General features: G+C 37.6%; 9 protein-coding genes and 3 non-coding genes across 16 annotated transcripts; 4 read left to right on the top strand and 8 right to left on the bottom strand.

The window, feature by feature from the left end:
* Nucleotides 1–3,902: 3,902 nt before the first annotated feature.
* LOC117388875 (sterile alpha motif domain-containing protein 9-like) lies at nt 3,903–12,036 on the bottom strand. Its single transcript, XM_055230754.1, has 3 exons — nt 11,994–12,036; nt 5,095–7,386; nt 3,903–3,959 (listed from the first exon to the last, which is right to left on the bottom strand). The coding sequence occupies exons 1-3, from the start codon at nt 12,006–12,008 to the stop codon at nt 3,903–3,905; spliced, it is 2,364 nt and encodes a 787-aa protein (XP_055086729.1). The 5' UTR covers nt 12,009–12,036.
* Nucleotides 12,037–14,020: 1,984 nt separating this feature from the next.
* Nucleotides 14,021–28,348, bottom strand: tfcp2l1 (transcription factor CP2-like 1). Of its 2 annotated transcripts, none has more exons than XM_055230526.1 (13): nt 28,220–28,348; nt 27,371–27,476; nt 25,580–25,686; nt 24,862–25,014; nt 23,491–23,601; nt 20,099–20,205; nt 18,769–18,820; nt 18,562–18,655; nt 16,645–16,735; nt 15,850–15,932; nt 14,810–14,952; nt 14,644–14,695; nt 14,021–14,100 (listed from the first exon to the last, which is right to left on the bottom strand). In XM_055230526.1, the coding sequence occupies exons 1-13, from the start codon at nt 28,271–28,273 to the stop codon at nt 14,063–14,065; spliced, it is 1,191 nt and encodes a 396-aa protein (XP_055086501.1). In that variant the 5' UTR covers nt 28,274–28,348; the 3' UTR covers nt 14,021–14,062. The 2 variants fall into 2 exon arrangements, with proteins under 2 accessions (XP_055086501.1, XP_055086502.1); XM_055230527.1 differs by having other exon boundaries at nt 18,769–18,817.
* A 229-nt stretch (nt 28,349–28,577) lies between these two features.
* clasp1a (cytoplasmic linker associated protein 1a) lies at nt 28,578–121,152 on the bottom strand. The gene is made up of 40 exons (XM_055230449.1): nt 120,982–121,152; nt 116,769–117,400; nt 94,192–94,270; nt 93,825–93,928; nt 93,589–93,680; nt 93,382–93,457; nt 92,403–92,500; nt 91,103–91,173; nt 78,119–78,259; nt 77,951–78,024; nt 77,319–77,411; nt 77,084–77,229; nt 62,440–62,575; nt 61,959–62,029; nt 61,444–61,503; nt 61,013–61,090; nt 60,042–60,209; nt 59,053–59,099; nt 58,516–58,686; nt 55,344–55,451; nt 52,304–52,462; nt 50,693–50,797; nt 49,773–49,835; nt 48,885–48,988; nt 48,209–48,232; nt 45,958–46,202; nt 45,352–45,415; nt 44,976–45,139; nt 43,779–43,857; nt 43,555–43,698; nt 39,233–39,382; nt 38,621–38,727; nt 36,514–36,661; nt 35,872–36,118; nt 34,188–34,244; nt 32,676–32,866; nt 31,730–31,858; nt 31,063–31,269; nt 29,555–29,671; nt 28,578–28,682 (listed from the first exon to the last, which is right to left on the bottom strand). Exons 2-40 carry the CDS (start codon nt 116,964–116,966, stop codon nt 28,596–28,598), a joined length of 4,602 nt encoding a protein of 1,533 aa, XP_055086424.1. The 5' UTR covers nt 116,967–117,400; nt 120,982–121,152; the 3' UTR covers nt 28,578–28,595.
* LOC117389898 (U4atac minor spliceosomal RNA) lies at nt 94,675–94,801 on the top strand. Its single transcript, XR_004542917.1, has one exon. It is a non-coding gene; the product is annotated as a U4atac minor spliceosomal RNA (small nuclear RNA).
* Nucleotides 121,153–121,524: 372 nt separating the features above from the next.
* Nucleotides 121,525–125,736, bottom strand: nifk (nucleolar protein interacting with the FHA domain of MKI67). Its single transcript, XM_033986894.2, has 6 exons — nt 125,531–125,736; nt 124,732–124,860; nt 124,264–124,372; nt 123,536–123,747; nt 123,085–123,138; nt 121,525–122,562 (listed from the first exon to the last, which is right to left on the bottom strand). Exons 1-6 carry the CDS (start codon nt 125,642–125,644, stop codon nt 122,395–122,397), a joined length of 786 nt encoding a protein of 261 aa, XP_033842785.1. The 5' UTR covers nt 125,645–125,736; the 3' UTR covers nt 121,525–122,394.
* spc25 (SPC25 component of NDC80 kinetochore complex) lies at nt 121,531–174,222 on the top strand. 2 transcript variants are annotated; one of them, XM_055230465.1, is made up of 7 exons: nt 121,531–121,534; nt 172,010–172,166; nt 172,257–172,322; nt 172,576–172,722; nt 172,797–172,922; nt 173,558–173,656; nt 173,753–174,222. In XM_055230465.1, the coding sequence occupies exons 2-7, from the start codon at nt 172,016–172,018 to the stop codon at nt 173,875–173,877; spliced, it is 714 nt and encodes a 237-aa protein (XP_055086440.1). In that variant the 5' UTR covers nt 121,531–121,534; nt 172,010–172,015; the 3' UTR covers nt 173,878–174,222. The 2 variants fall into 2 exon arrangements, with proteins under 2 accessions (XP_055086440.1, XP_033843208.1); XM_033987317.2 differs by lacking the exon at nt 121,531–121,534 and adding an exon at nt 171,303–171,402.
* LOC117389890 (small nucleolar RNA ACA64) lies at nt 122,911–123,041 on the bottom strand. The gene has a single exon (XR_004542910.1). It is a non-coding gene; the product is annotated as a small nucleolar RNA ACA64 (small nucleolar RNA).
* LOC117389892 (small nucleolar RNA ACA64) lies at nt 124,528–124,657 on the bottom strand. Its single transcript, XR_004542911.1, has one exon. It is a non-coding gene; the product is annotated as a small nucleolar RNA ACA64 (small nucleolar RNA).
* On the top strand, nt 127,367–137,249 carry si:dkey-219c10.4 (high affinity cGMP-specific 3',5'-cyclic phosphodiesterase 9A). Its single transcript, XM_033986428.2, has 14 exons — nt 127,367–127,454; nt 128,369–128,554; nt 128,611–128,662; nt 128,962–129,064; nt 129,696–129,838; nt 129,910–129,969; nt 131,666–131,843; nt 132,228–132,350; nt 133,090–133,182; nt 133,254–133,321; nt 133,775–133,877; nt 134,348–134,452; nt 135,293–135,439; nt 137,106–137,249. The coding sequence occupies exons 1-14, from the start codon at nt 127,367–127,369 to the stop codon at nt 137,247–137,249; spliced, it is 1,593 nt and encodes a 530-aa protein (XP_033842319.2).
* abcb11a (ATP-binding cassette, sub-family B (MDR/TAP), member 11a) lies at nt 144,957–169,911 on the top strand. The gene is made up of 27 exons (XM_055230753.1): nt 144,957–145,002; nt 145,488–145,503; nt 145,961–146,006; nt 146,822–147,063; nt 148,563–148,647; nt 150,409–150,542; nt 150,619–150,790; nt 151,532–151,656; nt 152,053–152,227; nt 152,683–152,796; nt 153,114–153,224; nt 153,300–153,425; nt 153,969–154,172; nt 155,083–155,253; nt 155,531–155,720; nt 156,715–156,796; nt 156,893–157,001; nt 157,752–157,901; nt 158,831–158,935; nt 159,820–159,981; nt 160,309–160,512; nt 161,104–161,345; nt 162,816–162,972; nt 163,534–163,731; nt 164,317–164,523; nt 168,738–168,884; nt 169,293–169,911. Exons 1-27 carry the CDS (start codon nt 144,957–144,959, stop codon nt 169,491–169,493), a joined length of 3,921 nt encoding a protein of 1,306 aa, XP_055086728.1. The 3' UTR covers nt 169,494–169,911.
* On the bottom strand, nt 174,030–189,870 carry nostrin (nitric oxide synthase trafficking). Of its 2 annotated transcripts, none has more exons than XM_033987312.2 (16): nt 189,768–189,870; nt 189,516–189,601; nt 188,608–188,691; nt 188,442–188,504; nt 186,406–186,487; nt 186,259–186,321; nt 185,973–186,071; nt 185,762–185,887; nt 184,058–184,156; nt 183,840–183,965; nt 181,671–181,779; nt 176,869–176,957; nt 176,452–176,577; nt 175,179–175,401; nt 174,267–174,359; nt 174,030–174,193 (listed from the first exon to the last, which is right to left on the bottom strand). In XM_033987312.2, the coding sequence occupies exons 1-16, from the start codon at nt 189,861–189,863 to the stop codon at nt 174,030–174,032; spliced, it is 1,728 nt and encodes a 575-aa protein (XP_033843203.1). In that variant the 5' UTR covers nt 189,864–189,870. The 2 variants fall into 2 exon arrangements, with proteins under 2 accessions (XP_033843203.1, XP_033843205.1); XM_033987314.2 differs by having other exon boundaries at nt 189,671–189,770.
* A 3,819-nt stretch (nt 189,871–193,689) lies between these two features.
* On the bottom strand, nt 193,690–219,207 carry cers6 (ceramide synthase 6). Of its 2 annotated transcripts, XM_033987315.2 has the most exons (11): nt 218,873–219,207; nt 217,998–218,103; nt 217,795–217,925; nt 212,652–212,709; nt 209,048–209,098; nt 208,382–208,474; nt 203,858–203,986; nt 202,588–202,694; nt 199,348–199,504; nt 198,190–198,213; nt 193,690–196,053 (listed from the first exon to the last, which is right to left on the bottom strand). In XM_033987315.2, exons 1-11 carry the CDS (start codon nt 219,040–219,042, stop codon nt 195,880–195,882), a joined length of 1,200 nt encoding a protein of 399 aa, XP_033843206.1. In that variant the 5' UTR covers nt 219,043–219,207; the 3' UTR covers nt 193,690–195,879. The 2 variants fall into 2 exon arrangements, with proteins under 2 accessions (XP_033843206.1, XP_033843207.1); XM_033987316.2 differs by lacking the exon at nt 198,190–198,213 and having other exon boundaries at nt 195,604–196,053; nt 218,873–219,170.
* Nucleotides 219,208–220,037: the final 830 nt, after the last annotated feature.

Genomic DNA, 220,037 nt, shown 5'->3' with positions numbered 1-220,037 from the left:
CTGCTGACTTTACTTTAAAAGTGAAAGATTATCATCATGTTGTGAGCTCTGCATGTGACACCCAGAAGCACAGACTGTGGTAGTAATAACGTAATATAATAGGATAATCAATGATTTTGAATTTGTTTAGCTAATAGCCTTCATGTATGTTGTACATGTTGTATGTTGTTTATCATGTGTACAAAGGAAATGTACACATGATAAATACTGACCTCCAAAAATGATTATCTCATCTATCGTATATTGGATGATTAGTCGATCTAGTATTTTTCGTGACAGGCCCAATCATAATACAGGCTATTTTAATGAGTGGCCTCTCTTTCCCTTTATAATCTCCTCACTTAAGCTGCTTGTAAAGTAACTTCCTGTTCTTTTTTGAAAGTTTTTTTTTTTTTTCTCCCACTGCAATATAGGCTATAGCAGGGGTGTAACACTCAAATTCACAGAGGGTCAAAATTAAAAACTGGGACTAAGTCGCGGGCCAAACTAAATATTTATTGAAACATTTTAACAACATCTGCATTTTTTTCAAAAGGGGTGGATTATTGAGAGAGGCCACAGGTAGCAGATGCTCATGAGCGTCAGCAGAAGTGATGGGGGCCCGCGCCCAGGTATTTGCAAAGCATTCTGGGATTGGTAGTCCCAAATCAATGACCCAAGAATCTAAGTCCAAGTCTTTACTCTTTAGATTCATGTCCTTCCAATTATCAAATTACCAAATACTACTGTAAACTGCTTTAGATTTTTTTAAGTCCTGGTTAAAAATTTAGTTTCAGTTTGATCCAGTAAAATAACACTCGTCTTTGAGTGTTTAGTGCCCAGGGCTCAAATCCAAGTCAAGAATCAAGTCTTTGTCCATTTTACCAAGACAAGTCTAAAGTCCTCAAAATAGTGATTCAGGTGGGACTCGAGTCCACATCACCTGTAAGTCCCCACACAAAGTGTCTCAAAGTGAATGGGTGTTTTAAGAGTAGCCTAATCAAAACTCAAATGTCATCCAAGAACACAAAATAGGATATTTACAGGCTGCACAATAGTTGGCGGCCATTTTAAAACAACGCAGTAGACGTCTGTATTTTCATCTGTAGAAAAAGATCAGATTAGATTTATAAAATGTAACTGTTACAGTATATTTATAGTTTCATATGTTTCTAGCACAGAGGCGTCAAACTTATTTTCACTGAGGGTCACGTCAGGAAAATGGTTCCCCTCACAGGGCCAGATGTAACTCTAAGGCAGTAAAAAATGTAACTAAATGTAACCTAATGTAAAATAAATGTAACTATTTTTTATTTGTTAACTGTTTCTGTATTTATTACTTATTCATGTTAGAAATATGACATGCATTTGCATAGGTGTAAAAAAATATGTGTATCAGGATATCTCCTGATAAACTGTCATTTTTAAAGGTCTGTATCTGGTCACACACCTGCTCAAAGACCTTCAGAACAGAGAAGGTTTGGTTCGATCCCCGGGTCGCCCAGGCCTTTCTGTGTGGAGTTTTGCATGTTTCTCCCCGTGTCTGGATGGGTTTCCTCCGGGTACTCCGGTTTCCCCCATCAACCAAAACATGAACGCCCTTCGAGACAACTGTTGTTGTGATTTTGGGCGTTACAAAAATAAATGAATTGAATATAATGCTTTTAAGGAATATATCAAATTGGCCAATTAAATTATTGGTTTAATGTTTTCAGAATGGACCTCAGTTTTGATACCAAGGCTGCTGGCATGTGTGGCCACTATGCCATTTCGTGTGCCTCGTTTGTTCAAGTCGCTACAGGGGTAGTGACTCTGTGTTTCTGAGACACTTTACCGTCAGCACTGACTCTGTATACAACTCCATTCTTATAGTCATAAAACCACATTCAGCCACATACATTCATTTTCAGCCACAAACACAACATACCCTTGTCTACATACACACACAGACACAGACAGACATACAACAAAACTCAAACAGAGGCAAGATAGAGACAGGAGCAACGAGAGGTGGATGTTAGTGGTGACAAGACTGATTTTCAATTAACCATTTCTTTAACTGTAATTTAAATGAGGTGTAAGTGGGGAGACTTCTAATTGTGGTGGGGGTGGTGTTCCAGTCATGGGCAGCTTTCACAGAGAAGGTGGTTTGGCCAAAGAGACTTTTTCTGAGTGGGATGATGCAGTCCCCTCTCGATGCCTCTCTGGTTCTTTTGTGGTCAGAGGTCCTGATGTGAATAAACTGTGTGAGTGGAGGAGATGACAAGCCATGAATGATTTTATATATGAGACAGAGATGAGCATATTTGACCATGTTTTCCCAGTTCAGTAGATTGTGTTTTTGGAGGATTGGACAGTGGTGATAAGAGTGTGGTTTCCCATCGAGAGTTTTGATGGTCCGTTTATAAAGAGAGTGGATGGGTTTTAGAGCTGTAGAAGTTGAGTGAGACCAGACAGTGAGACAGTAAGTGATATGGGAAAGTATCATGGAATGTATGTACATTTTGGCTGACTGTATGGACATTTGAGTTCGAATGTGTCAAATTGCTGAGATTAAATTTGATGCGATTACTGATGATTTTTATGTGGGATTTGAAAGTGAGTTTTGAATCAAGGGTGACACCGAGGTATTTGTATTCTGGAACCACCTGGAGCTGTTCACCGCACACACGGACATCAGGATTTATCCAGGAGCTGTTATGAGATTTGGTGAAGAACACTGCGACTGTTTTGGATGTGTTTAGCTGTAGACATGAGTGCTGTAACCAATTTGTGACATGAACTAGGGCCTGTGTGAGTTTGGCAGATACGGTGGAGATGTTTGTTCCATGGACATAGAGAACTGTGTCATCAGCATACATCTGGACAGAGACATTAGAGCAAACAGATGGGAGATCATTGATGTATAGTGAGAATAATAATGGACCTAAAAGTGACCCTTGTGGGATGCCAGTGGAGAGACTAAGGGGGGAGGAAAGATGTGACTGAATTCTAACATATTGAGAGCGGTCTGTTAAATAAGCCTGAATCCATTTTACAGTATTGGCAGAGAAGTTGAAATGTTGCAACTTATTCAGCAGGATGTTGGGATTAACCGTGTCAAATGCCTTTCTCAGATCAAGGAAAACAGTGCCAACGACCCCACCCTTGTCCAGTGATTGACGAATATTTTCTGTAAAGAAGCAAGTGGCCGTTTCAGTTGAATAGTTGGTTCGAAATCCAAACTGCATTGGGTGTAGTGTGAATGGGGTGGTGTTAAGGTGGTTTATAATCTGTTCAGCAGCTAGTTTCTCAGCAACTTTGGACATTATGGGAAGTATACTTATTGGTCTGTAGTTGGCTAATGAATGAGGGTCACCATTTTTGAATATTGGGACAAGCAATACTGGCCCAGCATTAGCCCGACTGTTTGGATAATTATAGAGGTAATCCAGCAGTTTACACGGCAGTTCATGGTAAAAATATGGTTGTTTTGGCTTTATACTTAAGTGACAAAGGTCGGAATCCACTGTAGGAGGACTGAGAATACAAATTAAAGTATACAGAAGGAGAGTAGTGACAGCTCCCGTTCCACCTGTCGCCATCTTGCCGTGTTTAGCCCTGTGTTTATTAGTATTAGTATATTAGTAACTCATTTACTACTCCTATTATGCTATCTAATTCTGTTATATATTCAAGAAATGTCCAGTTTTTTCAGCATTTTTTTCTGTACTGTTACTCGCTTAAAGAAGTGTTTTGTTTTGATAGTAGTTTTAGCATTGATTAAAATGTGGGTGTCCATTTTTGACAACCCTAAAAATGATGTTGCTATATGCTGCCATAGATATTGTTATATATACCAACAGATTTCATTATCAGTTACCTCTGACTGTGCTGATGACAAAAGTAGTTTCCTCTGTAAAGTGTTGCTGTATTCAAAATGGTCACTTGATGGCATCACTTGCACCCGCCTCGGTTGAAGGAGAGTGACATTTTGCAGGCTGAAGAGGAAAAGACATAATGTATCTGCGTATCACTTTGAGAACAATACTAAAATGTGCCAATTACTCATGTGACTACTGGCAAACATGTATTTAGGACAGTAACTTTGGTCTTGACGTATGGTATAATCAATTTTGTGGATTTTCTTAGTGACATGAAAAGTGGTTTTATGCAGTTGTGTTTTAAAACTGTAAGTGGACTTTTTATGAAAGGTGTGTGTGTGTGTGTGTATTTGTGTTTATATAAATATTTTCAAAAGTTAGGCTATGCATGTAATCTACTCATTGCACAGCAGTGTTTTCATCATTAGTGCATAAAACATCAAACCATTATTCCTTCTTGGTCAAATCCACTTAACTAATCTAAACCTACAGAGAGTCGGGGTATATATATATATATATATATATATATATATATATATATATATATATATATATATATATAGAGGCCCAATATAATTTGAAAAGATGTGAAGAGATCTGAAAAGTACAATTCATTTCCAAAAACAGTCTTATGGGTTAATAGTAAAGCAACCTACTGTAAAACAAGCTAAAATATATATATTTTTATCATAGATTTTTTTTTTTAATAAATGCAAATATTGTTGGTGTAGTTCATGTTATTTTATTAAAAAGCATGTACAAAATACACTTTGTAAAATGTCCTGGTACATCATTGTCACCCACAAACAAATTAAGGCAGGTTCGTAGAGTATAAAATCTTTTTTGTTCAATTGACAAAAATACAGTGATCACATTTAAAATGATGTCAGCATAACATAATAACATCTTTGTCTTTTTCGCTCTTTGTGTCTTGCTCTTTTCTGTTTTTTCTTTATTATTTCTTTAAAATAAATATAATACATAATAAAATTATAACGTGTACTTTAAATGCCACAAGATTATGTGGTAACCCTGAAATTAAATATATAGTAACTTGCACCAGTGAATTCAGGTATGATTTCAAGTATCACGGATTGCATACTATATTGTCAATGAATCTGTCATAAGATATTGGACAGCGTTCAAATAGTGGCACATGGTGTCTAACACATGGCTGGGGAGTTAAGATCAGGCAGACAAAAAAGATGAAAAAGCAAAGTAGAAGAGTAAAGGCCAACAGTAGAACACAGACAGAACACTCTTGTGTATTCTGACAGAGGATGTCAAGAAATATATTGCCTTTAGCTTGTTGATCCTCAAATATACTCTGTTCAATGAATACAGTGTCTTCAGTTGGATCAGTGGGACCAGAAATGTGCTCTGACCTCATGCAGTTGAGGAGGATCACCTGTGGAGACCTGGACTGGACACTGCTGCTCAAACACTGTCTTTCAATGAGCTGTTGTAAGTTGAAGACCTTCTCCATGTCTTTGAAATCATCTATCATCAACAACACAGGCACTGGGGGTTCTTGCTCTTTACAGCCACACTGCAGGAGGGTGACCACGTGTTCTGCCACTGTAACTGGGTCTGCGTCGTTGTCAATAAGCACAGCACTGCGGAACTTTTCTCGGAAAGTCCACAGAGTGTATTTGGCCAGAGTGGTGCCACCACATCCAGGTACATGGAGGAGGTTCAAGAGGACACAGGCTTTTCTCAAGGAACACAAGTCTGGGATGAGTGTGTCAACTATGTAAACAAATTTGTCCCTTTTAATAAACGGCATGGAGCCAGGCTGCTCTGAGAAATAGAAGTTCCACCAGGACACGTCTCCCCCTCTGTAGAAGTTCTGCTCGATGGAGACTTGGTCTTCATTTCCTCCTTCACACTGATTCACACAAACAACATCCAGTGTAGTGAGCTGGTGCTCCACTTTCTTCTTCAGAAGCACTCTGCCCCCTCCAGCTCCCGGGAGGAATCGGCTCTTCCTGCGGTTCTTTGACTGAAGGCTCAGGATGGTGCCATTGACCTCTGCAAAGCTGAGCTCATAGATGCATCTATTTGAGATGTCCACTTCACAGCGAGTGTCTATCAAGTTTTTCCACAAGGTAAATGCATTCTCATTGTCACAAATACAAAGGATCTGCTGTTTACCTTTCAGCTGCTGATAAAATGTACAGAAGGTCTCCACAAGAGGATCCAATTGATCAACTTCGGACAAAATTAGAAAAACAACAAGACACTTGTTCTGAAATACATCCTTCTGATATAAGAATGTATTTACAGATTGAAACGCTGTGCACTTACGGAACCAGACCTGTATGCTAGACTGTCTAAATTTTCCTGAGTGAAACAGCCAGGGGATGACGTGCAGAGAAATGTTCTTTGCTGACATGGAGCATTTACACTCTTCTGGGACAGCAATTACTTTAGAATATTTTTGTATGTGCTTATAGAGACCATTTTGAGCTGACTTATGTCCAAAGTCAAAGACGATTGCTGGTCTGAGATGAATAAGGAACCTCATTGAGTCTAACTGAGTGGGGTGGGAGTTATTGGTCACTATAATGTAGTGTGTGTAGTATGACCTGTCCAAGGAGCCAGTTCCCCCAGTGATCATCTGACACAGCTTAGAGCCTTGCATGTGTCTTTTTACCGCACACAGTTGCTTTTCTTCCGATTTCTTTCTGCGTTCTGTCAAGTCATCCACATTGGAGACAAATCTCTGATAATCTTTCATTTTTTTGTCAAACGTTGTTGGAGCTAGGAAGTTTCTGCAGCTGCCACCTTCTCGCACAAAGAGCTGTTTTTCTTTAGTGATAGCATTGTAAGTGTGGAAGACTTTGCTTTTGCAGATTGTATTATAAGGCACTATATCAACCTCTATCACAAACTTGCCTGTTGTGGTCAAATTCCTGTTGAGGACTTCCACAAATCGAGGAGGTTTGATGCATTGTTGAGCTACATCTTTGTGCTTGTAAGCAAAACGCTTACTGATGGCGAACCTGAGTTTTTGATCATAATGTTCTTTCTCTTTGCTGTCTACTAGAACACCCTGTATTTTACCATGTGGTTGGTCCATTATGCCAAAATGTATTGTGCCATTAGTGTGACTGTTCATACAGGAAGCTCCAAAGCGGATAACCTCATCTACAAACTTGTCCATTTTTGTGTTTGTAAATGCTTTGAATTCATGACATGGCTCGATAAGGTCTGATGCACCAGATTCAGCTACAATGAGAATGTCGCCCTCAATGTACCAATGAGCTGCAGCATATTTGCCAAACGGATAAGGAGTGCATTGTTTTTCTTTGGCTTTTATAATTTCATTTTTTGCAACAATGATGAGTTTGGCTGGTCCAAATTTCACACCCATTTGGGTCAAGTCTGTAGTATCCAGATGCTTAAGGCTTGGTCCTGTAATGTCCTGATTAAAGAGTATGTCCACTGAATTCTGGTCGACTCCTCCAAGATTAAGGGCCCATTCTCTTACTTGATGTCTGCTCCAGGCCTCCATGTCTGAAGAAGGCACCAGGTCGTCAGTCTGAGGAAAGAAATGTTGATTTCAATCATGGATCATATATTATTTTCTTACATTCTAAAGCAGTGCAAGCCAACCTCAGGTTCGCAATATACGCCCACTGACTGATACTTTTGAGGAACATAATTGGACACAAGACTTCTAATAACTTGTAAGAGTTTAAATGAATGTGTTCATTTTCTTTTATGTCTTACAAGCTCTTACTGGTGGGTGTAAGAGTTATTTATAATTATTTGGTTAATGAACATATGCTGTAAACACGACAGATTGCAATCATGGGATAATTTCTACACATTGTCCCGCATGGACTCTCACAAACATTTCATTCATAAACCAGTGTACATAAACGAGAGGCTATATAGTAGCCAATTGTAAGATTAATGTTACTGTAAAATAATATTACTAATGTATAAGTACTAAGTAGTGGTCCAAGAAATGACTGGTAAGAGTAAAAATTATTTGAGAAAACTACTACTAAAGTAAGAGTAACTTAAACTGTCAGGGACAAAACATCTGATTTATAATTTGAAGTTAATGTAACTGGACGAACAAAACATTAAATTAAAGCAGCAAGCAAAATCAAACGGCCCTTGCTTCGCACCTGGCAAACCTGACACTCCCTAAGGCAGTGGTCGGCAACGTCCGGCCCGCGGGAAAATGTTGGCCCTTTGCCAATTTTTTTTGGCCCGCCAGAGGATTTTGAACTTTCTTCCGGCATTGATTCTTTAATACTCTCATGATCCGCTCCGTCTGCTCCATGTTTTTCCTCCTGTCCTGCTCCTTCCCTCCCTCACCTGCCGAGCTGGGCTGAGCTCCTGGCTCCTCCTGCGCTCCTTGCAGCTCATCAGCGCAATCACCACCACCTGCTGTGTATAAGAGGAGCCAGGACCAGACACTCAGGGCGAGATCATCTGCGTTTCTACACCCTGTTCAGTGCCGGTCCATCTTCGTTTCAGCCTCATCCCGTTCGGTGCCGGATCGTATGTGCGTCTCCTCCCAGCTTGCTGGACGGGTCTCAGCTCCAGCGCTCTCGGCTCAGCTCCGACCCTGCTTCCACCCTGCTTCCCAGCCCTGGTACTGTCTGTTTTATCTCTGCATTCCGCGACCCCAGACCCTGGTGCTGCCCGAATCGTCATCTCCGCTGCGCTCCACGTTCCGCTCCTGGATCCTGGCCCGTGCCTCACCTCCTGCTCACCGCCGGATCAACCCTCGAACTGCACCATTTGTCATTTCTTTAATAAATACTGTAAATATTCCCCGAGTCTGCATCCTTTGGTCCGCTACACCCACCGTTATGACAAGTACCAAGTTATGTGGGCACTGCTACGGGCATTCCACTGCCCATGATGTGCATGTAACACAACATTAAAAGCAAACAATGAACTGGTGTGTACATACACCTTCACCAGTCAAAATCGTGGCAAACTGTTTTTGGACATCTGGTGAGGCAAGCGTGCAGACTGCGCGCAGCTCAAGGAATGTGCACCCGTTGCGCTATAGCCTTCTTGCACTTCTGTGGTTAGTTATTCAAAATTCCCTATTTTATTAAAATAAATCACTTAATCACAAAACTGTCAAAATACTCAGTTTGAAGATTTCTTTTAACCGGGGTGGGGACTTGCTTTTTGTAAACACCTGTCAGGTTTTATTGTTCCCGACCTTTGCTCATGTTTGACACGACATAAATCCACTTAGCCATGTCAATTTTAAACATTTTTCATTTACGTTGTGATTTTATCACGATCCTTGCTGCACTTGGCATCACCCAAGTCCTACAGCTCTTCCACAGTCATGCGTAAAGGTGCAGGTCATTACGGCACCAAATGCGGAGTAAGGAAGCCGTTAGTGCGGTATTACGCACGACTAAAAGCCTGTCGTAGTTTAACCTTCGAGGCAGAGCTAAATCGCAGCGATGGTCACAAGAAGACAGCGTGAGAAAAGAATTTTGATGGAGAGATTTGACGATAAGCAATAATTACGCAGCTTCCTGGTTCAAGTAACCGTCTTAGAAAGATTTTATCCTTGTTTAAATCCGCACATTTTAACCACAAAAGTATTAGTTTCAATTAATATCATGAGACAAAGACCTGAATAAATGAGGTAAAAACTTAAAGTGAAAAGTTTTTCATAGCTCTACCCGATACTGTACGCCTTTAGTATCCATATTACCATGTTCAACAAAGGCATAATTTTTACCAAAACCATAATAAAAGGAGCAAAAGCTTTTGCCCGAGGATTTTTTAATTGGCTGTTTTAGGTGAGTTAAAATGCATGTAATTCATATTTATGTATTTATAAATATATGTAAGCCAATACCTTTACCATCTGGCCCGCCACCTGTGGGCGCTGAAAAAAATTGGCCCGAAGCCAAGCGAAGTTGTCGACCCCTGCCCTAAGGGCTAACGCGCCGCTTGTCTCTGTTTAATTGCGGTTTTGTGGTGTACTTGTCACTAAGCAAAGTCTACACATATTGGAAGAGCTGATGCACAAAAATGGTAAAACATGGGTTTTTCCAGGCATTGCCATGGCAACATCATACAAAATGCAAAGTTGGCCACCCAGGACTTTTTTGACGCGGACAACCTGAAGAGCCACTGTGCCAAATTTCACGTTCTTCAATGAAGCTACTAAGTTCTTATAAGACTTTGACATTTAAGAAAATTCTGAAAAATTCCCACAAGGATAACATGAGCTCTTTCACACATCGCCATAGCAACCCAGTGAAAGATGTGACATGGGTCCAGTTGAGTTTTTTGATTGGGATGGCATGAAGAGTCATGGTGCCAAATGTCACATTATTCCATGACACTTATATTTTTCTCATGAATGGGAAATTTTGGGATCAGTCCAGTTAGGATAACATGGGAATTATGGAGCATCGCCATGGCAGCATGGTGTAAAAAACCTGAGTCTCATTGACTTTTGTGATTGGAATGAGCCAATGGGATTTTGGGAGAAATTCTGTAACATTTTGTAAAACTAAACTTTTGGCCCTCCATACAAATTTATTTGTTATTCTTTAGGGGGCGCTATTGCGGCTGTGTAGTTTCTTTCACAACGAGAAGTTTTAGTATTTCGGTTTAGGTTTTAGAGCTGATTCGAACTTTAGCCCAATTGGACTTTGTACACGCAAACGGGAGCAAATTTTAACATTTGAAAATTGCAAAAATTCTGATGGAATTTTGCGGCTTTGCTGCACGTAAAACGTGATAAGTGTCAAAATAAATTGGCAAACTTTTAATACCCCACTTGTCTAGATGATGTACAGTGATTTTTAGCTGGGGAAACCCTCTCAGAGGAGATAGTTAAAATATCACATCAGCGAACATGTTGATTCCGCATTTCAGAATTTTCAATCCAAGATGGTTGAATAAAAAATAGCTTTTGTTTAGCGTCACTTGACGAACACACGTTAAAAATTTCATGGCTCTACGACACTGTTGGCATTAGGATGTCTCCCATTGACACAATGTATTTTGACTTTTGCAGATGGGGCTATTGTGCCATTTTTTTATGCCCAGTTATGCAACATGTAAAAAACAGATTTTTCAGCAGAAATTAAATTAAAAAATTAAGAAATTAAAGCTGCAAGCAGCATTGAACGGCCCTCATGGGCATCGATTTGCACTCGGCTAAACCGACACTCCCTAACGGTGTGCCGGGTCTTGTCTCTGTTTTATTGCGATTTTGGGCTGTACTTGTCATTAAACAAAACCTACAAACATTGGAAGCTCTGATGCACCAAATGCAGTAACATGGGTTTGAGGCAACGCCATGGCAACACCATGCAAAATACAAATTTGCCCCCTCGGACTTTTTTGATGCGGACTACCTGAATAGTCACTGTGGCAAATTTCATGTTCTTTAATGAAGCTAATAATAAGACTCTGAAATTTAAGAAAATTCTGAAATATTTCCCATTAGGATAACATGGGCTCTTTCGCACATCACCATAGCAACCCAGTGAAAGATATGACATGGGTTTGATTTACTTTTTGTGTGAAATTTCGAAACATTTTGGCAAACCATTTACTCTGTGTTGATGATGACATGTTAGCAAGAACAAATATGCATATCCCCTGCCTACAGCATGAGTTGCTTGGATACTGTAGACAAGGCAGTAGATGATGATCCAAGCACCAAGCAATGTTACAGACTCGATGCCAGGAGTGTGTTTGGGAGAGATGAGCGCTTTGCGCTACCTATGTCAAAAGTGAATGGGCCCATCGCACACAACTTCTGCATCCTCAAGATCAAGGCCAATGTCAATACTCCTGACTTGTCTGTAGTATTTAAAAGTTTCAGTTCAATAAGATCAGGTCAAGGTAGTGCAAATCTGGACGGTGCAATATAGCTTAACAGAAACTAGGTTTAAACTACTAGCACACTCATGATACAGAGGCATTGGCAAACTGCAGACAGAGTGTGGGGCATGCTTTACCAACTGATGGTGGATCCTCTTTTTGTGATGTCAGACTCTGTATTTATAGGATACATTTTAAACAAATATTCTCTCGTAATAGTGAATAGAATAGGGTCATACTATGAATAGCTGCTTAATGTGTTATCAGAGTGGCAAAGGATTATAGATCACTGGCTAATTCAATTACCTGCATCTCAGCCATGGAAGAATATGGAGGTCACTGGAGGAACTTCTGTAAGACATAATGAACAAATTAATGATTATTAGTGTGTTTAAAAACATAAAAAAAATAATTAGGCTAAGAACCTACTTACATGAAATAGGCACGAGAAAAACAGTTCATCCATGGCCAAAAATATCAGCTGATAAGAGACTCGTTGTGTCTCAGGACATCTCCGACATCTGGGCTGCAAATTAATTAACTGTATTATGATAACGGACAGTAACAACAAAATAAATAGGCTCTCCAAACCCTTACCCACCTCCACTTTGACTATTTCATGGCCACATCAGGAAGGCGCGCGGAGCTGCAAGGAAAAAAGTCACTCGACTTTTTCCCAAACATCCCGGCATCACATGTCGCTTTCATGGATGATAAAACGTCGTGTTTTACATTTTGAGGGCGACTTTACGGTGCTATCGCGGCGTAGTGCACCCAAAAGCCTCCGCGGGACGGTCATTATTTCTAGAAGAGTCGGATCCAGAGGTGATGTAAGAAAAAGTGCGCTCGTGTGTACAGGACTGCACACCGGGGTCACGTGACGGCGCGAGCCTCCTCTCTTCTCCTCTTTCTGCGGAAAAATGACTCAAAATGTTATTTTTCATGGCGCACGGTGTCTGTAGTTACATGCTTAGCCCAGAAGTATCAGCCCAAATACTTTGTGACTTTCTGCATTCGGCTAAAGGACGTAGCTAATGTAGCTCTGGGCTAGCTTACTGCACCTTTCATCTCTGACAGCTCGTTGCTCGCGCTCTGGCTCATCACTCACCTGATTCTGAACATACAAAAAGCTGCTCAAAGTTACCATTTTGCCTTAATATAACAATAACATACCCCTTAGCGGAGAGTTTGCGCGGTCCTGCTACTGTGGCCACGGGTTAAACATGTGTGTCCAGCCGGTGTGCACATCCAGCGGCTAAAAGTTACCCCCGTCTCTGGGTCCCTCCTCCTCCGTTACCTCATACGCGCCCAGTGACTGTGTGGGTCGACGGGAAGACAAGTCTGTCAGATTACAGTTTGTTTGACGTGGTTCATGGTCAATATCTGTGTAGTTACTGGGCCAATCCACATGAAACAAACACTGGCACAAAGTTGAACGTGTCCTCTGCCTGTATAAACAGCCTAAACAAAAGTAAAATTATTTTGTGCCATAAGTGTTGCCGTTATTCAGCTGTAATTGTTGTCACACTCAGTCAAAAAAACTTTAATATGCCACAATATTAAGAAGTCTATGTCAAGTTTGAGGATTTAACGCGTAACAAATAAGGTTAATCTTTTGTGGATTTCTATTATTACTTTTCTTTTGTTCTGATACTTTTGAGGAACATAAATGTTCTATAACCTATAGAACCTTACATAGGCCTGTGTGTCATGACTATGAGTTATGTGAACGCCACCTGATATATTGAAGGATAAGTCGATATAGTATTTATGTTGACAGGCCTTATCATAATACAGGCTGTTTTAATGAGTGGCCTCTCTTTCGCTCTATATCCTCCTCACTTGTAGGCTACATAGGCTTCTTGTAAAGTAACTTCCTGTTCTTTTTTGAATGCTTCATTCTCCCACTGCCACATAGCTGTATGCTCTGACAAAAGCCTCTAGACCTAGGCCTTTTTCTGTAGGCTACACATCACATCCACATCACTTGTAAGTCCCCACTCCTGCACAACACCAAATATCCAAATAGAGAAATCAACAAATGTAAACCTACTTTTACAGTGTTATGTTTTATTTATTTACAAAGTAATACACACACGACAGAAGAAAAAATAATTGTTTGGCCTTTGGCCATTTCAATGTTACAGAATAATCAATTTTCATATATTACAATTTATGACTGTACAGACTATATGCTTTTTTACAATATTATGTTGTACAACTATTAGTATTAACATTGTCAGACAATTTGCTTTTCTGTTAGTCTCAAAGTGAATGATCCTTTAAAGAGTAGGCTAATCAAAACTCAAAAGTCATCCAAGAACACAAAATATAACACAAAATAGGATATTTACAGGCTGCACAACAGTTGGCAGTCATTTTAAAATAACGTGGTAGCCGTCTGTATTTTCATCTGTAGAAAAAGATCAGATTAGATTTATAAAATGTAACTGGTTACAGCATAATTATAGTTTCACATGTTTCCCTCTAGCACATAGGCTATAATGAATAGTAATAATGGATCATTCTTAAATTTATAGCAGTTTTGAAAATTTCATTATCAAGGATAGGGTGTCCAAAGTGGTACAAGTGCCTATTAAACACATATAAGTGTGTTTAAGGAATATATCAAATTGGCCAATAAAATGATTAGGAAAATATTTGACAACAATTTCACTCCCACACCACTCATACAAAAATCTGTATTTCTTTTAGACAATTAAATGTTATTCAACACAAAATATTAGTAACTCATATACTACTCCTACTATAAAGTTGTCTAGTTCTGTTAAATATTCAAGAAATGGCAATTTTTTCAGTATTTTTTTCTGTACTGTTACTTGCTTAAAGAAGTGTTTTGTTTTGATAGTAGTTTTAGCATTGATTAGAATCTGGGTGTTGCTATATGCTGCTTTAGATATTGTTATATATTGCAACAGATTTCATTATCAGTTACCTCTGATTGTGCTGATGATGAAGGTAGTTTCCTCTGTAAAGTTTTGCACCATCTGAAATAAAAATAAAATCACTTGCTTCCAAACTAAAGAGGAAGTGACAGAGCTCAGGAGAGTTACACAAGTCAAGTCACACAGTATGTTTTGTGTTCACTGTGGTAAAAGTACCTCATCTGTGACTAGTACGTGGATCCCTGCTGGCTTCTGCCTGTACACATGTATAATTCTCTGGGGTATAATATTGAACAGCATGGCCAGTTTATCAGTCAAATCCAACAATGTGAGGTCCTCCAAATACAGAGCGTGGTAGACTGAAGAGAACAGAGAAAAGGTTGTGATTTCTAAACTTAAAAGGTGCAATGTGTAACTTTTCTACTGGAAGTATGGTATGCCACTTGGTTGTTTCCATAGAGATTATGCTTTGCCTAGAATGTTCCACGGTATGGCATTAAACCTGTCTAGCTTGCATTTATTAATACATAATTACAGACCTTGAAAAACATGCATTCAAAATATGAGCAGGGTCACCTCTCCACAGATTTGGCTCGTAACTGGGAATGGTGACGTGGCCTGCTTGTGTCCATGGAGACTGAAAGTTTAACGATATACTGTGGAACATTGTAGGTAAAGCAATCAAATCTCCATGGAGACTAGCAGGAGAGCAGAAGACCGACCCTCCACCAAAAGAAGTTACGTTTATACAGCACTCCCTTAGAGAACAGCCACACTCCACAGTCATTCTAATATTGTCACGATACTAAAATTTCAAACTCGATTTCGATGCTACTTATATCTGTGTAATCCCTCAGTCGTCCGGGTATGCTCCATAGTGGTCCATGGGCGTATACTAGTCTCTGTGGTCTTATGTTTTTTCAGCTCAAGATCATTCTAAAGCTGTTCAGGAAAGGTTAATTTCTGTCCCGTGAATACAACTTTTTAGTATACCCGCTCAAGTGAGTATTTAGTTTCAATACTAGTTTTAATAACGATTATATTAGTGTCTGATTTTCCATACTACCCTAATTCATACATAGGCAGGGCGGATAAAGTGTGTTGCCCAAGGACACTACTTGAATCCAAGGATGGCCAATACCCCCATTCATATAACATGCAATCTCATCTAGCCACAAAGTGTTCAAAATAAAATGTATAAATATAATTACTTCAGGGGCTAACTACATTTAAACCTGCTAATATCCTGTACTCACTGTCTCCTCCCACAGCTTTGAGTGCGGCTGGGTTCCTGCTCTGCTGCTGACAGACATAGATGGTGAGCCGTGGGACTATCATCCTAAAGGGAAAACACATTACTGCCAAAAAACAACTGAATCTCTCATACACAATAATGGTTAGAGTAGTTTCTCACTGAAACACATTAAGATTTGACTAAAAATGTTGCCTGATTGTGTCTGTTTTTTCTAAATTTTGGTGAAGTTTATGATTTTACTTCCTGGTTGGACATAAGGCAGCAGATGTAACATAAGTAGACCTAATTCCACTTCTGTTTCCTAGCAACCATAACCTTAATAAGGAACAAAAACTGTCTAAATTTCACAACTTTGCAGCAAATTCTACCAAAACAAGTACGTGCACTTGTACCCCTTGTTTTTACTAGTGCAATATGCACCACATGCAAGTTCAGATCAGAATAAGAGCAGGGGCCTATGTACTTCTATGGAATATTCACTGTTGATCCACAAATGTTAAACCTACAATTTGTTAGGGCTCTACAAACTTGCCATTTTTATCTTATGATTTAAACTCCTTTCAGCTGACAACAATCACATCTTTGGTGTTGAACAATAGCACTACTTTCTGAAGCTATTGTGAAAACTTTGGTTTATTTATGCTGACAAAGAACACGGTGATGTTTGTGCCAGTTAATGTTTTATGTGAATATGTCCAGCATGCTATACTGACCTGTCCTCCAGCTCAGTGTTAAACTATTCTATACATAGTAATATTATGTTAGTTGATGCTAATAGTGTGCACAAGTGACTGACCTTCCTTTCATAGTGTTGAAGAGCCGGATGCCGTCGGCCGGGCCACAGATCTGGATCAGATCTTCTCTGCTCATCCTCAGCAGATCAGCTCCTATCACACACTCACAGTTTACAAATGTATTTCCAATTCTTGACCTTCTGGCAAGTTAGTCAAGTGCAAATCTAGATAGATAACTAGGGTCTAACAAAATACTATATTGTAACTCTAGGCCTAAAACTATTGGAACCAAGCGTCTTCTGGGATTGAACGTGAGAGATGACACATGTACAACAAGCAGGCTATATATAGTGTGTGTACATTGTGTATAAACAGTGGTGGAACATAACAAAGTAAAAGCAGTAAAACGTACTGTACTGAAATTTTGGTATCTGTACTTTAATCAAGTACATTTGGATACTTTATACTTTTGAGAGCAGGTATCAGTACTTTATACTACCTTTTTTAACTGGATTGAAAGCAAAAGTATTTTTTATCATTGTTTGGGACCTGCTGAAAAGTCTGAGGGGTTTATTTTTACCACATTTGGAGTTTGAGAAAACAGGAATATACAAAGAAAAACAGCTAGAAGAAACTATCAACTCAATCGTTTCTACTGAACTAATTTCAGCCCAAAACTTTATCAAAACCACAACATTTGAAGCTTTATTAGACCTCAGAATCTGTGCAAAATACTTTCACTTTTTACTCTTAAAGTACATTTATAAATGGGTACTTTAATACTTTTACTTAAGTAGATTTTATCATGTGTTTTATTGCTTCAGTATCTGTACTTTTACTTAATAATACTTAATAATTTAATAAATTGGGAGTGATAAGATAATTAGTACTTCGTATTGCGAAAGTGTTCCCACATCCTCTTTTGAAAGGAAAACCTCAGTTTATTAACAATCTGTATCTGTACCTTGAGGAAGCATAGAACCGTACTCATCACAATGCTTTTGTATTGCATTGTAGGTAATTTTAAAAAGGAATGACATGGTGTGATGTTTTGTGTTATGTTGTGTTAACTTAGGTGGATACGTTAAAGGCAGCAGAAACTTGAGGTGAAAAAAAAGTCAACTCCAGTAATAAGTGGAAAAGTGAAAAAAAACACCATACTTTTATTCCATCTTTTACAGATATTATTAAAAATATTGAAATAAAATGTGGAATTAATCAAGGAGGGATGACATCATGCTTGTATAGCCTTTGTTCAAATACTCAAGAGCTGATTCTTTATTTACTTATTTAATCACCACCACTGAGCGAGCATCTGGAAAAGTGATATATATAAGACCAATTCTTTATTTTATTTATTTACTATCTATTTTGTCCAAATGATAGGTTTGCCTTAAAGCCTGTAATAATATCAACAAGACGCTGCATATAAACAATAGAAATACATACATTAATACAGAGGTGGGTAGAATAGCCAAACATTGTACTCAAGTAAGAGTAATGTTACTGCAAAATAATGTTACTCAAGCATAAGTACAAACTAGTGGTCAAAGAAATTGCTCTAGTAAGAGTAAAAAAGTATTTGGGAAAACTACTACTTAATTAAGAGTAAAGAGTAACTGTAGGGACATAACATACAAGTTCATGCAATATGAAGGACAAAGCATTCATTTGGATTGACACAAAATGAGAAAAATTGCATCATATTTGAAGGAGTGGCGCAAGAAACACAAATGTTGTCAACATAAAGCTTTTGTCACATGTACAGTTACTCACAGTGGGAAGAGTATACAATTTTTACTCAAGAACGAGTACTCTTACTTCAATGATAATATTACTCAGGTAAGAGTAAGAGAAAGTATGCTGCAAGAAAAGTACAATTTCCTTAAAACAGTTTCTCAAGTAAATGAGTACTACCCACCTCTGTATAAATAGGGATATTAAACAGCATATTGTGTTGCACTGATAAACCAAGTTACCTGAGAAGCTGGAGAAGAGCCTTGAGAAAGGTGTGAACCTATGTTGAAGGAGCCACTGCTGAGTGTCCTGCGGCGAGGACGTGGCCAGAAGGTGCTACGGGTCAAAAACAACAAGAGCCCTTTGTAATGAGTATCCACTGTCTCCAAATACTGGCCTAAAGGGAATAAGAGAGCACGCTTTAGACTTCACTCTGCCAGCATACTTACATCCGAGCAGCCGGCCACGAGCAGGTCCGTGGGCTGGTCTGGGGAACAGCTGCTACAGAGGAATGCGGAGAGAAACAACATGCCACATTAGACAGACTAACACTTGAGGGACACCCTAAAAGCTCGGCATTTCGTCCAGGGGTGAGGCTCAACATTCTTTTGCAACCATGGCAACACACTTTCAAACAGGGCCGCAGACAGAAATTTGGAGACTGCGGCTGGAAGCCTCACATGGGCCCCCCCCTCTAATATGAATTAATAGGAAGACGATCCAAGTCTGGGTACCTACAACCCTGGGGCCCGGGGCAACCCCTTTTTGACTGACATGGAATGCGAAGCCCCGCCCCCAGATGAAATGCAGAGTCTCAACATTTGACATATTTATTGCCACTTTATTTATGTTTTTATCATTAAAGGTCCTTACACAAAGTGGACTGTTGTGAGATTTAAGCCATGATATAATGTTGTTACGTCCTCAAAAACACACCTGGAGTTGTGTTTTGTTTCATTCGCACATGTTTGAGTAATCATTTATAATTTGAGTAATCATTTATAATTAGTCTGTTTACATCTCCAAAGCTCAAAATGCTGTGTTCCACCTTGTGTGTCAAGTTAACTCCTTTTACCTTTAGTTCAGTAGAAATGGGCATTTCCAGGGCTGAAATTATCCAAACAATTCTAGTGAAGGTGTATGGAGTTTAAAAACACAGTGGAGCACTTCCTGTATTACCACGTGATGACATCATAAGGTGGAACAGAGTGTTTTCTGTTTTAGAGAAGAAGACAGTATAAATATGCAGGGTTTGTGTGTTAAATATGTGTGAATGAAACAAAACACAACTCTAGATATGTCTGTGATGAGGAAACAGCATTATAATATAGACAGTGTACTCCTTTATTTATTTTTTTTTTTATTTGTAAATGCTTTCTAAACCAAATGGAGGAGTAACTGTACCAGGAAACAGTTACTCAAAATCAGGCCAAGTTACAGGTCAGATCTGCGGAGAGGCAACCTGCTCAAAGTCAGGATTTTCTTTTGCAATAGAAATACCTGAAATTGAACAAATGCAAGGCGATAACTTATCAATGAACGATAAGAAATAGTGTTTTTCCTGACAAGCCTTGAACACTGGGGGGCAGCCACTCTACACGTGCGTCCCAGACTGAGACCTCTGTGCGGTGTAGATGCAGCGCACAGAGGTCTCAGTTTGAGCCTAAGAGCTGCTTTTACAATGTACCTGTTAAGTCAGTTTTTACTTTATTATATGAAAACTGCATACAGCCCCTTCGATGTGATAGCATGTACTATACAGCGAATGTAGTGGCTTACCCTTCGGTGAAAGAGCAGGAGGTGGGGGGGCTTTGGTAACCCGGAGACGGAGGGATACTGCTGCTGCTTTGGTTTGGTAGGTTTACAGCGTCAGGCCATGGAGAGCACTGTACACACACGCACACACACGCACACAAGAATGAGCAGACCTTTTCAAGAAATTGTGCTTTTCAGAGTACTCTTCTAGCAGCATATGTTTACTCTTGAGTACTGAGTATACTTTTTATTGAAGTAACAGAGCTGCTCTTGAGCCTCTAAGAACGTCTTCAGCCTCCTGTTCTCCTCCACATTCTTAACGTAACCTTTGAGGTCACTGGTAGACAGGATTTTCTCATTGACACCTTTGAAGCCTACAAATTTTTAGCATTATACATTTCCTCTTGTTTTTTAGCTGATAGCCGCTCTTCCCTCAGCTGTGTGAGAAGATCGATATTAAGACATTTGTTCTGTCTCCAATTCTCCCTCAGTCATATTTTGGTTCCGTGTCTCAATTTGAACTTCTTTTTCACTGATACTTGCCTTTTTGAGGACTTCCTCCAGCTACTTAATCTTTGAAGTAAACTGGTTCATCCTTTCCTCATGTTCAATCCTAAGTCATTCATTCTTATAATAAAGAGTGTCTATCTCTTTCTTCATCTTTGCAAAGGTTTCCTCATGGAAGAAGTCATTGTCCATTATTTGTTGCTCAAAGTCTTGTCTGACCCTCTTAATCTTGACTTTTGACTTTTCATGCTCTCTCCAACTCCTTAATATATGAAGTGAGCTGGTTCACAGTCTCCTTGTGCTCCTGATTTTGACTAGCAACAGTGTCAGTATTTTTTGCATCTCTACATCTTGCTCTTGGAGGAGGTTGTTGGATTTAGTTTCGTCCTCCAAATTTTGCCTCTCCTTCTCAGAATGGACTTTTGTAGGATAAAGTGCTTCTTCTAAGGCGTTCCTGCAAACTCCTATTCTCTGCCTCCAGCTCGGACACTCTCCTCTTGCTCTGTTTTATTTTTCAAAGCCTCCTCTAGTTTCTGTGTTGACCCTCATGTGACTGACAGCATCATCTGTGGCACAGAGGACAAACAACAGGTCACTGCTTCATTCAAATTCTCTTGGGTTTTTGGTCAGAGCTTTGCTTTAAATCCACATCCATCTTTCTCTGCAACTACTCTCATCGCGGATAGAGAAGGGCACTCCTCTAGCGTCTTCTGCTCCATTTTAGTGTGTCTAAAACAGGTAAACGTGTCAAGTGTATTAGTAAAAGTGTATGCGCTGTACAACCTCTGCTCTGTAACTGTTCAATCTAATACTGACAGAAGTATTTTTGAAATAGCTGGGCTTTGATGACATTATGTTTAGGCTCTGCTCCCTTGGCCCTTGAAGGTTGGAACACAGAACTGTCAGAGAAGTTACTATGTTCTGTTAGTTGGTCACATGACAAAGCCCACCCGCCGTCATATTGGATCTGCCAACTTTAACAAATATGTAACTTAAACCAGAACTAAGTAACTTTAGCAGTGACTCTACAAGTCATTTGTGAGAATGCACTGTCATAAACACTCCACACTCCCCACCTGCCCCACCATTCAGCTGAGCGCTCACATTTGTTTTCACAAAGCAGGTGAACACTGTAGCAACAAAATGTCTCAGGTGGGTAATGTTATTTTACTTTATCTTATACACAAGTTATCTTGTAAATATATTGTGCATGTGCTCAGTGAGGCTTGACACTGGTAATGATGATGGTGTAGATGCAGTTTGGGTTTGCCAACATATGTAACTATAACCAGAACACAAAGTTGTTTAAATACAGCCTTGAGCTGACTTTACATCAGGGCTGAAGTTACTTGTTGCTACATTTACAGACTGTCTGACAATGCTGACAGTCTGTAAACTCCAACGTGATAAGCGTATTGATCACAGATGTGTTACCCTGTTTGACACTGGGCCTGACGTTAGCCATAGTCAGATATCACATCAGGGCTACATTTGCACATTGTTCTTCTTTATGCACCAACAAGTGACACTAGCTGCACATGTTCTGCATACAGATGTAACAGCATACTTAAGCAAACAATTAATCCAATTATTAGTTTAGTTTATTAGTTTATTTGATAGGGACAATGTGCAAAAACATTAAAGATGCTTTGCACCAGATTATAGCCAAAGCTAGTTTCCATCTGTAGTCCCTGAGCAGGTGAGAAATACAAACTGAACAATAATACCACAAGAAATATAAAACCTATGTGATCAATAACAGTATCTCCAGATCTGCGTGGCTCTTTCACGCTTCTCTTTCCTTGAGCTCTCTCCATTCCCCAAACATCTTCCCCAGATCGACTCGCATGTGAGATCTGGGCCTGTCCGATTCACGTTTTCTTTTCCTTGCATCCTCGGACAAAGCCTTTCTCTGCCTTTTAGCTGGTTGTGCCATGAGAACTTACAATTGAACACTGGATATTATTCTCATAGAAAACTGTGGATAGCGCTGGTAAGGGGTGTGTCGGTAGCTCGGTTACCTGTGTGTATACTGAAGTATCGTAAAGCAGTATGTGTATCGTGAGCTCAAGAACAGACTCTGAGAGTTGACCGTGGGTCCAACCAAGTTGCATGTCTGTTTTTGCTGTTCAGAGATGCTAGAGGAGCCAGCAGAGCCTTCAAACACTCCAAAATCACCTTCATAAACACCAGAGGGACTTTAAAGACATTATATGGCTTACTTAGCTCTGCTTTAAATAAAGAATATTCAGTTAATCAATAATAACGTTTTACTTATTGTAAGACGTTTATATATCATAAAGTCAGCGTTAGTTGGGTGCATTTGAGTGACTTTTTTGCATCCTGTTCAATTTCCAACCAGATTAACTTGGCCTATGTGGCTCTCAGCTCCAATCATTGACAGACAAAACAAACTTTAAGAAAACAGTGTCTTATGCAACATATTAACATGAATGAGTCTGCATGTACTGTGTCAAGTGTATGGTTGTCGATAGATGGAAAAAGTTGCTGAGAACTACCAACAAGCCACAGATGCTAATGCTGTGCTTGCTAACCTTGCTAACTGCACTACAGGGATTTGAATATCAAGAGTTTAAAAGCACAATTGAGACTAATTGGCTACGTGGTAACTAATATCCATAGCATGGTTGTTTTAATTCCAGAGTGTCACTGTTGTGCTCCATCTGAGTAATGAAATGTTCAAAACAACTCCAATGTCCAGAATAAAGAATATACCGGTGGATACAACGCTGGCGTGTACAGTGTACCAGTGAGGGGTTAGCATGTTGAGTTTTGCAGAGAGGATAAATTATGAGGGATTATGAAGACATCCATGAATGAAAAACACAATGTCAAGTATATTTTTGGTAAAGCATTATTACATGGTTAGATTAGACAACAGGCCATACCTCTTTGAGTACGGTGGTCTCGTGTGAGAGCTGGTATTTCTCCCGGTCCTGAGGGTCCTTTTTGTGGATCTTTTCACGGTCTGTTTTCAGTTTACGGTCTGCCCCTTTAGGCTTTAAGACAAAATATGTTAACGTTTTTGTAACACTGGTGTCAATCAACATTACTCTTCTTAGCAGTAAATATATTTTACTTAATTATGTAATATTTGAAGATACTTTGTTCACAAATCCCTACCAGCCCAAGCTTTGAAAATACACTGCCTGGCCAAAAAAAGTAGCCACCTGGATGGGGCCAGTGTTATGATCTGGGGCTGCTCCAGTTGGTCAGGTCTAGGTTCAGCAAAAGTCTGTGCTCAAAGAATGAGGTCAGCTGACACCTGAATATACTGAATGACCAGGTTATTCCATCAATGGATTTTTTTCTTCCCTGATGGCACGGGCATATTCCAAGATGACAACGCCAGGATTCATCGGGCTCAGATTGTGAAAGAGTGGTTCAGGAGCATGAGACATCATTTTCACACATGGATTGTCCACCAGAGTCCAGACCTTAACCCCATTGAGAATCTTTGGGATGTGCTGGAGAAGCTTTGTGCAGCGTCAGGCTCGACCATCATCAATGCAAGAGGTGAAAAATTTATGCAACACTGGATGGAAATAAAACTTGTGACATTGCCAAAGCTTATCGACATAATGACACAGTGAATGTGTGACGTAATCAAAACTAAAGCCGGAACAACGAAATATTAGAGTGTGACCTTTTTTTGGCCAGTCAGTGTACAATGCTGCAGTAAAATATGAAGTGGTGGAAGAAGTACTAATTTGTTAGGAAACATACAACATACAAGTAAGTAAAATTTAAAAAGTATCTACTGTGATTTGCATTAAAGAGGGGGTATTAGATTTTTATGGGATATTAATGGCTAACACATAAAATTTTAGATCACCTTGTTACCTTTTATTGTTTTGAAAATGCTATATTTGCCTAAAGTCATCACAACACAATCAGCATACATCCCACTAATGAAAATACTGCATATCGCATCAAGTTTGTGAAGTTATATTATATTATTTGTATATTGCTTCTGTATCTTTATTTTGAAAAATTGTCATGCAGGAGCATGGGTGATGTAGTCTTGACTCATACTGCTAACTGGAAGGAGGGAGGGTTCAAATAGTGTCTGAGAGACCACGAGATTTCTCAAGCACACGTGGATGACATATAAAACCACTTCAGGCATGTTTGTTGATGAGGGAACAACATAACATTTTGCATAAGTACATAAACCTAACAAAATAACACAAGAATAGTACTATTATTTTTGCTACTTTTATCACTGACTATATGTTATGTGAATGTAATACCTTTACCTTAAACACTTTGATTTGACAGCTGGCTGACTGCACAGGCTCTATATATTCTCCCTGTTCGTTGGTGGTAAAAGTGTCCACCTGGATCCTAAAGGGCACTCCTTTTTCACCTCCATGTTTCCGAGGCGTGAACTCTGTGCTGATGCAGTTCACCTGAGAGAGAGAGAGAGAGAGTAAAAATATGTTAGAACTCGAAGTGATGGTTAAAGTGCATATGACAGCGTTTTATGATTTTGTAATTATTACCTGGTTTGGTGGGATAGTACTTGTGTTAAATATTTATCATAGTTTTACATCAGTTAAGTGGAAGTTTGTGGAAAAAAAATACTGGAAGTAGCGCTGAGTTCTAAAAAAGGAAACCTCTATATATGACAACATCACTGAAGGAGGAACTATGAAGGAGGGACTATTTATGTGCAAGGAACACATTTTTTTCTGACAGTTTAAACACTGTCATTGTTGTCATCTATTTTTATTAGTCTAATCATAACTATTGTGCACTTTAGCATGTTAGTATCATGGTTGCTAGTTAACAGTTATGGAATGAACGTGTTTCACAACCAATCAGGAAGTAAAATAATAAACTTTACCAAAATTAGAACTAAACTAGAAAAACATTTTTTTTAGTAAAAGCCTAAATATAATGATTTTAACTATGCTTTAGTGAAATGAGAAGTCTAACCTGTCATTGGCACTTTGTCTGGCTGGATATCTGTACCTGGATGAAGACAGAGGCGTTCTTGGCAGGGTCCCACAGGAATTCTATAGTGTTGAGGTGCAGCGGGTGTGAATGCGGCTCTAGTATGCCCACTGACAGAGGGATGTCTGCAAGAAATGTTACAACAGTGATTTTCTCCAAGACTGGTGAATCTCCTCCTCTTCACAACCACCAGAGTTTAGGCCCCAATGTGAGATTTCAAACTAACCCAACACTCATGTATTATCATGTCACCAGTCCCCACCTACTTTTGTTAATTCAACAGACTAATAAATTACAAGAAATGGGTCTACACGGCATTTAAATCTTGAACAAGATAAAGTCTAATGACTGAAGCCACTGTGAGTGACTGTGTGATGTGTCCACTAAACACAGCTGACATAGAAAATCCTGGACTGTTGGAGCACTTGATACAAAGTTGGTTTAACAGCTGTGAAAAATGCTGGTGGTGTGTTCAGAAGTGAATGTAGTGAAAAGTTAAAACAGGCCTGTTTGAAAGGAGTAAAATATAGAAGTTTAAACATTGCAACAACTAAAGCTTTAAATAAGTTTAAATCTTGAAGAGTAGATAGGAGTTAAAGTGGTTTACTGGTTATTTGTATATTCTGCAGAAGAAGGTATTCAGTGGGGAACATAGACTGTATATATAAACAGACATAGCTAACGCGCTAGCCGCTGCTTTCCAAAAAGTGGTTCCTTTGAGCCCTGTTTGCAGGTCACTTTCTATTAAAAAAACGTGACCTCTCTCTCTCTCTGTAAGCACTACTGTGAGCCTCGTCATTTGGTCCTGCTGTTTTTATTTAGCTATTTTCTCCCTAAATGAAAATATGAAGTCCTCCTCGCTCCTGCTAGCGTTAGCAACAGGTTTAACTGACAGCTTCGTTCGTACGTGAGGCATGAAACTTCAACCACCTCGCTCCTGATTGGCTCTTTGGTTTAACACTGGATTAGTTTAAATTGGTTGCGACAAACGCTTTGGGTGACCTCACACTCACTCAGGGTGATTCACAGCTGAAAGTCTGCACCAAGGGACTTAGAACTTACAAAGTGTTCTATCATTTTCATTTGTTCCCCGGACTTTTGATTTCACACCACTGCCCTCAAATCCGAACTATTGGACTTTCCCTGGTCCTGTCTCACCTGTCGTCATGACAACAAGATTGTGCCTTGTGAACACGGAGCATGCATTAGCAGCAACGTGTTTTTGTTTTGAGACTTAAACAGAAGGAAGACGAGGCTTGGGCTTGACGGTGATTAACTAAAATACAGATCGACAGGAAAAAAGACCAGTGAGAAGCAGCATTTGGTGGGAGCAAAGAGTTACCAAACATTTCATTGGTTTAGCGCTAGCATGCTAAATGATTAATAGATCCATGGATCAAACGCGCTTCCTGGATTTGGTCCAAAAGTCTGAACCTTCGTGTTTACATTAGACGGGACCAGACCCTGGTACGGACCGAGACCACCACTTTTTCCCAGACCAAAGGAGCAGCTGTTCAGTCTGACTCACGGCCCGCAGGAGCATTCACACATGGACTTAGGACCAAACCAAACATGAAAATTTGAAAGTCCAGACCAAAGGTCGTAAGTGTGAAAGCACTCTTCTATTCTTCTATTCTTCTATTCTTCTATTATACAGTTTAGGGTAGAGAGCTATTGTTGTGTTGGTCAGTGTTTATTATGATTATGTTAAGTTAAAGCGTGCCTGTTTAGGGAGCATGTACAGTATGTAGTGTAAAGTAAATACGTGTATATAAATCAGTAGTGTAGTGTTAGTATACAGTGACTGACCAATGTCGAGAATGCGATCCCCAGGTCGGCTCCACCTCCAGCCCTCCAGCTGCTGGTGCTCCATGTACTGCAGCCTGCGGTCGTGAAACACCACCCGCACTATGCTCTGGACACAGGGACACATGTCAGCACACACCACTACTATGTTTACATATAGTTATCTGCCTATTTGTCACCTTACTGCAACCTATCATCCCAACTGGAAAAAATAAGAATTGTAGTTTGTTGTATTGTTACTCATAAATAAGCTGGGGTTCATTAGCAGTTGCTGTGCTATCTTGTCAGTACAAGCCCATATGCTGGATCAATACTTCTCCTGTTTACAGATAAAAAGAGGACCTGTAGTGCTCTCTGGTCTGGTAGAATGTATGTTTGACAGTTGAAATGACGACACAGACTCTGTGGTGTAGCTCTCTCACAGACTGGGCTCATAAATGGTGTCATATGTTTGCTCAGATCCACCTGTGGCGTTCTTGTGTTTCTGGGATGCTCAAGCTTAAATGAGTGGCACCCTGACCGCAGAGGCATGTCTGCAGGAGTGACTCTTCAAAGATTAACCCAAGTGTTGACAAAGGTCCCTTGGATAAGGGTCTTGGACTACGCTGAACCAGGCAGAGTGTGTTGTACTGTCAAAAATTACATTAATGAGCCTGATGATACGACATATGTAGCAGAGTTTAGTGTTGCCTTCTTTCTATCTGTTTAGTAAACAAAAGTACTGAAGTACTACCTTAGAGTTTTACACAGTAACAGACAATGCACTTGGGTGTGTGTATTGAGTAAAACTTAAAATTGGTATAGAAAGATAGATTCTTAAAATTGAGCAGAGACAGAAAACTGTCCACCTACCTTCACATATTTGGTGCTTATGTCTGAATACTCCACTAGTTTTCTGTTAAGCATACGGATTTCATAGGACTGACCTACATTTTAAAAACAAAAAACCTGATTAAAAGGCTTCAAATATCTCTTATAAAGTACAGGCAGAAACTGGAGCAGGAATGAAAACTAAAATGATTCCCAAATATTAATTATATGTGTCAAATCATCATAGACAGAGAATATGACATGTGACAGTAGATGTTGATGAGTGTAAATGGACTGTCTGAGATGAAACATTATGGAGTGATTGGAGAAAATGTAGAATAGACAAAAAGTCACAGGAAACTGAGTTTCAGAGGCCATGTTGGGAGATAAATACCAGCACAGACTCTCCTCCGGTTCATTAGCTGTGCGAGGAGACGTCCGAGGAGCTGCTGCTGTTGCTGTTGGTCGTTTGCGCTCGCTTGATGTACAGGTTGAGAAGCTTCATCTGAGGAGAACAAAAACAGGCATTTATTTTATTTTACTATATAGTTAGTTAGTTATATAGTTATCCAAGCATCATAATCTTGAGTTTTATGTCATTCTGTGGAATATTATAGAGAAAGGAAAACTATTCACATGGAAACAAGCAGGAAGAACTCCTCTGCTAGGCTAAATAAGAGTCATTTAAAAAAAAAAACGAACTGTAGTCAAGGGTTGGGTCGAGGCAAATGTGCTATGTGTGTTGTGAAATTGATTATTGTCTGCAAGAACTTTCTGAATGTCTCTCCCAACTCTGAACCCCTGTTCCATCAAAACTGGGCCCACAAAAAAACAAAAACAACAAAAAAAACCAACAAAAAAAAAAATGAAAAAAAATGAAAAAGCATTTAAACATTGTATCTTATAATAATGTATCTTATTAATTTAAATAGGAATAAGATAACAAAAATAAAATAAATCTGTCTTATTAATTTAAATAGGAATAATAACATGAATTTAAATAAACCATTGTATTATTTTAAAGTTAATTAATTGCATATTAGTTTAGTTTTTATTTGAAGAGAGCATGTACAAAGCATTAGCTAGTAATTCAATAATCAAAAGCATGTTGGAAATTTCTATTTACCTAACACTAAATAGACCCAATGTCCACTACAATGTCCCCTACAACAACTGGACAGCCCTATGCGCGGAGGTGAACCTGACCTGTACACTCCCGCCCTCCGACCCTTATGCAACCCAAGGACAAAAGTCACGCACTAAATTAGTCCAAACATAATTGACCAACCGGTTCGAACCAGTCGGGACACATGAGAAGTCGATAAGCGCTAACGCCTGCTTTTTTCACTAGTGGAAAGTCTTAAAATGTTGTGGTACCTTGCTTCCCGTTAGCTGTGCCAGGTGGGGTTTGAGGTCTTCACCAATCACAGAGTAGATGGCGACCAGGCAAAATACGCTGGCCTTTCGGACGCTGCTCTCGGTGTTGTCGTAGCCCTGTGAGGAGAGGAGCAGAGTGGTGAGGGAGGGGGGAGGAGTTGGAACGGTGCAGAGTGCGCGCAAACATTTCCAGGGACAAATAAGGCTAATAATTCCCACTGTCCAAATAAGCACATTGTCCAAATAAGCCCTTTTGGAGTTGCAGATAAAACTGCCGCGGGAAATGTACTCAAAGACCTGTTTTATTTTTACATTTTTAATGTAATTTTTGAACTACAGTAAACTACAAATAAGTACTAAATAAATACTACCATAATTCCATAGCATTTTGTTAATAATTTACCTTCTCTGTGTAATCCCTGATAGGTTTCATGACAATTTTAGCTTGATGTATGATTATGTAGAGTGCAAGCAGAATTCACAAAAAACTAATCTTTTTGTGTGTGTGCCTGTGTGTTCACACGCACACACACCCACACACACACAAGACACTAATCACGTCATATCTTTGCAATTCAGAAAAAAGTGAAAAAATGTGTCCGGAAATGTCCCGGCTGATGTTCTAACACGACAAAAAGTTAAAATTTAACACTTAAGTACAAACATATATTTCTCCTTATGTAATAGTATTTTTGTGTTTTTTATGTAATACATTTTTTGTTTGCAATTCTTTGACTATATTTTATAATTTTACGTGGATCGAGGTATGTAACGTTTACAAGTTACAAATAAGGCAAAGGTTTCAAGGAACCAAATAAGCACATTGTCCAAATAAGCCCTTTTGGATCCGGCGATAGTGTGTCCCGTGCTTTCAAGGAAAACAAGCAGAAGATTAAACAGTGCTGCGTAAACACTTTGTATAACGCTATAATGATAAAAAATATCAATTTTTTCCATGTAAATTTTCAGCAAAAAGTTAAGACTTGATTTGAAATAGTCTTTGGACCATCTGATTCATTGTATAACAAAAATTTTAAAGAATAGAAAAATAAAATTGCTTCCAGGTCTCAAATGTATTTTGCACTATGATTAATTAATAGATTTCAATTATTATGGGGATGGTAAATGTAAGACGTCAAGTAATACCTTACATTTACCCAATAATAAGCCTAAAGGGGTTAATAAAACCTTTAGCCTTTTTAACCTTTAACCTTTGGTTTTATTAATCTGGCCCGCTGAACGTGACCATATAATATTAAAATAGGTAAACCTTGTTCAGTTTACCTTTTCAACAAGTTGTTGATCTTTTGGCATTTGATAAAACTGAATGTGAGTTTTTCTGCTGTGTTTATTTCACTGAAATGTAATAAATGAATTATTAATTTAATTAATGCATTTGGAAAACAATTTGTAGAATGCATTGTGGCCCGTGTGTCAAAAAGTTTTCCCATCCCTTTTCTAAAGTCTGAAAACCCCGCATTTGACTCTTGATTGATCACCATGGTTACCTGTAGGAGCCCTGGGATGATATCAGGTAGCAGCTGTATTAGAGACTCTTTGCCGATGCGCTCGATGACTTTGGTCTGCATCTTGATGGCGGCCAGGTTGATGGGGTAGTCTGCAGTCTGTACGATGGGACACAGCACCTTTATGCACTGCTCCGGGTGGATGGAGCCCGCCAGGGTGGCTGCTGCCTCCTCCGCCGCACGCACCACCTACAACACGTATGGGAATAGTAATGAGAAAATGAAATGTGTTGGTTTAATAGGCAATGGTAAAATTGGAGCATTAAGATCTATCACAAGCTTTTCTCCTGCAAATATTATTGCTTTGCCTGGAATGTTTCACAGTATGGCATTATACTTCTCTTTCCATGGAGACGAGTAGTTGACACCCCCCGGCCAAGTTACACTCCAGATTTGTGGAGAGGAAACACCACTCACAGTAGGCATCCATGTTTTTTCAAGAAATAAGTTAGTCTGTTAAATACTTGTTGGTAATAAAAAAAAATCTGTAATTTAATGTTTAGGATTGATATGTTTAATGCCAAACAGTGGACCATTCCTGGCAAACTAATATTACCATGGACACAAGCAGGTGGGAGACCCTGCACCAGAAGTTGTATAGTGCACCTTAAAAATAAGGATTAATAAGGAAAGGGCATTTGCACTTTACCTCTTTGTGTGAGTCTTTGTGGGCCTCCAGTGTCTTCATGATGGTCAGCTCAGCGTAGTTCTTGAAGCGAGCCGGCTGGTTTCTCAAAATCTCTTTCAGCACGCGCAGAGCCATCGCCCTGATGGTGTGCTGTACAAAACATATGCAATTTATGTAAAAGTTGTCTATGTGCATAAACAACAATTATGATCATTCATCATATCATTTTCATGCACAAACTGCATTAGCTGTAAAACCTGCACATACTATGTAATCAGAATTATCTTGAGAACTGACTAAAGTCATTTGTGCCACTGCTCAAGAAGATCAAAATATCAGATGGACAGCCATTAGACACTGTTTCCCATTAATACAGCAGACAATGGTGGCCCCCCATAGTCTAAAATAAACTGGACTATAAACTGGCATAACACAATTAGAGTTTGTTGCTCATTGTTTTATCATAAACATAAATTAAAGAGACACTGGTCAAAAATGAATAATTATTTTAAAATTAAATACAGGCAGCAAGTGACATTTATACTCCACAAAGATGAAATTATTCAAATAAAAATATTTTTTGCCATCATAGTCATAACAAAATGTATGGGAAACATTGCTTTAGTTAAGCATTTTCCAAGTTTACAGAAACAAGTTAAGCAGGAGTTAAGCAGGATTGACAGGCAGGTTAACCAATCACAGAACTGCTCAGTCGGCCACGTGTCAAAACAAACACAGTGGTGTTCGAACACATGGAGTTTGAAACTGAACAAAAAATTTCAGTATTGACAATTTTTTTCCTGTTTAAATATTAAACTTTTTGCTTAAGGCTACAAGCAAGTTGTTGCTGTCTTATGAACAACCATTCATCTCTTATTTAATGATCTCGTTCCCTCTTTCATTAATATAAATACTACACAATACAACAGACCATTACCAACACATAATTTAAAGCCTATAGTCTTACGTCTTTGTCCCCCAGAGTCTCCAGCAGCAGCAGGAGGATGGTCTTAAAGTGCTCGTCCCACACAGCGACACTGTCCTCTCGGGTGATCTTTAACAGCTCCACCAGGGCCCCTTTCCTCTCCTCTGAGCGCTCGTTGTGATTGGACAGCTCCTTCAGAAGATCGGCCACCATGTCCGAGTGGTCCTGGCCAACTGGAGAGGAGACAGCGCTGTTAGACTATTTGTGTTAAAATCTAAATAAATAGTGACATATTTTAAGGCTGTGCTGTTAAAATGTGTGCAACAATACAGTGGGAGCCACAGTTTGAAATGTTATTTAGTTGATGGTCCTATGCAGACTTTTTATTCTACTTTAGATGTTAGCCATGGTTATTCCAATTATGATTTAAAGTATGTAACTACCTTAAAGCTGCAGTAGGCATGAACTTTGTCGATACAACTGGCAATTTGAAAAGAAAGTATATGGACTTTACAATCACTGAATAGCATTTTCAATTACAACTTGCAGACCAGAGGCTGCAATGGTGATAGACAGGAAACCACACTAAATACGCAGGGCTGCAGAAGTGTGGGAAAATGAAACAAAGCACAACTCTAGATTTGTTTTTAGTTACCTTGGAAGTTCCAAAGGTACATTTACAGTTGTGCTTGTTCGATCTTGTCATGTTTTTAGATCTGGTCTCCACTGTATGGTAACTTTTAGTCAGTGTCAACAGGTGAAAACACACAACCCCTATGTGCAGCAGGAAGCCCTCAGAACAGATGAGGGCGACGTCACAGGAGCACCAAAACACTGCCTTTTCCCCTACAGTGCAAATAGCGTCATGCATAAAAATATTTGGAAACGTTTTGTGCCATGTCTGGACTACACCTTTTGCTATGTTACATACAGAAGCATTTAAGTTTAAGTTAATTATGCTACCAAAAAAATCTTCAATCGAATGCAATAAAGAACACTACCGTAGCCTTGAGAGGTCAAAATTATAACTGCACAATCATAATTTGAGTGCATTTACTGGCTGACTGTTTAAGTAGACAATTCTGATTATAAATTGAAATAATATAAAGTATAATTAAAGCCATTTTCACACATACAATGCCTTCTCCAGACTTTATCCTGAACTGCTGTGTGAATGCTGCTATAATTCTCTGCCCCTTGCCCGTTGTTGGTGTGTGAAAATGTCTAAAATACCCCTAAGACTTGAACCAGTGGCATTAATGCTGTGCGGTGAGAGTGCTGCAAGCCAAAAAGCTCTATGTCACAAGACTGCAAATACACACATGTACACACATTAGTAAAAAACAAAGGTTCACAAATATTGAGTGTTTCTAAATTAAGATGGTGGTAGTGGTGGTAGTAGTAACACACAGTTTTTGGATAAATATTTTGAAGGAGGAAGTGGGATGTTAATAAGTGGTCAGTAATGTCAACACAGGAATGCGGGTGGAGGAAGAAAGTGAAATATGGGTGGGTGAGTGAGTGAGTGAATGGGGGCTGGAGGGGGCACTTTACCGGGAGCATACGACTTGGGCAGGGTCATCTTGTTCTCCGCACTTTCCTGACGCCGGGCTGGAGAGGAGAGAAGGAGGAAGGGGTGAAAGAGAGGAGGGAGGAAGGGAGAGACAGAGAGAAAGAGAGAGTATGGAAGGATGCAGGGACAGAGGAGGAGAATGCAGAATGTGATGACAACACTACACAAGGAGGTCGCTGTTTATGGTAAATGGCGCGACCTGCAGCTCCAAATAATGTTTAGACAATAGACATGAGCTAAAAACAAAACAGTATTTGCCCCCTTTGCGATTTCAGACTTTTTCTGCACCTTTGTCACTCTTGACCCTTTCAGATCAAGTAAACTTAAATATTAGACCAAGATAACTCACAAGTAAACAAAAAATGCAGTTTTAAGAGCTGATTTTATTTATTAAGGGAAAAAAGCCATCTGAACCTGTGAAAAAGTAACTGCCCCCTAAACCTAATAACTGGTTGAACCACCCTTAGCAGCAACAACTGCAGTCAAGTGTTTGCGATAAGTCAATGAGCCATTCGCTGTGTAGTTTTTTGGCCCACTCTTCTTTGCAGAATAGTTTTAAATCAGCCACATTAGGCGGTTTCTGAGCACGAACCTCCTTTTTAGGTCATGCTACAGCATTTCTATTGGGTTCAGGTCGGGACTTGGACTAGGTCACTCCAAAACCCTCATTTAGTTTTTTTTTTAAACCATTCAGAAGTGGACTTGCTGGTGTGCTTTGGATCATTGTCCTGCTGCAGAACCTAAGCCTTTCTATTCTTTTTTGTCAGCAGTGGCTTTTGCCTTGAAACTCTGCCATGCATGACATTTTTGCCTTGTCTTTTCCTTAAACCTTTACTGAGGCAAGCTGGATCAGTCGTCACTATGCTCTTAGGGTTAATTTTTGTAGGCTGTCTACTCCTGGGAAGGTTCTCATCGTACTTCACTGGAGTCCCAAAGTTTTAGAAATGGGTTTGTAAGCTTTTCCAGACTGAGACATGTCAATTACTTTTCATCTTATCTGCTTCAGGATCATGGCATGATGTCTTGGGTTCAGTATGGCCTACTTCACCTTGTCAGACTGGTTCTATTAAAGTGACCTCTTGATTTAAAAAGTCTGGCAGCATCAGGCCTGGCCATAGTTGCCTCATCATTTAACAAGGGGGACAATTGCTTTTTCACACAGGATTATGTAGGTTTGGATAGTATTTTTCTCTTAACAAATAAAAAAATCACAGAAAAATTGCATTTTATGTTTACTTGGGTTATCTTTGTTTAATATTTAAATTTGTTTGATGATCAGAAACAGTTAAGTGTGACACAGGCAAAAAAGTAAGAAATCAGGAAGGGGGCAAATACTTTTTCACAACACTGTAGGTACTTTAAACTTGGTGTAGTAATTCACTTTTGGTCCAGATATTGAGAATTTTGTGATTTATTGTGCAGCCCTACATACAATGAATCGCACATCAATAGAAATAAATAACAAGTAAACTCAGACTGTTTTGCTATATACTTGAATTAAACCTTATTCTAACCGTTATTCTAACCCTTCAGGCAATTTACTTGTCCTGTTTTAGCCAATATATTTTTCACCATTCAAATTATGGGATATTTTGATTTAAATAGCTAACTGTTAACGGTTCAAATGTTTCCATATTTTGGGTCTGATTCTTATGGGACACTCACAGTCTCTGAACTGCTCCACATCATCATCAAACACCGCCTCTTTCAGGGCGCTCTTGTCGTAGGTGCAGATGGTCTCTCCGTATCCGTAAGGGGAGAACTCACGAGTGCGTGGCCCAGCAAAGGAGCGTGGGGACGGAGTGTTGAGCAGAGAGGTTTTATTGTCCAGAGCCGTACGACCACCTTCCACCATGTCCAACCCGAGCCGGGCATCAGAGCCTGGGGAGGAGGCCAGTCCTTCTCGCCCCGCCTAAGAGGACAGGTAGAAAACCTTAGCTTTGGAAAATACATGGAGAGATATCATGTTTTTTATTGAAATTGAGAGTTATGTATGTAACTACAGTTCTATGAGCCAGGGATGATGCCTCAAGCACTGCCTCTGAGAGTCAGGAGGGGTGACATAAAAACTTTTAACATTAGCATAACTTCTTCAGTTCAGAAATGAAGGATGGATGCGCAGCAAAACGTATTTACTCTCAAATATTTTTGTTGACAGAATAAAATTCTTCAGCAATGGACTCTACTTGGATGACAGAGGGATTACACAAACACTGTGTAAAAATCATCCTTAATGAACATGATGTTCTTTGTACTGTAACATGCCCTGTCCCTTTCATAATCATACACATATGTAGAAACACTCACGCCGTCGTCCTTCTTGCTGTCACGTCTGATTGGCTCATTGAGGTCCTCCTGGCTCCTGTAGCTGAAGCTCTGGATGGCCTCGGTGACCCCGCGCAGGGAGCTGTAGATCTCCTCTGAGTTCATGTTTTCTGTGTCGTACTCCATCATGCTAACACAAGTGCAGACATGAACACGACACGTTTTAGCACAGAGCCTGGGTATAGTGAGGTATTTGTGCTACATGCTGTAATTATGCAGTAAAATGAGCTAGTCAGTGGATGTAGTAGTGTTAGTATTTATTTAGTTTTGTAATAGCATGCAAGACAGCAGCTACAGTGTTGAAAAAGTGGTTATTTATAGTAGATAATAAAGACAAAATAGTATAATGGAATTTGAGATTATGGTAATTGCGTAGAAAATGAAACAAAAAAATTCAAAATCATCCTCACTTTTCAAATTCACAAATTCCTTTTAAAACCACCTGAATTATGTGTTTAGAAGAAATGAGAAATTTTCCACTACTTCCTGGTTCGCGGACAATGAAAATGCTTAATTCTATAATCGGCTGCAGACAGCTCTAGAAATCAGATACAAAACCTAATACTTGTGGCATGTACATATTGAAGACACACTGGTTTATGTGAATCTGTGTCCGCCCTGTTTGGAGTGTCCGACCCCCCTGGTGGTTACCTGGGAGAGTACGCTCTGCGCAGGACCCTGAGGGAGGGGGCGGCAGGGTGGGACTGAGGCGGAGGAAGAGGAGGAGGAGGGGGGGCAGGGGGGTGCTTTAGTCCGTCCACACCCCAACCCCATAACCGACTGTGGGTTTGGTGAGGTGCGGATGGATGAAACAGGGAAAAGAATGGAGGTGAAGAGGATGAGAACGAGACAAGAGAGCGAGACAGCGGACACGGACGAGAGACAGAGTGAACAACAGTATGCAGGAAGGAGAGAGAGAAGACAAAAGAGCACTCTGAGCTTGGAGGAAAAAGAAAAGGAAGCACAGGTCCCACAACAGTACACTCAAGCAGCACTAGCAGGTTTTAGTATTTGCTTGATGTTGCTACTCGGACTATAATGGAACATCTGCGTTAGCTGATGGTCTTCTACGTATGAATGAGCTGCTCTGGCCGAGAAGATTATCAGAACTTGTATCCATGGAGCTTAATAAAGTAATTCTGACAAATAAGATGTCACAAATGATGGGGATTGCGCTGCTGTACAAAGGATGAAATCTGCTTGGTCCTTGTTACCTGTCATCACATAGGGTATAATACTCCCTACATTGAAAGAATAAGTAGACTTGAATGGACAATACTACCATAGTGGGTTCAGTGTTCATGTATCAAGAGTCCCATACTGATGAGAAGTGCATTTTTTCTGTGTTAGAGATCCCTAGTACTCTCTTCTCAACTCCCGGGCTGCTTGAATTATTTGCCCTACAAAAAAATGAGTCTTTTTGTATGACTAATCATCAATGAGGGGAAAACTGTACTAAATCCTACTCCGTACATGTTCAGTATTGCCACTTTTCCTTAGGCCCAGACCTTCTAAGCTTGGTACAATGTTTTAACCTCAGTGAAGAAGTGTGATCAGTGTTACTTTGCCCAGGATGCAACAGGCTATGTCAACACATCTCAAAAGCAAATAGTATAATATAAATTATACAAGTTAATGATCCTTAGCAACAGCAAACAGGAAAGTGTGCATTCATTCATGTTCGGTAAGATGTAACCATAAGATTACCCATTACCCATTTACTTCCAGGTGGTATTGTTTTGGCAAGGCATTATATTAAATTTAATTGCTTGACTTGACAATTTGTGTTCAAGGTTCATGGGTAATAATACTATTAAATAAATGATATGGTCTAATCAGATACAGACAATATCAAATTGCAACCATCAAAGAACAACTAATCTATATTTTTTATTGTTCCACATGTGCCTACTCTACATAACTGTGGTTTCCTATAGATTAAATGTAAGTAAAATGCGTGTTCTCTGTCAGAGCAACTCATTCAGTGCCATCCTCACGTTAGCTTGTTAGTTATGAGTACTTCAATGGCAGTAGCAGAAGTTGAATATCTGCGCATGCTTTAGATTATAGTGATTTTATCGACTGTTACCTTGGAGACAGGCCTCCGTGTGAGCAGTTGGTGGGAGAGGTGAGAGGGCTGGTTCTGCTTGGAGTGTGGCGCGGCTGTGTTCGGCCAATTGTGTTACTCGGTGAGCCCTGGAAGGAAAGATACAAGTCAAATCCAGGAAACATCGAGCTTCTTATATAAACTAATGTATAGCGTAGACCTAAATAAAACTGTAACTCTCTTAGCTCCTCCACACTTAATTTTAATCCATAAACTCACAGAGGAGTGCATCACAGTAGGATGTATATCTACCTGACTATTTAAGAGATATTTAATGCAGCTGGTCTTATTTTCTCCGCTAAAGCAATAGGACTGTTGCGTGACGTAAACAAACAGTGCTGTGGCAACTGAACCATGTCATGGTTCAAATCATGGATAACCCCTTTAATGTAAAAAAGTTATAGGAATTACATAGACCATAATCATTTGCTCTGAACAAATATCAGAAATTGATAATGTTCCTTTGAAATGAAACTGAACAAAAGGATTGCTTGTATATTTTTGTAAAGCCCTCACAGCATAATATAAAGATTGTACCACTTTGCATCTTACAAGTGTGACCCTAAAAGGTTGAGTGTAGTTGTAGTATTATACCACCGTGCTGCTGGTGTTGCTGGAGTTCTTGAGATGGTTGTGAAGTAGTTTGGTGGCTCCGTCCTGGAAGGTCTTGGGCAGAGCTCCCAGAAGCATGGTGAACTCTGGAGTGTTGAGCTCAAACAGGGAGATCAGCACCACCTGGGCCGCCTGGACAGGACACGGCAAAAGAGAGAAGAGTGAAAAACAACACAGAGCATTTACCTGACAAAAATCTAAACAAAATTCATTAAATGTATAAAATATGAACATTACATTTTTTTCCAGGAGTCAACATCTTTTACCAACCTAAAGCGTTCTTTTATCAAGTTAAATTGCTGTTATATAAAAATATATATAATTTAAATACAAGTAAAATGTAGGATGTGTGAAAACTCTCAAAACCTACAATTTTTTCAAACCGTTACTAAAGTAAAACCACCACCACTGATCTAAATTTTTTCGAACAAAGAATGGTTTCAGTAAGGGTTTTTTCATAGATGTTTTAGGTTAAATCGTGTGTTGAATGTCTTTGTAAAACTATTTAATTTGTTCATGTGCTAGGTGATGGTAACTGATTTAAAACACTGAACAATGTCAAACCCACCCATCAGGCCAAGTAGAGTTTGCGCTAACAGTAGCATGATAGTACTGCCACAGCCAAGATGACTCATCAATCACCATCAAATCAAATTAATTCACTAAGCTTAAATAGTTTATTTTAATTTCAACGATAATCACTTAACTACATTGCTTTTGAGGCTGAACTTTCTAAAGTTCAAACCAAAATGTTTGGTGTGAAACCAAAACAGACGTTCAAACTCAACCAAAGAATAGCTTTAGCCTTTGAACCTTGTCTTTATGTAGTTTCACTGTTTGACTTCACAAAAATACAATAACCTGTAAGAAAGAATCCATTAGGGTGACAAGGGTGAGTTTTCAAAGTGCAATTACATTTTTCAAATGTGTTGTTTTGTGTATATGCATGCAAGTGAGTATTTACTGGTAAAAAGTCATTCCTTTAGGATATTCTTTTTTTTATTACTACCACTAGTTTCTCAGATCAACAATAGCCACTTTGCAATTGGCCAGAAACGGATAGCCATATTTTCTGTATAATTTTGTACTAAATTAGAATAAGAACAACCTCATGCATTGTTTAAGTTAATAAAAAGTTGTTAGAGTGAGAAAAACACACAGTAGCATCAATTCAAAAGTAAATTCACACAAGCCTTTCTTAGCTTAAAAATAAGGTTAAAAATCTCATTGCAAAGCTAGCATCTATAGTTAGCTATAGCATCATTAGCAGGGTGAGTCAGAGAGATGTCACTCTTCGTCGCCGCGATTACGGCAGTAGGTTAGAGACCGGAGCAGGCGGGGTTTAAACGTGCTTCTTGCTCTGTGATCGGTTGTTCGGCTCTACCTGCTTACACCTCTCCTCCAGGTTGCACTCTGCGGACAATAAGGCTGCAGCGCTGGACCTGCCAGCGAGCTCCTCGCACACCCAGCTTTGGAGGGTCTGCGGTAAGGTAAGGCAAGAGTGGGAGATTTGAGCAAAATTATACAGTATATTTTTGGTGTAACTAGGTTAAATAGCATTGCCTGTTGAGATTTTTGTATTTAAATCCATTTGTGCACATGCTTGAATAGGCCTGTACTGAATATTTAGGCTTTCTATCTAGTGCTCAAAACCTTTGCCCCCAACTGCTTGATGTCATCCAAAGGTCATCTAGAAGAGCTCCTCCATGTTTTTAAATAGCTTACACCTTCAGCTCACAACTGAATCGCTCGTTTGTTGAAACTATGGTGATTCTAGTTCCGATACCATCTGAAACTGCATTTTTAGTAAAGGAGGACGCCCACAGAAACTTAAATACTCACTTAAGAGACACTAAAAACAAAAACAAACTCTTGGATGCCTTTGTCAGTTGAACTTTGGCTTCAACTGAACTTTGGAACTTTTGAACTTTGAAATTTGACTGCAGTATGCTGCCTTGAGACAGTACTAGCATAGACTTTTTTATTCAGAAAAATGAACCAAGTACTGATGAGCGTCTTTTACAGGCCTGTTGCTTATATGGGGCTGGTACATTAAATCAAATGTTAACTTTGTCTTATATGATGCACAAGTGACAAATTGTGTTTTTAATCACAGAATCACATTTACATGGGCGAGGTGGGAGAAGTGTCTTGCACCAGAAAACGACAACTACCCAAAAAACATTTACTTCACGACTACAGTATCACCACAACGTGCACTGTACTTCAACTACTACAATCCAAACCTGAGATACAGCTGAAAGCAGCACCTCTGGACTTGCAGAGTTTGAAATCGAGCATGAATCATTGCTCACCATCATCTGTAGACACATGTTAGTTTTGAATAACAGCTCCATTGACCAAGTCTCTAACTGTATTTGGATAAGAGTCGGGACAACTGTTGGGAGTTAGAAATGGATCTCACAACACTTAAACTAGCAAAAGTGTGTGTGTTATTACCTAACACCTAAGCTATCTTGCAGCACAAAGCTATTTTCACACACTTTTTAAAAAACTTTAGAAAATTACACATTGCAATTGCATTTAGATTTCTCTTCATTCTTTTATTCAACAACAACAAAATTAAAGTAGACATATTGTAGTTGTAGCTCTTTAAAGTTGTTTTTTCTCTATTTTCAGTGGTTTTCCCTCTAGGGCTGGAAGCCTTTAATTGTTTAATCGATTTATTGGTGAGTGTCCTTAGTCATTTCTATTAGGAGAATGGACGACAGCAGAAGAGAGAACACACGTGAACTTCGGCAATGAATTGTGAATTTATTGTACCTTTTTATACAAAAATTTGCAAAGTACTGGTCCCTTTCTTTTGTATTGTCCGTGCACTGTGACTCAAATGCCTGGGTCATAGTTTTGAGAACTTTTGCTAATTCCAAGCCCCATTTGTGAAGAATGCTTTTAGTTGGCTACCCTATATTTCCCCTAATCATTACCTTTCACATAGTTACATTTTGACTGATTCAGGCATATTTGAGAAATCCTGTTTTGTCCAACATTTGCGGCTTGAGTGCTCAGAAAATGTTAGTTATTTTATGTTTTCCCCTATCCCCTAACTCCGCCCACAGCCTTGTTCTTACTTGAAAAACTTCTAGGTCATATAGAAATGCTCAAAAATGTTAACAATTTTCTAAAAACCTATGAATGAAAATCTACAGCTTGCTTCACATTGAACTGGAATCTCTATGAATCTAGGCTGGGAGTTCACTTGGACGAGCTCTGCTGGAAAAACAAACAGTGCGCGTGGACACAGAGACAGAACATGTGACGTGTTTCATACTAAGATAATGGGGCCGTTGAACCAAGGCCATCCACACAACCGAGCCTATTATCAAGTTTACAACTGCAGCGAAGCAAACAGTTACTTTTCAAATGAATCAGACGGGCTAGCTGCAGGTACTGGGCTCTTAATTGAGTATGAGTATGTTTGATGCAACTTGATAATATTATGTAAGGTTTATATTAGAATGACATTAGTTAAGTGGTTATTTTTTATTAAGTAGGCTATGTATTCCACTGAGGATGAGCTATTTTCAACAATACATGGCTTCATTGCTTCTATTACAGATTTTTACATGAACATAAAGCTGGTATCCTATATAAATATGATATTTTGTTGTATTTTGCCCTTCATTTCACAGTACATGAGCATCGTGAACGCGACTAAACTGTAGCATAAATTTTGATTAGACAACCCTTAAAGTTATATACTGTAATGATGTGATATTTTGTGTTTAGTCCAGAGTTGACCCATTTTGTGGTTCTTGTAACTTTATGTGTTGTTGTTGTTGTTGTTGTTGTTAATGCTTTTATATATAACACTTGGTTGCTATGCCGACAAGTTGATGTGAAGGTTTTATTCGTCAGCTACTGGTCAGTTTGGAGACCTAGTGAGTTGAGACTGCTGTTGTTTTTTTCTTGTTGTTACGGTTTAGAGTAGCCCGTAAGTGGGTCGGTTGTATTATCTAATATGATTTATAGAATATCCAAGTAGAAAATATATGGGAAATTAAAGTCAAATGTAATATTAATTTAAATTTGAGTAGTTTTGATCACATTCGATTAATTATTTCCTTACTGTATTGTGATAATTCTTGATTCCGTGACAAAAAAGACTAACTGGTTTAACAACAGAAATTGCACTATTCCTTTCCTTGTGCAATGTAAAATAATAGCACAAATAAAACATAAACATGATGCCATAGTGTGTTTTAGAATACAATGCACAGTAACAGTTTTATGTCATAGTATTGATATAGCTTTATAATAGTCCTGTATGAAAGTGGACATACCTTTCTGACGTCAGAGCTCTTGGGTTCTGTGGTCCAGGTGATGATGCGGGACACAGCCAGGCGTGTTTCACTAGAATTCCCAAAATCTGTCGGGTCCATTTGCCGTGCTAGAGACTCGATGTACTTCAAGATGGCTACCTTCACCTACGCACAAGAGACATGTTGTAATGAGTGAATGGATGTAAAATAACAAATACTGTATAATTCAATTGTGTTATTGTTACCTTTAGGTTTGGTGTCTGTGTCTGATCAACAATAAATCGCATTAGAATATTGAACTGCTGGTCAAATGGAAATGATTCTCTGGAAAAGACAAGACAAAAGAGCTTAATATATGTCTTAACGTGACTTGATAGTGTCTGTACTGAAAAGCTCAGAAGTCAAATGTAGTTTGACATAGGGTGGACCTAATATTTTTGGGGTGAAAGTTGATGCTTTGTGCACTTTTAGCATGACCTCATTGCTCCACTGGTCTACTCTATATCATACAGTATGGGAAGGGACTAACAGCCAAAGTGTATATTTGTCCAGCCGTCAGCCGTTTTATCTAATCTTTAAGAGCTATGTTTAACAATGACGAAGTATGCCATCGTTATGAGACCATGCCAGCGTACAAAGGTGCACTATATCATTTTTCTGATGTCTGTGACCCGCTAGTTTCCATGGAGAGATGTTATTTACTTGCAGTGTTCCAGAATATAACATTACACATATATGAAAAATACCTTAAAAAGCATGCATTAGTCCTATATGAGCTTGACTCTCCACAGATCTGACCTGTAGCTTCTTCATCTCCATGCTGATAGATAACTTTAATGCCATACGGTGGAGCATTCTAAGCAAAGCAATAACATCTTTCTGTGGAGACCAGTGCCCCCCACTCGAATAGTTACATAAAAATTGCAAAAAAGGATTGAGAGTAAAACTATTTGTTGCAGCTGGTCCCTTTTCCAATGTTATATCTATTATTTGAAATTATTAGTTTGCAGATTTATGTTGTGACCATCTCCACATGGATTTGAAATTCGGGTACATGGTAGAGGATTACAGAAAATTAAAGATGTTGTACCTGATTTTTTTTGTGAAAAACAAATTCATTTTAAACTGTCTGTCAAAATATTTTGCTCACTTACCTAATGCTACCCGAGCATCTTAATTAATCACCCCAATGAGTTTATAAGCGGTTTTCACAACTTTGAAAGCATGCTAACAATGCACTTCCTGTTTTGCAAAGAATAAAACTCTAAAAATTAAATGCAGACAGCACACAGCGGTCAATTTTCACACTAATTTTCAAGAACTGCTTCCACAATATATCTTTACTGGGGCAGATTTGACTATATTATGTGAAAGATTGGGTACAGCCCCTTTAAATATAAGTAAAAGTTATTTGCAGGACAGACCCCAACGATGAAACAAACCTGGTAACATCTAGTGCCTTTTGCACTTTGGCCTGCACAGAGCCTAGCAGGTCAGCCCCCATCTTCTTGAGCAGCTGAGTTAGCAACACAAAGAGCCAGTCCTGGAGGTCCTCCCTGTGCACCGTGATGAAGTCCACCAACGTCTCCAGAAACATACTGAAGACCTACAAAAATAAAAATATATAATTTAAAAAAATCATATCATGTTGTTCATTTTAGCCCTGATATTCATAAATGCATGTTGAAATCACACTTACTCTCTGTAGTTAGATCCACACCAAGGCAGAGCATGCGGTAAAATACATTGTTAGTTTATAAAATGCACTGCAGATACACATGTTTAACTCATGCTGCTCATATTGGTTGAGTGGTGTACCTTGCTGTGGGGGTCTGCAAACATTCGGGTGAAAATCTCGCACAGCCTCTTTAGCTCCACTCGACTGCAGGGAAGGAACATAACAGCAAGCGAGTTCAGAATTACAAGTCAAATCATTACATTTTTGACAAGTTAATAATAAGTTGGTATACCCCTTTCTCATGTTAATTTGTTATATAATATTTTACAGTACTATTATTTTAAATGTCCATATGCATGTACTGTTGTCCAATCAACTTTCTATTGACTTCTATTTCCTCAAGATTTTCCTAAAGTTTAAATCAACAAAATGTTTTTAAGTTGCACATCTTCTACAAAGTCTAAGTTGCTTTATTGTAGACCTACAGTTGCTTAAGAAATGTTAAATACTCTTTTGAACAAGCTACAATGCTACTGTAAAGTCTATCACAGTATTAACCAACACAACATTTGTGTGTTTGCGTGTAACTACAACTACCATGCCAATAGCTAAAAACACTTTATAATTAGATGCAGACAGCACACTGCAGTCTCATTTTGATCCTAAGAGCTGCTTTTATAACATATCTGTACTGGGACAAAACTTATTTTACTTAATTCCATGAAAAATACTGTCCCACATCCCACCTGAGTATCCTCTGGCTCTTGAGCAGATTCTGCAGCCCCAAGAGGCCCTCCTTCCTCTCAGACCAGTTGGAGCTAGCGCAGTGATTGAGCACTTCAGCCACATCCTCCGTCTGCCTGAGATAATGTGGGATCCCTCCGTTTCTCGAGCTGTAAGAGCGCTCTGAACAAGCGCTAGACGCATCGCTGTTAGCATCGTCATCCGAGTACATGCCTGGGGACTCGTATCTTCTTCTCATGGGCTTTCGCTGTGGAAAGGAAAACAGTTCAAATGAATACAGTGGGAGCATGGGAAATGTAGTGTTTAAGACTATGGTGGCCCATAGTTTAATGTGTGTCCCTCTAGTCTAAAACAAGCTGAGCAATAAACTGGTATGAAAAAATATACCTTTTGCTGTTTGTATTATCATAAATGTGTAGAACTTTTATCTAATTATACTTTTAAAAATTTGAAACGATAAGCAATATTTATTACAACAACTGTACTCAATAGAATGATTTAAATGAGGATTGTCTGTGCCACCATAGTCTTGTATAAACCTGTGGGAGTTGTTATAATAGAAAGCCATGCATTTTCACTTCCCTTTAGTGTTGTATTATTCATTCATTATGATGTCAAAAACCATGTCATGACCATAAGTAATTCATGGTTATTTGACGATGGGTGTGAATAGGGGTGGGCGATACAGCAAGATTTTCTACGAGCATTTTAAGTAACTCACTACAACATGATTGATTGGTAAAATCCACTTGTCAGTCACATAGTAATTACAGTTACTTGATGTAATTATAGCTCTGAGTATGTGCGAGCCCTCCTATAGGCTTCGCTATTGGTTACCTCTCTCTGGTGCCAGCCTCTGAGAACATCAAGGCAGTCACCGCACCAATCATGCCCACAGCCTGACACATGCCTGCCCGCCGTAGCCCTACAAATACCAGGTCGCTAGACACATAACTCCTTTCCACGACGATCCAGCTGGGGCTGAAGGTAGGTGGGCTCGCACAACCTCACAGAACTACAGTTATGTCAACTGTAATGTCTATTTTGTGTGTACTCTGCCCATCTACGGGATTCACTATTGTTTACCCACAGAGGCTGTTGTACTCCCCATGTCTTGCAGTAGGTGGGTTAATGAGCTTTGGGAGCTTACAAGCAGCCACCATTGTCACCTTCATTTGGCCGTTACGTTTTTTGGGCCTTTGCCGTAGTGGTGTCTGCTGCGGCCGCGTCTGAACCCACCGAGAGACTGTTGCTCTCTAGCCCACAGTTGGGCCAGCTCTCAACATTGCAGTACTCCAGGTACCCCCGTGCTATTCCTTTAGCTGAAGGCACGTTGTGCCATTCCGGCTTCGCTAGCTGGGTGAGAGACTGTACAGCTGGACAGAGCGTAGTGCCCTAGACCGGGCCTTGATGCAAACCACAGGAAGAAATCCATCTGCACTGTTTCTGCAGGCTGGTGAGGAAGTGGGATCTGGGTCCGAACCACAGCGGCAGCAATCAACCCCGGCTGCAGGTCTACTAGTTTGGGGCGAGATGCCCAGGAATCAGAAGGAGTAGAGATGGTGTCATCAGTGTCGTTCGTCCCTTCCGCAGAATCCAAAGAGCCCTGGGTAGCTCCCATCATTTTACCTCACCTCAGCCCAGTCGAAAGGAGCTGGAGTGGTAAGTAAGTCAGGGGGGATGAGACCCAGCACTGCCGGGGGGTAGCAAATAGCCCGTAGGTGGGTGGTGCACACATAGAAATTTAACAGAAAATCCTTGAATTCCAATATAATCTATCCAGATTAGCAAATTGCCAGATAGTCATATCCAAATTTGATTTCAGATTTAAAATTCTGGAAAGAAAATATGAAGCCTTTTTTTTATTTTGATCATAAAACCCACCCCTAAATTACATTTGTAGAGTTGTATAAATGGGAGCAAAGCTAAAAAATGCCCAATTCTTGGTCACAAAACACAAGCGTGACTGAAAAATATCACTCCACTCTTAAATAAGCTTCGAAAGCCAGTCAAGCAAACTAGTCAACTACAGTTTTAAGCAGTGCGCTATTATTCATGATCATTTTCAATGCACAGAACACCAATGGACAGCACATTATCACTATGAAATAAGCTGATTGAGTTTAGAAGCATGTGAGAGAAGCAAATGAAAACATTCAAAACAGAAAAGCTCAAACCACTCAAAACCTTGCTGGTTGCGTTAAATATGTGATGGTATGGAGGACATATGCACACTTAAAAAGGGAAAACTACCTTATTCCTGGAGTCTCCTAACAGCTGAAAGGGCAACGACAAAAGGGACAGAGGAGGAGAGGGAGGGTTTAACAGGAAGAAAGAACAGTTTGAGGGTGCACTCACAAAAACACTATTGTAATTTCAACGCAATACACAGCTTACATCCACTTTTTTGAATTGGCAAGAAAAAATATAACTTTTAGACAGTACTGACTATAGACTGTCAGATGTGTAAGACAAAGTTATGGAGCGCTATGTAAAGATGTCTATTACTAAGTTAACATGCATAGGCAATCCATAGAGAATAACCAAAGTATACGTACATTACATTACATCACATTTAAATGTTAGCAGATTGTTTTCTCAATGAAAACATGAGACAAATTGTAACAAAAACACTGAAGTCAGCAGCTACTGTTTTTAGCCTAATAAGGTAATAAATTATGTTGCGTCACACTCATAAAAATCAAAGATGGATTATACATGATTATTAACTATATAACATGAAATGCCCAGGCAATGTGTCCAGCATATGGTTCAATAAATTAAATCATAACTTAAACCCTTTAAGTTTAACACACATGAAATTACTAGAGTTTGTTTAAACCCCAGTTACTATGAACTCTATGGAGCATTATTCTTTGTACAGGCAGACAACAGGCATGATCAAATGTCTATATGTCTTAGTACTGACCAGAGCATCAGCGACTGCAGCCTCCACCTCAGTGCCCGTGTTCAGGACCCTCATGGCGTTCACAGAGGCAGAGATACGAGCCTGGTTTATGAAGCCATAGCGGTCTAAAAGAAACAGGACAGGGAACAATGTGTGAGAAGATTATAGGTCGACTAATAGGGTTAAGCCAACTTACCTGATTCAGATATTAAGAAAATATTTAGATTTAGCTATTTCTGATGTTTGAAGGGGATATGTTAAGCAAAAAAAAACAAAAAACATAAAACACAATAATAAAGAGACTGGGATTTAAAGAGCTTCTTGATTTGAATGGCTTTGATTACCTAATGCATAAGGAGTTTTTTTCTTTTTTGAGCAAAATTTTGTGTCAGTGGTGTATGATATTATGTCAGAGTGAAACGTTTTCCACTAGCACAAAATTTTAATCTTCAATCAAGAAAATAACTACCGAAAACACCTTCCAGCAAGTCAAAAAGTAAGCAACAAGTAAATAAATCATTTCAAATCAAGTTTTTCACTGTTAAATTTTTACCCCAAATGATTTTGTATCCCATGATGCAATTCAATGGACATAGAGCACAATGAAAAATTAAACTGCAGCATAATCATCAGTTGTGCGAACCAAAGACACGGTATAAACTAATAAAAAATAAGCTGAAGCATTTTACTACCACTGCCCACTAAATTAAATTTCACAATACAACTCAAATCAAGGCAACATGAGCACATTTTCGGACAAAACAAATTGCAGAATTCTAAAGACGATGTAGGATGCTTCTATCACTAAACATGAACATGCCAGTGGATTTCTATATAATCTAATAAAGTGGGCACTGGACACTGGGGTTGTGGGGGGCTGATGGGAGGGGCGTGGGTCATGCAGGTCACCTGACGGGCCGTGGGGGTCAGCTGAGGACAGAGCGCTGGTGGAACGGGAATGACGTCGAGAGGCTGCAGGAGGAGGAGAGGGGTAGATCCATAATATGGGCAGTTAGTATTAGGATTCACCACAGGGTCATGTAAAAGTCACAAAACACCACTGTCAACATGGCTTTTTTTGTGTAAAATCCATGTTAGACAGTGTTTTTGTGTTAATACCTTATAACAATTGAATTACTGAAAAAGGGACATTAGGGTCAGCAAAGGTTGAAAATCAGGTGCTAATCGACATTAAAACTAGTATCAAAACTAGATGTTCATTTGAGCGAGTGTCGATAGTAACAAAAACATACATTCACAGGACAGAAATTAACCTTTCCTAAAACTAAATCATCCTAAAATTAGAATAATCTTGAGCTGTATCACAAACAGTAGACGCCCATGAACCTTGGACGACTGAGGGATTACACAGATAAAAGGTCATATATAATAAAAAAGAGAGTACTGTGATTTAATGTTGAAAATGACACTCTATTGTCCAAAAATGGGTTTGTAGAACTTTGCTGTTCAGATGGACAGCCCTATGCAAAATCATACAACCAGAATGATAACTCCCCGAATAAGGTGAATGCAACAAGTACTAAATACTGGAGCCCCTTTTATTCAAGCTGACCTGTAAAGCTCAACAGGAGCCACTATCAACTTATAACAAAAAACTGTCACACAAAACTGCATTTTAACCAACAGAATATGAAATAGTGATACATCAAAATTGTTTCCATAGTTTACTCCATGACTTTCAAATACAGTTAGTATTGCAAGCATACAATTCCTGAAGAGAAAGACATTGAGATATTTTCAGCATTAGTCAGGCACGTTTCCTGGTTAGCATTGGTGTTAGCAGTGGTTTTAGTATTAGCCTTACTCACCCAGAGGAGTGAAACCCCGCGCAGGGCTGGTGTCGCGGCTGCTCTCCCTGCTGGTGTCACGACTACAGCCCTGGCTCATGCTGGGTCGGGGAATGCGGCTCCGGGCTAGCGTGCGGTAGGAAGGGACAAGACTTTTACCACACAGGCTGGCTGTAGGGCAACAAGTGAGGCGGCCATGTCAGTGAGCGGTTATGGAGCAGGTTGGGGAGGACAGATGTAGAGAGGGATTGAGGAAAAACTGTGAATGTATACTTAAAACAGCTTTTAAAATTAAAGTTGTATGAGAATTTGGCTTGAATGCAAACAGGTAACATTTCAAGAAAAGAAACACAAAAATATCTAACTATTTTGAAATGTTTAGATGCAGTTTGTAGTAAATGTTTTGTTCGTGGCATTAACATCACAGTTATATTGGCATGATTGTGGGTTTGTAAATAAAGTATACTATTCAGGCTTAGAAAAAAACTATAGTATGGATAGATTTACCTCAGATGTAAACTGTCTCCATTTTGCCCAAACAAAAAAGAATGTTTGGAAGTTGGTATGTTTGTATGTACACTATACTGTATATAGTGTATATTTGTGAGTTTATTCAAATCAAACGTGTGTACAATAATGAAAATGAGGCGAACACTGAGAATAATTTCAAAGATATGACATGAGATTAGACATGACATTAAGCACTGGTAGCAGCTGGCAAGATGAGTGCAAACACAATACATGTTAAAAAGCTGGACTCAAACATCAGTCTGGTAAATGTTAGACACTGCAAGACATTCGGAAAAATGCATGCAGAGAAGTAGCATGAGGGACTATTTGACTATGTTTTGTTTTTCTTAAGGTTTTACTTATTGTCAATGCACAACTCAGTTCAAAGTTGCAATATGTCAACCAACGACCAAAAGTTGTTGTCTTCAAAATACCACATTATCTCATATGAACATTCCACTGTAAAACAAGGCTACAACCTGTTTATCTCTCCATCTGGATAGTGAGATAGCAAAGAGATAGAGAACTGTACAGCGAAGAACTGTGAAAACATTGTTGCTTAACAAATACATTCTTAGGCAAAGACTCATAATGCTACTTGTCTGGGGGTTTGTTTTTGCAGTAAGAGAAGGGAAGAAGTCTTCTTCACAAAACAGTGGGCTCTGTGCACAACGGCGCCTGGCTCACTCACTGTTAGCGTCACTACTTCATGTCCAATTCTGTCTCTATGACAGTTTTGCCGAGCTGTGCTAAAACTTCACCGGAGGACTTTTCTGTGTTTAGAAAGACCATGCTTAATGTGTCTCAATGCTAATGCTAATTTTGAGGCATAAAACATATTAAAATAATGTCACAAACTGCAGCAAGTTACATACTTATAAAACAATGAGGTGGTCTTTAGAGATAATAAAAATAAAATAATTTATTGTTTTACATTTTGAAAAAAGTCAGCTTTTGAATAAATAAATAAATAAATCCGTAATTCATGTCATGTAGTTGCTTCTGAAATGACTGCAACTGATATATTATAAATGGTAAAAAGGTTACAAAAAAATGTAATCTGCTATTCTACCTCACTAAAAGTTTCCTAGGCTACTACGATGGAGCTGTGCATGGTCTTACCCAGTCCCATCCTGCTAGGGCTGGTCTCGCGGCTGCATCCCTGGCTGCGTGGGATCCTGCTTCGCTTGTCGGCTGGCGTGGAGGAGGTGGAGCCAGTGGCGCGGGGGACACGCCCATAGCTGCTCAACAGTTTGCCCGGAGAACTGGAACGGCTACCGGCTACGAGAAGGGAGAGATGGAAAGAGATGGAAAGAGGAAGAAAGTTATAAGGAAAGTTTGGAACACAGTGACACTATATGAAACAAAATAAGGCCCTGGTTATGCTTCGATATTATGTACATGTTTAACAATGATATAAGGTGGTAAGAGGGTCATTTTTTTGAGTCTTTCTCTTCTTTAGCAATAACTGTAATGATCGCCGGGTTCCATGTATCCGTCCATTTTCTAGTATCAAGAATTTAATTGTAAACTCTGCATAGAGTAGGAGAAAACAATTCTTGAAGTTCTTTGTAAAATTCTTATGTTAGTCCATTAATTCCAAGTGTCACACTTTTTGCTTTTTCTAGGCTTTGTATTACTTCCCTCCGTGTTATTTATATCACTAGATTGCCATTTGTGCCTTATTTATTTCAGGAAGCAGAAGTGTCTCCATATAAATCTTAATCTTAGTTATATTCAGTTCCTCCGGGTGATAAAATTCGTAGTATCTGAAGCTGCTTTTGCATAACTGTTCCTGATCTCAAATGCATGCCATACACACAGTCTTCATCTTTTGGATAAACAGAAGCCTTTTTTATAATTTGGAAATATATTGAGGTTTATGAGGTTTAATCACAACGACATGTTTCGTGCGTGCTCACAGGCAATCTCCGGAGTCATAGAGGTTTTCAGTCTCAGTTCCTCAAATTTACCGAACTACACACACAACAATTGCAAAGACAATTAACACGATAAATACCGAGCCAAGCATGGTTCTTTCTATTGTATATTGAACGATATATACATAGTAATTATTGTAACAGGTCTATTTGCATGAAGGTTGTCAATAGGAAGTAATGGTAAAATGTATTTTATTATTGTAGAATGGCTGTACTGTACAGGTATAATTACATCACAATGTAATGATGTGACACTTTCGATACTGTGAATATTATAATGCTAACACTAAAAACAGGAAATATTATTCACATTTGCGAAACCAGGGCCTAAAGTAAGGTTAACGCTTTGTTGACACAAATAAATCTGAGTGCTGCTTAAAGCTCCGAGGTGCTCCCCAACATGGTCCCACATATTGAGTTCACAGTGAATGAATGTGAAATCCCATAGTAACAAACACAAAACACCATGACAAATATGTGAACGATGAAAAACAAGACAACAGCAGACAAGATGGTGCTAGACAGCGCAGTGACAAACCCTTTAACAAAACACCAAATATAAGCTGAACTGTGTAACTTTTCAAACAAGGGTACACCACCTACTATGTTTTTGATGTTTCTGGAATGTTCCACAGTATGGCATTAAACAATGTGACCACCTGATTTGTCTCAGTGGAGATACGTGTGTAAGGTTAAGGTACACAATGGCGTTCCCAGTGACAAATCTCCAGACCTTAAGGTACATCAGGACTAATTTAGCTCAAGGATTTTACCTACTGTGCCCGTTCTGGGTTGATCGTGGAAACCAGAGTAGAGGACAAACCCGCCCAGACTCGGGGGAACATGCCTTCTGGGTAACTGGGCTAACTGGAACCTTTTCGCTGTGAGGCAGGAAGGTTCCAGTTAGCCACTGTGCTGATGCAATGCCATATTGTAGCACATTTTCAAAAAAATAAAAAAAAATTCTCCACAGATACTTGCAGGTTGCCCATACCTCACCAGAAAGGTTACGCAGCACAACTTTAACCAAACACAAAATGAATATCCACCAAATACATCATGTGGGGATTATGGTGTGAGATAGTGCTGCTAAAATAAAAAAAAACTAAACACCAAAATTGTGGCCGTGCAAAGCTCTGTCTCTGCTACAGGGTGATGAGGGGTGTATGGGGCCTTACCACTGATGGGATTGGCTGATCTGGATCCTGAATGGTAGAAGCAGTAGGCAGGACAGGTGGAGAATATGAGACACAGGGTTATGTATATGTAGTTGCATGCACTGAGCGCCTGTGAAAGCCTTAGATCGAGTATTATTATCGTTTGTATCATTAGTAGCAGTGTTAAGTCAAGTCACAGGTGGTCAGTGTCTCTGGCTAAAATTCAGTTCAAACGTGGCATTAGAAAGATCAATAAAATCTAGTAAAGTAGTGATAGAGTGGGTTTACTACTCCTGCAGCTCTAACTATTACTGCTACTACTGCAATTGTTACTACTATATCCACTGCTGCTGCTATTACAGTTGTTAGTACTAGCTTTACTGCTACTGCTTCTACTAATTGTTAAAAGTGCCCCTACTGCTGCAACGCTAAATTGTTACTACTACCCCTATTTCTACTGCTATTACTACTATTTGTTAGTAGTTCCCCTACTGCTACTGCTACTGCTACTGCTACATTTGTTACTACTACTCTTACTGCTGCAAACACTTTATGTCACGTTACTACTACCCCTATTATTACTGCCACTACTACTCTTAACGTTACTACCACCCTTACAGGAACAACTACTACAGTTGTTTGCTACAGCTGCTTCAACTACTACAACTGTATTACTATTATTTTTTACTACAGCTGTTACCACTCCCACGGCGCCTACTACTAACAACAGATTGTTGATAAGCTACAGGTATGTTAAAGTGAATTTGGTAACGGCTAAGATAAAAAGATAGTACTACTAAGATACTTTTTCAGTTTTAATGCCAGGTCTGAACAGAATCTACCGCGCACACACTACACATGCAGGTAAGAACAACTACATGAAGTGACAGTTTCTTAGCATCTTTTTTATTTTAGTAACCATTTTGTGCTGAGAAACGTCACGCAAACATTTAGTGGAAAATCTAGTATGACCACTAGAATTACTCGATCATACTTAGACATGTATGAAATATGACATTCTCCGCTGTTCATTATGTGTGATGTGGGTGAATTTTGAGTACATACGCTGGGATTGGGAAACCACTTTGGCTCGACTGCGCCCCCTACTGTCCACCACCGAGGGACTGGCTCCGCCCACGCTGCCAGAGCTGGTTCTCCGGGTGCGAACGCGACCTTTATGGAAATAATAAAAGCAAAAATGTTAAAATAGATAATGGTTTGTTTGAGGCCTTAACATAGCTGTGGATGAAGAAAGAGTCTGGGGAGACAGAATGATCCAGGTGAGGAGAAAGAGCTCCTGAAAACAGAGGGGGAACAGACAGCTGGGGTCTATAGCGGCTGCCAAAAATGTGCATATATGGTGGAGTATGGTGAATCAAAATAGTGACTGGAATTGTAATATTTGAAACTTTAAACAAACTAACTATTACACTGTTAAATTTGGCTAGTACCCACCGTGCACATTGTTATGAATGGCAAACTACTATATTCAACCCAGTTTAGAAGAAAGACAGACAAACACTCAATAAATGTTATATACTCATGATGTAGTATGTGTTTCTATTCTGTCTTATACCTGGAGTTCCCAAAATGGACACAGGGAGACACTGAGCTGTGAGATGAAAAATGATTACACTGTATTTAACTTGCGTGTTTATCAAAGACAGTATCTTTTAATTATATCCATAAGGTCACTTGAAATTATTATAGGTGTTAATTCAAATGCAGTGGCATGTTCTGAGCTGTGCGCTTTGTGGGCCTGGTCTGAAAGGGTTGGGGGGGGGACCTATCTCTTCTATAGTTTTTGATAGTATTCGATTTTAACTAGTCAAATACATCAGTATCAATTGGTGCCATACAAAAGTGTTTCCCAACCAGAGGCAGGGAATGATTTCAGGTTTTAAAATAATAGATTAATTATCATTAAAACAAAAAAATATAATGAGAACAAATGACAATATAATAGTAAATACGTGGATACTACTACTTATTAGAAATGACACAAATTAGGGGATAATGGGAGAGTGAAACTAACTAGAGAAAAAGGGTTAGGAAGCACTAATGTATCAAAGACACACTTTATACAATGTACAAATATTGTGAACTATAAAAGGTCATCTGGGGGTCACATCATAAATATCATAAACCTGTTACTCAACACAATACAATATATGGTGTCGTTGATAAGACCTGTACAGAGAGTTAAAAATAAATGCCCTCTGACATTTACAATGAGGCCCATTCATAAAACAGACTTTTACAACTCTGTGAATCCTCTGACAAGTCTTTAAACAGCAGCCTTCATGACAAGAGCAGTGGTAAATGTGAGGAGATCAAATGAGGCCAATCATTTCAGGATGTCGCTATAGCTTTTTCTTCTATTCTTGTGGTTGTGTGAGGTTTTCACTTGGGGATCAAAGTTCCTGTATTATAAAGAAATAAAGTCTACTCTTGCATTAGAAACACTGCGTTGTTCAAGTGTTCAATTCTATGGACTGGACAAAAATACTGTATCAATTATTTTCAAGTGATCAGACTCATATCCTGATTTTTGAGGATGGAAAAAAACAACAAAAACATACGGATCATGGTTCAAAGACTTTTTTCCTATATTCCCTCTTTCAAAATTGTTGAAAATCTTTTATTTTTTAGTTTTAAAGGTGCACTTAGTAACATTTAATTATCTTGTCTCCACAGAGATGGTATTGCTTTGTCTGGAATATTCCACAGCCAGAATACACTAGAACAGTTACATAGTGCAGTTTCAATATGAAAGGCTAAAAGCTATTAATATTAAAAATAAATAAATAAATAAAATAGTTTGCCCTAGTGTATCAGCCTGGAGTTATATACAACTTTACTTCAAGGCTCTGTACCTGTTTTTCTCCCATATATTTGAGAAAAAATGGTCTTAGTATGTCTACTGTATGCTGTCTGTATTTATAAAGCATTTGATGGTCTGTTAGCATGCTAGTTGCTGCTGCTTTACCATGACAGCAAAACTTCACTCTGGTCTCTGAGAGAAGCTCTTATAAACTCATCTTGGTGAATAATTAGGATGCTTGGAATACATGAGGCAATTGATGAACTCTGGACCACTGCAAACCGTTCAAAATGAAGTAATTCTGATTTTCACATTTTTAAGATTGTAAAAATCAGGTACAGCGCCTTTAAGACTTCAAACAAATATGGCACCATTTTAGAATTACGCTCCACTTTCCTGTAACGAGACAAACATCAGATCTAGACACAGTCCTAGAGAATGAAGAATGAACATTAGGGTTACAGTCCATGCAGAGAGAGCCCATGCAGAGATCTACAAGCCACTTGGACTTGAAGAGAAACAAGACGTTGGAAACAATATCATATGAGACAGACATAGGGAGATGTAGACCAGTCTAGCCTTACCATCCGCTTTACCGGGAGTGCCATCTGGTGGTATAAAAGAGGCAGTGCAGCAGTGAGGGGAAGCAGAGGTGCAGAGGAATATGTTAGTAGTAATTGGAGTAAATCAGGAGAGCAGGGGAATCGTATCGTCATTAGTGGCATCAGCCGTTGGGCAAGAATGAAAAGGGAAGAGGCTTGTCAATATTTTTGGAACATTAGAAACAGAAAATGAGTCAAAACAATCAAGACATCCAATCCAGACTTGAGTTCATTTGGCAAGTTCCTGATTAGACACAGTAGTATTCGAAAGAATCGAAAATGTGTCAAGCTTGCTAATGGCACAATAACTTCCCTTGTCCAATATGGATTTTTTTCAGCTACTACTGATACTACTGATAGCTACAAAGAGCCAACAACAAAACAAAATTGTAATACTTGCTGATACTAATATCTAGATTAAAAAATTATACAACTGAAGTTCACAAATTAACTTAAAAAACAATAACAAATGTTGTTACATGATTGTGCAAACACACATCCATTTACCAGTTTAAAAAGACGCACTGTGTCAGATGCACTGACACAGTGGGAATGACACATGGGGATCAGCACTCATGTGTCAGTAAAGACAGGCTACTTTCACAATGCCTTTCTCATCTCATTAAGTACTTTAAATTACTTTCTGTGCAAATTGTGCCATACAAATATATCTGCTTATTGACTGGCTGCATATTTGATATTTTGGGATGCTTAGGTTGGTACATTCATCTATCTTGAACAGAAAAAAATGACTGCAGTAGCTGACAGCTCTAATAATTGTTCAGAGACGTAAATATTTTATCTGTATTACCTAAAGAGGCGTAGGAGCCGGGAGGTAACGCAGCCGCGGAGCTGAATGGTGAGGGGGCAGGGACAGTGGTCAGGCGAGATTTGGCGGTGGTTGCTGCGTTTACGTCGATGTCACTGCGAGAGCGCTGGAGAGAGCCAGACTGAGAGGGCACCCGCGCGCTCACCAGTTTACCTGAAACAGTAGGTGTACAGTTAGTGCAATGAAATAGCACCATCTAGTGAGGAAAGCTTGAATTAGTAAGATACGGACGAACCTATTTGACAATTAAAATAGAGATTTAACAATAGTAAACACTGTACTTTACTTATGGATTTCTACAATACATTGAATTCTAAACTCCTGGGTCTAACTTTTCAAGTGAATATATTTTCTTATATGTTAATATATATTTGTGACTGAATAAATGTAATAATTAGCATTTTTGCATTTGCATTTCTACAGATTTCCCCACAATATAATAAAAATTAATATACATTTTAGGTTTATCATAACATGCCTAAAATAAAATTAAAAAGTGAATTGTAATAAATGACTTACTTCTGGTCATGCTTCCTCCAATTACACTCTTCACAGAAAGTGGACGACTGAAAATAACAAAACAAAATATTTCCATCAAACTGTAAAAACGACTATATTAAAGGGACTGTACTTGATTTTATTTCCTAGCCTCTGAATTATTCACCGTGATGAGTTTATTACATCATTTCACTACTTTCAGAGCAGAATTTTGCCATCAACAACAACAGCAGTATTACTTCCTGGTTTGGAGAGGATAAAAATGGAGAAAGCACATAGAGGTCTTATTTTGACTCTAAAAACAGTTTTTCACAATCCTGGGGCAATACAGATTTTTTTAAATTTTTTAAATTCATATTTTTATTAATGTGTGAACAAATATTACAACATACTGTCATTTAAAACATCAAATGCATTCACACCTTTTTAATTTTATATATAACAAAACTGAAACTTAAAAAGTAAATCAATAATATAAATTAATAATAATACAAAAAATAATAATAATAATTAACGATCCCGCAAACTGTAAATAAGTAAGAAAGGCATCACCTAGTAAATAATAAAAATTCAAGACATATAAATCATAAACAATAACAATAATAATGGAGGTGGCAATACAGATTTTTACTTTATTATATGAAAAAATGGGTCCAGTCCCTTTAACAATGCACTCATGTTGTAATGCTTGGCATGATTCCTTCTTTCCTGCAAAAGTGGTCGATGTTTTTTTTACAATATCATGTGATGTAACCAAACATTTCTAGTTAAACTCATATGTATGTTTAAAACTAGCTAAAGTCTATTAAGCAAAAACCTGTACAATTGTGTCATAAACAGAACATTCTGAATAATTATCAACATTAACATCTTTAAACATAAAAAGTGCATTCTCTTTGTCCAACCTACTATATATGAATTCCCACTTTTTCTCATCAAGTAATTGAACTAATTTTCAAAGTACCTCCCACATCCTCCTTCACATGTGAGTAAAACATTTTGTTGCTTACTTGAGGCTCTCCTGTGAAGAGGAGGACGAGCGGTCGGACTGTGGCAGAGACACTATACTATCAGAGCTCTTGAGGTGGGACTGCAGAGCCTTCTGATATGTGGACTCCAACGCCTGGAACAGGTGCTCTGCCTCTCTGCTGTAGTGTCCATGGAAGCCCCAGTAACACCTGGAAGAGCATAAAAAAGGTTACTATTAGAACTACTTACTGTATATTTATTTATTGTATTATTTAAGATGGATTTACCAGGATACAGAGACGGAGTAGTCATATTAGCACATCTACTTTTTGAGGAAATACACTTCTGAGAGCAGTTTTCACACAATGCATATCCAGTATTATTTTGTAAGTTACCTCACTCTAACTTTAATAAATATTTTAGTTCTTTCCAGTATTAGTAAGTGACAGAAAAATGGTTATGTTATGAATTATGTCTTTGAATAAGATTTATTTTGTTTTTGTTTTGTAATTTTTGTCTCTTTTTTTTTTTTTTTTTTGGAAATACCAGAATCTGTATTTATTTATGCAAGGCTGTTTGTATTCAATTACATTTACACTAATTCATAAACCAAATATTATGTACAATGAATAGTGTCTTCACCAAATACTTAAAAAATACTCTTACTTGAATAATGTAAGTCACTATACATATATTTTGGGTACAAAATATTGGAATTAATTGAACAATTGTTATTCTTTCTTTCAGAGATTAAAAAAAGGTTTTATTTTGTAGAGTATTTGTTACACACCAGTGTCTGCAAAGTCTTTTTTTTTTCTAAATCATAAATCAGATATTATGTATGCATGGGTGAGTGGTTCAATACTAGAGTAGTGTTTTCAACAACTACTTTTTTTTACTTGAGAAATTATTCATGTCACTAAATATGTACTCCTACTTGAATATACTTTTTGACTACTCCATCCACCTATGTTTTTGTACATTCATTTTACTCATAGAAAATGGTACTTACTTCCTTGCGATGGACCGAGCTTCGGAGTCTGCATCATGTATTCCTTTCTTGATGGTTTCAATCAGCATGGCCACATGTCTGGGGTGGTGAGGAAACATTATCAGCTGATCTGGTTTATCTCTAAATATCCACAGGGAAAAATACTACCCACAGTGTCTCACCCACTCTATATAAAGCCTCACATGTGGTTGTCATGGAGACGTTAGATCAGTTTATGATTGGATGATTTGATAATGACGATTTTTAAGATGAATTTATTTTCTTGGAATCATTAGCCACGCAGTCATCCAATCCTCGTCTAAGTTACATATTCTATAACTTAAATGCCAATACATCTCTGAAGGGCGATGTTATAGAGGGCCGTATGGAGAAGTTCTGTGTATCTAGTACATAGTCAGTGATTGATGACTATGGTAATGATATTTTCTTACCTTTCTAATGTGTTAGTGTGCCATTCTTGTAACATAAGGTCTAGGAACTCGTAACAGCGTCTGTAAAGAAATGAAGGTAAATAAGTGTATTACAAAAATCACTGTCTTCTACTGATAAAGATCCTAGATTACACAAAACTGATTCTTGTGAGCTTTAAGCCATAATGCTGTTACCTCACCAAAAATATAGCTGAAGTTGTGTTTTGTTTCATTCACACGTTTGGGTAATGCTGGTTTATTAGTCTGTCTACATCTCCAAAGCTCAAAATGCTCCGTTCCACCTTGGACGAGGAAGAGCCAACTACTTTGTATGAAATCAGTCTTTAGGCTAGTTCAGTTCACATATTTCAGTTATATTGTTGAACATAAAAGTTTAAAGTAACATTTTTTAAAGTAGCATCGAGTAACATTTTAACCAAAATAATAGATAAAAAGCCTGTTTTTTATTGCACTAAAAATAAAAAAAATTAAAATTAAATACATTTACAGATAGAAGCTTGAAATTATTCTTTTACCTTCTAACAGCGACTGATTTGGAGGTGCAGTTACTGGTGATGATGGGGATGAGACGTGGGTAATGTGTATGCTGTAAGGGAAAAAATACCCAAAAATGTTTAATAGAATTGCATTTTCAAGAATTATTTACACAATACATACAGTTTATCAAAGAAATCAATTTAAATGTAAACGTTATCAAAAAGACGTTACACAGTCCTTTCAAATCAGGAAATGGTGATGCTATTAAAACACAGTTATACATTTCTTTTTATTGCATTTCACCATTTGGTTTCATCTTATTATATATATTACATATTTTTTCTTGATTTTATTTAGATTTATTTTATTTTGACTAATGTAATTTTATTTTGATGTATTTACTTATTTTATTATGTACAGTATTTGTTTACTAAGTCATTTTATATTGTGTATAGATTTTTTTTTTTTAATAATTATTGAAAAAAGCTATCTAAAAATATAAGCATAACAAAGCCATACCCTGAGGATGAGTCGAATGGCAGCCATTCCTGATGTGGCCATGACTTTGGCACTGTTGGGCACCAGGTTGAGCAGAGTGGGCATCACGCTCTCTGCCCCATGGTCAAACTTGTTCCCCAGCACTGACGACAGATGCCTACAAGCACACAAAGTTTTGAAAAACATCAAAATAAAACCCAATTTGGACATGTTTCTGCACAGTTCCACCTCATCAGGGTAGTAATTAAATATTTCAAGGATTGATGTTTTACCATGGACATAGTTCTTGCTCATTTTGTGCCTGAAGAACTTTTATTTGCATTAGCCTAACTGTGTGTAAATAATTTATGACAGCTTGCACATTTACAGACACAATCTCGTTGGTCTGTAATTAATTAGTGTCGCTGAAGACACACATAATCAAGATAATGAACCTTTACCAAAGAATTACATGTGTAGGCTGACAGCACAGCCATGGAGGATATGTGAATGAATAGGCTGAATTGTGAGACATTGTTTGGTTTACTAGCATGAAAATCACTGAGGTTAAAAGTAGAAAGTCACACCACATCAACAAAATGATTGCTCTCAAAGGCCCAGATGTAACTGTAAGATAAATGTAACCAAATGTAACCAAATGTAATGTAATAATGTAACTAGGGACCCAACTTACAACATGTGAGATTTTGGGATTGAATTGGCTATAACTGAGTAGACCAGACCTCATCACTACTCACTACTCCTATCCTGTACCCTGTATTATTTGAACTGTCAGAAATGGTTAAAATAATGATCAAAGATTGGCTGTTTGATCACAGCTTTTGTTGTGGTACCCTTGGGCAATACAAATCAACCATCTTGCTTCTGATTACATTGTGTGGGACTACTGCAATTTTCATGACACTCAAAGACGTTTCGCACAGTTCAAGACAAACACAAATGAAAGAAACAGATAACAGCATTTATTTGAAGGCAGTAACTGTAAATAAATACATGAATTGTATGAATAAATGATTGGAGGTATCCCAGCTGCTAGCTCAGATTACAGAACTACTGAAATACTCTGACTTTGGGGAGTGAATGAACAACACATGTTTTAAAAGATTTTCATGAAATTTTTAATTATTACTATTAAATAATTAAATTAAATAAATGTTTTCAGTCAGTTTTGTAGTATAGATAAAACTTCATTATATTATTTGTATGTGTGGAGCTAATTTAAATAATAACAGTGATGATGTAATGGCATCGAAGCTCCACGGTAACGTCAGTTCTAGAATGTGATGCTGCAAAGTTTACTAATGCGGGAAAGTCACGTCCTACAGGTCATTTTACCTCAGACTCAGCCAGAGAAAGCCACACTCACCAGAGCTCGTGAACTATTAGCACGCAATTATCAAGATGTCTTCAGCCATGACTTTAACCAATGTCCCAAACAAGGACGCACACACCGACCCCGAGACCAAGTACGAGTCAGTGGAACTCCTTGGAGAGGGGGCTTTTGGGAAGGTGGCGATGTGCCGCAATCGAGCCACAAATGAAATTGTGGCTGTAAAAGTCATAAAGAAAGACAAAAACATGTGTGCGAACTTCAGGAGGGAGTTGAAGATGTTAGAGCACATAAGCACACTGGACCCAGACGTCTTCAACCTCGTGAAATTCATCGAGTTCTTTGATTTCCAAGATCGTCAATCTATGGTATTTGAGATGTTGGACATAAGTGTGTATGACCTCATGCAGGAGGAGTTCCCTTTTTCGCTGAGCCAAGCTCGTCCTTTGGCAAAGCAGCTCCTGATAGCTCTACAAGGACTGCAGGATGTGGGTGTTATTCATTCTGACATCAAACCAGACAATATAATGCTGGTGTACCACAGGGAGCAGCCGTTTAAAGTGAAGCTGATAGACTTTGGACTGGCCAAGCGCGTTGACCAAGTGTACCCTGGACAGATGATGCAGCCCATTTTTGTTCGCGCTCCAGAGGTGACACTAGGGCTGCCTGTGTGGGAAGCTATAGACATGTGGAGCTTGGCCTGCTGCCTCCTCTTATTCTGCTATGAGGCCGGCGAACAGTTCTTAGGCCACTCCAACTTTGACAACATGACAAAGCTCACCCACTACTTGGGAACCCCAGCAAAGGAACTGTTGGACGAGGCATTGTACGCCCAGAAGTACTTTGTCTCAGAAAACAACAACTGGAGACTCAAAACTCTACAAGAGTTCAAAGAATCCACCGGCGAGAATCCCGACATGTCTGAGGAGCAGCATTCAATCTATAATCTGGAAGAACTCATCAAAAGATCCAGAGAGTTTGTGTCAGAACAAGAGTCAAATGACAGGGACGCGTTTCACGACCTCCTGAGCAAGATGTTGGAGATCAACGCGGAGAAGAGGATTACTCCAGCACAAGCCCTTCTCCACCCGTTTATCACCATGGACCATTTGCCCAAAAGTGATGACTACACTACGGAGGCCCATGAGTTGATGCGCGTCGCTGAGACTACATATGGCCCTCTGCAACGAGAGAGCCTTGAGAAAATAGCAGAAAAGCAAAAAAACGAAGCATTTGGTGCAAATGACTTTACTGGCTGCACAGATGACGGCTCCACTAGTGTTAGCTTCTTTAATGGGTCTGATGAAAGCACTGGTTCCCCTGGTGAGATATTAGTCTGCCAGTCTCAAAGATCAACAGGACATTATCATACCAATGGAGATGTGGCCTCTCAGTCCAGCAGAGAAAAGGAGCCGAACAAACCAACAGATCCTATTGGCCAAAATACCTCTCCAGGTGAAATAAGACTAGTTTCATCTGAACTTACAAATGCCGAAAAAACAGTCAACGGAGAGGCTAATGAGAGAACAATCCCGGCTCAAGATGTCAATTGCGAAACAACGCAGTTGACAGTTTCTAAAGATGAGGGAGTTGATGACATCCAGCAAATTGAGCCAGGAAATGGACTGGACAAGGTGGCAGTTTTCGAGTCAAAGATGGAGGGACAGTCTACAGAGTATAATGAGATATTGGAGGACATAGACAAGCTGTTCCAGGAGGACAACGTTACAGAGGCTCAAGAGGAACCCGTCAACTGCGAAACAAGCCAGACAGCATCTAAACCTGATGATGCTTATATCCAGCAAAATGAACTGGACAATGAACTGGACATAATTGAAATTTTAGAGGAAGTGAAGGAGGACCCGTCTGCTGCTGTTGCAATGGAGGACATCATGAACCTGTTACAGGATTCAGAAGTCACAGAGCTCCTAATTGGGACAGAGAAAGACTCCAGGTTCACATTTAGCAGGCTGATTCCTCGTCCTCTGCGTGCGCTATTTTCAAGGCTGTGGAAGCTCCTGCGCCGCCGCCAAAACAAACCATTCTTCACAAAACCAAAATGGATCAAACGCATCTCTGTCTTCTCGAAAAGGTCCACCACATCTGGGCCTTCCAAACCTTAGATCCAGCCAACACAAGAACCAGCGAGAACACTTCTTTGCATTGATAATAAATAAATAAATAAATAAATGTAAAGTTTCTTGTCTCTCTCAAACAACATTTATAAGCCTTAAAATTGTACAATAGTGTTTGCAAGACAATTCACATGGAAGGTAGATAATAAAACATAGGACTTTTGCTGCAGGGTTAGAGTCAGTGGTGAAAGTAAGCTCAATTTAGTTAGTTAAGTAAAAGTACTAAAGCAAAAAATACTAAAAGTAAAAATATCACAGGAAAAAATCTACTTAAGTAAAAGTGTTACCTGTTTAAAAATCTAAAAAGTTAAAGTATTTTGTGCATATTTTGAGATTTTATAAGGCTTCAAATGTTACATCAAATCAGTGTGAGCTGAATTTTGTTCAAAAACAGACCTGGAGTTGTGTTTTGTTTCATCCACACATGTTTGAGTAACACTTTATTATTAGTCTGTCTACATCTCCAAAGCTCAAAATGCTCTATACATGACTGAGAGGGAAGAGAGTGCATTTATAGTAACAGTTCAAAAGGTGATTTGGTTGATTACGGTGCTGTGTTCACTACGGCATCAGATTGAGGTTGGACATATGGTTATTCTGGTGGTTAAATATTTCAAGGATTGATGTTTTACCATGGACATAGTTCTTGCTCATTTTGTGCCTGAAGAACTTTTATTTGCATTAGCCTAACTGTGTGTAAATAATTTATGACAGCTTGCACATTTACAGACACAATCTCGTTGGTCTGTAATTAATTAGTGTCGCTGAAGACACACATAATCAAGATAACGAACCTTTACCAAAGAATTACATGTGTAGGCTGACAGCAGAGCCATGGAGGATATGTGAATGAATAGGCTGAATTGTGAGACATTGTTTGGTTTACTAGCATAAAAATCACTGAGGTTAAAAGTAGAAAGTCACACCACATCAACAAAATGATTGCTCTCAAAGGCCCAGATGTAACTGTAAGATAAATGTAACCAAATGTAACCAAATGTAATGTAATAATGTAACTAGGGACCCGACTTACAACATGTGAGATTTTGGGATTGAATTGGCTATAACTGAGTAGACCAGACCTCATCACTACTCACTACTCCTATCCTGTACCCTGTATTATTTGAACTGTCAGAAATTGTTAAAATAATGATCAAAAATTGGCTGTTTGATCACAGCTTTTGTTGTGGTACCCTTGGGCAATACAAATCAACCATCTTGCTTCTGATTGCATTGTGTGGGACTACTGCGATTTTCATGACACTCAAAGACGTTTCGCACAGTTCAAGACAAACACAAATGAAAGAAACAGATAACAGCATTTATTTGAAGGCAGTAACTGTAAATAAATACATGAATTGTATGAATAAATGATTGGAGGTATCCCAGCTGCTAGCTCAGATTACAGAACTACTGAAATACTCTGACTTTGGGGAGTGAATGAACAACACATGTTTTAAAAGATTTTCATGGGAGGACTTCCGGTGTTGCACGCAATGGAGTAGGGGTGTTGGCCGCTAGCTCCCGCAGTACTTTTTCAGTTTTACCTACAAAACCCTATTTGACTAACCGTGCACTGTCATTTTGGGACTTCGAACAGTGTGGCAGCTGTTTGGCGTTTGAAATATGCCTAAAGCAAGCAAACAAACCGAAAAAGATACAGCAGCGGAGAGTTCGTCTGCGGCTGCTAGCGCGGGCTCACCTGTCGGTGCTAGCGCTATCTTAGCGGGCTTACTCGAGCAAAACAGAACAGCGATAGCCGCTGACTTTAAGGCCTCATTCAGTGTGATTAACGACAAGCTAGACAAGATTCAAGCTGAGGTAATGGCCCTGGGGAAACGTATCAGTGATCTTGAGGAAAATGCGGAGGATGTGAATCAGCGCTTAGTGAACCTTGAAGACATATGTGAGTCACTACAGAAAGAAAGCAAGTCACTGAAATCAAAACTTTCTGATCTGGAGGGGAGAAGCAGGAGGCAAAACATACGCATTCTGGGTCTACCGGAGTCTTTGGAGGGTACGCGGCCGACTGTCTTCTTCTCCCAACTTCTCGTGGAGGTTTTCGGTGCTGAGGTACTGACGTCTCCCCCGGAGTTGGATAGAGCACACCGAGGTACCAGACCTGATCCCAGCGGGCGGCCGCGCGTCGTTATTATCCGCTTTCACCGCTTCCAGACCAAGGACCTGGTGATGAGGGAGGCGCGGCGACGTGGGACTCTGGAATACCGTGGCCACAAACTACGAGTCTATGAGGACTATAACGCGGATGTCGTGAAACAACGAGCAGAATATAAAGACGTCATGGCTGAACTTTATAAAAAAGGTTTTCGCCCATCTCTTCTCTTCCCTGCGAGGCTCCGGATCACTCTCCCTGACGGTGAAAGGCGGTGGTTGGCGTCTATTCCGGAGGCAAATCGTTTCCTTCGAAACACGGAGGGTAACTAACGCACTTCACTTTAAGATTGATGTTTGACATTGTCATTTTGGCTCTGATGAGTACACTGACATTGACTGAACCAAATGAAACATCTGAAGTGAGCCATAATACACATCCGCATTTGGAAATCTCCTGACACATAGTGCTGTGTCCTCGGGCTGTTCAATGTAAGGTACATGCTTGCTCTCTATATGGTTTGGTTTGTTTTGTTTTACCTTGTCTGTTTATTGGCTGTTTTTGCCTCTTATTTGATTTAGGGTGAGATTATAATGTTTATTATGCGGGATCAAGCTAGTAGCATGGAAGCATTTTTTTGGTATGAGAAGAGAGCAGGAGTTTACGCGGTTGCTGTTCTATGCAACCTGTTGTGTTGTTGTGGGGATATTGTCATTGTTTTTTTTTTGCCCCCGTGTCCCTCCCTCCCCTCACCCCTCTCCCCCCCTTGGGGCTACATCAGCTACACACGAAAGGTTTTTAAATGAACAATAATCTTACTTTGGTCAGTTGGAATGTTAAAGGGCTGAATCATCCAGTGAAACGCAAAAGAGTTTTGACACGTTTAAAACAACTTAAGGCTGGTGTGATTTTTTTTTGCAAGAAACACACCTGCGGGACTCAGATCAACTGCGCCTAGGAAGGAGCTGGCCAGGACAATTTTTTCATTCAAATTTTAAAGCAAAGGCCAGGGGCGCTGCTATTCTCATTGATCGAAATATTCCATTTATACCTTCAAACATTATAGCTGATAAAAATGGGCGTTTCGTTATTGTGTCTGGCAGGCTCTGCAATAAACAGGTGACCTTAGCAAATCTTTATGCGCCCAATTTTGATGATGTGAATTTTTTTCGTAATTTGTTCTCCCATTTTTCGGATTTAAACAGCAATTCCTTAATTCTAGGGGGAGACTTTAATTTCTTTTTGGATGCAATGTTAGACCGTTCATCCTCTAAACCTGCATCTCCTAACAAGTCTGCAATATATGTGAAATCTTTTCTTGAAGACTACAGCCTCACGGACCCTTGGCGCTTTTTGTACCCCACTGGTAGAGACTATTCTTTCTTTTCTCACGTACATCATACATACACTAGGATAGATTATTTCTTTATTGATAGTCTATTACTTCCTAATCTCACTTCTTGCACTTATGATAGCATTACTGTTTCAGACCATGCCCCTGTTGTACTTAAACTGACTTTCCAGGGAGGTGATTCTGCGAGAAAGCACTGGAGACTGGATCCATTGTTGCTTACTGATGAACAATTTGTCGTAGATATCTCTTCCAAAATCAAAACCTTTTTGACTGAAAACAGAACACCAGGTATGCCAGAGAGCACAGTTTGGGAGGCAATGAAAGCATTTCTTAGGGGGGAAATAATTTCGTTTGCAGCTTTTAAACGGAAATCTGCAAGGCAGGAACAGGAAAACATTTCTGACCAGATTTTAAACATCGACAGGCAGTACGCACAATCAACATCACCTGCATTGTATGAAGAACGTTAAGAATTGCAAACTAAGCTCAATCTTCTTTCTACCCGCCAGGTTGAGGGCTGTTTGCTCAGAAATAGGAGCGAATTTTACGAACATGGTGAAAAAACTGGTAAACTTCTAGCTAATCAACTCCGCGGGATTAGAGCGAGGCAAATTATAAAGGGAATTAGGACAGATAATGGGGAGGTAACATCTGATCCCAAGGTAATTAACGATACGTTTAAATTATTCTACTCTAATTTATACTCATCAGAATGTACAGTAAAATCTGAGGACTTGGAAACCTTTTTTAACTCTATTGATATGCCTTCGCTTTCCCCAGACTCAAGACCGACTCTGGAATCTCCCATTACAAAGGAGGAAATTAAATTGGCGATTTCGTCTATGCAGTCAGGAAAATCTCCGGGCCCCGACGGGTTTTCAGCTGATTTTTTCAAAAAGTTCTCTGATGACCTTTGCCCTTTTCTGTGCGATGTTTTTGCTGAATCATTTAGGTCCGGGGTACTCCCTTCCTCCTGTTACCAAGCCTGCATCTCCTTGCTACTTAAAAAGGATAAAGACCCTCTTAACTGCGCATCATACAGACCTATATCTTTATTAAATACAGATGTTAAAATTTTAGCCAAGCTTCTGGCTAATAGACTTGAAAAAGCTCTCCCCTCTATTGTTTCGCCAGATCAGACTGGTTTTGTTAAGAATCGTCACTCCTTTTTCAATATTCGTCGACTTTTTAACATTATTTACACCCCTAACCACAAAACACCTGAATGCCTTATTGCTATGGATGCTGAAAAAGCATTTGATAGGGTCGAGTGGGACTACTTATTTTTTACTTTAGAAAGATTTGGCTTTGGCCCTCTTTTTTGCTCCTGGGTTAAACTCCTTTACCTAAGTCCTATGGCTTCTGTGCTGACGAATGGTCATTACTCACAATTCTTTAAATTATATCGTGGAACAAGGCAGGGCTGTCCCTTAAGCCCATTGCTTTTTGCTCTGGCAATCGAACCACTGGCAATTGCAGTTAGAGGCAGTAGTGAGATACAAGGCATCTGGAGGGGTGGAATTGAACATAAAGTCTCCCTTTATGCGGACGACCTCCTTTTATTTCTTTCTAATCCGGCCACTTCTCTACCTGCTGTACTTAAAGTGTTAAACGTTTTTAGTACATTGTCAGGATATAAGACAAACCTAACTAAGAGTGAGCTGTTCTTTATCAGTGGAAAAGCTGATGACCAGGGTCCTTTGGATTTCCCTTTTAAAGTAGTGTCTGACAGTTTTAATTATCTTGGAATATGCGTCACTAAACAGTTAAACAACTTGTTTAAGAGTAACTTTGTCCCCCTTTTTGATCAGTGCAAGCAAATGCTGTCTAAATGGTCTCCATTATCTCTGTCTCTGGTGGGGAGAATAAACTCTGTTAAAATGACAGTACTCCCAAAATTCCTTTACCTATTTCAGTGTCTTCCTATTTTTATTCCCAAATCATTTTTTAAATCTTTAGACTCCTTAATTAATTGATATATTTGGAAGGATAAACCACCCAGATTGAGGAGGGCCATTCTTCAGAGGCCCAGACAGGTGGGGGGAATGGCGTTGCCCAACTTTCAATATTATTACTGGGCAGCAAATATCAGGTGTATGCTTTATTGGAAACATTTCCACCTGGAACATTCGTCTCCTGTGTGGGTCACCATGGAATCGCACGCGTCAAATAAAATGTCTTTGCCAGCAATTTTGGGGTCGCCGCTCCCTCTTGCCTCCTTGTCTTCTGGTAATAATAAAGTAGTTCAACAGTCTCTGAGGATCTGGTCCCAGTTCAGGAAGAGTTTTGGTCTCCAGGCTTTCTCACTCCAGAGTCCAATTGCTTTAAACCACTTGTTTGCCCCTTCCATGACTGATGGGGCATTTCATGTTTGGCACAAAAAAGGTCTAAAATGTTTTGCGGATTTATATCTGGATGGACAGTTTGCTAGCTTCTCCCAACTATCATCAAAATTTGGAATTGGTTCAGCACATTTCTTTCGTTTTTTACAGGTCAGACATTACATGCAGAGTGTAGCAGCACAGTTCCCTCAAAGACCTTTAGACAACCCGGTTGACGACTTGCTTTCGGTCAATCCCACCTCAAAGAGGGTTTTGTCAGCTCTTTATAGCATAATTTCAGATCTCAACTGTCCCTCTGTGGCTGCAATTAGATCCAAATGGGAACAAGATCTAAATTTTCCTCTTACAGATGAGGTGTGGGACTCGATTCTTGGCCGAGTTCATTCTACATCGATGTGTGCTCGTCATGCGCTCATTCAGTTCAAAATCGTCCACAGAGCTCATTTGTCTAAGGTTAAACTAGCACGTTTCTACCATGATGTGGACCCAACTTGCGGAAAATGTAGCAGCGCACCTGGCACACTGTTGCACATGTACTGGTCTTGTCCAGTGATAGTTAATTTCTGGCATTCTGTTTTTCAGACTATGTCTGAAGTCCTGCAGTATCAAATTAAACCTGATCCACTCTGTGCCATCTTCGGAGTGGCCCGGGACCCTTTTTTACCAAACTCCAAACTGAAGGTTCTGATTTTCGCACTCTTTATCGCTAGACGAGTAATCTTATTGAAGTGGAAAGACACGACATCTCCCTCCCATGCACAATGGATAAAAGACATAATGTTCCATATGGATTTAGAAAAAATTAGATATACTGTTCGCGGATCAGGAACAACATTTTATAAACTATGGCGCCCTTTCTTAGATTATTTTGAGAAACCTTCAACTATCGCAGCAGAGTAGCCCCCCCCCCCCTCCCTCCCCATTGTAATTTTTATTCTACTATAATTAATTATTTATTACATTAGTTATTTTTATTATTATTGTTATTATCACTGTTGTTGTTATTTCTTAATATTATCACATGTATGCCTTATTTAGGGTTGTGTTGTGTTTTTTTGTTTTTTTTGTTTTTTTGTTTTGTTGTTGTTGTTTTTTTTTTTTTTTTTTTGCAGCTGGCCTGTAGTTTTGTTGTTTTATGTGTATGGGTGGGGTTATTTGTTAAATATTGGGAAAAAAAAGAACATGTTTTAATAACAAGTATTGTGCACTTCATTGTACCTTTTGGCAGTTTAATAAAAAGACCTTTGAAAGAAAGAAAAGATTTTCATGAAATTTTTAATTATTACTATTAAATAATTAAATTAAATAAATGTTTTCAGTCAGTTTTGTAGTATAGATAAAACTTCATTATATTATTTGTATGTGTGGAGCTAATTTAAATAATAACAGTGATGATGTAATGGCATCGAAGCTCCACGGTAACGTCAGTTCTAGAATGTGATGCTGCAAAGTTTACTAGTGCGGGAAAGTCACGTCCTACAGGTCATTTTACCTCAGACTCAGCCAGAGAAAGCCACACTCACCAGAGCTCGTGAACTATTAGCACGCAATTATCAAGATGTCTTCAGCCATGACTTTAACCAATGTCCCAAACAAGGACGCACACACCGACCCCGAGACCAAGTACGAGTCGGTGGAACTCCTTGGAGAGGGGGCTTTTGGGAAGGTGGCGATGTGCCGCAATCGAGCCACAAATGAAATTGTGGCTGTAAAAGTCATAAAGAAAGACAAAAACATGTGTGCGAACTTCAGGAGGGAGTTGAAGATGTTAGAGCACATAAGCACACTGGACCCAGACGTCTTCAACCTCGTGAAATTCATCGAGTTCTTTGATTTCCAAGATCGTCAATCTATGGTATTTGAGATGTTGGACATAAGTGTGTATGACCTCATGCAGGAGGAGTTCCCTTTTTCGCTGAGCCAAGCTCGTCCTTTGGCAAAGCAGCTCCTGATAGCTCTACAAGGACTGCAGGATGTGGGTGTTATTCATTCTGACATCAAACCAGACAATATAATGCTGGTGTACCACAGGGAGCAGCCGTTTAAAGTGAAGCTGATAGACTTTGGACTGGCCAAGCGCGTTGACCAAGTGTACCCTGGACAGATGATGCAGCCCATTTTTGTTCGCGCTCCAGAGGTGACACTAGGGCTGCCTGTGTGGGAAGCTATAGACATGTGGAGCTTGGCCTGCTGCCTCCTCTTATTCTGCTATGAGGCCGGCGAACAGTTCTTAGGCCACTCCAACTTTGACAACATGACAAAGCTCACCCACTACTTGGGAACCCCAGCAAAGGAACTGTTGGACGAGGCATTGTACGCCCAGAAGTACTTTGTCTCAGAAAACAACAACTGGAGACTCAAAACTCTACAAGAGTTCAAAGAATCCACCGGCGAGAATCCCGACATGTCTGAGGAGCAGCATTCAATCTATAATCTGGAAGAACTCATCAAAAGATCCAGAGAGTTTGTGTCAGAACAAGAGTCAAATGACAGAGACGCGTTTCACGACCTCCTGAGCAAGATGTTGGAGATCAACGCGGAGAAGAGGATTACTCCAGCACAAGCCCTTCTCCACCCGTTTATCACCATGGACCATTTGCCCAAAAGTGATGACTACACTACGGAGGCCCATGAGTTGATGCGCGTCGCTGAGACTACATATGGCCCTCTGCAACAAGAGAGCCTTGAGAAAATAGCAGAAAAGCAAAAAAACGAAGCATTTGGTGCAAATGACTTTACTGGCTGCACAGATGACGGCTCCACTAGTGTTAGCTTCTTTAATGGGTCTGATGAAAGCACTGGTTCCCCTGGTGAGATATTAGTCTGCCAGTCTCAAAGATCAACGGGACATTATCATACCAATGGAGATGTGGCCTCTCAGTCCAGCAGAGAAAAGAAGCCGAACAAACCAACAGATCCTATTGGCCAAAATACCTCTCCAGGTGAAATAAGACTAGTTTCATCTGAACTTACAAATGCCGAAAAAACAGTCAACGGAGAGGCTAATGAGAGAACAATCCCGGCTCAAGATGTCAATTGCGAAACAACGCAGTTGACAGGTTCTAAAGATGAGGGAGTTGATGACATCCAGCAAATTGAGCCAGGAAATGGACTGGACAGGGTGGCAGTTTTCGAGTCAAAGACGGAGGAACAGTCTACAGAGTATAATGAGATATTGGAGGACATAGACAAGCTGTTCCAGGAGGACAACGTTACAGAGGCTCAAGAGGAACCCGTCAACTGCGAAACAAGTCAGACAGCATCTAAACCTGATGATGCTTATATCCAGCAAAATGAACTGGACAATGAACTGGACATAATTGAAATTTTAGAGGAAGTGAAGGAGGACCCGTCTGCTGCTGTTGCAATGGAGGACATCATGAACCTGTTACAGGATTCAGAAGTCACAGAGCTCCTAATTGGGACAGAAAAAGACTCCAGGTTCACATTTAGCAGGCTGATTCCTCGTCCTCTGCTTGCGCTATTTTCAAGGCTGTGGAAGCTCCTGCGCCGCCGCCAAAACAAACCATTCTTCAAAAAACCAAAATGGATCAAACGCATCTGTGTATTCTCGAAAAGGTCCACCACATCTGGGCCTTCCAAACCTTAGATCCAGCCAACACAAGAACCAGCGAGAACACTTCTTTGCATTAATAAAAAATAAAAAATAAAAATAAATAAATGTAAAGTTTCTTGTCTCTCTCAAACAACATTTATAATCCTTAAAATTGTACAATAGTGTTTGCAAGACAATTCACATGGAAGGTAGATAATAAAACATAGGACTTTTGCTGCAGGGTTAGAGTCAGTGGTGAAAGTAAGCTCAATTTAGTTAGTTAAGTAAAAGTACTAAAGCAAAAAATACTAAAAGTAAAAATATCACAGGAAAAAATCTACTTAAGTAAAAGTGTTACCTGTTTAAAAATCTAAAAAGTTAAAGTATTTTGTGCATATTTTGAGATTTTATAAGGCTTCAAATGTTACATCAAATCAGTGTGAGCTGAATTTTGTTCAAAAACAGACCTGGAGTTGTGTTTTGTTTCATCCACACATGTTTGAGTAACACTTTATTATTAGTCTGTCTACATCTCCAAAGCTCAAAATGCTCTATACATGACTGAGAGGGAAGAGAGTGCATTTATAGTAACAGTTCAAAAGGTGATTTGGTTGATTACGGTGCTGTGTTCACTACGGCATCAGATTGAGGTTGGACATATGGTTATTCTGGTTGAATTCACTCTAAAGCTTCTTTCTTATCATGCATAAATAAATGAACCACTTTGCAGCCACATGCACCAGGGCACGAGAGCAGTGTTCACTTCACACACTCACAGCTTCAGTTTAAAACCTCCAAACACAGATATGAATAATCATGTGTTGAGATGAGGATCAAAGGAGACTGGAAATGCTTGGTGGAGTTCATTCAAACCCGTGATTACTATTTACGGCATGTCAGATGTGTGATACGACCAGCTGTTTGATTACAGTTGTACCTCACTATAACGTGGTTCACCTTTTGTGGTCTTGCAGATTTTTTGTGTGCAATTTTGCATGCTTTTTCACAGTGTATGAACGTGCATTGTGCTCTGCGTCCTAATTGGCTAAGGGACTGTAGACCATTGTCAATCAGTCTCCTCCGTGCTGTGTCTCCTGTACAGTACAGAATGTGTTCAGCCAAATTTACACAAATGTTCGATTGCAGTGTGACTCTGAAGTGCTTCGTTCTGCACCACCTACAAAGCTTAGATAAAAGATAAAAGTGTATAAAGTGTGTGGTGAGGAGTTTTACAGCCTTAAAACATATAGAATAATTGTAAAATAAAGCTGACTACTTTGCGGATTTCACCTACAGCGGGTTATTTTTTTAATGTAACAGGGACCACTGTATTTAGGAAGATACTCATAATTATTCATACAAATGTTTAAACAAGGACACCTTCAATTTCACCATTTTGTCTGTAAATAAAGATATGAATATTAACAACAACCAAATCAGGCACCTTCTTTCCCCGAGGTTGCTTTGTAACCTGCATTTCCTAAGCCTTTTCGGATGCCACTTCTTGTTACTGCTTATATCGCTGAGTCTGACATGTCTGGTCTAAAGTCACATGAATTAGGAATATAATCTGGATTTGACAGTAAATATCTATCTATAAAAAATTCTCACTCCATAAACATTTTTCTTTCAAAAATCAGAAAAAAATATTGAAATAAAACAAAATTAAGGAATTAAAATTAATACAGAATAGTAAAACCTTTGAAAATTAATTCTATTACATTCAATTACATTTTCACTCATTCAGCAATATTTTTTTTCACAGTTTGTAATAATTATAATTTTTATGCAGATTCCTATGAAATGTACTAGTTTTCTATTGGATTGTTGCTCACCCCAGAGTGATGCAGGCCTCCCGGACCACCTGAGAGCGCAGGTCTTTAGCCGACAGTTTGAATGGAGCTTCCAGGAGCCTGAGCTGCTGTGGGAAGCCCTCATAGTCAAGTGCTCCGGCCAAGATCACCGAGCGCACCTTCTTCAACTACACAAGAACAAGAACACACATATTTAATTAATAAAGATAAACTACTTTGAATGTGCAATGATTTATTTAAGAAGAACTGGGCTTACTGCGACAACCCTGTGCTCCCAGTCGTGTTTGTCATCTGATAGCACTTCTCGGATCTTGGTCAGCTGGTCTTCAAGCTCTCTGTTGGAGTAGATCTGGAGAAGACGCATATTATGACTGTTATTCTATGGACTTTAAATCGACATCACCTTTGCTTGCTTCAAATCTAGCATCTCTACATGTATTTATAGCCAATACAGGCCATATTGTGACTGCAAGAAATGTGGATAACAATCAGCATATAATTTTCCCCGTTCTGAGTCACGTTTTCAGGAGATGGTAATGCTTTTCCTGGAATGTTCCACAGTACTATATGGAAACAAGGAGTGATAGATTAATGCTGTACCGTGGAACATTTTGAGCAAAACAATAAAATTTCCATGGAGAAAAGAAATGTTACCTAATGCACCCATAAGAGAAAAAATATAAAATAAACCAAATGTTTAAAATATTTTTGCACTTCCCTTACTCTGCACTGGATGAGCCTTTGTTATGTTTTGAGAATGATACAGTTTTGAGAAGTTATTAAGAATTGTCACAGCGATATTCAACAATGCAAAACCATGACTATTTTGTCTCCATATTAAATAGATTTTATTCCATCCCATATGAGTTCAGTATCTGTCTAACCCACCTGAACAGCAGGGACATCCTCAAAGGCTTTAATAAAGTCTTCTTCATCAACCGCACCAGCGCCTGCCTCTTTACCTGAAAAATGGCATTAAACAAAAGTCATCAACAACCAGACAATTTTAAAATAAAAAATGTAACTGTTCAATTCATACTACTGTTTTGGTCTTACCTGGTACTTTGGCCGAAGTGGCAGAGCTGGGCCTCCTTACTGAGCTCATAACAGTTCTTCTACCACTAGGGGGTGCTTTGGAGGAGGAAGAGGAGGAGGACCGGCCCCCATCCACTGAGTCTTCATCCTCGAAATTTTTATCTGTAATTCAAAACAGAGAGAGAACAAAACATTTAGTAAAAATAAACTGTCAATTGCTGTGACAAGATTTCCGGTCATAATCAATAAATCATTAAAACAGTTTGGGAAACCAGCTGACCATTAGCTAACTCTGAGGCCACAGTGAAGCGCATCATCCCTCTCATTCCAGTAGCCTTTGACTCATCTGCGCACTAAAACACCTCTGTGAATTAGGTGCCGTTACAACATTCATCTATCGGACACTATAATCTGGTTTGGCAGAGGCCATGACATGTGCTGCTATCACCTGCCCATGTGACCACCAGGCACAGCAGGGATTAGCACTGGGCGGATATTGCTTGAACATGCACATTTCGAATGGACAAAAAAATATTTTTTCTGACAAATAATCTGGCCTTAAATAAAAAAGAAATCAAGTACTCAATGTCTGACATGTAAAAAAGCTAAACTGCTCAATACTTAGCCTTATCAATATAATTCTAAATATAAATTTGACCTTACTCAAGTGCTATAGATATCCATACAGTATATATTAAATGTAAATACAATCAGTTTCAAGCAGACCTAACACAAAACTTGACAGGATATAGTTCACTGGTATTTGCAAAATACAATGCCTCAGTAACTACTACTACAGCTGGCTAATAACACAAAAATGTGATTTCAAAACAAGCACATTACAAATTTTGAGAAGTAGTAAAAATGAAGTTATACAAGTACTAAATATTGCAGGAGTAGCGGCAATAGCAGTATTATCAGAGTAATGGTATCAATGAATAGTAGTAGAAAAAGTAGAAGTAGTGATATCAGCATTACTAGTAGTATCAATAACATTCAACTTTTGTTCATTCTGCCACAATTTGATGTTGAAATTTTAGTTATTCAGAAAACATTCAGCATATAATTCAGAAATCCCTCAGTGAGCAACTTAGAAGGGGGTGGAGAGCTACAGCTACCTCCCGAACTACAGGTTGGAGACCCCTGACCTAGCTACCACTGTCTGTACCATCCTAGCAGCCCCTCCTGTCAAACTGCTAGCTAACCATTTATCACAATGACACTGCAAACCCCACTGCTAACCGGTTAAGGCTAAACAATATGGGAGCTAGCAAAAAGCAACAAGCAGCATGCAACAGGTCAGCTTGATCACCCATTTAGCTTCAGTATATTCAGAAAATAAAAACAATAGCCAGACCCCAGACATAAAAGGTTTAAGCTAGTCCATCTTACAAGCGCAGATTTTCTTGCACACCAATCTCTTCAGCATGATGCGTTTCCAATGGCATCTCTGTGCGGTTATGTGGCTCGAATGCAGACAGGAGAGCCTTTAGCGTAGAGGGGAAGCATAAGTGTGTGTGTCAGATGCTAGCATGACGCTCCCTGGTCCTTAGAGAGGAATGAACAACTATGGGAGGGGTCTATTGTTCCCTCCGCACAATCTCTGTCAATAGAAACAGCTATTTGCTTAAGAAATAGCTTAACGTTAGCAAATGTGTGCTAGCTTAAAGGATTTGTCAAGATACCATGAATAAAATAAGGTCTGCCTCTGATCAAGAAAGAAGTAAAAAGTACAGTTTTAAGTAATCTTAAACACAGAGTCAATTCCCCTAACCCACATTATCTTCATGTGCTCAACCGTGTTTTTAAAGACATACACCTTTACTGGACTCAAACTGCCTTGACTAAGATTCATCTCAACTTTGAACCAAAATCTATTGTTTGTAGCCTCATTTAAACGTCTTCTATCCTGAGTGAAACTGTGAAGCTGATTTCCATCTGCCCCTTTACGGTGCAGCAACATAAACATCATAACAACACAATGGCACATACTCACGACCCCGCCGATGGATAACGAGCAGCAGTTTTTTTCAGTTGTGCCAAAATTGCTGATTTGACAACTAAGTAAGTAAAGAGTAGTGGGCTGTGGGGGGATAGTCAATTTCTGAATTTTCCAGAGCAATAATAATTACTCAAATAAGCATGAACGACTCAAATACAACCTCATATGAGCTACATTAAAACCAGCTTCATTTGAAAATAACATCATCAAGATTTGTTCCTCATGTTGATCAGTCTTGATTGCCAATACATTATTTTAATTAAAAAATAAATAAAAATGTCTTTCAGTATTGATAATTAACATTTTAAAAAGTCAAATTTATTGCTCCAAAGTCTGAACTCCAAACCCGCTTTTACTCAGAGGAATATTTATTGACCTCTTGATCAAAACCAAACCATAACATTGATAATTAGAGTGACTAAATCCATCTCACAATTACATTTTTAAAAATTCCTTTAAAAGCTCTCAAAAGTCAGTTTTGCATAATGTCTCCCTTAAACTAAACCAGTGAAGCTAGAAGTGTACCTGCAGGTGCCTAGTGCATTGATGCTAGAGTTAATATAAGCTACATAGACAAATGTGTATGTGTTCCTCCTAAAGCAGTTTTATATAATAGTAGTATAATAGTATTTTCTCTCTTACAATACAAGCCCAAAGGGATAAAGGATTCAAAGTAAAGTTCTACAAAGTTATGAGAAATATGCTGCTTTAAGCAAAGCGTTTTCATTGAAGGACAGAAAAGAACATGCTAGGGGCACCAAATCCATCAAACTGCATTGAAAGATAAAGGAACATCTGCTTTCTTACTCAGGAATAATAACGGTCACAGTATTAATAGACTTTAGAATTCATTTTTATTCCAAAAATCAGTAAAATCAGGATCAAAGTTATAATGGCAGTAGCCATAGTTACAGTAGTAGCATTGGTAAAGTTGTAGTAAAATCAGCATCAAAGTTATGGTAGTAGTAATAGTAATAGAAATAGTAGTAGCAGTAGTATTGGTAATCTTATATATGTAATATTTGAGTCAAAAATATCTCTATCTCTGGCCTTGTATTAGTGTGGTGCTTTAGACGGGTGGTCACACTCTAGCTCCCCCCAGCAGTCTACAGGAACATTACATAAGAGACAGATGACTGCAGTTATGTCACACCATACACTTCTGCTTAGCGTCACCATAAGGACCTTAATGACTCAGGGTTAACCAGGTGACTGCCGATTGAAAACAAGTCATAAGTTTATGATCAAAATTGAATTAAAGCATTTGTACAAGATTTTAACCTATTAAAGTAAAATGTGTCTTGCCACAGTGGGTGAACCCACAACAAGGTTACAACCACTTAAACCACTACACCACTGGCAAACACATACAGTATATATGAGGAGCTGATGCAAAACTACTACTGAAATTGATAAGCACAAGTTCATATAAGGATTGGATCTGTCACCCTCTGGTTGGTGGGCAAAATGTTAACCAACTGCAACAGGGTCATTCATTGCAATAGTTTTAATCAAATACTCTAAACACAGACTCAAGGACGACTATTTGCAACATTTATTTTGACTTTTGGACCGCTTATAAGACCTTAAGGGGACAGTTAACACACAAAAAAATGTTGTATATTGTTTATTATTCAGAAAAAAATAAATACTAAAATATTATAAAGATGCCAACTGCCAAAATAAAAAAAAATGGAGAGAGTTCTTCTGCCATATAACACAACCCGAACATGAGTTGCAATTCTGAGATTTAGCCCAAATAGCAGCTTTGACAATCGCTGTGTCAGTAAGCCTTTTCACCCTCGGTCACATGGCCACAAAGAAAACAGTCCAGCGCACTTGGCAAAGCATTCTGGGAAGACAATCACATCATTGACAGAGTCCGACACAGTTCATCCACTTGTCTCCAGCTCTCAATCAACTCTCCAACTGTTTGTGTGCGTACAATATTGGAGTTGTAAGTTATAGCATTATATACAACTTTGTTCAGTGGAGTGTAGTTTCTGAGCGAGCCAAGAGTCAGGCTATAAAATCTGCAATGTTGAGCAATGTTTCCACTTTAATCAGTATGCAACAGTACGCAATCAAAGATAAATTAGTTAAACTCCATTTTTGACATAATGCCTAGTTTGTAAACGGGACATAGGGTTGAGCAATTTGGAAAAAAATGTCTGATTGTGAATTTTCTGACAAGCATTGCAATTGCTACTTGATTTGAGATTTATGTTTTAGTAATAGGATTTGGTTCAAAGTTCACATTTTCAGCATCCAGAAGAATTCACAGAGACTGAAATGTAATACAAGAAGCACATTTCAGAATATGTGTGTACAGATCTAAACTACAGGGTTAGCAGTTTTTAGTCAGAATAAAATGTTGCTTGTGGGAATTAATGGGACTTCAAAAATTGCAGCCTTAGCTAACTGCATTCATGTAGAAAAATGTTTTGCAACTTTGTTTCGATTGCGGTCGAAAGCCCTAAATTTGACCTATTGTGCTTGTACCTGCTATATAGTCATAATCTATGACACCCATAGATTATTATGATATAATTTGTACATTTTAAATCACAATATTAATCTAAAACGACTTAATAAAAGTTGCTGCCGAATCCTACACTGCAGAATCCTATACGTATCATTGATTAAGAAAATAAAACTGAAGAATGAAGTAAGTACAGAGCAGTGGGTGTATGCTGGTGGCAATGAAAACAGGGATCGATCGGCAATATGGCGTCTTGAAAATAAGTGATTAAAGATTGCTCAAACATGCATGAATCACTCCAAAAGCGACTTCGAGACAGTAAACGAGAAGGGGAAACAACTAAAACATGATTAAAAGTTCTAAAAGTTGATTTTAAATAATAGGTCTGCTTTAAAAGAAACAGTATTACTACTATTATTATTATTCAGTTCCATGTTAGTCATTTTCACCCTCACACACATAATATACTACAGTGACGCCCGCACCTCAGATCGTATTTTATTTATAATTCGTCTCCTCCTACACATTCACTGCAGTCACACCAGTACTATGCATATGAACCCGCTAATCTCCAGCAGAGCCTCTATTCAGTCAAACTGTGTGGAACTGATCAAAAGACGACCGCTGGCTCTATTCCTCTGCTCCCATCCTCCTCTCTGCCGCCCTCCCACTGCGGCTAACCATGTCCTACAGAGAGCAAGCCACAGAAATAGATGTATGAGTCCAAACAGTGAAATCGGCAAATTATGTAAAGTAGACATTTTTTAGGATCATTGTACGAACTCTTAACTCGCAGGATTTTAATATAGCCTCAGAAACAGTTTAGCAACATTAGAACAGAAAAACAATAAAGACATAAAACCGATCATGTGGTGCTATACATGCAGGCAACATTACAAACTTGATGCTATTTAAAGATCCTTGATTACGCAATATTAACTTTTTAGACCATGTTAAGCCTCAAAAACACACCTGAAGTTGTGTTTTGCTTCATTCGCACATGTTTGAGTAACCCTTTATTATTACCGTCTACGTTTCCAAAGCTCAAAATGCTCTGTTCCACCTTGTGATGTCATGAAGTGGTAGTTTTCAAGTTAACAGTGACCTTTTACCTTTAGTTCAGTAGAGATTGTAAATTCCATGGCTGAAATCATCCAAATGATTCTAGTGAAGGTGTATGGAGTTTAAAAACACACCGGAGCACTTCCTGTATTATCAAATGACATCACAAGGTGGAAGGTGGAGTGTTTTCTGTTTGAGAGAAGAACTCAGCCTTATTTGCAGGGTTTGTTTTTGGTGAGGAAACAACAACATAGATCAGAAAATGGCATAATATGGGCCCTTTAACATGTTTTAAATAGTAAAATGATAAATAGCAGTAAATTTGGACATCCTTGAATCTCTAGTTTTTACCAAATATAATTCTATTCAATATCAAAAGTATGATTCTTAAAGGTGCACTGTGTAACTTTGCTGGTGCATCTGCTTGTCTCCAAACATTAGACTATATACACCATCTTTCTTGCATTTATTGAGTTGCAGGTGTTGTTACTGCTGAAATAGATAAATATAGAAGAGCTTGCAGCGTGCATTCTTACTCAGAGCAGGCTGCCTTTCCATAGATCTGACCTATAACTTGGCCTGCTGACATCACATGCTTGCCGACACCATAGACTGTATAAAAAAGTGGACTAAGGGAGTGTGACGTCATCCATACCGTGCGGCTCCAGTTAGCTATGTTAATTTATATATACAGTCAATCATCTATATAGAGATAAGTAAATTTACAGCCATAATCTGGAACATTCCACACCAAGAAAAAATCTTCAACAGAGAAGTTACATAATGTACCTTTAAATTAAATTAGCATATTGTATGTTTAGTACTCAGTCAGGGTTTAGTATGACAGTAAGTATGTCATTTTGAATTTCAATTTGTGATATTTGTATATAAAAAAAGTATCAGTCGTGAACACAATATAAACTTGTATCGACATTTGTACAACCCTTGTTTACTACAAATTATCACCATAATGAATGCATGTTAGCCAGTGGTACAGAAAACACAAAACCCAGTTACATGAATGGTGTGAATGTGAACAGAGCGTGGCCTGTTTGCACCCTCTTTTCTTCAAAAGGAGGAGTGCACTGCATCAGTTTATGTAACCACAGATCTGACGGCTTAGGACACAAAACCTCTGGGATTCAGCCAATTACAAAGATATTGGGAACTTTGGGGCACCATTTAATTCCACTATTTTTAGTATGAAAATTGCAATTTGAATGACGTAATTAGCACGCACATTTTTTGAAGTACCATCATTTTCTCCACCAAAACAACAGCCTGCTTTATTCGGCCTAAAAACTGCCACCCTGTAGTTTAGATCTGTACACACATGTTCTGAGACGTGACTTTTGTATTAGTTTGTCAGTTCATGTTTCAGACTTTCAATACGTTTCCCAATCGTTCAGCCCTATAAAAGTATATTGGTGCAAACTAAATCCTGAAGCTCAGTGTAGACTCTTGCATTATGCATTGACCTGCTATAAATGGTGGCTCAGAGTACACAGTGCCCCCATGCCAAAGACACCTGACTGCCCTCACACAAGAACACAAAGAGTCAGCTGGCGTGGAGACTGTAGACTTTTTGTGGACTCGAGGATTCCATGAAACCAGAGCTATTTAGTATTTACAAAGACTGGTGTTTACCAAGTTTAGTTGAATAGTTCTTTAACTAAATTGGTGTCATTGATGTTTTGGTAACACTTTAAGGATAATTAAGATGTAGTTATCACAAATTATAATGGTGTTTCCTCATCACAAACAGACCTGGAGTTGTGTTTTGTTTCATTCACACATGTTTAACACACAAACCCTGCATTAAGGCTGAGTTCTCTGTTCCACCTTGTGATGTCATGTGGTAATACAGAAAGTGGTATTGTGTTTTTAAACTCCATACACTTTAACTAGAATCAAGAACAATTAGCACAAGAATTGGATGATTCCAGCCCTGGAATTGCCCATCTCTACTGAAAAAAGTAAAAGGAGCTGTTCACTTGAAAACTACCACTACATGACATCACAAGGTGGAACAGAGCATTTTGAGCTTTGGAGATGTAAACAATCATGGGTGAATGAAACAAACCTCAACTCTGGGTTTGTTTTTGAAGAGGTAACTTAAAGTTCACAACAGTCAATTTTGTGTAATATAGGACCATTAATAAAGAATGAATCCATGTCCCCAGATATGAGGTAAACATGTTTAAATCAAATGCAGCTCTTACTTAGAACTATTCTAATGCTGATTTGTTCTCAATTACAAAAACATTAGACGTGATGTCCCGTTTATTTGTATTTTAATTTGCTCTTTTGGTTCAATGCTCAAATCCAGTTGGTTTAAACCTAAAAGGACTCTCTCTGATCTGAATGGTCGCTACCTAAACCCCAACGCCTGCAGACAATGAATCAGTGCTTTCTGGAGGTTCTGATCTTTCACATGAGGCATGGCCTGTTCATATACTAAGACTAAGATAAAAACTTGTATGTGCCCTGCCTACTTGCAGGCTAAGGCACTGGCAACTCAGGCTCAGTTATAATTTTAGTACTTTTTTTTTATGAAAGAGCACAGGCTACATACAGTTCTTTTAAGTAGTTACTGTTTGAAGTCTGAAAAAACAGTTTGCTCCAAATAAGTCTTTGTTCATGCTTTATTAGGCTAATTGAGGCATAGTTATTATAAAGATGTTTTTGCACTGATACTACTGTCAGTTAAGGGCTAGCCCAGCCAATTCATGTACTAAAAGGTGAATTTACAAGTCATGTTACAATGTTGTTGCAGAGTTAGTGATTAAAAATACATATTTATCAAATTTGGACAAGTTCAAATGAAAGGGAAATCAATATCAGAACAAACATTGCATCTCTATAGCAGTATTTGTTTTGTTTTTGGATTATTTTGCATTCTTCTTCCATACACTATGCTAAATAGGTGAATAGTAATGACAGTGGTACAGTGAGTTCAGTATTTACCCACCAACGAGAGGGAAGCTAGTTAAAACCCCAGCTATAACCTAAACATTTGCAAACAACATACAAGAACTGCAAATTATTCACAATCATTCCCACTATAGTAAATGTACATGTTGGAAATCTCTATTGCTGCAAATCCCCAGAACGGTGAAAAAAATGTATTGCAAATTGCTGATTACATAATACAGCTAAAGCCCTTACATAGCCACAAACGTATATCCTGTATCAAAACAACACTACTCAAAGTACTAAACATTGCATAATTCTACTGCATCCTCTCCCCAAATTAACTCCATGAGCAAATTTGAATACGTCGTACCTTCTCCAGCCGTCATGGTGCAGAGCTGCTCTCCACTTGGTAAACAGACCAGCACAAGAGTCTTCTGACTGTAAGAACTGATACTGCTGCTGCTACCAGCGCATTTGTTTTGGTCTCTCCCCTCTATCTCTCCTTCTCTCTCTCTCCTTTCTCTCTCTCCCTCTCTCCTGCAGCACCCTCCCACAGCATGTGCCCTCTTTTCTCCCTCCGTCCGCACCCACGCTTAAGAAGAAAGGATGAATTCAGTCGGTGCGAGCTTAAAGGGAAACGTTTCGTATTCTCTTGCTAATAAACACTAGAGATCATCTACACCTTTGTCTCTCCAAGTAACTTTTGGTAACATTTACTCCTCCTACAAAGTAAATATCCTCTTTGTAAAGTATTACCTCTGTCTAAGCAAAGAGAGCAGTATAGTATTTTGTTTTCAGTTTACTTTTAGGCATAGACTGAATATACAATAATATCATGTAAAGGTTAGCGTATATGATTCAGAAATAGTGACATTCTTACAACTTCAACTTCAACCCATTATAAGTTGTAAACATTCTGAGTAGAATAATATATTGCAATAGTTAAATACTGTACATTTCCTGATTTTTACATGTAAACCACCAGCAGAGGGCAAAAGGACTGCATCTGCTAGTACACGGAGAAGTAAAGTAGTCAAAACCAAGCTAGAAACAATAGCTGTTAGCATGCTAGTTGAAAGTCTGGGGAAGGTGTATGGACTAAATTTGTGGTATTTTTATTGCCAAAATTGCTGCTTGTCTCTATGAGCAGAGACAACATTCTAGACAAAGGAGTAACGTCTCCATAGAAACAAACAGATGGTAAAAAAGTTACACAGTGCATTTTTAAGTTAAGTTTGCAAATCATACAGGTTTAATGTTGTGGTAGACACACAATAGGCTGTAAATGGAACTGAACTAAAAAAAAAATACAACAAAAAACAAGGCCGTATAAAGTCTCTGTAAATGTGTGCAAATAGGTTTTCTTTTTGTGACACTAACCTGCCAGGGCCAACCTTTCTCATTACATATAATCACTACAATGAAAGGACTTGATAAAAAACATGGAGATGCACTTTCAGGTTTAGCACTTAATGATGTCACAAGGTGGGAACAAGCCATAGTCCATTATACTGGTCTATTCAAACATGCACAAACACAAGAAAGCACAACTGGTCCGTTTTTGATCAACAACAAATTGGGAAAAAATTCAGATCAGACCATACGACCTTTAAACAAAACCCTGTGGCAGAACAAACTGTTGTAAGTTCGTCAGCTTTCACTTTTAAAAGGCACACGGAGCAGAATGCCAGACTTTGTGCCAGGCTTGTCCTTTTCACGTCGCTTGTTGACAGAAAAGTGTTATGTCATGTTTAACAGCTCATCTACAGGGTGACCACCCAAGGGCTACAAATGTGACTATAGCAATTAGTCATACGCCAACAGTAACAGAATGACTTATTTACATAGCATCTTGATTAAAAAAAATGTTTTCTTATCACCAAAAATACAAATACAATGTCACAAGTTAAAGCTGTATTATGTAACTTTTCTAATGGAGAGACATTAATGTGTTACCTGGAATGTTACACAATAAGTTTTTTCAATTATCTGTCACCACAGACACAACGTGATGGTGCCACCAGGCCAAGTTATAGATTGGATTAGTGGAGAGGCTCCACTCTCAGTAACTTAAGAATGAATGAAAAGTTGATTGAATTACTGTAATACAAATTTTAATGTCATACTGTGGAACATTCCAGGTAAAGTAATAACAACTTCATGGAAAGTTAGGCCAACATAGTGGTCCTATAAATATGTTTATCTGACAAAGGGTGATTCAAAACTACAATTCTATGAAAATCCAAAACAAAATCAAATGTGCAATAAAAGAAAATTCAAAAGAAAATTCAGAAAATCATTCTAAACAATTTGTTTCACAATTGATTCCTATTTCTTATCAAATCTTCTCTATACCTGTACATAATTGACCTCAGTATATTTTCATGTGTAATCCATGTTTTTAATTAAAGCGGCTATGACAGTACTGTTCGACTCAGTATGGACATGCCATAACTGGACAATATCAAAGCTGGACATTCTTCAAAGTTTAACCCAATGCAATCAAAACACAAACAAAGCAGAGGGTCAATGGAGGGCCACAGACTGGTGGTCAACACAGTGAATAATTGTGCATTTGTCGCAGGTTAGAATGAGTCACCAGACCTTTATTGGGCCAATTCATGTGGAAGCCTGAGGGCCAAAAATATTGGTCTGAGGGCTACATTTGGCCCCTGGGCCACAGTTTGGACATGCCTGGTTTAATCAATCAACTCAAAATATGCATAACACTGTTTAAGTCCAACTTAACAAAAGCATTTCAGACTTTTGTCACTCTAGTTCACATAAAATCACTGTATTCTTCATTTGCAGCCAACAGCACTTTAGCACTTGTCACAACATATTTTGCCCCATAACAAATGTAGCTGCCTCATCCGTTGAGCTGGTATTTTGCTGCTTTAAGATTTGAAAATGCTGTGTCATATCTAAATATTGTGTCTAGTCTTCACTGTTCTCTGCAAATGTGAAGTAAGAGTATTTTTGCAGTTATATAATCTCACCAGCTACATAACCTTGTCATACGCTTCAGCTATATATTTTGGGGAAATTATAATGGTTGAATTAGGATTAGCAGCAAGAATCACTAAATGAACATTTAGCAAATAGCAACCAACTAATATTTTTTTTCTGTCGCTGTTTATTAGTTAATACAACTTCTAATCTTCACAATTCAGAGGTGACAGTGGTATCATGTTCTGCTACTGCGAGCCTTATAATTAAAGGTTTCTCTGTGTAAATTGTGTAAGCAACTTAACATCCAGTACATGTTAGATGGAACAATCACTTTTGGGAGTCAGTATTTATCGTGAGTACTTTTTTTGTAGTAGTAATCAGGAAATTGTAATTATTCCTGTTCTATGATTAGATTTGAGCTGTGGACAGTTGAATAAATAACTTCTATGACTCATTATAGATACTAAAGAAAAAAATAATAATTTACTGCTGTTTGTGATTTTAACCATATTGTGTCAGGGGCATAAACTTGTTTCAGTATTATCGTTTATTGTCTATATTTTCTTCAACAATATATCGTACTTCAAGATTTACCATCGTCAAAGCCCTTGCAAAAGCAACACTTTTACTGCACTCCATCTAAAACCTTACATAAAGCTGCAAAGGCTATATACTGAAAGCCATTAAACTAGCACTGAACCAGTACATAGAATAACATCTAGCATGTTAGTATGAACGTGAGGACAGCTTATCTGGCAAGACAACAGTGGCTACAATTACAGGCAGTTTTGCTTTGAGAAAAAAAAAGTAACTGACTATATGCACAGCCTTGGTCTTATTCCAAATTCAATGTCACTTCCGTATGTGTTCTACTGCCCTATCACCACATACACATATTTTTATATCTAAAATGTCTTATACATATGCTTCCTTGTCAAAATGAGTGAAAAAACTTAGCACTTCTGTTTCCTTTCCTTATTTACTGATAAAGCTGCATGGTTCTTGGCTGTCTGGCTGCACTCTGGGAGGATGTCCGTCTCCTGCAGTGCAAACTCATCCACTCTAACCCCAGGTCTGTCACTCAAGCCTCTTCCTTTAAGCTAAATGAGCTGACAAAATGATTCTTGTATGACTAATAATAATAAACATAGATACATGGAAATAACTGTACCAAAACATCCAAGAATGTAAGAACTAGAACTGTATCACAAACAAAGCAACAATTTAGTACCGGGCACTGAAACATCTGTTAATTTTGACAGAAATATACTAAATATTACATCTCCTGAATGGGAAAAAAATCCTCAAAATGTTGCGTATAACAAAAAGCTGAAACTCCTTGCTTAATCATTAGGTAAGTGTCAACTAATTTAGCAAGATTTAACCAGCAGATTTAACCAGATTTAACAAGCATTTAGGCAGCTATTGTTATCAGCACAATGAAAAAGTGGATTTGCAAATTGTAATGATCTAATTAAATAACAACAATTCATTTTATAAGCTAATAATATGTGTCCTTGAAGCAAATGTCGCTTTACCAATGCACCAATCTCCAAAACAGAAGCAGCAGATGGTTAAAAGACCTACTGACCTGAGCCAGATGAGGAGATCATGTTTCCCGATCTTTGGACTTCATCAAATTTGCTGAAGATTACATTCAACCTGGAGAAAAAGAAGAAGAAAAAGAGTCAAAATTTTATATAAGAGGCAAATGGAAGAAAATCTGATCGTAGTTGCATAGATGCCCAAGACTAAAATAAACAATGTCCACTGGTGCGAAGCTGGCATCAGTGTGGGAGGGAGAGGCGTTCACAGGGGGAGCATATGGCCCAGTGTGAAATATGATTTTGGTCAGAAGAGATGCTACAGTGATGCTAAGTGCTAAAGACTATTGCTTTTTGGGAATGATGAATCTGCAGAGAATAAATATAAGTATTAAGTGAATTCCTCTGAAAACAACACCATATGCTCTATTCAATTAAAACAAAATACTTGTAGTAAGACATCAATGGACTATGTTTTTTTAGTTTTGTATGTTATTCTTGTATTAATTTAGCAGCTCTATTTCAATCTGTTCTGTTTTTGAATGAAATTTAATAACATAAATCTGATTGCAATGCGAGTGAGAAAAGTCCTAATTAGAAATACCGGAAAGCTATAGCTATAAGTTAGATCAGTGAGCACCATGACCGAGAACCAGAGCACCAAGCAGCACCTAGAAGCCCCTCCTGCTTCAACTTTCCTCATCTTGGGGTGAGTTAGCTGCACACTGAATGGATAATGAGAATAGTTCTGCTTTGTCCAGTTGACAGACTAACTTTGGCTTTTACTATGGCTCAGATCTAGACAAATGAGGGATTATAAAGACAAGTTCTGTTGACACAATATCAACACATATGCATCACCTGGAATTTAGTCCTGGCTATAGTGCATCTTTTAAAACCAAAATCAGCAGCCTATATACTAAAGACAAGGAAACTGTAATACTATAAACTAAGTGATAACAGTACTTTAAGCCCATTTCATGAGTATATCCACGTTAAAGATTGCATAAGAAAATAAAAATACTTATTACCAAAGGCTAACATAATTAGTGCAGCTGCAGTTGTAGTTTCTACTGTACTTGGATGTAATTGTATCTTCACAACTAATTTAAGAACAGTACAATGAATTTGTTCTTTTTTTTTTTTTTTATTAGTTCTTAGTTTTAGCTGATAAATCTAGCCACTAGAGGGAGCTCCAGTACAGAATTTGTCTCATTACAGAAACAGATTTCTCTTCTCAGTTTACATTTGCAAAATGTAAATGTATGTAAATGTTACATGTCTGCCATGTAAATCAATGAGCTGAACCAACATGTGAGATTTGAAATGGTTGGGGTTGTGTTGTACCGTGACTGTGGAAGGCCCTTTTTGCTGAGGTCCAGTCTGACCCTCTCCCCCACATGTCTGTAGATCTCCACTAGACAGCTCATAGCACCATCACGAACCTAGGGGGAAAGAAAAACAACGGATAGGTCAAACCGAGACAGAGGAAGCATGCACTAAGGTCTGCTATTCAATCCATCTCTCCACTAAATACCAAGTATACCAGAATTCTACTCTACTACCTCACATACATGATATTACATAAAGGTAATAAGAGGAAGATGACCATACATAAAAATGACTTGGTAAATGGTCACATTTGTATAGCACTTTAACACCTTCAAGCCACTAAAAGCACTTTACATCAAGGAGCTCATGAAGTCAATCACCCATTCACCCATTCATACACCAGTGTACGCAGACACTGGGGTGAGGTGGGTTAAGTGTCTTGCCCACGGACACAATAACAGCATTCATCTGTGGCAGCTGAAATCACACTGCCAACCTGTGGGTGGGTGGATCTGACTGCTCAAGCAATGCTGTTTATATCCTTCAGATCAGTGAACAAAACACTACCTACTGAGCTACTTGATCTTGAAGAAGAGTTGAATAATTTCCCTTTAATTTGTCCTATAGAAAGCTAACTCTCAGTTTACTAGAGTCCCTGTGCATATTTCTCAAGATTTTCCTTACTCAATTAAGTTGAATTTACTTTTTAAAAAGTACATAAACTTCATTTAATTACACAATCAAAAAAATTGCAAAGTACTGTATAGATGTATATTTAAAAGAGAACCAAATCTTCTGCAATTATGTGCATTATTAATATATCGTAAACAATTAAAATATAAATTGAAACTTCATGTTAGATTAGTTACAAAAGTAACAAGTTAGTAAAATAAAATACATGTTTGTGTCTTACTTAGCTAACATAAGACACCAACACAGAAAATAAAGGCTTACTGATGAATGGAAACTTAAAAGAACAATAAAAAGGACATACCTGACTTGTGGGATCCCCCAAAAGGTTACATATATGAGGGACTATTTTACTGAGAGTGAGACCTTGAGCTCCATATCTGAAAGAAACAGCAGACAGATCAGATAAATCAAGGTTAACACGGGCATTAATAACAATAGTCTTTTACACATATAAAACTGAAATATGAAAAATATTTAGCTGATTTGAAAATAGAAATGCAGAACTCACGTGTTAAGCGTTGCGATTAAACAAAGGCACACTCCTTCTCTAGTTCTGTTGTTCTTGTGTTTGAAACCCCCCAGCATTCTGTCCCACACGTACTGCAAAACAAAACACAAAAATGGGGAACATTTAACACAAGTATTATTTTACATTTTTAAAAGTACATTCAAGTTCAACCAAACAAACAAAAGAGTAAACAAATATATAGATTGAACCTTCATAAAACTGTATAAATCTAATACCTGAGGCGTTGCAGCTTGTTCCATTATTTTTAGCAGCAGTGTTTGATCTTGATCCCGTACTTGATCTTTGGAGTCTCCCAATCGATCAATAAGGCTAGGGAGGACTGGAAAAAAAAATAAGACAGTAGAATTAAACATTATTTATACAACAAATATTAAATGAATATAAAGGACATTCATGAGACAAAAACTTTGCTGTTGTTTAGGTGAGAAATGGTAAATGGTAAAAAGGAGGATGTAATTATGATAAATGTTACAGGGGGAAAAAATCAAATCTATCAGTTACAACAGATTGCATCGGGGTAAATTACATATATGTCAAAGATAAATATTTAAGCAAAGATAATTCATCATAAACAATTCTTACCTGTTCCTATTTGGGCCCTAAACCGGTCCTGTAATCTGGTTACTAAGGCAGATAAAAGATCCAATCCCAACAGAGCCACCTGGTGGACACACAAGAGAAGTGCACATTAGTTATACATTTTTTAAAAATCTAAAATAATTTAAAATCGTCACATAAATATATATTTTTTTAAATAAAACAATGTCTAAATAAATAAAAAACAATGATAAGCTGAACTCCAAGTCTTTGTTATTTGATGCTAGCACCATTTTTTAATATGTGTTTGCAAAGGATTGTGGGTAGACACACTATTTTACTATTTCCAGCTCTTTTTAAAAAAATAGGCAAGTAACGTCTTTATAAAATCTCAGCAGTAGTGTAGCATGTTTAGTTTGGAGACATATAAAAATTGTTACATCATATTTTAAATGCACAAAATCTGCACCATGACCGAGGACCATGGCACAAAGCGCACATAGAAACCCGGAAGCTCCACCCTCTTCATCTTTCCTTGTCTTGGGGTGAGTGAGCTGCTCAATGAACGTGTAGTGAGAGTAGCCCTGCTGACACCAGATCAACACATACGCATCACCTGGACCTCGGTCCGGGACATGGTGCAATTTTTGGAACCCTCTGAACACATTTAATATAAATAGAGTACTAAAGCGTAGAAAAACAATTGGCGGAGGAGGACATCTAGTGGCTGACGAAGGAATTACTGCGAATTAAGCTCAATCCAATTTTATAATTATTTAGCTGTAATTTCGGAGATAAATTCTACTGACTTCTAAGCATTTATTCTATTACAGTCATATTTTAGTTTTCTTTAAGTTCTGTACCTTATCCTCACGTAGCCTAGCATATAATTTGCATATTTTAAATTGTTTACCTAAAAATGCCAGCTGCTAAAGGTGCACTATGTAACATTTTTGGTAGGCTGCTTGCTATATGCTTGTCTCCGTAGAGATGTTATTGTTTTGCCTGGAATGTTCCACAGTATGGCATTAAACATCTAAATCTCCATGGAGACAAACGGCCACCAGACCAAGTTAAAAGTCAGATCTGTGAAGAGACAGTCCAACTTACTGCAAGAATCTACATTTTTCAAAGTACTTTTGAAAAATGAGAACACCTGTAATTGAAAAAATGCTAATCATTTATACAATATGTTTAATGTCATACTGTGGAACAACTTCTCTATGGACACAACAGAAAACATGGTACATGGTGCACCTTTAATAATTAACTATTAAAATTGCACATTCAGGAATAAAATACTAAAATTTCTTATCAGTAGAAACGTGTGCCAAGAGATCAAAACATTTAGTCTAGCTAAAAAATTTCCAACTATGGGTAACAATGTGTCACAAGGTCTATCCATTCACATGTGCTAGAATACATGAGTACTATGAATAATCTCTTTAGCACTAGATTAGCATGACAGAGGTAACTGCAGGTCAACAGGTAGAATGAAGATGACCCACACACTCGCTTGTTCATCATGGTTTCAAACTCAGGCCCAGTGTAAAGTAACGCAATCTACACCAGAATACTAAAGTATCCACACTAGAGTATTTGAAGTACAGTTTAAGTACAGTTACTCCAAATTCCAGATGCATTCACTTTGTTCTCACCAGAGGTCTACTGACTGACTGTAGCCCTAGTGTATTACTTTTGTTCTGAGAGTCAAGGGGATTATAGTAATTAGTGTGATGACAGGCCCAAAACAGACACAGAGCTAAACCTGAACAAAAGAAAAAAATGCTGAAAGTTCGAGAAAAGCTATTTTACAAAACCAATTTAAATGTACGAAGAAAGACATTCAACTATACAATTTTACAGTTTGTTTTATATTGCCATGGTAGCCCTCAGACATATGCAAACTGTGTTTAGTGTAAATAAGTAGCACAACCCCCACCTGAAACCTAAAGAGCAATCACCCACCCCATCTCCTCTTAAATTTCCATCCAAATCTCCCAGAGATCATCCTCTTTAAAGCCTCTCTGAACCCACATTTCAACTGCAGCATTAAAACCCAACTAGAGCCCAGGGTGAACTGGAGTCTACACAATCAGGCATGATTTACACATTGACAGTTACCTGCAGCACAGATTTGAATCTCAAAGCAAAAAGCATAGCCTACATTAACACACAAGATGTATAAATCACACACACACACACCCACACACACACACACCTACCTAAATAACCGCCTTTTCATGTTAGTTTCAGTGAATCAGCTCAAAGGATTGTGGTCTTAGTAGTCTCTGCTGTTTAACATCTTGATGTGACAAAACAATGCATTTTGAGGACTTTGCAAAAGCACATCTGAATTCCCTGACTATTACTACTGTTATTTGCATTAGTGAATCAAACCAAACTAGAGAATATCAAGCCATGTTATATATTTTGTACCACTTGAAATCAAGATAGCCAAATCAAAACAGAATTTCCCACCCCAGTACATCTGTCCTTGTAAACATCTGCTGGTGCATGTTTGCAGATGTAAAAACAACCAACCACATCATCACTTCTACTATGTCTCTCTGATGTGGAGGAGCTTTAAAAATAAATAAAATATGCCTGTCCCTCCTTCACTTCAGGCCTGTCATCTCATTACCACTGAAATTAAAAAGTAGATAATCAACTCCAGATATTGCTGGAACAGCTGTCTATAAAAACAAGGATGGACAGAATGCAAATTTTCAACAATTAAAACCTGTTGTGACAGTTTTTTTTTTTTTTATTAAGTGAAAAATTAAAAGGCAGTAACTTAGGACCTGGTCTGAAGCGACAGCTGCCGTGTATTGCGCAGTGCCTTGTGATTAAACAGAGTACCTGGAGCTCTTGTCAGCCTGCAGTGAGGAATGATGGATGGTCATCTTTGTAGTGTGGCCCTTTAAACTGTTTCACTGCTAGCTAATGAGCGTTATTCATCTAGCATGCAATCTCAGAAGAATGAGGCTTTGTCCGTCAGATGACTGCGGCTCACCACTGTAGGAAGTAATTCTATCAGAGTGAAGAGTACGAGTTATAATTTTTGGCAAACTAACTGAATACAGAAAGGTGAACTACTCATAACACATTAAAGGAAACAATAAAAAAAAAAATCTTCACCAAAATCGAATAATGCAATGTTTTGTGTCACTGTCAGACTGAAACAAAACAAGGTTACAAAGAGTATCGTGTTGTAACAAGATAATCTTTTGTGTAAGACATCGTTTAAGTTATGAGATCAACAAGCACATTATTATGATCAGGAGCATTACAGTTCCATTTTGATGAATGGCAGGTTTTACATACTTGCATTTTGCTGTAGCCTGCAACCATTAATTTGGTAGTCAACTAGTCAAATGAGTCAATGTTTCTACTAAAGATTGAGATTTCTTTGAATACAGTTCTTAGTTTTTCATACAGCCACAGTCAAAATACATTGTCACTGAATACTGTCAGGTTTGGGTCAATAACAAAATATATAGTCACAACAACATTCATTTAGTTCCTTTTTGTTATTTTGTTGGCACGCCTTGCACACCTGTCAATTTAGATCAAGTTACAACATTTTCCATGGGTATATTTTAAGTGCTTTTACCAAAACAGGACAACGCACCAAACCGCAAGCTATGCCTAGAAGGGATGGGCACTTTTGAAAGCACTTCTAACTTGGATCTGTTTGCTAGCGCCACAGTGATGAGTAATGCTACAGTTATGGCAGCGCTAGGGAAAAGTAGCGACAGTGGGGTTATCATATCGCTGAGGTATGATTAGCCAGAGACCAAACCATGAGTCAGGAGCTAGGACCGACCCCTAGGCATTATGGAAATACCCACTAGTACAACAACTTATTTAGATTTTTACAGCCAACATATATCCGCAAGACAAAACGCACCACTGGTTTAGTCTCTTCCGGTTCAGTTCACATGCTGACGATGTTTTGCGCTTGGCTAGCTACAGTGAAAACATAGAAAGCAGAGCGGCATTTCCTCCAGTCAAATTGCCAGTGATACTAATATGCATTTTTTCTGTGGCTGGTGAGGCGGTATTATCTGTATTTATAACACAAACTGCTTGATTATTTAATATGTAAAACCAACCAACAGTAAAGGGAGTAGAGGGCGAAATTAGCATGAATTGTTAGCTAGGTATAGCAAGAAAAATGAATCACTCTATAAAAACTCCAATGTAATTAAGCTAACAAAATATGAGCTAGCATTTTTCACCCCGATAACAATATAGGCCTGTTGCAAATGTTTGTGGAGTTCAGCATATTGAGTTTTGGAAGATACAGATTTAGCAAGTAGCATAGCATCATTAGCTATTTTCTGTATGTCAATAGATTATGAAAACTTGTGTATTTTTTTTACAGAAAAGCAACCCCATGGACTTTTTTTTTATTGTGAATCTAACACGCATAAACACGAAGCACTGATAAATGAGGTCTCTTTCTACAAACTTATCTTAATTTTCCAAGTACGTTTGATTCTTCACATCTTTCATAAACATTTACAGACCTGCTTCTTTCTGTGAACATGTCAACAGCTCACTGCATAATTATTCAAATGCAATGTACACCAATTCCACGAACAAACACACAGATGGACTGGATGCGTAGTTCTAAAGAAATATTGGGGAAAAGGTAAGTAGCTTCACAGACAGGAAGTATTGCAGACAAACCACTGGAGGCTAATCTAAAAGTGCACTTTACTGTAGCCTGTAATTAGCCATAACGGGTCAATAGATTTCCCCCAAAACTTACTTAATAGAAGAGCTGCTACTATGCTATAAGTGCACGAGAACGCTAAAACACAACCATTTTTAAGTGACTACAGGTTCAGACTTCAGCCCAGTGATTCTTTTGTGTATTTTTTAACAAGGGGTAGGGCAACATAAAAGGGTAAAATAAAAAAACACTGTACGTGATACTACTATATCGCCTAGTTTCCATGTTTATTATTCATTTATTAATTAACTGTACAATCTCATACACTCAACGTCTTTCATCTGGGCTTATGGAAAACTCTAAGTGCCAAAAACATGTCCGCCCCACAATCGAAAATAACTTGTAGCTAGCCTGGAGCAGATGCTAACTATCAAACGCATTAAAGTGGATCAACACTTGCAGCTGTTGCTATAATTTGTGTTAAGTTATAAATCACCTTATTTAATTTCCAGCAGCAGCAGTATCCTAGAGGTAAAGACACAGGCTATCAGGCAGTGAGCATGGGACCAGCCACTGACGCTAATAGCTTCCCTTGGCCATGAGCTCAGCCTGCTAAAAACAGCAAGGGACAAAAATGTACAGAATAATAAGTAAACAAATAATAAAATATGCGCCTTATGAAGCAAATATTTCAGGATTTCCTAATGAGTAGGTAAAGGTAGTACCCGGAAACACAAATTTGTACAAGGTTTACCATCTTATAGACCAGCATTAAGTGAAATTAGCATCAAGTTGATATACTGTATAAGTAAAAGTCACAAAATCTATGTCACTATGACTCTGTTGACCCAATTTCATACTAAAATAGTCACGTTCAAGGACATGTGTCATTTTATGTTTGGATATTTACTCATGGAGTAACAATAGTCCATGCCATGCCAAAATATTCATAACAGCAAAATAAATAAAAAATGCCTGAAAAAACATCACCACCAGATGTTAACAAAAGCTTAACCCACTTCATGTCCTTTCAGTCAAATGCATCAAAATGTGCTATACCTGATTTTTACAAAAACAAAGTGTATTCTAGCATCTCAAACATTCATCGCAATGAGTTTAAGCACTTTTCACCACTTTCAGAGGCCATGCTAACAACAACTAGCATGCTAATAGTGCACCAGCCTAACATCTTGGTTCGTTGACTATATAAACACTTTATAATTAGAAGCAGACAGCACATTGTGGTCTTATACAATAATTTCATTACAAATTTCAAGGAGCTATTATGTCTTCACAGAATCATGATTTATTATTGTATTAAAATAAAATGTCCTCCATAACACATATTTACAAAACATGCCTCTAGGAGTTCGAGGACAGGACAAGGCCAAACCATTTTAGCCTAGTGTCACACTTTACACGAGTGTTTTGCTAGGCCTGTACTCAAAAAAAAAACAAAAAAAAACTTAGTGCCTTGCTGTGCCCAAACCCTGAGCACATCTCTGGGGCACCTGCTAAAAGAGATACAGGGAGACATCAGTGCACAGATGAGAGTACAGAGGCGAGTGAACAGGGGAGTGGACGCTGAAGCGAACGGACAGCTGAGTCAGGAGGGCCATGGTTAAAATGCTTATGCACGCCAAGATAGAAAGTGAAGGTGGCTCACGTTAGGAAAGGTCGTCGCAGCGGGGTCGGGTTACATAAGAACTAACAGGTCTGCACCAATGACCACCTGACACACACACACAAGTCTTCAAAAGTTAATGAGGATTGTGGTAATTAGTATTAGTTCAGTCCAGTACTTTGCTTTCTCAAATGAATACAAAGCTAGTTTAGCAGGATAGCAAATAGGGCTCCTATATACAGAACAAAGAAAATGTAGATTAAAGATTTGTTAAAAAAAAAAAAAAAGAAAAAAAAAAAGAAAAGTCAGACCTTGTTTTGGCAGAAGAAGTCAGAATTACTATGATTAATATACCAAACAACAAAAGAACCAACCATTTGTCATTTCAAATTAATTCTATGCTACAATAGTTTGATAGAAAAAAACATGTTGGCAGCATTTGTTTTGGGTAATGTAAATGCAATGCAAAGTCAAGACAAGAGGCTCAGAATATCATTTGAAAAGGCTGATTTATTATTATATCATTATTATTATTATTATTTATTAAAGCCAATTGGTCAAAAGTTTAGAGTAAAGACGTTTTGCCGCTCGTCTAAGTGGCTTCTTCTGTTCTAGTCAGATTGCTGGTGTTAGGGTTAGGGTGCTTTATATCTATCTGAAAGGCCTGAGTCATATTTTGAATAATCATTCAGGCCCCTAATGGCTGCTCTCACACCTATTAGCATACTAGCTATCACTATTATTTTCCTTATTTTGACTTAGGTCAAGAATGGAGTATATATAGGAAATAAATTATGTCTAAGCCCCCCTTTCCTGTTCAAAGATGGATTTTCCTTAATAACAAAAACTGCCTCTTTATATCACTTTGTTCAAAGGAGTGGTTAGTGGTTTCGAGATAGAGGTGTACGGCAGACTGGGGTCCCAAGATACAGTCGGTACAGTCTCTTATGTGCCAACACTGTCACCGTGGCTATGAATCATACCTGGACGATTACACAGACCAGACTTTATATCGAATTCAAATAATCGATATAAAAATTGTATTTGTTTGGAATAAAATGTATTTTTATTTTTCCCCATTATTTTGTGTTGGAAATGGCATTGAAAATACAGGAAAGGCTGCTCACTGCAGTTACAGGAACCAAAGTCGAGCACAGGGCCACGCAGCACTGACGGCTTTGAAATCACTGATGTAAAATTAAATGTTGGAGCTGCACGTTTAATGGGATAGTTTGCCGAACATTTATAGTGGAGAATTTTTTTCTCAATTTTTATGAGAAAAAAAATAACCAATTTTATTTTCAAATAAAATCGCCCAGTCACAGACACAGACTTTTAACAACTTGTAAAAGACTTTCAAACTGAAATTTGAGACTCACTATCAACATGGGGAGGAGTCCCATAACCCCTGTGGTTACTGTCACTCATCCAAAGCATTTTCACCACACACACGGCCTACCAGTCTTACAAGAAAATGCACAACATTTTGATATAGCATCATTTAAAATAGAGTACAGATTTTTTTAAGCATTATTCTCATGTGTACCTGATACGCAGGCAGAGCCCATGCACATACAGTACTTTGGAAGAATAGAAAAGTCACCATTCATTTTAAAAGCTAAATTTCATCGCTATAGACATGGTATACAAATTCAGTAAAAATGCTTGATTTGGTTGAATATTGTCATTTTGCAGAAACACCAGACGACACCAGCCCTCCGTCTGAACCCATTGTAGTCTGTGAAGGAGAAGATAATCTGGTGAGCTTCCTTCCTGGGCTGTCCTGACTCAGCAGAGCGAATGGCCACAGTGATAACACGATATGGCTGTTAGCGCTGCGCACGGCCCACATGGGGAATGACATGATGCAGGCTTGATCAAAAGACTGAGCCTGAAAACTCCCTTTGCAGTAGATGTAGGATTACACCGCTGCTGCTGACAGGCTCACATGTACAGACAATGCCTATGTAGAAATATGCTTAGTTAGAGAAACATGCTAAAGCTAACATACTCTATTCAAATTAAGAATATTTACAGAAGGTGCAATATTGACTGTAATATTGTGAAGGCTTAAAGTTTTGCAACTCTAGAAATGCCTAAGCCCTAAGTTAAACTACATTTCAAAAGATGATAACTAAAACATGTTTAATATCAAATACTTTTCTTCATAGTTGCAGTAAAATGAAGCAATGGCATATATCTTTGAGGGAATAAAAAGGAGATAATTATTTCAATATTTCAGTTACCCGGCCAGCCAGAACCACACATTTTGACAACACACCTGACCAAGACAAGTGGATCTGGAGCCATATAATATCTCCCCGATTTGAGAGGGGGTGATTGACAGGCTCTAACTAATCAGAGAGCTGCATGGTCCGTTTGCATCAAAAACAAACATGGCTGTTTACATGTAAAAAAGGGGGGAAAAAAACAACTTAAAGCATACAGAATCAACAACTGAAGCACCAAGGTAAAAGAAGAATATATTTTATTCTGAATGATACGAGGATTTCTTAGAAGCGATATCTTCTGCATTTGAGAAACACGTGCCATAAATTAGCAGCTGTGGTTGGACCGTTTCAAGTTAGGATGGAGGATTTTCACCCTCTATTGTCCGGTTCAAGATCCGTCTGGATTTAATCAGAACGGAGAAGTGAGTGGCCGGTCAGGCAAGTATTACAGTGGAGTTGGCTGACATTCAGGAGCTCTCTATGACGCAGCAGCGGAAAACAGGACAATATGAACCTAGCTTTTTAGATCAAAAAAGAGTAATTAAACAATCCATTAGGTTTTACAAACATTTACTTGTACCAGCAATTTTAGAGTGACAACTTGCAATGTGATGGCCAGCGGGTAGACTCGTGAAATTTAGTGGGTACATAAATAAGAATGCAGAGTCATGTGCTGTAACAAGCATAAAACCACATTAATTTAAATAGTGTTTAATGTCACACTTCTCCATAAAGTTGCTTGATGCCCTTTTATAGTTTTTAAAAATGAAAAATAGCTTATGTCATGAATAAGTTCAAGTTTTCTAGCTTACAGTTATTTCAGGCATTTCCTAAAACCATAAACAAAAGCAAAGTCTTGTCATTTGCAGAGGGCAGTGTCACCTCGGGAAAGGCCCATGTGTAATCTATTATGTAATCTTTTGTAATGGCTGTTATGGAGAGATGCACTCTTATCTGCTGTGAAGGACGTGAACTAGTTTGCCGCATAAAAGGCAGTTAGTATATGACTCGTGGATAGTGATGGGACCTTCGACTCCTTTGTGGCATCTGAATCTTTTGGGTCAGTGTCAAAGAGCCATTGGAACAACTGGCTCTTTTACTATTTATGACAGAAGAGAATGTGAGACCTCATTTTATCTACAAACTAATCCCAGAGAGAAATGACCTGAAAGTGGGAGAGTAGTTACCCTTGAGATTATGCAAAATCTAAATAAAACAGTGCACTACAATAATAATAACAAATATTCTCTCATTCGTGTCGGCTGCTCTGCTTCTGCGCCGATTCAGATTCTTATGTTGGTTCTGCATTAATCAGTATAAAAATGGAAACAAATTAGAAAGAAAGAGATCCGATTCTTTTAAAAAATTTGATTTGGTTCCAACTGCTCACGTTGAGGAACCGTTTAAAGGAGCGATCTATCAATACTCGTGAATGACAACTTCAAAATCCAGGAGTACAGATGCACCGATCCAGCGTTTTCAGTTCTGACACAGTTTTCGATTCTATTGTTTTAAGTATCCCGATATCAGCTGATAGTTCAGAGACTGATAACAGCATTTATCTCCCTAAAACAAAAATAAAATAAAACAAAACTGATCCAAATGTGTTGTGCATGTGTCTTAGGTAACTACAGAACAGCTTTGTATAAACAGTTCAAACAGCAGCAGTTCATGCGCTGGGTGGGATGGATCCTCTAGATTAAATTCTTGGATGTTATTATGCTATCTTACTTTTTTTTAATATCAGATGCCCTTCCTCTCACCACAAGCCAGAGAATCAAACCAGCTACCCTCTTGTTTATAGATAACTCCTTAACGTACTCCACCACTACCAACTCGATAACAGAAATGCGTTGGTGTTATTTAACGATGACTAATTTCTGTTTGTGAAGCATAATTATGTGTTTTTACTGTTTATTATTGCTCAATTACGTGCAGGCTGTGTCAAAAAAAAAAAAAAAAGCCAAGTGATATTCAGCTGATCAATGCCTGCAGGTCGTTTTTCTCACAAACACAACAAAAGCTCACAGCTCAGATCCACAGTATAAAGTAATCCTTGTATTCACCGGGCTGCTGCTTCTGTAAAACCCCTGCCGCCATGTTGATTATTCTGCTTATATAACAGCGAGGAGAAAAGTTCAACACAGTGCAGTTCTAATATCATTTTACTTTACTTTTTATGTACTCATTTTTGTTACGTAACCCTTACTCTTAAAAAAAGTTTCACATATTCTACCTGTAAGCATTTGAATCAGTGAAAGTAGCCTAATACATTTTATGCTATTGTTTTTTGCCACTTGTAAATGTAAACGAACGTAAACTCCAAAGCAAAGATGAATAAACTGGCCAAAAATATAAAATTAAAATCAATTCTCTTCCTGTTAAAGTCTGTGAAGCAATAGACGAATAGAAGAAATAGAAGTAGAACCAATATAGCACCGTGCTAACTAGCCCTTGTGATGCTACTTAGCAAAAAAACAACAAAATGAACGCAATTGTTTACATTTGTGAGGGTGTCGTGAGGCAAATCTGCTACAAAAAATAAATACATAAAAAGATTATTGGTTAATACAGCTAAATCAACGGTTTTGAACAACTGCCCAAATTATGTCGCTAGCAATTAGCTGCTTGGGATTAGCAGGTAGCGGTTGTAAATACTTTCAAATAAGCTAAATTGTTGCTCCCAAACGTTCCTGTAATGCTGCTCTAAGTCAGTTTAGGTCTATTATGATACAAAACTATGAATATAAAGTGACAAATTTTGAATAAATTTTATTAATTTGGGGGCTAAAATCAAGTCAAGTCTCCCATTAGGTACCCTACTCTACTATTTGCTACAAAGACATGCGCTGTATTACCCAAAATACTTTCTTTGGAGATAGCTTTTCTTATGAGTAAGCAGCGGTTGATGTGTAAACTTCTCACATTACCACTTTCACTTGTTTGGGTTGGTCCTACAGTGCTTGTATTAGATTACGCACTTGATACATAAACCTCTGTGGAAAATTTATGGTAACTCCAGCTGTCTTTTCAAGGAACAAACTTATCCATTGTTGAGAATCTTTCAACAATTAGCCTGTGCCGACTCATGTGCAGTTGATAGGAGCCACCGATCCTTTATTCTCTCACTGTGTGGTAAATGACTGCATCAACTGTAAAAGGCAAGGCTATCTCCTCTCACCATCTGCTAGATACTTAATTACAATAGGATTACATAGATTTTCAAATTAATTTCAGATTTAAATAGATATAGGGCAAACCCACAATTCAAGAAAGTCAAGTATTGATGGATTGCTAATTTTAAAACAGATGGTGCACGAGTGGATTTAAAGATTAATTTAAAAAGAGACAGAAAAAAATCCTAGACTAGAGGAGATTAAATAAAACATCAGATTAGGGGGCTGGGTTCTGCAGTGGTATAGGAAGAGGTTATGCAGTGGGAGGCTATGCACAGTATAAGTATGTGGCATAGCAACAAAAGTGTTGGGATTAAACATAAGGTTTAAGGTAATAAAGAAAAGAAAACTAAAAGAAAAATAGTGAAACACAAAAAGAGCAGAAGACGAGAAGATGAGTTGTGAATGTTGGACAAATTACAAGTTCTTAGTAGCATTATAAGATTAATCAAAATCAAACAAAACTTGTAATTTGAATTGTACATTTGGTAATGGTTTGATTGGTTTTGACAGTATACGTCTGATTTTACCAAACCAAACTTGGAGAGGTTTATCCTTGCATTTGTCTGTAACGGCCTGCAGTACATCCAGACTGTTCCTGCTCAGGTCCAGACTAGAACCAGAAAGTACGAGCACATAAGCCCTGTGCCCTGTGGCTCCTGTGGCTCAGAGAATAGACTTTAAAGCAGCTCTGCTTGTGTATAAGTCTCTGCATGGCCTAGTACCAAAGTACATCTCCAACATGTTAGTGCCATATGAACCATCTAGCAATCTGGGCAATAATAGAATATCTGTTGCCTTGCCATCTACAAGCAACACAATAAACAATACACATCTTAAATAAGTATTACGCGTTCTCAACCATTAAATCCTTCTGGATGAACTCAAAATATGCACACTTCATACAACCAATTCAATTTGCAATGATGTTTTTTTTTTTTATATCACAATTTGCCTTGATTCCAGGTCAATGTAGAAGTAAAACTAAAACTGAAAGTATCAACACACACAGAGCTATCTATGCAAATCTAGACAGCCCAGTGAAAGTAAGGCAAATGACCTCTTGTATAAATCATTCCTTATCAATCTACAAACCAAACAACCAAAGACCACAGCAGCTGAGAGACAGATTTAAACAAATAAGACAATTTTATCTTCAGTTTACCGTCCAAATAAAGAAGACAAATTATACTTCAACTCATATTTTTGGAATTATGCTGATGACAACGTTCAGAAGATATTATCGCAATCCATCAAAAAACTTGCTTCAACATGTCTGTAAATCTTGTTTGAGTTTCAACTATTGTAAAAAAAAAAAAAAAAAGTGCTGTAAAGTGCAGAAATATAAGTAAATATACCCTAAAAGCTTACATTTGACTTGTCTTAATAGTTTGTATTAATGACAATACTCTCAATTTCCATCTCCACATCTTCAACTATTGCAATATTATCCATTTTTCGATATACTTAACACTTTTAGATGCATCATATAGTTGTAATTTTGGATTTAACAACACATCTTCCAATACAAAGAGGCCTGAATTCACAGACAGGAAACCAAGAGTTATCTCCTCAGACTAGACAGCACAATCTGGAGATGTGTGGGTTTCAGGTGTGGAAGTGGTTGAAAAGGTTGAAGAGGAGGAGGAGGAGGAGGAGGAGGAGGAGAGAAGAGGAAGCACTCGAGGCATTTCAGGAAAGGAAGGAGACTAATTGTTTGGCAAGATCTGTTTTTGCTCTGGGCTATGCTAAATGCTGTTTGTAGCAACTGCTCACTGCTGGGATGCACAATATAGAACAAGTTAGAAAGACGAACTTGAAGTTATTTTTCCCTATATGAGATTGCAAGTTTATACATACAAAGTAGTCATTTTTCATTAACTTATTTAAAACTTTGAGACGAGAGCACATCACGCCTGTGCTGCACAACCTGCAGTGGCTCCTTACTTCATATTGGCTGCAATTCATAGTTGTTATATTATTGATTGATTGATTGTGTTTAAATGTGTGCACTCTATGGGTCCAATTTATTTGAGCGAGTTACTGGAAATATAAAAAAATATATATATAAATAAAAGGCCAAATGGTAATATAAAAAAGTACTACAATTTAATGTTAAAAATCACATCCTATTGTCTAATGTGTCAAACTCAAGGCCCGTGGACCAAATGCGGCACGCCACGTCATTTTATGTGGCCCGCGACAAAGTAAATTAAAAGGTATGACTGTCTTAAAATGTCAGTTTATCATTAGATACACAGTTACACAGCCATTTTTTCATATCTATGCAATCCATATGCAATATTTGTAATTTGAATAAGTAATAAATATAGAAATGGTTAATTAAAAATATTAAAACATTGTGACATTTATCTTACATTTACATCTGGCCCTTTGAGAGCAACCATTTTGTTGATGTGGCCCTCGGTGAAAATGAGTTTGACACCTCTGGTCTAATTAAATAGTGTTTTTATTGTCATTGTGGTATCAGAATGGGCATAATGTATCGAATCCATTTCTTAGTATCGAAATCGAATTAATACTAATAGGCAAACTGTATATTTATCTACAAAAACTAAACATTGTGAAGGCAAAAGTTCAGATGCAATACTAGCGATACCTCAAGTTCTTCTTCAAATTGTTCTCCTTTGCAGTTAAAATCATGAAAAAAAACAAAAACAAATGAAAAAAGCACAACAGAACTACTTTCACTCCAATTACTTAAACGTGTGTGGCATCAGAACATTGCTCACTACTATTATTACTAGTTAGAAGTTAACCCAGGATCAAAGTCCTCGTCTGGCCTTGGACTTTCACATTCCTCCTTTTGCCTGTACAAGTGCTTCAGTGGTCACCTGTTTGGATCACATTACTCACAATAGTCTCAGCTGCTCCGTTCAGATTCATCACACATTAGTGATAAACGAGCACAGGGGATACACATATGTCACAGATGTAGCAGTAGTGGTAGTTAGTGGTTGAGTTGTCTGCTCTGATAATATGAAATCAATACTGAAACTGTCCATGGTTTTGTCAGGCATGTTTTCACAGTTTGGCATTAGCCCATAAATGTTACATAATGCACCTTAAAATACAAGATTGTTGCTTCTAAAATCATAATTCTTTAATTTTACAATAACAGTTAATTATATATTTTGATTATACTCAGTTCAGAATTATCAACACTCATGAGGTGTGAAGCATGAAGTATGTGATAGTAGTAGTAGTGTAGAGTAGAGTGTAGTAGTAGTTCAACCCTGTGTGTAGCTACTGCATGTGTATTGCAACTTTCTTTATAAGTCTTATATGTCTTTATAATACTATAGACACAACTACTCACTACTTTGTTACATTCCATCCATTTACATGATTGTATTTTGACAAAGTAAAAGTAGTAAACTACTTATGTACAAATTTTTGGTATCTGTAGTTTAAGTAAATTTTAAAGTGGATATTTCTTTAGATAGATATCTGTACTTTCTACTCTACTACATTTCTGAACTCAATTAAAAAGTAAAAGTATTTTTCATTGTTGTTTGAGACCTTCTGATAAACAGGAGGGGTTTATAATTTGAGCAAACAAAAATATGAATAATAAAACAGCTAGAAAAAAATAATGATTCAGTTGTTTCTGTTGAACAAAATACAGAGCAAATCTCTATCAAAATCATTATATTTGAAGCCTCATAACATCTCTCAATCTCAAAATATGCAGAAAATACTTCCTTAAGGACATTATATGGATACTTTAATACTTTTATTTCAAGTATTTTTTTCTTGCAGTATCTGTACTTTTACTTAAGTAACAAAAATGAGTACTTCTTCCACCACTGGTCATGCAATAGTATCATTACGTAACTATGTCATTGGCAATATGTCAGATTTTGTGAGAAAAACAATGCAATTTTCCGAATGTGACTATTGGAATTTGACATCTGGAACATAAAGAAGTGGAAATTTAATCTCAAACTCACAGCCAAGTTACAAATCTTCTAAACTAAACCCTTTACTTCAAGACAAAAAAAGGGCAGAAAAACACCTACAAAGTGAATTAAAAACATAAAGTAATTCCAATTGGTTTAGAAGACAGAAAGTAAGTTGACAGTCTTTTAGGAGAAGACAGCAGAATGTAATTGGTTCGCTTTGCTCTTAACGTACAGATTTACTTTCTCAACAGCTGACTTTATATAAATCTTATATATTTTACTTACACAGATAAAATGATATTGTGGCATTCAAATATTTTCAGATTTAATTGTGTTCCCCAAAATTCAGATTCAATTTTTTTAAACTTTTTTTTTTTTTCTTAGCCAAATTGTACTTGTTTACTGAGACACTATTCTGAAGTTGCCGTTTCTTTAGATATGGATTGAGGCAAAAATAGCTTTAGTGAGTCAGTCTGCTGCCAAACACCTGCTTATGTTATTCTTGTTACATAAAGAAAATATATTTTAGCTCATCTAATACAGAAATATTTTGTATTTAATTCTATAGACCAAACCTTAATTTACTGTTTCAGCTAACATGAGACTAACTCCAGTGTCAAGGGGAAGGTTGTGTCATGCTAGCAGTTCTGTTAGCTTTACAGCCCATAGCACAGCAGTTTACGAGTGCGACTTCAAAGCAATTTATCTGCTACAAAAAGTGTTTAGGGCAGTAAACACTTGGCCCTAAGCTAATCATCTGTCCAGAGCTCACAAGCACGCTCTGCAGGCCTACTTTATACAGAGAAATAACATGTAAGGCACTTAACATTCATTGTTCTGAGTAACGAAAAACCCGTACTTCAATGAAAAAAATCACAGTAACATCTTGTATTGTATAAAATAGTGCTGCAATTCCCAGCACACAGTTAAAGAGAAGAGACATGGACATAACCGGTGAATCAGTTATAAAGTGCTTTATTGTATGATAATCAGGAAGTGCACGGTAGCATGCTAGTCTTTGTTAGCTTTACCATGACGGCAAAACTCTGCTCTTATCTCAGAAAGTTGTGAAAAGCACTTACAAAAAGGGGTGAAGAATTAGGATGAATTAGAATAATAGTAAGTGAGAAATAACTTAGTTTGGACCATCACATTGTATTGCTAGAGCTGTCTCGAGTTGGTTTAGTGGCCACTCATTGGTACTACAGTGAAAAACTACTAGCACTACTGCACATGGTTGGTACGGCAGGAGAGCCGACGTACCTAGCCGCTAAAGGCTTATCTAGCGCCATTGAGCTTGGCCATGTTTAGGCCTCGGGGTTTGGTTCAAAGTGCCTTTGCCTCATCTTCTCCTTTAGTGATCACAGGCCACCAATACTTTCAGTGAAAAGAACTGCTTTGAAATCCACACAAACCGAATTGCTCCCAATGGGCAGTAAAGCAGTAAACATATGGTAAGGCCAGTTTCACAAACACTGCAGTGGCTAAACCCCCCAGTGGACAGACCTTCACAATGTGTGACCATAAATCTGTGGCCTGGTGCAGAGCAGAGGAAATTACAACATATTTCACACATAAAGTATAGCTGGCATAAATATGGTTCAGGGTTAAAAAGCTAAAGTTGCAGTGAATATACTGGCAATGGTGTTTGGAAAATGGGTTATGGTAAAATGTAAGTTTCACAGGGTCTTATAATACACAAAATCAACTTTTCTGACCACAATGTTTCAGCAAAAACATACCTGAAGTTGTGCTTTGTTTAATTAATTCTTTGAGTAATTCTACATATTTTGTCAATCTCCTTCTCCAGACGTCAAAACACTTGTGACATCAGGTGGTAAACCAGGAAGTGCTCATCCAAATTTGAAAGTCTATTCACCTTCACCAAACTCAATCATATCATTATTTCCAACAAGCAAACAACTATAGTTTTTTGCCTTATTTAAACTGCTTCACTCGTCAGTGCACCGACAGAGGGAAAGTAATTGCAGCTATTTGATAAGATATGCACCAATAAGTCACAAAAATATCGCAAATCATCTGAGGATTTAACCACTCTCTCAATGCTAACTGCTGGGAGCTAAGTGCTGGTTATGCCAAGAAAAGTTAGTTTTAAACTCCTGGCAGAATAAAACTGATAAAAATGCATCCATGGCCACTTAAATCAATAAACTGTCACTTGCACTCATCACATGGCTGTCTATTAAATACCGGTATATTGATCACTAAATACATTGCCAGGCGGTTCATTCAGTCTAATATAATTACATAGGCCCCAGTTTGTCTGATACAGCCGTCGTCATAGATGTAACCACAGAGTAGACATGGAGAGGAGGGGGAGGTGAGTTGATAGATGCTCTCAGACAAGGAAGAGGAATAAATCACACTCTGTCACATCATTATTTACCTTGGTGATGTGGCTGACACCTCCGCAATATTGGATGTGGGTGTCTCAATTTTGACCCAAATTACTTGAATAAATGGAATAACGTCAATCAAACTGTTATAGTGTCTGGACAAGCCTCTTTCTAAAGTTACACATGCACAACTTTTCCTTTTATTGTCTGGAATGTCACACAGTATGGCATTAAAGTTATCAATCGAGACAAGGAGGCGGCGTGACCGGACCAAGTTACAGGTCAGAGCTGTGGAGAATAGCTCATAAATAGACAAACAGAGAAACTGTAGTGAAATAGACACTAGATATACACTTAATGCCATACTGTGGAACATTTCAGGCCATGCAATTAAATCTCCATGGAGACAAGCAAATGGAAAACCCCCACCAGAAAAGTTACAAAGCGTACCTTTAAGCACAGTGCATGTTATTTTTGAATTTAAGTACCTCAATACAACTGCTGAGTATTTCAAATTGATAAATATTGGTACCAAACACTATAATCAGTTTTGTTCTAACAATAAATTGCCGAGTCAGCTTATGGTCTTTCAGCAGGACATATGACATAAAATATAATGGATCTTTACTTAGAGAAAGGAAGCCACTGTGCAAAACGAGCAATAAATGTGATCCAATGCATTAAAGAAACAAGTTGGACTCATGTGATAAACAGCAAGTCGGAAATATAATAAAATATCATCCATCAGTCTGTATAATATTTTAAAAAGGGCGTATTCTTAATGTGTAGTACTGCTGTTTATCGGTAATATGACATTTTCTTAGCTCAGTCTACTGTTCATGTTCCCATTAATTCATGGAGTGAAGTAGACAAGGAAATTCCCTGATTTGGAATTTTACTCCACTTTTCTTGATTAAGCAAACTTATACTACTAATATACACTTATGTACTGTTAAATATTTGCTCAATGCAGGTTAAAACCAGAAGTGGGTAGAGTAGCCAAAAATTGCACTCAAGTAAGAGTAATGTTACTTCAAAATAATATTATATAATACTCAAAAAGAAGTACAAAATAGTGATACAAGAAATTACTCAAGTGAGATTGAGTATTTGGGAAAAGTACTACTCAACTAAGAGCATCAAAGAGTAACGTAAGAGTTAGGGATGTAATATCTGATTTATAATTTGAAGTTAATGTAATTTGAAGGACAAAACAATAAAAAAAACATTACAAAACATTAAATAATGCACAATATTTTCAAAGGATAGACACAAAAATGAGAAAAACGACATTATATCTGAAGAAGCGGTGCAAAAAACACAAATGTTCAAATCATTGTCGATATAAAGCTTAGTAGTCACATAAACTTATTCACAGTGGGAAGAGTAACCAAAAGTACTGTTACTTCAATAAAAATATCACGTAATTTTAGGTAAGAATAAAATTATGCTTCAAGAGAGGTTTCTAATTTAAAGTAAAAGTAATTACCCACCTTTGGTTAAAATACATAATCACTTTACATAATCTAAGCTAAAGAACTATCCTTTATCTGAAAATGTATTTGATTTCATGCATTTATTTAACAGTACAATTACAGTTACATAGTACCCAGGGGCAAAGATGCTAGTTTCAGTTTCTGTCTCAGGAAGCTAATTTCAATCTACTATGAACATTGGTCGTCCTCTTAAGTGAACAGCTCATGCTTTGTTCCACAGGCCCAGCACCAAACCTCCATTTATGGCTAATCCAGCGTCTCTCATTCTTCGCAGTTCAAACTGAATACTTTCCACATTAGCTGCCAAGTGATCAGCTAAGCCTGTTCAGAGGATACACACGGAGATGAGTTTACCAAGTACTGAGCAGGCCGGCCAAATATACCACCCGCTCTTTGTTATAGTAATGTCACAGAATACTCGAATGATCCTACTATGGCGCAGCATGCCAAAAACAAGCAGTGTCATTTTGAAAGTGTTATTTTAATATTAGTTTTAGTATCAGCAGCAGTGGTAATTGTGGTGGTGGCTGTGGTAGAGCTGATGTAGAAGTTGTAGCAATAGTAGCAAGAGAAGTGATAGTAGTAGCAGTAGCTATAGTAATATTTATAGTACCATAGTAGTGGCAGGGGTAGATGATGTAGTAACTTAAGTAGTCGTAGCTATAGTACACTTGTGTTTCTCAAACTGTGGTACGTAAGCTCCTTCAGGTGGTACTTCAACAGCTCTTCAATATGTGGTTATGTCTAATTTATAGGTCATTTCAGCTACTTTTTGTCTTCCTTTGGATAATTTCTTGTTTAGAACTACAGTGGAAATGATGTAGTCCACTTACAGACCTGGTTTAGATCTGGTGACACTTGGAAAGTAAAATCTTTTCTTTAGTGGTACTGAGAGCCGCTATACTACAGCTACTACTAGCAGCAGTAGTAAGATAGTAGTCGTCATAACTAGTAGAAGGAGAATTAGTAGTTGCAGTAGTGGCAGAAGTAACTAAGTAGTAGTAGCAGTGGCAGAAGTAGGCGTGGATGTCAAGATTAACCGTGATAATCCAGTGCATAATATATCGTGAAGAAGTAGTAGCTGTAGAACTGTAGGGGGAGTGACAATTACTATGTGTGTGTCTGTGTATTGTAAGAGTGACTGGTCTATTTATCCACATACTTCAAATTTTGTATTCAAATATTTATTCATTTATTTCACACCAACATGCTAAGGGACTATAGGTATGTCTTGCGCTGTCCTGGTACAAATAAAAGCGTACCATAAAAGCAGTAGCAGATGTAGTTGCGGTGGTTATGTAGTAAGAGAAGTTGTGGTATTAGTAGATGTAGTAACAACTGTTGCTGTAGTAGTATCTGTCGTAATAACTGTAATAATAGGTGTAGTTGTAGTAGCAGTAGTACATTCAAACTCGATTAGAAGTGGCAAGGTAAAGAGGACAGCATCCCAGCACCAGCATAGGAAGAACGAGAGGGAGATGGAGAGAAAGAGATACCAAGAGAAAGGGAGAGAAAAAAATCTATGGGCGCTCCCACCCATGTGCTCCTGTATGTAGGGCAATGGGGGCAGGCTGGGCTTTGTTCAGACACTGATCATGGAGATTTTCAGCTGCACCAGTTAGCAAAACAAACCTTCTGTAAACATAGCATACCCACAGAGCAGGCGAAGAAAGCACGCACCTCCACTCACCCCGTCACTGTCACTTAAAACGGTGCATTCTAAAATAAAACCAAGCAGAGATAGCGGGTCGACAGCGGTAAACAGGAAATAATAGTGCGGTCTCTCGGTGAAATGGTGAGAACGAGTGGAAATTCCTCCTTAAACAAACTGATACAAGGCATTATACGGAGGGACAATAGGTGCAAACAGGACAAGCACAAACACAGACCGGTATTCAAGAGGTTTTCATTGAAACTGACACAGAAAGCCATTTTCTTACTATTCAACTCTAATACAACTGAAGAAGCAAACGGAATGGTAAAGCTTTCAATGAGATGAAAAAAGGGAATAGGTATGTTTTTTTTTGGTGACTTTAAGTATACAGCTTTGATTGCAATACGAATACATGCATATGTGTAATAATAATGTAATAATTGTCATTTTTTACTTTAGCAGTGATCAGAAAAGTCCCTAAATACAGGAGAATTTTGCAGCTAGGTAGTCTTGACTAATCCTCACCATGAACCTAGCTCAATAGCTGGAAATGAGTCCCCAGGTGTAGCAATGCAGCCAACTTCTCCTAGCAAGTTGTCTTAAGAATGAGTCAAATGCAGAAGAGCTATTTTCCCAATGTGACAATAAAGTTCACCACCTTACCGAACCTAATGATTAATGAACTGCTTAAAATACAAAAGTTTAAGTCTGTAGTGCTATAAACTCAACCAGTACACAAAGTAACTCCAAAGATGGATCAAACTTTGCAGTGGCCTTTGTTCACCTTGCCGCAGAGTCACTCCAAACACGAATTTCAAACATTAATTTTTCCCCATCGAATTCTTACATCGTGAGCCAAGCATAAAAAGTATTACCTAATCAAGAATACATCAGTCTAGTCAGTCTTTCTGATCAATTACAAGTATTCATTCCCATTATATGCAACCTTTTGTGGACTTTTTCCCAGTCAAAAGATATATTATGTTGGTTAAATTGTTCATCGCTGTGGCAATCGCTCAGCATTGTGAGCAACTTATTACTATTATTTCATCATTTTTACTAACAGCTTTGAAAACTGTTGGATAGGATTAGTAAGAAATTTGCCAAATGTCCAAAATTGAGTTGAGCTTCGTATAATGACCACCCACAGTATCTAGAATTTCTTAGATGCATAAATAAAAAGATTAATAAATCATATCAAACAAATATTTTAATAATCGAAACATGTTTTTTTATGGATTCATGCTAAATAGTTGCGGTCAGCTCAAATAACCACAGCATGTGTCAAGATGCGCTTTAAGCCAAGTAAGCACATTTTATTAAATTTCTGTCAATTTCATCAACTTTATCCAATTTGACTTAAACTGATACCACCCACTGGAGCAAATCTAATACCAAAAGAACACAGTTACTTCATTCCAGTTGTTTTCACCTACGAGTACATCAATAATTCACTTTCTATGTTACCACTCACCTTGAAGTTACTGGAGTTGACCCAGGAACTCGCGATGCCGTCCACCATTTTGTCCAGCGCTGTCTGATCTTGCTCTAGGTCATGTGACTTGTCTTTATCCAGAATATAATCGATGATTTCCTGGCCAACTTGAAGCCTTTTTCCTACATCTTTCTGCAGTACTAGGGTTAAACAGTTCTCCATACTGGACTCCATCATGTTAGCCTAAACTTTGACTGATTGATGAAACTAACTTGGAATATACAATCGTCCCGAAAATGTGTGATTGTGTACAGCTTGGGTGATGGATAGATTTCCGTAATGCCCGACTGCTAGTTCACAAGGCTAGCAGTTTTGTCATAGCGGCGGATGTTGGAGTGGCCAGAGAATGGTAGCAATGCAGCATTTGTCTGGATAGCAGCTGGGGGAAGTTTACGGCACCCTCCCCTCGCGGGCTTGCTCTGCGCTCTGGGTTGTTGCGAGCAGGACCCGGGCCAAACCACCAGAGCAGGGCAGGCAGAAAGAGGAGGAGAAGAGACGAGAGGTGGTTTTGGCTCCGGGTAGCAGCAGTAAATTGGAGAAGGATGGAGGGATGGTGGAGGAGAGTCGGCTCACAGCTCCATGGTTGGGTTTGGGGTCTGGCCTGGTGTGCCCTGGAAGAACACACACAGGGGGGAATAATAAGTGTTACAAAAATGTCCAAATATGCGAACAAAATTTACCTTTTCCAGCACTGACAACTTAAGATGACACGCTATTAGGACAGTCAGAAGTATTGAAACTGGACTGTATTGGAATTGGTGTTTATTCCTTAACATCAAAATCAAGTTTGAAATTTTAGCATCATGACAACACTAAATGCCACAAGGTCAAAATGCTATGCTACTGCTACCTGATTTGCTGTTCTTGTTGGGAATAATCTGCTAGCAATTTCTGGATTTCAGCTTCCTTATACTGCTGCCATTTTGAGGACTCTGACCATTTAAAAGTTAGAATATGTTACTATGAATGGTTAATCACTGACACAAGAAGTTATACGCAAAAGAAGTGTCTCTGTCTCATTCCAAAGAGAGATTTATTACAGACATTTTCACAATAAAAACTTCCAATATCATATAAATTTTTGGTTTTGTGTAACAATTTTCTACAGATGATTCCTATAAACAACAATAATAATTCAACTAAAGCATTTGTTTGTACTGTATTGTTTTACTCATAGGTTAAGCTTCCATTTGAATACAATAGTGAAGGAAGTTTATTATTTTAACAAACAAAAGCATATTGATGTTAAAGATGAGATCACTAACTGTTTTTCAAATATTGACTTTAGATTATACATTTCCATAAGTGAACGCAGCTGAAGTTTGACCTTGAGTAAACAACACTACGGCTGCAAGATTGACGCAAATAGCGAATCGTAAAGGCTAAAATCTTTGAAGTATCACAATTTCATCCACAAACAACAAAATCTCCTGTCTCATCTTGCATAAAAATTGCAAACCCTGACGTTTTGATCTGTACAAACATGGTCTGAAATGTGATTCTTGTATTAGTTTGTCAGTTCATATTTCAGTCTTTTAGTCATTTCTCCTGAATGCGTTTAAAATATGAACTTTGAACAGAATCCTATTAAAATAAATAAATCCATAAATTGCAAATCTACTTGCAATGCTTGTCAAAAAAATCGCAATTATAATTATAATAATATTTTTCAAAGGGCTGCACGATATGAGAGAAAGATGCGATACAGTGTTTTGTGTTGTGCTAACAATATTGTGCCAAAAGGTTTATCAAAATGTCGCAATAATATGTTGAGTTCATTTAAAACAAAAAATCCACATGCTTTCACTTACAGAATAAAAACTGGGTCAGAATAAACCAAGACCAACCCAAGTGTAATGTAGAGCTATAGACTGTATAAAGAAGTGGACTAAGTGAGTGTGAGATCACCCAGAGTGTTCAGCTCTGATCAAATGAAGCTCATCGAAGCTAGACGTTATAGGGCCAAACCACCAAGTGTCATAGCAACCAAAGAGCTAATCCAGAGCCAGGCTATTGAAGGTATCGCCCCTTCCCACCCGTACCGCTGGTTTAGCAGGGAGAGGCACTTAGAAACACTGTCAGTCAAACCTGTTGCTAACGCTAATGGGAACGAAGGCCCTGATTTGTCTGTTATTAATGTTCATATCTTGACTTATAGAGATAAATAAATAATAAATAAAATAAAAACACCAGATCATGCAGAGCAGGTCAATACAAACATTTTAAGACCAAAATGATGAGGCTCACTGAAGCAGTTACAGAGAGAGGGGTGACAATTTCTCAATGTAAAGTAAATTGGAGTCAGCGTCGATGGAGCTGGAAACGCACCCATGACCACTTCTTATTTGGAACGTGGCAGCTAGCAAGTTACCTATGTCCATTTGTTTATACAGTCTATGTGTAGAACTTAATACGGAATTTTACTTTCCAAAAACAGTACACTTCTGTAAATTGAAAAACTATGTGTTGTTGTGATATATATATTTTTTGTGATATTGATTACTGTGTCAGCCAATATTGCATTATCGATATATTTTCACAATATTTTGTGCAGCTAAAATTTTTCACAAAACTGAACACTGATCTCCTGATCTCCCTCCACCTTCCTCTTAAGGAACAGCTTTCTATATTCACTTCTCTCTCATTTATGCCAGACCAATCAGCCCTACCATGGAAACGGAGACATGCTGAGGGGGCTGGTGTCTCTGTCATCCCCAGCGCAGAGCTTAGTATAGACAGACACTACCCTGTGTTTGCTCTAAGGGTGCACTAACTTGTAGAACAGCACCGAGGGGGAAGACTGACTGCTCTTGAAATAACTTTAGGTTTCTGTCTTTCTTTCTCTTGTGGAGAGACGAGACATTCTGGCCTGGCAGGAAGGAATGCACACAGCCAGGCAGCCACACTTAAGATCACGGCCCTTGGTCTCAGAGTGGAGCGCAAACAAAACACAGGGAGACATAACACTGAAGGTTTACAGTCGGGAATTCTTGCTTTTATAAGGGAAACTAGTGAGTATTTTAGGTATTTGATCTTGTATTGTTGCACAGGAGTCTCTTAATGCCGGAAAGCTTGATAAGCTTCATAACAACTGAAGGTACACTATGTAACGTTTCTGGTAAAGAGTCACCTGAGAGACACCTGTTTGTCTCCATGTTATTCCTTTGCCTATTGTCACAATAAACTCGTCTATCTTCTTGAACTCAAGTGGGTGACGCCAACACCACATGGCATATCGGAGGAGACAGCTCACAGTAAGATTGTATCTTTGTATTGTTCAACTTTATTATTATTTGTTTAATGAAACACCTGTAATTCAATAAATGCAAGATTGATAATGCCATACTGTGGAAAATTACAGGCAAATCGATAACATCTCCAAGGAGACAATCATGTGGCAGACTCCCCACCAAAAAGGTTACATAGTGCACCTTTTAGTTCAAGTGTGCAACCAATTCTTATGGTGTCTCAAAAGTCAATCAATGTTATTATGATCTAGTAGCAAAATAAAAGTGAAACAAAAATCACTTTGCATATTTTAAGGACTGTAAACATTATTATGAGTTCAAGAACAGTATCATCTCATCGTAATACAAAGTTTATAATGTAAAGAAGAATTTAAAGACAAAATCCCAGAATTACTCCTAAATACAACTATGCATGCTCATGTTTATTCACACCAGTGCAGATCTATATATGGATTACAATTAAATCTATTGTTTCATTACTTTACTGTACAATATTTTGCTAAATATTAAGATACGCCCTGATTGACTAAATTGGGGATAGTCATTACAGGATTGGCATCATAACACTGTAATTATAGATGTCTGAAGCCGGTCATTCTTGTCTACCCCACCACAAGCTATTTGCTTTTTGTGCAACATTAGCTGGCTGCTGCTAGGCTAGCTCAAAGCCTCAACATCACAAAATACTAGCTTTCCACCTTTTGCAAACAATTCCATCCCCTACGGATACTCCAGACATATTTTCCTAACCTCTTAAATTTAATAACAGCTTAACCTTTTCCATAAAGTGGGTGTGGAGTGATCAAAGCTAAAGCTAGCCCCAAGCGCAGCCTTTCTATTCAATGAAACGTCAGATTACAAGCATACACACCAGGCAGCACAAAGGCAAGAAATGTGTCTGAGAAGCCGACAAAAGCAGCCATCCCAACCGTCTAATCACTCACCATGTCCCGCTAAAGAGCCGCCACAGCCTCGCAAACACGGCTCGGGTCTGGTACAGTAAATATACAGTAGTCCACGGCCTGAAATCTCTTCTAGTGTCTTTCTCTTTCTCTCCTCACACTCTCCACCCGGAATGTTGCCTGCAGGACAAGAATGGGATCGTCTAGCGCATGCGCAGTCCGCCCCGGGATGATGTTGGCACTTGGAAAACTGTCGCATGGCAATGGTAGGGAAAAAAAAAGTGTGAAGAGGAGGAAAAGTTGAGATCTGGCGACATCTGCTGGGAGATTTGTGTGTGTGGATATTGCAAAGCCTGTATTGTGCATTTTGATTGTAATTATCTAGAAAGAGTGACATAATTAGGTGATTTTCCACTTTGGTCTATGTTATTCTGCTCTCTTCTGTTTTAATGTAAATTTTATGAAGATTTTTTCTGATTATTTATGTTTTTGATTTGAGTCATTTTAATGTTTCTTATTCTGTAAAGCACTTTGAACTACTTTGTGTAGGAACTGTGCCATACAAATAAAATTGCCTTGTCTTAACTTTAACGCAGTGACTCAAATGTTTAATAATTTTTATATAAACAAATCAATCACAACCATTTTCTTTGATTATATAGGTTAAGGTTAGAAACAAAACAGCAAAGAAATACAAACTGAATTTTATATTTTACTTATTTACAGGAACATTTAAGTTAATAACATGTTGACGTACTTTCACCTTAATTGCTGCAAGTTTCGGAGTTTAAATAAAATTTAAAACATCAAGTACGCTCTGTTTAGCATATGTGAAGAATATGTATAGGCATAGGCTACTCATTTTATGCAACTGAAATAAACAGGCACACTCAAAGTACATCACCATAATAATTGTAATATTTTATTCCATACACCTGAGTACTCAGAGTTACCCTTCAAGTTTATTAAGTTTAAACTTTTTGAATTCCACATATTTAATTTAATATTATATTTAAGTCCGGCTCCCATGACTACCGGTACATTAGTTTACATGTTCTCTGACAGTATATAGCCGTAGGCATTATTTTTACCTCCTTGAAAATGTCGCCAATGTCGTTGCTTGTAGAAATGAACCCATACATGACTAAATGTACAACTATGAACTCAATAAGAAATGCAAACAAAAACGTGATACACACTTAGGATCGTGGATGTTTTGACTGTATAATGTTACAAAGTTCATTATAAAGGACAACCCTCAAACTGAAAAATATTTGCTCATCTGAATATCTCAGTTGTGTTACAAGGTTCACATGTATTAAATATTGTGCCACTTTGAATCAACCTGTGATTATTCAAGACACAATAAACAGTCCCATTGCTGTCACTTTCAGATCCCACTTTATCTTGAGCCCTGACAGTTCAATGTAAGGTCCATACTCAATCTGAAAACAGTCATTCTCCCTCTTCATCGTCCTCCTTTTCATCATCCTCTGATGAGCTCTCCCCTTCCTCATACTTAGGGGGCATCTTCACAATAATCTCATTGTCCTCCTCGTCATCATCCACCACCATGGACTTTCTCCTCTCCAGCAGTGAGGGGGTACAAAGGGGGGTTGTGTCCTATAAAAAGTTGGAAATTGATCAATTTAAAATAAGACTACCTAGAAGATGTTCAATCTTGGTTATTAGTGTTTTTTGTGATAAAAAAAAACTTTTCAATATAGTGCACCATTTTAGCTTTTTTGAGTCCAAAGATGAAGAACTAACCGTTTCTGTTTATTGCAATAATGACACACATTTTTTGAATGGATGATATACTGATATATAATTTTGCAATTGCTTCAAAGCTTGTACAGTTTGAACTTTTATACATTTTTGAGAAATCTATCTGCATATCTATGAGTTAAACTGCCAACCAAACTGGATGTTTGATTTGAACTGTATTGGTTCTAGTAAATTCTGGTGTTTTCTTGTTGGTACATGGGTTTTATCACACTGCCACAGATATCAAGCGCGATAAGCATTAACGCACCAGTGTAATATTGGCACAGTTATCTGACCCTAGGTCATTGACACACCAGGGGCCATTTTCAGTCTGTGCACACTGTCCGGAGATGAGAGAATACACAAAATGATCCTTACATCACTGACGGTCGATGTGTTGGCTTCGGACTTTTTCTTGGGGACTTGGGCAGCCTGGAAAAGCATAAATTGAAAAATTGTAAGTTGATATTATGAGATATTACAACTGTAGTCTAATTTGAGCAGAATAAAATTATTAAAAAAGAGTACAAATTGAAACCTTTCCAGAATAGTTTTGGACAAATGACAATCCTCATCATAAGAAGTTTCACATCACATGGTTAAATTACTTCAAATAATTCAAATAATACTTCAAATGCATTAGGCCAATACTGTATTCAATCATTATGTTATACAGATGGTAATGGAAACAAGAGTTTACTATAAGACTACATAAAACTATGTAGTACTTTTTTGACTGTGGTATCAAAAATCATATATTCAATGTTAGGATTATGACAAAACTTCATTAACATAACAGACACAAAACCTCTTAAGAAACAGTACTTACAAATCCTGGAAAGTCATAGTCGATGCCATGCTTTGCCAAACGTTTGCGAAGCTTAGCCTCTTTGCGCAGTAGTTTGCCGGTCATCTTGTCGATGTCTTCTTGAGAGTGAGGTTTGTTGTAGCGTGTCACAGCGGGACGAGAGGGCTTACTGAACACTCTCTGGGAGCCAACAAACAGCTTCTCATGCACTTTCTCTGGTGGAATCACATGACCTGGGAAAGAAAATACACCAGATAAGTTGACAATAGGGCTGTAAGATAAATTGTGATCAAGCCATTTTCAATTTTTACCATAATTTTATATAAATAAATGTGAATGGTGAATCTTATTATTAAAACATAAATAGCCAATCAGATTGCAATGTTTGTCAGAAAAAAATCGTGTAGTCCTAGTTGACAATTGACATCTTTAATAGTTTTGCATTGGCCTCATTATAGAAGTAAACAACACATGAAAATGTGTCAGTTAGAAAATTTACTCAATAGTTTAACATATCATTCCTCATTAATATAATTTAAGCTGCAAAATATCTGATTGAAAATGCAAAAATATTTCTGCATTTTACAGTCAATGTATTTTCTGTGAGACAATTAAAACTGAATAAAGACATTTAAAAGTAATGCAATTATGGTTTAAAAAAACCCAAAAAGCAATATTGACATGTTTTTGTCAAAATTACCATCACCCACCCCTACTATTCATGTCATTAGATAGATAATTAAACATACATTTAATGAGTCTTTCTCCCATAAGGTAATTGTTCATTGTCTCAGCAACAATCTTGGCGACTTCATCGCAGTCAAACTCCACAAACGCATAGCCTTTACTTCCACCAGTCTGCAACACCAAAAGAAAACAATTATTTACACAAAAAACAAAACCATCCTTGACATCATGTTACAAAAAGAATAATTAAGTGCAACATATTTGGTAACAAGGTCCAGATTCTGTGGGTGTAGTATAACTGGTGTAGTAGTAGAGTTATTATTAAAAGTTGTAGGTACATGGGTTTTATCGCTCTGCCAATCCAGGAGCAGGCAATAAGCATTACGTACAACAATGCTTTGGGCTCAATTATCTGACTTTACACCATTTTTAGATCCAAAGCCATTTTCAGTATGAGCCAATAGGCAAATAAAATCTATTCTGCTTACATAAAGAACATCTCCAATATACAGGCTTCACAATAGTTTTACCTTTTTACTTCTGGACAGTCGAAGCCGTAGGACTTTACCAAACTGTTCGAAGTAAGCTTTGAGTTGTGGCTCAAACAGCCCTTGAGGCAGATGTCCCACATAAATAACTCCAGGGGTCAATCTGATACCCTGGAAAAAAATTAAAACAAATACAAAAACAACTGAGCATATTAAAAATTCTATATTATTCATAGTGTTCCTCATTGATTTTGTTGAAACTAGGACGGCACTTGAGCAGTGTAGTGTAAATATTACCTACTGCCAATATTTGAGATTTAAACTAGTCATGTTTGACTAACGTAGTCACTTATTAATAGTACAATGAGCAACAAAGTAATTTCGTCATCCCAATATATTGTCCAGGTTCATTTAGACAACACTGGGGCAACATTTTAGAATAGGGAGGTACCATAATCTCTTGTATAAATTGGAAACGCTGGTTTACCTCAGTAAGTTTAAGTAGTAGACCTAGAGTTATATAAAAGGATTAAAATGAAAAAATGTATGACGTGATTGTAGTTTTTTTTAGACATATGTAAAAAAAAAAAATTAAAAGCTTCATTGTTACAGCTTGCAACACCTGCCAAAAGAGTTATCCAATCAGTGTCATTCAAAAATAAAAAGTAAAATAATTCATAAACCAAAAAAATGTCCGCGTGTACGCTACACTCAAGCACACATTTTAGCACTGCACTGACTTCTAAAGACATAAAACCACCTTGCAGTAAAACTAACTAATTACAGTATTATTATTTAAGATCTTAACGAGCCAACTGAATAGAGTAGAACCTAAACCCACCTTGCTAGATTTGTTCTTCTTAGCCTCCTGGACCTTCTTTTTGAACTCGGATTCTTCTTGAGGATTTAGCGCTAGCAGCTGTTTTGGAGACGCCTCTGCTTTTGTTTCCGTCATTTTGATAATAATGTATATGGAACTTTAAATAAACATCACGATAAAAGTAAACGATCTTAAAAACGCACCTAAACCACGTTGTTGTGCTGCTGCTCTAAAAGTACATGTGGTGACCCGGAAGTGGAGCAGCCAGGAGCAAGATGCGACGAGGACAGCGCCACCTACTGCAGAGGAGGCGAAGTAGCATGAAGGTTTACAAAAGCTAGTGCAATTTCTTCTTTATTCGGTCGATTTTTCACAGAATCATCTTATTTAAATATCTTACAAACTGCAAAATAATATGCAATGCTTAAAGATGCATTTGCCCAAAGGAAAAGCCAACAATTATAACAAATGTCTTGATTTAAATGAATTGTGCCAGTGCAAGTTTTTTTTTCTTTTTTTTTTCGCTCAAGTATTGTGGGTTTTTGTCACCAGAGTGGACAGAGGCTGTATTTTTCTTGTTTGTTTGCTGCTGCTGTAATGGATTTAAATAACCTTAAATGCATTTTATTTGGACATTTAACTGTTCTGCTGCGTAAATCCCTCGGTGGCTTTTTGATTTGGTTTGGTTTAACTTTGTATAAGATAATTTCCCAGGATAAATAGCCACTGTAAAAGGTATGTATGAAAAAATAAAATAATATCATTTATAGTTAATTCATAATTAATAATATGTGTTTTTTGCAAGCTTTTCTAAAAACAAAAAAGAACAGAAAAATTGTTTTTCATTAAAAGTTGAAATGAAAAGGTTCAATATTTTAATGTAACCCCACATTAACTGTTCTGCTATTTTAATGGCGGTATAATGAATGAATGTTAAAGGTGCATTGTGTAACTTTTTCTGGTGGAGGGTACATCACTGTGTCTTTGTCTGTAATGTTCTAGAGTGTCACATGTCACTAAACTTGTGAAACTAAATGCAAGTTTGTTTTTAATGAAAAATAGACTTTTATCAGGATTTGAGTTTTTCACTGTGTTTCTATGCTGTCTCCTCCCTCCCATCTGTGTTTGTGCCTGGAGATGGGCGGAGATACTGACACCACCCACTTCACACCTGCAGCTGATCAGCAATCAAGCTCCTGCCTCTGGAGTACAAAGAGCCTGCTCATTTCTACACACACAGCCACATTGCCAGTTGATCTGTGTGTCCTCTATGGTATTTAACTGCTTGGCCCTGTCTACTTTGTTGTGCAATTCATAGTACTTAGTTTGTTTTTCTGATTTTCTTCAGATCTTGTGTTTTGAACCCAAAGTTCACCTCAGCCCACGACCAGTTTTAGTAATTTTCTTTGTGATAAACTCTGTTCAATTTTTGCATCTGCATCTTTGATCCACCAGTCATTATGAAAACTTTAAATATTTAAATGATGTAATCTGCTTTATTGTATATTAAACTGTTACAACTGTATCTCGTGGGTAGTAATTTTCATCCTTATGCAGACAGTACAATAAACCTGTTTCATCTGTTGGCCTATCTGCTATTATGTCTCCAAATTAATAAAGATGTGTAATTGCACATTCTATGTAGCAAACCCAAACCTATTATTTATATAACAGGCAACAGGATGAACTGAAAACTCCACTTTTGAAGCTCCACTGTAGGAGGAGTGATGAAGAGGAGGAGCATGCAGCCACAGGGAGGAGTGTGTGCTGCATTGATGGTGATGATGATGATAGTCTTTCTCTAAACCTATAGTCCAAGCAGAGCATCAGCCACTCTGGATCTTCTGGATGGAGGACATGGACACCAAAATCATCTACTTCACTGTCAACGGACGACCTGAGCAGGCAGAGTTTCCTGTAGACTGTCCTGCCCAAGATCTCAAAGGTATGTAAAATCATTGTGTTAAAATCTCACCTGTTAAACATATACAAGGTATCTTATAACTTAAAATTGTGGATTTTGGGTTATTACATTGGATTTAGTATAAACTGGTGACATTTTGGTGTTTAAAATCCATGGCAGTCTTAGGAGGTGGTCTAAGCTTCTCTGATTGCAGCTGCCTTTGACAGCTCCTCACTGCTGAAGATCAGTTTTCCATTTGTCCTGCACTTGTACACTCTGAGCACTTACATGGACATGCCTCTCTTTTGTGTTCCTTTTAATATGAAAATCAATTTAAATTAACCACCAACTATAAGAAAAAAAATTGCAACCCTGTGTAATATAAGAAGAGAATTTGCTGTGCTATTTTATTCATAGTAAAATGAAAGGTGGTGAACTATGTAATTTTTCCGGTGGAAGATACACCACTCGCTTGTCTCCATTGAGATGTTGTGTCTTTGTCAGGAATATGCCACAGTATGGCATTAAACATAAGTGTCTGAAAGAAACACCAGGCCAAGCTTCTTAGATCTGTCAGATTTGTGGAGAGGAAATCTCACTCCAGAAAGAGTGCATGTTTTTCAAGGTATTTTTGAGCAATAAAACACAATACAATACTAGATGGATAGGTTTACTGCCAAACTGAACAGTCCAGGCAAAGCAAAGACACATCAGAGAGAAGTGTAATGCCTTAAGTTAAAGATGTCCCCAGTTATGAATGACGCATTTGTTTTGAATAATGGATTTTGTACTTGCTGTGTAAAACATAACCATATGCAAAAGTATCTATATTTTAAGAGGGTCCCCAGTTTGATTCCTGTTTGACTGAGTAGTTTCTTTCTATATACAGTCTGCTGGCTCTTTTACATGTGCATCAGGTTGATCAGTTTTAATTCGAAACTACTTCTACTTTACAGATCTGTTCCGTTGTGCTGCTGAGGCTGGTCCACATGACATTTTGAAACTATACAACCCCAAAGGAAACATCATCAACATCTCTCCCAATCTGGAGCCCAACAGCCCCAGCTCCTGCTATAAACTGGAAGTGGTGGCTGCCGACTACAACAGCGAGCCGTTAGGTATCTTTATTGAGGCGTCTTGGGGTATGTAGTTCATTCTCAAGTAAAGCCTCTTTATATGTGTGTTGTTTTGATGCTAGGAGCGGAGCTAGCTGGTGCTCTGGGATTTGACCTTTTGTCCATGGAGAAAAGGTACAAAAAAATACAATGTTTAAATGTAGCGCAGAGTGGTTGTTTTAAGCAATTCAGTCTGAGTTGTTGTTTTCATGGGCAAGACCTTCACCCACTCAAGTGTGTGTGTGTGTGTGTGTGTGTGGGGGGGGGTGTGTGTGTGTGTGTGTGTGTGTGTGGGGGTGTGTGTGTGGGTGTGTGTGTGTGAGTGTGTGTGTGAGAGAGAGAGAGAGAGAGAGTGACTAGAGTAGAAGCAATTCCATGTTTTTGTTACTTTTATAAATAAAAATTGTTAAAAATAAAATGTTGTGTGCTGTCAGATTGCAAGGCCTGGAGAAGAAGATTCTAATAGAAGGTGGTGAGACTCCAGCTGTCGTTTATGAAATGAAGAAACAAGTGGATTCTTTCAGAGAGAAACTAGAGGTGAGGCCATTTGGTTAAAAATGCATGCATAATATTTTGCAGCATTGAATTATAAAAAGACAGACATATCCACTCAGAAATCTTTAAGACTTCTATTGGATTTCTATTAGTTTGCCAGGTTGATGATGTGAGACCTGGTAGCATAGTCTATTACCAACCATGCCTTTGTTTAACACTTCACTACTTTTGATTAATTATATTGGTAACAGTTTGTTTGTTTACAGAAGCTACTGAAATAAATCCAAACAATTCAATTTAAAGGTAGGGTATAGCCTGCATTTTAAAACCGTACTACAATCAGCATCAAACCTGTGTTGCCAGGGACTTAACCTGCAGATAGAGGACCCATACAAGTTTTTCTCTTTCTCAGTACATGGACCTCGCATGAAAGATCAGCGCACTGGACATTGATTGGCTGCAGGTGCTGGGGTTTAGATAGTCATATATCTTGCAACCCAAATTAGAGATTCGCAAAGCTCATTCTGCTTTCTTAATTAATAACGAAGACCAAAGCACCAAAGAATTGTTAATGTTTACCTCATATCTGGTGACACTGATAAGTTATGTTTATGAAATCTGAAATAAAAATTCTCCATGCAGTACCTATTCAGTATGTGTGTTTGTTTCTCAGAGTGTGGAGCATCTGAGCTGGTTAGGTCTGTTCAAAGACCTCTCTGAAGGAACGCACAAACCCTCTCCATTTTACCACAAAAGAGCTCTGAGGAAAACCAGAGAGGAGTGTGAGCATGTGCGTGAGAAGTACATCCAGATGAGGCAAGTGCATACAAACTATATGTCCATACACTGTTATCCAGCCTTTCATTGAGCTGATATTCTCATTTCAGCTCTCTGGAGGTGTCAGAGGAAGTCAGGCAGTATCTGAAGACTCCAACGTTTGATAACTGGTAAGGTGATCAGAGACATATTTTATTAGTATGAGAGCATGATCGTAGGTACGCTGTGTTTGGAACTAATGCCTGGGGGACGCGATAAACTGTGCTTCCCATCTCAACTCATTGCAATTAAAATGTATTTAGTTTTAGTTGAGTTTAATTTATTTCATTTTAAAAGTCTGGATTAATTATCTTCTTAAAAGCTCTGTACCTGACTTTTACTTTGGTCTAGTTCAGGAAAATGCACTTTGTGCCATGCAGTGTGAAAGAAATGATCTGTTCAAAAGGTATGATTACTGTGATCAAAAATACCATGGTGCAGAGATTTGAGGAAACACAGTTCAGGTAGGGCTGTGTGCTTGTTTCCTGTGTCCTAGCCTACACCTCTTTGGCAAATCTCTTTGAAAATGACAGCATCTTTTCTTCTGCCCCTCTCATCTCAACCATCTCCATATGAAAAGGTGCTCTCTCATCAAAAGGCCTTCTTCATAAAGCTCTAATCAGCTCACCGCATTTTCAAGAGGCCATTCATGAGGCATTCACTGAACCTGGGTTATTGTTCGTATAGGCCCACAGCTTTGAAAACACACCCACAATAAGACGAGTAATGTTATTATGTCATTTGGTTCAGGAGAAAGGTACACAAGGATGTAAACAAATGCAAAAATTATGCAATTTGTGATTTGCTTATTGCAACTGTTTAAAGGATTCAATTAATGCAATGCCCTCTACAGAGAACAAAATGTCCTTTTAAATAAGACGTGTGTAGTTAGTTGGTTAAAAAAACAGAAAATGATAAAAATGCATATTTCTGTAAATCAGTTTTAGCCGCAAGGCTCATTTTCATCCATAATCCCCCAATAGACGTCACCCAGCTGATGGCAGTGATTAGCAAGAAGAATACAGAGCATGCTATTTTCTAAAATGTTTTTTCTTTGAATAGTTGAATTTAATAGTGGTTGTTCTTGGGTCAAATATGTCACTGTGTATAACAGAATGACATTTTAATATTGAAGGGTTGTTGGTCTAACTTCAGTGAACTGTTCTTATAGTTGTATGTACAGAGAGTGCCGGTGTGTCAAACTTGCTTTTGTGTGACTGTTGCTGTTCTTTTTTCTGTCCTGTAGACAGAAATTGGCCACACTGGCTATAATCTTTACATGTTTACATTTTTGCTCATTAATTTAATTTATTAAAGGCTCATTAACATGTGCTGTCCCTTTTACAAATAAATAAAAATAAGGGAGAAAAAATCTGGGTTGTACTCCCGACATAAACTGAACATGAAGTTTACATGTATCTTCCATCTATATTCTATCTATATTTCTTGCTTATTTAAGCATATAAATAGTTTAATTACAATTAATCTAAGAATTTCATAGATGTTTTTCAAAATCGCTAACTGAGCCACACATTCTTACGCAAACTGTTACTATCTATTATCTATCTCTACTGGGTTATTGTCTTAAGCAAAGGCATATACTCTCAAAGTCTTCATTATCCTGCTACTAATTTAATAAACAATGACATTTGCTTTAGAATTTTCTCAGTTTGGATGAAGCATCTAACAAAAGACACAAAATCTAAAGGAATCACACTACCAACCTTTTAGGTAGTAGACGGTGCAAAAGTCTTGTTTTGTAAGACAATCAAATGACATATTATAAAACAAAATAATAAAAATAATAAATGTGTATGTTTCCTACAGGCAGTGGGAGGATGCAGAGATCATGGTGCTTCTCCAGCTCATGTACACAGACCTAGACCTCATCACCACCTTTAACATGGAGCCGGAGGTTCTGCAGCAGTTCCTTTTTGAGGTTTACCGACGATACAACAACATCCCCTTCCACAACTTCAAACACTGCTTCTGCGTCACTCAAATGGTGAGACAAGCAGCCGAGTGAGCGACGGAATCATGGAGACAGAGAGGGACAGACACAGCAATCTGCACTGTTATGTTGTTGGTCTGATGGGCAGTTAGTGAAGGTCAGGGAGGTTTAGTGTGCCACATTGTAAGATTAAGAGTTTCCATATAAGAGAAGACATGTTTAAAGGCGCTGTACCTGATTTTTACTTTCTTAAACACGTGAAAAATAGAGCTAGCTCATTTTAAACTGATTGCATTGGTCCAAAATTATTCCCCGCTAACCTTATGCATTCCGAGCATCCGGGCAATTATTCACCGTGATGAGACTAAAGCAGAGATTTGTCGTCAGAGTAAAGCTAACAACAACTAGCATGCTAAGGCACACTTCTGTTGTGTGCAGATGTACGGTCTGATTTGGCTGACGGACCTCAGGAGTCATATGGACAGTATCGACCTGCTCATCATGTTGACATCTGCAGTGTGCCACGACCTTGACCACACGGGCTACAACAACGCCTACCAGGTAACCATCGCAAAGACGGTCTGTTACATCTGTGTGCAAAAGGTGGTTTGTTCTTCACTATGTTGCCCAATTAACCACAACTGAACACACAAACCCTACATATTTAGGCTGTATTGTATCTATGTACAGAAAACACTCTGTCTTCCCCTTGTGATGTCATGTGGTACTGCAGTGCTCCAGGAATTTTTGAACTCCATGCACTTTAACTAAAATAATCTCTACTGAATAAAAGATAAAAGGTAGCTGTTAACTTGAAAACTATGCTTCATGACATCACAAGGTGGAACATGCTTTTGAGGAGGTAACAACTTTGACTAAAAGCTCACAAGAGACAATTTTGTGTAATATAGGACCTTTAAATTAATACCTACTACCTACATTTTGAGTTCCAATATATCTTTCCTCTCCTTTTATGTACATGTTTTTGTTCAAACAATTAAAAATACACTAATAAAAATATATACTACCATGATATATAGAAAATTACAAAGGCTGCTATAATAGGTAGTGTAATATCCTCTGCAAACAACATGGTTTATTATCTATATAGGGTCTGCAGATCAAAATATTCTGAAATACATGCATTCATTTAGCAGTTTAAATTTATTTACTCAAATGTTATTCCTCATGAACATTTGATTTTATAACAGAAATTGCAAAAAAAATCACAATTTCATATTTCAAAATGATTCCATCCTAGATCCACGCAACAAATCAAATAACATTGTTTATGTGTTAGATAAATGCCCGGACAGAACTTGCTCTTCGTTATAACGACATCTCTCCTCTGGAAAACCACCACTGTGCTGTAGCGTTTGAGATCCTGGAAAAGGTTCGGTAAAATATTTACTACATGACGAATATACAGAATTGTTTGAAATGATTGTGCTTCATGTTTTACAGTCAGAATGCAACATCTTTAGGAACGTGTCTTTGGACCAGTACAAACGGATCAGAGAGGGCATCATCAAGTAAGAACTGATGTTTGAAGAAAAGGTCCCTTGAATAATCAGTTGCATTTGTGTTCTAGTGTTTGATGAAGAGCAGGGGAGGATGTAGCTCTATGGGAGATTCACTGTTTTTGATATAAATGTCCAAAGTTATGGTTCCCAAATGTTGAGCCTTATCATAATTTTTGGAGATTGGCTGCACAGACCTGCCAATTTAGCCTTATGGTTTTAAGTTATTTCAATGGAACACCAATCATGTCTTTGTATTTGAATGATGATACCAATTTCTGAAGCTGACGAAACATTGTGTCAGATTTTGTTTCTTGTTGATAGGCTTGTTGACCTAGTTTATGGTTAATATCTCTAATCACTGGGCCTGACAGCAGCAAATGCCCTCATAGAGTTCTGACCTGTCCTCAAGCTCAGTTTTAAACTAAGAACTCTGTAATATTATGACGTAACCTTTGATTTCAGATGCATCCTAGCTACAGATATGTCCCGACACAATGAGATCCTCAACAAGTTCAAGTCTCTGCTTCCCACATTTGACTTCAGCAACAAGGATCACCGAGATGTGGTAAGAAATAATGAAAGTGGAGACATTGGTGATGTTAAATACTTTCATAGATTGATGGCAGAGATGGGTAGAGTCAACATTTGTACTCGAGTAAGAGTGACATTAAAATAACTGTATGTAGCCTGCGCTCTTACAGTTTAAAAAAAGGCATTACGATCATTACGGAAGCTGTGGTGCAAGTGCCTTTATCTAACAAAGTATTTTAACTTTTCTTTAATCCCTAATTATTTACATTAATAATACAATCAACAAAATAGAATCTAAACTATTCACCATGTCTCCACTAGAGGTCACTATGTCACAAGTACACATAGAGCACAATGGGACCAGAGATTCTTAGTTAATTCTTCTTTCTTGTTGTTTCTTTGTTATTTGTTATTTAAGGTATTCTTTCAATGTTTATAACATCATTATGCAGACAAGTCACCAGTGTTTTTAATTATTTATGCATTTTTGCTTCATGTGCGCAGTTAATGATGATCCTGATCAAAGTGAGTGACATATCCAACGAGGCGCGGCCCATGGAGGTAGCTGAGCCCTGGTTGGACTGTTTGCTTCAAGAGTTTTACAATCAGGTCACTATGTTATTTAAAGGGGATATATTATGTCAAAATCAGCATTAGCTTAGTCAAAGTTGGAGCCTGACAATTAATCACATTGTAGCCGAGTTTTAGTCATGGCTGATAATATTGCACACCCATAGTCGAATTTTTATTTATTTTTTTAATCGATTCATGCACATTTTAGTAATCCTGTATTGTCCTGCATATGGGGCATGAGTCCTCAGAATTTTTTCCGTCTCTGCCCACTTTTTTTTTTACTTCAGAAAAAAACCCCACACTGGTCACACACACATATAGGGTTCAAAAACATCATGTTGCATTTTCAGCAATAGAAACATCAAAATTAAAATTGATTATAGTGAAATACGACTATGAGGGGTCTGCAGTTTTGAACAGGAAGTCGATGGACCTGTTTCTATTATTAAAGTGGGGGTATTATGCAAAATTGACTTTTTTTTTTTAGCTTTCTACCATGTTACAACATTGTCCCCTCATCAAAAACATGCGTGAGGTTTGAGATGTCATCCATGCATGTTTGAGAAATCTTGGGATCTCTCAGCGGGTATAAACAAACCTCCTTATGGTTCGCTGTGTGATTCTATGACTCTAATTGTAATGTATTAGCACTAGCTGAAGCGAGGACTCTTAAATGTTACGTTGTTTTTGGCCAATACAGCATTTTCAAAACAATTAAAGGTAACATAGTGATCTAAATGTCACTTGTTAGCAATTAATACCCCATAGAAGTGTAATATCACCTCTTTAAGTCATTTTAAAGTCAGTTTAAAAAGCATAATACGTCTTCTTTAATGCACAACTAACAGGCATTTTGATAACTGTGTGTCTGTGCAGAGTGATGTGGAGAAGTTGGAGGGGCTTCCCGTCACCCCCTTTATGGACCGGGACAAAGTGACCAAGCCTTCGTCCCAAACTGGTTTCATCAGATTTGTCCTGCTTCCTCTTTTTATCGAGCTGGCTAACCTCTTTCCTTGTCTTGAGGTAAATAATTTAAGAATCATGATCAAAGTAAAAAAACAAATAACACTTGAGGTCTGTGACATTTGTACCAGATGCAATTAAATAACCGCTCTTAAATGATGCAAAATTAATTTATTATGCAAAATTTACTTTCTTGAGGTGTTAAACATGTTTGATACATTTATTTTTCCGGCAATCAGTTTGTACCGATTGTTCTCCACTGGACTGTTATCAGTTGTTGACTCATGTTTAAAGATTAATTTCCACTGAGGGAGTACCTGTTGGCGAAAATCAGAAAGTTATTTTTAACTCAAAATTGCATGTTAAAATAAAGTTCATTCTACAAAGTTTACTGAAAATTTGATTGAAATAAATGGCTGAAAATAGTTACTCGAAGTTTCAATATACTGTTCATGACGCCAAAATCTATTACATTTCCATCTCCGCCTTCTACTAAATGAAGTTAAAGTTAATGTTATTGATTGATTTGATTGATTCGTTCTATTTGAAATGCGAAGGGAATATGTGGAGTAAATTAATCTAGAGAGACCGTCCATTTTAGTCATATCCTACCAAAATCCGCTATGCCTCTTTGTAACCATCTATTTTAAAATGGGTTTACTTTTGTCAACATCCTCATTTGCTTTATCTGAAATGTTTTTATCTTTTGGAATTACGATATCCAAATATTTCACCTCTTTCCTCATCTTCAGGTTATACAGTGAGTCTGAGCTAAGCAGAGATTAGGAAATATTTGTAGTGACACACATTTTGGTGTTAATATCTTTAAAAGGGGGTGGTGTCATCGGCTCACTGACTATTAATGATTTGCCTATGAATCAGTTCCAACAAAATCACATTTTATGATTATATCTGTAACATTGTAAACACTAAATGCGAGCTTCCACAGCGTTGTCAAATACCTTGTTTAATGCTGAATCTTTTGCATGTTCCATGACTTACACTAAGCTATTTATTTCATTATAGTATATTGATACTAATTGTGTTCCTACGTTTTTCAGCAAATGGGTTGAGAATGCAATTTGAGAGGACATGGAAATTTTATTCTACCTAAAGTTTGAACGACTCATACAAGTTTTTGTGTGACTGTATGTGGGGTGAAACTGGATTTAAAACAAAAGCAATGCCAAAGTATTCATAAATGTAAGTTTTTATATAATGATATGGTCTGGTCTAAATACAGTGGGTGTGTGGGTGTGTGTGGGGGTGGGTGGGGGTGTGTGTGTGTGTGTGTGTGTGTGTGTATTTTTTTTCTTTTTTTTCCTTCAATGGAATAGGAAACATAAACAAAGCATTGGATTTGTGTCTTGATGGAAGATAGAGGTGGGACTTGACAAGTTTTCTTCTTCCCACTCCTTTGCGATGAACAGTTTGTGAGATGTGCTTTAGGTGTACATGTGCTCAAAATAAAGAAAAAAGGAGTGCTGTGCTATGGGAGAGAGCACAGAGCCAAACACCAGGTTATGCATGAACAGAGCAGCCCCGGCAATGGTTTGGGACTGGTGCATATGTGAATGAGGATCATTGTTGCGCTTGTCACTTATTTAACCTATTAAAACAAAAATACTTCAAATCTCTCCACTTTTTTATTTGTACCTTGCAATTTACTGAACTCTATGTGTAAATGGGACTTAGTGCTGACCATCTCCTTCTCTTTCTTTTCCAGCACCATATCATAGACCCGGTGCGTAAAGCTCTAGATTACTACACGGAGATGGAGAAGGCTCTGGACCGCGCCAAGAGCATTATGAGTGCAGCCGATAACCAGACCACATCAGGACCAGAGACCCCCAAGACTGAGTCCAAGTGATGGGGAGGGGCGTACGATTTAAAGGGCTCATATGCTATTTCCTGATCTATATTATAACGTTGTTTCCTGGAGTTATGTTTTGTTGCATTTGCGATGTTTAACACTCAAACCCTTCAAATTTAGGCTGTGTTCTCTCAAACAGAAAAAACAAACTGTGTTCCACCTTAAAATGTCATAATAATACAGAAGTCCTCCACTGTGGTGTTAAACTTTATAAACGGTTACTCAAACATCCATCCTTCCATTTTCTTCCGACTTTCTCGCGCTTCATCCTTCCCTCACTCATGAACAAGACCCCGAGATACTTGAACTCCTCCACTTGAGTCTTATTCACAAGTTACTCAAGTGTGAATGAAACTAAACGCAACTCGAGGTATGTTTTTGATTATGTAACAAGATTGTAACATGGCTAAAAGCTCAGAAAAGTCTTTTTAATTTTTTTTTTTTTTGCATTATATAGGACTTTTAATTACCAGTAAGTGGGTTGTGTATGGAGTATCAGAATTGTATATTTGTATAGCACAATTCATACACAAAGTAATTCAAAGTGCTTTACAGAATAAGAAAGGCATTAAAATCACAAAACAACAAATCAAAACTTAAATAATCTAAAGTAAACTTAAGTAAAGGTCATAAAAATAACATTAAAGAGTAAAGTGCAGAATAAAAAACTTTCAGTCATATGCACAGCTAAACAGAACCACTTTGAGCCTGGATTTAAAAATTGTCAAGGCTGAGACGCTACATCAGGGGCGTCAAACTCAATTTCACTGAGGGCCACATCAGCAAAATTTGCAAAGATATAAAAAATATGTCTGTGTAACTGCGTAACTCCTGATAAACTGACATTTTAACATGACATTCATTTAAATTTACCTTGTCGCGGGCCACGTAAAATGACATGGCGGGCTGCATTTGGCCCCCGGGCCTTAAGTTTGACAGTGATCTACTTAATTAGAAATGATGCACGATAGGGCTGCACGGTATTATGGGTATATTTGTGATTTATGTTCAAAAAGTAGGATGGCACGTTGTTAACTCTTGGAGCATTAATATTTGAGAAAAGACTGAACTAGAAGCTGCTAAACTAATAAGAGAATCCCTTGCATTTACAAAAATAACTGCAGTCAATGTACACTGAGTTTGTGTGTATTGTTACTTACACGGATCAGCCATAACACTTACAAACCAAACAGCTTTGTTGGAACGTAAAAAAGTTTGGAAATGTGCTTAAAATGTGTATTATGAATATTTCATTTAATAATAATGCACTGTCACTGAATATTTGCACAATTGTGGTTTTGAAAATGATTAAAACTGATATGTTGTTACTTGCAAGCTGAGTTTGTGTTTAAACTTTTATTCTAACATACCAAATATAGTGCTTTTTTAAATACAATACATTTTACTTAAAGGTTCTTTGTGGAACTTTTCTGTTAGGGCTTGTTGTGGAATTTCTAATAGTAAAAAAAACCCTTAAAGATATAAAATCAACAGAGAAGTTGTCTTGAATCAAAAAGTCTGGTTTATTGAATCGACTGCACAATCGTCAAAGAGCTGTTGTCAATATAGTGTCGTCTCACCCTCAGCTCACAAATGTAAACATACAGAGTATTTATACCATCAAAACAATCTAGCCAGTTTAGTCTAATCAAAGTGGCTGGAGGCCGCTAGACACACGAACGAAGAGATTCACCCTGTACATAACAACAGATGGTATTACGAAGGTTAGGTCGAAAACATCCATAAAAGGGAAAAAAAAATGAATCTGACACCTGACGAAAATAAAATTACAGGAATAACATAACATAATAGTCGTACTGATTATGGAACACATAAAAGGAAAAATACAACCTGATTGGTAGTGTTGAATTAAATTACACACATCATTAAAGTTTTCTGTTTTTTTCTTTGCTCAGCAGCCCACTCCATGCCCAAGCCGTTGCTGGACGTGTCCGCGCCGTCAGCCGCCGCCCAGAACATGAAATGGAACTCACTGAGGTGGAATTCTGCTCATCTGGAGCATAAGTTGTGTAACAAACGAGTCATTGTCAGAATCAGAAACATAATCAGGATCAGGTGGATACACAACAGCCTCAACATTGGATTGATTTTGGACAAAGTGGGAACTCACCATTTGACGCATAGTTTTTAACAGACAGGGGATCACACAGGAACACAAGATTAGGATTATACCTACAATTATGGCCAGATTGATAAGAACATGCTGCCAGGAAGAAGTCACACATTGGAGATGGAATAGCATAACAGGACGCACAAAATCTCCCAGGAGCTGCTTGAGATGTTTAACTTGTAGGATTGCATTACAGAGAGATGTAGCTTTGTTTAGAATGTTCCACAGTGTGAGATTAAACACATCTATGTGGTTTATTAATTCAGGCTGTTTTTATTGTTGAAAAATGCCTTGAACACTATGCATTCTTGTGAGCAGGGTCACTTCTCCACAGATCTGACCTGTGACTGCCACCTGCTTGTCTCCATATAGATATAATAATTAATAATAATATGGAAGGTAACAAACAGAAAAGTTGCACAGTGCAGCTTTTAAGTTGTTTTTCATGATGGCAATTTTACATTATTACATTTGAGCTGCCTGTTCAACAGTTGCCAAAAGGATTTTTTTTTTCTTTTCATAAAATGAGTCATTCAGCGAGAATCTTTAGTCAAACATTAAACAGTGAAAGAGATGTTATCTACTCACTGACAAAAATAAATCTGTCTACCGATTAAAGAAACTTAGTAAAGATATGGAGCTCACCTGTTTTGTTTGTCCTGCTTTGTTTTGTTTTTTTTGTTGCTTTTTTTGGTTTTCAGAATCTCAATAAAATTTTATGGAAAGTGTTAAAATCGCATAAAATTGAGGTGAGAACAATTAACTTTTTCCCTGGGTATGTAAAAGTGGCCAAAAATGATCAGAAACTAGAAACATTACTCCAAATAATATTGCTCAAGTAGAAGTACAAAGTAGTGGTCCAACAAATTACTCAACTAAGGAAATTTGGAAAAAGTATTACTCAACTAAGAGTAACTTAAAGAGTAACTGTCAAGATGTAAAATCTGATTTATAATTTGAAGTTAATGTAATTTGAAGGACAAAACACCAAATAATGCACAGATCTGGTATTTTCAAAGGATAGACACAAAAATGAGAAAGATATTTGAAGAAACATAAATGTTCAAATCATTTCATATTGTCAAAATAAAGCTTTTGTCAGTTATAACAGTTCTGTAACTTCAATAAAAGCATTACTCAAGAAGGAATAGAAGTATACTGCTAGAAAAGTACTCTGAAAAGTACATCACATTGACGATTACATCCTCATATTTAAAAACATAAACTTGTTCTAACTTTTTATCAAACCAGTCAGTTAATTAATCAACCAATGACAGCAGGAGCATTTATAAGCAGTTCTCAAGTTTGTCTGCTCAGTTCTGATAATAACAGGGGGGGCAGTATGTAATTGGTCCAGCAGGGGGCGCAAATTCGCATAGACTCAAGGAGGATTTATAATATACAAAGACACGAGAAGAGATAGGAAGAATCCAAAATGCTCGCATACATTCCAGGCAAGTTGTTGATTTCTCAGTAGTTTTTTATTATTATTCTTGAATTATTGATATCTTAAATGTTAGGCAGAAATTGTTGGAGAATAGTTTAGTTTATCTTGAACGTGTCTGGTTCTGATGTGTCTCAGCTTTACCTCCAAATGAACAAATGTGCAACAGGACCAGATTTCATTAGACTGCCTCAACATTTCATTAGACTTTAATATCTCTTTTACTCAGATTTATGCTTGGTTGAAGTGTTTGTTAATTCTTCATCAGCATATAGCCACTTGTTTTCTTTGCTACATAATTCCATGTATCTTGTATCATATATTTGATGTTTATAAAAATAAAAAAAAAATGTATATAAAATGTAGAAAGCAGTCAACATAAAATAAAATAAATTAAGTTGCCTGAGTTACATTTAAAAATAATCAAATTCGGTCTCACTGGTCACTCACTGTCCATGATTCATTTTAAAGTATGCTTTTATAAAATGTCTGTTATTGTAATATTTATTTCTGGTCATGCTGCTGTGGGGTGCTAGTAGTATTTCCCACTCATTAGCTTCATTGTTTACATTTTGTTTTCAGTCTGATAAGGTTTAGGCTATTTCTTAAATGTGTGTATTTGGATATTGCAAAGAGATCCATTCACACAACATAGGCTGCCATTGTCATAAGGAATTTCCTCCTGGTCAAGAAACAATTGAGGCAAAATGGACTTTCCCTAAAAAAATGCATCTTCAGCTCCAGTCAAATAATGCACAAAGTCCTTGTTTTAAATTTACTCTGGACTGGTTCATTTAAAAATAATTACATAGTGCACATTTTGATGTCATGTTTCCTCTATTACTTGTAGGTTTAGCTTGTAGAAAAACCTCAGTTAACATCAATATGAAAATACTTCACACACTCAAATATACAATAGTCAATAGTACAGAAAAAAAACAACCTAAAAACTAAAAAGCTTCATAACATGCATTCTTACTGTGAGTGGGGCCACTTTTCAAAAATCGGACCTGTAACATGGTTTGGTCATGTCACCTGTTTGTCTCCATGGTTGTATCCATTCATCCATTTTTTTCTCTGCTTATCTGGGGCCAGATCACACAGGCAGCAGTTAAAGCAGGGACTCCCAGACTTCCCTCACCCTAGACACTTCCTCCAGCTCCTCCGGTGGGACCCCAAGGAGTTCCCAGGCCAGCCGAGAGATACTCCCCAAAGGACACCACGAGGGACACGGTCAAATGCCTTCTCCAGATCCACAAAGCACTTGTGGACTGGTAGGGCAAACTCCCATGAGTCCTCGAGTACCCGATGGAAAGTATAGAGCTGATCCAGTGTTTGCGTGTGTGTTTCCCCTGTAGTTAGAACACTCCCCTTCTTAAAGCAGCCTTTTTATGCAAAATCAACTTTTTAGAGCTTTTAACCATGTTATAGTTGCTGCTTATTTTCAAGATGCCATGTTGCAGATCAATCCCCGTCTTTACCACCATGGACATAAATCCACTGTTCTCAACTTACTTCTTTCTCCAATTTAGTTTTATTAATCAGTGATATACATATTTTGGTCCAAATGAAAAAACAACATTCAGAAACTTAAGAAACTCAGGACAGATCTCATCCACCCCAGAGCCTTGACACCGAGGAGCCTCCCGACCGCCTCAGTGACTTGAGCCAGGGTGAAATGCACCTGTTAAGTTGGTGGTTATGTATCTCCATGTAGACAGATTAGTTGAATGCCATATTATGGAACGTTTGAGGAACATGTCATGAAGGATTTTTTTTTTTTTTGTCGTTGCATCTTCATTAAATCGCTGAGCATTTACCCCCGAAAACTTTTTATTTTCAACTTTGTGCCAGAGCGTCCCTTTTTATAATCATTGTTCTTTGTTGTGACTAATAGGACACAGTAAATCCAGATCAAACTCCACAGGGATGTGTCCTGTCGGCCATTGACCCTTTACTTGTAATCATTAATAATAGTTATTATTATTATGACACTTTCACCACACCGCTGAGTTTAATATGTACTCTCTGTGTGGTGGGTGGGACTTCTCCATCCTTCAGCTTCTAACAGCTTTTAGCTTCTTGTTTATAGTTGATATGAATTTACTCTTGCTGTTTCAGAAGATATACTATTTAAAGGTGCTGTACCTTTTTTACAGCCTTAAAAATGTGCTGTGGGTCGGGTCAGCTGAAGTGAAGCACAATCAATACAATTTCTTTTTAATCAGTTCCTCAGCCTTTTTATCAAATAAGTTCAGCTTTTTCCATTTCTATCTTACATTCATTCAACTGCAAATGTTTTATTAAAAAAAAAAAACATGCACTCTTACTGAGAGCAGGGCTGGCTCTCCACAGATCTGACATGGTAGAATTTCCACAGAGATAGATATGTTTAGTTTAGTACCACACTACTGTGAATCATTCCAGGTGAAGAAATATTGCAGGCCACCTGCCTGAAAAGTTGTACAGTGTATCTTTAGAAAATAATTAACCAAAATGGAATCCAATGTAAGTAACTGTTTATTATCTGTAAAGTTACTAGAAAACAGTTTTGTACGAATTCATATTCAATCATTATGAGACATTCTGGGTCAGTCACCTTTTGTCCGTGGAGATAGGCCACGATAATCACTGTATCGACTTACTGTTCAGTATATTATAGCTGGAACAATATATTTTAGGGCTCAAAATGTATCGTGTGTACAATGTATTTGCAAAAGTGGGAAGATTTGGGGTATTTTAGTGGTAATACAATAAGATTTGAACTGTAGAGGATTTAAAAAGTAACTTCTGTGGCTAATTATTGCTTGACTTTTCATTTTAATTGTTTTAGCTTATGCCACACAATGACACTGTTGATTTAAAAATGGTTCACTGGGATTATCCTGCAGGATTGTTATTGTATCAGTGGCATAAAGTAGTTACTATATTACCATTTATCGCAGTATATGCCTGTAACAATATATCATGCTTCAAAAGGTGTTATCATGACAGGTCTCCATGGAGATGTTTGTGATTTGTCCACAATGTTCCACAGTAAGGCATTAAACCTATTTATCTTTATGGAGACAACAAGGTCATGCCAAAAGGTCAAGAGATGTGACTCTGTTCAAATTAAGAATGCATGTTCTTAATGAAAGATAGATATGAAATAAATGTCATACTATGAAACATTACGGGGAAAGCAGCAATATCTCTATGGAGACAAGCAGTGTAACTTTTCAGAAAAGTTACACTGCAGTTGCACTTGGACTGGGATGAACCATTATCTTGAAACCAATACACGATGTAGCATTTTCTTCTTGATCAGAGCTGATACAAATATAATGACATTTTATAACACTGTACAAATATATTCTTGCATAAAGGCCAATTAAAATTAAATTAACCACTTCCATGTACGCTACCTAACATCTAGTTAGATATCAGTAAGTATACCCTAAACTTATGCACCAAAAATAAATAAATAAATACAGAAAATAAATAAATAAATACAGTAAATAAATACATAAATAAACAAATACAGCAAATAAATAAATAAATACAATACATAAATACAGTAAATAAATACATAAATAAATAAATAAAGTTAATTAATTAATTAATAATGATCCCACAAAGTACTTCAAATTTGTACTTCAAAACTGAGTAATGACAGTAATGCAAGTATACCTACAACTTTTGCTGCTGCTATTACTACTACTACTACTACTACTACTGTCATTTATTATTCATTTCCAGTATTATTATAAAAGACTGTAAAGGATTGCTAACATCCTTGCGGTTATTCAACTTTTAACTCCTGCTAATGCTCCGTTATCAATATCCATTATCATCAGTAGTACATGTTCATACTTCAGTGTTGTAAGGTCTGGCCCACCCCAGCTTAAGGTCAAATAGCTGACACATGTCTTATCAGCCTAATGGAGACGCAGATAATATAAAGGCAGAGGTTACAGGTTGACAGATGATAGAGCATTTTCTTTGCCTGAGCTACACTTGAAAAACATAGGACGGACTGGAAGCAGCAGAGGTATTGAAAATGTTTATGTTTTAATTATTTTGCTGGTTAAAATCACAAATTGTTGGTTTTGTCTACGCAGAGCACAATAGAGTCGAATCTGGAGGCATGAAGAAAAAATATAATCTGAGTACCCAAAATAACGACAAGAAAGGTAAAAAGCTACTCATTATGTAATGTGTCTTTACTATGATTTTATTTTTGAAAACACTTCTAGCCGTTTGCTAAGTTGCACGTGTAAGTAGGTAATTTGGTGTTAATGCTGTTGTTACCGTTACCATCGCAGAAAAACTTTGCTGTGATCTCTGTTGTGTAAAATGCATCAAATTAGACACTAACATGTTGGCAAACTCGTAGCTCGTTAAATGCAGATGCAGTGTGTAAAAAAATAAAAATAATACTACAATTTAAAGTACTTAAACTATTACCGTGAGTTACATTTTGAAGAAGAAAGTACCATGCTATGACTGCAACTTTTATTATTATGGCTCCAGTAACCTACTACTACTACCACTATTACCATTACTCCTATTACTACTATTACTACTCCTACTACTATTACTACTACTACAACTACTGCTACTAATTTTAAAATGGCTAGTGGTAGTATTGTAACTACTTGTGTCTTTACTTTCACAGCGAACAACAAGAACAAGTAAGTGATTTGATTTATTTATGTCCTATCTAGGACTTCTCTTTACACAGTGAGGTGCAGTGTGTTATAGTTGGTGGTGTCATCGTTGTAGTTTTTGGGTCAGGGGTAAAGCTGCTGTACTTCTGATATTACATTTTTATCACTTTTCACTGTAAAACTTCAACTGTCATAAATACCACTTCTTTTATCTAAAATCAACAGAATAAATATACGCAAGTACATTCAAAAAGTGAACTAACTTTACATAATATTTTCTATGTATATTTATATTTTTTACTTACAGATATGTGATATGTTACATGTTATGCGTATACATTTAGAGTAGATGTACATTTGAATTTCAAATATTTGGTTTGGCTCAACATAAAATGACCATCAGTAATACATGTATTTAAAGTCAACTGTTATTTTTTCAGTGTAGACCTAATTTTAACATTCTTTTATATGTTCTATACAGAAATGAAGACAAAAAAGACAATCTCAGCGTTGGATTTTTTCAGCTAGTTAGTAAAATTATTTCCTTGAATATCTGTCTATCAGTTTGTAATATGCTATATTTAGTGAAGAATTGTAATTCCTTGAGGTTTAAAGAGGAGGTTTTAAGATAAATTGAACTACCGGTATTTACTATGACATAACATGCTCTCATCAAAAACATGTCTGAAGAGGTTTAGGTGTTATTCATGCATGTTTGAGTAATTTATCAAGCTCTCCCGTGCTCTATTCAAACCCTCCTTACGATTAGCTGTACGATCCTGTCCATGACTCACCCCACAAGCCTAAGTCACGGTCCATAAATATACAAAAGAATGATACAAAACAATGCACTACAACTTCACAAACCTGATGCGGTGTGCAGTAGATTCTTTAGCGGGGAGCGTGTAGATTGTAATGTGATAGTGCTCTGAAGGGGGAGTGACTTAACGCGGGGAACAAAGACTCAAAACATTTTCAAAACAATAAAAGGTAACATGGTGATCTAAATATGTGGTGTTATATGTTATATTTGTGTTAATACCCCAAATACGTATGATGCCTCTTTAAAATTGGTGAGGGTATTTTTTTTTCTATGTGTCTATGTTATAAAGAAAAGTTATGAAAAATCTGTAACAGTTATTTAATATTACGTTAATTCCATGCATTTATTTAAAGTCCACTAACTAAAATATATGCTTTGGATTAACATAAAATATAGTAAAGTTAACATTTTGTCTTATCGAGTGCAGATTATTGTTACTTTACATTAAGAGCTTAGTCTAAAACTCTCCTTCATTTAAATTCTTTATTATTCATAACCTGTTTCTTTTTGCCCTTGTAGTTCCGCTTTGCCACCTGTAAAGACGTAGCGATGATGGTAGTTGGCGGTGTGTGCGCTCTGGTCCATGGAGCCGCGGCCCCTCTCATGCTGCTGGTTTATGGGATGATGACCAACACATTTGTGGCCTACGAACTCGAGATGCAGGAACTCAAAGACCCAAACAAAACATGCAGCGACAACCTCATACACTGGACAAACGGGACAGTAATCATCACTGCAGACAACAGAACTATGTCTTGTGGGTGAGTAATTAAATTCTACTAACTCTTTCTGCGGTAAGTGGGGTTGACAAATCGATACTAAAACTAGTATGTATCAGATCATAGACTATACGTCCATGGACCACTACGATTCAATGTTGAAAAGGACATTCTAAATAAAGAGTTTTTTTAATCATCATCGTGGTATCAGAATCGGTATTGTTGGGTGAGATTAAAGGGCAGTTGATAAAAAGAAATGTTTTATATAAAGAAAAATATGAAGACAAGTTTAGTTTAAGTTAAAGCAGAACTCATGTGGCAGAACTCTTTGTGAGCATTTGGCTTTGAGTAGAAGAGTTTTGGGGCGCTACTTAACAAAAGTTGACAAACATTACCAATCCAATATAATCAATTATCAAATAAATTAATCAAACAGACACCATTTGAATATGAAATATGCAAATGACCATGGTATACTGGAGACTGGGATCTAAAGATTAAAGGATGAGATAAACTGCTCCAGAGTTATCTCTGGTTATGTGTTGAGTTTAAATTGATTAAGCATCGTTCTACCGTAGAGGAGAAGAAGAAGATGTCGTTCTAGTGTCCATGAGGTCAGAACAGCACACGTCACAGATTAAGGCTTGAATCCAATTGGTTGTTGACTGCAAAAATGCAAATACTTAAGATTTGCTTTTGATCAGATGACATACAGTAATCAAATGATGGGCAACAAATTTGGAGACAGAATGAAGAAATTCAATTTCTTAAATTTCTGTCATTGTCTTTGTTGTCTTTTGTCCTGGGTCTAAGCTGGTAAGAGGACATGCTCTGTCTCTATAGTCAAAGGTTTGAGCAGAGCTCCCATTGGTCTGGTCAGAAGATGGCCTGTGTATTTCCTGTTGAAACAACACATTTAAGTTTGAGTTGAGCTGAGATTGAGTGTTTAATCTCATGGCATTGTCCTTTAATTGTGAAATCTTTCAGTTATGGCAAATTCCTGTAAATTACTTCAGTTTGTCACAACCGTGTCTTTGCCTGTTTGTTGTGATGGGGCTGGGAAGCACCAGGATATATCTTCCTACAGCCCAACAATTAAACATTTCCTACTTGGGTCCATTACCAGTCACAGTTTTATTGGTGACTCTGTAAAACTACAGTATTGAATATCGAGTCTTGAAATCGAGTTAAAAATTTGAGTATTGTTACAGCACTAGCAGCAAGGAGGCTAGTTCTTTCCAATGTTACATCATGTTGACACAGTAATCAAATAAATCAATTAAATTAAAACACCCTGAACACATTAAAATTAGACCTTTTAAATATATTTTGAAAGACTGACTTCCAAATATCCTAATTATTTGCAGTGATGAGTTTATAGCACTACTGACAACTTTCAGAGAGACACCTGAATGGAGTTTTGCTGCCATTTGCTAACAACAACTAGCATATTAACATACAAGAGCTGCTCATACAAAATATCTGTAGGCCTGATTCTCCCCCAATTGCCTTTTAAGAGTAAACTGGCTTTTTTTCCCCAGGGTGGACATTCAGTCAGAGTTGACGATGTTTGCGTATTACTACGTAGGAATTGGTGCTGCTGTCCTGCTTCTTAGTTATATTCAAGTAAGTTCTCCTGTTTTACCTGGAATGCTTCACAGTATGGCATTAAATATTACATATTTAGCTAGAATTAAATTCATTGTGGCTGTACTGCACTGTGCCTCTCCACCACAAATTGGATATATTAATGGACATATTTGACAGATTAGTGTTGTGGAAAAATGTAGTTGAGACGTAGAATACAAATAGTCAGTGGGAGGTGGAAGAGAGTCTTGTCAGGGTCAGGTTTGCATGCATATGTAAAATAAACATGAGACATACAGTAACTGAGTCAGGATAGTGCATAATTCAGATTATCTTGAAATAATTCTTATGAAAAGAAAAAAAAAACAGTATAAGAAAAAAGGACGCACAGGCCATTTTAAAATTAAGAAAGGTTTGGTGACTTCCAGTCCAGCCGCTTTTCATTCATATGAGATAATCACTAAAATTTTAAAGCTAAACTAGTCTTTGGACTTTAATTTCTAGGTACCCATAAAATGTTTATTAACTGCGATGACTGCAAAGTAAATTAACTGACTGATTAAAGGTTTCTGACATGAAAAATGTTAACACAAATTTTTGTCGTGTCTTACTAAGCAAAAGCATCATGTACTATGAGGTAAAGTGAATCAGTGCAAAACATTTCTTCATTGCAGAGCATATGTGTGTATGTGTATGTGGCGCAGGTGAAGTTTGTCTGGGCAAAACTTTCTTTGTTTCACATGATGTTACCTCTCAGCTGACCATTGCCAGGTAGGAAACATTGTCAGCATGGTCCCAATCTCCCAATCTTTTGCATGGAGTTTTGGCCATCAGGAAATGTTTGTCAGCAATCTTCTTCTGTGCTGCAAACATGCAAAACAGGATTATTCTGTAATATTAAGCCACAGCCTAAATGTTGCCAAAGAAATACCCAAAGACCTGACTTTATCACGACAATTTAGAATTTGACTTGTTGAGTGTTACTGCAATATTAAGCAGATTTGCCTAAATGCAGCCAAAAATTAACAATAGGACTTCCAGAGAGTAACCATTAAGTGCCCGGAAGAGAATGCAGTGTTCAGTATTTTCTTTTGCAAATGTCCAAGCTACACAAGACCAACTCGAGTCATTTAGTGTTTTGTAAATAAAGTTTTTGTTATTTTTTTACAATTTAGAGTTTGTTGAATCCTGAAGTGACGATTCAACTGTCAAGGAGCCAGTCCTCTTTCTTTCAGTGAAAAAGAAGAGGTAGAGAGGAAGAGATAACATTTTGATTAACAATGAGGCCCGTACTCCGCTGGTCCTGGACAATTGAACTTGGCATCCAACTTCTGACACCAATTTTGTTATGGGAAAGTGTTATTTAACCATTGACTGAAAATTAAATAGAGGTCTGAGTCAAAGAGTTGCCTTTGTGATGCATTTTAATTAATGACAGAGGTCACTCTCACTAGTGTTAGCAACAGGGTTCATTTACAGTGTTGCTAAGTGCTCGCGTCCTGTCAAACCGCCCATGCGAGAGGGATGCACACTTGTATCGCTCTTGATTGGCTCTTTGGTTTCACACTTCAGATTTCTGAATATGAGCCCTGGTTGCAGATTAGCCACTATAACTGCTAGCCTCAGAGAGTTTCGTTTGATTGAACAGGACGTTATGGGTGATGTCACAATTGTTTGTACCTCCTGCTTGTCTCATTCCAGGCAAAACAGTAATATCTCCATGGAGACAAGCAGGTGCCATATCCTCCGCCAGAAAAGTTACATAATACACTATTAAATCTGCCTTTTTTATTCGTATAGATTCTCTTCTGGGTATCAGCAGCAGCCAGGCAAGTTAAGAAAATCCGTATGGATTATTTCCGCAAAGTGATGAGAATGGAGATCGGCTGGTTTGACTGTAACTCAGTTGGAGAACTCAACACAAGAATATCAGAGTAAGATTTTATTACGATTACAACTGCCCCTTATCTCATGACCCTGGTAAAAAAAACAAAACTGTCCCTTCCCCAGTGATATCAACAAGATCAACAATGCCATCGCAGACCAGGTTTCTATCTTTATTGAGAGGATTTCCACATTCGTCTTTGGCTTCATGGTGGGCTTTATCGGAGGGTGGAAGCTGACCTTGGTGGTGATAGCAGTGAGCCCTCTCATTGGTATAGGAGCTGCACTCATGGCTATGGTGAGAAAGACGTGCTAATACAGTTATGCAGAAGGAAGAGATAGATAAGTGATAGTAGTAATAGGGCTGTCATCGTCTAAAGGCGGTCAATTAAGGCCCTATCGACCAATTAATCAACTAAATGACTAAATGACTACAGCCCTAGATATAAACAGTATAAGTTGTATTACTAGTAGCAATAATGGTAGCAGCCGTACTAGCATTATTAGCCACATTGTACTATTAGGCTATTCCTTATATGGCTAAACGTGAATACAAATAAAAACAGTTAAAACTGGATATTTTTTAGATTTACATACAGTAACATTATAAAACGTTAGCCAAATTATAATCTAAAGCAAGGAATCAAAACATCATAAATAAGGAAATTAATTCCAGGGTTTTAAAGCTACAAGAGGTGGTAAGTAGAAGATAGCTTTACAACAGAGACCCGTTAGTTTCTGTTAATTGTTCAGAATTATAAAATTATAGTATAAGGCAGCGTAGGAATTCATCAGGGGTCAGCTCTAGGCCCTATAAACTTTATATTCTGCACAATTCATATCAAATGCAAAAATCATGTCATAACTAATTAGACCAAAGGCAGTTGGTCAGCAGGTTCTGAACTTTTATCTGGCACTTTTATATATCTTAAACAGTCAATAATAAGTCTATGATGAATTTAAGTGTAGGAGAATGAAAGCTATACTGAAAAACATGGACTCTACTTGTTAGTATTGATTGTGTAGTCCTGATCTCCAGGCTGTATCAAGGTTAACTGGTTGGGAGCTATCGGCTTACGCTAAAGCTGGAGCTGTGGCTGATGAAGTACTGTCTGGGATCAGGACTGTTGCTGCGTTTGGTGGAGAAAAGAAAGAAACAGATAGGTATGTAATTCTGATCGCTATAATTGACTTTCAGTTTTTCTTTAAAGGTCCTGGAATGTTGTTACCTCTTCGAAAACATACCCAGAGCTGTGTATTGTTTCTTTCACAAATATTTCAGTAAACCTTTATTATTAGTGTGTCTATATGTTCAAAGGTGAAAATGCTCCGTTCCACCTTGTGATGTCATGAAGTGGTAGTTTACAAGTTAACAGCTACCTTATACTTTTAGTTCAGAAGAAGAACAGCCTAAATATGCAGGGTTTGTGTGTTAAACTTGTGTGAATGAAACAAAACACAACTCCGGTTATGATTTTGATGAGAACACAACGTTACAGCATAGATCAGAAAATAGCATAATATTAGCCTTACTTTTATTTATTCATTTTTTATTTCAAGATATGATCATAACCTGGAGGAGGCCCAGACTTGGGGAGTGAAAAAAGGGAGCATCATCGGAGTGTTTCAGGGCTATATGTGGTTCATCATTTTCATGTGTTATGGTCTGGCCTTCTGGTATGGTTCCCAGCTCGTCCTAGATACTCAGGAGATGACCCCTGGTACCCTCATTCAGGTAAGGGGATTGTGTCGTCAGCTCTGTGAAATTCTTATCTTATATTGTTTTTTCTTTTTTGCTTTTTACCATGTTATGATGTAGTTTCCTCATCAAAAACATCCATGCATATTTGAGTAATTGCGCAATTTCTCCCAGACCCTATTGAATCATCCTTACAGTTAACTGTGTAGTGTTCAGCCAAGAAGTTTACATCATCCATGCCCCCGCACAATCCTCCATAAATATACAAAGCATGTGATACAAAACTATACATAACAACTTGACAGCCTGATGCAATGTGCAGTAGTTTCATTAGCAGGATGCATTGTGATTGTGTTGTTATAGCACTCTGAAGGGGGAGTGACTTATTGCAGAGAGCTCAGTTCACCTTTAAAAAAACATTTGTCAACCCAATTTGATTTAGTCTTTCACTGATACATCTTGTTCATGTAAATTGTTTTCACTTTTTACAGGTTTTCTTTGGTGTTTTGATGGGAGCAATAAACCTGGGACAGGCCTCCCCATGTCTTGAGGCATTTGCCTCTGGTCGGGCAGCTGCCAAGACTATCTTTGACACAATAGGCAGGGTAAAATGAAGTATCAATTATATCAAATGACACTGCACAATATGAGAAAAATGTTTGACATTCCATAAATATGTTTCAAATTGTGATAATGATATTATTGTGATATTTTAATATATGTTTGGCACAATAAGATTCAATATGTAGATGTCTTCATTTACTAGTCAGACTGTGTAAAAGGAAAAACCACCCCAGTCTAATGTAGGACTAATAACCCAGACTAGTCAAATATTGCTATATTGTTATCTTTGTGATATTTTGTGCAGCTCTAATATAAATTTTATTAAGAATTAAATTTCATTGTTGCTTTTACTTGTCAGGAACCACTAATTGACTGTTTTTCTGAAGACGGCCACAAGTTAGACAAGGTTAAAGGGGATATTGAGTTCCAGGATGTTACATTCTACTACCCATCTCGACCAGACGTGAAGGTACAATTTTTATATTATATTTGCAAGCATTTCATGTTATTTTAAATTCTAAAATACTTGTGAAATTACTTCTAGATTTTGAATAAACTGAACATGGAAGTCAAGGCTGGAGAGACTACAGCTTTTGTTGGACCCAGTGGAATGGGGAAAAGCACGACCATCCAACTAATCCAAAGATTTTATGATCCACATGAAGGAAAGGTAAATATAAATACTATTAAATGGTGGATGGGCTTTTCTGAAAAAAATATGTAATAAAGGTTTAAAAGACACTATGGAGGCCAACCAGTTATTGGGTTACAAAGAGAATAAGTATAGAGTATGTATCTGTGTACGTATTTATTTATTTATTTTAAATCGTTTTTTTAGAAAAGCCTATGTGGAAAAAAATGTGAGAATGTTACTTCCAGAACCAGAATTCTCTACCCTCTGTTGAGCTAAATTAAAGGAACTTTTCTATGATTTGTATGTATAAATATTTAAACCAAAAGGACTTTCTATGATCTGAATCGTCACTGCCTAAACCCCAGCCAACTATTAATTCGTGCTAGTGCAGCTTCTGCAGCTCAGTGAGTAAATTCTGGAGGATCTGATCTTTCACATGAGGCATGGCCTGTCCATATACTGAGAAAAAATAGTACCCTTTTAAAACACTAAAAGCACAGACTATATATAGTTCCTTTAAATCTATAATACACCACTAAAATGCATGTATTTTTTCTGAGACAATATTTCAATTTTTAGGTAACTCTTGATGGGCATGATATCCGCAGTCTGAACATCCAGTGGCTGCGCTCGCTCATTGGCATAGTGGAGCAGGAGCCTGTTCTGTTTGGCACCACCATCGCTGAGAATATCCGCTACGGTCGACTGGGGGTTTCTATGGACGACATCATTCATGCAGCAAAAGAAGCCAATGCCTATCACTTTATCATGGACTTACCACAGGTGCCTCTTTCCTTGTAACACTCAGTTAACTAACCTCCTTTCTTTTGAGCAGTGCTTGTGTTTATGAAAATGCAAGAAGTACCAATAGTATTTCTCAACTCGTTTGATTGTTTTTGATTGATTATGGGAGGAGTACAACTGACTATGGGGGCACAACGGTTTCATCTTTGGTGTCCATTGATCAGAGAAGGTTGGCGATTTGAATCCTCCTCTGACATAAGTGTAATTGATACAGTGTTTAGATAAAATCCACTGGCTCTGGTGTTTCCCACTTTGATTGCCCACTGGAGCTAGATCAATTAATGGGAAACTCATGCACGCATAACAATTTAACTTAGCACCTTTTTATATGGAAGTTTAAATAAAAGAATGTTGGACTTCAAACTAAGTTCAAATGTCCTAACAAGTGTCCAGCTACCATTAAATAATAGGTCTATAGTAATACAGTAAAAGATCATAGTCAAAGTAAGCTAATGTGGCTAATGAAGGCGTCCGATGGAACTTAACAGTGACCGCACACCCCCTGGTTCCAGAAGTACTTTTCTCATTCATTTTCCCCATAGACTTTATGAAAAAAATTAATTAATTAATTAAAAATAAATAAATAAATAAATAAATAATAGTTTGAAAGCTCAGAGCTAATCAGCTATGTGGTAACTAATGACCATAAGACCCAAGTTGCGTTTTAAATGTGCTTTTTGGACTTAAATCAACTGCCTTATACGTATTAGCTATGGACACATGGGAAAACAGAATGAAAAACTTACTTGAGGAACCAGAGCCTTTGAAGTGGGTCAGACTGTTGAGCTCCATTGATAGTCCTACTAACAGTACATACCTTCATTTGTTTATTTATTTGTATTTATTAACATATTATTACTAATCTTGAGTTTCTTGTATTGTTTTTCAGAAATTTGACACTTTAGTTGGCGAAGGAGGGGGGCAGATGAGCGGAGGGCAGAAACAGAGAATCGCCATCGCTCGAGCTTTGATCCGAAATCCTAAAATCCTCCTGCTGGACATGGCAACCTCTGCTCTGGACAATGAGAGTGAGGCTGTGGTACAAGAGGCACTGGATAAAGTAAGTAGCCTATGTATTTAACTAAGACTGTTGTTACTCCAAGTAAAAGTATTTGGGACCTGCACCTGTTTGAATGTTTTGTATGGACTTATATACTTATTAGTTATGTTTGAAATGTGAACTGACAAACTAATACATATCATATTTCAGAACATGTTTGTACAGATCCAAACGACAGGGTTAGCAGTGTTTTTATGAGGTGTTGTAAATGTAAATGAGTAAATATAACTCATTATCACACACACTTGATCGATTAATGAATGTGTTTTCTTTACAGGTACGTCAGGGGAGAACCACCATATCCGTCGCTCACAGACTGTCCACTATTCGAAATGCAGACGTGATCATTGGGTTTGACCACGGCGAGGCGGTGGAGAGGGGCACTCACTCTGAACTGATGGAGAAAAAAGGAGTCTATTTTACACTGGTGACGCTACAGAACCAAAGTACAACCAGCAAAAGTAACGGTAAGTCTGAGTCAGAGGTGGGTATTAGCTTGAGTTTCTTTTTAGTCCTGATTGAGCAATATTTTTATTAACAGTACTTTATTAACAGAACATTTGTGTTTCTTACAGCACTTCTTCAGATATGATTTTGTTTTTCTCATTTTGGTGTGTGTCTTAAAAAAAAAAAATTCATGCATCATTCAAGGTTTTGTTCTTTCAGTTACCATAACTTTAAATCATAAATCAGATGGTATAGTCACGCTTATTGTATAGTAATTTTCCCAAATATTTGAGTAATTTCTTGGACGTCCACTTTGTACACAGTAATATTAATTTAAACTAAAGTTACTTTTACTAAAATGTTTGGCTACTCCTTTGGTCACAGTTAATAGTGAATAGATACAGGGTTTTTTTTTTAACAGAAACAGTCCAAACAAGGAGGACAGAGCAAATTTTTAACCAGGATAGTTTCTCAAATTGTGCCGCCCGTCCAGGCGTAACTGGTCTTGTTGTAACACTTGTCATTCGAGGCTTCTGAACCGCTCTTTGTCAGACCCAGCTCCTAGGACCTGTTTGCCACGGGTAACACTACCAGGGGCGAGAAGTCCCAAAATCATTCAGGCACTCAAACCTCCACCATGTTAGGGTGGAAGTTCAAGGAGAAGTACTCGTATTTATTCTGCACTGTCAAAATACTCAACAGAATTACATCACATTTTTCCACTATGTGATGTTGTGCCCTGTACCTGATTTTTCCCCACATACTGGTTTTAGTATCGATTAGTATCTGATTTTCAATACTTTTGACAACCCTTGTCCAACTTGACTTAGGCACTTTAAATGATGAATTGTTATACTTAATGTATACGTTTCCTTTCTAGACATTTTTGTGTATTTAGTTGATTAGTTATTGAGTGCTCAGCAGGAGTCAAAGCTTAACCCTATAGAACCTATCTGTTCTTCTGAGGGCCACAGGAAGCCATGGTACTGAGGCTGTATTGATGTGTGATTTCAGAGGCACTCACAGAATCTTCTAAAGAGGACTATGATCAAAGGCAACGGACACAGAGCCAACTTAGCTACAAATCCAGCCTGAGGTAAAATGCTTTTGATAAAAAAAAAAAAAAAGAAGATAAATACAGCAGTTATTAGAGAATTGTGTAATTTTTTTTTAATTTTTTTAATTGTTTTAGGGGTTCTGTCCGACTTCGATCTCACAGCCTTAGGTCAAATAATTATGTCCCAGATGCAGTATCAGGAAGTCTTCAAATTGTTCCTCGCGAAGAGAAAGAAGACTTAGAGGTAGGCTAATAATGCTCTAAGAGAGTTATATTAATGATGTCAAGATTATTATTTTATTCCATATTCATTTTTACTCAAGTCACAATTGTGTGGACTGAAAAATGATAATTGTGAGAAAGAATAATACGTAATTTTTATTCAATCTACAGCTCAGAAAAGTGACATAAAGTGTGATTTTGTCTGTTTGTGTAACATTAACTTTATCATTCAAGGGATATATTGTGATTGCTTTGCACTATTTCAAACTTTCTGAATGAATCACATCATAATTGGCCGAAGTAATGAAATCAATAATGCATTGCTAGTTAGTAATCGCAACACTTATTTTCACAAAACAGTGTGAAGTGCGGGGAGACATTCAGTTAATTGCTGGAGCTAAGAAATTATTTCACTGAAACCTAGCTAATGTGTATGTTACAAGTACTACCACTAGTATTAATACAAATAGTAAGATTTTAACAATACTTTAATGTAAAATAAAACATATCTGAAGTGGTTTTATATGTCATTCATGCATGTTTGAGCAATCTTGCGATCTCTCCACCATTAAACGCTCCTTACTCTTAGCAGTATGAGACTGTCCAAGGTTCAACCCACAAGCCTATGCCACCCGTAAATATACAGAAAGTTACACGATCTAAATATGTTATATGTCAACAATTACAGAAGTTTAATACCCTCTCTTTAACTTTTTGGTGGTTCTTCCATCTTAACGTTATACTCAACAGTTAATGCATGTTGATGTCTTAGGAGGAGGAGCCAGTGGAATCGGCACCTGTGACCCGCATCCTGAAGTACAACCAGCCGGAGTGGCCCTACATGGTGCTGGGCTCACTTGGAGCAGCTGTCAACGGATCCGTCAACCCCATCTATGCAGTCCTCTTCAGCCAGATCCTGGGGGTAGGATTTTGGACTTCACAAATGATCATCTTTGATTTGACATATTTTATCATAATAGGTTGGGTTCATTTGACATCCCTACATTCTATAGAAGTCTACAGTATAAACAGGCTGGCTGGAGGACAGGTCTGAATTCTATGGTGAAATGTGCTGTCAGATTGTGAATGTGTTGACCTGGTTTATGGTTAATATCTCTGTAATTATTGGGCCTCTTCACATGAAACAAACACTGGCACAAAGTTCATATCTTCTCTGTCTGTAAAAGTGGTGCCATTATTCAACTACAAAGCCATGATTGTTGTCAGTCGAAAGAACCTTACGCTGTAAGATTAATATTGCAGGTTTATGGACCCGATCCCTAACAAATAATGATAAAATTCACCACGTTTGTGGATTTCTATTTTGCATTCTTCTTTAAAAACAGTAAATACTGAATTACATAGGTCCTTCTCCTCCATCTGAAATTAGGATATCATCAAATTCTAGGACATGCTTGCAACCAAGTAATAATTTACCGTGACATCATGCTGTATGTATGTATGTCTATGGAGGAACTGTCAGCAGATACCATAGTGATACAATGCACACATTAGCAAACGTAGCCTAAGAAGTTTTAACAAAATACAAAATGGATTTAAACAACTTATTTTCAGGATCATGTGACTGACTGAAAAAGTGTTGGCTAATGCTAGCTAGCTTGTGATTGTGATGTTATTTGAGAGAGACTTGCTTATCACTACAAAATCAGCTCACCTGTTGTAGTTCCAGCTAAATCGGTTCTTTATGGATGTTAAAGCAAAGCTCAAATTTGTAATTCAATAACAGAGTTTCAGAAAGAGCAGTGCCTCCAGTTAGCTTCAGCCCCGAGGAAATGTTGATGACATCAGCTGAAAAGTATCACTTGTGTCATGTGATGTTTGATTTCACAGACATTTGCCATCCCAGACCCTGTTGAACAGAGGAGACAGATCAACGGAGTGTGTGTGGTGTTTTGTATTGTAGCCGTCGTCAGCTTCTTCTCACAGTTTTTACAGGTTTGTACCTAAGATCAGAATGATATTGTTTTTGTTGTCCTAGATTCACACATTTCTTTTCATCAGTGGTGGAAAGTAATGGAGTACAAAAGTAAAAGTACTGAACTTTAGTACTATTTGTGGATACATCTGAAACATCCAGAAAATTTAAGAAGTCAATTCAATTACTTAACAATCACTTAACATCAGCACAATTCTTCAGTTGGTAGAGCGTTTTATCCACTGACCCACAGGTTGGTGGTGCGATTCCAGCTGCCACAGATGAATCCTGTCATCGTGTCCTTGGGCAAGACACTTAACTGCCCTTGCCTCCAGTGTCTGTGTACACTGGTGCATGAATGTGTGTGTGAATGGGTGAGTGGTTCCTTGATGTAAAGAGCTCTGAGTGCCTTGCAAGTGGAAAAGCGCTATATAAAAATGTGACCATTTACCATTTTACCATTTATATGTGGCACTCTTAATATTCTCTTAAATACTATTTGTGATACTTTTACACAAGTGTCAGTTTGTGGGAAAAAATACAAAATAAAGGACACAGTGTAGTTCTAAAATGGGATACCTTTACCTATGTCATCAACATTGACAGTTCAATCCAAAATGTAGCAACAGTTGCACAAGAGAAGGATTTTAAACCCTAATTTAGCAAAATAAAGGTGTTGTAATTCATTTTTATTAGTACAGTCATAACTGTTGTGTAATTTAGACAAGTTTAGGCCCTTCTTTACGTTATGTTTGCTGGGTAACAGTTATGGCATTACCTCTACCTTTGTCATATCTGCTGCCCAACCAGGAAGTAAAATTATAAACTCCACTAATATGCACAAATTTTATTTATCATTTTTGTTGTCCTAGATTCACATATATGTTTCTGTGATGTATTTTAGGGTTATGCATTTGCCAAGTCTGGAGAGCTGCTGACCCGTCGGCTGAGGAGACTTGGTTTCCAGGCCATGCTGAGGCAGGAGGTGGGCTGGTTTGATGACCCCATGAACAGCCCCGGAGCTCTGACCACCAGACTGGCCACAGACGCCTCCATGGTGCAAGGGGTGAGAGCATACACCCCGCTGCAAAAACTCATATCTAACTCACTGGTCACCGATCAGTTACAAACAAATCAAATTTCTCTCACCTCAGATTAACAGTTACTGCTCCCATCACAAAAATCCACCATGTTTTTCAGTCTCCTGTGATTTTTTTTTTCCTTTTTCCCTGTAAGCAGCCATATTTGTGTGTCCCCCAAAGTGCTCTCTCTCTGGGCCAGAAACATCATCAGGGGCCCTTCTCACCCCCATCACTGGCTGTTCTCGCTGCTGACGTCTGGAAAGAGGTTTCATAATTCATAAGTTTACTCTCTCTTGTAATATTTGTGACAGGCCACGGGCTCTCAGATTGGCATGATAGTCAACTCCCTGACCAGTATCGGCGTGTCCTTCATCATTGCCTTTTACTTCAGCTGGAAGCTCTCCCTGGTCATCGTGTGCTTCCTGCCTCTCCTGGGACTGTCCGGGCTCTTTCAGTCTAAAATGTTGACTGGCTTTGCTAATGAAGACAAAAAGGCCATGGAGGCAGCCGGCCAAGTGAGTTCTATCAATATTCTCCCATTTAAAGTAGACACAGCTAACCATGTGCAGCAAAATGGATTCTCACTGTATTTATGAGTTCACAAACTACCAGGAATTCATAGTTTTGTTTGTCACTGTTTTAAGCCAAAATAGGTTGTGTTTGTCTTTAAAAAGAACATGAAACTATTTAAAAAACACAAATGAATTTCATAAGTGTATCACAAGAATCCATCTGTCCTGTTGCTACTGCCCAGGCCTCCGGTGTTTCAGACCAATGACATGGCAGCATGTGGTTTGGGTGGAGCCAACAGACAAACTTCAGCCTTTTAGCAAAAAGAATATTATGTTTTTGAAAAACGTGCAGAGGAATCAGATTCAAATATCATGGCCTTTTCTCGACCACTTTTAGCACAAGTCATTCCAGATTTATAATGTATAGAGCTCACTTCAGAATGCTACACCTATAAATCATGTGTTCGCCTGGTTAAGAAAGGGGGAAAAAATGTATACTATTATTTAAACATATCAATTTGAAGCTGACTCAAAAAGAATGAGTAAAACTCTATACTCCAGTCCAGTAGAACTGATTTCCTGTGTGTTTTGCAGGTGTCCAGTGAAGCTCTGTCTAACATCCGGACCATCGCGGGCCTGGCCAAAGAGAACTCATTTGTAGAGACCTACGAGCATCTGCTGGAGCCTCCCTTTAAATCCGCCATGAAGAAGGCCCACATCTACGGCATGTGTTTCGGCTTCTCCCAGTGTGTCATTTTCATGGCCTATGCGGCGTCTTACTCGTTTGGAGGTTACCTGGTCAGCACAGAAGGACTGCCATACACTTATGTTTTCCGGTTGGTTGTTTTACTTTTCAATTTTTAAAGGTCTTATATTACACAAATTTACTCATTTTATCATGTAGTTACCTCATCAAAAACAGACCTGGAGTTGTGTTTTGTTTCATGATCCTGGATTATGAGGCTGCCCATATCCCCATAGCTCAAAATGCTCCGTTTCACCTTGTGATGTCATTTAGTAGTGTTAAGGTTAACAGTTATTTTTAGCCTCACTTGAACTGCTTTACTCTTCAAAACTCTAGAACAACCTTAAGATGTTGCTTCTATTTTTTATGTTTCTGTTTTCCTTTTTGTTCTGTTGAGATTGTATGAAGTTTAAAAACACAGTGAAACATTTCCTCAACGCTTAATGACATCACAAGGTATTTTCAGTTTGACAAAAGAACAACATGTATGTTTATATGAATATGTAGGGTTTGCTTTGTGATGAGGAAACAACATTATAACATAGATTAAAAATATTGCAATACAGGCCCTATATAGCTTAAAATGTTGGTTGAAAATATGGATTGAACTGTTGACAATAGTTTAAAGACACACTAAGTAACTATTCTGGCAACCTGCTTGTCTCTATGGATATGTTATTGCTTTGCTTTGAATGTTCTATAATATGGCATTAAACGTATCTATGAAGACAAGCAGGTTACGTAACGAAGTAGAAGTAGTAAATTACTGTACACATTTTAGGTATCTGTAGTTTAATGGGGGCCTGAGGCATCTCTCACAGATCTATGATTCTATCCTTAGACCCAAAACAAACAGAAACAAAAGAGAACAATAGGGGGCCATTAAAGGTTCATAGGGTAATTAAGGCTGAAATCTGTTTACAATTTCAGTGTAGTTAGCTCCTCCCTTCAGATCGATATAAGGCAGTGTCCACCAGTAATCTGACCAGAACTGAAGAGGAAGCTTGGATGAGCAGCAAAACGTTTTCACTACTACAACGATTTGTCCAGTTGACAGATTTAAATTTTGTCTTTTGCTGTGGATCAGGCTTGGACGACGGAGGGATTACACAAACATCTGTACTTTAAATACTAAGTCAGTTTTACAGTGGATACTTTTTACTTTTACTTAATTACATTTGAGAGTAGGTATCTGTACTTTCTACTCCACTACATTTTTAATTTTTTATTGTTTGAGACCTCCTGAAAGTTGTGGGGTTTGTTTTTAACACGTTCACAGTTTGAGCAAACACAAATATACAAAAAATTAAAACAGCAAGAAAAAACTACCAATTCAGTGGTTTCTATTGAACAAAATTCAGTACAAATCTTTATCAAAATCGATACATTTGAAGTTTTATTAAATCACAAAATATGTGTAAAATACTTTTACTCTTTAAGTACATTTTAAACAGGTACTTTAATACCTCCAATATCTGTACTTTTATTTAAGTAACAAAATTGAATACTTCTTCCAAGTACTTGTAAGTAATATTACAAAAGTGCATTGTTGCATTTCCAGGGTTATAAGTGCAATTGTGATCAGTGGCACCGCGCTGGGCAGAGCCTCCTCCTTCACTCCAGACTACGCCAAAGCCAAGATAGCAGCCGCTCAGCTTTTCAAACTACTGGACCGTGTGCCCAAGATCAGCATCAAACACACGGACGGACAGACATGGGTTAGTAAGACATGTAACTTCAAATTTTTACTCAATGTTTTTAAAAGGCCTATATTGCAATTTTTTTCTCCACATTTGTAATGTTGTTTCCTCATCAAAAACATACCTGTAGTTATGATTCAAATATGGTAATGCAGGAAGTGCTCCACTGTTTTTTTTAAACTCCACACCTTCACTAGAATCATTTGGATCATTTCAGTCTTGGAATTGCCAATTTCTACTAAATCAAAGATAAAAGGAGTAGATAATCTGAAAAGAACCGCTTCATGACATCATAAGGTGGAACAGAGTGTTTTGAGCTTTGGAGATGGAGGCAGACGAATAGTAAACGAATACTCAAACGTGTAAATTAATCAAAACAAACAAAACACAAGTCTAGGTATGTTTTCGGTGCAGTAACAACATTCTAACATGGCTACAAGCTCGCAAGTCAATTTTACGTAATATAGGACCTTCAATGGCTCATAAAAATACCTTTTACATAACACGTCCCCTTTAATATTGCTTTACTGTTTTTTGTTTTTTTTTTGTTTGTTTTTTGTTTTTTGGGGGGTTTTTTAGGATGATTTCAGGGGCGAAATCAATTTCCTTGACTGTAAGTTCACATACCCAACGCGCCCGGACACCCAAGTTCTGAAAGGGCTGACGGTGGCGGTGAAGCCTGGGGAGACTCTGGCCTTTGTGGGGAGCAGCGGCTGTGGGAAGAGCACCAGTGTTCAGCTGCTAGAACGCTTCTATGACCCTGATCAAGGCAAAGTGGTCAGTAACGAAATTTACACAAAAAGCTTAAAGCAGACCTACTGTGCAAAATCAATTTTTTTTCTTAGTGCTTTTAACCATGTTAAAGTTGTTTCCATTTTGTTTTTTCATTTGAACCAAAATTACTATGCATTGGTGCTGAATCCTACACATATCACTGATTAAGAAAATAAAATTGGAGAACGAAGTGAAAACAGAGCAGTGGGCATATATCAGAGTTGCGATGAAAATAAGGATTGATTGGAACAATGACGTCTTAAATACAGGAGAATAAAGTTTACTTAGACATGCATGAATCATTTAAATACAACTTTGACCAGGAAAATGAGAAGGGAAAACTACTATAAATGGTTAAAAGCTTGGCTCGATCTCCATTCAGTTTTAAAATACAGTGTCATAATATGAAAATGACATCTTCTAAAGTGAATTGTTGCTGGTTCATTGCCAACACCAGGTCTTTACCAGATCACCCATTTATCTTCATGGAGATAGATAAATCCAAAGCAAAAATATCTCTATCTAGATAAGCAGGTGGCATGTCCTCCACTAAAAAAGTGACATAGTGCACCTTGTGTTTATTGACAGTGGATAGATGGTCGGCCGTCCCAGAGCATCAGCGTGCCTTTCCTCCGCTCTCAGATGGGTATCGTGTCCCAGGAGCCTGTGCTGTTTGACTGTAGCATCATAGAGAACATCCAGTACGGAGACAACACTCGCAGCATCAGCCTGGAGGAGGTCATAGAGGCCTCCAAGAAGGCCTTCCTCCACGACTTTGTTATGACTCTACCTGAGGTCAGTTTAAAGGGAAATATGCTCCAGAAGTGGGTCTGTGTGGAGAATAGACAGGATTTACTGTTGAGAGGTTAAAACAGGGTTGCCTAAATCCTAAATCTCTCTCTGTATTTTTTTATACAGAGGGATATTATTCTAGTCAACACTCCCGACATCGTGTCTCAAACCAGAGCCAAACATGATTGTACAGTTAGATTAGTTTTCAGGGGAACATGTGAAGCGAAGGAGCTCGTTGGTCAAATCTTTTCTTTCACCTCAGATTAACGGAGTTTAGGGCCTCATTCATTGATTTTGCAGAAATCTATCATATATGTCATATATCCCCTGTGAGATATATATATATATATATATATATATATATATATTTTTTTTTTCCTTGCAAGCAGCAAGGATTATTATTATTATGATTAAAACCACGTCCGGAGCATGGAAAATGGCAAAAATCAAGTAGTAAACATGCCCCGACATGCCAGTGAGTGGTAGCGCCACCTCAAACGTTGATTTTCATGAGGCCAATGGGAGCCCAATTCAGAAAAAAGTCAACGTAAAAATCTGAAACTCGCATTAAAAAAATAGTACATTTCGGGACATGACAAAAATGATATTATGGCCCCGCCCTAAAATGTACTGGAATTTGGCCATATTGGATCAAATTCGGGATTGATAAAAGTTCACACCCTCGCATTCAGGACATCTCCTCACACAGTTTTCATTACAGCCATTTCAAATTTGGTCAAATCCCACTAAACCCATGTGTGACTAAAGATTATCAATTACATTTTGATTATGACTTTGGGTGTGGTCATGGTAAATTTTCAACAAAATCGCAATTTTTGGAATATTTCAATAAAATATTTCTCTTTCACACATTTTTTGTTGGGAAAACGCTAATACATGCTGTATTAGCATTAGAGTTACTAGCGTTATGCACCTTTGTGAGCAATGATATGCAAATTGTGGCACTATTTCACAAAATGGCTCTCTAGCGCCCTCTTCAAATTTCATTTTCAAAAATTCGTAGAAGACAATCTATTTGTCGTGGACTGATGAAAAAATTCACAGGGGCCTTATTTGTGATGGGGCACAATGTGAGAAAGTCACATGTTTCTATCTCTTATGGTTTAGAAGAAAAATAATGGGCGGGAAAAAAATGTCCATTATTAGGCCCGAGCCTGGGACAACGTCCTGGCAAGGGACTCATTAAAACCGCATCCGTAGCCCGGAAAATGGCAAAAATCAAGTTGTAAACATGCCCCGACATGGCAGTGAGTGGTATCAAAAAGTAGAACTCCACGAGCTCTAATTTTCACTGAAGACCCCGAGAAAAAATAACAAAAGACAACTCAGTAGTGCCCCCTCAAACTTTAATTTTCATTGGGCCAATGGGATCCCGACCCGGAAAAAGGTCAACATAAAAATCTGAAACTTGTATCAAAAAATAGAACATGTGAGGACATGACAAAAATGATATTATGGGCCCTTTTTGACCCCCTGAATGTTAAGTCAATTTTATTTGACCCTATATTCAAGTTTGGCAAAAAATTTATTATTTTGATGTTCACAAAAATTATTCTTTCAAAATGACTCAATAGCGCCACTTCAAAAATAAAAATACATTACGGCAATGAGAGACCGTTTTTATCATAGACAAATGAAATTTGGTACAAACATAGAACATGTCAAGGCAAGTAAAAAATTATATAATGACCCCACCCTAAACCCTACAGGAAGTCGGCACATTTGACACATTTGACACATTTGAATTTTTTACACTGTGAATTTTAATTCAAGAAACTTGCAAACAGGACAACATTAACTAGACCCATGTGGGATTATAGACAACTCATTTAGAATTTTCTACATCAAAAAATGTGAATGTGGCCAGCCTGTAAATAAAAAAGCTATTTTTTGAAGTTTTAAATTGCGCCTAACTCAAACTTGCAGTGTCCTATTTCCCAGCATTAACGTACATTTTGTTAAAAATGTTGATCTGAATGTAATGACATACAGTTTACATAGGTCAGACATTAGATAGCTCCACTGCGCCACCTTGAACTTTGAACTTGAATGAGACCCAAAAAAATTATTTTGTCAAAAACATTTGAAATTTTGACGGTTTTTTTACGTTTTGGCAGTAGGGCATGGACATCCCTACTGCCATACTGAACAAAAAAGTTAATGAGAACATACCTCTATTTGCAACCATGTTACCGTGGCAACATAATAAATGTGTCATTGAAATGAATGGGGTCCAGAGTGCTGGTCTTTGTTGTAGACTAAATAGATGCTCTACACTAATCCAGCTATGACCTACAATTCAAGAATGGTGAAAAATTTTGAATTATCATGTCCTAAAAAATGTATGCTTCAAAACGACTCAAAAGCGCCACCTCAAAAGTCAAAATACATTACGGCAATGAGAGACCTTTTTCATCGTAGACAAATGAAATTTGGTACAAACATAGAACATGTCAAGACAAGCAAAAATGTATATCATGACCCCACCCTAAACCTTACAGGAAGTCGGCCATTGTGGGCAGAACTAAATTTTTTCAAAATTTTCACTCTCACGTTTGATATTTTTTACAGTGTGGATTTTCAACTTATGAATTGGTCAAAATGAACTAGATCCATGTGGGAATATAGGCCACTCTAAGTCATAAAATGTGGGTGTGGCCAGCCTGCAAAGAAAAAATAGGTTTTTTTAAGTTTTAAATGGCCCGTAACTGAAATTTAATACAAACATAGAACATGTCAATGCAAGTAAAAAATTATATTATGACTTCACCCTAAACCCTACAGAAAGTCGGCCATTGTGGGTGGAACTCATTTTTTCAAAATTTTTACTCTCACGTTTGAATTTTCTATGCCATGGATGTTCATTCAAGAAACTTGCAAATTGGTCAAAATGAACTAGACCCATGTGGGATTATAGGCTACTCTTTGGATTTTGCTAAATCATAAAATCTGGGTGTGGCCAACACCCAAACAAAAATGGTATTTACTTGCACTTATCTCAAAAATGCAGTGTCCTGTAAGCCAGCATTTATATACATTTGGTCATACTGATGATCTGAACCTAATGATATAAAATTTACATAACTGAGATGATCCATTACTCCACAGCGCCCCCTTGAAATTTTAAATGGGATCAAAAAAATTTTACTTTGTCAAAAACATTTGAAATTTGGCATGGACATCCGTATTCTCATACTGAACAAAAAAAGCCAATGAGAACATACCTCTTTTTGAAAGTATGTTGCCATGGCAACGTCTGATATTTCTCATTGAAATACATGGGTTTTTTGTCAACTGGGATGAAAAAAATGACTTTGCGATAGACAATTGAAATTTGGTGCACATACTCCCCACATCATACTGAACAAAAAAAGTCAATGAAGACATACCTCCATTTCTAACTGTGCAGGCATGAAAATGTCTGAAATGCTCTCATTGGGATGAATGGAGTAGTATTACTCAGTCACTGATTTTGGGGGAAGGGACGATGTAAGCGGGAACAAAATGCAGGATCTTCATGGGGGCATTCAGCCCGCGGTCGCAAGGGGTGGCAAGGGCCTTTATCACTGCTTGCAGTTTTAATTATATTTGTTTTTATATGGGTGGACCGTGCGTGTCCATGATTAACTAATCCACCTGTCAATCATGGCCAGTTTTCATGTCTAATTCTGACTTGGTTTGGTGGGATAATACCTGTGGTAAATATTTATCATAATTTTACATTAGGTCAGAGGCAATTTGTGGGAAAAAAAAGTTGAGAATAAAAGGAAGTAGCAGTGAGCAGTGAGACCTCAACACTGACAGTTCTAGCCAAAATGCAGGTTACATCAGTTTAAACATTGACTTAACGAAATAAAGGTGTTGTAATTTATTTGTATTAGTCTAATCATAACTATTGTGCAATTTATACAAGTTTTGACCCTTGCAACCTTTGGTTGCTAGGTAACAGTTATGAAATTACTTCTACATATGTCACATCTGATGTCCAACCAGGAAGTAAAATTATAAACTTCATTTTATTTTTTGTGAAATCATAAATATAAAGGTCTTAACTATGTTTTATTAAGATTAGTAGTCTAAACTTTCATACATACTTTAAATTCTACACTTAATGAACCAGGGAAGCCGTCATGCCCTTTATCTTGTTTACTCTAAACAATGACAATTTCTTACATTTTCTCCTCTGGTTGTTGCAGAAATATGACACTCAAGTTGGTGCTCAGGGCTCTCAGCTCTCCAGAGGACAGAAGCAGAGGATTGCCATCGCCCGAGCCATTGTCCGAAACCCCAAGATCCTCCTGCTGGATGAAGCTACTTCTGCGCTGGACACCGAGAGCGAACAGGTACACAAACATATCCATCAGGGCTGAACGATTTGTACAAAAATATCTAATTGTGATTTTTCTTACTAGCACTGCGATTAGATTTTGTTCAAAGTTCACATTTTAAAAGTGTCCAGAAAAATTGACAAAAAGACTGACATATGACAAACTACCTGACATACCTGACAAACTAATACAAGAATTATGTTTCAGGTAATGATTTCAGAGAGTGAAACTACAGGGTTAGCAGTTTTTTATGCAGAATGAGACAAGATATTTAGTTGTTTGTGGGGAAATTGTGGTACTTTAAAAAGCCTTTGTAATTTGCTAATTATGTCAATTGAAATTGCAGTCCTAACATCCATAAATCCAAATTAGAATTCTTATGTCATTTCATTCTATGTATTATTTTGTGTACATTTTTTCCAGACTGTGCAGACGGCTCTAGACGAGGCAAGAAAAGGCCGGACGTGTATTGTGATCGCACACAGATTGTCAACCATCCAGAATGCAGACATCATTGCAGTCATGTCCCAGGGAGCCATCATAGAGCAGGGTACACATGACACACTGATGGCCAAGAGGGGCGCCTACTACAAACTGGTCACTACTGGGGCCACTGTCAGCTAGGCAGTGTAATGTGTAGTGAATAGTGTGTCACATGTCAAACTCCAAGGGACAATGTTATTTATGTTTACTGTTTTTGTATTTAAAATGATTTGATTGTATTTTTAGCAAAACATAACTGGTCTTTAAGGCATTCCTTTCCATTTTTCGTTTGAACCCCACGTCAAGCACATAACCCGGACTGCATTCTTTCACCTCAAAAACATAGCCCGTCTCCGCCCATCACTCACCTTCTCTGCCGCTGAAACTCTCATCCACGCATTCATTACATCCAGAATCGACTACTGCAATAGCATCCTCTACGGTACACCATCCAAAACCCTCAACAGACTACAGTACATTCAGAACTCCGCTGCCCGCCTCCTCACCCACACCCGCTCACATGAACACATCACTCCTGTCCTCCACAAGCTCCACTGGCTCCCCGTCCCTCAGCGCATCCACTTCAAAAATCCTTCTTATCACATTCAAAGCTCTCCACAACCTGGCCCCTCCTTACCTCACAGACCTGCTCCACCACCACACTCCATCTCGCTCCCTCCGCTCCTCCAGCTCCAACCTCCTGTCCCTGCCCTGTAGGACCAAGCTCCGAACCTGGGGGGACAGAGCCTTCTCCATCGCTGCCCCCACCCTCTGGAACTCACTACCTAAACCCCTCCATGACTGCTCTGACCTCCCCACCTTCAAGAAAGAACTCAAAACTCACCTGTTCAAAATCGCTTTTAATGCTTGATTTTATGTTGTAAATTTTTGTGATATTTTATTATTGTATCTACTGTGAAGCGACTTTGAGTGTCCTGAAAAGTGCTATATAAATAAAATTTATTATTATTATTATTATTATTATTATTATTATTATTATTTTGTCCTATTTGCACTTGCTACAACTAACATTCTAGTGAAATACATTGTGAGGAATATACTTGACTGAAGAGTAAACCCATGAAAATGAACAATGAATATATTTTTTGTATGTATGTAAAGACATGAGATTACAATAAAAAAGCAAGAACAAACTTTGTCATTCTTGTTTTATAGTAGGACCCTTTTATGCCCTAAAATGGCTTTAAGGGGAAGAGTGAGTTTTTAAAGGGGAGCTTAAGGGTTAACAAATCCATAACTTATAGCTCAGGTTGGATCATTTGCTGAATCGTCCACAATAGGAATGGTGTTAATGTTTTTACATGGACAATCCAATTATATAACAGTGTAACTCGTAATTGCTTAGCTCCAGTTGTCTTAACCAAGATCTCATTTTGTTTTGAACGCATAAAATTCAATCACTTCATTTTACAGTGCCTAGACTTTCATTTGCAGTTTAATAATCCAGCCTCACTACCAACAGGTGTAGCATCATATTTGTATAAAAATAAATAAATAAAAATATATCTTTTAAGAGATCAGGCTTGCATGCTCTCGTAGAACTCTATTTTATTTTAATTTTCAAATTTGTTGAACTTTCTCAAATTGACCACAAGATGGCGCATGGATGCAACAAATAATGATCTCACAAATAAGAAGAAATGGAAATTAATGACTGAAGCTGAAGCAACACTTATGAGTTTGCTGCACACCACTGTTTATCTAATCTTTAATTAATACATGCTTGCTTACGTTTTTATTTGCAAGGCACAACAAAGTAAGTGTATTATTATGACGCACCATTATACACTTATATTTTTCTCTGCAAAATACTACAATAATAATGATAATAATAATATTTAGTTCTATAGTTATTGGATTACAGAGTATAAAAATAATATTAAAATAAAATAGTTTTACGTCATTTCCGGGTTGCAGCCCCACCCACAAAAACACCGGAAGTCAACAGACCGCGGATTTTTGAAAAGAAGACGTTTTCTTGTGGATTAGTTCTTCATCAAAAACTACTTATTTCCGAGCTTTTAACGCCGTGAGTGATACTATACGAACACGCTTTGTCCACGAAAATGTATTATTTAATCCGATTGTTTTGTGTCTTGAGCAAATTCACCCTCGTTAAGAGCAAGTTACCCACGGCTAATGAAAGGAAGGATTGTAAACAAAACTGCTAAAAAAGAGAAAGCCTGTGCAGAAACCTTAGAGATTATACATTGCCTATTGTCGTATTGTGTATTAGAGCTAAATGTAGTAGCTCATAAAAATCTTGAAAGTTCATAGTATGGCTGAGTTTTGACAAGTATTGCGATTAGATTTGCAGTAGGTCTATATGTTTAAAAAGTAAGATTCTGTTCAGAGGATGCATTGTAAACAATTTCAAGAGCATTAACTTGTGAGAGAAGACTGAAATATGACCTGATCAACTAATATAAGGGCCTCATGATTTTACAAACGTGTTTGTAGAGACATTCCATTATCTAAATAATTGCAGCCTTTGACGTTTGAAGATTGTGCCTACTCAAATTGTGATTTATATTCAATTTGTGAAATACTGTGCAACCACAGGTGTCGGTAATAATGCATTTAAATAACATTAGAAGTCATATTTAATAATTTATGATTTTTGTGTCACCATTCAGAGCAGCATGATGTCTATAACCGACCCGGCCACAAGTGAGCACTTCATTAAAGCCATGGAAGAGATCCACAGCCAGCACCTCAAAGCTCTGGGCAAAATTGCAGACATGACCACCGAGCTGTCCCAAACACACAAACAGTTTATCAAGTCTGCGCAAGGTGAGTAAGCAGCACTGCATGGTCTATAGACTATCAGCAACTACACTCAGTTATAACATGCAACTGATAAGAATGATTGATTTTTTGCAGATACGTGTATAAAGAAATGCAAGGATGATGAGATGCTGTTTGATACTATAGAATCATTCAAAAAAGGTATGGATTTGAACATGTTTAAATAGCTTTACTTTATAGAATTATGGGTTGTTATATATACATATATGCGTGTGGGTATGTGTATGTATATATGTGTGTGTGTATATAATATATATATTTTTTATACTTTACTGTTCATTTAGGTTTGAAAAGTAATAATATAAATGAAACATAACTTTACATTCATGTTGTCTTTACATTCATGTTGTCCTTGTAAAACTATTTACATTTTAACTTAATTGTCTTTGTTTAGCCTTGGAACAGAAGAGCAAATCACTGAAGGACAAACGTCTAGCCATTTCTGAAGTTATGTCTGAGATTGAGCAGAAGGAAATGAAGAAAGAAGAAATCATCCACAAGATTGAGAAACTCAAAGAGGAGCAAGCCAAGAGGCGAGATGGTATGTCACCATGGAGATAAATAATATAAAACTGTGGAAGCACTTCTGAATTGTTATACATTTTTTGTCGTCAGTGATCGAAGCCCAGAACAAGGCGAACAAGAAGAGACTGAAAAACCTGCAGAAAGCCCGATACATGTTCCAGGAGCATCTAGGGCTGGAGATACGAGCCATCATGGGCAAAGCAGAAGTCTCAAGAGGTAAATACCAGTATGGTCATGTACTGTACACACAGTGTTGCTCATTAGTAGAGGAGATTATGGTGTCCTTCCAAAGTTTAAAAGCAACCTGGACTCCACATTTGCATCACATGTCACAGTTTGTATCATAAGTGTACTAAGCAAAAAAGACTGTTTCAAATGAAAATGATTTCAAACATATTCTTTCAGTAATCAATGGGAAACATATTTGAGAACTTTTTTTTGATGATCTTGTGCTTTCAAAGGGCCCAGTCTATAAATTATATATATCAGTATAAACAAAATTATAAATTATATCTTTAGAAGAAGAGAGTTAAAGTAAGTAAAATTACAAAATATATTTTAATGACTGAATTTATATTTACAAATATATTTGGCAAAACTTGACAGTATTAACATGATACAGATAATTTAATCAACCAGTGTTTCATTATTCATATGTGAATTAATATACAACTATAAACCTTTTACAATCATTCAAAAATTAATTTCATATCAGTTAAATGATTACAAAATATTTACACTTTTTACATAATGTTCACTGTGTACAAAAAATCCCAAATAAAAAAAGCAAATATAGGACTTAAAATTTGCATTACAAAATTCTGAATATTAACTTTGTATTTCGTGTTTAGGAGAAAAACTGCAGTTTATTTTCAAGAACATCAACCGCTCAGATTTAACAAGTGCCTACATCGTCACCATGGGGATCAACGCAGAGGGGGTCTACCAGGGTATGCCAAACTAAAATGACTTATTACAGAAATATCTACATAGGTGCTTCACTTAATACTATGTTGAACTATAATTTGTGTACTTTTCTGATGTAGTTGTGTCCAGTGACCCAGCTCTGGACTGTTTAACAAATCTGGAAAAACGTCTTCAGGAGACCAATAACCTTCCGGCTTTCCTCGCCAACATCAGAAAAGAGTTCGTTGCTCTAGCTCGACATTAAGGATTCATTTTTGGACTTTGAGAACAAAAAAAACTAACTTGCACCAATTCTACTTTAAATGCTTTTATAGAACTATTAACTTCTTTTCTGTCCTTTTATATATTTCATTTATACAAGTAACATGTCCTTATCTTTATAGTAAATGTTTGTTTTTATGAGCTCTGAGTGTTATTTTGTAAGACCTCTTCAGACATTTTGACAGTTTTTTCCATAGACACTTCAACCACATAAGTGCAGGGGAAGTGTCCCTTGTGTCCGTTAAGTTCTCCAAACCACCAGCCATTCTCCTCCTTTGTGTAAATGTTTAGAACGTCACCTGGAATAAACTTTAATTTTATTAGACAAGTGTGATTGGATAATTATATATTGTGAATTGTATCCTTACTCACCCTCTTTGAAGGACAGTTCATCCTCCTGCTTTGGGGTGAAGTCATATATGGCCTTACATAGTCCAATACTGCAGGACTTAAGGGATTGTTCAGCTGTTGAAAATGTTAAGACTTTAGATAAAAGGTTTAAAGGAACTGTATGTAACATTGTTATTTTAAATTTCATAAACTTGACCTATTTGTCCCCTGATACGAGGTAAACATGTTTAAATCAAATATTTTTACAGAGTTTACTGATGAAAAACTATTAAAAAATGCTGATTTATTCATAATTACAAAAACACTGGACATGTTTTATAATTTGGTGTATTGGTTCTCAAGATGAATATCCAATCAGAAAGCAGAATGAGGCCCCTCTGACATAAATCGTGACCACCTAAACCCCGGCACCGGCAGCCAATCATTAATCAGTGCTAGTGCAACCTCTGCAACTCAGAGAGAGAATTCTGGAGGTTCTAAGCTTTTACATGAGGCCTGTCCATATACTGAGAATGAGAAAAACTTATATGTGTCCTTTATATGCAAGTTAAGGAACTGGCAACCCAGACAACCATAACTTTAAAACCGGAAAAGTACAGGCCACATACAGTCCCTTTGAATATTTCTGTCACAGATAAACATAAGTATGTGGACGTATTTGGTAGGTATATTTTTCATGATTTCAAACCTGGAAAAAGCTTTATTGACACTGAGCACATTTCGGTTCATCCAATAATTAGACATACATTTTGGATAGAAAAATTGTGCTTGGGCAGGACAGTTGTATTAAAGTGATTATTTCATGGGGAGAACTTCATATATACTTTTAGATACAGGCTTTGTGTTTTGGTTTACAAAATTCAAAACAATAACAGTTAATGTCCGGCAGGCTAATGTACTGTACTAGGTCCAACTACATCATATTATTGTTACCGTGTTTGTGTTCCCTCTCCGTGTGAGGCTTGTCCCCTTCCGCAGCTCCTGTTTCCTGGGTTGGGGGCGGTGAGGTGGCCCTGCTCGGCGCCACGCTCTGCTGGGGGCCAATGGGATGGGGCCCCTTGTAAATGATGGAGGCCCTCAGGGAACGACGGGAACGGTACGAAGACCTCCTCAGTTTCACCGGGCGCCTCAGGTGGACAACGCTGTGTTCACTGTCCTACACCAGGAAACATAAACACAGTAGTAATATAATAATAAGCTTTTTAATTTATTTAGTGCTTCTTAGGAGTTTTATAGGACAGTCAGGATTTCTGTGGGTCAATACAATGGTGACAAAGAATTAGGAAGCTGGATGAACGCGCATTTTCCCCATTGTGAGACAAATTTGACTTGCAAACATTTCAAATACAGAACGATACACAGAACCATTATAGATGTCTTTTTTTCAGTACCAACACAAGATATATTGCTAGATTGTCATAGATTGTAACTTACTAACCAGAGAAAACTTCATTATTAATTCACTCGCTTGTCAGAGGTTTTAAAACAATGGGAGATGATGGATGCGAGACCTACCACGACCCCACACACCACATTCAAGACGGGTGAAGTGTCTTGCCTAGGGACACAACAAAACTTGGTCTGTGTGGGTGGACAAGCAGTCTGTCCTCTGAACCTCTGTCATCCTAGTTGATCTAAAATCTAGTAAAAGTACAAAATTAATAATAACATTACTATTATCTACTACATCTACTGACACTACTAATACTAATAAGGCTAAGGTTATAGTGCCCTTTATTGGCCCCTTGGGAAATTTGTCCTCTTCATGCTGGTAGAGCAGTGCAGAGGGCGAAAGCTCAGGGACGCATCTCCGTGATCTTGTTGCTAGGCTTGGTCAAGACTACTTTAGCCTGAGGATTTTACCCGTTGTGCATGTTTCGGATTGATGTAGGAAATCGGAGCGCAGACAAATACTCACAAACACTATGCACATTCTCTTTATGAAGTGTGAGGACATGGTGAAATAGTTGCAAAATTGATTTCATTTTCTCATTCAGTTTTATTTTCTACTTAATTTTGAATTTGTGGCAATAATAAAAACTAATCTTACAATATTACCCAAACAAATCAGATAACATCCCCTGAGGACAGAGGCTTAACTCATCCCCCCTGTACCTCTCGTAATATAACACCAACACAACTTTTTCTCCCGTTCAAACTCTGTGCTTATCTAAATCCTGGGAGTGGTACCAGCGATTAGTCTCACCTTATCTTTCCATTTGGAGATGCTGTCAGTGAATCGATGCAGTGACTTTGGCCGTCCCTCTACTTCAGACAGAGCCAGGGACAGCTTGTAATGAGTGGCCTCCAGCAGGTCGAGTTTTAGAGTGGTCTGTAAGCAGAGTAGACAAAATATGTACTTAAGTAAAAGTAATGTTACTACAAAACATTAAGTAAACGTAAAAAGTAGTCACTAAGAAACTACAACTTGAGTCTCTATGAAGGAACTATTGTACACTGAAACTAACACACCTATTTGTTTACAGTTCTGTTTTTAGCGAGGCCTATTGAACTTTCTTACTTATATAAATGTCATTAAGTACTACCCACCTCTCTCTGTGAATAAATGGCTTACAAAAAAACCCCAAAACAAATAATTTAACGATTAAAAAACACGACTGACCTCATCTAACTGCTGCTCCGTCTCCTCGATGTTCCTCTCATTGGAAAAAGATGGATTTTCAGAGTACGTTTTTATCAGTCGTTTTATGCCTGTTACAAAAATATAAAGTTAAAATGGTCTATTCTAACTATATTAAAGGTGCAATATGCAACTTCTCTGGAGGATGTTATTGCTTTGCCTATTTGTTCCAAAGTATATATTTGCAGAAAACATATTAAAAACTTTAATTAGTTTCAGTTTTTGGGTTGAGTCAGAGTTGAGAGAGAGAGAGAAAGAGAAAAAAAGGGCAAAGGACACGTGGGTGAAGGACTGTGTGTTCTGTAGAGATGTATGCGAGACGAGGAGTTGGCATGGTGACAACAGTAGCTGAAGTAGATGATGATTTATTATGCAGATGTTTGGATTTGTCCTGATACACGGTGAGTTATGGTTATTAATAGTACAGGATTTCTTTCTGTCTGACAGCTTTATTTCATTTCATTTTAAATGCGTATGTGCCCTGGGATACGGCGGTGGTGCGTTTAATAAGACACGGTTTTTGGACCTGCAGTGGAAAGGTTTGTGGCCTTTGAGTTTGTGTGTGTTTCTGAGTCTGGGCTGTTATGACTGTAGGACGATGATGGATGGCAATGTGTGAGATGTGTGTTCTGAGTATACGGAGATACTTTCAAAGGAGTTGTGATTTTGTTGGTTATAGTTAGCAGCACAAGGATATGTTTTATGTTGCCTTGGCTGAGGTTGACTGAGGAAGTGTCTCGAGCATATAGAGAAAGTGACCGAGTGACCCAAAATGTATTGATCGATGGGCGGTGAAGGTAGTCGTCTTTATTTCCTTGTGTCCAATGTGAGCAAATTTTGATCATCTGTAGCCTGTATAGTGTTATCTATGAACAACCTTGAATTGAATTAGTTTAGTCAGTTGGAGTTATGGGTAATTTTATATATTTGTACAAATTTGGAGCCAGAAATTGGCATTGGGAGCAAGTGTTAGATCCTGTTGTGTTTTTAGGATTGGTAAGAAACTCATGGCATCTGTTTTTGTGATCATTTTATATATTTTGGGATTAATTTTCGTTGGAGTTAGATTGAAAAACTCTGAGATTGAGTGGGGAAAGTCTGGATTGATTGTGCGATTATTGATTTTCTTGTGAATTACTGATTTTAATTGCGAATATTCAAGGAAGCAGCTGCACCTAATGCCATTTTGCTGAACCAGTTGTGTTTTGTGCTGTTAGTAAAAATGTGACCGAAGTGAGCTATGCCCTTTTCTGCCCGTGATTAGAAACTGAGGGGTTTATTGTTCCTTGTGAATCCAGGATTGTGCCAGAGCAGTGTGTATTTGGATGGTACAAGTGGGGTGTTTTTATTTGGTGGAGTTTTCACCAGGCTGTCAGAGCTGATGTTGTTGTTGGCGCTTTGAACAATGGGTTTTTCTTGATTGATTGGTTTTTGTAAATGGATTGTTTGGTGTCTGTCCAGATTAAGCGCCAGAATGGATGTATTTATGAATATGATGGTCAAACATGATGGAACAGATGATTAGCTAGTGAACAGTGGAAAAAATGTTTGGTGCATTGAATCCTCCTTGTAATTTTGGTTTCTGAAGAGCAGTGGTGAGATGAAGTACTCAATTTTGTAAGTAAAAGTACAGATACCGGGGGGAAAAAATACTCACGTAAAAGTGTCACATGAAAAAAATCAGCTGAAGTATTTAAGAACCTGTTAAAAAATGTAGTTAAAGAGTAAAAAGTAAAAGTATTTCACACAACTGTAATTTGTTAAAGTGTAAATGTAGTCATACTGATTCAAAATGATCAAAAATGTAGAGTAGAAAGTACAGATATCTGCTCTGAAATGTAGTGAAGTAAAAGACAAAAGTATCCAGTGTAGAAGTACAGATAACAAAAAATTATACTTAAGTACAGCACTTTACTATTACTTCTTTACCTCCCACCTCTGCTGAAGAATGGTGCGTTTTATTCATGAGATTTTGTTTTTCCAGTAGAATTTGTTGATGTAGTGTCGAGTGATTTGAACCAGGCTTGAGAGGGTTGTACTGGGGTCATTGAAAGTAGGTAATTGACTTTGGGAAGAATTGACATTTTTCTGCCTGTGAGTGAAACGGGGAGATTATTCCAGCATGGCAGATCACTTTCTATTTGTTTAAGAAGTGGAGGGAAGTTGAGTGTAAACAGTTCTGACAGCCTGCGGGGAAACCTTTATTCTGAGGTATGTGATGTGACGGGTGGTAAGTAGTACTGCTGTGGTCACTGCTGCCACATCCAAACTATTGTGTTGTAATGGAAAAACTGAAGATTTGTTCCAGTTGTTTGAAAATGATTTTAGTTATAATAGTAAAAGACGAAAAGTTATTTGAGCGAAAATGTTTTGCTGCTCATCTCATTCAAGCTGCTTATTCAGTTCTGGTCAGATTGCTGGTGGACACTGCCTTATCTCTCTGAAGGGAGGAGCTAACAACACTGCAGCTTACACACCTATTTGTTTACAGTTTCTGTTTGTTAGCAAGGCATATTGAACTACACTAACTAGAGTAACTGTACAAACAGGTGTGTCCAGTTGACAGAACAGAATTTTTCTTTTACTATGGATAGCAAAAGCCGAAGATAATTCTGTCAACTGGACAAAACGTTGTAGGAAAGAAGATGTTTCGCTGCTCATCCAAGCAGCTTCTTTAGTTCTGGTCAGATTACTGGTGGACACTGTCTTATATCTGTCAGTCTTATATTTACTGAAACTGTAAACAGCTATTGTCTCCAGTTTCAGCCTTAATGGCCCTATTGAACCTTTAATGGCACTAATGGCTCACACTATTGTTCTCTTATGTTTTGTTTGCTTTGGGTCTGAAGATGCAATTATAGATAGGGGACAGATTAGGTCTCAGGCCCCAATTCCTGCTTAAGGAATGGAGGCAATCTGACCAGAACTGAAGAAGCGGCTTGGATGAGCAGCAAAACATCTTCACTCCAACGTTTTGTCCAGTTAACAGATTTAACTTCGGCTTTTACTATGGATCAGACCTGGACGTCTGAGTGATTACACAGACGTCTTTTACTAAGGATCGGACCTGGACGACTGAGGGATAACATCTTTTATGACTTTTCTTGTGTGGTGAAGTGATGAGGATGGGTTTTGTATATCATTTATGTAGACTAATTTTATGTTCAGTGCTTTGGGTTTGAATTCCTCTGATGTGGCTGCTTTGGCGACTCGCTGCTGGTAGTGGTTCTATAAAGATTAAAAATAATAATGAAGAAAGTGGGCGTCCTTGGCGAGCTCTGTGGTGCAAGGTGAATTGTAGAGAATCCTTATCCAACTGAACGACTCTTCAAAGACAAACCAGCCTTATGTGGCCAACAGGAAAGTCCAAACAACCCTGCCGAATGCCTTCTTTGCATCTAGGGGTGTTTTTTTGTTGTAATATTGACCAGTGGATTAAGTTGAATAGTATCGTTGTTGGTGGATGAGTGTCTTCCTTTAATAAAGTCTGTTTGGTCTGAGTTTGTGGGATTGTGGGTATTACTGTTTCTAATCGAAGGGCTAGTGTTTTGGCAATTAATGTTGTGTCTACGTTGATAAGAGAGATTGGTCTGTATCTGGAGGGTAGTTTTAATGGATTTGAGGATTACGGATATTGTGGCAGAGCTCATACCGGTTGGGAGTTTGGAGTTTTGATTCCTGTAGCACCCACATGAATAACGGTGAGAGTATGGACCAGAAATGTTTGTAGAATTCAGCAGGGAAGCCATCAGGGTCGGGAGATTGGTTACTAGACACGTTTGAGCGCAGAGCAAAGTTCAAGTTCTGTGATTTTAATCTTGATATGTGGTTGTGGAAGAGAGTAGGAAGCTTGATATTGTTGAGAAAAGAGTGGATATGGGCCAAGTTTGGTTCAGTTTCAGAGGAATAGAATGCTGTAAAAAATGTTGAAATATTTCATTAATTTCTTTGTGGGACGTTGTACGCTTCCCTGTTGAGTTCATGATAATGCGAATTGATGTTCTTTCTTTGTTTAATTTGATCTGATTTGCTACCTGATTTATTGCAATGGAGGAAGTGTTATTGTCTGAGTCTGTGAATGAGGAATTGAGTTCTTTTATTTGTGGGCGACAGTAGCTCAATTGAGTGTTTGTTCAGTGATCCAGTTAGTGGTTTGAATCCCGCTTTCGACTTAAATGTCATCGGTAGAGCGGTCTGATCCATTGACCCACAGGTTAGCATTGTCATTCCAGCTCCCACAGATAAATGCTGTTGTGCAATCTGGAGGTTGGTTTAGGTTTATTTGAAAAGTTCCAAGATAATGGTGGATGGTTATTGAGAGTTATAGGATGAATCTGCTGTTCTGTAATTTGTTGCATTGTAGAATTACTATTGAATATTAGATCAATACGAGAGTGAGAGTGATGAACCGATGAGTAAAATTATATATTGTTTTTTTTTGTTGGGTGTTTGAGCCGCCAACTCTCGCCAAGGCCAGAAGTCTTCTATGAGGCGTTTCAGTGTTTCTGTGGATTGCACGATACAAACATTTTTAAAGTTTGGGGTCATGTACTGTATTTTAGTCTCCTATAAGTGTGACTGAACAGGTGGAATATGTTGAAAAGTGGGAAAAATGTTTTGGAAGAAAATTGGGTCATCTGTGTTAGGCCTGCAAAATAGATCATTTTAATGCAATACTGTTGAAATTTCCAGGCAAATGACTAACATCAGATAAAGGACATCCCACCTGAAAGTTGCACATTGCACCTTTAAGTAAGACTCTGTATAGGTGTAAATGGACTTACCGTCAATATCTTTCTTAGTCTTGGCGATATTGTCCTGTAGCCGCTGCACTTTGATTTGCAGCGCCTCTCTCCTCCGCTCTTTGCCCATCAGTGACTTGTTGTCCTCTTCCTGTGCCACAAAATAGAAGAACAGTCAATATTCAGTTTTGTTTTTCAAATCATGAGCATGAAATATGCCCCCAAAAACTACAAATTTGTCTGGCCAACCATATCATTTCCTACTTTATTGATCCACAAGGACAGATAGTTGAACACAGTTGCTCAAATACAATATAAACACTTGAATAATAATAATAGTGATGGTAAAATTGTGAAAATAAGTCAAATCTAGCATGGTAGTAGCAATATACAGATTTATGTAAAGATTTGTCCTAAGAGTAATTCAGAATCCCCTCGCTAATCTAAAAAACACACTCCATTAACATAAATTTAAAGCCACAGTATGTAACCTTTTAGCTCATAACAGACCAAAACAATAAAAGCTCTTTTTTTTTTTGTAATTTTGGCTGTGTTTATTGCACTGAAAAACTTGAATGTTTACTATGAGCAGGCAGGTGTCTCCGCAGACTAAAAGACTCATATCCTGCTTAGGTCCTTTGGCTATAATATTCCACAGTATGGCATAAAAGCTTATTCATCTCCATGGAGAATTTTCTGAAGTATGATTTTCACAGAATCATGCAGAAAGTACCATACTGTACCTTAAACGCCATTGATAATTTTGTTCCTTTTGGCACCTTTATATGCTAAAGTGCTTTATCAGATTTGCAGTAAAAATACTTTCAATGGCCATCACAATAACACATTTACCAGTAGAGGTAGGTAGTACTCCATTACATTTACTCAGTTAGATTTACTTGAGTAACTTTTGAAAGAAATTGTACTTTTCTAGCAGCATACTTTTACTAATATTTCATTGAAGTAACAGTACTCCTACTTGAGTAAAAGTTTTGATTACTCTTCCTACTGTGAGTAATTCTACAAGCGACAAAAGCTTTATGTTGACAATATGAAATGATTTGAACATTTGTGTTTCTTGCACTGTTCCTGTAGATTTTGTTTGTCTCATTTTTGTGTCTATCCTTTGAAAATACCAGATTTTGTGCATTATTTAAAGTTTTTTTCCCCCCCCTCAATTAGATTAAGTTCAAATTATAAATCAGACATCTAGTTTTCCCAAATCCTTTAGTACTCTTACTTGAGTCATTTCTTGGACACTACTTTGTACTTGAATTATATTATTTTAAAGTAACGTTACTCTTACTTGCGAGCATTTTTTGGCTGCTCTACCCACCTCTGTTTCCCACACAATATTGACAACTCACAACCGCTTAACCCAGAGTGTGCAAACAGGATTTTATAACAAACACGTCACACAGGGCCATAAACTGTTGGTCAAGTAAGTGAACCATTCAGACAAGTGCCACCACACTTCAGGTTGCTAATGGTTTTATTGAGCTTATGATGATGCAGCAGTTGTAAAATTCCAGTATAAACTAATTATTTTGGTAACTGTGACCTGCAAAATTTACTTTTAGGTCCACATTTCGACTCCGAGCCATAGGTTGGACCCCTGCCCTCGCTCTTACCCCAAAAGAAAGTACAATTATCAACTTAATTTATCTTTATTTTAAGTGAAGTAATTTGGAAGTATGTCACAAAAATGAGAAAAACTAAATCATATCTGAAGGAGCGGTGCAAGAAACACAAATGTTCAAATCATTTCATATTGTCAACATGAAGCTTTTGTCATTTATGGACTTCCTCATAGTGTGAAGCGTAACTGAAACTCAAGTAAGTACTGCTACTTCAATAAAATATGACTCAGCAAGAGTAAAAGTATGCTGCTAGAAAAGTACGCTAAAAAGTCCAATTTCTTAGGTTCTTAATTTTTCAGGTTACTCAAGTAAAGGTAACTAAATTTAACTACCCCCAAAATTCTTAATCACAGTGAGGAGAGCAACCAAAACTTTGACTGAAGTAAGAGTACTGCTACTTGAAAATAATGCAAAAGTAAAAATATGCAGCTAGAAAAGTAGTCTGAAAAGTCCAATTTCTTAAAGTAATTCAAGTAAATGTAACTGAGTACTAGTCCTGTAACTCGGCCCAGTGTCTTTATAGTGACAAATCCAATTCAAGTTGTAGGTTACGTAATAATCCAGAACTTACAAAATAGTCGACCATGAGAAACTCGGCCTTGTTGTCCTCTGGAGGGAGGCGGTGTTCAGCCAGTAGTGTGTCTATGTCTCTGTCCACATCCACCCTCTGTACGGTCTGTTCGATCTGCTTCTGCCCCTGCACAACACAGCAGCGCTGAGAACATGCTCTCAGGCCTACTGTAGCCTACAGTTATTATGTATGTGAGAGGAGTCAAGATGGCGACCTACATGTTTGAGAGCTTGGCCAAAACTGGACATGTGGAGGTTGTATCTGTTCAAAGCCTCACCCAGCACTTCGATTCGCTGTTTCTCCATCTCCTGAATGATCTGCAGACCATATGTAGTATTAAATTATTTTAAGGTTTTAAATTCTATAAACATTACCTAACTGTGTCCGCAGATACGAGCTAAGCATGTTCAAAAAATCTTACTGATGTCATTCGTTTTAATTTTTTCTTAATTACAAAACCATGAAACTTAATGGTCAAGTTGTTTATGTCTTGGTTCTCAAGACAACTATCCAATCAGAAAGGAAAATGACCCTTAGATGGGTCTCTCATTTGAATTTCCAGTTTCAATGATGAAATCCAGTTGGAGTTAAAACTAAAAGGACTCTCTCTGATCTGAATTGTTACTACCTAAATCCCAGCACCTGCAACCTCAGCAGCTCAATGAGTGAATTCTGGAGGTTCTGATCTTTCACATGAGGCCTGTCCATATAATGAGACCAATTAATAGGTGTCCTCTATAAACAGGTCAAGTCAGTGGCAACACAGGTTCAGTTTTGATTGCGGTGCTTTTCTTCAGAATGTAATAGCACAGGCTACATACAGTTCCTTAAATCAATAAAAGGATATTGTATTTTAAGTTTATGGGCTGTATCTTGCCCCTGGGCTTAACGGAGCAGAAGCGTAAGCGAGGGGGCGTGTCCGGGTCAGACTCCCGCTACCTCCACAATGGGTAGTCTCTTTACTTGGCTGCTGGTGGCTGGAGTGGGACAGTACATGTACATATATGGTGATGGCATCTGAACCAATCTGTGACCGCTGTGGCATTTAAAATTACTGCCAGCGTGGGTAATGTCAGCAATATTTGCCTCATTACCAAGCAGCAAAGAGAGGTGTGAGGAGGTGATGGTCCTCCACTAATCCTAAATGAACCCCAGCAAGCATGGTTAGTGACGCTCCATCGACTCCTGGGCCCCTGGTTCTCGCCATTTTATATGGACCAGAAGAAGGACCAAATTTTAAGTTATGCTATAGTTATATATAGTTAAATAGTTAATATTTTAATAATTTCTGTCATATCCTTTATTTCATTTTATTAGAATTAAACATACAAACCAACCTCTGTTGCATTTCATTTTTTCTAGCCGTACACACCAGTCTTACAATACATTAGGCCTGTCACAACTAAAAGTAGCTGAATTTACGATTCTCACGTGTGTGTGTGCTTTCTTTTTGTCACCATACCTTGAAATGTTATGCATTTATCATCCTAATGCATTTCCAAATAAAAGAAGGCTTTTTCTGCCTTGAGTATGTTACACTTTTTCCTTTTAAGTGCACTTGAATAATATTTATTTTAACAAATATGGCAATTCACTCAATCCATTCATCAGGCTCTCAACTTGTTCCACTCCACCTGATATTTTAGCACGGCACACCTCTTGTCCACATCCCACACTCTCAGCACACTATCTGTTCAAATCTCACTAAAGCTACTGTTGTGTTAAGACCAGGGGCAAGATATGGTCCTGTATGTCATTTATGGTCCATTGATGATTTTAACTTTTACTTTAATTACGAATACATTTTCCTACACTGCACTAGAAAAGGCACACATCTTTTTGATCACACATTCTTGAAAGACATTCCATTATCATACGTACAAACAAAATGATATTCTGCACCTAAACTGCCATAGTTTCACCTGATAGCAAGCCTTGAGCGTGTTCTCCCACTTGAGTCTCGTCTCATATCCCTCCAAGTTCATGTTGAAATACTCATCATCCACTCTCGCCTGGAGCTCTGCCGACTTGGTTAGCCTGTTTAGCATCTGAAATAATAAACAATACAGCTCATTCATGTGTTCTCATAAGGACTCACACACATTGAAGAGTAGTTACAAATGTCCATCTTACCTTTTGTTTTTCTTTCTCGGTGCTCATGTGTTTGTTGTTCTCTACGAAGTTGAACAAAGCTTCGTGTTCTCTGGTCAGACCAATTAGTTTCTTTTTGAGCTGAGAAATACCAAGTCATAACACAAAATTTAAACAATATTACATAAAGTGAGACTGAAAGAGACTATATCATGCAAATTTGACCAAACGATTAACATTACCAATAAAGGGAACAGCTATTTTTACGCTGATTCCTTGTAATTGTGACCATTGTGCAAAATTAAATCATACACAACATTAGAAATACCTTGAGTTGGTCTGTCCAGTTTGCTGTAACTGCTTTCCCACTTCTTTCAATGGCATTATCAAGCTAAGATAAACAGGTATAAATGTTCAGTTCAACTCAAAAGTTAAGTATTTCAGATATTTGTAAGTAAATAAATCATCGTCTTACAGGCCTCTTCCTCTTGTTGTGCTCATCTAGGACCTGCTTTAGTTCCACTGTGGCCTCCTGCTGAAAGGCATTGCCCAGTGACCTGAAACAAAGTCATACATTTAGTAGGCTACAGTTTACTTTGTCATATACTTATATTTGTATTGTGGTTGTATTCAGAGTTGTTTTTATCTACAAGCAGACAATGCACGTACACGGGCCGCATATCCAACAGGCAGTGGTAGAAGGTGAGGAAGTAAAAGGAGTAAAATACTGTACTTAAGTCAAATTTTTAAGCATCTGTACTTTACTTAAGCGCATTTTACAGTGGATACTTTTTAATTTTACTTCACTACATTTGAGAGCTAGATGTTTGCATTTTCTACTCAACTACATTTTTAACTGGACTGAAAAGTAAAATGTAGGTTATTTTTTACCATATTTGTAGTATTATTCTGACTAAAGTTTTGATTTTAAGCTTTGGCTTTGAGCAAACGAAAATAAATACACAAAATTCATGGAAAAATAAGGAAATTGATTCATATAGCAACTGTTGACCAAACTTTGTACCATAGTTTAATCAATATCACTACATTAAAACATACACACAACACACACAAATTAACACTTGTGAAATACTTTTACTTATTACTCTTAAGTGTCTAGTAGTCACTGATATAAATGATCAGCTTTGACTTGTGTGTGTGGATTTTGCGCTTCAGTATTTTGCATGAATATACAGTACCTATTTCTATTCTATTGGGAAAAAAATGGCTCTTTGTCACAGTTCTGCCTGTTTTCTTATTTATCCCTAGTCCAGCTTCGTGTCCCAGCTTGTTCCAGTCCTTTGTTTCCTGCCTCCCTGTTTTCCCCTCAGTTGTTGCTAATCAGGGGGGTAGCCTATATGTCATTTGCTCATTTAATTTGTTTTTCTAGAAGACACGCAGGCTCCGTATTTCAATCAAACCTGTTGTATTCACCGAGACAAGGAGGTGGCTGTGTTCTTTGTGTTGCACGTGAGTCCAGTTTACAACCTGCGTGACATTCTTGCCCATTTTCTCTGGGAGTTGTCATCACATTTCTATTTAGAATCTGTTCACTGATAAATTAATTCATGTAATTTATAACCTCTAACCTGGATGATTTATGACCGTGATACAAAAAGGCTACAGTCATCGGTCAATAATGCACTTTGACATGTGTGTTTTTTATAAATAGCTTGAATACAACTAACCGTTTGACTTAAAGGAGCCCTGTTGGCAGAGGTGGATGAAGTATCAATTTTGTTCCTTAAGTAAAAGTACAGATACAGATGTAAAAAGTTACTAAAGTAAAAGTATCACATGAGAAAATCTACTTAAAGTACATTTTTAAATGGGTAAATGAACTGTATGTAAAAGTTTAGCCAAAAATAGACTAAAATAAAAAAATTTTCCCTCCTTTTTTCATTTTGGTTTTGTTTATTTTCTTTACTCTGAGCGGATTTGCATCTCCACAAACTTGACTCTTATTGACCTGGACGCTGATGTTCTTCTGCTTGTTTCCTTGGAAATATTATTATTATTTTAGTTATAATCTTCCACAGTATAGCATAAAACTCATCTGTCTCCATGGAGAATATTCCAAACTTTTAACCTTCTATTTTGATGAAATTCTGCAGGTGATGTGCCACTTTTAGAAAGGTACTGTACTTTAAACTTGGCTTATAACAACATAAGTTCATGTGGACAATTACTACACAATTTCTCTTTTCAATATATAGATCCATGTATAGACTGTTGTGATGTTATCTGAAAGAAATCCAGAAAATAGTGCCTGCCCAAACTAAATTTTAACACAGGACCCCTCAAAGCGAGACCCAGCCCTGCTTCTATTGTGTGCACGTGTGGTTGTGTACCAGTGTGGTTGTGTACCTGTGTGGTTGTGTGTATGTGCGGTTGTGTACCTGTGTGGTTGTGTGTATGTGCGGTTGTGTACCTGTGTGGTTGTGTACCTGTGTGGTTGTGTGTATGTGCAGTTGTGTACCTGTGTGGTTGTGTGTATGTGCGGTCGTGTACCTGTGGGCGTCCGCTCTTGAGTACATCTCGTCGGACACATGACACCACGCACTGTAGGTGGAACTGAGCGGGGAGCCAGCATGGAAAAGTTAGTGCTGATGTAGGTTAACAAACAAAAAGGCTAAGAGGCTAAGCTACTTTTATGTTGCTGAAAATGTTGACTTACTTATTGGTCATTTCTTTAGACGCCCTGATGAGTTTTCCAGCTAACTTTTGGAGACCTTTAGAGTACGTCAGCTCAAGTTCAGACCTGGAATGAGAAATTTTTGAGTGCAAATGTTACAAAAGATCGAGATTAACAAAAAAAAAAGGTTGAGATGTTATGAAGATATTACATTTTTAGCATATGAAGCTTGTAGAACTAGAAAATACTTAAGCTGGATGCCCTGCCTTAGCAACCAAGCAAGTACAGTGATAATAGTACACAGGCAATGTCACTAATTTCTTGCCCAAGGACACACCGGCAGTATGAACTCTGGTGAGGTTTGAACTAGCTTTGTAAATGAATGCCAACCCAATGATAAGAATGTTCCACCAAGGGCCACTCAGCCCCTCTCCAAATATATTAAAGCTTTCAGACAAGATAAGATAAAGTGTCTTGCCCAAGGACACAATAACATTCTCTCTTTAATGGGAAGTGAGAATTAAACTACCAACCCTGTAATTAGTGGAAAAACCTGCGTTATCTCCTTTAAATATAATAAACTACATCAAATTCTTTAGCATGTAGCATCAGGATACATAAAGTTATTGTTTAATTCTTAGACAAACTGAGACAACATGGAAAGTCAAAGAATAACACTTGAGACTGAGTGAATGTGTAGTTAATGTCAATGGATAAAGTTAAAATTACACTTTGAATCTATTACGTATAAGCAAATAACATTGTACATTATTATAGTTGTCAGCAAAAATTGTAAATGTAGCCAGTTTAAGTTTCATTTCACCTTAAGTGTTCGTTTTAGCTCCGCTTAAGACCAGGAAGCAGAAGTCAAACAAAAACTATCTTGCCAATGTTTTGACAACTCGGATTATAAAAGTGTGGTAATGGATGTAAAGTAAAATGTAACTTACCTCTGATGAAAAACTGCTGTAAGTTCTTTGCAGAAATACTCCCCTGATTTGGAAAACCGCTTGACATCCTGGTACAGCTGGTTGTACTGAAACACAAATTTTGGTTAATCGTAATTTTTATATAATTTTACCCTCCAAAATGTGTTAGAATGTACCTGACTGGAAGGTGTGTGCTCTTTCATCCTCCAATGCATGTTTTCGAGTGTGCTGTGCCCTCATGTCTGTGTATGTTTTTGAATAGGAGAAACTTACCATGCAGGTGCTGATTGGGTCCTTCATCTTGAGACTGTTTGTGGACTTCGGACTTTGAACTTTGCACACCGCAACCCTCCAGGTAAAACCACTCATGCGCAAACTACCTGCATGTTTTATAAGGGAGCTGTGCAAAGAAAGGAAAATTCCAGGGTCCAGTACTACAAACATTAAAGTACTTCTATTTCTATAATGTTACAGCAGATTAAAACACAAAAGCATTCCCCTATCTTGTATGTAGTGTACACAGAAAGAAGTTAAATGACAACAGGAGTGGACTGACTGGGTGTGACTGAGTAATAAATTACACTTCGAATTCGTGGCAGTTGAGTTAGTAAAGTAGTAAAGTACTGCAGTTTTACTTCACTACATTTGAGAGCTGTAGCTGTACTTTCTACTCCACCACATATTTTTAACTGGGCTGAAAAGTAAAAAGTACTTTTCATTTGATTTGAGAAGTTATTTTTACCATGTTCGTGGAAACATCCTGACTAAAGTTTTCGAGTTCAAAGTTTGACTTTGAGTGAACAAAAATAAATGCACAAAATTCATAAAAAAATATAAGAAATTGATTGGTATTGTTGACCAAAATATGTTTCTTTTTAAATCACTACACTTAACAACACTTGTGTGAAATACTTTTACTTTTTACTCTTAAAGTACATTTGTAAACGACACTTAAATACTTAAATAGATTTTTTCATCTGATACTTTTACTTTTACCTGAGTAACTTTTTGCCTCTGTATCTGTACTTTTACTTAAGTACCGTAAATTTCGGACTACAGAGCGCACCTTGATATAAGCCGCACCAGCTAAATTTGAAGAGAAAATCAATTTTGTCCATATATAAGCCGCACCTGAATAAAAGCCGCAGGTTTTCATATTGTAACATGAGATATTTACACAGAAAGACGGTGCACCGACACGCTTTTTTTTAAACTGTGCCTGAAAATTGGCACCAACACGACAACAACACGGGATGAACACATCTGCAGGTTTAGAAAATAAAGCTGCACCAACACGGAAAATCTGCTTTTATTTCCTCTGAAAACTTTTGTCGTCTTTTTACATTGACCAAGTTGGATTCATTGATGTCGAGCTTACGTGCAGTGGCTCTATTTCAGGGGTCGGCAACTCGCGGCTCCGGAGCCGTATGCGCCTCTTTCAGCCTCATACTGCGGCTCTGCGTGGCTTGGGAACTAACACAGACACAGCTCAGTCCTGCGTAAAGAGCCCTGATTTTCAGACGTTGTGCGCACAGGGGTCAGGAGCAACTTTGGCCCGTCCCTAATGACACACTAATAAGCTCGTCCGTAGATGTATCATGAAAATCCTGCTGGAAATCGCCACAGAAATCTATTTGATGTAGTAGCAAGTTTATTATCTGCTCTTGTCTCCGCGGTGACGTATCACGTTTAACACATCAGACACGACGCACAAAAGTAGAGCCACAAGCGAGTGAAAATGAGCCAAAACAAAAGTCTTTGGAGATCTTTTTAACAAAGGGGAAAAGGACAACTGAGGAGCCAGAAGAGGAGACTACGACCTCCAAGAAAAAGAAAGATAAATTTAACAGACAATGCCTACTTAAAATCTGGGTTTGTCGCTGCAGGTGACTCTCACGCACAGAGTCCGCTCTGCGTAACATACGGGAAAAGCAAATAAGGCAATGAAACCTTCAAAACTGCTTTGGCACATGGAGAATAAGCACCTGGGATTAAACGATACGCTACGAGTTTTTTTGTTGTTGTTTTTTTAAAGAAACTGCGGAGCAGAGTAGACATAATCACATAATCAGTGCGATGCATGATGCAGCGGTTTGGTGAGTTGTATTTTTTTATGCACTTAAGTTGTTTTTGCCATATTTATCTGCCACGTGTAGAAGGCTTGTCCGTGAAAGTAAAACCTACATTATTCCGTTACATTATTGTTATTATACAGTGTTATCTTCATTTTAGATGTCAAAAAGTATTTGCGGCTCCCAGTGTTTTATTTTATGTGGAAAGTGGGTCCAAATGGCTCTTTGCGTGTTAAAGGCCGACCCCTGCTCTGTTTCCTTTCTGTTTCTTTATCTTAAAAACTGCATCATATCCATTTCATGATGCGCAAAATGATCGTTCAAAATCAAAACTAGTGAATTCTTCAGAGCAGAATCTTTCCCCACGTCTGTCTCACTTTTACGTTTACAGCTAGAGAGCGCCCCCCAGGGTCCGTTATCCAGTAAAATTCCATATATAAGCCGCACTGCTGTAAAAGCCGCAGGGTTCAAAGCGTGGAAAAAAAGTAGCGGCTTATAATCCAAAATTTACGGTACATTTCTTACTTAAAGGTGTACTGTGTAACTTTTCTAGTGGAGGGTTTATCCAGTTGCTATTCTTCATGCAGCTTTCTTATTTAACTGTTGACTGGGCCAAGTTACAGGTCAGATCTGCGAAGAGGCGACCATAGTAACAATAACAGTGCATGTTTTTCAAGGTCTTTTTAGGATTGTAATTGAATAACTGCATGACAGATCAATTTAATGGAATACTGTGGAACATTCGAGGCATCTCCATGGAGACAAGCAGGTGGTGGACCCTCTACCAGAAAGTTACACATTGTCTTTATGCTTTGTATTCTCATAGCGATACTGACACAAAAGGGGAAATAAATATCTTAGCCAAACTGAAATTTAAAATCGGTGTCATGTTGACGAGATAATGTATTTTCACAGTGGAACCACACAGTACTTTTAAGTATGTTCCAGTGACACCTTGCACACTTTTGATTCCACACGAGCCGGCTTTCACCCAAACTGTGAGATCATGCATTAAACATTACACGAAGGCTTTCAATATCAAAGGAGCAGTGGAGGTGAATAATAATGACGGACTTAAAAAATCGACTCTGCGGAGGGTTTGCCAACTTGTTCCACACCGGTCACTGAAAGGAAAAGCTAATGCTAACAATCCCACATCTATCTAAACAGTCTGAATGGAGACAGGTCGAAGTCTAGGATAGAATTTGCTGCTAAAGATTGAAATTCAGACCCGTCGGAGGAGCTGGAGGAAGTGTCTGGGGTGGAGGAAGTGTGGGAGTCCCTGCTGAAACGAATAATGTCTACTCCATCAGCACAGTAAACAGCAGGCCACGATATTAAAAGGCCTTACAGTATATTATGAATAATTTTAGTTACTACTTAGCTTTTCTTTCCATTAGTGCAGCTAAAAACAATGAACATGTCTTGGCAATACTTCATACAAGCTTCAGTAGTTGTGAAATTTGTTTATAGAAAAATTGTACATTTGTTAATTAAGTCCATATATCTTACTTCATATATTTGATGTCTTCTGTATGTACAGTTGTCCCTCGCCACATCACGGTTCACCTTTTGCGACCTTTTGCATGCTTTTTTACAGTGTATGAACGTGCATTGTCTTCTGTGTCCTGATTGGCTGTCGGACTGTAGACCATTGTCCATCAGTCTCCTCCGTGCCGTGTCTCCTGTACAGTACAAAATGTGTTCAGACAAATTTACATAAATGTTCGATTGACACTATAACAGAGTAGCTCCAGGACAAAGAGGCACGGTCAGAAGAACTTTAAAATATGTGTAAGTCAATATTAATTAAACAAGAAAGAAATGTGAGAAAATGTTAATGTCTGTCTGAGAAAAGTATATAAAGTGTGTGGTGAGGGGTTTTACAGCCTTAAAACATATAGAATTGTAAAAATAAAGCTGATTTCACCTATTGTGGGTTATTTTTAGAACATAACCCCCGAGATAAACGAGGGACCACTGGATTTAAAATGTAGAAAGTACCAAAAAGTCATTCAGTGTTTTCTTTATTTTTGCTAGAGTGCTTCTGGTAATGCATTCAAAAAAGTAAATAAATACAATTTGCAATGTTTATACATTTTATTGAATAATCCAAACAACTCTTGCATCATAACAAATGACCTTTTTAATGAAATGCTCATACCAGAAATGTACAAGAATACTTAACAAATCGCTCAGAAAAGGGAATACAGCATCTAGCCATAGTGATCCAAACATGTAATACTGTTATTGACATCTCATACTAGTGTGACATGGAATCGAAAAACAATCTCCGTACATTAATCGTGAGTGAGACATCGTCACTTTTTGGCATATATTTGTGGGGTGTGGCGGTCAACGCAAACCCAGTACTGATCAGCACTTTTGAAATACTCGAAATGTGTCTGTAATTAAAAGATCATTCAACACTGACGTCAAAATAGCGGTTTGACTACCATTGGCAAATATATCATTATAAAAAATAAATAACATAACAATATTGAGACAAACATAAGAAATCGTACCCTCGGCTAGCGTGCCCGTTGACAGTATGTAGCGGTACGTAGCATGCCAAGTGCTAACACCATGAAGTGGCTAATCTGAATGAGATGCACATATCAATAAATATGACAGAAATTATAAAGAAAAACAGAACTCATTAGAAAACTGTAACATACATTGGGGTGAAATAACTAAGGCTTGCCTCTTTAACATTTTCCATCTGATTTGGGTCGTTTTAGAAGTTTAGCCAAAGTTTAATCATTGAAGACGGGCAGTGATAATCGGGCAATACTGAACCTCATGACCAATTTCTTTTTAAAACGATCCTGTAGCTGATTTTTCCCATGTATTTGAGCCAAATTTGTATAGATATATTGTCTAAGCATCTGTTGAGGACAAAATAAATCCACTGCGTTCTGTCTGCACCCAAATTGAAAGCATTTTTACTGTCCGATAATTAGGAAGTGCACATTAGCATGCTAGTGTTAGCTTTACCTTTGAGGCAAACCTCTGCTCTGGCCTCAAAGTTATGAAAAGTGCTTATAAATTCATTGCTGTGAATTATTAGGATGCCAGGAGTGTATACGATAAGTGAGGAATAACTTCGTACCACTGCAAAATGTTAAAAGTGAACTAGTTCTGTTTTAAGATACTAAAAATAGTAAAAATCAGGTACAGTGCCTTTAGTTAATCATAAGTGTTTGGCGTTATGTTAAAGCGAGACTTATTCAATTAAGACAGAGAAAAAGCCAATTGATTTTTATGTGTATTGTGCACCTGAGTGTTCTGCAAAGGGTTTGTGCAATGAAAACAGAACAATGTCTAGTCTGTTTACCAAAAATTGATTAAAATTCTGTAGTGAGATCAATGAAACACTTAAATAATTGAACCAGTCTGTTGTTGTTGAAGAAAATGAATGCTAGTTATTGCTTTGAGGTGAATCCACTGAATTTTAACAATGCCCATGTCTTGTTTTCCCTTTGACTCATAGTGTTTAATTTTACTCATGCTCCTTACATCACGGGACATATTACAGTGTTATAGTTCCTCGTTGCCCTATGACTGCCTTGGGACTGGTGTGGTTGTAATTGGGTTTTGACTTGACTGCAAAAACATTGGTTAAAACGAATGAATTTAAAATATTTACCGTCTTACGAGTAGTTTAGTGGAGAAGTAGAGATACTGACACAAAATCCCAAATAGGAGAAAGTTGGACTTACTTCTGATTAGTTTTAAATGGTACAGATCTATACTGGAACTAATATAAAGCCACCATAAAAATATTAAAGAAACGATTACTATTTAGTGTTGAAATTTGCATTCTTTTAGTATTGTGGTATCAAAGAGGCTTTTTTTTGGTATTAAAATAGACATTGAAATCTTTATATAGTGATAATGCTACTTAGATTTATTGAAGTACTTAGTTTAAATTTATTTCATTTGTCTAGATTTTTGGATCCTCTGACCACTTTGCTTTTATGGCCAGTTTATTTTTTCTGAATTTTGAAAAAAAAAAAAAGAAATAAATAATCGTGATACTTGACAAATGACTTAAAAATCTATTCGTTAATGCAGTTTTCTCCTAATTTGTGATGCAAGTATGGTTCTTTTAAGGTCTTTCTACCCATCAGACATAGATAGTACGTGTTTACACCCACTTCATCTTTAAATGCAAAGAGGACTCCTTAGCCTTTTCACCCCAATATTCCCATAGCAAACAGGCAATGCTCTTCACATCATTCACTCATTCACACACATACAAACAATGGAAGGTGTCTGTAGCATGGCTCCAGTGCAGTGCTCTCCACAGGTCAGTGTTCATCGGGATACAGCGCCCCCGTCAGGTAGCCGTTGGTACCGTGGCTCTTGTTGGTGCCGTTGGTGGCGCTGCTGTGGTGCCTCTGATTGGCCGAAGGAGGAGGAAGAGGAGGGCTTTCGTCTTCATCCGAGCTGGACTCAATGTCGCTGCGGTCGTCTTTAGACACCTGGATCAGAGAATGTGACAGGATCAGCCGAGTTACATTCCTCATTATCGTGGATGAGCTGATGTGATAAATGGTGTCTGGGATGGAAAAATGTGAGCAAATATTAAATCAATATATAAACACACAGAAATTAAAATCTCAGCTATGAACTAATTAATTTGGGCAATATGATTTGATGTAATTCCTTTAATACGGCAATCTAGTAATTTAATAATGAGTCAATACATCAACTTGTGGACCTGAGATTAAAACGTTAGGTTTAATTGGTTCAACTTAATTTTATCCTCAACTAGTTGACCAGTGGTAGAAGTACAATTTTGTTAAGTAAAAGTACAGATATCGGAGCAAAAAAATATATTTAAAAAAAATATATATAAGTAAGTATCACATAATTTTTTATATATTTTTTTTAATCTACTAAGCTAAAAGTATTAACATACGCCTTTAAAAAAGTACTTTCAGAGTAAAAAAGTTTTTTGTGCAGATTTTGAGGTCTTATAAGGTTTCAGATACATTTATTTTGATAAAGTTTTGTTGCGACTGAGGGATTACACAGATAAAGATAAAAATTTGTGCTTGATTTTTTTGTAGCCGTTTTTATCAGTATATTTTCGCTTGCTCAAACCACAAATGTTTTAAAAATAAACTCTTCAGACTTTTCAGCAGGTCTCAAACTGCAATAAATACTTTTGTAAATGTTTTAACTGGACTGAAAAGTAAAAGTACATATACCTGCTCTCAAATGTACTTTACTATTTTTACTTCCAGCACTGCATTGGACATACTGATAAAAGGGAACATTATGTCTCTATAACTCCTGTTACCTGGAATACGTACTATTCTCTTTTTGTCATTTTATCTAGAAATTCTGAGTCCATCATTTCCACTTTCTGCTCTTTTCCTCATGATACTGCAGCATATGACCTTGAGGTAAATGCATTAGAGATATTCTGTGATGTTTAGATGCTAATTGTTTATGTTTATGTGGAGTTAAGACGCCCCATGTCCACTGCAGCGAGTCGGTACATGATGTTTAAAGTTGTGCTAATCAAAAGCTCATTAATTTAGAGGTGTAATACAAACCAGGACAAAGTGCAAACACAGTGTTACTGCAAGTCAATTTTAAGTTGCAACAGTAAACCATTGTGTCATCTGTAAACAAGCTGTTACATATTATACACGCTTGAATAAACAAAAATGTTCTCACGTTAATATTTACACCATAATAAGTATCTCTCAGCAGTTGTTGTGTTTAGTTGAATTTGTGTTTGCGAGTAAAAAAAAAAAAAAAAAAGAAAAGAAAAAAACAAGGTGGAAGTTATGTAAAAGCACTGCAACAGATTTTTACTGTCTTAAAATACATAGAATTAGAATTTTTCGCAGCGGTACAAACTTATTCCTCACTTTTATACACATTTCTAACACAAAAACTAGCATGCTAACAGCGCTACTTTATAATTAGATGCGGTCAGTACACAGCTTGTACTGGGTCAAAAAAAATTAACTTTATAAAATTTGAACACATTTGTACAGCCCCTTTGTTTGTTTTTTCTGTGTGAATATGATAAGAACGTAAGAGGGTTAATCAAATATTGGTTTTATTGTCATGTTGATGTATTACTAAAACTACTTCTAAAACATTTTACAAGACGTGAAAGGTTTTTACTGTTTGTATTTTGGTGTCCAATCCGATTATCTGAAAGCAGACTTCCTCATATTGGGTTGCCAGATCCTGTGACTAATGCCTTTCTATATTTGTCGTTAGTATGTGACAAGTTCCCGGATTCAGTTGTATTGCAGTTTATAAACCAGTCGCACATTTTACCACAATCATCTTTAGTCAACTCAGATTCATATCACATTTTATCATTACCGAACTGGACCACTTCCTCTTTAGAGATGGTTACTGACGTCAATTTCAGACCACACTGGATCCATTTTTTTCCAGTTACTCTTTAAATTTAAGCACAAAATACAGCTAATGATTTGATTCAGGATGTAAAGCGTGCACAGTTTTGGCTTAATCCACAGATGATTCATGCAGAAGAAAAAGTGAAAAATATAAAACCAAAAACCATCACCAGAAAAAAAACAAAAACCCAACACACCCACTAGACTTGATGAGGTTGTACTTACATGTAGCGGATTCCACTTTCCCACCTTGACGTTAGCGTGGAGGACAAAGACAGGGTCAAAGGTGGCTCAATGACACTAGTTTTAATAGTATAGTAGTAGTATTAATATATACCAACAGTGTATTGTGTCACTTTGAATTCTAATGGGTTGGATTGGATGATCTGGTAGTAGAGAGATGGTTTAGTTTTAATTCTATTGTAGAATTTAACTGTCTTTTTGTACTAGTTTATGGTTAAAAGCACAGAACTTGATTTTTAGGTCTTAAAAAATGTAAAACACAGCCCTATTTCATTTTAAATACTTTGCAGTAGCCCAAAGTTACTCCTCACTTACCTCATGCATTCTGAGCATCCTAATTATTCACCTCGCTGAGTTTATAAGCACTTTTCACAACTTTCAGAGGCCAGATGGAGTTTTGCAGTGACAGTAAACAACTAGCATGCTAAAAGTGCCTGTTCTGATTATCGGAACAATAAAACGCTTTATAATTTAATGCAGATATTACACAGTAGACTTATTTTGATGTCAAGAGCTGCTTCTACAATGTATATACCAGGGCAAGACAAGCTTTGCTCAAATACATGGGGAAAAATGCATAAAGGGGCTTTAATCTCGCTATGACTGTCAAAGTTTAACAGCTTCTCCGTTTAACAAAATTCAATAAAATCCAAATAATTCTCCATTCTGAGTTACAAAGTAGTGCAATTATTCAGTCAGACATTAATAATTTGTGTTGGTTATATCAACTTTGTGTAGCTTTTCCCACACAAAAAATAACAAGATTCAGTTTATGAATTTATTACATTATAAGGCTACGCAATTAATCAAATTTGAAGATTGAGATATAGTCATTTCTAATGTTCAATAATCAGTTTACAGCCTTCTGTCTTCTGTCGGTCAAATCATGTGGTTTGGAGCAGAGTTTGAAGGAAGAAATTAGACTGTTTTCTGTGATAAATGGCAGTGGTTTAAAAGTCAGTATTGCTTATGCTAATGAAATGAAGATTGCATTTTTTAAAATTAGTTTTAAGATGAAAGGAAATCGTTATCAATCACTATGACAAAAAATGAATCACGTTTTTTTTTTTCATTTTTGTCATATCACCCTGCTCGGCAAACCATTCTAGAAAGTGAACATGACCTATTAGCGCGCCTCACCTTTCCTTTGGAGATGGCTCTGCAGGCTGTTCGCACGATGAGGTAGGACCAGAAGGAGTGGAGCAGCTGCAGCAGGAGGAGCAGCAGGTTAAAGAGCCACCAGGACGGGTACGGCCCCACGATCTCCCAGCTCTCAAACAAAGTGGTGTTAAGAATCCTGTAAAAGAGCAGGCGTGAAAAAATGATCTTAGTATGTTCGGTCTCAAAAGATATCCAGTGATGAATGAAGTACTTAATTTTGTGCTGATACAGAGGCAAAAAGTAAAAAGTCAAGTAAAAGTATCACATGAAAAAAAATCTACTAAAGTAAACGTATTTAAGTGCCTGTTTAAAAATGTTTAGAGTAAAAAGTAAAAAAAGTATTTCACACAAGTATTGTCAATTTGTTGATTTGTTAAATGTAGTAATATTGAGTAAAAAATGATACAACAGTGCCAATATAAATCAATTTCTTTCTCAAATTTTCTTATGAATTGGTAAAAATAAACCCTTAAATTATATGAAAAAGTACTTCAAAATGCTCTCAAATATAGTTAAGTAAAAGTAAAAATAAAAGTATCTACTGTACTTAAATAGCATCGTATGTTCCACCACATGTGATATCACAATATTTCAGGATCCCTATAGTTCAAATTTGAGCTGAAGGTCAGAATTCAATAGTGAAATTAGCTGTTAAACTGTCAGATTGTAGATTTGTTGAACTGGTTTATGGGTAATATCTCTAATTGTTGAAAACAGGACATGGAACAAAAGCAAAAAGGTCATTGTCTTCTCTTTCATAAATAAACAAAAGTGAAATTATTTTTTCACATTTGCCTCACAAAGTTGCCATTATTCACCTCCAAAGACGTGATTGTTGTTGAAAACACTTAAAACCATGAGGTTAATATGAGCGACTGGTGGACACAATCTCAAACAAATATTGATATGGTTCAATATTTCTATTTTTTTATTTTGGATATTTCCTCCAAAAACTGAATCTCTTATTGAGACCTCTGCCCTCCATCTGAGATTAAGCAGTTGTTAGTAGGTACAGCATTTGCCCACTAACCAGAAGTATAGTGGTTCACTCACTCCCATATTCTTTCTGTATTTTTTTTTTTACTTATTTTGTTCATATATTATTACTATCTGATTTGCTTTTTACAAGTATTTTAAAGAAGCACTATGCACCTTTTCTTTTATATGTTATTGCTTTGCCTGGCATTAAACCACATATCTTTATAGAGACAAGCAGGTGATGCCATCAAGACAAGTTACAGGTCAGTTCTGTGGAGGGTAGACCCCAAGAAGAAATTAAATTACTGTTGCTGAGTTACTGTTTCCAAGCAATTTGTTCCTTGATAAAAATAAAAGTTGTCATACTATGGTTGTGTCCTTGACCAACACTTCAGTCCACCTTGCATCAATGTGTAAATAGTTTCTTGATGTAAAGTGTAATGAAAGTTTCGCCAGGAAGCCTGTATTGCTTCCTGTCATAGCTGTGTGTGTATAATATAGTAATTATATATATATATATATATATATATATATATATATATATATATATATATATATATATATATATATATATATATATATATATATATATATATATATATATATAAACATACACACACCCACACACAGCTATATAGTATAGCTATGCAATATTGCTGCCACTTTACTTATTTACATTTCATATATCTACGAGTTTGACACTTCTCTCATGATATACGTCCAGTGTTATATTTATCCTTGAGCAAATTCTTGCAAATGGCTGTCTGTGAATCATCCTCGGGAAACTGACGCCATGGCAACGGCTTTTACAGTAATGACAACTTTACTACTGCTGCGATGGGGGCTGCCGAAAATATGTGCTTCACTGTGTGGAGGCAGGAAAATCTAACTCAAGTGTTCACCGTATTATTTTGAAATAATCTGAGACATATATTTAAAGGATTAAAAGCAACTCAGGCCTCAGCAAATGTGTTCAACTCTGCAAACTACAGGAATTTGACAATTTTTAAATGCGTGAATGTAATAACTACGGTACTTCTGAATTCAATGGGATTCCAGCCTCATTCACTTAAAATGGAATTTTGGGGATCATAACCTGCTCCAGGGCTTTGAATAGGGATGAGCCAATATGGGATTTTTAAATTGAAGTAAAGCACTAATTAACTTTTATTTTTGTAAAAAATAGTAACAAAATGTGTTTATCTAGAATAAAAATAATTAGTAACATGTTTGTGTAAACATACAGCCCTAAGATATGCTTCTATTTCAATTTTTAACTCATTAGTCTGTTCAAAAAGTCAGACAATGGGGGAGAGACAGAAAAGTATTGGTATCACAGATCCACAATACTGAGGGATACTGAACCGATGCATCACCCAGAGTTCTGAAGAATCATATTTTAAAGGTACACTATGTAACTTTTGTGGAGATGTTGATTTGTCTGGAATGTTCCACAGTATACCATAAAAACTATGGCGACAAACAGGTCACGCCACCAGACCAAGTTACAGATAAGATCTGTGGAGAGGTGACCTTAATTATAAGATGGAAGAATATGTATGTTTTTCGAGGTATTTTAGCTATAAAACATCTACAATTGAACAAATCCAAGTTAGTAAGTTTGATCCGATACTAGGCAAAACAATAGCATCTCCATGGAGACAAGCAATTGCTGGATCCTCCACCCGAAAAGTCACATAGTGCACCTTTAAAATGTTTAACTGCACAAAAACATGTATGCTCTGGTGTTCCTCTATTATTTTCAGACATCAAATTATTTTACCATCATAATCTAGGTTTAAAAATGCTTCCAATATATTTAGTTGGATCAATTTGTAAAGCCACAGAAATCATTTATTCCCTCAGAGCTCCGTTGAACCCGTGATGTCACACTTTCCCCATTGTGAGGAGCAGTGGATGTGGCAAAACTGAAAATTCCATGATCGCTTGACAAAAACGCACCGACCACAATGGCTTGATTTTTATTGGCCAATTTATTTGGTTTTCTCCCGTCGAGGTTAAAGCTGCTGCCGTATCCATAGAAACTATTACTTAGCAACAAAATTCACGGCAATGTGTCTCAACCCCTCACTGTAGAGAAAAAGTACTATGAAAAAAAAAACACTGGCTGATGCAGACGTGGGAACCCAAAAATAACTTGGCGCTTTGTGTAGAATGTAAATGGAAGGGTTTGCGAGCAGACATTTGGGACGAAGACGAGGAGGGGGTGGAGGCACTCACCAGACGGGGTAAACTCCCAGTCTGGAGCTGATGAAGAGGATGGCGAACATGGCAAACAGAAGGTTGCACAAGATTTGGCACTTCGCATAGTTGGCCATTTTGGCAGCCTGGAAGAGAGGAAAGAGAAGTGGTTTTGGCAGGAGTTGTTTAGTTTCAAGAATCTACTGCAGTGATTCTGAAGTTGTTTTTAATCAGTCACATTTAACTAACTACACAGACCGTTGAGCCCTGTTTTAGGTAGGGTTAGTTGTATTTTAGAGTTAAATTCTTTACTACTTGTTAAGGCCTAGCTAAAATTTAACACGATATTTGGTTAGTAGTGTGGTTCTTTGGTGTTGTACTTGGAAATTATTCAAATGAAGTTGGAATATCAGTTACTGAATACTATCCAGCAATCTATTCTGCTTATATATGACTTTATTTATATATGGCCTTCAGTTTAGCAGTAGGCTTCATTAATAACACCCCAATATTGAGACGGTGAAGAAAAATCCCCCAAAAAACATCACACTGACAACATTTGCTTAACCCAAACAACAGTATTAGTAGTAGTTATATCAATTTTAAAGTTCACACAAGTTCACAAAATATTTCAATAACAAGAATATATTTTTTGAAGGGAAAATATATGTATGATATATTTGTTTAAGCTCAACAATTATCTCTTTTCAGCATAAGGGTTGGATTTCTCTAAGGGCCATGAGCTCTGGGCACAATTTGCTATGTTCAATTCTGATAAAATATGAAAAAATAATAATAATAAAAGGCTTTACCAACATTGCTCTGTAAAATTGCCATTCCAGTACTGAGCCAGATTTTAACTACGACTAGACTAGTACCAACCAATCTCATCCAGGACTAATCCACAATTAAAGCCAAGTCCAAAGCATAATTAAACAAGGACAACAAACCAGGACTGAACTAACTAACGAAATAACACAGAATTATTAAACCAGGTCTAAACCACGACTGAACTAGTAAATAATAGAGCTCATATTTTTTTTAATATTTGTACAATGGGCTATAAGCAGAATAGGCCCGAAATAGAAAAGTATTAACCATACAACTACCAAATAATTATCATGTTGTTTCTGTTATCATTCTATTAATGTACTGTAAAAAAGTGCCATCTAATAATTCTACATGTTAATCCCTTGTTAGTGTTTTATAAATAATACTCCCCCATTGGCCTGGCTGTGAGAGAACCAGCTCCTACGTCTCCATACCATAATTATTTTCCATAAGAGTGTAATGCTGAATTGCCACTGACCTCTATGAGCACATCAGCAGCATCGTGCAGACACATGACTAGCGTGCCCACCCGCGCCATGTTGTTGACGTAGGAGAAGGTGATGAGGGAGATGGTGGCCGCGTGGTGCACCAACATGATGGGGAAGTCCTGCCGGCACAGCAGTCAAAGCAAATGTCACGTCAATGCATTTAAAACAATCTTATTTCAAAGCAGCTAGTTTAGTTACTGCTACACACACAGGGACAAAGAACGGTAGATGTGGTCACTGTAAGTATGTTAGGTTGGCAAATAGGCTAGCTGAACGGGTGTAAACTTCAACTTGTTCAGTTGATTTTAATATTTTAAAAGGTCCTATATTTCAGCCATATTGGAATGTTGTTATCTCCTCAAAAACCCATAGTTGTGTTTTGTTTCATTCACACATGTTTGAGTAATCCTGTGTTATTAGGTTCTCTCCATCTCCAAAGCAGAGTGGTTGGACACTCCCTTAGAGATAGGCTGAGGAGCTCAGTCACACGGGAGAAGCTTGGAATAGATCTGGTGCTTCTCCACGTCAAGAGGAGTCAGCTGAGTTGGCTCGGGAATCTGTTCTAGATGCCTCTTGGACGCCTTCGGGCATGTCCCACCGAGAGGAGGGCCAGGAGGGGACTACAGAGGGTGGGAATACGTCTCTCGGCTGGAACTGGAGGAAGTGTCTGGGGTGATGGAAGTCTGAGACTCCTTGCTTATACTGCTGCCCCCGTGACCTGGCTCCTGCTAAGCGGTAGAAAATGGAGGGATGGACATCTCCAGAGCTCAAAATACTGTTCCACCTTGTGACATCATCAAGTGGTAGTTTTGAAGTTAAGAGGTATTTTTAGCCTAAATCAAACTGCTTTACTCTACAACAGGGGTGTCCAAACTTTTTTCATTAAGGGCCACATATATAAACACAGACAAAGCTAAGGGCCGATTGAGGGCCATAGACTGGTTGCCAATACAGTGAATACTTCAAATCTGTGTGTTTATGACAAGTTAGACTGAACCACTAGACCTTTATTCATGCCACATTCATGACACATTAAATATTTTATATGAGCTTGTTAAAGTACATTTTCAGAAATGTACAGTAAAAAGTACTGTTTAAAGTAATATGGGCCAATTCACCTGGAAGCTTGAGGGCCAAGGAAAATTGGTCTGAGGGCAGCATTTGGCCCCCGGGCCACAGTTTGGGCATGCCTGCTCTACAAAATACTAAAATAACCAAACAACTAAAAGTTGTTGCCTTTTGTTCAGTTGAGACTACCACATAAATTCTATAATATCATCTAATGCACCAATAAGTGAAGAAGTTAGAAAGAGGTAAAATAATAGCTCTAGCTTCAACGTTTGGCAGTTCCAGGGCTGAAATTATTCAAAAGATTCTAAAGGTTTATGGAGCTTAAAAACACAGGGAAGTACTTTCTGTATCACAAGGTGGAACAGAGCCTAATTATGCAGGATTTGTGTGTTAAACATGTGTGAATAAAACAACTCCAGGTATGTTTTAGATGAGGAAACAACATGGCATAGCTCAAACATTTGTGCACTCTAGGCCCTTTTAAGTTGCTTATCTTTACAAGCTGTAAAAAAGTGTTAGAATAGTTTGTATCTGTGAGTTTCAGAGTGATGAAATATAAAACATTGTCAACACAATTATCAATTCAAAATCTGATTATTATTCGCATTGGCATTTAATACCACACTGTGGAAAATTCTAGACAAAGCAGAACCACCACCAAAAAACTTTAGAGCAACTTAAAATAACATCATAGCCAATCTGAGCCTACATAATCGCTTTTGCAAGTTGATGTCACAAAATGTACTAAAGTTCTTTCATGAAGTGGTTTGATGAAGTTTATAATGAGGAAGAGACACTGCATGCTTCAAAGACTAATACTGGTCTCCCATAGAATACCTATAGAACTGCACGCACATCTCAAGTACCCAGAATGCATTGCCGCATGGTGGCATAAATCTATTTTTAGCAACCCAAAAGAAACAGAGGTAAACTGTGAGCATGTAGATGATAGAATACACTGTGATGTACCAGAAAATAAAGGAAAATCCAGCACTAAAATGAAGAGAATTGATACTTTGCAGCTGATGTCATTAGCATTCCCTGGGGGTGTGATGCTAACTATAGGCACTGCTCTGTCTGAAGCTCCTTTAGGCTTGAATCTGAGCTTTATTTTAGCACAATCTGACTAGAAAGAGCTGACTTATTTAGAACTACAGGTGCGAATTAGCCAGCAGTTTTTCAGTTGTCACTCTCATTTTTGCTGAAAATAAAACTAAACGAGGCCATGAATGCTCGTCTTCATCATAGGCTCCTGAGAGTGTTGTTTAAATCCATTTTGTATTTTTTCAGATCTTAAAGCCTATTTAGTTGTATTTGTAGGTGTGCACTGTGTAACTACTGCACATTCCACCATAGACATACATACAGAACCACTCCAGCGTGATGTTATTGCAAAGTATCAATAAAACGTGATTAGATGCAGTGCAGGGAAGACATACAGTACTGGAGGATGCATGGGGAGTAGAGGACCTCATCAGAGTAGGGTTGTGCATGAGAAAACTGAAAGGAGAAACAAAAAACACACAACATGCCAACAGTCAACACAAAGATGATAGAGCAATGCATTGTGGGAGAGCAGGAAGGCATGCACATGCACACCCAGTGAACCCAAAGTGACACAAACAGAGGATTTATGGAGTGGGTAATGAATGCAATGTGACGTAATGTAGTTTGAACAACAGTGAGGACTTCTACATATAAAACAAGACATTATTTTTATGTTAGAACAGGTAAGTGATTTGACATTATATTAAAAATCAAATTGATCTTTTCATTACAATTATTGGGTATAAACCTTTTTTTTTTTTGCTATGTAAATTCTTGTTACTGTGAGTTATGTGATTATTATTGGGAATTTATCATCAATATGCAACTAATCTACAGTGGTTGAAAGAGTACTAGGATTTGTACTCTACTCAAAGTACAGTTTACAAGTACAAGTATAGCTGTCAAAACTGAACAGAAGTAAAAGTAAAAACAATTCGTGAAAAATTATACTCCAAGTACAAGTCACTTATCAACTCCATTTTAGTAGTATTTTAGCTTTTGTACAAAACGTGCTAAATAAACAATGTTAAACTGTATTACATTGTTAGAGAATATGCAGATTGTAATTTCAGAGCTCTGGCCAATTAGAACAGGTGATGCAGTGCTGTGTAATTTACTCAAACTTCTATGATGTTAAATGTAGTGAAATACACTGCAGGGCCAAAAAAAAGTCACACACTCTGATATTTCGTTGGACCACCTTTAGCTTTGATTACGGCAGGTATTCGCTGTGTCATTGTTTCGATTTCGCTTCTGCAATGTTACAAGATTTATTTCCATCCAGTGTTGCATACATTTTCACCAAGATCTTGCATTGATGCTGGTAGATGCTGCACAAAGCCTTCTCCAGCACATCCTAAAGATTCTCAATGGGGTTAAGGTCTGGACTCTATGGTGGACAATCCATGTGTGAAAATTATGTCTCATGCTCCTGAACCACTCTGTCACAATTCGAGCCCGATGAATCCTGGGATTGTCATCTTGGAAAATGCCCGTGCCATCAGGGAAGAAAAAATCCATTAATAACCTGGTCATTCAGTATATTCAGGTGTCAGCTGACCTCATTCTTTTAACACAGACTGTTGCTGAACCTAGACCTGACCAATCGCAGCAACCCCACATCATTTGCTTAGTTACATCCAGGTGGCAACTTTTTCTTGGCCAGGCAGTGTACATGTTAAGAATTATACAAAAGTACATGTTTAAAAATCTATTTAAAAATTCCAGAAAAATGTGTTTAGTTAAGTAGGTAAGACAAGTATAATATATGATACAAAGATATAAAAAATAAAATAAATGTGCAAAATGTGTAGCAATATACCAGTTTAGATTTATGTGAAAATCTTGTCTCCTGGGATTTGTCTTGCTCCATGCTACCACCCCTGGCAATTTAACACTGTGACAAATGGGTCATGCGGTGCAAAAAAATAAAACAAAAAAATCAGATTCCATGCAAGAATGCAAGAATTCTATGGTACAAATGCAGGCCAAAAGTTCCAAGAATTTCGAGATCAACTTTCACAGTAGAAAATGTCGCAAGATTATTTTAGACTAAACACAGTAACTTCAAATTAGATTTTTTATATACAGTACTTTTACTCATGACTGATTTGAAATAGAACTGCAAAGAATTTAACAAAAATAAGAATCCCAGCTCTATTTACAACAAAGACTAGTTCTGAAAAGCGACACAACTTCTGAAAGCATTCTCACTATGATCCCACTGCCCTGGAAATGTTTTGCTATTTCACACCTCACTAACAATACTCCGAGGTAAAGAACGATTGCACACAAGTGACGAGACAACATATCATCCAGTTATTCTGAAAGTGACAAAAGGCTTGAGGGGAAAAAATATAAAAAACAACAACTTACAAACTGTATCCTGGTCTTACCTTCCTCCTTATGTCTGTGAATTGAGAAAAGAGTAGAGACAGGTAGAACGACAACTCCAGAATATAGTAGTAATGGATGTCCACTGTCAATGGCTAAAACAAAGTAAAAAAATAAAAATATACATAAGTATACAAGTACAAATACGCTGAAAGTGCATATGACAGGTTAGATTAGTTAAGATTTTACAAAACAAATCTTACGTAGTTCTTTCTAGCTTCTTAAATTTGATGAAGTTTATAATTTTACTTCCTGGTTGGACATAAATATGACTTAAACTACGTAAAGGTATTTCCATAACTGTTACCTAACAACCATAGCGTTAACAATGACCAAAACTTGTTTAATTTGCACGATGCTTATGATTAAACTAATAAATTAAACCTTTATTTGTTAAATCCATGTTTAATCTTTCCAAATATTGCCTTTCTTATTCATAAATCATCTTGATGACATAGGTAGACATATTCTGTTTGCTCAATACTCATCGCCATTTCCTCTATTCTTGTGCATCTCTTCAAGTTTATTCCACAAACTGCCACACTACTGATGTAAATCTATGATAAATACTTACCACAGGTGCTATCTCACCAAACCGAGAAATAATAAGACAACACGAAAACCTGTCACATGCACTTTAAACTGCCTTTATTTAGACATAAAATTACCTGGTAGGGATAGTTGTACCAGCATTCTTTAGTGTTCCAGAGCCACGGCGTCTAGGGTAAAAAGAGAGACCAAAGATGACATAAATGCCAAGTGAATTACGACACAACTTGACAGAGCAGACTGGCTGTTAGACTGGTATTAGGCAAGGCAAGGCAAGTTTATTTGTAAAGCAGAATTTGTACACAAAGTAATTCCAAGTGCTATTTTCCTGCCTGTTACACATTATGCTACATCAACTTATGATGACTTTTTAAGCAGTTTTTTTTTCGTAATTCAGTTTGATGAGTTTATGGCAATTTATTTCAGATTAGATGAAAATGTTTAGTGTGAAATATCTATGCAAAACATGCTCCACCATGTTTTAAAGTCCCTATATCTCCACTATATTTGTTAAATTAAAGACACTTGATTGTTACTGTCTTAAAAACATGAAAAACAATTAACATATGCATTCAGAGTATACTAATTATTAACTGTAATGAGTTTATAAGCACTTTTCACAGAGGCCAGAGTGGAGTTTTGCCATCACGGTAATAACAACATCTAGCATGCTACTTGTGCCCTTCCTGATTGAAGGACAAGAACATGCTTCATAATTAGATGCCGACAGTAGACAGCTGACTTACTTTAATCTCTTAATATATTTGTCTGTAATCTGAAAATGTAATTTCAGTACCAGATTGCCTTCCCTCCCACATTGACAATAGCCATTTTTAGCACCACGTTCACAATAGCCATGCCGCTAATTTGTCTTTTACAAGGCAGCATCCTAATTGTCACCAGCAGGGGACGCCAAACAACATAACGTGCTTTCTTTGTTTTAATAAATTTACTTTGCACACCTTTTAATGACATTTTATAAAGTACTGTAATAAAGTAAAGATGTGTTCACACTTGTCCTTGTTGGGTCCTGATTTGAGCCCTGTTTAGTCCAGATATACACTTGGTTTGGTCCTGTTCTAGTCCTGGTTTTGTCCTGATCTAGTCCAGGTTAGTTCACAATTTTAGTCCTAGTTTATTCCTAATTTTGTTAGTGTAAGTCTCCTATAAACCTTTCCAACCAACCTGTATCCTGTACGAATTCATGTTTTTGCCTTATATATCAACACACTGCATTACCGTTTTGTCATACCACGGTGCTTAAAACTTGATTTTCCGCTTGTTTCTTTGCTGTTATTATTTATTCATTTATCTAACTCAAGTAATGTGAGAGAGCTGTTTGAAAATTCAGCCTATGCCTGGTCTCTCAGTCGTTCTAACGCACAACACTGAGTCATGTTTCATCAGCACATCAGTGTATAACATTTGATTTGATCTTTACAATCAATATCATACAAAGTGTACATGGGCAGAATAGTTCGTATAGTAGCTACTTTTAACTGTGCACTGAACAAACAATAATTTAACAAACACAATTTATTGAGAGGTTAAGATTATGAATTTGAGAGTCACTGGCCTATAACAAAATACCTTTTCTGTAAGTATTTTGTGGGATCCAACTCTGAAATGTATAGACATAAGTACTCCCAAATGTAGTTATTTCTTATCTAATTTATTCTCACAGATATAGTGCAAGCCATACATTTAAAACTCAATTTAGAGCTGTCTTTGTACCATTGTTTTAATCAGTCCAAATACAGGATTTTAAATGCTATATTCCATCATGTTAGTTTTGGTTTAGTTCAAGTTTAAATCTCCATTGAAATAGATTCATTTAATGCCATAGTGAGGACAATCCTAGGGAAATAATAAATCTCCATGGAGACACACATGTCGCACACCCTCCAGCAGAAAATCTCCAGAATGCACCTTTAAATCTAAATTATCAGAGGAATTCTCCAGTCTTGGCTTAGTTCTCATTTATTGATTGAAATGTAAAAATAGACTTTGGTGCAAATAAGACATTTTGAGAAGTTCATTTTACAACCTGATTTCATACTAGTTCAGAACTCGATTTAGCCCTGTTTTAATCTTATACATTCTGGATAAAACCTCTATTGCCTGTGCACACACATGCCTCTGTGTACCACCTGTTCTAAGAATACTCCAAAGACACAGCAGCAGAGCGGTGCAAAGGAGCCAAAAATGAACACTGTACAAACTGCTTGGTCATGCTCCTTCTTTCACACTAAAGATATGTGCCGCTCTGCTATCTCTACTCTAATGTTATCTAATGTATTCTTAATGAGACCAATTATGTGAATGGGAATACTCTCATGGGGCCACACAGACAGTATTTAACTTCTCAAAGATGGTGGTTTTGGGTCAAGTTTTCACACACTGCTTTGGTGGTTAAATATTCTCATAATTTTCTAAAAGCTATTATTTTTGATGAATAATTTATATTTTTTTTCAGTTTAATGTTGTTGCATCTACAAGCTATTTTATTATATTGTAGGAATGGATGATATATCGCTTCGACTATCGCTATTGACTGATACAGATATTTTTTTGGCCAGTCTGTGTGCCCATGTGTCATTCCTAGATTGTACTCACTGCACCAGATTTATCTTTTTGAACAGAATCATGAGTAAAATGGAAATAAAAGAGCATTATATGGCTGTATGGCACAAACATGTAACAAAAAATTCCACAGGTTTCGTTAAGTTAATTATAATTAGTGATCTTTACTTCAACTTAAGATACTTTTGTGGGTTTGTATCGGTCCAAATGTCGATTATCAACATCAGCTCAAACAGTATATACATATTAATAAAGAAAAAAGGAACAAAATTTAAAAATGAAAAATTCCATAGCATCCCGTATATTTTGTTTCAATTATAGCTTTACTATTTACCAATTTTGTTTTCATTTATCCTTTTTCTGTCAAAGTAGTCCAATATTTATTTTTTTACTCCATGGAAACAATTTAAGTAACTGCATAATACTTGATCTGGACAAAAAGACAAAGAAAGTTTAATTGAATGTTGACTACAGAGAGAAAAACAGCTCTAATAATATTTTCAAGAAGCTGCCAGCTGGCACCATTACAGTAAAAGAGTTATTTGGACATGGCTCAACAGACTGCGTCATTGTCAAGTATTTTTAGTTGCGAATTGCAGTTATTTATTTGGACTACACAGTGTTTTCTTTCACTGTAGCTTTTCCTTGAGTTACCAGCAAATACGTTAACTCAGCTGTTAATACAGGCTTGGATAGGGATTTGGTTTTACACATGATGCCATAATAATTATTTATCAAGGCTTGGGAACGGAACAAAACAGGAGCTTGAGAATTCTTGAAGCAATATGATGAGATAAGATAAACCTTTATTTGTCCCATACTGGGGAAAAAAGAACAGCAACGCAAAGTTTAAGAACAGCAAGAGAATAAGAAGAATCCAATATGCTAGTTGTAGGTAATAGCAATCTCCACATTTTAAATTTTTTTTTGTAAAATATTTTCTCCTGTACATAGGCTTATAAATATTCTAAAAAGTATTTCATTAAAATTAGAAATAAAACTATTGCGTTTCATAAAGTTGAGATTCAAAAAATGTGTTTTCAGTAAAAGATGTAATATTAATTTCTATTTACTGTGGACAATAATACCTAACCTGCGCTATATGTATAACACTTTGAAAATGCTATGAATAACACATACCTTTTTAAGAAAACGGACTCCGTAGGTGAATATGTAAAGATAGAACGTGAACCTCCACCTGAAAGACACAATAAGAAAAACTGTCAGTTCAATAAAACAGTATTTATTTGGGAAGTTAAGTTCGAATGGTAGCAGAGCCTTCGAACTCGCAATAGGTTTAGCTCAACAATAGCCATTATTAACTTAACCTGCATGGTACGTTTCATTCATCACTCCAGTCTGACCATTTTTTGTTCCTATAAATTGGAAGTCATTTTGGAACCACAGAGGTATTCATTCAGACATGAGAGAGCGGGAGGCAAAAATGTAATCTTCTTACAATAATTAGTCCAGATTTATCGCTAATTTTTAACAGTACATTTGGCAGCGTGTGGGCACGGCTGGTGGGCTTACAACAGCAAAGAATAGAATGGATTTTGACCAGTGCTAAAACAAGAGCAGATGTTATGACATACTATGGCGTGCTTAGCGTGGTTATTACGGGATGTGGGCTTACATACATAGCTGATGATGAATGAGTGAGGGAGAGGTGGAGGAGAGATGTGGATGTATATAGCAGTACGCAATGCAAGGGTTAATTCATTTGTTGCTATCTCTTTATGAGCATGTGCTTACAGAAACTCCTGGTAATATTAATGAATCAGGAAGTGATCTATATCAAGTCAACTTTTATGCGGTTATCAAAAAAGTATATATTTTTGTTACATTTTTTATTGAAATGAGGAAAAAAAATCAGCTTTCTGTGTTTTTGTTGGAAAGATTACAGCACAACTACAACAAAATGAGTTGCATTACAATTAACCAATATGCTATGGCACGTGTCAAACTCAAGGCCTGTGTGCCAAATGTGGCCCTCCACATCATTTTATGTGGCCCTCGACAGGGTAAATTAAAAGGTATGATTGTCTTAAAAAGTCATTTTATCAGGAGATACGCAGTTAAACAGCCATATTTTTACATCTAGGCAAATGCATATGTAATATTTGTAACTTGAATATGTAATAAATACAGAAACAGTTTATTCACAAGTTTAAAAAGTAGTTAGATTTATTTTACATCTGGCCCTTTGAGAGCAGCCAATTTGCTGATGTGACCCTCGGTAAAAATGTGTTTGGTTTGGCTCTATGGCTGTCTATAGCTACAGCGACCCTTGGGCCAGAAACAAGGTGGGCAAAGTTCCATGCCCAACAGTGCTGCAACAATATGGAATACAGGTATAATGGGAATCAAACCGTCAACCTTCAACAGAGTGGGCACTGCATTTGTTATGGTTGACAATAGCAGCTTTATACGTTTGCTTCTCCCGTTTTTAATCTACATTGTGAACTAGTTTGTAATTGGTCAGATTTTTATGCGAAATGCCCTCCCTGTCACTGTCAGACAAATTACTGCGCTTAAAAAGTGTCTTACAACAATATGCCCAAGGGCATGGATCAAACCGGCTACCCCCTGGCTCTTACAGGCTAATACTTAAACCTCTACACCACCACCACCACCACTCTCCTTTAGTGAGACTATTTAAGCTGACTTTTTAAATGCTATGTACATCCTCTCTTCTTGAATGTAGATGTATAACACAAATGGCCCAAAAGCACTTCAAAGCTGAGCCTTGTTAAGCTGCTGACGGACTGCTTTTTGTCCTGGATTATAGAGCATGTTGTGGAGCCAAATGAACTGGACAAGTCTACCTGGCACACGCAGCAAAGCCCGTCGCCTGGCAACCGCCTCATCAAACCTGCAAGAGTCTTTTTCAAGGGCCACTGAAAGGCTGCTATAAATGTACAATTACAATGACTCAACCGCTTCCCTTCAATAGATTTTCTGAAGTCAGACGCAGCTGTTTTTTGCTATTATAATGTCTCTGAGTCAGTGCTGATGATAAGAGTTGGGTGTCTAGTTTTAAGGTGAGACAAAATTTCACAGTTTTTTATTTATTTCTTTTTACAATTTTAAGTTTTGGGTCAGTTTGATGCCTCTCTGAACTAGTGTTGTCACGATACTGAAGATTCAAACTTGATATTGTTATAAGAATAAGCTTGATACTCGATACCAAAAGGCTGTCAGTTTAACATAAAATAAATGTAGTTTCTTTATGTTACCATGTGATCTTATACTTATAATAAAGCAAAGTCATTTTAAAACTTTCAATTCCCATGTAATTTTAATGTGATGCTTTAAATACTTTTAGTTTTAGTATCGATTAGTATCTGATTTTGGATACATTTGACCATCCTACTCTGAACATATAACATAAAGTAAACGTCAGTCTTGTATTTAGCAATATTTGGAAAGGCTTAAAGAATATGTTGATACGCACGTCTACGCCTGACTCATTGAAGTAACTCTCAAAAAGTTACTGAATAAAACTGAGGCAACGTGCAATTTCAATTTAGACTTCTCTACAGTTGACTCAAAAAAATTATGTCTAAATCCTCTCTGTCAGAAATATTGCAGCCTGTCTAACAAATAAACTATTTTAAACTCAACCTTTCCATTTTTAATTAGTAATAATTATATTTATTAGTTTATTAGTACTTTATTAGTAAAGTACTAATATGTGTAAATAGATCCTGTAATCAATTTCAACATTAAAAAAACATTGCAAAACATTTCAAACTTTCAAATTGTTATCTCTAAATTCTAGTTTCCCTTCACTTACAGTTTCTCTCCTTAAGCGCTATCATTCTGTGTTGGTAAATGAACAAACCAGACAACAAGCCAGAACCACTGTACACAAATTCCCTCCGTCCTTCCAGCCCAGAGCTTGTGGTCAGCAGAAAAAAAATAATAAAATCACCCACAGCTCCACAGACGCTCCGTTCACCTTCTCTACACACCGCTAATTTGCTTTGATTCCACAGCGTAATTTTACTAAATCCCAAATTAACAACCAAAGAAACTGTAGCTTTTTTTAAAAATACATTGCCAGAAGGATAAAAGCTTATAGATTAGATTTTTTAAAAAAATGTGGACTAGCTAATCTTTGGACGCTATCTTGGCATAACTACGTGTTTTTGTTGTTAGCTTGGCTTCTCTTCAGTATCTACAGGGGGTATGGAAATGACAGACTGCGCGCGCTAGGTACAGGACAGCAGTAATGAAGACATTAGCAAACCTGGCTATGTTTCAACAAAGAGGAGATTCGCATTGTGTACAGCATACTGCTAATAGTAGCTAGCACCGTCGTTGTCTTAATTAGACATAAGGGAAGCTAAAAGAATACTTATCATTGGCTTATTTGTTCCTCCATCTAGGCTAAACTGCAATCTGTACTATAATAACTAACTGTATATTATAAATTGACTTAATTGAAACCAAAATTGCTCGAGACTCATCTTAACAGAACTTGTCAGATGCAGTTTTGTGTTGTTAAGCTGTTGCTAAAATGAAAATATAAAAAAGGTGTCGTAAAGCGATGGCTAGAATTTTTTAATAGGCTCCGTTAAGGTGTAATAACGTTTCAAAAATAGGTATAAATAGGTGAAAGTTACAGTTGAAGGGCAAGCAAGTTCAAAATAATTTTAAAAAAGGTGCAATATGTAGAGGGAGTGCCATCTGCTTGTCTCCATGGAGGTGTTTGCCTAGAATGTTCCCCAGTATAGCATTAAACTACCCGTCTTTCATTTATTAAACTACAGGTTGAAGTTAATGCTCAAAACTACCTTGAAAACATGCATTCCTCTTGAGAACAGGCTTGCCTCTCCACAGATCTGACCTATAACTTGTCTACCATTCTGTGGAACATTGTCGGCAAAGCAATAACATGTCCCTGGAGACGAGCTGGAGACGTGCAACCAAAAAAGTTACATAGTGCATCTTTAGTTTATAGTTGAATCTGTGGTTAAATATTGAAAATGAAGATCTCGCCTTGTTGTCGTTCAATTACTTTTGAAATCATAGAAAGACTGAGATTTTAATTAAATATTTAGTCTCTAACTAACATAGACTAGTACTGACCCAGATACTACATCATGCAAAGACTGAAGCTTTAATTTGTGCGTCTACTCCCTCCTGTCTGCCATGTAATTGAAGTACATTGGTGTGATTAGACAGTGGTGTCGTCCTATGCACCAGGGGCTCCTCGCTCCTCACAGTGTTAGACATGCTCCAGTCTGACAGATACACACTCACTCAGTACTGGAGTTTAACAAGGGAACGCTAACTAACTACAATCCCCTTGATAGCTTCACACTGTACTTTTGTATTGTAGTGCAGGAACAGTAGAGGATAGACATGTTTGACAAGGGAGTAGATATATTCCACTATTAAGTACATTCTAGCTCCTCAGAACAGTGACTTTAGATTGAAAATGTCTTCCGAATGGTAGTCAAAACGTCAAAACAGTAGCTTATTTTGCCGTACTGTGATATAGTAATACTTTTGCAGACTCAATATATGCAAATCAATATTCATATCAATATTAATGTTTTATGAAGTAGCAATGAAATACTGAAACAAAACTTACTGGCACCATTTTGAGATATACATTGTGAAAAGATTGTCTTAAATTATGCCGTTTTATCATGTCAATTATTGTATTGTATGTACTATTTATATACAGTAGATACAGCTTTGTCTATATTTGTAGCACCACGGATTTAAACTATTACTGCCCATTTTCCACGGCATTGGTAGGTCTACTATATTTATTAGGGTCAGTCAGTATCAAAACTAAATACTGAACAAAATAAATCAGATAAAAGGACAAAGTTAGAACAGTTTTAAATGTTTTTGATTGATATCAGTAAAAATAAAAACACATGATAGGATATAATTAAAGAAACAAAAGTGACAATGGATCAGTGTTTAGCGCTGTGGGCACCCAACCCGAACTTCAGAGGATTGATTCCAGCTCAGACTAAGTTATTTCGCTGTGTCCTTAAGCCTTTTTCTTTAAATCAGACTTGTGATTAAGATTTGATTATCATGTCAACATTAAACATACTTACAACAAGATATGTGTGCCTGGTAGGACTGTCTCCAGCACCACTTACTAACCAGTTTGCATAACGTGTGACAATGTGCCCACAATAATAAACTTCATTTTCATTTCTTTACAGAAAATCCATCAACAATATGTCATGCCTGTTTTGAATATAGTCAAATTAGCATTAGGAGGGTGTTGAGAGTTGAAAGTACTTACATGCTTTCACAAAATCGGGTAAGAGTACTGGGCTTCTCCTGGTTACGGCGTTGTCGGAACCAGCGTTGGATAGTCCGTACGTCCCAATCCAACTGCTTGGATAAGCCCTCCAGCCTCTTCTCATCAGGGTGCTAAAAATACATGGAATAATTCAAGTTTTCTATTATGAATGAGAGGGACCAAATTAGGCAATATGAACAGACCTTGGTAATAGCAGTGAAGACTTTCTCCAGGATGGCATTGGGCTGCGCCTTCTGAGGGCCATTAGCCTGGATCTTCAGGCCCATCGCACATGGTCTTGCAATGAACCTGGATAAATCATGAAAAATAAAAATTGCATTTTAGTAGAATAATAGTGGCAATAATTTGAAAGAACTGATATATATTGTAATTGCTACTGTCAAAAAATACAATACCCATTGACAAATCTCTTTCCATTTGGTCAGAAAACTACATGTGAAAATAAAGTATTTTTGAATCCCTCATAAAGTCAACATATCCTATCTTAGGATATGGTTATAGTGACAAACAAGTCTTTTGTAGACCCTGGTAGATCTACAAACCTTATACATGGATGCTGTCTGACCTTGCTGTATTATTTACAGTTTGACAGTGTTCACTGCTGGTATAAATATTGAAGACGAGGGAGAGTTTAGAGGAATATTAAGAACTGTGTGTCCCAGAGGAGTCCTGACCCACATATGCATACGCCTGCTCTGACCATCACCTCGCTGTATCAGTGACAGTGCAGCATGCTGGACTCCAGCAGCACTATCTGTATTCTACCTAAGCACACCGGGCCACAGGGGCACCTCTGATGTGAGGATGGGCCGGGGTCCCGGTGCGGGCAAGGTACAGGCTGCACTGTGCACAGGCATCAGTGCAGACAGTCTGTGCTGCGGGCCTGCAGAGGAGCAGGATCAGCCTGCTGATGTGTGAGAGTGAGGGCTAACCAGATAAGATGCCATTGTTTAGGTACCAGACTACCACACGGAGGCGCGTGCCAGATCAGTCACTAAACCCTCACAGCGGACAGGAGTAGGTCCTAGTGAAATCGTGGCCCGGTTTATTCACCCACCGTTCGAACACGAGCCGGATCATAAAGATGCAGAAAGCTAAAGGACACGCCAGATACAGGTCTTCGGCTTGCGGGAAGGTTGCTTCCTCTGTGTTCTTTAAGTCAGCCCAGGTCACGTTGTGAGGCAGCCAGAACCTCTCGTTCCAGAACCAGGCCAGGATCCCGGACATGTCTCCGCCGCGGTGCCTCTCGGAGCGGGCAGAACAGAAGAGGAGGACGGTCTCTCTGATGGGAGCGTGGACACTACTGTGGGCTGTACCGAGGCTGTGATGAGCAGATATCCGCGGAGATCCGTCCGCTTCCCCTCACCCCGGAGGAAGGGCCGCTCTGTCCGCGTCTGCGCTCCTGATTGGTGCTGGGACATGTCACACAGCGCCACCGGAGCAACCAGGAGAGCCGGCTCGGATCATGGGGTCTGACCGGTCTGCTGCGCGCTGGAGAGGACCTCTTTTCATTTCGTTTCTTATAAATCAAGATAATAATAATAATAATATAATTATAATAATCCTTAAAAGCCAAATGAGACATAGACATAGCCCTCTTAGAGTCTTTGAATAAAAATAGTCCAAACGGTGATTCTCAGACAAAAAAACAACAACAAAAAAACCAAAAACAAAAAACAAACAAACAAACAAACAAACTTTGCCCTGTTTCTAATTCATCACATATTTCCTTCCTGTGATATAGGCCAAGAGCATCAGTAGCTCTGCATGGATCTATTAAAATAAGTCATCAGTGGCGTTGTTTAGTAGGCTTAGACTAACTGAAATTGCATCATCTTATTTTAACACATAACCTTATGTTTGATTATTCAAATTCTGTATAAAACGTATTATTTTATCAGTGTAATTTTCACTTAATTTAAGAACTTGTCGCTGTTCTGTGGCGGTTTGACTGAGGTTATGTATCTGTCATTTTGAAGCAGAATGACTCCACCTACTGGTCAATATTAATAACTGCATGTGCTCACCTTTTTGCTTGGATGATATGAGAAACGTGTACTGCTACATTTGATAAACTGAGTGGAATAATAGGCTACTGTTGGAAAACTATTTAGTCTTTTTTATTTTATGACTCTAGACTTAGGTTAAAAAAATACAATATTTGATTTGCCCTGCTGCTTAAGTAGTTCACAGGAATTGAAGGCATCATAGAAATATTAAAT

Source organism: Periophthalmus magnuspinnatus, chromosome 21 (genome assembly GCF_009829125.3).
Source record: "Periophthalmus magnuspinnatus isolate fPerMag1 chromosome 21, fPerMag1.2.pri, whole genome shotgun sequence".
In the NCBI taxonomy this organism is placed as follows: domain Eukaryota; kingdom Metazoa; phylum Chordata; class Actinopteri; order Gobiiformes; family Gobiidae; genus Periophthalmus; species Periophthalmus magnuspinnatus.
This window is presented reverse-complemented; position numbering and strand designations above follow the sequence as displayed.

Excerpts from the sequence above, each read along its gene's own strand:
- clasp1a (XM_055230449.1), bottom strand. The coding sequence starts at position 116,966 with ATGATGGAGTCCAGTATGGAGAACTGTTTAACCCTAGTACTGCAGAAA. Across the intron at positions 92,501-93,381 it reads TGGGGGATCCCACAAGTCAG|GTTCGTGATGGTGCTATGAG; the intron begins GTATGTCCTTTT and ends CTTTCCCCCTAG. Across the intron at positions 39,383-43,554 it reads AGAGCTCTGACGTCAGAAAG|GCGGCCCAGGTGGTGCTGAT; the intron begins GTATGTCCACTT and ends TGTCCTGTCCAG.
- tfcp2l1 (XM_055230526.1), bottom strand. The coding sequence starts at position 28,273 with ATGCTTAACAGAAAACTAGTGGAGTATTCAGACATAAGCACCAAATAT. Across the intron at positions 25,687-27,370 it reads GGATCGCATTCTCGACATTG|ACATCCCTCTGTCAGTGGGC; the intron begins GTCAGTCACTGT and ends CATTTCTTGCAG. Across the intron at positions 14,953-15,849 it reads CAAAGCTGTGGGAGGAGACA|TCTACCACGCTCTGTATTTG; the intron begins GTGAGTACAGGA and ends TGTTCTCTTCAG.
- nostrin (XM_033987312.2), bottom strand. The coding sequence starts at position 189,863 with ATGAGTGGTTTTACCTGGAGGGTTGCGGTGTGCAAAGTTCAAAGTCCG. Across the intron at positions 184,157-185,761 it reads CGCTCAAGGCTTGCTATCAG|ATCATTCAGGAGATGGAGAA; the intron begins GTGAAACTATGG and ends TATGGTCTGCAG. Across the intron at positions 176,958-181,670 it reads GACTAAGAAAGATATTGACG|GCATAAAACGACTGATAAAA; the intron begins GTAAGTCCATTT and ends TTTTTGTAACAG.
- si:dkey-219c10.4 (XM_033986428.2), top strand. The coding sequence starts at position 127,367 with ATGGACACCAAAATCATCTACTTCACTGTCAACGGACGACCTGAGCAG. Across the intron at positions 127,455-128,368 it reads TCCTGCCCAAGATCTCAAAG|ATCTGTTCCGTTGTGCTGCT; the intron begins GTATGTAAAATC and ends TCTACTTTACAG. Across the intron at positions 128,663-128,961 it reads CTTTTGTCCATGGAGAAAAG|ATTGCAAGGCCTGGAGAAGA; the intron begins GTACAAAAAAAT and ends GTGTGCTGTCAG.
- abcb11a (XM_055230753.1), top strand. The coding sequence starts at position 144,957 with ATGAAGAAAAAATATAATCTGAGTACCCAAAATAACGACAAGAAAG. Across the intron at positions 148,648-150,408 it reads TGCTTCTTAGTTATATTCAA|ATTCTCTTCTGGGTATCAGC; the intron begins GTAAGTTCTCCT and ends TTATTCGTATAG. Across the intron at positions 153,225-153,299 it reads CATCTCGACCAGACGTGAAG|ATTTTGAATAAACTGAACAT; the intron begins GTACAATTTTTA and ends AATTACTTCTAG.
- nifk (XM_033986894.2), bottom strand. The coding sequence starts at position 125,644 with ATGACGGAAACAAAAGCAGAGGCGTCTCCAAAACAGCTGCTAGCGCTA. Across the intron at positions 123,139-123,535 it reads ACTATGACTTTCCAGGATTT|GCTGCCCAAGTCCCCAAGAA; the intron begins GTAAGTACTGTT and ends ATGCTTTTCCAG. Across the intron at positions 122,563-123,084 it reads ACACATCGACCGTCAGTGAT|GACACAACCCCCCTTTGTAC; the intron begins GTAAGGATCATT and ends AACTTTTTATAG.
- LOC117388875 (XM_055230754.1), bottom strand. Across the intron at positions 3,960-5,094 it reads AGAATACACAAGAGTGTTCT|CCTGCAAAATGTCACTCTCC; the intron begins GTCTGTGTTCTA and ends TTTCCTCTTCAG.
- cers6 (XM_033987315.2), bottom strand. The coding sequence starts at position 219,042 with ATGTCCGGGATCCTGGCCTGGTTCTGGAACGAGAGGTTCTGGCTGCCT. Across the intron at positions 203,987-208,381 it reads TCACAGACATAAGGAGGAAG|GACTTCCCCATCATGTTGGT; the intron begins GTAAGACCAGGA and ends CTGTGCCGGCAG. Across the intron at positions 198,214-199,347 it reads GAGCCATCTCCAAAGGAAAG|GTGGGAAAGTGGAATCCGCT; the intron begins GTGAGGCGCGCT and ends GCTAACGTCAAG.
- spc25 (XM_055230465.1), top strand. The coding sequence starts at position 172,016 with ATGATGTCTATAACCGACCCGGCCACAAGTGAGCACTTCATTAAAGCC. Across the intron at positions 172,323-172,575 it reads TATAGAATCATTCAAAAAAG|CCTTGGAACAGAAGAGCAAA; the intron begins GTATGGATTTGA and ends GTCTTTGTTTAG. Across the intron at positions 172,723-172,796 it reads GCAAGCCAAGAGGCGAGATG|TGATCGAAGCCCAGAACAAG; the intron begins GTATGTCACCAT and ends TTTTGTCGTCAG.